This window comes from Rousettus aegyptiacus, unplaced genomic scaffold, assembly GCF_014176215.1.
Source record: "Rousettus aegyptiacus isolate mRouAeg1 unplaced genomic scaffold, mRouAeg1.p scaffold_m13_p_8, whole genome shotgun sequence".
In the NCBI taxonomy this organism is placed as follows: Eukaryota; Metazoa; Chordata; class Mammalia; order Chiroptera; family Pteropodidae; genus Rousettus; species Rousettus aegyptiacus.
Window position 1 is genome coordinate 12,923,871 of NW_023416311.1, and position 215,824 is coordinate 13,139,694.

A 215,824-nucleotide genomic window follows, 5' to 3' on the forward strand; every position below is an offset into this window, starting at 1 on the left:
TAATACCCACTTGGCACTCCGTATGTGTCAGGATGTGTTTGAAGGGGAAAAAAAAAAAAAAAAAAGGATGTCTTGCACATTGCCTTGCAAACAAAAGTTGACCAAGACAGGCACACAACTGGATTAGAGGGGAGTTATGCCCCTCTCCCTAACCCCTTCCTTCCTGAATTTGAGATAGATTAGCCACAGGAGCTGGGCACCAGTTCTTTCTAGAAGGTGTAAGTTACTATCTGAGGTGGAGTGGAGTGTTGACTCTAGGAGAAACCTGAGCTTACAAGTCACTTTCAAGAAAAGGGAATCCTAATGCAAAATGGGGAAAGTCATGAGTTACGACTTTCTCTGTCCAGTCACCTTAGTATGAACCAGTTTCTGGGAACAACTTCTGCAGGACGGTCGTATGAATCCAGATCCGAGAGAAGAGGGAAAGGAAGAAAAACCACAACTAGCCAGAGCTGAGATGAGCTCAAGTGCCCCTTCTTCCCCGTTCTCTGTCTCAGCGATTGTGCCTTTACTTCCCTCACACACACCACTGGTCGGGGAGACTGGACCAGGCATCATTTCACCAGAACTCTCTGCGTTTCCAAGGTCATGACTTATTTTCTTTCTTCCATCTGGATTACCTGTTCTGCTTCCAGCCTCCAATTCAGTTAAGATTTTATTTGTCCTTTAAGATTCAACTGGAATGTTATTTGTCCTGTGAAATCTCCCATCCCCCATCTATCTCTCTTCTTTTATACAATGCTCTTTTGGCTCCTTTTTCTGCCATTTATTTGTGTACTTGCCAATTATATCATCAGATTATAAACTGCTTTAAGGCATGGACAATATCTTGCTTCCTTCACATGCCTGGCTCCTATTAAACTGCCTGGAACATAGAAGTGTTTAATAAATGCCTGCGGAATTAAATGGGTTGGAGGAGAAAAACCAGCCTCCTTGGATTGTAGTGTCTAAGTTTTCACTGATGGAAGAGACCTTGGGCTGTTTGCATTGTTGAGTCTGGTCTAGACAGCCGGCAGATCCCCAAGTCCATGTGAACAACCAAAGTGACTCCATCTTAGGTATAAAACTCCATTTTAAGCACAGGCCAGTTCCCGGAAAAGCCGCAGATAGCGAGACGATCACCCCACCCTAGACTCAGCCAATCAGAGCAACTATGGAAAGTAACTCTCCAAATTCCCCCCTTGTTCCTCGGCGCCATCACCCAGCCAATCCTGCTAAGCGACAAGCTCGTCGTACCAATCCTGTAATGCCAAGACATCGCTCTCCATGCTTACAATTTTTCTCTTCAAATACCCCTGAAGCCCCATGTTCAGGACCGCCTCCTACTCACTGCTGCGTCAGTGTGCGGACTGCGGTCTGGACTCGAGTCTGAAATAAACTCCCTCTTGCTCTTGCATCGGTGTCGGCTTCTTGGTGGTTCGTGGAGATACGAGTCGGGGCATAACACATGCAGAATGTGGAGAGCTTCTAAAGTCACCTTCCCCCAGAGGTACTATAGAACCTCCTGCCTCTCAAAATCTCAAAGCCAGTTCTAAGATATTGTTACAAGTTTTGGGGCAACTGCCTGAGTTTGAGGGAGAAAGGAAATAAAGCGATTAAAAGTTCTGTGAGTACATTTTGTAAATAATGGCCCGTATCAACGGGACCAGATGGGATGGGGACCAGATAGAATGGCGCCATGGCTGATTCCAGAACCAGACACGATGATAAATTACTTCATTCTCCTCATGACCTCATCCCTTCTAAATGTCCAACCAGTAGCACCCACGACTCTTACTCCCTTAGTTTCCATGACTACATATTTTTCCCTACATAGTCTGTACTCGCGAGACACTCAGGGAGCCAGGCCTTTGAGCCATAGCTTGCCTGTGTCTCTGGGACTGGCAACTCTCTCATAAACCTGACCTTCTTTGCTGCAAAACCTGCACATATCTCTTCTTTGGCTTAGACGTGCGCAGGCAGATGGACCTTTTTTTTTTTTTTGTCCCAATAAGAAAGTGCCTACTGTGTGCCAGGTCCTGTGCAAAGCGCTAGGGAAAAGCAGTAAAAAGCAGAAGCGGTCTCTGCCCTCAAAGAGATGACAGTCAAGGCAGGAAGCAGACATTAGGCAAGTCATAATCAAGCAGAGCTTCAGGTAGGGAAAGACTGAGTGCACTGCTCAAACATTTCATTCTTTTCCTTAATCGGTAATCGTATACTAGTGCACAAATGTTGTTCATATTCTACGTTAGTGGAGGAAACACATATTTGCTATATTCGATGCTTGCTAAATGCATGAAAAAACTAAACGGAGGAGCATCTTCAGGGAACAGTGCCCCACAGCGGACAGGGTGGGCGTATAAACTAGCAAAGGCAAGGATGCACTTGGACTGAGGGCTCAAGGAGGAGGCCACCCAATCTTGTCAGCCTCTGGCTTACAACCTTCCAGTGTGCTGTTTGTAGTCACTCCCTGTTCCCAACCCCAGCCCCAGGCATCCACTAATCTGCTTTCTGTCTCTGCAGATTTGCCTTTTACAGACATTTAATACAAATAAAAGCACTCTACGAAACTTTTGAGGGGTGATGAAAAGGTACTAAAAGTGGAATAAGGAGATACTGAGATATTACTGTACATGAACATGTACACTTAAAACAGGCAAAGTTTATGGTATGTAAATTATACCTCAATAAAACTTTGTTTAAAAAACAAAAACAAAAAAACAAAAACAAACAAAAAAAACTTCCAGTGGCTTCCTGTTTCACTTGGGCAGAAATCCAAATTCATTTGCCTAAAGCCCTGCAGGATCTGGCTGGGCCTGGCCTGCCCACCTCCACCCTCCCCTTCCTCTGCTCACCTCCCAGGCTGCTCTCCTGTCACCCAGCTCTGCTGTGCCCTCTACCTGCAAGGTTCTGGTTCCCCACTCCCCACAGCGATCCTTTCTTTCCTATCCTGTATGTCTAAATGTGTTTACAGAGGCCTTCCCTGTCACCCCGGTGACACTGATCTCTCTCCCTCCTGCCTCTTCCAGGCTCTCATCATGCCTGTTATCATTTGATGTCTATTTCCCCCTCATTAAAATATAAGCTCCAGGAGGGCAGGGCTGGTCTGTTTCATCAGCGAGGAATCCACACATGATGGTGGAACCCAGAGGACGCTAAGAGGGGACCAAGTATTCCAGATGAAGAGTAGATGTGAGTGAAGGAGAAACCTCTGAGCCAGATCGCTGGTTCGGCTAAAACTGTGGATTTGGGCCTAAGAACAGATAGATTGGGGCTTATTTAAAATTGTAAAAGTTTATCTGAGCAAAAATTGATTCGGATTGGGCAGCATCAAACCGGAAGTGGTTAGGCGCATTCCCCTGACAAGAGCCAGGGGAAGATTCCTGAAGAGGAAATGGGGAAGCAAAGAAAATTGATTGACTGTAGCTTAAAGCCTAGTTAGCTGTTTATGATTGGCTGTCCTTTGCATTTTGCTTTCCTAACCTAGAGGCATTTATGCAGGTTAACATTTTGGTTTGTTTACTTTGTAGGCAACCACGGCAGACTAATGACATCCTTGTTCAATTAATGTTAAGAGACCGCTTAGTTCAAATGAAGAATTTATGTGGCATTTATGTACTTAGAACAACTTGGCAAAGGAGTGACAAGCATTAAAGTAGGAGAAGACCAAATGTCAGAGACTGCCTGCCACCTGCCAACTCCTAATTGACATGGAGAAAAGAGGACTTCGGAAGCTGGGAAGTTGGCAGCAGGCCTTGGCTTGTTTGGTGGCAGTTTTTGGCAGACTGAATATAAGGATCGAAAAAACACAAGCCCTTCGTATCAATATATTTGCGTCAGGCCAGGTCATTTGATCCCCAAAAGAAGCAGTCCTTTTGAATGTGATTAACTTACGTGAACTAACTTTGGTCTCCCCACAGGCCTCAAAGCACTCGTGGGTCATTTGAGGTCACCCATTAGTTCAGAAATTAAGGTGTCAACAGGGCTCTGTGCTCTCTGAAGCCTTGAGAGGAAAAAATCTGTTTCATGCCTCTCTCCTGGCTTCTGGTGGTTGCCAGCAATCCTTGGCGATCCTTGGCTTGTAGACCCATCACTCCAGTCTCTGCCTCTCTCTTCACATGCTGTCTTCCCTCTATCTTTCTGTGTGTCTCTTCTCTCATCAGGACACCAATCAGACTGGATTTGGGGCCCAACCTATCCCAGTATCACCTCATTATAATTAATCACATCCACAAAGATCCGACTTACAAAGACAGTCACATTCTGAGGTGCTGGAAAGTTTGTGAATTTTGAGGGACACTATCCAACCCAGTTTACTGACCCTGATTGGCTCTTAGGGGCGGTGGCTCAAAGAAGGACCTGAATTCAAGCACTAATCATGCTGCCTGTGTTACGGAAAATCGCGAAACCTCCAAAAATCAGACTAGTGAAAATCCAAGCAGTAACCCAGAGAGAAAGAGAACTCAGTTTTATTACGCTGGCAGTCCCAGAAGAGCTAGTGCTCTGAAAATCTGGGTGCAGAGCTTAGGGGCACTTTTATACCCACGTTGTTACAGTTGGTATGGGCTGATTTACAGATCCCTGAAATTGCTATGGGCTGTGAGCAGTTACAGAGCATGGGATTTTCTAACAAGCACTAAAGCAATACATCTTAAAGGGAGGGGACACATCTGTCTAAACACTAAAAGCAATATATCTTAAGGGAAGATGAGTTCTCAGTTGACCCTGAGATCTTTGGCCTATGCAGCAAGCATGTTTACAGAAGCAGAACAAAGGACTGATTAGAAAGGTTGGCCATTTAAGTGGGAAATTCCTCTTTACCTGTAGACAGAAAGTGTTTAGGTTGGCCTCAAGTACCCACGGCACCAAAGGCCAACCCAGACTTGTGCTGGCTCCTGGTCTGTGCATTGCATGGGCACTAACAGGCTGCCTAACCCTGGACACTGCCCGGGACCAGAGGCCTAAAAAGAAGTATCCTCTCAAAGGAAGCTTGAAGCACATGCTACCTGTCCAGCTTCCTGGGCTTCCAACCTGTGCAGGTGCACAAGGCCCACTCACAGAAGGGTCCCATGCTTGCTTTCACACTCTGCACTTGCCATCTTTAAATTCTTAATATTTTAACAAGGATTCCTGCAAATTATGCAGCTGATCCGCCTGTCCTCTTCTGAAATGTCAGGCTCGTTAAAGACAAAGAAAGGCTGAGGAACTATTCCAGATTCAGGGAGACCAAAGAGACATGACAACTAAATGCAACTCCTGGACTGGCTCCTGGATGTGAGAAAAACAGCTATAAAAGAAGCGTTAAAAAAACAAAATTAAACTGCATAAATTTGAGGGTCTAATTAGCTTTATTCACTGATTCACAAATTGGGCAGCATCCCATCTAGCAATTAAAAAAAGAACTCCAAGGAGCTATATGGAAGGCTTTTATAGGCAGACGGAGAAAAAGAGTGAATTGTTTCAGGCAAGATCACCTCCTTCAAGGGGTGAAAGGGCTCTATCAGAAAGGTGTCGATGTAAGAAGTCTACACCTGTACAGAATTTTTATAACAATTTATTTAAGCCTGAGGAAACCCCTGGAAGCAGGATCTCAACAGACTGACAAAAACACTTCAGAGAATAACAATTCGCAGTTTCTTTTATGCATTTGTGATTAAAGATGGACTGCAAGGAAGATAACATGAAGGTGTAAGAAAGCAAAGCGGGGACTGGATTACAGAATAAAATTATATGTTTTCTTGAAGGTGGTCATGCTTTAGAAGGAGGGGTCTAAGAGGGGTCATTTCAAAGGTGGGTGTGTTAACCTAGATGCACAGAAACGATGCGTAGGGCTTGCTTAAGGCAAAGATAAGCCTTTTACTAAAGTAGTTATATGCCTGGGGTACAGTCATGGCTGTCTATGACTTGCTCAATTAGGAATTTGTAATAAGCGTACTACATAAGGTTACTTTCTAGAAAACCCCTTTTTTGTCCACACATTACCTCTGTAGTGCTGGCCAGGGAATTCCAGACTGACATGTTAAGATTACCTTCCTAGGAGAGGCTGAAACTACAGTTGGGTTAGGTAATAAGTCTCCATTTGGTGACATAAAGCATAGCGCAAGTGACTTTATTTTGGGCCTGTTGTCTCTTTTTTAATGGGACATGATAGGGACAGTTGACAATATTCGAATGTGAACTGTGGCTCACTTAATAGAACTGTATCAATATAAAATGTCCTGATTTTACTTGACCTGTGCTTATGTATTTATGTGCTTATGCTCTTGTTGGTAGACACCATATATAGTGAAGTATTGCGGTGAAGGATGATGTATGTAACACAACTAAAAATAGTTCAGAAAAAAAATATGTATGAATAAGTACAAAAAAATGAAGCAAACGGGACAAAAAGCATTTGGTAAAGAAAAGTAAAAGGTATAGGGCAATTCTTTATACTACTCTCGCAACTTCAGTAGTTTTGAAATTACATCGGTACAGAAAAACTCCTGCCACTCCCCCAGCGCCACGCCCTTCCCCTAAAAGCAAAGTAAATTACAGGACGAGATCCTGTCCTATCAGAGATCCAAAAAAGGTAGCAATTGTCAAAACTGAAAGCTGCCCCCAGAGGTCTTGAGTAACGTGGGTGGAGCCCACGTGACCGGAGGTCCGAGTCCAACATGGCGGCCTCCATGAATTGCTGGCTTCTGTTTTTCCTTTCGTTACTCAGCTTCTTCTGGGAGGCGTCCAGTGGCTTCGGTTGGGGGTGAGTACAGCTCCCGGAGTGTGAGCCTGGGTCGGGGGTCCCCCGACCCAGATCACAACCCTCCGAGCTTACGGCCTCTCCAACCCCGCAGGGCCTCCCTCGACGATGACTTGCTGCTGCCGTACTCCCGCATGCGCGCGCGCTCCGCCCGGGACTGCGCGAGGGTGCGCACTGGCAGCCTAGAACACGAGAGCTGGCCGCCTTCGCCCGCGACCCCCGGCGCCCGCGGCCCCGCGGTGCGCACCTTCGTCTCGCACTTCGCGGACCGTGCGGTGACTGGCCACCTGACGCGGGTCGCCGAGCCCCTGCGCACCTTCTCCGTGCTGGAACCTGGCGGGCCGGGCGGTTGCGCGTCGAGGCGCCGCGCCACGGTGGAGGAGACGGTGCGGGCGGCCGGCTGCAGCGTCGCCCAGAATGGCGGCTTCTTCCGCATGGACACGGGCGAGTGTTTGGGGAACGTGGTGAGCGACGGGCAGCGGGTGAGCAGCGCCGGGGGGCTGCAGAACGCGCAGTTCGGGATCCGCCGCGACGGGACTCTGGTCACAGGGTGAGGAGGCAGGAAGCCCCTTAACTTTCGAGAGCAGAAAGCCTGAGATTGGGGATGTAGCCATGCGACTGTGTTCAAGTCACCTAAGACTAAACTTAGCTTCCGTTTCCTCATCTGCAAAATGGAGATAGTAATACCCTCCTTGCACGGTTTATTCGTCATCCTCTATCATTGAGAGCTTGCTTTGTGTCGGGAAATGCTGTGCACTGGGGGTATATATAGCAGTGAACAAGCACACACAGCCTCTACTTTCCTGGACTTCTCCCATTACTAGGAAAAAGAAACAAAAGCTAGAGAAATAAGACAAATTAAAATTGTGTGTGTGTGTAGCAAAGCAATGAACAGGGTGAACCTCTTATAAATAGAGTTGATTTTAGGGAGTGTCATCAGGAAAGGCTTGGGAAGATGACCTTTGAGTTGAAACTTTAAGTTTAATCACAAGTCAGGGTTGGAACTGGAGTAAAAGCATTGCAGTCAGAAGTAACAGCAGGCACTAAGGCTCAGAGGTGCATAGGAACTTGATGTGTACGAGGGACGGAAGGAATGAGCAGAGTGTCAGGATAACAGGACTGACTTTGGTTATTTAAAAGCTTGCTCTAACCCTGGCTGGAGACTAGGCTGGAGGGGCCATAGTAGAAGCAAGGAGATCAGTGGAGAGTTAGCTGTACAGACATCCGGTGGTAGTTTGGCCAGAGTTTCAGCCTGGGAAATTGAAGGCCATAGATGAACTTGAGATCTGTTAGGGATGGTTGCTTTTATTAAGTGTAGTCTACCTTGTAGACTGTTTAAGGCTGCTCAGGATTAGGACCAGTTAGGTTCCTGAAGCAGAAAGAGGAATCAGTCAAGCAGCCAAGCTGTTGAGGGTCCAGTAGGAAAGGAGCCCCACTATCCGCAGCGGCCCCTATGGGTATGTGCACCTTACACCTTCCCTTTGTCCAGGTACCTGACTGAAGAGGAAGTGTCAGACACTAAGAATCCATTTGTGCAGCTTCTGAGTGGAGTGGTGTGGCTGATTCGCAATGGAAGTGTCTACATTAATGAGAGCCAGGCGGCCGAGTGTGAAGAGACACAGGAGACAGGTGGGGCCAGGTGGCAACAGCTCTTTTGTGGGGTCCTGTGGAAAGGCTTTCAACAAGTACTATTCTGGGTACCGAGAATCAGGAATTAAGACAGATAAGGTGCTTGCTCAATATATAAGAGAGAAAATAGATATATAATGGGCTAAAAGAAGTGATAGGTGCTAAGAAAATTAAAGTTCAGGGTAAGAGGGTAGGTGGAGGAAAGGAGCTACGTGCAAAGGAATAGAGAAGTGCTGCTAAAATGTTCGTGGACCAGCGGCAAAATGCATTACCCAGGAGCTTGATGTAAATGCAGAACTTCAGGCCCACCTCAGACCTACAGGATCAGAGTCCCTGGGGGTGAGGCCCAAGGTTGTGTGTTCTAACAAGCCTTCTGGGTGATTTTGGTGGACACTCAAGTTCGAGAACTACTGGAATGTGGAATACTGGGGCAGGGAAGGGACACCATGGCCCTAACGTGGAAATGGACTATTTTGGTCTAAGCAGTCAGTGATGGCCTCATGGAGGAGGTGATTTAGATCAAAAGGAGGAAACCAAAGGAGTTGGGATGAAGTACAGTTCAGCTAGAGGGAACAGAGAGCAGCTGCACGGTAGCGAGAGGGGAGCCCCAAGAGATGAGCTGCAAAGAGCAGGGCATGATTGTCACGCTGGGCCTTGGTAAGGTGTTTGAATTTTGTTCTAAGAACAACGGAAGCCATATAAGGGTTTTCACCTGGAGGCTGACATTACTTGGTTTACGCTTAAGAAGAACCCTTTGGTTACTATGTGGACACTAACTGGGATGGGGCAGGGAGTAGTCAAGGGAACACTAGACGGTGTGGCCTGGGAGGTGGTGTTGGACTGGCAGGAAGTGTCAGGCAGAGCCGTGAAGCCCTCCCAAAGGGCCACTGATCAACCAGGCTGCTTCTCCTTCAGGTTCCTTCAGCAAATTTGTGAATGTGATATCGGCCAGGACGGCTGTGGGCCACGACCGGAAGGGGCAGCTGGTGTTCTTCCATGCAGATGGGCAAACAGAGCAGCGGGGGTGAGTGTTGGAAACCAGGGCCTGTGGGCCTGGGATGGGTCCTACTTTGAAGAACTTGAACCCAGACAGCTGTCCTTCTGACCCCCAGCAGTTGCCTGAGAATGTTCATACCCATCTGTCCCCTGCCTTTCAATAGGAAGAGGGTCGCTAGATCTGTCCCACTTCTAAGAACTCTTCATCCTCCACACACATCCTCTCAGTCTCCCCAGCTTAGGCCTCCTCCCTCTTGAGCTCCAGTTTCCTCCTCTGTAAAGAGAGTATATTAATTTGCTATTGCTGCATAACAAATTCCCACCCATTTGTTAGATCATCATTTTGTAGGTAAGGACTCTGGAGGGCACACTGGGCTATGTCTGTGTGTAAGACATCCCACAGACAAAGTCAAGCTGTTGGCCAGGCACGGTACTTATCTGGAACTTCTGGGAAAGAATCCTCTTCCCAGCTCATTCAAATTGTTGGCAGAATGCAGTTCCTTATAGCTGTAGGACTGAGGTCTATGTGTCCTTTTTGGCTTTCAGCCGGAGCCTCAGCTCCCAAGGCCACTCACATTCCTCCTCATATGTACCCTCCCCATCTTTAAGCCAGCAAAGGTGTATCGAATCCCTCTGATTCCCTTATATTTCCAGTCTCTCTCACTTCCTTTTCTGCTACCAGCCAAAGAAAGTTCTCTGCTTTTAAGGGCTCTTGCGATTCCACTGGGCTTACCCAGATAATCCAGGCCAGCGCCCCATTCGTGGACAGCTGTGCCACATAACGTGACATAAGCACAGGAGTGCTCTCTCATATACACCGCTTCTAGGGATTAGGACAGTACATCTTTGGGGGACCATTTAAAAATTCGCCTGCCACCATGGGCATGATATTGTCCACCATGGAAAGTAAGAAGAATTAAATTGGAAATGGTGGTGGGCACAGTCAACATCACTGCCCCTGTGCCGCAGCGTTAACCTGTGGGAGATGGCAGAGTTCCTGCTGAAACAGGACGTAATCAATGCCATCAACCTGGATGGAGGAGGCTCCGCCACCTTCGTGCTCAATGGGACCTTGTCCAGTTACCCATCAGATCACTGGTAAGCGTACCAGAGCCCTCTTCTTGGGGTCCAAGTTCAGGCTTGTCCCCAGCTGTCTCATTCAACAAATATCGAGTACTTACTCTGTGTCAGGCCCTGGAGGTTTAGCAGTGAACAGGAAGAAGTGAGATCCCTGCCTCTTGTTCTTACAGGAGGTGTGCATAGTGTACCAGTTCTACTTAAGTTAGTGAAAGAGAGTTGATTGGTGAGAAGAAACCTCTCAGGATAACGAAGCATGAGCCAAAATCTGGAGGAAGAGGAGATGGCTAAGCAGGGGTGTAGGAGAGCCTTCTGGCAGCAAGAACAGCATCTGCAAAGGCCCTGTGATCAGAGGGATTGTGGGCTTGGGAATAACCTATAAAATTCTGGAGATGGGACAGTGGAGAGAGAGGCAGTGCTCATGAGCTAGAGTAGGGAGTTGGAGAGGCTGGCTGAGGATGGTCAGCACTGCAGCCTCTCTTCAAACACTGTCCCCTTGCAGCCAGGACAACATGTGGCGCTGTCCCCGAAGCGTGTCCACCGTGGTGTGTGTGCACGAGCCCCGCTGCCAGCCTCCGGATTGCAGTGGCCACGGGACCTGCGTGGAGGGGCACTGTCAGTGCGCGGGGCAGTTCTGGCGGGGTGCCGCCTGCAACGAGCTGGACTGCGGCCCCTCCAACTGCAGCCAGCACGGGCTCTGCACAGAGAGTGAGTGAGGGCTCTGGGGAGTCAGCTCTGACCTGGGCTCCCAGCTCTCCCTGCCGGGCCCTGCCTGGACCCTCACCTGACCTTCTCGGTCTTGTCTTGGCAGCCGGCTGCCGCTGCGAAGCTGGATGGACAGGGTCCAACTGCAGTGAAGGTAAAAGCCACCAGGCCAGTCCCTCCCCAGCCCCTGGGCACATGGGGAGAGGGTGAGTGTGGCAGCTGCCTTCATCCTTGCTTCCTGGTCTGCACATCGCTTGCCTCTTGTGTCCGCTCTCACCTCACGTGTAAATCACTGCATTAATGTCCTGGGGCTGCCGCCACAAATTCTGAAAACTGGGCAGCTCAAACCACAGAAATCTCTTATAGTTGGAGGCCAGAACTCCAAAATCAGGGTGTCAGCAGAGTCATGCTCCCTCCGTGTCGTCTAGGGGAGGCTCCTTCCTGCCTCTTCCAGCTCCTGGTGGCTCCCTGTGTGTTCAGTCTCCCTCTTTGATCTCTTTTTACAAGGACCCCTGGTCACTGAATTTAGGACCCACTCTTAATCCAGGGTGATCTCATCCTGAGATCCTTAATTATATCTGCAAAGACCCTATTTTCAAATAAGAGCCCATTTGCAGGCTTGAGGATTATGACACATCTTTTGAGGGGACACAGTTCAACCCACTACAACCATTCGCTGCTTAAACCTTTCAGTGGCTTTTGCACTAAGTGAAAAAGCCAAATTCTTTCTTGTGACCTGCCCGGCCCCAGGTGCTCTAGCACATCCCTGCGCACTATGCTCCCCTCTGCTGCTCCTCTCCAAGTCTCAGCCTAATGTCATATCCTCAGAGACCTCCCTGCCTCACCTCCACAGTGGTTTGCTGCTGCCACGAGGTCATGTCCCTGTGGTGCTTGTCCTCACCTGTACTTGGATGTTTGCTTTCTGGCTTCCTGGCCGCCTGCCCTCCTAGACTGGAAGCTTCATGAGGGACAGCCTCAGGGCCTGGCACAGTCTCAGTACCTGTCTGTTGGGAGAATATGTGAGCCCGAAGGCCACTCGGGGTGGCTGAGGTCCATTTGCAACCGTGTTGGCCACAGCCTGGGAGGGACAGGGACAGATTTTGCAAAGACCTCCCTTCCCCCATCCCAGCTTGTACCAACGGCTCCTTTGGCGAGGACTGTGCCAAGAAGTGCCAGTGTCAGAATGGAGCTGCCTGTGACCCGGCTCAGGGGACCTGCACCTGTCCCCCTGGCTTCACTGGAGACACCTGTGTTCAGGGTAAGCTGGGTAGACCCCTGAGTCAGCCAGGCGGGACCACCACCCAGGGCACCTCCAGGGTCTGGCCTGGGGGAGTGTGGCGGGGTCCCTTTCCTTCAGCCAGGCTCTGCACATACCTGGGGCCCATCCTGTCAGTGCAGAGAGAGGCCCTACCACCAAGGCCCCCATCCATATCTTCCCATCTCCCCTCTGCAGAATGTCCCCTTGGCTGGCACGGGCCAGGCTGTCAGAAGCCTTGCGAATGTGAACACCAGTGTCCCTGTGACCCCCAGACAGGCAGTTGCAATCTCACCCGGGCACCCATCTTGAGCAGCATCCTCTCCCAAGGTACGGTGCCTTCCAAGCCCCCTGGGAGCAGAAGAGGGCAGATCCACACCCTCCCTGCCCCTCAGCCTCACCCTGGTGTCTTACAGCAAAGCAGTGTCTCCCACCATCTGAAGTCACCCTGCAGACGGGAGAACTCTCCCTTCTCACCGGGTAGGTGTTTTGGGAGGACCTGGGGCAGGGGTGGGAGGCATAGCTTTTGCTCAGGGACTGGGCGAGACTAGCAGATGGCAGCGGGGCGTCCAGGTAACATTTCTCTGACATAAGCACAGGGAGAGTCACAGGTGACGCTCTCAGGGAGATGGTGAGAAGGAGCCTGGTTACCACCCCAGTGGGAGTCGAGGGCACAGGCGTGGGCTTGGCCATGACACTCAGGACGTGTCCTCCCAGCTCTTGGTGCAGAAGCGCCAAGCCTGGAGGAATTTGCACCATATCCCAGGCGCCTCTGTGCTCAGGCCTTGTGTTGCAGCTTTATTTTCTAATGCAGTGGGTCTCAAACTTGACTTTAGAGAGGAGGGTGTATTAAAAGAGTGCTGGGCCCTACTCTGGGAGTTCCCGCCTCAGTAGGTCTGGGGTGGAGCCATGAACCTGCATTCCAGGTGATGCCAACACAGATGGTCTGGGGACCAGCTTTGAGAACCTACCTCGCTTCTCATGGTTCTCACCTCCCCTAGCCGGGCCTGCGCTGCCCTACCCCAGCCACCTTCTGGGGCTGGGAACCAGGTCTGGGTATGAATGCAGAGCCCTCCAGGGTTGTTCCAGAAGTGACACCTGGGAGCTCATCAGTAATGCAGATGCCAGGTCCTCCCTGGAGGTCCTCACCTTGTGTTCCTGGGTGGGGCGAGGTCTGGAGAAAGCTGGAAATGCGCTTTGAAAATGCACCAGAGCCAGAGACAGTGGCTCCAGGAGCTCCACGCCCTGGCCTGAAACTCAGGCTCCTCAGGGGTGAGACTTTGAGCCACCACCCCTCTCCCAGCCTCTCCAGCCCCCACCTCCACCACAGTGCAGACCTCGAACCCATTGGCATCCAGGGAAAGGGAGCAATGGGGGGTTGGCGGGCATGGCTACAAGCCCTGCCCCTAGCAAGCTTCCAGTTTCCACTTTTGCATTGAGGTCTTCAGCTAAAGATTCACAGGAATGAAAAGAGATCATTAAAAGACCCTTGCCCTCTATTTCCTGCCTTGGAAGAAGGGTTCTCCCTGCTCCATCTGCTTCTTTGAGGACCCTGGGGCAGGGCCCAGCCTCTCTGGAGTACAGGGTGCAAACTGCTGTCTCCCAGGGATGGGTTAGGTCTTTTGTGTCTGCACAATTTCACAGTTTTAAAGATTTATTAGCAGCATCTGAAAATCAGTAACATTTATGTAAAACTCTTTTTTTCTCACGGTTTCTCTTAAAATGTGAGAGAATGTGGCAGCACCAGCTACGTCCCACATAGCCGCTGTCCTCGGTGCTCCCTAGGCATGTGCCTGGAGTAGGTCCCAGCCCCACCGGCCCGTCTGCTCCTTGACAGTCCCCATGTGGTGCCTGGAAGCCCGGACTCTCCGCCCCTGTTCTGGGCGGAGTGAAGTGAGGGGAGGGAGGAATGTCCCGCCAGCACTCCCCTAGCCTCAGATCAGCCAGCAACCCCCGTTTGTGGTTTCTCTCCTGCCCCCAGGACCACCTGGCTGGCCCTTACCCTGGCCCTGGTTTTCCTTCTGCTGATCAGCACCGCGGTGAACGTGTCTTTGCTGCTCAGCTCCAGAGCAGAGCGGAGCCGGCATCTGGATGGGGCCTATGTCTACCACCCACTGCAGGAGATGAATGGTGAGCTCCTGGCCACCGAGAAGGAGCAGACAGGGGACACCCACAACCCCTTCAAGGACTGAAGCCTCCAGCTCTCCGTCGTGGCCTTTTCTGGAGGCTCATTTCAATGCAATCTGACTTCGGCAGGGGGAGTCCACGGCCACTGTCCACATGGGTGGTCTCGTCCCCAGTGCCGAGCCAAGCTTCTGACAGAACCTGTGCCTTGGCCCCTCACCTGGCTGCCTACCATGGCACGTGCAACCTGAGCAATACAGTGCTCCCTGGAGGAGACTGCTTCCTTCCCTGCCTGCCTGTGTCTGCTGCCCAGTGAGGCCCGTCCCCTGGGGGCCTGCGCCCCTGCCAAAGAATCTCTGGCCTCCTGGGGCAAGGGCTGCTAACGAACGGAACTCACCATGACTGCATCATGACCAAGTGGCAGGGTCCAGCCAGCTGTCTTGGAGAAGGGTGGTTGAAGGAGATGATGGCCACATCAGGGGACAGTACCCTTTTCTACAGACCTCATCACCGAATTTGCCGATGAAAATTCTGTTTCCTGTTATGGGAAGCAACTTAGAAGGAACAGGGGTACGAAATCATGTTTACAAGCTTTCTATTTTGTTGTCCTGCCCCTGAGGGTTTTTATACCACTTAAATTGATGTGAATTGATGTGATTAAAGGAGCCCCAGGCGGAATCATGGACTTCTGGGCGCTCCTGGGTCTCACCAGATGGGGCTGCTTCACCTGAGTCGGAAGTCGGAAGTCGTGAAGGAAGTCGTGAACCGGTAGCCCAAAGCACCTCCGGCTCCCTGATGGTTTTTGTTTAATCAGGGGCTTCTTACTTTAATGTGTACCCAAGTCACCTGGAGATCTTATTAAAATGCAGATTATGGCCTGGGGCTGAGAATTTAAGTCTTTAACAAGCTCCCAGGTGGTGCTGAGGCTGCAGGTACTAGGACCATGCAGACCTTGCTTTGAGCAGAAAAGGTTTAGTGCAAAGGTTTAATAGCATTTAAATTATAGCCCATGTTTCAAAAGATTAACCACTCCAGGTTTCTGGTTTCACTTTAAGAGAGCTAGTGGCCCCAGCTGATGCCCTCACTAGGCAACACTTTCCAGAGCTGAAGATGTACACCAGCCCTCTCCACTTCATCGCAGCCCCAGCAACTGGTTCCCCTTTCCTATGGCCTGTCAGCCCTGATTCAGGGTAGCTTGTGGCCACTCTGTCTTCGAGAGGTGACTGGTGGCTTGCCCCCTCACCGCATGAATATAGTGGGGGAGATGCCGCAGCTTTCAATAGGTCCTCACATGGACCTGTGCATGTGATGGACTGCCTGTTTATGTCCCCTCAAATTCATGTTAGTCTCTCACCCCCCAAGGTGGTGGGGCCTTTGTTTTAGTTAAAGTTAGATGAGGTCGTGAGTGGTACCCTCCTGATGGGATTAGCACCTTAATAATGGGAAAGACTGGGGTACACCTTCTCTACAAGGAAGAAGCCACGTTAGCAGACAGCGAGACGGCAGCTGTCAACAAGCCAGGAAACAGGCCCTCTCCAAGAACCGAATGTGCCAGCACCTTGATCTTGGACTTCCAGCCTCTTAGAACTTTGAGAAATGAGTGTCTGTTGTTTGTAAACTAGTTAGTCTAGTATTTGTCAGAGCAACCCAAGCAGACTAAGACACAGTAAATTGTAATAGCCATCTAGTGCTGCCTAACCAACCCGCCCAAAACCTGGTGACTTTAAACAACAAGTTACTGCTTCTTGTGGAAAATTATTATTTTTCATGATTCTAGAGTCAACTGTGTGGTTCTGTTGATCTGGGCTAGGATCAGTGATGTCAGCAGGGCCAGCTGGGAGCTGATCTGGGCCCCACGGCTGAGAATGTAGCTCCGTTTCTTGTGTCTTGTCCCCCTGGGGGCCAGCTCAGGCTTGGGATCAAGGTGGAGACAGGGATCCCTGCCCACTGAGCCACTAAAGGTTTTACTTCCTCACTCAGCCCATCTCCTGGTTTGCGACCCAGGTTGGAGGGAGGAGAGAGATGTTAACAGGGCATTCTCAGTGTGTCTGGGAACTTAGGGACAGCCACATGTTTGAGGAACCAGGCAAGTGCTCTATGTTTTTATTTCCTCCTGGAAATGGAAGCAGTCAGGTTCAGGTGTTCCTCCTGAAAGCTTGTGTTTCAACTCCACCTGGAAGGTTCATTTTGTATTTAGCTTTCTTTAAATACACCAAGTAGCCCCAGGCTGCTTTGATGTTTGGGTCCCTGCGATCAAGGGTAGGACATAGTGACGAAGGGCTCAGACAAGTTACCCGGCACCTCAGGATCACTTTGACATATTCCTACAACAGTTTCCAAGCCTGGCTGCAGGTCAGAATGTATTCCTCAGGAGTGTTCTACAATTGCAGACTTCTGATCCCATTTGAGACCCACTCAGTCAGAATCTTGGGTGGAGGGTCCAGGAATCTACAGGGAGTCTCCACCCCACCCCACCTCCCAGGGTCTTGAGGCAACAGTTGGCTGTGGAAACCCTTGGCCTGAAAGCTGCCCTCTGCAAAAGGCATCTCTCTGTCCTGGGCAGGGCTGGCCGCTAAGTTGGAAAGTTGCAGTTTGGTGCACAGGCTGCTGGTTTCCAGGCCCTAGGAGTACTGCAGTGCCTGAAGAGGACTCGTCATGATGTGCTAGGGGGGCCCCTGGTTCAGTGACTGGGACACGTTTGCCTCCCCTGTGGCCCCCAGGATTTTTAGTTTTTCATAGGGATATCCATTATTTTTGTCCCACATTCAGTCCCTCTTAGTAACCACCCCACCTGAGGCTGGGTCCTCCCAGCAGCAGAACTTGAGACAAGGATGAAAGGGAAGGTAGTGTATTTGGGAGATGACCCTGAAAAGCTCTGGATGGGGGAGCGGGAAGTGGGGGAGAAGGAAAGGCAGCCTGTACACAGTGTATTGGTGAGCAGCCCCCAATGTGGGCAGCCAGGCTTAACCCACTGGGGCCTCAGTAGCGAGAACCTGTGCCACCCATGGGCAGGGGAAGCTGGTGGGTTCATCAGCCTACACTCACTCATCTTGGGTTGAGGGCTGCCCCTGGGGGTTAACTCCTGGCACTTCCACTGCACTGCACTGGCCGACATGCCCAAGGTAGCCATCGGAGAGAAACTTGCACTTTCTTGTATCTAGATGCCCTCCATGGTAATGAAAGGAAGGGCATCAAGAGCAGTGACCCCCAAATCTCCATCAATTTGCCTTTGGGGTACTACCTCTCCCCCATTCTTCATCCTTGTGGTTTTGCTGGTACCATCCTCTTCTTCCAAGTCCAGGTGTTATCAATGAATGGTTCAGAAACAGGCATATGTTTCAGTTGGCCAGTCAGAGCCCACCCTGCAACTTCTAGAACTAGGGGAAAGAAACTGTCCACTGGGATTGTCCAGCCTCCAGGATGTGGGCCACAGGGAGGAGGAGAGTAGAGCCAATATGAAGAACTGAACCAGGAGAGAGAGGGCATAGCATTTGAGCCCCTGGATCCAGCTATACCTGAAGCCAGTATCATTCTCAGAGTTCCCAATTATTTAGATCAATAAATCCCCATTTTTGCTTGAGGCAGAACCCTCTTGGATTTTTGGGTCCCTGGCAATCCAGAATCTGACACTCGTAATTCCAGGGAAGGCACATTTTAGACTGAGGCATTTGCCAAGCTTAGATGGAACACGCAGCAGGAGGCAGAAAAATGTTCAAGATTCCAATAGTACCTTTGGTGGTAGGGGACACGTGTGACAAATATACAAGAACTAAAGTCACGAAGCTTTAGGATTGCAGGTCCGGGATTAGCATGAACCAGCTGCGACAGTACTAGAGTCCCCTCCCCACCTCACGATAGTGACGGAAGACCCCCGGGCACAGAACGTGGACTGGAAGCCCTGACGGCCTGACTTAGAACCCTGAGAGTTCTGTGTGCTAGGCAGTTACTACAGTGACACATATCTCAGCTGCTGGGATCCTCCTTATAAAACTTAACCATCAGGAAAGACTCCGCAAAAATGTTCCAATTCTGGGGTCAATGGGTAGGCTTTCGAGGACTGAGGAGGAGCCCTGAAACTGAAGACAAATTCAAGTGTGATACCTATGACTTTCAACAGACTCTCAAAGGGGTCTTTCCCAGAAAAATCTTGGCTCCAGAAACCTTTTAAGTGAGAGGGTTCAAATTGTGATTCCTGGGGACCCACATTCCCCAGAAATGCCTTGCTGGCATGGGGGTGGGCACTGAAGGAAGGGGAAAGCAAATGGGCTGTGGAGAAAGCCAGAGCCGCATCTGACGTCCTGGGCGCCACCCAGAGCCTCCCACTCTTTCCAGCTCCTGGCAGGCCCCACCCAAACTCCCACTGCTGGTGCTCTGAGACTCATCTCCATGGAGTCCCCAGAGGTGTCTGCTTTGGATGCAGGCCTTGGCCACAGAGGAAGAATTGGTCCCAGAGGAAGCCTCTAGGCCACAGGGAGCCCCTGGTGTATTCTGCCTTCTCCAGGCCCAAACCCCAGGGGGCTCTCCAGGAAGGTAATTCTGCCGAGACAGACGTCAGCAGTGATCTGAGGTGCAGACCTGATCCCAGCTTGTCCACCCCAGGGAACTCTGTCCTTCTCAACACCTGCTACACCCATGAGTCAGCTGCCCATTCCTTTGAGAGTCTTCACCCCCAGTTCCAGAGAAATCCGTGGAAAGGTCACAGAGAATCAGCAAATGCACTGTACTGAAGCAAGCCAAGGGCTGCTTCCTCTACCTGGATGAGATGTGTTGAGCAGATCCGGGTAACAGGAGCTCATGTGGACATGTAGCCTAACACTGTTACACAAAGGAACCCACCTCCTCTGCTTCCCAAGTGACAGTCCTTGGCCTTCTTCTCCAAAACAAGGTAGCCTTTTCAGAATCCCATGATGTCTGTGGCAGCCAGCACCCCTGCTGTGTCCCGAGGGAGCTCACGGGAAGGGACAGGCAGTGCCCTGAACAGAGCTCCTGCCCTTTTCTGACATCAGGACAGTGGCTGTTCTCAAGACACAATGCTAAGACTTGGGTAAAACCCCAAGGGACAGGGCAGGGTGGCCCAGGAAGATGGACAGCATGGCCCTCGCCTTCGTCTGGTTACCTGGCAAGTAGAATCCAAGAACCTACCCCCAAGATAACGAGTCAGCAGTGCTAAGCAGGCCCCAGGGGTCTGCATTTAATACCATCGATAAACTGTACATATATCTGTTTATGGTTTATGTGCTATATGCACAGGCAGCAGGTTAATGAAGTCCCCCAAAATTCATGTCTACCCAGAACCTCCTAATGTGGTTTTACTTGGAAGTAGGGTGTTTGCAGATGTAATTAGTTAAGGACCTTGAGTGGGCCTTAAATCCAATGGCTGGTGTCCTAATAAAGAAGAGACACACAGGGGAGAAAGGCCAAGGAAAGATAGAGGCTGAGACTAGACTGATATGACCACAATCCCGGGAGCACCAGGAGCCACGACAAGCTGGAAGAGGCAGGAAGGATTCGCCCCTGGATCCCACCAAGCCTTAATTTTAGGCTTCTGGATTCCAGAACTGGGAGAGGATCCATCTCTGTTTAAGCCACCCAGTTTGTGATAATTTGTTACAGCAGCTCCAGAAAACTAATACAGTACATTTTATATATTAAAAAATGCGAATTTTTTGTGCTGCCTTCCCCCCAAGAACCAGTCTGCAACCCCCAAGGGTCGACCCCTGAGGGTGACATCACCCCCATTGAGAAGTCTCTAGAAGCTTAGAAACAGGAGCTGGGTAATTCTTGAACCAGCTGAGGGAAGCCTCCAGGGTTTTAGGAAGTAGAGAAGAGAGGTATGTCCAAATCTAAAACATTTAATGCTTCTGGCTTGGAGCAAATGATCAGGCTAACAAGAAACACAGTGTTCTACACACCGTGTGGAAAAGACTTATACTATCTGTACTGTACGATTCGTGTTACAGGGGGCGACATTCCAGAGAGTGCAGAGTGGAGAAAAAAGCCCCCCACTCCCCTCATTCCGTGGAGACACCACTCCAACTGGTGCTCTTCCCCGAGGGTGGATCTGCCCAGAAAACACGAGCGGCTTCTAAAAGAGAAAGTCACAGGGAGACGATAGGCCGACGCCCACTTTCCTCTGGATGCACGCGGTCCCAAGCCGTCTGTCCCGTGAAAAACAGCGGCAGGCATCTTCAGTAAGCAGTCTGCAGTCTTTGGGTGAGAAGCATTAACCAACCAGAATGACCGCTGACTTTCACCCCACGCTTCCTGGGAGCTGTGTGCTGGGTTGTGGATGTGATAGCCGCTCTTTCAGTTCATCCCACGACAACTCAGTGAGTGAGGTAGGCACAGCTGTCCCCATTTCACAGATGAGGGAACTGAGGCACAGAGAGGTGAAGTCACCCGCTGGATGTTTACACAGCGAGGGAAAGGATGGCTGGGGCTTGAACCCCACCTCATTTAAATTTTAAGACCAAGGCCTAAACCCAGGGCCTGGGCGGGTCCTATTGTGTGTGAGTGGGTTGTTTCTGTCCTGGTCACAACGGGTTAATGAACAAGATGGAGAAGGAAGCCAAGCCAAGGAGCTCCCAGCCCAGGGGTCCAGGGAAATTTAGAAGCCAAGCGCTCAGCAGCCCTTCCAAACCTCAGAGGTAAGAAAAATGGCATATTAATTGATGATATTCCAACATAGGCCCCAAAGACCTCCAACACGGAAGAACCACAGCAGCCACCATCATCTGTGACCATCTGCTGCTTCTGTGGCCCGGCTCCCCTTGTCCTTTAGCGACTACCCTTCCCCCATCCCACTGTGGCTTCTGGTGGGGATATCAATCACAGGGCCCCAAGCCCCTTGGCTAATATATCCACAGGAGTGAGAATGTGACTTGTGCTGGGTCAATCATAACTTTCTTTGGCTTTCTATTTAAAATGGAAAGACTGTCTCTCTCAGCTTTAGAGACGGTGAACCTTGTGGTTATAAGCTATGGGCTGCTGGCAGCCACTTCTCATCACATGGAGGAGAGGATGAGGCCTGTGTGCCAAGACATACAGACCCAAGAGGCCTAAGTGAGGCCAAAAGGATGAGCATATGAGCCTGAGGACAGTGGGCTCCTGGATCCAGCCAGACCTGAAACAAGACCCACCCTCAGCCATCCCAGTTACAGGAATCACGGAATTCCCTTTGTTGCTTAAGCCAGTTTGAGCTGGGGCTTTCTTGGGGGAGGGAGAGAGAGAGAAAGGGAAATTGAGAGAGGGAACAAGCTCTCAAGGGAAGAGCTGAGCAGGCCTGAGCCCCTCATTCCTCCTATAAGAGCTGGACTACTGATGGCAGACCCTCCTCTCCGGAATCGGCAGATCCAGGTTCCAGTTGTCAAAAGCCATTTCTAACCCCAAGTCAAAGGCTTCTCCTTCCTTCACTGGGTGTTAGTCCAAGACAGTAAGTGTGCAGGGAGTGCCAGGGCAGCTTACCCCAAAACGCTTCTAGGATAATACCTAGTTTTTAGAGGGAAGCTAAAAATTCATCTAAAGATAGCTGACAGTGTTGCAAATTGCTGTCAGCGATAAATGCCTGGTGACATGGGAACAATTAGTTTTGAGAATATGTCCCATCACGCTCCCTCTGTCTCTCCTGCACATGTGTGCACATACAACTTGATGCAGGATGCAGTTTTGGATTTTGTTTCTATACCTGAGAAGCAAACAAAAAACCCATAGAGGTGGGCGAGGCTCCCTCCCTGCGGGGAGAAAGATGTCTCCTTTTGGCTCCAGGTTTGGGATTGAGGTTTGTAGGGAAGAGAGCTTGCTCTCCTTGCCATGTCATGCCAAGCCTGGATGGAGGCGATGATCCCCGTGGTTATAAACCGAGCCCTTGGGCAAGGCCCAGCAACTCTGGCTGTGAGCCACAGATTACCCCCAACTGTAAGCAAGGCTATGAATTAAAGTAATGCCCAGGCTCTAAGCCCCAGATTGGAGCCCAGGCAGCCTGCTAAGTCATTTCAGTGAGGTTCAATGCGAGCGAGTGACGTGGGGATAGGTGGGCTAGGCATGGGCTGATAGAGAGGGGTGGGGACTGGCATGACTCCAGCCAAGGTAACTGTGTTTGTCACCTTTATGAGGCCATAGTGGCTGCATTTTATCAACTCTCCTAAGTGCCTAAGGCAAGCCAGAATTCTTGATCTCTGGACGAAATGCCCCAAGTTTAAAATCCCCCTATAAACAAAAACACTAAAGGCAGACCAGATTAGACTGCAGGCTGCTACTTGGTGATCTCTGACCTGTTGCCTTTTTGGAGGCCCAGGGGAGGAAAAAAAAAATGTCTGTATGCCCCAAGGAGACCTCAAACTCTCCTATGCAGGAACTCAGGGAAAGCCTGTCAATACTGGAGCTGGTTCTAGGGGTCAGACTGGACCCAGGACAGATGCAACAAAGTCACAGAGATATCCTGATGCCATGCTGAGGTCCTGGACCTAGCCTGTTACACACACCTATAAATGGTTACCCTTTTATGTAGGCTTCTTAACGACCAAAAAAGTCATAATGAAAGAACTCCCAGGAGAGAAAGAGACCTCCAGAGGGCTATAAAGGAAGCTGGAGCTTCTTCATCACTGCCTAGAACTTAGCAGAAACCCTGTGCCTTCCTACCCTCTTCAAGTCGGGGTTAGGTCTTTCAAGCCAAGTGATAGGAAAATGGATTTCAAGTCCAGGACAGGCTTCTCCCTAGAGAAAGCAGAGCCTGTAACTCATATAACTGCTCACTGTACCTGTCTTGGGACATAGGAATCGCTACGGAATCAGATGCTATGGTGAACACCTATCATTTCTGCCTGCCCAGTATTCTTTCCCCATTCTCCTGGGGGGACCCCAATATTCCTAGAGGCCCCTTGTGCTTTTCAGACTAGGTGGTTGGCTCCAGGGACAAGCATGGATCCAGGCTGGCCAACCAACAACTGCACCCAATTTCCCCGCACAGTGATTGGTCCAGATTCAACATGGGACCCTGCTGGCCAATTGGGGTCCTCCCTTCCCCAGCATCCACGATTGGATCTGGAAGGGCATGGGGCCCAAGGAGGCTGATTAGGCTCAATTTTGGGAGGTTGGAGGAACTTTGGGAGAAAGAGGCTCTCTCTGCAGGAGAGAGGGAAAGAGCCCCATGGCAATGGGGAAGGCACCTGGGAAGGAGGCTGTCCCAGGGAAAGCAGAGGCAGCAGTGAAAGGAAGGATGAGCTCGATGACAACCCTGAGACCCCAGGCCAGGCAGACCTGAAGGTGGTCCACCCACTCCTTGGCTTTTCGTTACAGGAAGCCCAAAGGAGATGGTTCTAACTTAGAGCTCCCGCCACACACAGGCCATGAGCTGATTACTGCCGTCAGCTCCAAAGACCCTGCCTTTGGCAGCAACCAGACCCAGGCTGCAGCCCACATGGTCCCAGGCCTCGCAGCAAGATGGCTTCTGTTTGTAGACACTTTCAGACACTGGAGGCAAGTGTGCTGCCTCTCAGGGCTCCATCCTGGCTATCTGGAGACCAGGGAGCTGCTGTGGGACTGGCCGGAGGAGGACAAGGAGGTGGCAGCGCTGAGCTGGGAGAAGCCGCTGGTGCAGGATTCCAGGCTGGACATGGAGCCCCTGGGGAGGAAGGGAGCAGCACAAATGTTATCTTTTGGTGAAGACGCAGCCCTGGGGCCCGTGCAGCAGTGGAAAAGCTGGTGATGCTGCAAATGAGGCCCCAGGGGTCTTGCACAGGGCTGGTAACCACCCCAACAACAGAAGGCAAGTGCAGAGTGAAAAGCAGGCAAGGCCATGATGAGAAATGAAGCTCCACCCATTTCCCTACACCCCTGTACCCACAAGCAGAGCCCAGCCTGCCACAAACAATTCGGGGACTTCTCTGACCTGGGGACCTAGCATGGCCCAGAGAGCATCCCACAGCCTGGGGAGTCCTCAGTCCCAACTCCAGCCTCAGCTCCCACCTCCTTTCAGCTGCTCTGACACCCACCTCCCCTTCCTTGGGACCTTAGCATGTCTGTGCCTCCTACAACTTTGTCTTGTTAACTCCCACTCCGAACTTCAGAACTTGGAACACTCTATGCTTCCTGGAGACCTAGATGTCTGTTTCCTTCTCTAAATTAGGAAAATTTTCAGCCATTATTTCTTCAAATAAGCTTTTTGCCCCTTTATCTCTCTCTCTTCCTTCTGGGACCCCTATTATATGAATGTTAGTGCGTTTGATGTTGTCCCAGAACTTTCCGTGATGACAGACCTGTTCTCTCACTGTGCTGTCCGTTTAAGTGTAAAGTTAGGCTATTCATTTAGGATTTTTCCTGTTTCTTGAGATAGGCCCATAAAGCTATGAATGTCCCCCTCTTAGAACTGCTTTTGATGCATCCCATAGGTTTTGGAAATTGTGCTTTCATTCCCATTCGTCTCCGGGTATTTCTTGATTTCCTGTTTGATTTCCTCTTTGACCAACTGATTGTTTAGTAGCATGTTGTTTAGTCTCCACATTTGTGTTTTTTCCAGTTTTCTTGCAGTTGATTTCTAGTTTCACACTGTTGTGGTTGGAAAAGATGCTTGCTATGGCTTCGATCTTCTGGAATTTATTAAGACTTATTTTGTGGCCTAATATGTGATTAGTCTTAGAGAATGTTCCCTGTGCACTTGAAAAGAATGTCTATTCTGCAGTTTTGGATGAAATGTTCTATAAATATTAAATCAATCTATTCTAATGGGATATTTAAGGCCATTGTTTCCGTATTGATTTTCTGTCCAGATGATCTATCTATTGATTTAAATGGGGTATTAAAGTCACTTACTAACATTGTATTACTATCAATTTCTCCCTTTATGTCTGTTAATATTTGCTTTATATATTTAGGTGCTCCTATGTTGGGTGAGTAGATATTTACAATTGTTATATCCTCTTCTTGGGTTGACCCCTTTATCATTATGTAATGCCCTTGTCGCTTAGTCTTTATTTCGAAGTCTTATTTGATATGAGCATTGGTACCCCAACTTTCTTTTTACTTCTATTTGCATGGAATATCTTTGTCCATCCCTTCCCTTTCAGTCTGTGCGTGTCTTTTGATCTGAAACGAGTCCCTAGTAGGCAGCATACAAATGGGTCTTTTTTTAAATCAATTTTGAAAACCTATGTCTTTCAATTAGAGCATTTTGTCTATTTACATTTAAAGTAATTACTGATAGATATGTATTTATTGCCATTTTGTTCTCTCTCTCTCTCTTTTTTTTTTGGTTGCTTTTGTAGTTCTCTGTTCCTTTCTTCTCTTGATCTCTTTCCTTTCGGTTTACTGATTTTCTTTAGTGTTTTGTTTGGGTTCCTTTCTGTTTATTTTTTGTGTATTTTTTTTTTGTAGGTTTGTGGTTATCATAAGTTGTCTATGTGTGTGTGTATAAACACACACAGCTGGACTGGGGTCCAGGCTCAGCAGCCCAGTGTGTATGAGCCATAGCACCTTGGTTTTGCTTGAGCTAGCTCTGGGCAGGGCAGCCCGGTGATGGTGGTGGTGGTGGTGGTGATGGTGGTGGTGGTGGTGGTGGTGTGTGTGTGTGTGTGTGTGTGTCTATTTTAAGCTGTTAGGTGTTTAAGATCAAACACATTTTAAAAGTACTACATTTTTACTCCCCACTCTACACTTCATTTTTGACGTCATATTTGAGATCTTTTTTGTTTAGTGTACCCCCAACTGTTTATTGAAGTTATAGTTAATTTTCCTACTCTTGTCTTTTAACTTTCATACTAGCTTTTTAAGTAGCTGATCTGCTTTGTTTATTATGTATCTGCCTTTACCTTTGAGATTTTTTCCTTTCCTGTATTTCTTATTTCTGGTTATGGTCTTTTTTTTTTTTTTTCTGCTTAAAGGAGACCCTTTTGACATTTCTCGTAAAATCAGTGACAAACTCCATTAGTTTTTGTCCGGGAAACTTTATCTCTTCTTCAATTCTGAATGATGATAACCTTACCAGGTAGAGTATCCTAGGTTTTAGGTTCCTTTATTTCAGCACTTTAAATACGTCCTGCCACGCTTCCTCAGTGAAGTTTCTACTGAGAAATAATTAATACCCTTATGCGGTTTCCCTTGTATGTGAAAAGTTGTTTACCTCTTGCTGCCTTAAAATTGTCTCTTATCTGTAACTTTTACCATTTTAATTACAATATGTCTTGGTGTGGAACCCCTTGGGTTTGTCTTGCTTGGAACACTATGCTTCCTGGACCTAGACGTCTGCTTCCTTCTCTAAATTAGGAAAAATTTCAGCCACTATTTCTCCAAATAAACTTTATGCCCCTTTGTCTCCCTCGTCTCCTTCTGGGAACCCTATAATGAGAATATTAGTGTATTTGATGTTGTCCCAGACAACCCTTAAATCATCCTCATTTCTTTTATTCTTCTTTTTGCCATTCTGATTGGGTGATTTCCACTATTATATCTTCCAGGTCATTAATCTGTTCTGTATTATCTAATCTGCTGTTGATTCATTCTAATGTATTTTTAATTTCAGTTATTGTATTCTTCAGCTCTGATTGGTTATTATATTTTCCATTTTTTTGCTGAACTTCTCTCTGAGTTCCTCTATTATACTCTCAAGTCTGGTGAGTACACTTATGACCATTTCCTTGAATTCTTTATCAGGAAAATTACTTATCTCCTCTTCAGTAGGGTTTTTTTCCTAGACCTTTATCTTGTTCCTTCATTCGTAACATATTCCTTGGTCTTCTCATTCTGTTTGACTTTTCTGTTTGTTCTTATGAATTAGATGAGATAGCTCTCTCTCAATCTTGAAAAAGTGGCCTCATGTGTAAGTAATCTCTGTGTAGACTGTGTGCTGGGTGGATTTGGCAGGCAGGTTGGAGTCAGGGTGGGCAGACGCAGTGTCTGGGCTGCTGGTTGGCTGGGAGGAGCAGGCCGGGAAGGATGGCGCATTGCGCGCACATGTGTGTGGCAGCTGGAGTGAGGTCCACGTGGGGCAACCTGGTTCATGCACTGCTGTGCCCTATTGGTCCCACTGGAGTGATGCCCTGTTGTTCCGGTTTTCCACAGCAGGAGCAAGGCCAAGGCTGGGCAGCCCAGTGTATATGCACCAAAGTGCTCTGTGGGAACCAGCAGAGAAAGATCCAGATGAGGCAGCCAGTGCCTACATGTGAATCCTGGTGATCCAGTTGTCCACAGCTGGAGTGGGGTCAGGGCTGGGCAGCCCAACGCATGCACACCACAGCTTCCTGTAGGTCCTGCTTGAGCTAGCTCAGGTGTGGCAGTGCCCTGTTGATCTGGTGGTGCATGCATGTCGCAGCACTGTGCTGGTCCTGTTGGAGGGAGCTTTGCGACACTCTTGCCTTGCAGGTTGGCTAGAACACCTGGATAGAGCTCCTGCCTCTGCTACCTGGGTGGAGGGGGATGTAAACAATGGCCCTCACTGGCACCTCTGATCCCAAAAAATTCCCTCAGATCCTGGAGAGTTTCATAATTCTCCAGCCATCTCTATGCAGTCTCTGTCTCTGTCTCTGTTTCTGTCTCTGTCTGTCTCTCCCCCCCTCCTCCTCTTCCTCCTCCTCATATCTCCCTCTCCATGTGCAGAGGCTGTTCAGTCAGGCCTCAGTTGTCTCTCAGGAGGAATTGCTCTAAACGTAGGCGATTCTCCAGTGTGTTTGCTGGAGGGGGCGAGTTCAGCATCCTCCTACACCTCCATCTTGGACCTGCCTCTAAAGCATTATTTTTAGACAAAAACTAACAGATACTTCACAAAGCAGAATGTAAAATCACGTTAATTTTTAAAAGTTAAAACACAAGAACTTAACAAATCTGTTCCATCTCCTCAACCTCTGCTTTGTTTCTGCTATTGAGTACTTACTCTATGGCCCGGTGAAAGGCAGGCTTCCCCCAACCATTTCATCCTCATGAAAACCCCACAACATTGGGGCTCCAGTGGTCCCCATTTAACAAAGAGGAAGTCTGAGGCTCAGAGAGGTGAAGTGACTTGCCCAAGGTCACACAGCAATCAGGAAGTGCTGGAGGTCTTAACCACTATATTTCCCTGTCTCTCTGAAAACATCACTTGGAGAAAGTCGTCTGTGAGGCACTATTCTAGACTGTTCTACAACAGTCCAAACCCTGTTTTATGGAATTCTAAGAGTGAGGGGAGGTCCAAATAGGAGGGCCTCAGGCTCCCCTCACCAGTCAGTCGATCTGGTAAGTTGGGCTTCTGCCCAGGATTTCATTTGATGGAAAAGTTCTGCAACTGAGGCAGAGTTTAGACATAATGTCCAATTAGTTGTGCTAAGATCTGAAACACTGGAAATATTTGACAATTCCAGTCCTAGCCCAGGAGAAGTTCGGAGGCAAGTAGGGGAGGTGGATGCAACACTCTCAGCCCAGCCTGGCCTGGGGAGGCATTGGGGGCCCTTCCTGCCCAGGCTCCCTCTCCCAGCCCTCCTACCTGAAGTCCTCAGACGCCAGCACCTCGTAGTAGTAAAGGAGTTTGCACCTGGGGCCAGGGCTATGCAGGGCCGTCAGGACGTCCTCCACCACACTGCCAGGTGGGGTGTGCATTTGCCACTGGAGCAGGTAGATGCCGGGCCATCGGGTTACGTGGGAGCCCTAAAACAGCAGCCACACCTGACTCTCTGGTCCTCCTGGGTACAGGGCCCCCTTCTAAACCAGCCCAACAGCAAGTCCCTCCTCTAAGAGCTTCCCAAAGCCATCCTTGCTCTCCCTCCACTGTCACCCCCAAATCCCTGGCAGCTGAGAGACTCCTTCTGAATCTGGGGGAGGGGTCAAGGTCAGGCGGGGTGCAGCTGCAGGACAGCAGGGGTGTGGTTTGGTCAGCCATCTGGATTTTGTTGGGCTTTTGTTCTGCTGACCAGGCTTTGCATACTAGGGAGTACCGGAGAGGGAATTGGGAGGGGGAGCTTATAGGTGGTTAGAGATTGTTGAAAACCCAGAGAGAACAAGAAAGGAGGTGTTAGCTGTTAAAAGGATAACTTCAAGGAAGGGCTGCATGTTCAGTGGGACCCCAAGGGATGATGGTGTGCTAGACTCCCCATAGAACCTGCAGTAAGATCTGCAGTGCTCGCCAGTGCTTGCATGTGAGAGTGTGTATGTGCATGTATGAATGTGAGTGTGCATGTGAGCATGTATGTGTGAGCGCATGTATGCATGAGTGCACTGTGTGCTCATGTGTGAGTATGCATGTGTGAGTGCACGTGTGAGTGAGTACATGTATGAGTATGGGTGCATGTATGTATGTGTCGAGTATGTGTGTGTGTCTCGGGGCTGGTGATGGTCAACTGGCAAGCACCGGCCTCATGGCGGACATGAGGGTCAACAAGGGTGGCTCATGTTCAGTATCACGTCTGCATTCTGTTCTCGACCTACAGTTTCTGTGCCGCGCCAGTTCTGGAACTTGACTGTGTATCAGAAACCACCGGGAAAGGGAGAGCATCACAGGTTCCAGGCCCCACAGCCAGAGGTTCGGAGTCAGGCCGCTGGGCATGAGGCCTGGAAACCTGCATCTTTGACACAAGTCCCAGGGGATTCTGAGGTTGGGGTCCTGAGTTATTCGTCCTGGATATGCCAGGATCTGTCTTTCTCCCCCACTGTCCCACAGGGTCCCTGAGGCTGAGGACCAGGTCCTATTTGTCCCCTGCTGTGCCCCTAAGAACCCTGGCATGCAGTGGACACTCAGTCCTGCGTGATGAGTGAATAAATGAAACAAGGAATTCAAACCTGAATACTCTCCCCTTCCCGGCAGATGAGGGGGGCCTCCACGCAGCTGTAGTCTGTGCTCGAGGCCCAGCCTCTGTCCGTCAGCTGCCTGCCAGCCTTGGCCCCAGGCTCCCCAGAGCCCAGCCTGGGCGCCTGCTTGGTGTGGTACAGGCTGAACACCACATCTCCTCGCAGGATGTCAAAGTCCCAGGTGATGACTGATTCCCCCTCCAGAATCTCCACAGTGACCTGCGTGGGGATGGGGGAGGTCTGAGAATGGACTTTCCCACCCCCCTGTCTGAAATGCCCGGGAGGCCCCAACCTGCTGTGGGGGCTGACTCACAGCCACTGACTGACTAACACAAAAGTACAAAAGGCCAGTAAGGCCACTCTGTAGGGCTCTGCACATCCAGTGCTCCCCAAGGTTTGGGCTGGGCTAGACTGTGGCTGGAATGGCCCCTTAGATTCTTGCCCATGTCCATCCTGCCCCCAACCCCTCCTTACAGGTTTGTCCTGAGAGTGTGCCCTCAGCAAATCACTGGCATGACAACCTTCATTTCAGGCTCTGCTCTGGGGGAACCTGACCTATAATGACACCCCAGCCCAGTGGGTCCTCCCAGGCCAGGCCCCAGCACCTCATGGGGGGCCCCTCGGAGCACGCTGGCTGACTGGTAGGTCTCTCTCCACTGGCACAGTTGGTCCGATTGCTGCTGCTCCTCTTCCGTTAGATAGAGGGACTTGGGGACCAGCCCTCCTTCAGGGACATTACACTGGGGAACAAAAAAAAAGGTGGCATGTTGGGGCCGCCAGCAAAGCCTGGGTGACCTATAGAAGGGTGCTCTATGACCTCTGAAACCACAGCTTTAAAAGCGACCCCTTAGTGAGCTGGGTGGCAGCCTTCTGTGGCTCCATGTAACCGCAGAACCACCACAATGCAGAAGGAACTATTATTCTTCATATTTTACAGATGAGGAAAATGGAGACTCAGAGAGGTCAGACCACTTGCCTCAGATCACAGAGCGGAAAGTGGCTGAGCCGGGGTGTGAACTCACATTCCTCAGGCCCCAGGATCATGTTCCTCACCACTATGCTGGTCCTACAGGCCCTTTTGCTAAATATACGTCATGCATACATATTGCGACAGGTGGAGAAAACGGGCAAGCTTGGCAAAATTCCTAGGAAATATGTTTTATAACCCTCAAATCATTCAAGCGTGCTGTTTGGTATTTCTGTTAGAAGAGATAAGACAGCTGTGACCAGGGCCACCCCTGCCTATTATCTCACTGCAGGGGTGGGGAGGGGGTGGGTGCAATAAACAGGGCCTGGGGCCACCTTTCCTGGAAGAGGTTGCCTGATCATCCACCCCAGGTGGTTGTGGGTTGGGGATAAATCCCTTTGGGTACACCAGCTCTGGCTCCAGGGCCCAGGCCTCTGGGACATTTGAGTCACTTCCTTCTGCAGCAGAGGGTGCACAGCCAACAGGTATACTCTGACTGTATCCTAGCAACTTGTCTTGGATGCGGAATACAGAATACAGGAAGGGCAAGCCTGTGACTAGCCTAGTGGGTCTCTAAACTTCTAGAGACTTCTGTCTTGCTCACTGTGTTTGAAAGAGCCAAGGTAAGGCCCCTCCTTCAGGCAGCAGTCATGTCTCTTTGGGGCAGCTTTTCTTTTTTAATTTTTAAAAATTATTTATTATTATTTATGATTACAGAACCTCATCTTCCTAGGTGGTCTCCCATTCAAGTACTAACCAGGCCCAACCCTGCTTAGCTTCAGACATCAGGCTTGTTCAGGGTAGCATGGCCATAGACCATGGACCGTGACTCCACTGGGAGCGGACCCAGGACCTTGTGCGTGTAAAGCAGACGTGCTAACCACTACACTATGGAACCACACCCTGGGGCAGTTTCTAAAACAAGGCCTGCCCCGGCACTCCTCAACTCCTGGTCCTCGGGCCACAGCCTGCCCCCTCCTGGAGCCTAGGACCCCAGTATAGCCTTACCATGCACTCTCCTCCAAGGAAGTCGGGGATCACTTCTTTATCCAGGTAGTCGACGAGGCCTCCAGGGCCCTGGTAATTGCCGCCGCTGTAGATGAGAAACTTTTGCCGGGTGTTCTCGTTGATGAAGGGGCTGATCTGAAATGGGGGAGATGAGGCAAGATGTAAAGTTGTTTTTTTACTGAAGTATAATTCACCTAGCATAGAATTAACCATTTCAAAGTGTCTTTCGGTTCATTTACTGTGTTGTACAACCTTCACCTTTATCTAATTCTAAGACATTTTTCATCCCCCCAAAATGAAACCCCACATCCGTTAGCAGTCACTGCCTTCCCCCGCCCCCCAGCCCCTGCCAACAACTAATCTACTTTCTGTCTTTATGGATTTGCCTGCTCTGGACATTTCAAATAAATGGAATCATGATATGTGTCCTTTTGTGTCTGGCTTTCATTTAGCATGTTTTTGAGGTATATCCATGTGTAGAATTATCAGTACTTCCTTTTTATGGCTGAATAATATTCCACTACACAGATGACCATGTTTTGTATATCCCAGATGGGATGTATTTCAACAGAGCTCTAACCTGTATGTCAGTTTGTGTTTTCACGGCATCCTCAATCCTGGTATGGGGTCTAGAGCAATAAATTGGTTGGGAGGTGAAGGAAGGAAGGAAAGGAAAAGGGAGGGAGGGAGGGAAGGAAGGAAGGAAGGAAGGAAGGGTGAATGAACTGTGACACTTAGCATGGCAGGGCACAAGCCAATTCAGCAAAAAATGCCCCAGGCAAAAGACGAACTGGGAACTGGCATCCCACCTGTAAGGTCACTCTCCTTCGGCCCCCTGGGAGGCAGTCGCCTGCTCCATCTGGCATGGCCAACGGGCAGGGTGGTTCCCTTACCCCCTCCCCACCTCGGTGCCCCTGGAAGCAGCAGTTGCCACTGCAGGCCCCACCCCAACCCCTTTCTGGCTTTCACAGCCCCAGACCAAAGGCTGTCCCTCCTTCTTGTCCCTCCAGCTCTGGGGTGGTCAGCGTTACTGACGCAACTAGTCCCGGGGGGCCTCTCCATCCTGCCCACACCTCTGTAAGCAGCTCCTGCATGTCACCCTCACCCCTCCATTTGGGTGAATCTTGCTCCCAGTCCCACCCAATGTACATCCTCTTAGGAAATCTCTGAACAGCAAGGAAACAATTTTCACAAAAATCAGGATATTTCGGGATGGGAAGCTTCAGTAGCAGGTTCCTGCCCGTCTCTCCTGCAGCTCCCGCTCCCCCAGACCAGCCCTGACGTAGCCACAGAAGCCAGAGAACATCTGGCCGCAGAAGCAGAAGCCCGCTCATGTCCTCTCCTGCTGACAATCCTCCAGGGCTCTCCACCGCCCCAGTACAGGTCCCATCATCACCACAGCCTGAGCTCGGCAGGTGCTGATCCCTGAGCATCCCCCAGCCTCCTCTTTGCTCCTTTTTGCTCCAGCCCCTGGGGACTGGTTTTTCAGTTCCTCCGAAGCGCGGTCCTGCCTCCGGCTGCACAGGTTGCCTGCCATACCCTTCCTTCTGCCTTTCCCTGCATGACTCCTGCACCTTCCTCAGATCTCGTCAATAAGTCACCTCCTCAGCAGGACCTTCCTCAGGTCCCCAATCTGAATTATCCCCCTGCATCACCCCCTGCCTGGCTTAGTCTCTCCAAAAACCCTGAATGTCCTCATGTCCTTGTCATAGGGAACCATGAAGCCTTTACTTGAGTGGTGTTATCTGGTTTATCTCTCCCTGTCCCATGACAGTGGGGGGAGACACAGTGGCTGGTTGGTGTGCTCCGAATCCCCAGGGCCTAGAAAGGTGTCTGGCACATAGTAGGTCCTTAGTAAAACACTGAATCAACTTAACTTTCAACTCCTGAATCCCCATCTTGACTGACCCTCTACTTACAGCAGCACTTCTCAGGCTTCCCTGGTCACTGAACACCCCCATATCCCCCCTACCCCTGGCACTGGGTAAGATGCTGACTCTGAGTCAGGAGGACTGCGGGGCAGGGCGGGCTGAGATTGCATCAACTGTGGACCAGTAGCAAGGCCCCAGGGCAGTGGTTTTCAACTGCAAATGACAACCTGTCAGTGGTTGTGAAATCAATTTAGCACTTCCTGATTAGCCTCTGTGTGTGTGTGTGTGTGTGTGTGTGTGTGTGTGTGTGTGTGTGTGTAGGCATGAAGGCATGCACATGCCGGGTTGCAGCATAAAGTGTATTTCTCACTGTGGGTCATGAGCAAAATGTTTTACAGTCTCTATAGCACAGTATCCCAGCATTCCTTGGAACCAGCTCACAGGAGTCCCAGGAAGCCTGTACAATTCTGGGTGTGACTACAGTGACCATGAAACAGGACACAGGATACATAAGCTGTGCTCTATCCATATAGTGAAATACTATTCAGACATAAAAAGAAACAAAGTACTGACATAGACTCCAATGTGGATGAATCTGAAATCATCATGCTAAGTGAGAGAAATCAGACTCAAAAAGACTCATAGTGTTTGATTCCATTTACATGAAATATCTAGACTAGGCATATCCACAGAGACACAGAGTAGATTCATGGGATTCATGGTTGCCAGAAACTGCAGGGGGTGAGGAGGAGAGCAGTCGTTAATGGGTACGGGGTTTCCTTTTGGGGTGATGAAAACGTTCTAGAATTAGGTAGTGGCAATGGTTGCACAGCTGTGTGAATATACTGAAAACCACTGACTCGTGTACCTTCAAGGGGTGACCTTTGTGGCATATGAGTTAGAAGAAATGACACAGCACAAGTGGGTTGGGCAGCTCACAGAGGGACACGCTCCCATCTCAGCCTTCTGCTCTTACCAGCGTCCAGAGCACCGGGAAGACGCGGGGGGCACGCACAATGAGCAGCCGGCCCAGGGTCTCGGGGTAGTTGTCCTCGACCACCTCAATCATCCGCAGGAGCGCCTTCACCCCCGGCCGCCACAGGTGCCTCATGTTGAGTCCTTCCAGGTCCACCAGGCAGGTCCAGGAGCTGCGGCAGACATGGGGCCCCTCACTACACCTTGCCCTGCCACTTCCCAACACCCTCTGTGGGGAGCTGGGGGGGGCAACAGACAGGGATAGATGGAGAGGCTTAGTGAGGCAAGGCTGGGAACAGAAGGGGCAGGGGTCACAGGACATGCTCGTGGATCCTGCCACCATGGGGAGGCCACACAGTGAAGAGGCTCAGAGCGTGGGCTCCAAGGCTGAGCACCCAAATTCGAGTGTCACCTTCACCCCTGGGAGCTGCGTGACATAAGCAACTTCCTTGTTGGGACAGTGGCAATGACAGAAACAGTCCCCATCTCAAGCACTCGTTGTTAGGATTAAATGAGATGGTATATGTAAAGATCTCTGCAAGAACAGATACATAGCATCCATTCAATAAAAGCTAGTTATCACTACTGATTGTTGAAAAGATGCCGACGATGAAATAGAGCGCAAGTGCTAAGAGTACAAACTCAGCGACAAATGCCCTGGGTTCAGATTCCAGCTCTGCCACCTGCTGTGTGGCCTGACCAAGTTACTTAACCTCTCTGTGCCTCTATTTCATTAGCACCAATTCATTAGGAAAATGACCATTTTCCTACAGCGGCTAGTCCCTGGGACTCTCTCTATCACAGCTTCACCCTGCCCACACCACTGTAAGGAGCTCCTTTGTGACACCCTGTCATCCGAACCACTGGGGATGAGTTCCTCTTCTGGCTAGGATGCTGATTGATCAATTATCCACCTCCACCCCAGTGTATGTCCCCTTGGGAAAGCGTCAAACAGCAAAGAAACATAATTTTCACCAGAATCAGGATATTTTGGGATAAAAAGCTTCTGTAACAGATCCTGCCTGTTCTTCCTTCTGAGGGCTGTGATAAAGATGACACATATTAAGGTACTCAGAAGAGCACCTGCTCGATAGTAAGTTCTCTATATATGCTTGCATTATATCTTAAGTTATTGTTTTAGATAATCCATAAGGAATCCCTAAGACTAGTGATATTGTTCAGTGCCTTTTGGGGCAATGCCACTGTGAATACTGGTGTGGGAAACTGAGTTCAGGCACAGAAGTCCAGGGAAGTCAGAGAGGGACAGTGTGTTACTGGATGTCCCGTGACACCTGCGAGGACCTGCCTGGGAGACAAAGTCAAGGTAGAACTTGGGGTGGGAGAGCCGGTCTCAAAAAGCCAAGGCCAGGAGGCTGTGTGGCCTGGAAAATAAAGTCCTTGAACCTGAGCCAGACAGGAACAGTTTATAATTCTAGCTCGGCCAATAAATCACTAAGCAACCTTAGATGAGCATTGCCACTCTAAGCCTCAGCTTCTCCCTCCATAAAGAACAGGGACAACAGTCCCTGCTTCATAGGATCATTGCGAAAATTAAGTGAAGACATTTCTGCGAAGCGCCCAGCATGCTGCCTGGCACGGCCTCCATGCTCAGTGAACCTTGGCTGCTTTTACTGTTTGGGGAATTTGTTCCCAGTGAGGTTCTTGCCTGATGGGGCGGCCAAACTGTTTGGTGTTCCCTTCACATCTCTTCTGTCCTTCTTCATTGACAGAAAGAACCTGGAAGGTAGAGAATGTGCTGGTGAACATTCCTTTGGCTTCTTCACCTGCGGGCAGCCCCAGGGGCTCCAGGAAGTGGGGACCCTGACTCACGTGCTGCAGCAGCGCCTCCTCCCCCATGGCCTTCATCAAGCCTTTGGTGTCCATGTGGCCCAGGCGCAAGATGTACAGTGGGCGGCCATCTTTGCAAAGAGAAGGGGCGTTATTTAGTGCATGGGTCCCCAACCCCTAGGACACATACCAATACCAGTCCGTGGCCTGTTAGGAACCAGGCCTCACAGCAGTAGGGGAGCAGAGAAACTTCATCTACATTTGCAGCCACTCCCCAGCACTAGCATCACTGCCTCAGCTCCACCTCAGATCACCAGACTTTAGATTCTCACAGGAGCCACCAGTCCCTAGTGCCAAAAAGGGTGGGGACTGCTGATTTAGCAGATGCTCGTGGGAGGGCAGGTCAAAGCCTCCATGAGAACTTATCTCCCTCGGAGAAAGAGTTGCCAGGCTGTGGTTCACCAACCCTCACCCCTGCCTTATCAACTAACGTCCTGCCTGCTCCCAAGAGGGGCTGACAACACTTATGGTGAAAGAAACAACAGAAGCGATAAAAAAGTTTACACCATTAAGGAAACTGAGTGAGGGCACGCGGGAACTCTCTGTATGATCTTAGCAACTGTTCTGAAAACCTAAAACTGTTCTAACATTAAAAGTTTATTTTTAAAAAAAATTTGTTTACGAGGATAATAAACCACATAATGAAGGAGTATGGAGAGAACAAATAAAAGTTGGCTCTTAGCTTTCTGTCGGCTAAAGCGAAAATGGAAAATAAGGAATCACATATTAATACAGCTGACTCTCGCTATTTGCAGCAATTCTAAGATGTGACCTCGAACACTGATTGGCAAATACTGAACCACTGCTTCTCAGAAAAACAGAGGGTTAGGGACCTGCGAGCCACTTAGTAGTAACATTTTTGTCAACCAGGCAATACAAAAACCTTATTTAATATATGTTGTTGACTCATTAACATCGAAGTCAGGGCCAGCAGCACTGAAATGCATGTCTGAACAAGCTGACCTAACACAGACATTTTCTCCAAGAGGCACATCGCAGCCTCCTTGCACTTAGGAGCCCTAGACAGCACTTCTGCATGACGCTTGGGGGCCATTCTATACAGCAAAATAACCAAAAAAAGCACACATACACACACACACACACAAAATGGGACACTAAGCAGACTGCGAAAAGGACATGTGTTCACAGTGTGAGAGTTGAAACAAGGACGCAGAAGCGCATCTCATTGAACCTCAGTCGGGGACATGCAGGTTGGGCACCTGAGCGTTTTTGCCACTCTGTGCTCATCCGTGAATGACCACGAAAGCATCCTGAGTATTGATTTGGGGGCTATAAGTAAATTTTCGTGAGAAGGCAAATTCACAAATATGCAATATATGAATAACAAGGATTAACTGTATGTGTATTAAAAGAAAGTGTCCCAACCAGTTCTTCAGGAGAGTCAAGCATTTGCCCTAATCAATACACAGTTGACCCTTGAACAACATAGGTTTGAACTGTGTGGGTTCACTTATTTGCAGGTTTTTTCAATAAGTATACAGTTGGCCCTCTGTATCCCTTGGTTTCACATCCACAGATTCAACGAACCGCCGATCGATGATCTGGGAATCTGCAGATGTATATACCTTGTTCTATACCGTTTTATATAAGGGACATCCATGGATTTTGACTCTTGGGTGGGGGCAGTCCTGGAAACAATTCCCCATGGATACAAAAGGACAAATGTAGTTAAGTTTTTGGAGAGTCAGAAGTTATAAGTGGATTTGCGACTACTTTGGGGTTTGGTGCCTGTAACCCCAAGGTTATTCAAGAGTCAACTGTTATGAATTTTTTACATAAAGGACATTGAAAACCGTAATAGGCACTGGCTTCAATGGCAGTTTAATTAAAAAAAAAAAATCCAAAGATCTTTATAGTTGAATAACATTGCCCTCAAATTCATGTCACCTATAATTTCACAATGTGGCCTTATTTGGAAATAGGGTCTTCGGAGAGGTAATTATTTAAGGATCTAGAGATGAAATCATACTGGATCATACCACGTCCAATGACCTGGGGTCTTTATAAGGGGAGAGCACACTGAGAGACACACAGAGAGGAAGGCCATGTAAAGATGCAGGCAGAGACTGGAAATGATGCTGCCAAGCCAAGGAACACCTGGGGCCACCAGAAGCTGGAAAAAGCAAGGAAGGATTCCCTCCTAGAGCCTTCAGAGGGATCATGGCCTTGCTGACACCTCGATTCCAGATTTCTGGCCTCCAGAACTGGGAGGAAATAAACTTCTGTCACTTTAAACCATCCAATGTGTGGTGATTTGCTATGGCAGCCCCAAGACGCTAACACGGTATTCACTTTAAGCCCAGCTCTGCCTTCCTGGGCTGGGCTGTCACCTCAAAGACATCTCCAGATGCTTGGAGGAATCGAAAGGAAGAATAAATAGCATGGGAAGTGGCACTCAAAGCACATTCGGGAGGGAATGAAGGTACACACCTACGTCCTGGTAGTGCCAGCCCCCCGCGAAGAACTCCTCCAGGAGGGCAGGCGGGCGCCAGGTCTGAAGGAGGAGATCCACCTGGTGCTGCTTTCGCCAGCTCAAGGACTGGCACAGCATCTCCCGGGCCTTGTCCAGGTGGAAGTCACGAGCCCGCAGGAACCGAAGGATGTGCTGATCTTTGGGAATCTGAGAGAATGAAAAGGAGCAGCCTCAGTAGATGAAATTATGGAAACTGAGTCTCCTGTCTCATCTAAAAATATTTAGCAGGAGAAAGGACCATATACGTCCACAAACCAAGGACTGCCGCAGTCACCAGAAGTCAGGAGAGAGATGAACCAGATCCTCCTGCAGAGCTTCTGGAAGGAACCGACCCTGCCAACACCTTAATCTCAGACATCCGGCCTTTAGAACTGGGAGAGAATACATTTCTGTTGTTTTAAGCCACCCAGTGTGTGGCATTTTGTTTCAGCAGCCCAAGGAAATTAATACACCCTTCTTAACAGTTTGTTATATGAGCTGATAAATCCTTTTTTGCCTCGTTGATTTATGCTGCTTTCCTGCCACACATAACCTAAGTAGATGAGGTGACAAGCTAAGACCCTATCAGCTCTCCTTTTCCTCAGGCAAATACCAACAGTCTCAGGAAAGCCACCCCCATTCAAAGTGCCCTTTCTTGAGTATTTATTCTGAGCCAGACATGGCTCTGAGCACTTTATGAGGACTGTCCCTTTAATTTGCTCTCGGAGGTAGATGCTAACGTTATTTCCGTTTTACAGATGGAAAAAGGCAGACAGGTTACATCACAGCCCAACACTAACTCTTTTGTCTGCTCCCCAGTGTAAGAGGAGGGGAGCTAGAGGGAAAGGGTCAGCAACTCATGAATAAGCAGGAAGTTCTTATTCAATAAAGTTGAAGGTCAAGTCCACGCTTAGGACCTATATGCATGGTGGACATTTATGTTATGGGGCTTCAAGTCTAAAGGCAAAATCCACATGCTGTCAAAAATCAACCTTTGCAAGTCATTAAATCTCTTAGAAAAAAACATGGTCTTGTGAACATAGGGCTATACATCATTAGGTCTCAACCGGGGGTGACTGCACCGCACAGAGTACATTTGTCTGGAGCCATTTTTGGTTGTCACAACTGAGAGAGAAGAGCTCGCAGCATCTCATGGCTGGAGGCCAGCGAGGCTGCTCAGCTTGCTACAGGCACAGGACAGCCCCCACCACAAAGAACTGTCCAGCCTCAAATGTTAACGGCGCCAAATCAGTGATAATGCACAGCATGTTATAGATACAAAAGACAGTACATGATGAAGAAAAAAAAAAAAAAAGGCAAAATCTAAGAGTCCAGTATTACTAATTACACAGACTTATTTCCCTGGCTCCTCCTCACCAGTGCCTGAGGCTGGGCAGCTCTAACTGAGCATCTGCCCCCGCGGGCCCTAGCCCTGCACCCACCTTGCCTTTGTGGTTCTCCTGCAACCAGCGCCGAAGCTGGATCAGGCAGCTTTCCTGCATAGGTGTGAGCTGGCCCAGGCATCTCTCAATGTAGTCTGCATCCAGCTTGTCCCCTGAAGGAGAAGAAGGGCTTCAGGACAAAAGTCAGATGCCGTGTCTCTTCACCATGTGGTCTGTCCACCCTTTCTGGAACCCTCACTTTACTGGGCACCTCAAATCTGAAATGTCATTCCAAGCCACATACATGGTGGCCTTTTCACCAGATGACAGCTACATGGGCTCCAGATCCTCTAGTCTTTCCGACCCACTTCCAAGGGGTTTCTGCAAACTTGTGCCGGAACAAGCCTGCATCTCACCGTGGCAAGCAATGTATCCCTTCGACCCTCAGAAAAGTCCTACCCTCTGAAGGTTTTTGTCCATCTCCCATCCCCTCCACCTTAGTAACCATCAGCTCGTTTGCTATATCTATGGGCCTGTTCCTATTGCATTTTGTTTATTCGTTTGTTTTGTTTTAGATTCCACATGTAAGTGAAATTATGCGGTATTTGTCTGTCTGGCTTATTTCACTTAGCATAATACTCTCTAGGTCCATCCATGTTGTCACAAATGGCAAGATCTCATTCTTTTTTGCTGAACAAGATTCTATTGTGTGTATATATGTGTATACATGTGATACACACACACACACGTATATCATATCTTCTTTATCTATCACCTATTGATAGATATCTTGGCTATGTAATAATGCTGAAATGAACACAGAGGTGCATATATCTTTTTAAATCAGTTTTTTTGTTTTCTTGGGGTAAATATCCAGAAGTGAAATTGCTGGATCATATGGCAGCTCTTTTTAACACTTTCAAGGAACCTCCATACTGGTTTTCGTAGTGGCTACATCAATTTACATTCCCACCAACAATGTACAAGGGTTCCTTTTTCTCCACATCTTCGCCAATCCTTGTTATTTGTTGATTTATTGATGATAGGTGTGAAATGCTATCTCATTATGGTTTTAATTTGTTATTCCTTGACAATTAGTGATGCTGAGCATCTTTTCATATGTCGATTGACCATCTGCATGTCCTTTTGGGAAAAAGCTCTATTAGGTCCTCTGCCCATTTATTAAATTGATTTGTTTGTTTTTGTGGTGTTAAGTTGTATGAGATCCTTATATATTTTGAATATTAACCCCTTAGTGGATATATCATTGGTGAATATTTTCTCCCATTCAATAGGTTTCCTTTTCATTTTGTTGATGGTTTTCCTCACTGTGCAAAAACATTTTAGTTTAATATAGTCCCACTTATTTTTTCTTTTGTTTTCCTTGCCTAAGGAGACATATCCAAAAATATAATGCCAAGACCAGTGTCAGAGAGTTTACTGCCTATGTTTTCCTCTAAGAGTTTTATGGTTTGGGGTCTTAACATTTAAGTCTTTAACCTATTTGACTATTGTGCTCACTACAGCAGCACATATACTAATCTACTTGACTATATTTTTGTGTATGGTGTAAGAAAGTGGTCCGACTTTTTTTTTTTTTTTTTTGCACGTATCTGTCCAGGTTTTTCAACACCATTATGGAAGAGATTGTCTTTTTACCCCATTGTATATCCTTGCCTCTTACATCATAGATTAAATGACCATATAAGTGTAGGTTTGTTTCTGGGCTCTCTATTCTGTTCCATTGAGCTATGTGTTTGTTTTTATGCCAGTACTGCATTATTTTGATTATTGTAGCTTTGTAGTATAGTTTGATACTAAGAAGCATGGTACCTCCCACTTTGTTCTTTCTCAAAATTTCTTTGGCTATTTTGGGGTCTTTCATGGTTCCATATAAATTTTATGATTAGTTGTTCTAATTCTGAGAAGAATGTCATGTGTATTTTGACAGAGATTGCATTGAATCTATAGATTTCTTTAAGTAGTATGGACACTTTAGCAATATGAATCCTTCCACTCCATGAGCAGGATATATCCTTCCATTTATTTGTATCTTCTTCAGTTTCTTCCTTCAATGTCTTACAGTTTTCAGAGTATAGACAGATATTTTACCTCTTTGATTAAACTTATTCCTAGGGATTTTATGCTTTTCGATGCAATTATAAATGGAATTGTTTTCTTAATTTATTCTTTGGATCATTATTGATGTAAAGATTATTAACAATGCAATATACATCATCTCAGTGAGTTTTCTCAATACCCTGTGAGGTGGGTGTCACTATTATTCCCACTCTAGAGAATTTAAAACTGATGCCCAGAGAGGTAAAGTAACTCAAACAAGTAAATGCATGTAGTGTGCCCACCATAACAATGGCAATCAATAAATACCAGTTCTTTTTGCCTTCCTACATCTATAGCTCCCTTGTGGGGTATAAGACTTTTAGTATACAGAGCCCTGGCCCCAAAATACAGCCCAGAGCTGCACAGATCACTCCCACTGTTCAATCCCATCTTCCACTATTGGGCTGTGCAGGGTCAGCATGTGCCAGCATTTAGAGGCTGGGCTCCAACCTGACGTCCTGTTACCCACTCTTAACCGTTGGGGTGGCAGATGCCGGCATGGTGAGGCATTGCAGCATGGTAGCCTCTCAGCAGTGGGTGGAGACACTCCACAAAGAGCAGCCCCCAGGAACATAGCCCATTCTCTGTGTCCAGATGACACAAGAAGAAAACAAACAGAATGTCTGCAGTCCAGCAGCGGGAACCACCAGTGGTTCCCTCCAAAACAAAAAGAGCCAGGGCTGGTGGTCACACCAACTGTGCCAGGAGATGTACAGGTAAACAGAGGCAGGAGAGATGCTGTGGGGAGAATCGTCCTGACCCAGAAACACCGAGAGGGGTCAGAAGCAGGGATGCTGGGGATGGGGAGAGGGTGAGGAGAGGTTGAGGGAGAAACACGAGGGAGGCAAGAGGTGCCAGCATCCTTCCGGCCTCCAGGAAACTGTGAAGGCCCCTTTCTTCTTCTGAGCACAAAGGCTCAGTGATTCAGAGCACAGTGGAAGGGGCACAACTGTGCCTCCCGCCAGCCATCCTGAGTACCAGCCCTGCTGGTGGACAGCACAGACAGAAGGAAGGAAAGACCTGTGTAACACAGGGAGGGCACAGGACATGACCCGCAGAGTGTATGCACCGGAAGGCGCAGAAAAAGTGAAGTGTTGTAAAAATATATTTTTTTAACTATTTGAAAAGTGTTTGTGCAACAGCAGCCATCTAGTGCACACAGATGGTGCAGAATAAATATTTGTGGAATAAATAAATTTTGTTCTTCCTAAACATGGCCCCAGATGTATTTTGGGTTACATGGGTTACACATATTTGAGTCAGCAAGTCCTACACTTCAGTGGCCCCAAAGGAAAATCTGAACTGTCGTGAGCATAAATGTACATGATTAAAACTGGATTTATGGGGTATGTACAGGAAAAACTGTCATATTGTGAACATTTCCCATGTCAATTAAAATCTGAAATATGACAAAGGGCTAATTGCCTTAATATGTAAAAAGCTCTTACAAAACAATAAGAAATCAGCAAATAGGGAAATGGACAAAGGACAAGAACAGGGATTCAAAAAAAAAGTTAAGTTGAATCACTAAACATAAAAAAAGAATACTTGACCTCACTCATAATGAAAGATTAGTGATCACTATTCACTCTTTGCCTTTCAGAAGTTTGAAATGTTTAACAAAAGCCTTGTGGGGAGCAGGGACAGGGCGAACTCAGGAATAGACCCAGCACACACTTTCAGTGGGAACACTGATTAGTACCAACTTTTTGTGGGCCTAACTGGTAAATCTAGAAAATTTTAGTTGCACATAACCTTAGACCCGATGATTCAACTTTTAAAATTATATTATAATTATATTATATATATACACACACACACATACATATATATACACACACATATATATACGTATAGATACACACGTATATATATATGCGTATATATATAAAATCAGGCAGATATTTTTTAAAACCTTAAGTACAAAGATGTACCACATTTTATTTAAAAAAAAATGAAAACGACCTGTCAATAGGGGACTAGCTAAATAAACTAATTAAAAATAATAAATAATAAATGTTTATTAATAAGTTATGGTGCAACCACGCTATGAAATACTGCAAAGTGCTAAGACACATCCGCTGACACAGAAAGCTGTTCGATCAACATTAGTAAGTGGGAAAAAAGCAAAATATCAAATATAATGTGTTATATGTCCTTATTTGTTCAACACAGGTTATATATGTATGTAGGTGTGCGTAATCATACGTGTGCATATTATGTATGTGTATGTGCCTAGATAGCCTCAGGAAATATAAACACAAAACTATTGTTGCCTTCATGGAGAGGAAAGAGGTCTTACTTTCTACTTGACATCTTCTGAGCAATTCAAATTCTTTTCCCACCACAATCATGCATTACTCATATAACTAAAAATAGTAATAAAACCAGAGAAAAGGGCAGCCATCATGTACCAGATCAGGTCAACTCCTGACCTAGAAATAAACCATTTCTGACTCTTGGGCCTGAAGAAAGAGATGGGGAAGCAGATGGGAGAGGGAGGAGATGGAGTTATATTCCAGGACCCAGATCTGTCCCCAAGGGCACCCGCGGCAATTCTCCCCACCACAGGGTGAGCAAACCCACTGCAGGCTTCCTAGGATTTCAGGCCTTGGCCACAGGGTCTTACCGTCAGTACCAACCATCTCACAAACAGGGCTCTGGGAACTGCTGGGCCCATCAACCTCCAAGGAGTCTGGGTCCCCCAACACAGCCTGGGAGCAGGCGTCCTCCTCTCGGACCCGGGCAGGCGTCCACCGGGGAACGTGAGAGGTGCCCTGGGAGATGAGCTCGTTCAGGTAATGCTCAATCACCTCCTTCCCCTGGAAGACAGAGAGAGCCAAGACATATCAGTACGTGGGGCAAAACCGCGAGGGGTAACCACGCCAACTTGGAAATCAACCAACCTGGCTCCGGTTCCAGCCCTGATGTGTGGCTATTAAGCAGCTGAAATGTGGCAGGGCCCAGTGGAGATGTGCTGTGAGTGTTAAAATACACACCAGATTTCCAAGATTTGGTACCAAAGAATGTAAAATAGCTCCCAATTAAGTTTTATATTGATAACACATTGGATGAAATATATCATTAAAGTGGCTTTCACCTGTTTCATTACACCAACAGGCCTCAACTCAATGATGGGTCAGATCTTTAAACCAAGCAGTGACAATTTACCCAGGAAAAAGCACTGCCCAATGTTCCTCCTCTGTCCACGGAGTTCCCTACAGAACCCTGGGAGCATCAGGACAGTGATTACTGTGCCCCGTTACGGTCTTGCTTTCCATTCATCATCTCCTGTGATATGGCCATTGTTAGAATACCCCATTCTACAGATGAGGACAGTTAAGGATGTTGCCTGATGTCACACGGGTTATCAAGTGGCAGAGCGGGCTTTGAACCAGGACTGGAAGCCCCCGAGGCCTGTGCACCTTCTTCCTCCTTGTGACTGACAAAGCCCCGCTCTTACCTTCTTGACATTGGCTGTGTACTGCTTCATGGCGATCTTCTCCAAGGCACTTTCGAAGCCAAAGAAGGACCGAATGTCAAGTGAGGCGGATTGCTCAAAGCAAGTCCAGTCTTCATTCTCGGGGTGGACCTGAAAGCCAGGCAGGGATGACAACACAGTCTCAGGGTGGCGGATGCCATGCCCTCCCTCGGGTTTCTCTCGGTGACCTGGGCACAGCCAGAGCATGCAGTGGACAGCACATCACAGCTGGCAACACCCTAGGGTTCCAGCAATTCCAACAGGCCCCACCCAAAGCACAATACAAGGTATAAAGTGTTAGCAAACAAAGAGCCTCCTCAGGAGGGGCCAGAAGAAAGCGGGCCTCATATTTGTGTTCCTGTCCCTTAAAAATTATATGTATATAATGATATATAAATAGGCAATATATTTAATATGTCATTATATATAAATTACACATGAATATTATACATTTTAGATATATAAAATACGTATGTTATGTGTTTATATATATTATAAATAAATATTTATACGCATATAAGATAAACTTCATTGACACAGCTACCATGCAGACCCAGGCTTAGTGCCTCTCGAACTTCCATGGGCAGAGCATTACCAGGGAGTCTATTAAATATGCAGGTGCCAGGTGGAATAGGTGTCCAGGGCTGGGGCCTGAGAATCTGCATTTCACAAGCAGCCTCAGTGATGCAGATTCAGCTGTTTGTAGAACTTGCTCTGAGAAACACTACATTAAAAGGGGTTTATAAAAACTCCCCCTACACCTCCCTAGAAGTAAACATCTGAACATCCTAGGCCCAGTTTCCAGAAGGCCCTGAGAGGAACTGGAGTTGTGCAAAAGAAAAATAATCACCATTTACTGGATGCCTGCTGTATACGAGGCACCACTGTACAGATGAACAAGGCAAGGTTCCCCTAACTGGGAGCCTGGGCACATCAGAAACACCTGTAATGTACCATAGTAGCCACACTGGATTTATCATCATGAAAAATACCATTTGGGGTCTAGCATAGCTACATTATCTCATTTGCTCCTCTAGCGCCCAACGAGGCAGGTTCTGTTGACATTCCCTCTTCCAGATATGAAAGGGCGGCCCAGGGAGGGGAAGCAACTTGTCTAACATCATTCAGCAAGAAGGTGGCAGAGCTGAATTCCAAATGACTTCAGATTCCTCACTCTAGCCCTGAGGCTAGCAGGACCCAACCCCTGCAGCACCCACTCTCCACTTCATTTGTCCACCTTGGGGTCTTCAAACCTCCTGTTCCTTCCACCAGAACTCTGTTTCCAGCCCTCTTACCCTTCAGCTTCGATGATACCTCCTCAGAGAGGCCCCAGGGGGACATTTCTATTTTCTGTAAGTCTGTCTGCTGGGTTCCTTCTTAGCACTTGTGACAAAATTTTAAGTCTATACCGATTTGTTCTTTTTCTCATCTGTGCCTTTCACTGGAATGGGAGGTCCATGAAGACTATGGTCAGGCGGATTGGTCCACTGCTGGGTGCCCAGCACTTGTCAGAGAGCCTGGCACATAGTAGGTGCTCAATCGGTGTGTACTGGAGAATAATTGTTCTTAATTATATTAAAAGGCAACACATATACCAGACTTAGTGTGTGCAGGTACTGGTCCAAGAGGTTTGGTTATTTTACTTTTTGAAATCCTCACAACCTGTGTGGCAAGTAGGGGCATTAAGCCCGTTTTACAGATAGCAAAACTGGGTCAAAGTTTCATAAAGGCAAGAAAGGAGAGAAGGGAAGAAGGAGGCAAGTTGCCAGGTTTAGCCAGTAAAATGAAGGATGCCCAAACGCATTTGAATTTAAGATAAAACAACAACTACAACAACAACAAACATTTTAGTAAGTATGAGACTACTTACACTTAAAAAAAAAAAAAAAGATATCAGCTGGGTATCTGAACTGCAGATGTAAGGGGCTTCCTGGGTCTCATCAGACAGGGCTCTGGGGGGGAAGGAGTTAGCTGCGACGCACAGACATCAGGGCACAGCTCGGGGAAAGAGCAGGGGTCGGTGGGTGGCCAGCGGCAGAGGCAGTGGGGAGGCCAGCCTGCGCTCACCGTGTAACTGCAGTTCTCCTTGACCACCACACGGCTAGCAAAGGTCTCATTGTGCGCTTCAATGCGGAGCGTTCTCTCTTTCCAGTTCAAGATGTTTCTCTGCACGAAGACCACGTGCTCTACCCCTGCGATCTACAAGGAAAGGGGCAGCGGGGGCGTGCAGGGGGCGAGGGGGTTGGGGTCGCAAACTCCGAGGGCTAGTCCTGGTCACCCTCGATCCTAGGACCCGGATCCTGTGCCTGGCCACCTTCCTGGCTGCCTGGGCTCGGATCCCCTACTCCATCCCCCACACCCCTTCCAACATCACTCCTCTCGACCCCGCTGGGGTCTAGTGCCCTAGACCCCACCCAGTCCCAGCCCAGCCTCCTGCTCCGCCCCATTCCTCCAGGACCCAGTGGGCCCTCGGACCCAGAACTCGCCACCCCCCACCATAGAAGCCCCCTCTCAGAACCAACACTCTCCCCACCGCATCGCCCTGCCCCTGGTCCCCAGGTCCCCTGCCCTGTCATCCCCCCACATCTCCCGCCACCCTGTCTGGTCCCCTCTGCCGCTGCCCCGCTCCCCAGGGCCCTCTGAGCACCCACCTTCCGCAGCAGCCTTGGGGCCTCCACGCGCAGCCGGCAGCTCCGCTCCACCACGTGCACGGAGCCGTCAGCACTGCGGGACTCACGCAGGACCTCGCTGCCCAGGAAGACGGGGATTTGTGGGCAGGTGGGGAAGCGCTTCTCGTAGGCCTGGATGGAGAGGGAGTGAGCTCGAGGGGGTGGACCCCAGCGGCCAAGGTCCACTAAGCACAGCCCTCCTCCTGCCCCGGCTGGGCTGTGGTCCCGTTTGTCAGACGGGTATGGCAAGACAGAAGAGTATTCCTGGCCCACGGGGAGAGCAGTGACCACTGCTGTTTTACCAACAAGACAGTCATTTAACGCCCCCTTTAAAGCACTGATACCGAAGCGCCTGCGCAGACCGCTTTTTGCTTTACATTTGAGCTTTGCCCTCAGAAGAAAGAGTGGGCTTGCCTGGGTGCATTTTGTTTTCTTTTTTATTTTTATCTCCAACAACAGGGGCTTTGCTTTATTTAAATTACCAAAAATAGCATTTGACAGAATGGGAAACATAACATTAAACAACAAAGTATAACTGTAAAATCTCAAACAAGTCAGGCAACACTTTTTTTAGATCACCAAAAATAAAGTTTTACAGAAAAAGAACTAGAACAAGCAAATATATAGCTGCAATTTTTCTTTAACCATCAAAATCAATTCCCTCTACTTTGCATTTTCCAAGCAATATTGAAATTTGTTGTACAGAGTTGCTTAGTCTCATCGTAAGAATGAAAACTTTGCAAAACAATTTTGCTTAGTGTTAACAAATAACTAAAATATGTGGTTATTGCTAACAACTCCAAAACTACTGAAACAGCCTAACCTATGTACACTTCCATGAATATTTCACAGGCAACACAGACACTCTTCCTGCTGTCACAGATGACATGGATAGTGGCTAGGGTCAGATACTGGAGGCCAGTCAGGTACCAAGGAAGTACTCCTTAACAGAAATAACTACAGTACGTAAGTCCTGCCTCTGCCAGCCTCCCCTCAACCGTGTGGGCATCGCATCTGCTCTGCCTGAAGGCCCACCAATCTCCCCAGTTCTCCACTGGGAACCTAGAGTGCAAAGATAGACGGAGAAGCTGTCCTTCCAGAGCCATCAGAACTTTAATAAATTGCCCTGGGATTCTTAATGCTGTTGTATGCCTCATAGGCGGTGACATAGGCAGACTCTGGGAAGAAGTTGTCATGGTATTCTGCTAAAAACCTTAGAAAGAGATCAAAGTGCTTCAGTAAAGCCTTCAGATTCTTCTGAGAAAAGGACATCTTGACCAGGATTTCTGGAAGTTTCACAAGCAATCGCAGCAAGTGTTGTGCCCCATAAATATAGGAGGGCGGAAGAGACTGGTCACCTAAGGGGTAACTGTTGGGTACAAGTTCCCAGGAGAGGATCTCATTTACTTCATTAGTTCTGCCTTCACAGACGGCAAACACCCCACCATCTTCCTTGCTCGGGGTCAGGGGAACAGGTGAGGACGGTCTGCTACGCACAGGTGTCTTCTTTTCTAGGTGCAGGAACAGCTTGGGCATGCTGGTAGACACGTCCTGCTGCTGGTGCTTGGGCTGAGGCGAGGCGCTGCTCTCAGCCAGCTTGTCGTAGTTGGCAGAGTGGCGCCTGGACCGCCTCAGAGACTGCAAGGCTTCTGGCTCAGCTTTGCGCCTTTTGGGAGTAGTGAGCTCACGTCGACTCTCCGTGGACTGTGGGGTGAACGGATTCAACAAAGGTGGACTTGGAGAGAGCCCCTCCTGGTTCCTATTAGTGTTTATGGCACTTTCCTTAATTGGAAAAAAAAATTTGGACGAAGTCACCTTTTTATACTGAACTTGTTCATATGGATAGAGCAAAAGCAATGGGAGAGTGTAATCAAAGGTTATTCTTAATCCATCTACCATCTCCTTACAAAGGTCAACATTTTTTTCTGCTGGGATGCAATGCGCATTCATGTTGCTGTGTGACACAGCCTGATGATAAGGCCTCTCATTGGTTGAAAAGGCTACATTGATAGCAAAATGCTTCACATAGGATTCCAAAATAGTTATGATGTTGGTCTGGCACGGAAGTTTCACTAACCGTTTCCTCCTGTTGATATAATAACAATCATCCTCGAGTTTCTTCTTCAGAACTTCCGGGATGTCTATAGTTATTATTCTTTCTTCCATCTTTCTTTTTGTGCGCAACTCTGGTTCTTCCTTCATTTCAGTCTTTTCTTCATTATCACTTTCTTCAGATATTGCTCCATCCTTTTCTTCGCCACTGTCATCAGAGGAAGTGCTTATTGAGTTCTCATTTTCATCTTTTTCTTCAGTGGGAAGGCTTTTTAAGACAGAGTGGACACCAGGCAACCTGTAGTGCTTCACTTCCTTTTTTCCTGTGCTTTTCAGACGAGCTACAGCTTTTTTTGCAGATTTACGCTGCAATCTCTGATTTTCATCGGTGTCATGGAGGACATGATCTTCAGCTGCTCATCTATCCCAGCTCCTGTTCCAACCATTAAAATGGATCAGATATTTTGGGGTGTCTCTGCCTTTTTCATCTTTCCCAACAATAATAACATCGACAATCTGAGTTGCTGCAGACCTAACTCAGTCTCCCGTGAGCCTCCGAGACTTAGGTGGACTTGCACGGGGCACGACTTCGAGACTGAAAATATAAACGCTACAAGGTCCTGAGGGAAGAAGGCACCCGGTCCCCCTTGCACTTGGGGCCTACCGGAAGAGCTGCGTCCAAACCCGACTGGGGCCTCAGGGCAATGATGTCGTCCGTAGGTCCATGCCGGCGGTCCGGCGTGATGGATTAGAACCTGGGTCGGTTGGGCAGGGCGTCGCACGCGACGCTGGACCACGCAGGATGAGGAGAGATTTAACGGAAAGCAGACGCCACCATGGAGCCACCTCCCCGGAAGTGCGGCCCTCACTGGGGTCGGTCGCATGCGCAAAACGACGCCGTAGCCGCAGCCTCGCCTCAGGACGGCGCAGGCGCAAGGTTTCGGAAGGCTGGTAGCTTGGGACATTTTCAAAAGCATTTTTCAGGAAAAAAAAATTTTTTGAACGAAATCCAACACCTCTTCATGGTAAAAACACTCAACAAAGAGGAACGAAAGGGAACTTCCTCACCCCGATGAAGAGCATCTACAGAAAATCACAGCGAACCTCTGACCTCAGTGAATGGTGAGAGACTGAATGCTCTCTCGCTCAGATCAGGACCAAGGCAAGGATGTCTGCTCTGGCCACTCCTGTTCAACATCCTGGAGGTCCTAGCAGACAGGCAAGTAAAAGAAAGAAAAGGCCTCCAGATTGGAGGGCGAGAGTCCGTGCCCAGTTTCAGAAGTGCCAGGGTCGGAGCCACTAGGGGGCGTGCAGGCATCCGTAGCTGCTGCATTTAAGCAGGGTCTGCTCCAAGTGCCTGTCACAGCCCACATGCCCTGGGAATCAGGATCAAAGCGAGCTCCAAAAATAGTGCAGGCATCTGAGGACACATACCTCCTCCCCCATCCCTCCTAGCTGAGAGGCAGCACCCACCCAGCTCAGGCTGCGGGGGAGGGAGAAGGAAGAAATGGAACCCCGCCTGGTGCCCTTCGTGTCATCCCAGGCCCCACAAGACCAGCCCAGCGTGTCCTCTGCCAGGGTCAGGAGGAGCGGGCTATCTCCTGCCATATGTCGAAGCTGGTAGCTTTGTACAAACATACCAGGGTTAGAATAAGGAGTGCTCATGCCCCAGGGGTCTGGCAAGAGAGGCCCCCTTGAACTTTCTTTCAAAGGCATTTCTCCATTAGGGAGTGAGCTGCCGCAAAGTGGGTGAAAGTCTGGGTGGGGTCAGGCTGCCTGGTTTGAAGGCCAGCTCCACTTCCTTCCAGCGAAAAGGCAAGCCCCTTCCTTTCTCTCAGATTGTTTCATCATCTGGAAAATGGGTGTATACCATGCTTGTCTCCCAGATGACGAAACCAAGTTGAATATCTCATGCAGAGCTATCTCACCCAGCATTTTTCTTCTCTAGGCAACAGGACTCAGATGGTGGCACAGCACAGGTTTGTAAGAACAGAACACAGCTCCCTCCCAGCCTCTTGGGAACACTCTGCTGGCATCAAATGTGTCAGGGAGCCAGAGGAGCCTGCTGGGCCTCACCTCTATGATGGGCAGACAGAAACTGACATTTTTTGAAAGTACAAGGAGGGAAAGGTGCATGTTTCAGAATTAGTCAGGCTCAGTTCAGGTCTCTGCTACTTTCTCACTGTGTGACCTTGGGCAAGTCGCTTGCCCTCTCTGAGCCTCTGTTTCCTTGTCCATAAAATGGGGTAGTGGTAAAGATGTCACCAGAGTGTGTCTCAAAGCAGTTGGCATGAAGCAAGCCTTAAATCTTCTCCTGCAGTGTGTGCTTTCTTCCATTTAATCCACTGAATGGATTTCCTCATTTGACAATGAGGAAACCTGGACCCAGAGAGGCTAAGTAATTTACCTAAGGACACATAGCGCAAAATGGTGAATCTGGGTTTGACTCCTAGACGAGCCCAGCCCCCCACTCACTCAGCAACCCTTTGCTCAGCAGCTGGGCTCCTTCTCCTGAGCATCTCGGAAACCAAGCCAGGCATTGTCCTTTAGGGCCATGTGGCTACGATTTTTCCTTCCTCCACCCTCAGTCCTTCGACTCTTGTTAGACAGTGGCCACACAGGCCCTGAGTTTCTCCACTTGCTCTGACTATTCTTCAGTCTCTCTCCTGCTCGCCAGATAAAACGACATGCTCAGATCAGGACTACATGCCCAGAACAAATCCCACCGTCCGAACTGTGGCCCACCAAGCCTTGGGTGACCTGTCCCACCAGCCTACATCCCACCCCAGACTCCTTCACTCTGCTCCAGCCACGCCAGCCTCGCTGTTTCTAGAGCACACTGTTATGAGTTGAATTGTGCTCCCCCACCCCCAATAAAACTCATGTGTTAAAGTCTTAACCCCCCAGGTTCTATTAGTTGTGAACAGGATTGTTGCAGATGTAGTTAGTTAATATGAGGACACACTGGGGTAGGGCGGGCCCCCAATTCAATCTGACTAGCGTCCTTATAAAAAGGGGTATTTGGACACAGACATGCACATAGGGGTAATGCCACATGAAGATGAAGGCATTGATTCGGGTGATTCCTCTACAAGCCAGGGAACACTGAGGATTACCAGCAATACCAGAGCTGGGAGAGAGGCCTAGAACAGCTTGTACCTCCCAGACCTCAGAAGGAGCCGACCCTGCCAGCACCTTGATCTCAGGCTTCTGCTATAGAAGCCCCCCGGTTTGTGGTAGGTAAATTGTTACATCAGCCACAGGAAACAGGAAATCTACCCACCAAGCTTGTTCCTGACCAGGGCCTTTGCACTGGCTGTTTCCTCTGCTTGGAACACTGATCAATTCACTTAACAGTGAAGGAGGAGGGAACAGGCGTCACTGTGCCTCCCAGACAGGTAGGAGACCTAGATCAGGGGGCTGAAGAGACAACAGGCTTCAGGGACTTATCGGTCCCTGCTGGCCCCTTTTTCTGGGACATCCTTCCCTACAAGGCTGCCTCCTCCCCTGTTCTATGTCCTTTAGCCCATTCATTTCCTTGCTAGCACTTATGGCATCTTTTAATCATGTACTTGCTTGTGCATAGCATGCCGAAGGCCTGGGTTGCGTGCTTTCACGCAGCACTGACTTCACACCAGCATCTATCTCAGTTCTGGGCATACACTAGGGCTCATAAAGAAATGCCAACAAGCAGAGACAGAAATAACACAAACTTGCCAAAGTCCCAAATAACCGCAAGAAAGGTGTCCATGGAGAGAATGGCAGGCCATGACGTTAGCACATGCAGCCAGCTGAGGTCACTAAGCTTCACTGGCCAACTTCCTGTGGTAACAAATCTCTTGTTAGAAGAGCCCTGTCTGGACCCCCCAGATAACAGTGGGGAGACTGGTCAGCAATAGACAGAACTTTCTGTGACTGTGCAAGGGAAGGTGCTGACTTCTTCAAGTAAACAGTAGCTGTTCCAACGACGGATCTACCCCAGGCGTTGGGGGACCCCAGAGCTGAAGCGCCAAATAGAAAGTGGGGTCCCCAAAATAAGAAGTCCATCCCCATGCCAGTTCTCCAGTGTCAGAGGACCATCAGCTGGAGATTCCCTAGGCTGTGAGGTCTTATGTTCAACACTTGTTACTGACACTTACAGGATACTAACTGCATCATTTCAACCTCACAACACCTTGATGAAATGAGAATGAGTTTTTTTCCATTTTACAGATGAGCAAGTTGAGGCTTGGGAAGACATCATAAGGCCAGTAAGTGGCAGGGTTGGAGCCAGGCCAGGCTGACCCAGACCCCAACCCTGAACTGCCCTGCTCTGCCTCTGGGAGGCTATAACACAAGTATCTGTGGTCGGGAAATGCTGAATCCCACTGGCCTGCACCCGCAAATTGGAGGCCATTTGCCTTTGGCACAGTCACAGGGTCTTACGGGATCAAAGTTCACACGGCTCTCCCTGTGTTGGAGAGTGGTTCATACCTGGCTAGTTTTGTCCCTGCCTAAGAGCCTCGGTTGCTGACTGCTGTCCCCACAAATCAAGCCTGAGCTTCTCCCTGTTGAGTAAACACATGGTTTGGCCCTGTAAAGGACACGAGGCAGCAGAAGGATTCAGTTACAGCCCTTCTGCCAGGTGCCTGGAAAGGGACACCCAAGCCTGATGGCTTAGAAAGGGAGCTGGTCCAAGGCCCAGAACCTGCCCATGCAAGGCCAAGGCTAGGGCAGGCAGAGGACAATGGAAACTTCCAAGGATTGCCTTCTATACGCCCTCCATCCTGCAAAAATCCTTCTACCACATCAACACACTTAACATGTGGAGTTGGGGGGCTGGAGTTAGATAGCCCTGGGTTCCTAGTGAGGCTGTGTAGCCTTGAGCACAGCACAGCCCCTCTCCCCCTGCAGGCCCATCTTCAAGGTGGAGTAATCATAGACCCTCCTAATGAGCCCTCACTTGTCCTGTTTCCTTCCTTTGTATGTCACAACTGCTGAAGTAAGATGTCATCAGCCCCCCTCAGCCCCACAGTAGGTTTGTTCAGCTATGAATCCCCGGTACTTTGCAGAATGCCTAGCACATAGCTGATACTCAGCAGACAAATACATGATGAATGAGTGAATGACAGACAGCATAGCATAGCCCTTAAGGGCATCGACTCTGGGGTTTGGGTTCAAATCTCTGCTGGGCCTCTGAACAAGCCCTCAGTTCCTTAATTCATTCATTTGTTAAAAGGAGAATAAAAAAAGTAACTACCTTGCTGAGTTGGGGGTGGGGCAGTGAATAAAGGAGTCTGTTTTGGTAAAGTGCTGAGAACAGAGCCTGGCACATGGTTCGTTCTACATAAGCATTTGTTAAATAAATTTAAATTTTTAAAAAAAGTGAGATTCTATAAAGTACAGGAAAGCTATTTCTGCTAATCACTTGACAGCTGCTCCCTCCCCCTCTCCCTCCTTCCTTCCTGCTCTTCCTCATGCAAATTCAAAGGAAGCTGGAACCAGTATCCCAAACCTTCCACCACAAAGTGGAAAGAATATCGAAACCATACTAACGTACACCACCTTCCCTCTTGATACTACATGCTGGATCCAGGGCACTGACTACTGTGTGACCGACCACCTCAGGATTCTGCCTTGTCCACACCCCAGCTTCTCCTTGCCAACCTGAGAAACCCCAAAACAGACAGATATCAATCCTCTAGCTCTTCCAACTCTTCTTTTTCAATTGAGATGTAATTCTCATGCCAGAAAATGTACCCTTTTAAAGTGTACAATTCAGTGGGTTTTAGTACATTCACGAAGTTAAGCAACCATCACAAACATCTAACTCCAAAACATTTCATCATCCCCAGAAGAAACCCTAAACCCGTTGGCAGTTACTCCCCATTTCCCTGAACCCAGCCCTAGGCAACCATTAATCTACTTTCTATCTCTATGGTTTTGATTTTTCTGGACATTTCATATAATTAGAATCATATAATATGTGGTCTTTTGCGATAGGATTCTTTTATTTAATATCATGTTTCTGAGATCCATCCATGTCATAGCAAGTATAAGTGTTTTGTTCCTTTTCACTGCTGACTAATATGCCATTGTATAGATCCCCCAACTCTTAGCCTAGTTACTCAGGCAGAGTTTGGTGAATGAGCCATCAGACACCTAATGTAGCAGGGTCATCCCCACTGATGAAGGCCATAGCAGAACCATGATGACATTATTCTGGAAGCCTTCTGAAATGACTACTGTTCACAATCTGTAAAACAGCTATATGCAGATGATTCTACAGCTGAAAATCTACTGCAATTCTAATCAAAGCCAGCTCAGGAGATACAAAGGACAGAGACAGAGGGTCAGAGGGACCCTGTGGCCAGGTGACCCGAACATGCTGAGGTGTCAAGGCTAAGGCTGGGGAGTGATGGGGCAGCAGAGACAAAACACAGATTTAGATACTGCCTCTGCCACTTGCCAGCAGAGTGACCTCTGTTTAAGCTCTGAGACTCAGTTTCCTCAGGATGAAAAGAGGAGGAGGAGGATGATACCTAATTTATAAGGTTGCTGTAAAGATTAAAGGGAGATAATATGTGTAAGGCATTTAGCACAGTGTCAGACACCATGTAGTAGATTTTTTAATGGACACAGTAGATTTTTATAGGGCTATAAAACAACAGGGACTTGAATAGGTATTTGTTCATGATCATAGCAGCATTATTCACAGTAGCCGAAAAGTAGAAACAAATCAAATGTTTACTGACAGACAAATAGATAAATAAAATGTAGCTTATACATGCAGTGGAATATTATTCAGCCGTTAAAAAGAGTGAGGTTCTGATATATGCTACAACGTGGATGAACCTCAAAAACATGATGATAAGTGAAAGAACCAATATTGTATGATTCCACTTATATGAGGTTCCTAGAGTCATCAAATTCATAGAGACGAAATAGAAGGGTGGTTGCCGGGGGCAGGTAGGGAGGACAGAGTTTCAATTTGAGAAGATGAAAAAATTATGGAAATGGGTGGTAGTGACGGTTGCAAAACAGCGTGAACATACTTAATGATGAACTGAACAATATACTTAAAAATGGTTAGAATGGGAAGTTTTATGTTATGTATATTGTACCACAATTTTTTTAAAAGAGAATAAACCATCTCAGAAGCATTGATCAGGATTTGAGATAGAATATCGTATCTGTGTTTATTTGTTAATAGTCAATGTCTCTGTCTCTATGTCTGTTTTCTTCACCACTGGATTCCCCAGTTCCCTTGCACAACACCTGGGACACTGTAAATATCTGCAGAAGGAAGGGAGGAGGGAGCAGGTGATAGGAAAGGAAAGCAAGAAGTTGGAACCCTCATCACATATGTACCTGGAGGAGCAGGTTGAGCAGTACAGATCCTCCCCTCCTCAGCCCAAGTGGGCTTCTGTCTACACCCAGTCCAGAGAACGCAGTCCAGAGAATAACCTGTGCCTGTGTATTGCTGTTCATGGTCCACCTGAAGAGAGCTAAGTCCTGGAAGGTGCTTCATGCACAGGTGAATAAATGCCTGAGTAGTTCCCTCTGGCCATGATAGCGGTGCACCTGCAGCTATTGGCCAATGAATTATCCCAAACAAGGTGCAAAGGAACAGTTTTGCCTGTTTTTCACAGGTTCCTGGTCCCAAGGCTACAGTGTAGGGCACGGTTAGTGCAACGTAGTGATTTTTTGTTCCTGCCTCTGTCTCCTGCTCACACAATGGGACCCCCCCTTTGCCTGGCTGGGACCGTGTCTCCTTGCGAGGTCACACCAGGAGAATATCTGGCCTCTCTGGCACTGGGGGAGCATACAGCCTGCCGCCCAGCTCAGCAACTGCACAAAATCCTGCTGCGGATTCTCAGCCCTGGGTGGGAAGTGGGGCAGGGGAACTCTCCTCCTCTGAACATGCTCCCTGCCCACGGACTTCCAGGCTCAGCTGGTACCCCTGATGGTTCAGGGACGGACAAGGCGGCAGAGGAGCCAGCCTGGCACATCCTGACATTTAACGATATGTCAGGATCTTGATGGGAGGGAAACACCATTTTAGATTTAACAAGCGTTTCAGGAATGAGCCTGGCCTCCATTACTGCTGCTTCCCCACACTCCAGGATAGCAAGCCCCCTCAGGCAGCCAGGGGATCCTCCTAAACCCCAAATCTGATCATGTCGCTCCCCTGCTTAAAAGCTCCCTGAGTCCTTTAAGAGGCAAATTAACCCACCAGTTACTTTTCTAACTCTCACTAAGGCCCAACCAAGCCACGTCATTTCTTCAGAGAGACAAATTCTGCCCTCCTCCCCTCAGCTAGGCTCAACCTGACTGCCTAAAGACCCTAGGTTGGACACTTGTTCTCCCAGTACAAATTCTGCTTGGCGCTTGCCTGGTTTCTCTTCTCTCTCTCTCTCTCTCTCTCTCTATCTCTCTATCTCTCTCTCTCTCTCTCTCTCTCACACACACACACACACACACACACACACACACACACACACACACACACATACTGTAAGCTCTATGCGGACAAGAAGGGGTCATGCCAGGAAAACCAGGTCAAAACAGAACCAGAACAAGACAGACATGTTCCCTGCCTTCCTGAAGCTTACTTTAATGAAAAAGATCTATATAAACAAGTAGACAAGCAAATTCCATGTGAAATTAACAGAATGATGCATTCCGAAAAGTGCTAGAAATCAACTATCCCATAGCTCCTGCATCTAGCCCGGTGCTTAGCACAGGGGAAACTCAGTAAATATTTGTGGAATGCATGCATGCATGCATGAATTAATGCATGCGTAAATTAATGAATGAGGACCTAAAGTTTATTTCAGTGCCCTCTGAAGTCAGAAGATCACCTTGCTGGGCAGTGGATTGCCTCTGTTCTCCCAGCCCAAATCAGAGTGTGTCAGGGCCCCCTGTAAGCAATCCAGGGTGGAAAATATTGCTTCTCTTAATCTGTTAGCAACAGGATCAGATGACAACGGGCTCCAGGGAACTAATTTAAACTCATTTAAATAAGGCCCCTGCTGCCTTATTAAAACTACATTCATAACAACAATTCCAACTAGAACTGCCCTTGGCCTGGGCTGCCAGGATTTACCTTCAGAGGCTGCTCCTTATTAATAACCCATTTGCTAAATTACAAGCTGTTTATCAATACAAAAGGCCAGGTCTTTAAATATTTTAACACTTAATTGCTGACCACAGCCCTCAGCTCCATAATCCTTCCTTTGCATGAAAAGCTTATTGCTTAGGAAATTCTACTCCCTGCCTTCTTCCTTCTTTAGGTTTGCAGAACCTGAGATGACCTGAAGCTATAGGGTTTTTGAGCTCCACGGGAACCCTTTGGCAGCACAAGAGACAGCCAGGTCATTCCTAAAGCTGCAGAGACCACTAGTGCACAGATATTTACTGAACATCAGAGCCAGAAATCTGGAATGTCTGGCTGTGAGCACAGGCTATGGGGTCAGATTCCCTAAATTCAAACCTCTGCCATTTACCTAATGATGCTGTTTACTGAATGTTAAGGGGCTGAATCGTGTCCTACAAAAAAGGTATGTTGGAGTCCTAAGCCAGGGTATCTCACAATGTGACCTTATTTGGAAATAGGGTCCTTATAGAGGTAATTGAGTCAAAATGAGGTTATTAGGGTATTCTCATAAATCCAATATGACTAGTGTCCTTATCAAAGGGGAAATTTGAACACAGAGGCACATGCACAGGAAATATGCCACGTGAGGATTGGAGTTATGATGCCACAAGCCAAGAAACTTCTAGAAGCAAGGATTAAAGCCTGGAACAGATCTTTTCTAGCACCTTCAGAGGGAGCATGCCACTGCCAGCATCTTGATCTTGGATTTCTGTCCTCTAGGACTGTGAGACGCAAACTTCCTGTTGTTTTAAATTACCCAGTTGTAATACTTTGTTACACAGCCCTAGCTAATAAGGACTCTGGCTAAGGGACGATCTTAACTTTGCTAAACCTGTTTCCTCTTCTGCTGGGGCTAAGGCTGTATAATAGTATGTGCCTCTGAGCTGGCCTAAAGGGCTAGGGACACAGCGTTCAGTAAAATTAGCTCCCGAGCTCTGTTGGCATCAGCTGCCCACCTGGAGGCTGCCCTTTGATAGGTCCTGATGGGGTGCAGACATTCTGGACACAGTCCTGGTGGTAGCTGCTCCAATGGGACCACTCACTCAGCCCAGATGCCACCCCATAACTTCAGATCCTCGGCTCTGAGAAAACGCAGAGCTCACGGTTGGGAATGTAAATTCTGAAACCAACTGCCTATAGTTAAATCCCCACCTACCATATGTTCTATTTTGTGTCTTCGCGTAATCCATTCATCACTTCTGTGTCTCGGTCTCCTCATCCATAGAATGGAGCTAACCCGCTAAATCTATCTCATGGGGTAGTTATGAGAAGTACACTAGTTAATATTTGAATGAGCTCAGAATAGTGCCTGGGACCTAGAAATCTCTGTGTATGTGTTTGTTAAATAAAATTTAAAATAGAATCTGCATAAAGCTGCCAAATAACCATCACCATTCACAGCAGGGATTTCTTTGGAAGAAATGTATCCACACAAAAACTTGTACATAAATGTTCATAGCCCCAAATTGGAAACACAATGCAAATCTCCATCAACTGATTAATAGATAAACAAATGTGCTCTATCTATACAATCAAATATTGCTCAACCATAAAAAGAAATGAAGTACAGACACATACTACAGCATGGACGTACCTTGAAAATAATATTCTAAGTGAGAGAAGCCTATCACAAAAGGTTACATATTGTACGATTTCATTTATATGGAATGTCCAAAATAGGCAAATTTATAGAGACAGAAAAAAGATCAGTGGTTGTCTAGGGCTGGGCAGAAATTAAGGGATGATAACTAATGGTACAGGGTTTCTTTCTGGGGTAATGAAAATGTCCTAAAACTGGCAGTGGTGACAGTTGCACAATTCTCTGAACTGACTTTTTACCCTCTATATGGATGAATGGTATAGTATATGAGTTATAGCTCAGTAAAGCTGTTGAAACGATAAAGAATAATAATAAACCTAAGTAACATTTCATAAGCATTAACAATGTGCCAGGCCCCATCCAAGCACCCATGTCTCTTCATTGAATCTCGCTTCAACTCTCTGAGAAGCTAGGCCTTTATTATTTTTATTTTCCAGGGACCCTGCTCATGGATCTGGCTCTTAAGCACCACCCATTTGTGGTGAGAGGCCAGGTAACCTAGAATGTATTCACACCAGACTGTAGGCTGACCAGAGAGTAACATTTAGGACTTAAGTGACCACAATCCACAGTCTGAGACAAGGCCTTTGTGTCCTACATACAGGAACATCCACAAGCACCTCCCTCACCTCCTGACATACACACACACTTTCTGGTACTCACATTCAAAGGGACCAAGGACTGACTCTCTTCAGTGTTGGATAAGGCAGCTGTTTTCATTGTCTTAATTATTTTTCTCTGTTTACCAACATAATCCAAGCTCGAAAAAGAAGAAAACAAAGTTCCCCCGGAATCCCACCCCTCAGAAGCAGAATTCATGTCAAGGGATTTGGCCCAAGGAAACAGATGCCAATTCATTGGATTAGTTAAATTTTTGAAGCAAAAGAGAAAAATAAAATTTTTTTAAAGTTTAAGTTGAGTCTTGACGGGCTGCCTCAGTGTGATTTTAAAACCAATTCCGCAAGCCCGACTTCCGTCTTTTATGTCATCACTGGGAGACTTTGAAGAAGCGAGGAAGGCTTAGATTCTCAAGTCAGTTTTGTTAAACGGAAAAACCAAAAGGCCAATTCCTCTGGGCACTCGGATGCAGTAAAAACAGCTGATTTTGAAGTAAAACTTCCCTGGCATCTGACCCAAATTGAGGGCAAGTGTTAAGCTGGGAAACAAAGACAGACATTAAGTGCAAAAAAAACCCCTTTTGTGCCCACACAGCATGCAAGTTATGTTGAGTTATGCATCTATTTTGGGAACAATGATGTTTTGTAAACAGTCGGCAAAGTGGCTTTGTCAGGATGTTACAGCGGTTTGGATCCCTTTCACTGACAAGTACTGTATGGAAGATAAAGAAACATGATATTTGAAAAATACAAATAGTTAAATTAGAGGAGATATAGATGATAAACATCAGAAAATCTTTCTCTCCTACTAAACCCACAAACATCTATTCATCTACACCTAGAGACTATTCACAGCTAGGGGAGTAAACTGAGTCCTGCTTTCATTTACAGACTGTGAAGCTTACAAAATATGTTCAGCATATATCAATAAAGGTGATGTGAGCACATTACTAGTCCTGTTAATAGAATTCTAAGTGCTACAGACATGTTTTATTTTAAAGTGCAATGATCGCAAATAATTTTGAGAACCCTAAACGTGCTAAATTGAATTTATATTTATTAAGCCCATGCAATAATAAAAATTCTTAGTTTTCCATCCAATTGTTATTTGTCTAAGTTTTATGGCTGAGAACCACAGGTCCTCTCATTTTCCCAGGAGTGTAGGGACAGTATCTGTTTTCTACTGAGTAAATGAATGAATGAATGAATGAATGAAGTCCTAGGGTCTTAGAATATATGAGCTGCCTAGAGCCTCAGACAAGGACAATTATTTATATTTAGCTGTCATTTATTGTCTGTTTAATATGGACCAGGCCCTGCACTGGGTTGTACACATACACACACACACACACACACACACACACATCACACACACACACATACACACATCACACACATACTAACCACCTTTAATCCCCATGACGACTTTATGAGGTGCATATAACCATACCCATTTTACAAATGAAGAAACCAAGGCTCTAGAAATTCAGTGACTTCCTGAAGACACATAGCCAGAGCATGACAGAGCAGTGACAGGGACCCAGTGCTTCTGACTGTATGTCCCCAGGTCTCTTCACCACCCCCAGGAGTCCCACCCCAATTATAAATAAAGCGAAGTCATACAGCCACAGGCAACCACAGTAACAATAACAAAGACAATAATAATATTTTGATCTGTGCCAGACCCTACACTTGGAGCTTTACATATGTTAAATTACATTTAATCCTCAGCACGATGCCCAGATTGGAAACCATGTAATCCTCATTTTAGAGATGGGGAGTAGAGGTTTAGAGAGGCTAAGTAACTTGCCCATGGTCACCTAGCTAGTCAATATGACCCCCTGCTTCTTTTCTGACCTGGAACCATCTACATGTAACAATATAACATGTGTGAATGACTCGGGTGATGCTTTTTAATCCTTTATGTGACTATAAACACATATGTAGGTATATAATATAATATTATATATTAATTATATTATATTATATTATATTATATTATATTATATTATATTATATTATATTATATTATATGGTCGGGCAGGATACACTCCATTCATAAACCCAGAGGGTTTTTGAGTGGAGTGGAAGGAGACCCCTGAGAGGTGTCATGGTTAAAATCAGAGCTCCTGAGTCCCCGCTGTGTGGATCTAAGCCCCAGCTCTACCTCTTCCTAGCCACAGAACTTGGGGCCATCCTGTCACCTGTCCGAGCTTCAGTTTAGTAGAGATAAAATGAGAATCAGAGCTATTGGAAATTAAATGAAAAAAATATATGTAAAGACAGTACTGTACATCCTCAATGGATGGCTACAATCATCATCATCAGTAGTGTATTTACTATCATTACCATTATCACTACCTAAAATGACAGCATTGACTTAGCCCCTAATATCCTTGTTTTCTCTCAGGGGAGACTGGGTCATGAGAACAGGGAAACTTCAACACAGAAGTGACAGACCTTGTGTTTTGGTAAGTGGCCAAGGATTTTAGAAGTTGTGATAAAAGGTGACATAGCTAGGAGAAGGGGTCACTGGTTAAAAGCTGGACCCAATAGGTCAGCCCAATAATTCCTTCTGATCTGGGCTCACTTCCCTTCCCATCATAGCTAATTTACTATATCCCTCCAACCATCACACAGGGGCCAGAGAATCAGGGATCACTCACCGCCATGACCAGCTCGAATGGGTACTTATAGACGCGGACAGGAGACTGGTACTTCTGCACCATGTTTTCAAAGGAGCAACAACAGAATCCACCTAGGCAGAGTGAGCACAGAGGCTGGGTGACAGGTGACTAGTGAGGTAGCAGCTACCTCCACGTGATGCTAGAACCCTGCTCGCTGCTCACCCATGCGAGCGGCCACATTCTCTAGCACTCACACATCTCTCCAGCCGTAAAGCAAGGTGGCCATTGTGATCGCTAAATTACTCTGGACCAGGACCCAAAGCCTACTCTGTCCATTACCCACTGCCCCAGACCACCGCACTTACTCCTCCAAGAGCAATCAACACCTCCAGACTTTCCTTGGTCCCCACCTCTTCACGTGGAAGCCCCCAGAAACACCCGTCATTGCTTCTCACATGGAAACACACATATTTGCAATTCTTACACTCCCACAATTCACCACCCACGCACTTCACAGTTCGCCACAGCCATCCTGACCCTACCGTACGGCCCCCAAGAATCGTTGCACCTGCCCTCCCATTTCCTCCAAGATATCCTGACACATACGCATGACCTTCACCAAATTTCATATGCACTGTCTCTGTCACACAGGTACACACATACACGACTCTCCTCCCCCATGGGACCTGCCCCGCACACACACGCAACTTTGCACACACAGTCAGCTCCCTGAAGCATGCACTTACCCAACTCCACGCACGCATACAATTCCCCTGGTGCGCACAGACATCCACATACACGAGAACATGCGGCGATGCACACATGCACACACAAAGAGGCACGCACACACGCACGCACGCACAGGCCCCCGCAGCGCTGCTCACCCTCGTCTTCGGAGTCTCCGTGGACGCAGTCCCAGGGCAGTGCAGAGCTGAGCCCGTCGGGGACGCCGTGGCCACCTTGCCTGGAGTGCAGCGCCTGGAGCGAGATCTGATCACAGCCGCGGAGCCTGGGGCTTCAGTCCTGCGCACCCTGAGCCCGGGCAGGCCAGGGTGGGGCCTGCGGGTGGGGAGTGAGACCTGACCTGCGGGAGCACTCCAGGACCCGGGACAGCGGAGATCCTGGCCCCGCCTCACTCCTGAACTAGCCCTGCCCCAGACTTGCTCCGCCTACGGCATTCGGCACGGCCCCGCCCAGATTTACCCTGCCTCCTGACTGGCCCCGCCTTAGTCTTAGCCCCTCCCTTCACTTTAAGTCTGTTGTTTGACCACGTTCTCCCAGCCCGGCCCTTCTTCCAGATTGGCCACGCCTCAGGTAAGCCCGACCCCATACTGGTCCCGCCTCTAAAGCTAGCAACTCCAAGACCCCGCCCCAAAGCTCCACCCCCGGTTAGCTCTGCCCCCAGGTGGATCCTTGCCCCGCCCAATTCCTCTCCTAGTTCAGTTAGTTTATACTTGACCTCAACCCACTCTGCCTGGACTCTGAGCCCCGCCCCCTCACTGGCCACGCCCCAGAGCCCTCATGGCTCTGCCCTAAGTCCCGCCCATGCATCGTTCATTCACTCTGCAAAAGTTTACAGAGCACCTGTCAGGCCCATACAGGCGCTGGAGAGTCATCAGTGAACAAAATAGACAAAAATCCTTGCCCTCGTGGAGTTTACATTCCAGGGTAGGGGCAGACAGACATTAAATAAATAAGGCAAATAAATATATAGTATGTGAAATCGCGAAATACGCCAAGGTGAAAAAATAACAGGAAAGGGGTTCAAGAAGCAAGCGGAGTGAAGGTACAACTTAAAACAGGGTGGACCAGGGCCTCCCTAGGACGGTGACATTTGCCTATCATCCTCATTTTAGCTTACACTCAAACTATTCCAGCCCTCCCAGGATCCCCAGGGACCCAGCCTCTCTTCCATAAGCCCTCCCTAACTAGCTGGCCCTAAATAGTGTTGTCATCCGTGTATTCGTTTATTCGACATTTACTGAGCACAGATAACGCGCATGTATGTCCTGGAGTGGTCCACAGTCCTGGGCAAGGAGAGGGTGTGCAGAGAGACAGAAAATCCTCCATTTATCAGATGTATCTTTGCACCCTGTAATACCCAGCCCGTTTCCTTTTCAGTATGTATCATTCTCTGTAATCATCTTAGTTATTCATTAATTTTATTTCTGGGTTTTTGGCTCTCTCCCAAGAAACTGTGAGCTCCGCGAGGTCAGGGACCGTGTCTGTCTTGTTCATCTGCCCCCAGGCCTGCAGGATCTTACCTGGCACACAGTAGGTGTTCAGTGCGTTTTCTTAATTAAGGTTATCGAAGATGGAAATGAAGCATAAAATTCCCATCCCTGCCACAAGGTGGCAGCAAATGACAGTCCATTGCTCCTGGGTCTCCACACCAAAGGGAATTGGGGGAGATGGATCCAGGGAAGTTTTGCCGTCCCCTGTGACTTATCGAGGAAACGCACATACTTTTCCTGGGTGTCAGTGCAGATGCATAGTAAGCGTTAACACTTAGCCGTTGTTACAGCACAAAAGTGTTAAATTGGTTGGCACGAAGTAACCACGGAGCGGGATGTTTATATCTGGAAAGATGGGCGGGAGTCATCTGTCCCAAACTTTCCAGCTCCTGAGACTCCCTTCAGCAGGGTGCACGTTAGAATGCAGGTTCCCGCGGATCTGCAGGATGCAGGGGATCCCGGGATGCTCGGAGTAAAAGCCGGCCCTGGAGGAGGAGGTAGTGCGCTCTTAAGCGGAGGAGGTCCGCTCGTAAGAGCTCCTCCCAGATGTGGGCGTGCTTCCATTCCCATTCACTCTACTCCTCTCAAGCAGCATCATCTTGGCCACCCCACCGTACACGTGTCTCCTTTGCTGTAGAAAGTGACAGCTTGCGGGAGCAGCAGCAAGCGTAGGAGATGCAGGGAGTGGGCCAAGAAGAGCCAAAAGGAGCCGAGGAGAGGCCCTGAGACTGCAGAAGAGGCTCCAGATTTCCTGGCTGAATCAGCGCCTGGCCCAACTCCCCTCCTCCTCCGCCCCCAACTGGAGAGGAAAGGACCAGGGTGAGGAGAGGGATGCGACGTGGGTGGGTACAGAGAGCTCAAAGCAGAAAACGGGGCCCAGAGGGAGGTGAAAACCTATCTCCTCCTCCTCTAGCCCAAGGGAAGAGAGTTAATGTCACCCCTCACCACGCGTTATCTGTTATGACCACTGTTCTACCAGTTCGTCCTACCGTTTATTGAGTATTCATTGTCTCTTGTACCAGACGTCATTCTAAGGCTTTACAAACATTCACACATTTAATCCTCAAAAACAACCCATGCAGTGTAAAATGTTTTGGAACTCCTTAGAGGTGGTGGTTGCACAACATTGTGTACGCACTAAATGTCACCAAATTGTACAATCAGAATGATTCATTTTATGTTATGTGACTGTCACTTAAATTTTTTAAAAAATGTTTTAATCCTCATTTTAAAGACAAGGGAACTAAGGCACAGAGAGGTGGAGTAACTTGTTCGAGGTCCCACAGCTAGTAAGGAATTCAAACCCAGGACTCTGGTTCTTCAAAGCCTTCTTCCCCCAGAGCTGCAGCTGAAGTATCTGGAAGCTGTGATTTCCCAGCCAGAACTGGAAAGATCGCCAAGCGTCCTGGCCCCAGACCGAGGAGGTACCAGAAGGATGGGGTGATTCAATGGAAATGCTAGAGGCATGAAGCCAGTCTCAGAGACAGGACCTCCAAGCTCATTCCTACTTGCCCTGTGGGAAAGACCCACCAAAACTGCATTTTGAAGATTCCAGAAACCACCCCTGCAGATAGACCACTGCTGCAGGAAATTCAACCATTAGTGATACATTTATTTGAGTAAAACATTGGGTCTAATCCAAACGCAGATGACCCCAGAAGGTGTCCTGCAGGGTAATGTCCTCAGTTGAATAGCTCAGTGTGACACCAAAAACAGATGGGATGAGGAAGGGGGTGGAGTGAGAGGGCCCAGGGCCTAGGACCCAGTGGCCCTCAGTCTAGGCCCTAGAATACATCAGGACTCTGGGATAGTGCTGAAGCCGGAGAGAGTGGAGCATTTTTTTTTTTTTTTTGTGGTAAAATACACATAACATAAAAGTTACAATTTTAACCATTTTTAAGTATATAATTCAGTAGCTTTTAGTACATTCACAAGATTAAGCAAACAGCACCACTATCTAGTTCCAGAACACTTCATCACCCCAAAAGGAAGCTCAGGTCCCCTCAAGCAGTCACTTCGTCCCACCCCCCAGCCCCTGGCAACCCCCAATCTGCTTTCTGCATCTCATTTTTGTCCTAGGGCTGCCTCTTTGTTCAGTGGAGCTCAGGGGCCTCCTGGATTTGGGGACCTAGAGGGCCTGAGGGGTCATTGGCAGGGCAGCTGTGTACAGGTGTGCAGGTTGCAGCCTGCACGATTCGTCCTGGTCATTGGGAGACTTTGATTGCAAGCAAGAGGCGGAGTCCAGGGGAGCCTGACCCTGGTGGCTGCACAGGCAGGCCCTGCCTACATCCAAGGCCACCTCCATGGCCACCTCTGAGTCCAGTCACTGCCACAAACACTGCTTTGCTGTTTCCAGACTCTACCTGGAGCTGCTTGTGCAGTCAGGGTCCAAAGGTGAGTAAAAGGCCGTCTGAGCCCTAGGAGCTCTCAGTGAGGAGGCGATAGGGTGAGTGCAAGGGTAGGGTGGTGCAGGGCAGTCCTCGAGATGCTCGGGAGGGGGCTGGGCAACTGAGTGGTGGGTGCTGGGGTCAAGTTGCCCCGGGTTTGCATTCCGGCCCTGCCACCTTCCAATATCTCTGCAGAGTATGTGGCCACAATGTCCCTCCTTTAAAATGAGGGTAATATGGAAGTTATTCAGCCTTAAAAAGGAAGGAAATTCTGACACATGCTACAACGTAGACGCACCCCGAGGACATTATGCTCAGTGAAATAAGACAGACACAAAAGTGCAAGCACTGTATGGCCTCATTTATACGAGGTTCCCAGAGTTGTCAAATTCACAGAGACAGAAAGTAGAAGGCCGGTTGCTGGGAGCAGGGAGAAGGGGAATGGAGAGTTAGTGTTTAATGAGTGTGGAGTTTCAGCTTTGCAAGATAAGAAGTTGCGGAGATGGCTGCGGGTGGTGGTTACACAACAATGAAAATACGAAATGCCACTGAACTGTGCACTGAGAATGGTACGTTTTCTGTTATGTGTATTTTACAATAATATGTTTTCAATCCCATTGGAAACGTTAAAAAAAATAAATAGGCATAAACAGCGCCAGCTTGGAAGGAGGGACTATCTCCCACGGGACTTCGTTGAGGGGGTGGCAAAGGGGGTAGCATTTAAGATGGTGCCGTGTAGGAAAGTGATAACACTGCTTTATTGAAACAGAATTCTCACACCGTGCCGGCCGCCCGTTTATAGGATACAATTCCATGGTTTTCCGTGTATTCATCCTGCCATCAATTTTAGAACATTTTCATCTGCAGACAGAAACTCTGCACCCTTAGGAGTTACTCCCCCACTGACCTTCACCACCCCAGCCCCTGGCAACCACTAATCTACTTTCTGTCTCTATGGATTTGCTTGTTTCAGACATTTACTGTAAATGGAATTGTACACTCTGTGGACTTTCATGTCTGGCTTCTCTCACTGAGCATCATGTTTTCAAGGTTCAGTCATGTTATAGCAAGTGTCAGAACTTTGTTCCTTTTCATGGCTGAACTCTTCTCACTCATCACACTTCTGACTCCAAATGTGTGGATTTTTTCCATACCAGCAACCAATTCTCTAATTCTGGACACCAACTGGGTACCCTGAGATTCAACTCAACTCTGACACTATCTGGAGTTAGTGCACACCCCACGGAGTCAGACAGTGTCATGTAAGGATCCCCACCTTTGGAGGACCACCAGCATGCTGCCCGCCCTTTGGGTAACTAAAGACGGGGTGTCCAGGGTGGCACGCCTGAGCAGAGTCCCAGGGGACGGGGAGGGGGCCGAGGGTAGAAAGAGGAACCTACTGCCAGCCCCCCACGCTCTCCACCTTCACCCATGACTTGCCTCAGGCCCCATGTCACCTTAATGGCAACAGAAACAAGGTCCCCTTGTGGAGCAGGAAAAAAGGAAGCATCATTTATTAGTGGTCTACGACTGTTATACCAAATTATCACTTAGTGGTTTAAAAACAGTACAAATTTATTCTCTAACAATTCTGGAGGTCAGAAATCTCACGGGGCTGAAGTCAAGCTGAAGTCAAGTGTTGGCGGGATTAGCTCCTGGAATCTCTCAGGGGATAATCCACTTCTTGGCCTTTTCCAGTTTCTGGTGGTGATGCTCTCACAACAATAGAAGTGTACTTAGTGCCACTGAACTGTGCACTGAAAATAGTAAGGATTTTTTTTGTTTTTTATTATTTATGCCTATAGCACCTGGTCTTCCTAGGTGGTCTCCCATCCAAGTACTAACCAGGCCCGACCCTGCTTAGCTTCTGAGATCAGACATTGGGCTTTTTCAGGGTGGCATGGCCATAGACTATGGATGGTGCCTCCACTGGGGTATGAACCCAGGACCTTGTGCGTGTAAAGCAGATGTACTAACTGCTACACTATGGAACCACGTCCTGAAAATGGTTAAGTTTTGTTTTACATATATACTTTTTTTTATTATAATAATTAAAAAAAAAACACATTGGAAAAAATTTAAAAGGGGGGGTCAATAGTTCCAGCTTGGAGGGAGGGACCATCTTCCACGGGACTTTGCTGAGGGTGTAGCTTTTAAGATGCTACAGTGTGGGAAAGTGATAACTCTGCTTTATTGAGGGTAATTCTCCTACCATGCAGGCCACCCAGTTATAGGATACAAGTCCATGGTTTTCTGCATTTTCACAGAGCGCTCAATCGTTGCTTGGCTGTGGCCTCTTCCTCTGCCCTCACATCAAGTCACTCCAATCTCTGCCTCCGTCAGTGGTCGCATGGCCTTCTCTTGTCCATGTGGCTCTGTGTCTCAGGTCTCCCTCTGACTTTCTCTTATAAGGATACCTGTCGTTGGATGCAGGGCCCACCCTAAATCCAGGATGATCTCATCTTGAGACCCTTAATTACATCTGTAAAGACCCTTTTCCCAAATAAGGTCACATTCCCAGGTTGCATGGTATTAGGACTTGGACTTATCTTTTGGGGGGCTACTATCAGCCCACTGCAGGCTCAGCTTGCAACTACACCCTGAATTGGTTAGCCTCCCCTCCCACCTCTTACCCCTAGGCTCTCCCCCATGCCAGCTCCTGTGTCCTGGGGTTACTTCAAAAGCAAAGTTCCTGCATCCAAACTCATTCAAGGACAGGCCAGGGCAGCTATAGACTCTAACTCCTCCTCCTGATTGGAAGGAGGATATGTCCCATTGCCTTTCAGCAGCTTAGATGTGACACGACCCCCCACCCTAGGTCAGGTCCTCAGGGAGCTGCTGTGTGGAGTCAGAACAGCGCCTGGGGAGTGAGGACCAGCAGAGGGAGAGGCAGGGCTGTAATGCAATCAGTTAGAGATCTGGGAGAATGAAGGAAGCCGGACACAGTGCCGGAGCTGGGCACTCTAACAACGAGAGGTCAGCGCACGCCGTGATACTGCCCACCAGGCTGGGGTCACACCAAGGGGCTGGGAAGGGGGTGGAGGCAGAGACAGCCACAGCCCAGTCAATGAGACAGACTCCAAGGGAACCATCCCGACAGTCCCTGAGGCCTGAGCTGCCCCCCGACCAGCTCCCCAAGCTGTCCCTGCCCCCAGGGAGAGGCCAGGGTCCCAGGCGTCTACTTCTCCTTCATGCCTAGACCCAGGCTGACTCTATGGAGCTGCCCAGCATGATAGCCACCAGCCACATGCAGCTATTTAAATTAATTAAACGAATGTGGACATATCATATATTTATATAAATAATAAATGTCATATAAACAAAAAAAATTAAAAATTTAGTTGTATTAGCTAAATTTAGTTGTATTAGTTTCAAGTGCACAGTAGCCACATGTGGCCAATGCCTCCCAGATAAATGCAGACTATTTCATCATCGCAGGAAGTCCCATTAGAAAGGGCTGCCCTGGAGTTGGCCTGGAGTAACAAAAGCCGGGCTCTTTTGGGGGAACAGGATGGACTGGGCAGGGCGGGGGTGCAATAGGCACCTCAGGATGGGAGGAGGGGGTGTTTGTCCAGAGCCAACTGGTGTTGACTCATCAGTCCTAGAGGCCTGGGCCCAGGCTGGATTAGCCTGAGCTGGTGACCAGAGAATGGCCTGGGAGGGCAGCCCATGGGGGCTTGGCCACCCAGGTCCCAGGCAGGAATGTTTGACCTCAGCAGAGACAGCAGACAAAGGGCCAGGGTAGACCCAGACAGAGGCAGGCAGGCAGGAGGGCAAAGTCACCGAGATATGGGGGCAGCTCTGTTTTAAATCACAAATGGCAAAAATATAATACCTAATGGTGGGCCACTTCCTTTTTTTACTCAGTACACCCCAGGCTTCCTTCCTTGTGAGGCCTGTAGGCCTCCCCTCTGCCCCCCACCTTCCTGTCACGTTCCTGACCCCTGTCTACCCTTCCAGGAGGTTTCATCAAGTATCAGCCACTCCCCCATTGATGGGCACATCGGTTATTTCATTTCTTAAAAGTGTGGTTGTCTGCTTGCTTTTCTCTCCTCTTCGCTTTCCAGACTGGGAATATGCAGGGCGTATCTTGTTAGCTGCTCTATCCCCAGGGTTAGGAATATAGTAGATGCTCCCAAAATGGATAAGTGAATATGTGGGGGGCATTGTGGGGGCAAGAGGTGGAGCCCGCCTCCTGGGGTGGGCGAGGAGACTGATTCCCATGGACATGTCAGTGACGCACAGGAGGGAGCATGATGAGGGAGCGGGGGGTCCCTCCTTCCTCACCAGGGCTCTGACCACCCTCAGCCTGGGTCTGGCTGCTTTCCTCACTGTGTTCCTGGCCCCCGCTCCACAATTTTGTCTGCCAGGGATGCTCTGTTGTTGGTGACACCGGTCAGGTACCTTATCCATCTATAAGTGGCCTTGAACTTACGCTGTCCCTTCATCCCCACCCCGGTCCTCTGCAGCAAGCTCCCCAAGGACAGAAACCTGTGTCTGTTATACTCGACATGTATCCTGAGTGCCTAGAACAGGACTTGTTCCATAGCAGGTGCTCAATAAAAATTTGATGAATGAATGAATGAACCCCTTCTCTCTACCAAAATTCTGACTCAGGACCTACTACCCTTAGTTGGTTCTCCTCAGGGGACCTTCCCTGCGACCACCACTGTATGCTGACCCTCTCATTCATTCATTCACTCATTCATTCATTTAACAATGTCATTGAACACCTGCCATGTGCCAGACACCCTGCTGACTCAGATTACAGGGTTTAAATCCCGAGTCTCCTCCTGACTGCCTTCAGTAGGCATGTAATGTCTTGGAGCTTCAGTTTCCACATCTGAAAAATGAGGAGAAGAAGGGGGCCAGTTCCTTCATCTCCGTTATGGTGATGATTTCACTTTTGGTTGCTTATGTTAAAACTCATCAGATGGTACACTTTAAATACATGCACTTTATTTCTGTCCATCGTACCTCAATACAGCCAGAAAACATAGTACCAACCACCCAAGTCAAGCTCTTAGCACGGGGCCTAGCACATAGTAAATGTTCAATGACAGTTGTTGGAGTCTTTACTGCATGTCTGCCTTCACTGAATTCTTTCAAGACCCATGGGTATCTTGGAGCAGGTACCAGATAGTCCTCATTTTGCAGGTGGAGAAACCAAGGTTCAGAGAGGTAAAGACATTTCTCCAGGGTCACACAACTAGGAAATGGAGGAGCTGGGATTTGACATCTGAGCTCCTTTACTCTTCCCCGTTATACAGATGGAGAAACTGAGGTTCAGAGAGGTTAAGCCACCTGTTGAAGATCATACAGCTAGATGCATGGCAGAGCCAGGATTCAAATCCAAGTTGGCTTCAAGCTAAAACCTGATTTTATTTTGTGTTTTGCCCCTTGTGACCTGGCTCATCTATCACTCAAGTCCCCAGGCTCAGGAAAGAATGGGATCTTGACCTCCTGACCTGGGCCATCCCCAGGGACTGTCACATCCTGGTCACTGGCCCTAAAAATGTAACCCCACCGGTCTGTGCAGACGTGAGCCCTGGCAGGGCTCTGGGAGGCAGGCGGGGTGGGAGGAAGTAGGCTTGGGCATTGAGGGGAGGACAGGAGTTTTGGGGTTGGGTTGGGCAGCCTGTCCTGCGGGGATCCGAGGCCTGGCAGAGCCTGTCTGGCCCCACCCAGTTCTACTCTCTGCCCTGACAGCGTGACCTCCTTGCTGGGCCCTCCCAGCCCTTGTCTGAGAGGCCCAGGGATGGGCTTGAAATGAGGTGTCCAAAGATGTGGGGCTGGTTGTGCTGGAAAGCGGTCCAGGGTTCACGATGAGGGCTAGATCTACAAGAGGGATTGATGGGGTAGTATGGCCTGGTCAGAATGGGTTCCAGCCTGTGGGTGAGGCAGGGTTAGAGGAGCCCCCTGCTGAGCTGAGGCTTAACCCTGCAGGGGCTGGGTCCTGGAGGAAGGGAAGGGACAGGGTGGCCAGGGGACCGTGGGGCTTGAAGCAGCCACTATTCAATCACTGGTGGGGACCTGTTTCAATATTTTGACAACAGACAGCCATCCAGGTGCACACCTGCATCCAGGGAGGGCTGGCAGGGGGTCATCAGAGCAGGGACTTCCTGGGGGAGCAGCAGGGTGGGGCTGCCTGGCAAGCACTGGGGAGGTGGCCCAGATGGGGCAGCCTGCCAGCCCTCCACCCCCAGAGGGTAGACCCGAGGCACATTCTTAGGGAATGAATGACTCAGGGGCAAGCAGAGTGGTGACTCACCATGGACCCTTTCTGGTCCCTGCTGCCAGGGCCCAGCCTCCCCTCTGGCCCCAGAGAGGGCTGTGGGGAGCTCACCAGGCCCCCTGCCCAGTTCTGAGTGTGAGTCAGCCCATCTGGGCTGGAGGCCCCGCATGATTTTCCATCCCTTGCATTGTTCTACTAGAAAAGTAAATACGTGTTACAAAACATGGGGTGAAGCTGGGCCAGCCCAGTCCTGTCCCTCGGAGGGCAGGGAGGTGAGGGGCATGCATCTATGCCAGATGCACAGGCTCTTCCCCATTTTACAGATAGGGAAACCAAAGTTCAGAGAGGTTAAGCCACCTATCTGAGGTTACACAGCTGGATACATGGCAGAGCCAGGATTCAAACTCAGGTTGGCTTTAAGCTACAGCCTATGGGCTCTTCACAGGGACTGAATGTGTGCTGAATCTCTTCCTGTTCACATCTGTGCTTCTCAGGGTGGCCCAGAAACCACCAGTTTTATTATGGGGGGGGGGGTAGCTCTTTGTTAATATACAGATTCCTGGGCCCTGCCACCATAAACTTGGGGGGGGACCCTGAAATCTGCATTTGTAAATGCTCTCCACATTGGGGTGAGGCCCTGCAGTTGGAGATGGGAGAACTCTGCCCACAGGAGAGTAGGCCTGCCCCCGCCCCCGCCCCCGCCCCCGCCCCCGCCCCCGCCCTGGGAGGAGAAGACTCCACGGTAAGGAACAGGCCATCAGGACCTGCACACGCCCCTCCCTCTCTCCAGGGCTGGGGGAATGCTGCCCTTCTTGTTTCAAACTGGTTCACAGAGCCAGCCAGCAAGTGAGTGAGCAACGCTCCAGCTGCTGGGGAAACAATGACAGCAAACAAGGAGAATGTGGGTGACCTTCAGGAAAGTGGTGGCCTCCTGGGAACCAGCAGTCTGTCCTCTGTCCCAGCAGTGAGAGGAGACAGGGCTCAGGGACCGAGAGTGGCCTGGTTGCCAGGGAACCGGATGGTCCTGTGGGTGCCATCTCCATGAGGTTAACCATCAAGCAAACACCAGGAAAACAAACACCCTCCCTGAACCCCCATCCCAGGTCGACAGAGGGATGAGTCACTTGGCATAAGAGGGGAACCAAACAAATCCCATCTGCCCACAGGAGGATGCACAGGGCCAGAACGCAGCTCCCGCCCCATCCGGACTGCCCAGGACGAGTGTTGTGCACACGTGTGTACACACGTGCATACACACACATACCACACCAGCTCAGAGCCCAGCTTTTAGAGAACGAGGGAGGAGGGACAGTGAGGCACAACTCAAATTCCTCCCTAAATCTGCTAATTCTCCCCAAAGCTCTTGGGCGGGGCCCAGCTGAGTCAGCAGGAGCCTGGGAGGGTGGAGGGGTTGGGGACTGGGATTTGAGAGCTCCAGCTGGAGCAGGCGACCGGGGAACCAGCCCAGCGGGTACAGACCTCTCAGGACCTCAGTGGCCTTTCCTAGAACAGGAGATAAGAGCTTCCTCCCAGGTGGGGAGGGCTGTTCTGCTTCACCCCATGGGCGTCTTTGGAGACAATCTGCTGAGGCGTGTCAGGCACATGCCATGTTGCCTGGCATGGAATCACCCTGAATAAATGAGAAATGGTGTTAATATCATCAATGCCATGGCTATTACTCAGCAGCTGAGGCCTGTTTACCTTTCCGTCCCTAGTCTGGTTCCCTCCCCTAAGCTAACCTTCAACTTCTAAGGAGGTATGGGGAAAAGAGATTTGGAAATTGGCAGAAGTCCAGAGCCTGGACACAGTTTGGAGTTCTCGTCATTGCTTGTACCCCTGAACCCCATAAGCATCGAGCCTCCAGCTACAGATGTAACACACTCCCCATTTGTCGAGCCCTCACTAACCGCCAGTTGGCTTGTTAAGTGCTTAATACACGGGAGATCACGCTATGAGGGGAATGCTACAGTTGTGCCCATTTCACAGATGAGGAAAACTGAAGCTCAGAGAGGCAAAATGACTTGCCTACATTCACACAGCCGAAAGGGACTGAGTGACTACTGCAACCCAGGTCTCCCCAGCTTGCCAGCCCTCCCCATCTCTGGAGCCCTGAAAAAGCTCTTCTTTCCAGACTCACCCAGTCTGGTTTTATAGCTGTATCTTTACCTCCGCTTCTAGAGTCTTAGCAACCGGTTAGTATCGAGCAGCTCCCTTCCTCAGCACAGGTTCTATTTTCCTCAAAGCATATCATCTGTAATCCTTATCCACCGTATCTCTCAGTCGTTATCTGATAAGAAGGGAGTATGGTGGGTGCTGACAGAGCGGCGTGAAGTTGGGGTGAGGGGAATGAAAGGGAGGAGGCAGCAGGAAAGCTCTGGGAAGACAGAATGCCAGACTTGGGTCATTTTTAAATGAGGTTTGTAAAGTAACCGAGAAAAGCCATTGAAAAAGCAATTCGAGCACATATAAATAAAGACCAAAAGAAATTTTTTAAAAATTCAAATAAATCAAAATAAAATCCAAATGCTCTAAAAGGATGTACAATGAAAATTCAGATTTCTCTCCTGTCCTTCCTCAGGGGACTCACGGCTAACAGCTTCTCATGGATCCTTCCAGAAGTTTTCTGTGCATGTACACACGTAAATTCTTTCCCTCACCCTCTCCCTTGCACTTTGCTCTGGCACCTGACCTCAGTATTCTGAGTTGAGGCTTCTGCAGGTAGGTCCCAGGTGGGCCCTTCACTTGTGCTCTGAAAACTTGGCTCCTCCCTGACATGTGCTCCCAGTGTAGGCTGCCTAGAGGTGAGTCCCTCGGTGCCCTCCAGGCCCATCCTAACCTCAGAGCTAGGAAGAAAAGTCACTTCAGATGGAGGGAAATGCTCTAGCCTTTAGTTGCCTTGTGAGAAACTCCCCACCTGGGAAGAGGAGGGCCAAGTGAGGAGCCAGGCAGAGCCAAGTTCACAGGGTTCGATTTGGCAGGAAGGTCTGTTTAAGGACTCCCCACCTGAGCAGCTGGAGGTGCCACAGCTGGGATCCCTCAATCCTGGCTTCTCTCAAGGGGAAGTTCAGATTCCTAGGACCCTCCCCATGCTTCCCAGTCAGGAGCTGCAGGGCTCAGGGCCCTAGAATCTGCATGTTTACAAACTCCCCTGAGATCCTGATGCTCTGGCAGGTCCCTGTATCCTTTTTAGGTTCCCAGATTCTTTTGAAAAGTAACTTAAGGGACATCAATTTGTAAAAATTATTAGTATGGCTGTATCTTCCCCAAAATCCTCCCCAAGAGAAAGGTCCTTTGCTATTTTTTATTTTTTATTTTTTTGGCTTTTCCCTATTCTCATCAATGTAGCAGAATTGGGCAGCCAAGGCTGGGAGGGTGTTAGTATTTGTTGAGTAAGTGAATGAATGAACCTATTGCGAGTAATAGACCCTCCTCCAGAAAAATGCACATATGGACACACATTTTGAAAGTAATTGTAGGGGGATTCACAGACTCCCTTAAGCCCACCCACAGATGTCCTATTTAGAATAAGGTTTCATAGAGTCTCTGTAACACTGAAACCATCGTCTTTTGGTGACAGAAACAAGAGAAAGCCCAAAGGACACTAGGTGTTCTCAAACACTGCTGGGTCTGGGACAGGGTAATCCCTTGGGAACTCACTTCCCCACCAACCTCCTTAATTTATCAATAAAAAACAGGTGGAAAAGGGACCCACATGAGGACTCTGGATGCCCAGCAGGGGTACCTGCTTCCCTCCCCTGCAGACCTCATTGCCCTCATCTGAGCCCTAACAGTCTTCTGTCCTTCATCTTACTGCCTTCTGGCCATTCCCCTGGAGACTGTGTGCTCCTCCCTCCCAGCTGGGCTCAGAGCCCCCAGTCCCCAGTAGCCATCTCCACTGCACACAGGGTAACCTGGGCACACACTGGTCCCCCATCTACCCCAGGCACAGAGGGACAGAGTAATCAGGCACAGGCTGGCAGAATTGTGCAATGTGGGTATTCTGAATCCAAATCCACCAGCTTTTATGACCAGCCATGAAGTAGTTCTATCATGCCAAAGCCTGGAGTTATTAAAGTTTCAAAGGATTTTTTGTCCGCCCTAGATGGCATGATAATAATAATGGCAAAGCTTCCTGCACATTTGGGCCAGGCTTTGTGCTAACTGTTTTGTGTAAATTATCTACAAGAATCTTTTCATAAGCCTTTGGGATGGGGGAGGTTATCACTGTTTGACAAATCAGGGAACTGAGTCTGAGAGAGCTAAGACGCACTGCTAAGGAGTCTAGCTGACCATTTGTGGCGGCAGGATCTGAACCCTGGCCGCGCACTCCAAAGTCCCCTTTTTTCAATTGCCATCAACATTGCTACCACCTAAGTGTAATTCACTAGCTATCTAGGGCACAGAGACCCTTCTGGTCTCTGTCACAACCGCCTGGGGAGGCCCCACCTGGGTGTTAGCCAATAGGAGAGGCAACGGAGAGCCAGGCAAGGGCCCTCAGCCAGGGGGCGTGCCAGGCCCGGGGGTGAGGGTGGGGCTGAGGGTGCTCCGGGAAGCGACCTGTGCGCCCCCGCCCGCCTGCCCAGCCATTGGAGTGCCTCGGCTGGGAAGGGGGTGTTGGGACAAGACCCCGTGTCCCCGCCCCAGCCCAGGCCGAGTGCCCCACTCGCTCCGGCCGAGCCTAGGGCGCGCGCCCGTAGCGCCTGGAAGCCCCGCCCGTCCGGTGGCCCCTCCTCCGGGAAGGTAAGCACCACCTTCCCGGGAGCGGCCCCGAGAGCCCGTGGCGGGCGGGCGACCCGCCCCCCGCGAGTAGTGACCCGGCGTCCCAGCCGCGCTGCACTCGGGCTCCCGCGCCGCCGTTCACTCACCTGCGCCCGCTGCCGCCCCTCGGTGCGCGCAGGGCCCGCCCGCGGCTTAGCGTCCAGCCCCGAGCCGAGACCCGCTGCCCGCCCGCCTGCGCACCCCGAGCGCCACCATGAACTCGCTATTCAAGAAGAGAAACAAAGGCAAATACAGCCCCGCAGTGCAGACCCGGAGGTGAGGAGGCGCCCGCACGCCGCGCCCGGACGCCCGGGCGAAACCCGCGCGCTGTGGGGCGCCCTGGGTGGGGATGCGCCGCCCGGGGCGTGGGGGAACGGCCGAGCCCTGAGCGCTGCATGGAGCCGGGGAAGCACGGCCCAGGGAGGCCCAGGGGACAGAGGACTGGGCCGGGCGTGCGTGACGCGCGCGAACGCGGGGCCGGTTAAACTGGAAAGCCCAGCGTGGTGGGGATGGGGATGGGGATGGGCTGGGGTCTCCCGAAGGAAAACACCGTATCCAGCAGCAGAGAGTTCTAGGAGACCAGAGAGCATCGATTTTGCGCCTGGAGGGCGGGAAACTGAGCTGGAGGTAGAGGGGACCTCCGTGTCCCAGGGTCTCTCTTGCGCCAGGGGACCTCCTGGGCAGGGAAGAACCGCTGGGAGTAGTGTGTATTCGGAGAACGCTACACCCAAGGTGGGGATAGAGGGTGGGCGCAGGGGACCTAGGAAGCACCTTCTCGGGGCGAACGGGGGCAGGAAAATTGAGCGGGTATGTGTGTGTGTGTGGGGGGGCGTTTCTTGGAGAGCGCGCAGGTTTTGCTTACTTTGGGGAGGCTAGGGATGGGATGGGTTGGGGAAGGCGCATTGAGTGGGGGATGTCACCTGCTGCAATGCTTTCTGGCACCTGCCACCCTGTGCTCGAGCCTCGCTGTGAGGAACCGGTGGGTGCAGGGTCGATTGAGTGGGGCGGGATGGGGGGTGGCACAGGCTGAGGCACCTAGGTCTGAGCTGCGGTTGGGCGGCGTCCGACCTCCTTCTGGCTGCAAGGTTTTTAGGGGTGTGGCCCTCCCCCCACCAGCCCCGAAACTGGCAGCGTCTTTGAGCCCCGGGTTCCCAGGGCGGCGGAAGGGAATGACATGTCTTGATATGTTTGCTTTGAGAAGGCAGCCCACGTCCGTTTTGATAAGCCTAATGTATTCACTTAATAACCGGTTTAGGGGAGCCTCGTGGAGATGCTGAGATTGAAGGAGGGGGCAGGACTTCGGCCCCTGCCTGTCTCCTCTCTAGGGAAAATGGGGTGGGGCTCCTATTTAGGAATACCTTCACCAAATTTCTCCCCACAAGGGTTTCAGGTAGGTGGGGGTGGGGGAGGACTCAGAATTGCACAGCCCATTTGTCTGGGTATCCACCCTAAGGTGTCCTCACTGTGAGCCCCTCCCTCACCCCTGAGCAGCTCTTGACTTCCTCTCAGGCCCCAGGTGAAGACGAGGAGACTCTGGACAGGGCTCCCACCACGCCCGTGTGGTCCAGCCCAGGCAGACCTGTCTGACAGGTGCTTGGGGCCTGGGTGTTGGTGTAGGGCATATGGGCACTTCATTCCCTTGAGGTCCAGCCCTTTCAAAAATCCCACTGCTGGGTGACCCCTTGCCCCCACCTCTCTCCTTTGGGCTGTTTCAAGCTCAGAGGCATTTCTGCCCCTTTCCTCAGGGGCTATCCACCCCCTTCCCACCAGCCTCCCTGGTCTTTCACAATCCTAGAGATGGGGCAGGGCTCTGCACACAGTTCCTCTGTGGCTGAGTCCAGCTGGCTCTCAAATCCAGCTGCTGGGGTCTCGTCCAGTCCCTGAGCTGTTCTCTCTTGGGCATTGCACAATTGCATTCTCTATGCCAATCACAGAGGACTGTACTGTTCTCCCCCCACCAAGACTTGGGCCCCTCAATCCTTCACACAGGCACACACCCACACACCAGGAGATGGGCCAAGCCTCGCCCTGCATCCAGTCCCCCAAGGCCTGGGCTTGGACCTAACAAAAGGTTATAATGAACCTGGACAAGCTGAGAGGGACTCAGCCTTCCTGGCAGAGGATAGGAAGAAAGGAAGAATTCCCATCCCTTATAGTTGCAGGGACTCCAAGGGCTTCATGTTACAAGGGAATAGGGTCCTGCCCCTCTCCATGCTCCTGGTCCAAGGCAGCCAGCCACCCTCTGCCCTTGGCTGACTGACTGATCTGATTGATCCCAGATCTCAGCTTAGAGGTGACTTCCTCCAGGAAGCCTTCCTGGTTTTTCTCCCCAGGGTGGAATGAGAGACCCTTCCTTTGACCTCCCATCACCTCACATAGTCACAGCCTTGAGTAGGTGCCAGGCGCTTCCCTGTGTGGCCTCATCAGCCCAGTGCACCCCTCTGCCCATTTCCCTTTGTAAGGCCAAGTTCATGGACCAGATTGTGAGGTGAGGGACAGGTGGGGGACAGGGTCTTTCTCCATTATCTCAAGAATCTTTTGAGTGTTACTCAGTTCCTAGCCCTGAACTTGTAGCTCTAAGATGTCACAGGTTGTGGGGCACTGATCCCCAAGTTATTCTTTCACCCTGAGTTTCTAGGGGTCTTCTTCATTGTCTGGGGGAAGGTGGGTTTGCCAGAGAGATTCAGCATGGCGTGCTGGGTAGGAGCTCAGGCCCTGGGGCAGAATGTCTTGTTTCTGATCCTGGCTCTACCACATCTGCCGTGGGTAAGTCAGGGAACCTCAGCCTCAGTTTCCTCATCTGCAAAGCAGGGGCGGTGTTAATATCCCCTCCATGGGGTTGCTCAGAGGAGTAAAATATGACAACAGAGAGACTGCCCCTAGCACATAGGAGGTACCCAGACAGAGGGTCAGCGTCACTGCCCCAGTTGAGGGGACCTAGGAGTTGTGACCTTCACACCCAGGCAGTCACAGCTTTGGGCTGCACAAATGTGAATTAGTGAACAGAGCACCCCACAGAGAAAACCACCCCTCCCTGTTTGTCAGCTTTTAGCAGCTGAAACTGGAGAGGGCCTGGACAGGGTGTGAACCTCGCTGCTCCCATCTCCCTGGTTCCTAATGACAGGTGTTGGAGCTGAGGTTCACACCTGAGCTAATGACAGGGTCAGGCCTGATAGTGCAGGTCACTGAAGACAGCGTCCAGCCAAGTGGGGAGGGTAGGAAGGGACTGACTTCTACCCTCCTGCTCTGTGACTAAAAGCACAGCCCCAGCCAGCCTTTACTTCTTGGCGGTGCTACCCGGGGTGAGCTGGTTGGCCTCTCTGTGCCTCTGTTTTCTCACCTGTAGAATGGGCACAAGCATAGTACCTGCCTGGTGATATGGTTGGTGTGAGGATTAAATGAAGTAAAGCAGGAAAGGGTTAAGAATTATAGGAAGCCTCAATCCATGGCAGTTATAACAAATATAACTATCGAACAAATGCAGATAAGGCACCTACTATGTGCCTGGCCTGGATGCCAATGGACAGGTTATGCACTGCACAACTCCGGGGTGCCATTCCAGGGGGATGGGGTGGATGTGGAGGACAATCTCCCTGCACTTGATGGAGTTATGCTTAATCACATCTCACAAGCAGAGGGAACCAGGTGGAGGCAGCTGTCCCCAGCAGAACATAGGACTGGATGGATGTCTCCAGCCCAGCGGCTCTGGTGCTTCCTATCTGGTCTGAAGTGAGAGCTGTCAGGGCAGAGACCTGAGAAATCAGGGAGGACTTTCCTGGGAAAATGTCCAACCTGTCTTGAGGAAGAGGTGGGTGTTTAACATCTAGCTCTGGAGTTAGACTGAATTCTGCCTGTTTGGCCTCACTGAGCCTAATCTTTGCCAACTGTAAAATGGGACTAATCTTTCTCTTCCACCCAGACCTGGGTCCCAGTGAGCACCCAGCAGCCTGGCCTGGCCTCCCGACCTCACCTGGGTAGAGTGCTGTAAGAATAACCCAGTCATGAGGGGGAGAGCTGGCATAGGAGGCAGGTCCAAGGCTTTGGAGGTGGTGAAAGGGCCACGTGCCCTCCTGGAAGCTGGCTAGGGTACCCCGAGCCTCTTGGTGTTTATGAGCACAGAGTTTGATATAGCCAGGTGTGAGTTCGAGCCCCATCTCTGCCTCTCCTGAGCTGTGTGGGCAGGTCATTTAACATCTCAGTCTCCTCATCTGTGAAATGGGAGCAATGATAGCAGCCCCCCAACTGGCAAGGTCGCTGGTTGGATCAAGAGAGAAAATGTACATGATGATCCCAGCCCCAGACCTGGCTCACAGTGAATGCCTGGTGAACCATAGCAGCCAATGCTTGTAATCACACACTGCTAAGCCCAGGCAGCTGGTCTCCTTCCAGCTGTGGAGGCTGCAGCCTGGTTAGGGCATGGAGTCAGCTGACTCTCACCCATCCATCCCAACGCTCACGTGGATCCCCTTAGGCAGATACGTGGAGAGACAGATACACATGCACACATTTATTAATGACAGCTGGAAAGCCTGAAGGATTTGACAGGGAGGCTTTCCCTGTCAGCAAAGCCCACCTCCAGCCACATGGGTGATTGGACTTAAGTGATCTGCACAGCCATTTCTCAAGTACCTACTGTGTGCCTGGCACAGCCATGGATGTTACAGCATCTCATTCGGGCACCGTGCCTGCCATTGGTGATGATGTCTCCTATTTCATAGAGAGTAACACTGAGGCCAAGAGTAAAGACATTCACCTTGGGCTCACAGCTCACAAATGGCTGATTCTAGGGGCCCAGGGGCTCCTGAGTAGGGAAAGTAAGTCTCCCCACCAGGACCTGCGGCTAGTGGCAGCTGTCTAGGGACTGCCCTGGGCCAGATAGTAGAGTCATTGGCTTTTGTATTCTCTGATTCTGCCCCAGAAACCCTTCCCAGCCTCTTCTCTCTCTGGCTTTGCCCTCACTTGCCTAGTCCTTCTCTTGGCAGAGAGAATGAGACCTGATGAAGTAGATTCAGAACAGAACCAGCCGAACCTATAAGGATGACTGCTAAAGGTGGCATTTCAGGCATCGTCAGGGGCAGTCATCTGGGGACAGGGAGTTGGGGGAGAGAGGCTAAACTCAATGCACATCTAAGAAGGGGGAGGGACGTCAGGAGGGTCCTGGGGGCTGGGGAAGAAGCTGCCTTTGAGAGCATTTCCAAGGTTCCCTGTCAAGGGAGGAGGACCCAGGATTCTCACGTGTCACCACAGCCTGCCACCATCCCAGGCGGCCTGCCCTGGCCTGCTGCAGCCTGTCTGTGGAGTGGGAAGAGGGAAATCGCTTCTGGTCTTTGTTCTTTCTGCTTTTGGTTTGTCTTCTGTGTTACAGCCTCCCGAGCCTGGGGAGAGAGGCCCCTGGTACCCCTTGCTGTCTGCAGGTCGAGCCCCGCCCTTCCCCTACTTCTCCCTGCCTCTAGAGCTGGGCCACCAGCCTAGCCTCTCTTGCCTAGGCATTGCAGTAGCCTCTTCACAGCTCCTGCTTCCACCCTAACACCCCAGTTCTCGCCTCATGGCAGCCAAGGAGCTCTTTGCAAGATGAAAATCTCATTCTGTCCCCCTGCCACTTTAAGCCCCGCCCCAGGCTTCCCTTTGCTCTCAGGTCCTGGGAGCTGCTGTCCTGCACAAGACGGATGCAGGCCGTCCATCCTCACCTTTCCACACTGCATCCAGCCACTTGGCCTTTGCCCACACCGTTCCGTGCCTGGAATGCTCTTCCCACAGCTCTCCGCTTGCTTCCTCTTCCTCTTCCGTGGTTCACTGCTGCTCCTCAAGGAAGCGCTCCCTCACTTCTCTGCTGGGGCAGACCCACCTCCTCTGTCGTCTCCCCATCTTCTTTGTGGCTCTTATCTCAGCAGCCATTGGACTGTGTGTGGTGGCCAGATGGGGGTGAATACCCGTCTCCCCAAGAGACTGGTTTGTGTGGCCCATGTGCTGAATGAATGAATGAGGGTGAGCCATGGGGACAACTTGCTAAGACTCTCTCCCTCCTTAAACATCTTGCAGTGACAAACACACCATACACACACCCTGACCAAGAAGGTGGAGCTGGGTTTTTATCTGTAGACAGGAATGTGAGGGCCAGAGCAGAGAGTCCCCACTGCCCCCATCCGGTCCCCTTCCATGAGCTCAGTAAATAGATGGCAACAGTGCAGGGTGATAAGCTGAGGTAGTGGAGGCAAAGCGGCCCTGAGCCAGCCCGGTGGGCTTCTGGAGGAGGGGGCATCTAGGACCAGAAGAGAAAGCACGGAGGAGCATGAGACGGCGAGGTGTGCATCCACGTGCATAAACCTGAAAAGGCCTCATGTTGCAAGATCAAAGCACATTAATGGAGTACCTTTGTGTACATTAAAAAAAAATACATATCACTCAATTCCATATAATGTTTCTGGACACAGACATGGGTATGTTTTGAAAGTATAGAACAGGCTTCGGAAGAAACCAGCAGCTCCACAATTACACTACCCCTGAGGAAAGGGCTAAGGGATAATGTACGAATTTATTTCTTTTTAAACAAAATCTGAAGCGAATATAGCAACATGGCAACATCAGCTAAATAGTGGCGGTAGGAGTCTCTTCAGGACTTTTCTGCATGCTTGCGTTAAGTCACGCGTTTTGAAGTTTTTTTCAAGTGAGGGGTGGGATGGACAAGGAGAGCTGGCAGCCGGAACAGCATGGGTGAGAGCCGGGGGGTGGGGGGGGGTGGGCACAGCCCGTGTCCTGCATCTCAGCGTCCAGTCAATAGGAAGAGAAAGGATCTAGGCAAAGAAGAGAAGGCGGCATAAGGAGGGGACGGTACGCAAAGGCCTGGGAAGCAAGAGTGGAGGGTAAACAGGAAGGTTCTGGATGGGGAGACAAATGGAAATGCTGGGTGTGGGGAGCGGAACAGGGAAAGGTGTGAACATATAAGAGGCTCTAGGGTTGAGTCCTAGCTGGGAACAACCGCCCTCAGTTATAATTGTTTTCTTTCTTACATAATATTTCCCTCATCCCTCTTCCAGGTGAGGCTCAGAGTTTCAGTAACGTGTCCGAGGACTCTCGCATGCTCTGCCCTGGGCATTTTGAGGTGGTAGCAGGCAGGCCAGCTGGTGGGGTGCCCCAGCTATACACCAGTCAGTCCTTTCCTGGGGAGAGGAGTTTTGTCTTGTGATCCTAAGTGCACATCAGGCGGCTGGCTGGCCGGCAGCCCCACCCACTCACTGCCTGCTGACCCTGGAAGACTGGGAGCTGCAGGAAACTGCAGGAAACAGTAGGGTGCAGGATTCTTTGTTGCCCCAGCTTCCTGGGCTCAGATTTCAGACTCACACCTTTTAAGGGTTTCTCCATCCAAGATGTGGGGACTTTTTGGTTTCGGTTGAAGGATGAGGAAGGATTCTAAGTCTGCGCCACCTGGGTCCCATGGCTCCAGAAAAGGAGCTTGACTCTTCCCAACTGCAAAACGGGTAACCAAACCCCCATGTTACTGAGGGGGGAAGCTGAGGTGCATGGGCAGGGGCGGGGGACAAGGTGGGCAGAGTAGGAAGAGCCTGGGTTTGGGAGCTGAGAGCCCGTCTTCCGGGCCCAGCGATGCCGCTTGTCAGCTGTGCCATGGCCACATTCCTGCCCCTCTCTGGTTTTTGCTCCTTATTGCTGGAGTGTGGGCTTCACTTTGTGTGCTGTGTGGTTGCTCCCAACCTCCCCCTCCCCTGCCCCCGCCCCCACCCCCGCCCCCGCATGGTGCCTGGCCCAGAGTAGGTGCTCCGTAAACACTGGCGGAAGGTCTGTTTTGAATCTGCGAACTGGAGCATGTGGGATTGTGGACAGGACTGGAGATGACAAGTGTAAATCATCACGCATGTAGTGGGTGCTTAATAAATGGATGCCAGGGTCTTAAACCCAGAATGCTGTCCTGTCACCCAGAGGTGCCGTGTTCAGCTTGAGCCCCGTTTAAACCATGCAGAAATCTTCAAGACACACCCTGATATTATCCAAAACGGCTTGAATGTCTGTGTGTGTCTGTAACAGGAGCCCAAAAGCACACGCCTGACATGGGCCCGGAGGTGGGGCGGCCTTCTCTAGGTGGAAACAGATTAGGCCATGAAAGGGAGCCGGAGTTACTACACCAACAACCCTCAGTTTAGGATCTACTTCCCCAGAACTCATAGCTGGGCGTGGAGGAATTTACTGCCTAATTACCATAGAAGTTTCTGGTAGGGAGAGTATCAGTCAGTTGACCAATCAACCTGGTATTTATTGGGCGCTTCCTGTGTACTGCTTTCTTTCAAGACTTCCTTCCTGCAGAGATCTAGGATTCTTCCTCCCTGTGCTCTCCGAGTCCCATAACACATTGCTGTGGCTGGTTTCCAGCCCTGGCTAAACATTAGAATCATCTGAGGAGCTTTAAAGGCAATGGCCAGGCCCTGCTGAAGACCAGTTAAGTCAGAATCTCTGGGGCGGGGCCCAGACCTCAGTCTTTTGATGTGCAGCTAGGGATGCGAACCACACATTTCCCCCCACGGCCTCTCCCCATCTTATCTTAGAGTTACGTGCGCCTTGTTTTCCCCGTTCAGCGCAGCTGCCCAGTCTGTCTCACTCTATTTTATTTCGAACCTTTCCATATCATTCTGTTTCAGGTATGTGTCTTGTAAAATGGCCTAGAGCCGACTTTTGTTTTATTTTTATATTTGTTTTATTTTTGTTTTTGTATTTATATTTTGTTTTATTTGATATTATAGACTCTCTGATTTCATGTGAGAGTCTTTATCTTCTAACAGGCGAGTTTAACTCACGCACGTTTATTACTATGACTGAGGCGTTCGGACCTGCTCCCACAGTATTGTCTTGTATTTCCTATTTATCATGCTTTCTCTTTGTTTCCCTTGTGTTCTTTTCCTGCATTTTAGTGGACTGGGCTATATTTTCACAAATAAAATTAGGATGTAAGGTCTGAATGGGCAGAGCAGGTGGAAATACTCTGACCTAGGTGATCCGAATCTTTGTAATTATAGTTGTGGGCTGCTTTTCTTAATCCTGCCTTTGGACAGTAAAGACTTGCTCATCTTTTGGAGGAGCCCTTCTGTAGCCCTTAATTCCAGGCCTTGCAGAGACTCGAGGCTCAGTAAATAGGTTTACATTGAACAGACTTTTATAACACGACTTCAGTAACTTTGTCCGCAGGGGCTTGGTAATAGAGAAGAGCCTGTGCCCAGGGCCTGTAAGGGGAGTGGAGATATGACAGGGAGTTGGGCGGGGCGGGGATATTCAGCAGTAATTGAATATCTGAAAATATTGACTAGAGAACCAGCTGGGGTGGCAGCAGTCACCAGCACACACACTTGCTAACCCCTGTGGCCCCGGGCAAGTTGCCCCTTCTCCCAGGCTCCATCCACAGTGGGCGTGATGATAGTACCGACCTCAGCATCAGCACCGACCTCAGCGCGTTGTTCTGAGGATGGAAGTTGAACACGTGTCAAGATCGAGGTAGGGTGCGGCCCAAGGAGGTGGGTTCCTTCCCCGCTTCGCCCGCTTCCTCCCCCGGAGGCCTGCCTAGAGGGAAAGGCTGGGAGCCCCTCATGGTGGCATCTTAGAAGAATGACTCAGCCTCAGTTATCGCCCCTGATTGTTACCCAACCACTGGGATTAATTGTACTGACAAAGATGTTAACATGATGTGAATCGCTGTGCCTCCCCTGGGTGGTGAACAACACCTTGCTCCACCGTCCGTCTCTCCACATCTCCCCAGTGTCTCTCTCTCTTTCTGTGGGTTGGTATCGATGTGTTTTTTTGTTGTTGTTCTGAGGAAGTGACTCTTAAGCCTGTACAAATCCTGGCGCTGCTGTTTCCCAGCTGAGCGATCTTGGGCAGGTTCCTTCACCCCTCCGAGCCTCAGTTCTCTTCGTCTCGAAAATGGGAGACCAGAACTGATGTGCTAGAAAAACATCTGTTCAACTCAAACACCTATTCATCGAGCCCCAAGCCTATGCAAGGCCTGGAATTAAGGGCTACAGAAGGGCTCCTCCAAAAGATGTATTGTCCTTATTGTCTAAAAGTTTATAGCCTACTAGGCAGGATTAAGAAAGTGCACCAGTAACTACAGGGCTCCTACCTCCTAGGACTGTGAGATTTCAATGGATAAGGAAGGCATGAAAGGGCTGAGCAGGCGATAAGCACCTTATAGGTGCCCTCAGTGTCTAGTTGTTCATATTCGGCATTCATTTCCTGAGTGCCTACTGTGTGTTCCTTTGTGTCGGGGACAGCACAGGTGTCCGAGAGTGACAAGCTTCCGCTGTCTCAGCCAGGCAGTGTTTAAAGAAGGTGGAGACTAGGGGCCACCCAGCACTCAAGGTGAGCCTCCCACCAGACCTGGAGATTTCTAGGGAGCCACTCAAGCCCTGGAGGCAGGCGGTGCCCAGGAGAAGGGGACCATGGCCAGCAGGAGGCCAGGCCCCCTCCCTGGAAGGGAGGAGGCTGGTTCCCAGAGAGGTGTGCACTCCTCTACATTCCAGACATTCCGAGGCTCCTGCCTCCTGCTCCTGCCTGCTCCTGTGCACACCCACCGAGGCAGAATTAACCCCAAAAGGGAAGACCTGTGGTTGTGATCAAGGGCCGGAACATGAGGACTGACTGTGCCTCCCCTGGGTGCCCAGAGGTGGCTTTGGGCAGGGAGGGCAGACCATCTCCGCCGGATGGGAGTAAAGGGAATTACCATTTTTTATGTGTCCCTGGGTACCAGGCACAGAGTGGGGCAGAGAGATGTTCCAAACATTTATCAACTTCATCAGGGCAAAACTGATACTTGCTTTGGGCTTAGAGCAAAGTGGTCCAGAGCCCCCAGAATCGCCCCAAGCTGTGCTGTTCTATACAATAACCTCTAGGTGTGCTGCCAGTGAAAACTACACTTCAAAGCCAGGCTTTGAAGACATAGTATGAATAAAGGAATCTAAACTATCTCATTAATGATGTTCTGTTGGCCACCTGTCAAAATAATATTTAGATAAGTTAGGTTGAATAAAAAAATACAAAAATTAAGGTTACCTGTTTCGACGTTTTTCATGTGGCTACTAGAAAAATTTAAATTACAAATGTGGCTCGTATTCTCTTCCTGTTGGACATAGCACCCAACCCCTGTGTCCTCAGGCATGTTTCCCACCTATTGAATGTGACTTTGTGTTTGCTACTGGGCCAGCAGACGCCATAACTCCCTTGAGTGGATGAGGAAAGTTAGGCTAGGCAGGTGAAATAACACACAGTTGTTACTCCAAACGCTTCAGTTCATTTGCCTGTCGCTTGGATGAGCTCTGTGCCGGGTGCTGTCAGTGTGGTGGTGAATAAAATAGATAAAAGCCCCAGCAATCCTGAGCCTTCGTGCTGTAGCACCCATGTCAAGGGGTCATCTCCTTGAACTGTTTCAACACCCTACGCTGGGATTAGTTCTCACCTCCATTTCACAGGTGAGAAAACTGAAGCACGGAGAGGCTAAGGAAGCTGCCCGAGCCCACACCCAGGTCAGGGCGATACCACAGTCTTCATTCTTTCCCCGTGCCAGGCTGACTCAGTTTCTCTCCCTGTAAGCAGGATAGAGAAGAGAATGGGCCAGTTGGTGCAGCATGACTTGAATAAGGAGAGCTGAAGGCAGCAAACAAGGTGGCTCTGTGGTGGGCTGGAAGGTTGGCCATTCGTGGTGTCCCTGGTGGGCTTAGGTCTCTCCTAAGGGCAAGGAGCTGTGAAGTAGGTACTTCACCTTGGAAAGAGGTGAAGAGACCAAGCGAGACAAGTGGGCTTGCAGCCAGGAGACTAACTCTCAGCCAGGGCGGTTCTGGAGGTGACGGGCGAACAGAGACCCACAGAGGGCATGGCCAGTGCAAAGGCCCTGAGGCAGGAAAGAGCTCTGTTGACTCGGGCAGTGAGGCTGGGCACAGGGATGAGGGCTGAGGGTGGGAGGGGCTTATGCTGGGGGCCTTGTAGGCCTGGGCAGGAGTATGAGCTCAAATCTGGGAGGATTTGGGGGCACCTGCAAGTTTGAAGCTGGACAGTGGCAGTGATCTGGTAGCGTTGTTGAAAGAGCTCTCTGACAAATGTGCAGAAGTTGGCTCAGGGAGGCAAGAGTTGGGGTGCAGGGAGATGGTTGGGGTGGCCGTTGCATTGGTCCAGGTATGAAATGGCGACCTTGATCTGGTGGAGATCCAGGCGCAGAGGGAGGATGGAAGCACGGAGGAAAAGTCGTTCCCAGGTGGAACTGAGGGGAGGGAGAGGCGGGGAGCAGGATGGTTCTTGGGGTTCTGCTTGAACAACCGGTAGACGTGCCCTCCCCACCCTCCCTTCCGCGGTTTCCTCCTGCAGACAGGAGAGAGTTCTCAGAGCTGCAGAAAGACCCGTGGCGGAAACGCCTGACTCCTCTCAAATCCCCAAGTCTAGTGACGCGCCTCAGCCCGAACCCGAGATCCCTCCGCCGGGCCGGCCCGGGATCTGTGTCCTGCCAGCAGCCTCGGTGCTGGTACCCCGTGCGTGCCAGCCTCTCCCTGCAGGGACTGGAGGAGACATTGCCACATATAGATGTTACTTGTGAATTCTCCACACCCAGCTGAGGCGACATCCACGAGGCGGAACCAGAGCGCGTCTGAGCTTGCACGCACATCAGTGTGAATGGTGCAGGTGGCCTGGAGTCTCCTTTTAGCTCCCCAGGGCCAGCAGGTTCTGAAGGTGGGCCTTGGCTGCTGGCCTTTATCAGTTCCTTAAAAGGAACCCAGATTCTTGGACGGTGACCCCAGGTGAAAGCAGAGAGCCTGGGCTCCCCCCTAAGGTACCACTTCATATCTACTCTATCGATTAATCCCTACCCCAGCCCTATGGTATGCCTACTGCCATGACCCCCATCGACAGATGGAGAAACTGAGGCCCAGAGAGCCTGAGTAATTCACAGCTTAAAAGGACTGAGTGAGGATTCAAATCCAGGATGTTTGCTTTCCGTCTGGGTGCTTAACCACAGGCCATACTGCAGCATAGCTACCCTGCAGAAAGGGTGAGGCCGTCTGCACAAAACCAAAGTGGGAGTAGTGGGCTGGGGCTGAGGGTCCCCCGAGATGCCTGTGTTTTCTTTCTTTGCCACGCGAAATATCTGTGGTGACCTCAGGTGCTACCTCTGTCCCCCACATCCCTGCTGATTAGACCATGGGCTGTCCTGGGCCACACTGGGCATCGCAGGGCCCTGGGTTCCAATCCCAGCGCCCCACTTTGCAGCTGACCATCTTGGCTCTGAAGCTGGTTGGACTGTGGTTATTGAGTTTCTAACTCCTGGGGACAGAGCGGGGTACCTGATGCCATGTGAGGCACCCAAGCCTGCTCCCCACAGTTCCAAAGCTCTGAATACATCCTGGGACACAAAGAGGTTCCTGTTCTATGCTGGCACCTGTGGGCTCAGACCCAAAAGCTCTTGTTTGTCCCTTAGTGCAACCCCAAACCCATCCCTGAGCTCTAAGGCAGTGTCAGGCAGCCCCCCCATTGGCCTGCACCCTGTTTTTTTCTCCTCGTGTCTGGATTCTCATATGCAGACCAGTCCAAATAAGTGGGGCTGCCTGTCACATCTTGGACAGGACCCAGGCCCTCCTGGACGCACACCAGACTCTGGCTTCCTCAGCCGGGAGAAGGAAACCAGGGTCTGTTCTCTGGAGAAACGGCCCCAGTCTGCTGGTGCGACCCTCACCTGGCCTGTGAAACCCACTCACTGCCCTTGACTGCAGCCTGGACTGGGCCAAGGCACCCATTTCTGGGGACAGCTAAGTCCTGGGTCCCATAAGCTTTTCCCAGGTTGGGCCTTGGGCCGTGGCATCCTACGTCCTCCCTACCTGTCTACAGGTGGGCATTGTGGATGTCTTATAACCCAGAAGCATAGCATCTGCTTCTTTAGGGGTTTGCTGGAAAATCCAGAAATAGAAGGAACCTTAAAAAAAAAAAACAAAAAAAACTAAACTATAAACAATTTCCTAATTCCCCAGTTTCCCCTAATGTCCTTTTTCTGTTCTAGGATCCCATGTCATGTCGTCTTAGTCTCCTCCTATCTGACAAGCCCCAGTCTGGTCTTCTGTGACCTTGACGCTTTTGGAGAGGTTCGGTCAGGCGTTTTATAGACCAGCCTCAATTTGGGTTTGTCTGCTGGCTCCTAGCGATGAGATGGAGGTTATGTGTCATTGGGATGGGTTCTGTGGCTGTGACCCTGTGTCCTCAGTGCCCGGTGTCAGGACTCCCACATGCAGTTAAAGTTTTTTGGAAGGAACCTGTTTTACATGACCAAACACCACTGGCAAGTGGGAGTCCCCAGGAGAGAGGGAGGGTCCTGGGCAGAACTGCATGCACAGTTTAGGGGGCAATGTGAAGGATTCATTTCGTTGCGAATGGCAACCTGTGCAGGGAGTAAAAACGCAACAAATGCGTGTTGGCGAACAAACGTCATTGTCACCATTTCGGAGCCCCTGCAGTGTGCCAGGTGATTCAGCTTCGTTAAGTGCCTCCGGCGTGCCAGGTACTGTTTAGGTGCTGACGAAACAAGCAGTGACAGCCCACCTGTGCGCTTAAATCTCAGATCTGCTTTGGGGCCCCGAGACACTGCTCCGAACCTCCAACTCAGTCCTCACACCCCAAAGTGGTCTTTCTTTGACACTCAATTCCGGCGTTTCCAGAAGTGACCCAGACCCTCCCTCACCCACCCCAAGGTTGCACCGATGGTTGGTGCAGTCAGCATTTGAATCCTGTCTGGCTCCAGGCACCAGCTGTGCCCCCCTTGTGACCTTGGGCTGGTGCCTTCACTTCCAAGGGCCTAGGTTTGCTCATCTGTGTAATGAGCAGGTGGGGCTGGATGACTTTGAGGCAGCTGCCAGGGCCCACAGCCTCTGCCCTTGGCACCTGTGTCCGTATTAAACTTCTGAGTAAGTGGAGGGAGGGCTGGGCATATCCCTTTCCCAAAATGGCACTCCGATCGCTTCCTTCTTCCTTCCTCTTCCCAAGTGGATGGAGGTGCCAAGTGAGTGCCATCTATGTGAGTGGGACAGGACTGGGAGGATGACAATGGGGAAGGGCTGTATCTTGGTCTCCATCAGATGCCCCCTGGGTGCCGCCATGTCTGGCTGCCCCTTGTGGTTTATTAATGAGATGAAAAGCTGGACCTGCCCAGCCAGTTTCCACCTCTCTTGAGATCTTTATTCCCTCCCTGTGCGTTCCCTAACCTCCTGCATTCCTGGCATGGGGTTCAGGGACACACATTGTGTTCTGTGGCCAGCTGGATGGCAGGATGAATGCAGGACCCTTTGGGGTCTCTGATTCAGAACCTCAAACCCTAAGGGTGAACGTGCTGGAACCATGCTCCAGAGGCCTGGATTCGAATCCCAGCTCTGCTCTGCTTTCTGGTAGTGGGACTGCGGCCAGGTTATCTAATCGCTCTGTGCCTTAGTTTCCCCATCTGTAAAATGGGAGAACAGTGCTACTTCACAGCATGGTAGGATTAAATGAGCTAATCTGTAGGTGACATGCTTAGCACGTGGTCAGCCCTCTGAGTGTTAACTAGCATCTTCCAGGCAGCTGAGCATAACCTGGAGGTGGCCTGGTCTCCATGGAAAATAAGATAAAAGGCAGACCGACTCAAGAAGGTGAGAAGAAGAAGAAAAAAACCTCTCTCACTTATAAATGGCACTTGCTAATTTTTTGGGAACAGCCTTGTTGAGATATATCTCATATCCCATACAATTCACTCATTTAAAGTGTACGATTCAATGGTTTTTAGTGTATTCACAGACTTATACAATCATCACCATAATAAATTTTAGAACATTTTCATCACCTCAAAAGGAAACTCCACACCCTTAGCAGTCACTCCTCTTTCTCCTAGCCCCCGGAATCCACTTGTCCGCTCTTTGCTTCGATGGATTTGTCTGTTCCAGATATGTCATGTAAATGGGATCCTACGACATGTGGCCTTTTGTGTTGGGCGTAATGAAATGGTTTCAGGGTTTCCTCATACTGTAGCAGGTATCGGTTCTTCATCTCTTTTTCTTGGCCGAGTCGTATTCCATCGCGTGAATAGACCACATATTGTTATTCATCGGTTGATGAGCATTTGGGTTATTTCCACTCTTGTTTTTGGCTCTTGTGCATAGTGCTGGCATGAACATTTGCGTGCAAGTTTTGGTGTGGATGTGTGTTTTCCTTTCTCTTGGGTAGGTAGCAAGGAGTGGAATTGCTGGGTCCTATGGCAGCTTTAATTTTGTGAGGAACTTCCAGACTGTTTTCTAAAGCAGTTGCACCGTTTTACATTCCGGCCCGCAGTGTGCGAGGGTTCTGAGTCCTCCGCATCCTCGCCAGCAATCGTTATGGTCTGTCTTTTTGATTATAGCCATCCGAATGGACGGAAAATGACATCACACTGTAGTTTAGGGCACTTGGCATTTTAAATTAATCTGTTAAGTGCCTGCGGTGTACTGGGAGCCCTGCAAGATTGCCGCATGGGGTTGTTAATGGCTTGGACTTGGGACCTACCTGGGTTGGGATTCTGTCTCTGATATGTAATTACTGTGTGACTTTGTGAAAGTTACTGAACCTCTCTGGTCTTCAGTTTCCACATCTATAAAGTGGGGATGATACATAATGATTACTCACTGGGCCAACATCTACCTCGCAGGGTTGTGATGAAGATTCAGTGGGAAGTGGGTGGGGAACCTGGCATGTAAAAAGTAAATAAATATGAGCTCATACTATTATGGTGATTGTGGTTGTTGTATGGGCTCATGTGATTTTTGCAGCCCCTCTATGAGTAGCTGTTAGCCCAGTATTTGATCATGGGGCGTCTAGAGCAAGACTGCCCAAGGAGAGAATCCTGGCTCCACGTTCACAAGCTGTGTGACCCTGGGCAAGTGCCTTGACATCTTGAGCCTTGGTTTCTTCACCTATAAAGGGGCATACAAACCTCTCTTGGGGACTCGGGGTGAGAATGCTGTTGGGACAATGCCTGCGAACCTGTATGATATCTGTAAGTGTCAAATTATCATGATGCTCTGTGGTCATCCCCAGTCAATGGATGGAGAAACTGAGGCACGTTAAGGGTAAGGTGCTTGCCTGAGATGGTCCAAATTGTAAAGAGCCCAACAAAACTTGGGACCTACGCCAGACTGACAGCAGGCTCCCGCTGAGCCCTCTTTTGTTCTCCACTAGGAGCCCAGGTCCCCAGGGCTGGCTGTCTCCCCGCCTCCACCCTGCCCCGTGTCCCCTTCCGGGCGCTGGGCTTTGACTGGAACAATGGGCCAGCCAAGATGGGGTCCAGAAGGCGCTTTCTTCTCACCTGCCACAACCAGCAAAAGGGCTGGACTGGGAGTGCTCTAGACACATGATCAAACAGGGGCCCGAGAGGGACGAAGGCCCCCACCTAACCCACCGTGCAGGTTCCTGAGGGCGGCCCAAACAGTCATGGGTTAAATATTTGGGTTGAGACTCATTGCATCTGGGTGCAGCAGGCCAAGCTGAGGATATGTGGCTAGGGTGGGGCTCAGGGGCCCGGAAGTACTCACATTCCCCAGGTGGTCTGCTCAGCCAGGTGACGGGAGCAGTGGGAGTTGGCCCACAACCCAGCAACAAGCTCTTAACCTCTCTTTACCCAGTTCCTCCATCCACAGTATCCTCTTCTGAACATTTCTAGCCATGTCACTGAATACCAGCTTTCTCCACTGCAGGACTTCTCAGAGCCTTTACTGGCTCATGAACTTATTGAGGGGTTGGTTGAGTTTTCCTATCTGCCTTGACTGACAAAGGCTTCATTCTGGGAGTTACTTAAAGGACTGGGATTCCTAGGAACCCACTTTGGGGAAGGCTGCCTCCTTGGTTGCCTTTGCAGAGGTTGTGGCCTGCGTCTTGTTTCCCCCCACTTCCTGTGTGTCCGGGCATGGTACAGCATAGGCCTTCAGGCAAAGTTTGGGACTTGGATGGACAGCCTCATAGCTTCTGTTTGCTATACCATTTCTGCCCTCCACCCCTACCTCTGGCTTCTCCTGATACCAGCAGTAGCTGCAGTGTTGGACCTCAAACTCTGGCAGGTACCAGGATCCCCTGGGGAACCTGTAAAAAAAATGGCACTAATAATACAGCTTCCTGGGCCTAGCTCTAGAGATCTGGATTTAGAGGATCTGGGTTATACCTGGGAATCTGAAGGTTTCATGCCACAGTAGTTGGGTCCCAGGCCTTGACTTGAGGAATTCTGCTCTGAAAAGCTGGCATCCCCCTCGCCTGAGGGTCAAAAGTCTGCTCTGGCCCACCCAAAGGGACACACCCAGGACCTGTCTTTGGCAGCCTCTCCTTGTTGGAGCCTTCCACCTGCAAACCCAACTCCTCCTCGTCCTGTAGAACCCAGCCACCGCCACCTCCTCCAGGAAGTCTTCACTGTTCATCCCCCTCCCCACCCAGCTGGTCAGGGGGCTCATCTGGGTAAACCTAGCCCCTATCGTATGCCTGCCTCAGTCTCATACTATTTCTGTAAATTATTTCTTCCCCATCTAAAGGATGAATTCTCAGAGGGTGAGCCTGTGTCTGTGTGTGGTGCTGGGCCTGGCACACAGTAGGTGCTTAATGAGTGCAGGTGGAATGAAACTTCTGGGTGCTTGGCTGCTGAGGCCTCACCATGTAGTTGATACGGAAGGGTTTTCGATGGAGTTTGGCTGACTGAACATTAATTTTGACTTTCTGGCTGGCTGGGAGACATTGGCCAAGTTGCTGTCCCTCTCTGGTCTTTGCTTCTGCCTTTGTTTCAAGAAAACAAGAACGAAGGTAGGACTGGACAACAATCGGTAAGGATCCTTAACAACAATAACCACGAAGCTTTGTGAGATTTACTAGAGGCCTGGCTCTTTGCCTGTATAACGTCATTCCCATGCGTCACACCCACTGTGAAAGGTAATCATTCCATCTGACAGTGGAAGCAAAGACACAGAGAGGTGCAGCGGCTTGGCCGCATCACACAGCCAGAAGAACCCTGACTCCAGGGCTAAAAGGTCTTCGATACCACAGTGGTGTTTGCCGGAGCGGTCTGTGATGCGATTTCGGAGGAGGCCATGTGTGACAGGAGAGAACACAGAAGCACTGGGTGAGAAAGCTGTCCCGATTTTACATCTCTCGGATGCTCTGCCAATATCCAAGAGAGAGTTCCGGCTTGGTGCTGATATGGCTCTTGTCAGTGATACGTGCCTCGCTCTGCTTTTAAGCCAGGGAAGATGGAGCGTTGTCTTGATGTGTGCAGGTGACCAAGCGTTCAGCTAGAACCTAATGCCGTCATTTCATTTCCATGGAATTTATTTTGGTGGTTTCTTCCGTTTATGGCAAGGGTTTCTGGTGTTTTGTTTACAACGCAAGACTCAAATTCCCCCTTTAAGTACATTTATTTAAAGAGTATGTAGATTGAAAGAAAAGTATCAGGTATTTAACAATAAAGGTGCTTGCCCAAAAATGTGTACCTGAATGTTGATAGCAGCATGATTCGTAATGGCTAAAAGGTGGACAAACCCAAATGACTGGGTAAACAAAATGCAGTCTATCCAGGCAATGGAATATTATGCAGCCATATAAAGGAATGAAGCACTGACATAGGCTACGTCGGGTTGAACCTTGAATACATTATGCTAAGTGAAAGCCAATTACAAAAGGCCACATATTACATGACTCCATTTATATGAAATGTCCAGAGTATGCAAATCCATCGACATGGAAAGTAGATTGGTGGTGGCCAGGGGCTGGAAGGAGGGGCAATGGAAGTGACTTCTAAAGGGTGCAGGGTTTCTTTTTGGGGTGATGAGAATGTTCTGGGATTCGATAGTGATGATGGTTGTATAACTTTGTGAACATATTAAAAAGCGCTGAATTATATGCTTTAGAAGAGTGAATTTTATAGTATGTATAGAATTATATCTCAATAGGAAATACGGAAAAAAGGGCAAAGAGTCTGGGTGCTTTGTCAGCATGGCAAAGTAGAAGCCTTAGAGCGAATGACCAGAGTGGGGGATGATTCCTCCCACCCAGGTGCTGTCTTGTTTCTGTGGCTTTGGTGATGTTGTGGGGGCGAGGGGTGGGCAGCCAAGCTCCATCCGAGGCTCGCTGGGCACTTCCTGCTCAGAGCCTGGGGCTGGGGACTGCCTGGAAGGCCAGGGCCCTGGTGGGGACATGGCCTCTGCCTGCCAGGCTCTCAGCTCACCTTCAGCTTTTCCTGTCTGCAGCATCTCTAACAAGGAGCTGTCAGAGCTGATCGATCAGCTCCAGAAGAATGCCGACCAGGTGGAGAAGAACATCGTGGACACAGAGGCCAAGATGCAGAGCGTGAGTGCCCCCCACCTCCCACCCGGCGCCCCTCTGAGCTGCCAACCCCGCTCTGGGACCAGGGTCCTATTTGGCCCAGTGATTCTCACCCAGGGTCATTCTGCCCCCTAGGGGGACAAGTTAGCACATCCAGAAACATTTTTAGCTGTCACCACTGGGGGACAGGTGTCTAGTGGGTAGAGGCCAGGGATTCTGCTGAACGCCCTACAGTGCACTAGGTGTCCGTCCTTCCTCCACGCTCCCGCCCCCCACCACCCAGAGAGATCCAGCCCCAAATGTTAACAATGTCAAGGCAGAGAAACAGAGAAGGAACCTCTGTTATGGCCGGTAACACCAGCGCCCTACCCTGGGTACCAAGTTTCTGCAGCTTATGGCCTGCCTGGAGGAGAACCAGGGTCTCAGGAGCAGGCCCTGGTTAGGATCCCAGCTTTGCCACTTACCGTGTGACCTTGGGCACATCACCTTACCTCTCTGTGCACGTGATTCCCTCTGAAAGGGTAAAGGCCATCATCCCCATCACCTGGGCTGCTTGCCGTAGCGTCGACGAGATCATGCAGGTGCAGTGGCAGGCTCAGTGTATTATCAGTGTTGTCTCTCTTCTCGTACGGACACTGCCACTAGGATGCGTGTGAGCCGCCTCCCTTTTCAGAGGAGAGAAGGTACCTGGGCAAATCACTTCCCTTCTCTGTGCCTCAGTTTCCTTTTCCTCTTCAGCAGCATGGGGATAACAACCACCCCGAGCTGTAGGTTCTCCTGAGGCTTCTGTACCATGTGGGACACTGGAGTCTCCACCAGCCCAGTTTCAGCCCAGTATAAATTTACCAGCGGTTGAGTTTATACCCATTTCACAGCTGGAGACACTGAGGTTCAGAGAGGGCCAGGATGGCTATTCAGTGACAGAGCTGGCTTCCAAAGCATCCTGGAGGTGGGGTTGTCAGATTTAGCAAATAAAAATACAGGATGTCCAGTTAAATTTGAATTTCAGAACACAAATACAATTTTTTTTTTTTTTGGTATAAGTATGTCCCATGTACTATTTGGGATATACTTATACTATAAAAATTAGCCACTGTTTATCTGAAATTCAAATTTAACTAGGTGGACAGGTCCCAAAGGAGTTCAAGTTCTGGCTGGTCCCAGTGCTGTCCCAGGCACTGCAGGAGGACCGCCCAGGTGTCCACCCACCTGAGGGCCCAGAGACCTGGGGGATGGCACAGCTGGGGGCAGGGAATGGGGCAGGAAAGGCAGGTGGGAACTGTTCCCGGCCAGGGGCGCTCCTCTCCACGCCTTCCTTGCCCACACCTGTCCGGCCACCTCCTGCCTTTCCCGCCCTGCGCCCACCCCGCCAGCCCCCTCCCCTCCTGCCTCACCCCGCCTCCTGCTCTTCTTTTTTTTACTCCCCTCTGTCGTGGCTGCTGTGGTGGTGTGTGCTTTCCTAAATGAAAACAGCTTTCCGGGGTGTGTCCCTTTTTCTGCTAATAAAAGTAATATGTGTTCGTTATGAACATTTCAGGACCGATAAACAAGTTTAATGAAGCCAATTAAAATCATGCACAATACCACCACCAGAGAGATCTGTCCGCTGTTAACATTTTGGTGTAGCTGACCTTTTCGTGTGTGTGTGTGTGTGTGTGTGTGTGTGTGTGTGTGTGTGTGAGAGAGAGAGAGAGAGAGAGAGAGAGAGAGAGAGAGAAACAGACAGAGAGAGAATAGGGTCTCGCTCTCTTATTTGCTTAGAGAAATGACTCAAAAGTAACAACGATGTATTTGGTAGATAATTTTGGACTTTTTTTTTTTTTAAACTTCAAATGAACAAACTCAAAAAAGACCAGGCTTTGAAGACTTCAGGGACTAATCTTTTTCTTTCTTTTTCCTTCCTTCCTTCCTCCCTCCCTTCCTTCCTTCCTTTCTTCTTTTGTTTTTTAGAAGGAAACATCATTAATTTTATTACTCAGAAGTTCTCTAGAATTTTCCTATTTTTTTTTAATTGAAGTGAGATTCGCATAACATAAAATTAACCATTTAAAGTGAATATTTTAGTGCACTTAGTACATTCACAGTATCATGCAACCACCAGCTTTACAAGTCACTCTCATCCTCCCCAAGGGGAACCCCACATCCATTAACACCCGCTCCCCACTCCCCCTCCTCCCAGACCCTGGCAACTACCACTCTGCTTTCTCTCTATATGGATTTACTTATTCCAGATATTTCATATAAACAGAATCATACAAGATGTGACCTTTGGTGTCTATCCAAAATTTTAAACGTGCAGAAAAGTTGAAAGAATTGCACAGAGTCCACCCATATTCCTACCTCCCAGATTCCACCTGTGACATCTGGATTTGCTGTCACTCGCCTGTCCATCGGTGCATGTGTAATTTATGATTAGATCCATCAGTCCCTACGATTTCTTCTTTTACACTTAAAAATCTTGTAACAGAGGTGTAACTTACATAAGGCATATAGAAAGCATCTAAATTTTGAGAGTTCAGCCCCGTGAGTTTTTGCATCAGTGGCTACCCGTGTAATCACTGCTCAGGTCAGGATAGAAAATATCTCCTGGAAAGCTCTCGACCGTCCCAGCCGTATCCCCTAGAGGTAACCACCCTGCGAACCTCTATCACCATCCGTCAGTTTTGCCTGACTTTGAACTCTCGAACCCACCATGGCGTCTCTCAGCTAGATAGATGTTCCTTTCTCGTCTCAGCCAGCATGTTTTGAGAAGGCTCGCATGACTTAGGTAATGATTAATTTACTTCCTCCTTTTGCAGAATTAATCTTTGACAGTATAACTAACTGCCCAGGAGAGCTTCAGATCAGCTGGCAGCGATAACGGAGTGGATAAAATTCTACCCGAAACAAGAACCGTGATGTTTCCTTGTGGTTTTTTACCAGGCCAGACCTACTCCGGGGTGGGAAGATGGCCCAGCCCCACGGGGGTTTTGATACTTGCCCCTGGCCATCCCGGAGTTGGTTGGGAAAGAGGGCTGGACCCGTGATTTGACTCTGTACCGTCACCTCCGTTCAATTCTTTCGTCTTCGGCCATGTCTTCCTTTCTTTTCCTTTTCTAATAGCTTCATCAAGGCTTATTTTAGACATCAGAAAGTGCTCCCGCCGCTAGTGTGCAATGCACTGATTTTGAGTCACTTCGCCGAGTGGCACAGCCACTTCCGTAAATTGGTTTCTGGCCATTTTCGTCCCCTGGCGAGATCTCTTGTGCCCGTTTTCTGTTGATTTCTGTTCCCACCCCAGGCCCTGCAACCATTCATCTTCCCTCTGTCTACGGATTAGTCGACTCAGGACAGGTCACATAAATAGAATCCTACATGACGGCGTGGCCTTTGGTGTCTGGCTTTTCTCACTTCACTGTTTTCGAAGCTCTTCGTGACCAGTGGTCCCATCTTTTTTCTGCTGCGTGAGATTCCTAGCTCACTGCGATGCCTCTTCTGAAGCAGGTGTTTTTCTTATTCCCATCTCAGAGATGGGGACACTAAGGCCCAGCGAGGGGGGGACCTGGCCTCCTTGAGGCCTCCGTGTTACCTCGGTCTGCCCTCTCAGCCCAGTCACTGACTTGTCACCGCCTCCTCTCCTGGCCTGGGGTCCCCAGGGCCTGGCACAGAGCCTAGCCAGGCTTCATGACTATTGACCACATGAATTAACAGGCTGTGTTTAGAAACCTGACTGCCAATTCATCGTTCTTCCCTAAACAAGCAGAGGTCCCGGACCTGGCGACTTACCGGTTTTTCCTCCCAGATGCCCACCCACTCTGTTCATTCTCACCGTTTCTGCTGGCACCACCCCAGCGGGGGCCACCTCAGCCCTCACCTGGGTGCTGCTATAACCGCTGACTGCTCTCCCAGCTTAGCTTGTACCTTCTCACTGCAGAGCCCCTAGAGGAAGAGCCTTTAAGGATAGGCAAGGCCATGTCGCTGACCCCCGCAGAGCCATTCCATGCTGCGATCTACTCTGCCTCCTTCCCCCATCCTGCCTTCCAGCCATGGTGGCTTCAATCACAGCTTGCCCTTTCCTGCCTCAGGGCCTTTGCACAGGCTGCCTCCGCTGCTTAGAACACTCTTCCCTTCGGTCCATCATTCTTACTTTGTGTCACTGCCTCAGAAGGGCCTCCCTGACCACTGGAATTAAAGCAGGTCCCCCTCACTCCACCTCTGGTATATTTCCTTGGTAATCACTGACTTGTATGAACTTACGGTCACCTCTGTGAGGTTTATGTGTTGACGTGCCTTTCCGGTGGTCTAGACTGTGTCCCAGAGCCCCCACGAATTGGCACGTGGGCTCTGTTTGCTGAGTGGCCGGAGGAGAAGGCAGGTGGGGCCGAGGAGCCCCTCCCCGGCTTCTTAATTCCTGCGCCCTCATCCACACAGTGCCCACTCAGTCCCCGTCTGCTGTCCCCCCGCCTCTCATGACTCTCACAGGACCTGGCCCGGCTGCAGGAGGGCCGGCAGCCCGAACACCAGGACACGGCCCTGCAGAAGGTGTCGGACTCGGAGAAGCTGCTGTATGTGCTGGAGGCGGACGCAGCCATCGCCAAGCACATGAAGCATCCCCAGGGGGACATGATTGCCGAGGAGTAGGTCCCCTCTGCTCTGGGTCTTGGGGAGCCACTCTGAGCCAGGGCAGGAGGGCTACAGCCCACTCTACATTCAGGATCCCAGTCAGGGTTTATTGAGGGCTAACTAGATGCCAGGCGCATGCCCAGTGCTTTATGTTAGTCTCACGACAACCCATTTCGCAGCCAGAGCACTGTGTGCCCTATTCTGATCACAGTATGACCACAGCTTCCTGACTACCGTGATGTCTGACCTCCAGGCTTTGGAGGACACTTTCCCACTGTCTGATGCCCAGCCAGCTTCCCATGCTCATGGTTCTCACCTGAGCTCCAGGGTGGATAAATCGACACCCAAGACATCTCCCCTGCTCCCCTTAGCAGGGGCAAAGGTCTCTCGGTGCCCCGCGGCTCCCTGTGCTGGCCCCTGTCATGGCCCACACCACACCTATGGCCACTGCTGGACCATGGTCTCTAGAGAGCAGTGGACCTGCCTGTTTCTTCCCAAACCTCCCCCAGTTTTGGGTACACAGCCAGCCCTGGGGAAGTGTTGATGGAGGAAGGAAGGATGAAGGACAGTGGACAGGAGGAAAGTTTGAGTGTTTGTCTGGAACCAAGGCCCCTGTCATTCTGTCCTTCTGGGACACTGGGCAGAAAGCCTGAGGCTGGGGTCAGGGGTGGGCAGGCAGTGCCCACTAACCAGGGCGGCCGCTCTCCCCACTCAGCATCCGCCAGCTGAAGGAGCGTGTGACCAACCTCCGCGGGAAACACAAGCAGATCTACAACCTGGCGGCTAAGGAGGTGGACCCGCAGGTCAACTGGGCAGCACTGGTGGAGGAAAAGCTGGTACGGCCCAGGCGTCGGCTGGGGAGAGGGAGCCGTGTGGGTGCGGGGGAAACCCCACCATTTAATGTCACCACAGTGTTTTCTGATGTTTGTGTCGATTGAGGAGCAAGGCTCAGAGAGGCGTAGCACCTCGCCTAGAGTCACACAGTAGAAGTGGTGGCAATCGGGACCCTCCCGGGGTTGCCCTCCTATCCTAGCTCACTGGGATCCTGGCAGGCTGTGGGCAGCGGCCAGATTTCTGGCCAGCTGCTGCTCTTCCCATATCCTCTCCAGCTCGTCTCCACTGCAGAGAGGCACGACGTCTGTAGCCTAAAGTCTTCTTTTAGTGGTGTGGCCCTGGGAAAACGACTCCCCCTGGTTGAGCCTTGGTTTTCCCATCTGTGACATGGACACAGTACCCACGTGGGCCTCTGAGGTTGCTGTGAGATTACATGAGATGATGTGTATAGATAAAGGTGACAGCCTCTCCCCGCATGCCCGATGGGGCCACTCTGCTCACTCCTCGGCCGGCCCCGTGAGGAGCAGAGCCAAAGCACACAGGGCGGGCTGCAAGGCCCCCGCCCTGGCCCACACGCCCTTCTCCACCCGCCCCTCCCAGGACAAGCTGAGCAGCCAAAGCTTCGGGACGGACCTGCCGCTGGTGGACCACCAGGTGGAGCAGCACAACATCTTCCACAATGAGGTCAAGGCCATCGGGCCCCTCCTGGCCAAGGACGGGGCCAAGGTGGGCACCGTGGCGGAGGGGACCGGGGACGGAGGGGGTCACATGTGTACCGCTGCCCTGACCCGTGCTCTCGGCTCTGTCCCCAGGAACAGAACAGCGAACTCCAGGCCAAGTACCAGAAACTGCTGGTGAGAACAGGGCGGGAGGGGCTGGGAAGCCGGCTGTGGGGACGGGAAGTGTGTGCAGCAAACGTTTCAAACAGAATGGAGGGAGATGAAGTGGGAAGAGAGGGCACCCCAAGCCTCTGCCTTAGAGGCACCCCGGTTTGCCCTGTGCTCACAAAAACCCTGGTAGACCCCATTTGTCTATTGGGATACAACCTGTCCTGCAGTTTGCTTCTTATGTCTTTATTAAGCATTTTCTGTGTGCCGAGTACAATGCCATATGTTTTATAAACAAGTTTTTAATTTCCCTTTTAAAACCTTTAAAGAATGCATTCTCCTTAAAACCGCATCAGTGAGGCATAAGCGCTTTCTCATTGTAGATATTTCGAACACCTCAGAGGTGGGAATGGGGGAGGGGGGCGGGAGGGTAGGGCACAGCCGTTAACGGGCTCTGCAGCCGCACTGCGTCCGCCTCCGGTTGGCGGGGAGACTTTGAACGAGTTGTTTAGCCTCTGGGCACCTCAGTTTCCTCACCTGTAAAGTGAAATTACCGCAAGTCCCCGTCGCACAGGATTGCTTTGTGGACTGAAATAGTTAACGTTGGAGACGTCCCAAGCACGGTTCTGGCACACGGTGGCCCTGTGTGTGTGTCACCTGCTGTCCTTATGTGCCTAGAAACACGCAGACATCCCTTCTCTTCCTCGTCCTCCCTGCCCCACCCCCACCTCTTCTCAGAAGTAAAGCCCTAGTGGGTTATCACTGTCCATCTATACAATGACATGACAGAGATAAAAGTGGAATTTGTGGCTGCTGACGTTTATTGAACACCAACTATATGCCAGTCTGTGCCTTATGAGATTAGTGCCGTCACCATCCCCATTGTGTAAATGAGTAAACTGAGGCTCCACCAAAACGTCAGTTCCGTGAGGCTTCTGGCTGTTTTGTTCACTCCTGTATCCCCAGTGCCTGGAGTGATGCCCAGCACTTAGTAGGTGCTCAGTAAATGTTTGTTGAACGAATGCATGAGTTTTGAGAGGTCAGCGACCCGACATTAAGGTGGGTCGGGCCAGGCTGGTGCTGCCGGGGCTTGAAGGGAGGCCTCAGCCCCGCCTCCCGCCCCTCCCGCCCGCAGGCAGCGTCGCAGGCGCGGCAGCAGCACCTGAGCTTGCTGCAGGACTACATGCAGCGCTGCACCAACGAGCTGTACTGGCTAGACCAGCAGGCCAAGGGCCGCATGCAGTACGACTGGAGTGACCGGAACCTTAACTACCCCAGCCGCCGGCGCCAGTACGAGGTGGGTGCTGGAGCCTGGGGGATAGGGGCAGGGTGCCGGGAGGGAGTGTGGGACTGCCTGGCGGGGCCCTGAGCCCCTCCACTATCCGCCCCGCGCCCTACAGAATTTCATCAATCGGAACCTGGAGGCCAAAGAGGAGAGAATCAACAAGCTGCACAGCGAGGGTGACCAGCTGCTAGCCGCTGAGCATCCGGGGAGAAACTCCATTGAGGTGCGTGTGTGCCAGGAGGGGTCACCTCCTCCAGGTTGGCCTCAGGGCAGCTTCTGCTGTGGGCCCCCTGGACATTGGCAGCCCCCATTATCTTGATCCTTTGCCACATCCCACCCGCCCTCGGCCCCCGGACTTCCAGAGCCCACGTGGTGCCTGTACCCGTGTCGTAGGGCTGCTGTAACAAATGACCACGAACTGGGCGGCTTTAAACAACAAATTTATTCTCTCCTAAGAAAGGAAGCTGGAAGCGTGAGATCAAGGTGTTGGCAGGCTTATTGCCCTGAAGGCTCTAGGGGACGACCCTTCCTTGCCCCTCTCCCTGCTCCTGGTGGTTGCTGGCTGTCCTTGGGCTTGGGGCTGCATCACACGTGCCTCTGCCTGTCTTCACATGGCCTTTCCCCTGTGTGTCTCCTCTCCTGACAAGGACAACAGTCATTGGGTTTAGGACCCACCCTAAATCCAGGATGATTTCAACCTGAGATCCTTAACCAGTTACATCTGCAAAAGCCCAATTTCCAAATCAAGTCCCATTCTGAGTTCCGGGTGGACATGAATTCGGGAAGAGAGAGATACCATTCAATTCCCTACAATGCCTTTCTGACAATTTAAAATCACCGCTTTGGGCAGACACAGTCCCTACTTTGTCTCTTGTGCAGTGTGCAACCCAAGCACCTGTACATGGCAGTTCTGTGTGGCTCCTTGACATGTCCCACCCCCAGGCAGGAGCTAGCTGCCTCTGTGGGACCCGCGCCCAGGCAGATACCAGGTGCTCTCTACCCCACCATTCTCTGTCCTGGAATCTTGCCATCCCTCCCTTGGTGTCCCAGGCAGCTGCCCAGCGGTGACCTGCCCCCTTCTGCTGACAGGCTCACATGGAGGCCGTGCACGCAGATTGGAAGGAGTACCTGAACCTGCTCATCTGTGAGGAGAGCCACTTGAAGTACATGGAAGACTACCACCAGGTACCTGGGCCCCAGAGCCTCATTGCTGGGAGCATTCAGTGCCTGCTCGGCTCACTTGTGGCCTCAGTGCCATTTCCTCCAGGAGCCTCGCAGGACTGCCTTCCTGGGCCTCACACTGCTCACACTTGTGATGCACGCACAAATGTGCCCCGAGCTTGCCTGGCCCTTATCCGTCTTGCCTGGGGGCCAGGTCGGTGTGGGGCCCAGGAATGAGTGTGTGGGGTTTTCATTTTGGTAAAATATATATAATATAAAATTTGCCATTTTAGCCATTTTTAGGTTTACGATCCAGGGGTATTCATTCTATTCAGTGTTGGGCAACCACTGTCTTTCTAAAACTTTTTCATTATCCCAAATAGGAACTCTGAACCCATTAAGCAATCACTCCTCATTCTTCTCTCCCCCAACCCCTGGTAACCTCTAATCTATTTCTGTCTCTTTGGATTTGCCTATTCCAGCTATTTCACGTAAGTGGAATCACCTGCTATGTGGCATTTTGTGTCTGGCTTCTTTCACGGAACATGTTTTCAAAGTTCGTCTACATTGTGGCATGGATCAGAACTTTATTCCTGTTTATGGCTGAATAACATTCCATTGTATGGATAGACCACAATTATCCACTCATCCATTGATGGATACTGCGTCGTTTCCATGGGAATGTGTGTTTTTAATAAGAGCTGCAGGGGATTATGAGTGGACAGTTTTGAGGACACATGAATTCACATGCCACGTAACCGATGGTTCGGTGTCTGAGCCCAAAGTCCCAAAATCTCATTTATGGCTGCAGCCCAGAGGATAGCTGACCACGAACAATTCCAGAGTTGACGGACTAAAGAATGGGCAAGAGAATTTTCTAGAACAAAGTGGGGAGGCCTGTCTTCCATGTGTCAGGACTTAGAATGAAAGTTTAGCATTAAGTCAGGCTCAAAGAGAATAGGGTTTAAGAGAATCTCAAGCTTACTGGTGTGTACATGAAAATTAATGTGTCTTAGAGGTGGCGTCATGTAGATTGGTGGGAAGGAATTTGGCTTCTCACCGAGACTTCTCGCCCCCAAGGAACCAGGCCAGGGAGGGCTGGGGTGTCTCCAAGTAGCAGGGCCTGTGGACTCAGGGTGAGTGGGAGGCCCAGCTCTGCCTGAGATTGGACTTGAAGCCATAGTTGGGATTAGCCCCAGGGCCCTTAGTGCTTTTGTGTCGGTAAATGGGCCACCTGGTCTCCCTCAGTTCCACAAAGACCTGAAGGATGCTCAGGAGCTGCTGCGCAAGGTGGATTCGGACCTGAACCAGAAATACAGCCCTGACTTCAAGGACCGATACCAGATCGAGTTGCTGCTGCAGGAGCTGGATGTGAGTGATGGGCCCAGTGAGGGTCTCTCCCTGTGCCCTCCCCGCCGTCAGCCCCAGGGAGGCTGCGTGGACTCACGGGGGCACTCCTCCTGCATTCAGGACCAAGAGAAAGCTCTCGACAAGTATGAGCACGTGGTGCAGGGCCTGCAGAAGAGAGGGCAACAGGTGGTGCCCCTCAAGTACCGCCGGGAGACGCCACTCAAGCCCATTCCCGTGGAGGCACTCTGTGACTTTGAGGGTGACCAGGTGAGCTGCTGCCCAGGTACCCCAGGAAGGCCAGGCCCAGATCTCTTTTTGTGTCACTGAAAGGTCTTAAGGGTGACGTGGCTGGATGCAGGGCCTCGAATACTCTGAGGAGGCTGTGCTCAACTCTGTCGTTTGAGGTCACTCTCTACCAGTCCCTAACACTGTCCCACCAGTTGCTCTGACCTTCTGTGCTACCAGTTCAGCAACCACAGTCATTCCAACGGAAATCCCAGGAAGGGTTCTCACTGGCCCAGTTTGTCATGTCCAGCCTAAACCGATCACTGTGGCCGGGGGGATGATACCATTCTCTCATTGCCAGACACGAGTCACGTGTCCATTTATCGTAGTCAGGGACTGGGAATGGAGAAGGGAGAGACCACATGGCCTGGGTGGGAATGGCGGGGAGGGGAGTTTCCCAAAGGGAAATGCAGGTGGGTGCTGAGCCTGCCGACCCAACATGTCCCCTGGTCCTTCCCAACTCTGCAGGACAATGTCTTGGGGAGGGTCTGAGAGATGGGCTAAGACTCCCCAGGGGGGAAGATGGCTTCTGGGCTCCTGGGCCACCAGCTGAGGCAGGTCCCTCTGTGCCCTGTTTGGCCTGCCCCATGCCAGGGCCTGATCTCAAGGGGCTACAGCTACACCCTGCAGAAGAACAACGGGGAGAACTGGGACCTCACTGACAGCGCAGGGAACAAGCTGACTGCCCCGGCCGTCTGCTTCATGATCCCCCCCACTGACCCTGAGGCCCTGGCTCTGGCCGACAGGTATGGACAAAGGAGGGAGCCAGCGTGAACTGGCCCTACGCCCTGGGCACAGCCCTGGGTAACACCTACACCCACTTGGGACGGGCAGATGCTGTTGGCTGGGCTGACTTGCTGTGTGTGAGTGTCCAACTAGGGACACAGTTCAGTGAGTGGTTTCTCTGCGAGTCCCTCTGGGCCTTTGCACTTTCTGTTTGTGCCCTCTACTTGGATACTTACTCACTCACTGCCTGGTTGGTTCAGACTTCTGGGCTTAAGACTCAGCTCATCACCTCTTCTGCGAAGCCTTCTCTGACTGCCCCCTCCCCTTCCATTCCGGCTCACTTCCTGCTGCGTCTTTGCTCTCAAGCACCTCCTCCCACTGCACGTCTAGCTCTTCATCGGGCTCTTCATCAGGATGCTGCGTGTATGCATCTGTCTCGTGGGCAGGGGCTCTCATTTACTGTCCCCGGGGCCTTGCTCAGTACCTGGTGCAAAGTGGGGACCCCAGAATTCTTTGTTGAATGAGTGACTCAGGGGATGCCTTCATTTATTCATTTAGCAAGTATTTATTGGGCACCCACTATGTACTGCTTCCTCAGGGGAAACATCTTGGTGGGGAAGACGAAAGAACAAACGAGATACTTTTAGGTAGCAAGGCTTGCTATGAAGAGGAGAGAAGGAGAGGAAGGAAGGGGTCCATCTGAACCCAGGAGCGACAGACAATACCAGTGTTTCAGCAAACCCTTTCTGTATATCGTGGTTTAACTTTTCAAAGCTTTTGATGAGCCACCTGCCTCCTCTGGGCAGTCCGCCCAGCCAGAATCGAGGGGCCCGCGTCTGTGGGTGGAGGGGTGGGGGGCTGCCCTGGGTCTGCAGCCCTTTTCTGCTCTCACAGCTTGGGCAGCCAGTACCGCAGCGTGCGGCAGAAGGCAGCCGGGAGCAGAAGTGCGCTCCAGCAGCGGCACGAGGTGCTGAAGGCAGAGAACCCTGGAGGTGGGTGCTGGGCCCACTGGCCCAGGCTGTGGGGGGACAGGGAGGAGGTGCTTGACCCATGGTCTGCGCTGTGAATGGAATAGTAGGGACTGGGCACGACAATGGTTGGGGAGGCTGAGCTGGCCCCATTAAGTCCCAATTGGTCTCATAGGCCCATGCCCTGGGCCTCATGCCCTCTACTGCCACCTGACTTTATGATTTCCCTTCGAAAGATGCCTCTGACCTGCAAGGGCGGCAGCTGCTGGCTGGCTTGGATAAGGTGGCCAGTGACCTAGACCGGCAGGAGAAGGCCGTCACGGGAATCCTGCGGCCACCGCTGGAGCAGGGTCGGGCTGTGCAGGACAGTGCTGAGCGGGCCAAGGACCTCAAGGTACCACCAAGCTGGGGGCATGGCTGGACCCCCTGCTTAAGGTCTCATGCCCATGGGGGTCTTGATGCTCAAAGGGGACCACTTGCCATGTGTAATAAGAATTCCTGAGTTGTAGGGAGCTGTGCTAAGCCAAGGATGGAGGAGGAGGTGCCTGAGCCCTGGCACCCCACAAACACATGGGAGAGGGCTGGTGAGGCTCACGCTGCCTCTGCAGGGCTTTTGCCTGAGCAGCTCAGTGCCGAGCGGAGCAGGAGGCCATAGGGCAGGGTGGCGGCATGTGAACACTCCATCTCTCCCCTTTCAGGTGCACGCACAGTCTCCTGAGTCCTCAGGTTCCCTCTGCGGTGGGCATGGCCATTACTGGGTTAGGGGAGGAACTGGCCTCGGATAAGTGCAGTGGCCCTTGATGTGGCTGCTAGGGGCCAAGTCAGGGCCTAGAAGACGCCTGGGACAGGTGGGAGCACGGAGGACCCCACCACATCCGTGCCTATGCTGCTTGGAGTCGTAGGGTCCCCACCTATGAGTGGGGAGGAAAACAAACCCTACTCCATAGGGTTGTCCCAAAGATGAGAGAAGTCACGTGCAGTGCTTGACAGTGCGTGCTCGGTAATGGCCTCTTCACCTCACCCTGTGCGAAGGACAGTCCCCTGCTGCAGAATCCCTGGAATGCTCAGTACAAACGCAGACTCTAGACTAGACCTCTGTGTCTCCCGCTGAAGCTTGTAGGTCCCTGGGGTGGGGGGTTCTGCCCAGCTGTGGCCCACACAGCCATCTCTGGTCCCCACAGAACATCACCAACGAGCTGCTGCGGATTGAGCCTGAGAAGGCGCGTGGCACGGCTGAGTGCGAGGCCTTCGTGCAGGCCCTCCCGGGCAGCGGCAGTGCACCGCTGCTGAGGACCCGGGTGGAGGACACCAAGCACAGATACGAGCGCCTGGTGCAGCTGCTGGACTTGGCCCAGGAGAAGTGGGTGTCAGGCAGGCAGGGGGGAGGTCAGGCTGGGTCAAGGGGCTGGAGAGGCACCCCCCTCACCCCGGACCCATGTCCTCAGGATCGATGTTGCCAACCGACTGGAGAAGAGCCTGCAGCAGGGCTGGGAGGTGCTGGCCACCTATGAGAACCAGCTGACCCAGGATGACACAGTACCTGAGAGTGGCAACGCCCTGGATAGCAAGAGGCAGGAGTTGGCGGTAAGTCTGGGGACCCTGGGCCTCAGGAGCCTTTCTCTCCAGGTGCTCCCACCACAGCACCTCTGGACAGATGCAGAGGGGACCAAGGCCCCAGGGCCCAGGCAATGAGTTTCTCCAGGTGTGGATGCCTGCGGTATGCCAAATTGCAAGTTGCAAATGGAGCCCCGTGGCACAAATCCCAGCTGCTCATGGTATCTGTGTGGCTTGTGGCAATAAAGTGCTAGTATTTAAAACTAAAGCTTTCTATAAGCCCCCCAATATTCTGGAGCAGCTACTCCAGTCCCCAGCATTTGGCTGCCTGGCTGCTGTCGGTATTCAAGTCTGTGAGCCTGAGGGAGGCCCCTTATTCACATACCAATTCATAACATCCTGGTTGTCTATTGAGACCCTCATCTCAGCCGTAAATGGGCTCACAGAGCAAAGCCTTAGCCAAGGTGTCAAAAGGGGAGAGCAGCCGGCCCTTCCAGTCACAGGTATGGCATCACAGGGCATATGCTGCCTGCCACAGGGTATTAAAGTTTGCCCAGGTTTTGTTTGTTATGACAAAAAGGAACACTGCAGAAATGGCCACCAGTCTTGAGGAAAAACACAAAGGCAAACGCTTCCAATGCCTAGGCTTTCCACCCCTTCCCCCAAGGCAGCCGGCCCCAAGCGCCTGAGACAGTGCTGCTCTAGCCCGAGAGCTCAGGCCCTGGCCATGGCGCCCACGTCTGCCTCTCCACCCCGCAGGCCCTGGCCTCCGAGCTGCAGGCCCAGAAGAAGTCCCTCTTCGGGGAGGTGGAGCAGAACCTGCAGGCGGTCAAGCAGTGCTCCAGCTCGCTGGCCAGCCGCTTCCAGGAGCACTGCCCGGACCTGGAACGCCAGGAGGCCGAGGTCCACAAGCTGGGCCAGCGCTTGGACAACCTCTGCCAGCAGGCTGAGCTCAGGTGAAGGGCCGAGGACGGGGGTGGCAGCCTTGGCTGAGCTAGTCTGCCTTGAGGCCACCAGAGTGGGATTTCTGTTGATGCTACCAAAAGCTGTTTTATAAATTTCCACTTTTTGAAAAAAGCAGTACAAAGTAAAACTTAAGTTATTAAATGGCCAGCCCCTTTTCCCCAAGGTAAGCGCTGCTACCAGTTTCTTGTGAACCTTACAAACGGTTCTGTACAAGCTGCGGTAGGTGGATAACACACGAATGACAAAAGACTATGGATACCGTATCTTGCTATTTTTCCTGTCATGTTTTGCTGGCCTCATGAGTCAGTAATGTTCCCTTCTCTTCTGTTTTCTGGAAGGGTTTGTATAGAACTGATATTTCTTTAAATGCTTTGTAGAATTCACCAGTGAGGCAATCTAGGCCTGCAATTTTGTTTTTCATGTGTGCGGATTTTAACTATAAATTCAACCTCTTTGATACTTGGACTACTTGGGTCATCTCATTCTTGAGTTGTCAGTAGTTCGTGTCTTTCAAGGAATCTATCTCAAGTTGTTGAATTTATTGCCATAAAACTGTTCATAATCTCTTATCTTTTTAGTGCCTGCAGGATCTGAGGGAATGTCCTCTCTCATTCCTGATGTTACACCCTCTTTTGCTATATTTGTATATTCTTTTTCCTGATCTTTCTTTCTGAGGTTTATTGAACATTTCCAAGAACTAGCTGTGGTGTCAACAATCTTCCTCCTGTTTTCTTGTTTCCTGTTGAACTGACATCTGTTTTTTATTATTCCCTTATTGCTGCTTACATTAGGTTTAATTTGCTTTTTTTCTTAAGGTGGATTTGAGAGTTTTCTTCTTTTCTAACATAAATATTTAATCCTCATATTTCCCTCTCTGCACCGCTTTTGCTGTTTCCCACACATTTTGATGTTTTTATTTTTGGTGAGTTCAATAGATTTCCTGGCTTCCCGTGTGACATCTCTTTGGACTCACGGATTACTTGGTCCGGCAGTCCACGGTGCATATCTCTGCACGTCAGTGCACGAGACCTGGACCTCCCTGTTCTTCACAGAGGCCAGGAATACTCCAACTTAACATTCCATAGTTTGTTCCCTTTCTAGTCAATGTTTAGGTTACTTCCAGTTAAATCCCATTTGGTCCCCCAACTTTAAAAAAATGAACAGAGATGTCTTCTTTTAGAAAGGGTGGGGGATGCTTTCAGTGAGGCACCTGCTTGCTGCGGCGGAGGCCTAACTGGCTTTGCCCCTGTAGGGCCCAGAGCCTGCGGGGCGCCAGGGCTGCTTACGACGACTACCGCAGAGGTTGTGACCGTGTGCTGCAGTTCCTGTCCAGCATCCCCAGCTACGAGCCCCAGGAGACGGACAGCCTCGGCCAGATGGAAACCAAGCTGAAGAATCAGAAGGTAAGATAGCTGCTTCCTCATTCACAGGCATATAGTCACAAGAAGGGGAAGGTCACAGGTCAGTCGGCCAGCGCCTTTTGTGGAGGGAAGCCAGGCTGCGGCTGCCACTTGCCCTGACAAAGCTGTGTCCTCATGGGACCTCAGCCTTGCCTGATTCCCAGCACATCTCATTCTGAGAACAAGAATGGTCTTGCTAACTTCTCCCTCCTCAGTGCCCAGCAAGGGGACTGGCTTAGGGTGGACACTCAGCACAGGCTGGCTACACAAGCGAATGGCTACGGAAACATAAGCAGCGCCCTCATGGGAACAAATCCCATTTTCAAAGTCAGAGTCCTCAGAGGGCAGCAGTCCCGGAGCGTGAGAGATGAGAACATGGGAACCAAATAGCCTAAACTCAAATCCCGGTTCACCCCTATTAGCTGTGTCCCCTTGGGCAAGTCACTGAACCTCACTGTGCCTTGGTTTCCTCTCATAAACTGCATACTGATGCTACTTACCTCACAGGATTGTTGGAAGATTAAGTGAGATTATCTAAGTAAGATACTAGAATACTGCCTGACATTTTGAAGCACTCAGTAAACATTTCTTAGCAAAGATAATTATCTTCTTGGCCCTTCCTCATGGGACGTTAGAGTTGCCTTTGGTAACAAACATGTATACAAGGAAGCCATTCATTGTACTTTGTACTATAGAAGAATTTCAGATTTAAGGAATCGAGCTAATTTATCAGGTTTTAAAGAACTTTTGATTTTGAAAGTCTCTTTTATTTGACAGAACCTGCTAGATGAAATAGCAAGAAGGGAACAGGAAGTACAACAAGTCTGTGCTCATTCCCAGCAGTACCAGCAAGCTGTCAAGGTGAGACGTGAAGCCCCGCCCAGAGGGTAATACAGCAGGGCCTCTTTCCACCAGGTCAGCCGGGAGAGAAGCACTGGGCCTGGCAGGGTCATCCTCAGGCCCTGCTGGCAGCCGTGCAAACTGGCACAGTCATTTGGGAAAACAATGTGGTACTAGGCATTGAATGCTAGAAAAGGGTTTTCTACTGTTTGAAGCAGTAAAGTGGGAGGAATTTATCCTAAAGGAAATGGCATTATTTATAATAGCAAGATAGACAAACTAGAAATAACGTAAGTGTCCACTAGCAGAGGAACAGTTAAGTAAATTATCATCCATCCACTTGATGGATTCTAAAGCTGTCAAGCTGTTAACCAGACCGTCAGGAGATGGCAGCCCAAGTTCAATGAAAAAGCAGAACGACCCTCTCTAGGCATGCAGAGAAGACCCGGAGGGAGCCCTCACATGTTGTTCAGGGATGTAGTTATGTGCTGTTGATGTCCTGAGGGCTCACAAAACCTCTGGCAGTCAGCACAGGGTGCCGCCGAGCAGAAGACCTTTGCAGTTAGCTGGAAGATCTGTAAGAACACTACAGTCCCAACTGCCCTTGTCTGCCCTCCCCATGTCTCTTTCTCACCCAGGACTATGAATTAGAAGCAGAGAAACTAAGGTCCCTTCTTGACTTGGAGAATGGAAGGAGCAACCACGTGAGCAAGAGAGCCAGGCTCCAGTCCCCTGCTGCTAAAGTGAGGGAAGAGGTGAGCTCTGTGGCTGGGCGGGGCCATGTGGAGCTGCCCGGCTTTGCAGGGAGCGCAGCATGCAGGCCTCGGAGATGCACATGCAGTAGGGAGCTGGGCTGAGCACCCTCGGGGGTGCAGGGACACTGATGTGCCTAGAAAGGCAGCCCAGTGGAGTTCTGGGCCAGAGCCATGGGTTTGGGAGATCCCCACTTTGCACCCCCTCAGTATGTACACAGGAAGTCTGAGGTTATCAGTCCTTCTACACATGAGAACATTAACGGAGACCTGCTCAAGGCCACTGTGGATTTAGACTTCTGAACCTAAATTCAGTTTTCTCTCCATCAGATGAGACTAGAACTCTGGGTTGGAAGGGACAAGAAGCTACCCTCTATCCCCAAATGCCAGACTTTTTAAAATCTGCCCTAGCTCTTTCTCAGCCTGCTGACTCCTATTTGCCGACCACTCTCCGCAGGAAGCGGCTCTTGCTGCCAAGTTCACCGAAGTTAACGCCATCAACAGACAGAGGCTGCAGAACCTAGAGTTTGCTCTGAATCTCCTGAGACAGGTAATAGATCTCAGTGTAAGACACTCTACCCACAACTATTCCAACAGGTGAGAAATAAGACTTATTTGGCCTCAAAGAGCGAGCTGTGAACTAGTGGGAGTGCGCCTTGCTAACATGGCTGGGCGGCACCAGTGCAAACACTGGCCCAAGCCGACGCCTCCACGGGCACGTGTAACTTCTGTATTCCCTCCGACAAACATCTGCTGAGTGTCCAGTAAAAGGTAACTTATTCTTAAAGTCCACAATGTTTATGACAGCACTGTAAAAGCAAGAAACTGGAAGCAACGCAATGCTCATCAGCAATGGGTGATTAAATTGTGGTCTATTCATACGTAGCTGTCTCACAATGAGGCAGAGCCGTGTTGCTATGGGATTCTCTATGTCTTAAGTGCAATAAGCAGGGAGCAGAACAGAAGACTTACTGTTTGTGCAGAAAATAAACATGTGGTACACACTAAAAATATACGTGTCACTGGATGACAGATATCCTTCTAGGAGCAGGACCAGAGGTGGGAGACTGTGGTTTCACTTCACACGCCTCTGTGGTTTTAAAATACTTTAACAGATACATTTTAAAAACCTAGTTGTTTTTACCATGTTTTTTAAAGTCACGCTAGAACCTCTGTGAATCCAGCACTGAGAGTCCCTTGGGATCACAGGACAACCAGTCTGACCTGTTAGGTGACCAGGTGGCAACAGGCCGTGTGGAGAGTCCGGCTTTAACCATGTGCTGTCTTCTCTTTCCCAGCAGCCAGAGGTAGGAGTGACCCACACAACCCTGCAAGGGAGCAAGTCCGGCTCCAGAACAGAGGAGACATGGAAGATTCAGAAGGAGCTGGACGAAGAGACCGAGCGGAGGCAGCAGCTGGAGAATGAGGTCAAGAGCGCCCAGGAGGAAATCCGGATTCTGCAGAATCAGAGCCCCCAGGAAGCAGTGGTGAGGAAGGAGGTGCTGAAGAAGGTGCCGGACCCCGCGCTGGAGGAGAGCTTCCAGCAGATGCAGCGGACCCTGGCGGACGAGCAGCACAAGAACCAGCTGCTGCAGGAGGAACTGGAGGCGCTGCAGCTGCGGCTGCGCGCCCTGGAGCAGGAGACCACGAACGGGGGGCAGGAGTACGTGGTTAAGGAGGTCCTGCGCATCGAGCCGGACAGAGCCCAGGCCGACGAGGTCCTGAGGCTGAGGGAGGAGCTGGAGGAGCTGAGGCGGCAGAAGGGCACCCGGGAAGCGGAGGCAGTTCTCCTGCAGCAGCGCATCTCAGCCCTGGCCGAGGAGAAGAACCGGGAGCGAGAGAAGGTCACAGAGAAGGAGGTGGTGAAACTGCAGAACGACCCCCAGCTGGAGGCAGAGTACCGGCAGCTGCAGGAGGACCAGCAGCGGGAAGGCAAGCGCAGGGAGAAGCAGGAGGAGGAGCTGAGCTTCCTGCAGGACAAGCTGAAGAGGCTGGAGAAAGAGCGGGCCATGGCCGAGGGGAAAGTCACCGTCAAAGAGGTGCTCAAGGTAGAAAAGGACATGGCGGCTGAGAGGGAGGCCAGCGACCTCAAACGCCAGTATGAGGATGAGGCTGCCAAGACTCGTACCCACCAGAGGGTGAAGAGCGAGCTGCTCCGAAAGATTTGGGCCTTGGAAGAGGAAAACGCCAAGGTGGTGGTGCAGGAGAAGGTGCGGGAGATCGTCCGCCCGGACCCCAAGGCAGAGAGCGAAGTGGCCAACCTCCGCCTGGAGCTCGTGGAGCAGGAACGCAAATATCGGGGTGCAGAGGAGCAGCTGAAGAGCTACCAGAGTGAGCTGGAGGCGCTCAGGAGGCGGGGTCCCCAGGTGGAAGTGAAAGAAGTGACGAAGGAAGTCATCAAGTACAAGACTGACCCTGAGATGGAGAAAGAGCTCCAGAGGCTCCGAGAGGAGATCGTTGACAAGACCAGACTCATTGAAAGGTGTGATTTAGAGATCTACCAGCTGAAGCAAGAGATTCAGTCCTTGAAAGACACCAAACCCCAGGTACAGACCAAAGAGGTGGTCCAGGAGATCCTCCAGTTCCAGGAAGACCCCCAAACCAAAGAGGAAGTGGAATCTCTGAGGGCCAGACTGTCAGAGGAACAGAAGAAGCAAGTGGATCTAGAAAGGGAGAGGGCTTCCCAGGAGGAGAAAATCAAACAGAAGGAGGAGGAGCTTTCCCAAGTGAAGGAAAAGGTGGTCCAACAGGAGGTAGTCAGGTACGAGGAGGAGCCGGGCCTGCGGGCCGAGGTGGACGCCTTCACCCAGAGCATTGACGTGGAGCTCCGGCAGATCGACCACCTCCGCGGGGAGCTGCGGCGGCTGCAGCGCCGGCGGGCGGAGCTGGAGCGCCAGCTCGAGGAGCTGGAGCGGGAGCGGCAGGCGCGCAGGGAGGCTGAGCTCGAGGTGCAGCGCCTGAAGCAGCGGCTGGCCGACCTGGAGAAGGAGGAGGGGGAAGCCCGAGAGAAGGTGACCCTCAAGCAGAAAGTGGTGCTGCAGCAGGACCCCCAGCAGGCCCGCGAGCACTCCCTGCTCAAACTCCAGCTGGAGGAAGAACGGCACCGGCGGCAGGTCCTCGAGAGCGAGCTCGAGACCCTGAAGAAGCAGCTCATCAACCTGGAGAAGATGGAGGTCAAGGAGAAGGTGGTCTTCTCTGAAAGTGTCCAAGTAGAGAAAGGTGACACCGAACAAGAGATTCAGAAACTCAAGAGCAGCCTGGAGGAGGAGAGCCGAAGCAAGAGGGAGCTGGATGCGGAGGTGAGCCGGCTGGAAGCCAAGCTGTCGGAGCTGGAGTTCCATAACTCCAAGTCGTCCAAGGAGCTGGACTTCCTCAGGGAGGAAAACCACAGGCTGCAGCTGGAGCGGCAGAACCTGGAGCTCGAGACCCGAAGGCTGCAATCGGAAATCGAAATGGCTGCGACGGAAACACGAGACCTGAGAAACATGACTGCGGTGGACTCTGGGACGAACCTCGACTCCAGACTGTGGTCCCTGGAGAGAGAACTAGACGACCTCAAGAGGCTCTCCAAGGACAAAGATCTCGAGATTGATGAGCTGCAGAAGCGCCTGGGCTCCGCGGCCGTCAAGAGGGAGCAGAGAGAGAACCATTTGCGGCGCTCCATTGTGGTCATCGACCCCGACACGGGCCGGGAGCTGTCCCCAGAGGAAGCCCACCGGGCTGGCCTCATCGACTGGAACATGTTTGTGAAACTCAGGAGCCAGGAGTGCGACTGGGAGGAAATATCGGTCAAGGGTCCCAATGGGGAGTCCTCTGTGATCCATGACAGGAAGTCTGGCAAGAAGTTCTCCATTGAGGAGGCCCTGCAGAATGGAAGGCTGACCCCTGCTCAGTACGACTGCTACGTCAACAAGGATATGTCCATCCAGGAGCTGGCCGTCCTGGTGTCTGGACAGAAGTAGGCACAGCCCAGCCCTCAGTCTTCTTGGGAGCAGACACTGGCTCGTTCCTTCCCCATCACCTCTTGGTGTCTTCTCTCTGGCCCTGTGCAGGCTCCTAATCAGTGTGGAGCTGAGCATGTCGCCCGTGCCCTGGCTGCCAGGCTATTCAGAGTACAGTTCACCTACAGGTGGGACATGCACTGGCTGCACCATCTTTCAACTCAGACGAGTGACCTGCTTTGTCCTCCAATAATTCAAAACCCAGAAGCCCTTCTTCTCTCTTCCTTTTCTACACACTCCCATCAACAGACTCCTTGTGCAACACCTAGAAGCAATCCGAACCCTAAAGCACAAGACGACCGAGGCAAACAAGCCTGCCCCATGCAGCGCCAGCCTTTGCACACTAGGTGGGGAATCTCTAGGGCAGAAAGGCCTTCCACACACCTTTCTATTCATCAAAGGACTGGGCCCCTCGGAGCTGCTCACCTGCATTCACAGCCCTCCAGGAGTCGCTGAGAGCCAACTTTCCATCAGACTTCTGGTGAGACAGATCAGTGATCTGTGCCAGAAAAGGTGCAAAGAAACCAGCAGTGTCTGGTCCTCTGTCAGCCAGATTGTCCCAGGAAAATGCACCATCAGAGACTGTTTTCTGGTTCTGAAATTAAAGTGTTTTCGTAGTGGACTGCGTTGCTGTTAGCCTTGGCTTCAGTGCCTTACAAATCTTGCTTATTCTCTAACTGATATTTAGGTATGCTACACAGTTGATTTTTCACCAAATGAATTTTGCATTCTCTGTATCTCATGTATTACAAAAGAAAATGGGAAGTAATAGGGAGCTCCACTTAGAGCACAAAAATAAACACTTGGTGGCTTGATTCTAACTGCATGCTAAGTGTTTCTTCATCTTTTGCGTGTGCAGTTTATTACCCTATTCCCTCTTTTTGAGACAAAACGGATAGCTCATATATAGCAGCCCCTATAGAAAGAAAAACTAAATGCAAATATGGTAAAAGGAAAATAATGAGAAAATGTTTTGGAAACTTTGAAACAATTTATTAAGTTGCTTTATACAAGATTAACAATTTCCACACCACCCCCAACACCAACCTTTTGGCTGTGCCAAAGCCACAGCCCCTTTCACACCTAAGAAACGGCTGCCAAGGAAAGCCCCAAGCCCCGCAGTGCTGCAGCCCCCAGGCCTGGAGCCCGCCCTGCCTGTAGATTTGCCTTGCCATGGCTGTTTAAGTCATTCACTCCTTCATTACCACAAATAAAGCATAAACAAGAAAAAAATCTCCCCATCAAAGAAACGTTTCCCTGAGGCAAGAGGCATCACTAGATTCCTACAAATGAGGGTATTCTGCTCCAGCTGCACACTCAACTGTACGTGGGGAGGGGGGCACTGAAGAGGGGAAACCGGGGTCTCAGGCAGAGAAGGCGCTCTTGGGCAGTCTCTGCGCGGCTCTGAGCTCAGCAATACAAATCTCTTCTTTGGCTCTTTTGCTACTTCCTAAGACTATTCTGTAAACAAACTGGAAACCCAAGTTGCAAAAAATATATATAATAAAGGGATAAGGAATCCATGTAGCCCCATGTGAAACACGTGTTGGTTCTTATGTATGTAAGAAGTCAGAGCAGAGGCCTGGCCAACCAGCTGACAGAGGCCGTGCTCCCCGGACACCAGGCAATCCCCAGCATGAAGTGTGAGTTACTGAGCACTGGACCCTGGTCGCCAGGAACCAAAGAGCTGCTTGTGTCTCCACACAGGTGCACATTCTGAGGAGGCTGGTTACTCTCAAAATATCTGAAATCACTTAGCTGAAGCAGTCAGTTCAGACACGCCTTGTGGCACATACTTCACAGGATACAGGCGACTGTCCTAAAACTCCTTGTGAAGCAGCCACTGGGAACAGCGTGGTGACTTGGGAGCTCTGGGGTTAATGGTCCCAGTCTGCCTCTGACACACTCTCCAAGCTCAGCATCATCCTTAAGTCAAGCATAGCCCTGCTGCCTGGAGAGCCCCAGGACTTTAAAGGCCTGTTTCACAGCAGACGCTTCAGACGCCTGTTCCTGCAGCTCTGCCTGAGAATGATTTCTAAATAAAACTGGAATGTCTACCTGTGACTTGGAACCCCTCATGTCCTCACCCTCTAAGAGATGAAGAAGGCCTTTGGGACTCTGCAATCCACCTGGTATGAAAATAAAATGGGGGCCCTGGCTGAACTGGGAGCTAGGATTTGGGGACCCAGATGACCTTTAAGTCAAAATGGCACAGATTATGATGTGCAATCGTAAAAAAAACCCCTCGAAACTGGCTATGTCTTAAGCACAGACATCTTTTAAAAAGGTCTTCATCTGAGATCCACTCAGAGGGCCAAATGGACATGTGTCTAATTCTGCTCCACCATAAAGGCACTGGAATTATATCTTCCTATAATATGACTTGCGAAGAACAGTCCCATTCTATCCAATGCATTTAATGGTAAGAAAGAAAATGGAGCCAAAAATAAGTGTCTTTAAAAATCCTATCACAATTGTTTCATCTACAAAGATCCTTTCTCTAAAAGAGCTTCATTGTCATATTTAATGGAGATCTGGCCCCCACGATGAGCACACACTAGGTGTTCTGAATATTTTTCAAAGAGACAAGTCTCCCAGCTGTGGCATTAGCCTGGGTTTCTGTCCACTGAGCACACAGCCTGAGGATGGGATGGACACCATGACCATCCTGAGATCCTACTGTGGCCAGAAGGAGCCCCTGACCAGTAGGGCGCCATGAGGTACTCTGACCAAATGCCAGGGGGCTGGGCACATTTACAACACAGGTGTGCCAACTGTTCAGTCCTGCCACCAGAGCTCCATACATGACCCAACGCACTGCCCGGCCTAGAGCTGCCCCTCCAACGATTGTCCGCGACAAAGCCACGAGGCCCGGAACACCAGGCCAAGTCAGTACCTCTGGAGAAGCACGAGGCTGCTCCCCTAACTGAAGGCACGTCACAAGTGCCAAGAGATGCTCCACTTAGCACTCACGCCTTCTCCAGAAGAAAACCAATCGGCAGAAAGAGTATAGTGATTATCCAATTTCAGAACCCTACTCGTTCGGCTTCCAGCTTTTCCTCTGAAGAGGTCACAATTTCCGTGGTACACTGGGCCCTTTCCCATGGAGCTGAGAAGCATCTGAAAAAGAGTAAGCAAAAACAGAACATAAATCCTTCTGGATCTGATTCCCTTAAGGTAGCAGTAACCAAACCTCAACAAGATCACTTCCTAAGTAACAAAAGCCTACGTCTGTGAGCGTTCTGGGCTCAAATGAGCCAAAAATACTTGACAGAGGTGATCTGAGTGTGCTGCTGCTTGCGGCAGCCTGCAGCATGCCTGGCCCTCTGAGCACTGTGGAGGCAGCTGCTCACTGAGTGCTGTGCTCACAGCACCTCTGCTATGCAATGTGGGCCACTTCAGTTCTCGGCTACAACTAACATCCTGTGGCAGGCTGTGGTTCCATGACAACGTCTGACAGTCATACTGAACTCAAGGAGCAATCAGCATTCTCACCATCAAAAGACCCTCAGGTATTATCAAAACAAGCTCAAAATCACTAGCATTCTGGGTCCACATAGGAAAGAGCAAAGCAGACACAAGTCCAACAGCTAAAATGCCCAGATAGCTACTCATTTACGACCACCTGATGGAATCCTAAAGCCTGCTTTAAAGGAGAGAAGAGCCTACTCAGCCTGTTTTAGCATAGATGCTTTTCTGAGAGCCTCTTAACATCCAGAGGAAAAACAGGAAAGAAATAGTACAAGAAAACATTCTTCTCTTTTTTGCTGAAAATCCCACAGACCAACAGTCATGTTTCCAATGGTTCTTCAATTGTCTCTATTTGAAAGGGTGACATTTCCAAAAGCAAGCCGAGGCAGTGCAACCTCCCTTTCAAAAACCACGAGCGCTCACCCAGGTAGATCTGCGACCTACATTATAATCTTGGCTTCAGCGGCAGCCACTAGTTTGTGCAGTGAGTCCAGAGAACTGCTTCTCCAGGGGAAAACGGAGTAACTGCTGATACAAGCTTAGCCCCTCAGTTCTTCCTCTGAGAAGCAGCATGTCCATCTTGGAGATTTACAATCCATTCTTGCACCCAGATGGCTTCTGGCATTCACTATGAATGGAAGAGCCTAGGGACATGGAGGCTAGGGACCCACAGCAAATCTGGAATGGACAGATTCGGGCAGTGTCAGGACTAGCGAGCGCTCTCAATGTGGTACTCTTGGGCATGCCCAGCCGGGCGACTCACTATCTTATTCCTACTGGGCACCAGTCTACCAGGGCTGCCCCAGGCTCAGCTTCCTGAAGGTATGGCTCTCCCCGACCAGTGTAGCCCTCTGGTTGTTTCTGGAGCAGGTCTAAAGTAGTAAGAAGAGCAGCAAACCAAAACCAAGATCCCTGAGGCTCTGCCAGCGTTCCATTAGCTGTACCTAAGAATCAGGTCCCAGGTCCAGGCGAGGCCAATCGCTGATGACAAACGTGCCAGCCTCTCACAGCTATAAACCTAGGGCTTGTAGAGGGTCCCTTCCTGAAAGCCACTGCTCTCTGAAGAGGAGAAGCAAAAGAAAGAGAAAGCTGCCCCAATTCCTTTGTGCCCCGAAATCTCTGCTGAACTGAATTGATAACGGTTTCTCTCAGATACCTGCCGATATCAGAGGTAAACATCCCTCCTGAAGCCTTGCCACTATGACCTCTCTACTTGGACTTCCCCTTCATGTAACCTAGGTTTACAGAGCCATCGATTCGCTGGTACTACCTTGCAGTGCTCCAACGAGCTCTTAGAATATAAGCACCATTACCTTTCTCTATTTTTTTTATTACCTTTTTTTTTTTAATGAAAGAATAAAAGTTGAGCTAAGGGTTGAGGACTCCTCTGCCTCACATGCAGGGCGCCCTGACTTCCTCAGTGATCACACTGGGTAAGGCTGACCCAGTGGCAGGGGACAAGGGTAAATCGCAAAGCAGAAACTGCCTGTGCCATTCTGAGTACCCAGAACCAGAGCCTTGAAGGACAAACCAAGACGACACAATGACAACAAGGTAAAGACACTGAAATCTTTGGTAGCAGACAAGGCACCTATTGCGTGGAGACGGGAATGGCGCACAGTGCATGTGGCACTCTGACCGCCTGGCAATTACCTGGCAAACTCTGCGGGATGTGGGTGGACACGGCAGCGTGTGGGAGAGGCGCTGCGTGGGGCGGGCTGGAATGCAAGCCAGCCAGGAGACCTGAGAGAAAACAGGAGGGGAGAAAAGAACAAAACACACACATTGAAGACGGAAACAAAAGAGCAGCCTTGGCGGTCTGGAGCCCCAGACAGCCTACGGGCTGGTCCTGGGGGAAAGCCCCGGGCTCAGCATAGTCCCCAAGAACGCTGCCCATGGCCACACACCAGACACACACAGGAACCCGGTACACAACAGAACTCTGCACAGGAGAGGTCCCAGGGCACTTTCTGCGCCGTCAGTGTGAGGAGAGGAAGGGGAGAAGCACTTACTGTGGCTGAGGCCATGGTGGAACGTCCCAGGGGCAGGGCCTGTGACGATGGCGTCCTTGGAGACCCCTGCCTTGGCAGAGGAGTCAGGGCTAAAGGAGACCACACGGAGAGGAAACGGGGAGATGATCCCCAAGGAGTTCGAGTTCACGGCCCCGGGCAGCTTTGGGCTGCCTGCCTTGTAAGATGAGGACAGCAGATTTAAGGGCGAGGAGCTGGTCAGCAGCACAGCCCCACTCGTTCCTTTCTGGGGAGGAAACACACAAAGGGGTCAGAGCTCCAGCCTGTCCATGGCTCACTCAGAAGATAACCTGGTAATGCACGGAGGGGGGACGGGCACTCGGACGTCGGCTGCCCTTCGTGCAGGTGCCCTACTCTGCAACCCCAAAGGAAGGAAGAGGACAATCTCTGAACTGGCTTGGAATGGCCCCCAGGACAGTGTTCATTTTAAAAAACAGCGTATTAAATATGCCTCCTTTGTGCAGGAAAGAAAGGGAATATCAAATACGGACATGCACCAATGTAGGTATATGAAAATATGTGTATGTATACACTTAAATACATAAAACACACACATTTATAAATATCAATCTTTGTTTTTATAAACAGGGAAAAACCCTGGACTAAGGAATATCGTTAACTTGTAGGGTGATAGGAGCAGAGCAGAAGGTGTGAGATCTCACTGAACATACCTTCCTATAGTTTTCTTTGCCACCACATAGTTGTTTTTACATATGGAAAAAAATGAAGCAAAAAAAAAAAGTCCATTTCCATTTCCTCAACCTGCATCCAAACTTCCTGTAATTCCTGCAGGCAAGCCTAATTAACCACTGGACTCTGTGAGCTCACCTTTGTCTGACCTGCAGAGTCCTTCAAAACCCAATCAAGAGAATCACTGTTAAAAGGTACTCATCTTCCTGGGGCATGAGCATCTCCACACACCTAATGATCTGATAGGCAGTATTATTTTCACTGACTTGTTTGGAGAGATGGCCAGGTAGGAGGCTATGAAAGGAAACTTGTGACTCATTCCATGCCCCCCAGATTCACAGCCTTCCTGTACACAGTGCTGACCAGTCCTTTCCCTCCACTTGTTCTCCTAAGAAGTTTCAGGCACCCCTGGGATTCCTGCCAGCGGCAAAGACAAGATCTAAGAACAGGAAGCCCAGTCCTCCTTCCGCTTTCCAGGCTCACTGTTCCTACCTGACCTTCAGTGTCAGATCCTGCTGTCCAACCAAAGCAAGGCAGGTGGCCTTGTCCGCAAGACCCATGAGGACGACTGCTGTACCAGGATACTCACTGGCAAGGAGGTAGACGATGTCACGCTGCTAACTGCGCTGGGCTTGAGGGAGGAGGTCAATAACTTGGCCACTCCCTGCGTCCCACCACTAGAATCTCCATTTGGACCACCCGGAGGGGCCACCAGGGTCAGCTTCTGGGAAACAGACAGTTTTTTCACTGCGGAGCCTGGGACGGGTCGGCTGGTGGGCTGTCCTGTGGAGGGAGGCTGTGCGCCAGGGAGCAGATTCCCAGAAGGGGAGCTCTGGACTGATGTTCCTCCAGAGGAAGAGCTACCAGAAGAAATCCCATGTTTGGAGATAGAGCCAGCAAACGGGCTATTCTTATAAGTTAGCCCCGAAGAGCTGGCTGAGTGCTGTTTTGCTGGATGGCTCAGGGCAGTGGAGGACGAGGCTGGGGTCTTATGAGAGCTGCTGGTAGAGGCTGGTGTGCCTCCTGAAGAGGCTGACGTGGAGGGATGGAAGCTCTGGCCTTTGGCCGTCGTCTTCACAAGCTGGAGGAGGGAACGATGACACTGTGGGGAGGAAGGCTTTGGGCCCTTATTGATAAATTGAGCTTGGGGGGTGAAGCTCTTCTGCTGTTGAGTGCCTGCATGAAAGACTTTGACTTGGGGGCCGGGCATGGGAGCTGCGGCTTGGGGCGCATGAGTCGTCCGTGGCAAACCGTGGTGCTTTGCTTTGGACTGGTGCACTTCTGGCAGGCCCTTGCTGAGGGCAGCCTGACAGGACAGCTCTTTGTAGCTAGAACTCTCCGGTTTTTTCTCCTGAGAGGATTGCCCCAGTGCCAGAGCCTGTTCAGCCAGAAAATTGAGGGGTGACTGCAGAGAGCTAGAGGGTAGTGGGGCAGGAGGGCTGGGCTTCGGAAAGTTCCTTTTTTCTTCTGTACATAAAACACCTGTGACTTTCTCTGCAGGTGCTTTCAAGGGTGCAGGCAGTGTGAACTCAGAGCTCCCACTTGCTCTGCTGTTCAGCGTAGCCAGTTCCTTGGACACAGCCTCCAATGAGGAGGCTGAATTTTGGATCAAGTCTTCATCCAATGAGTCCTCTAGGCTGACAGGAGCAGGATTCGCAAGGCTGCCCAATGCTTGAGACGAGAGCTCCCTGTTTGCAGCTCCAGTGCTCTGGCCTCCTGAGTGTTCTAAAGGCAAAGCTAGGGGGCCTCCAATCTGGCCTGATGGGAAGGAAACCTTTTTATCAGGCTTAGCAGATGATTCCTAAAGAAAAGGAGAAATGCTGATATTTAGAAACGGTGAGGTCCCAAGAATCAAGCCTTCCTGTGTAGTCACAAAACAAGGAGGAAGACAGTAGATGACAGGCCTGTGTGGACTTAAACACACCCAGTCAGCTGGGGCTGGGCTTACACAAGCATGCTCTATTGCTAACTACATATACCCACAGGAAAACTCTTCTGTTTTTAAAAAAGTACAAGACTTGAGCAAAGAAATGCTCTTCCTGCTGGCACTCATATTATCTCAGAGTGTTCCTAGCTGTAATCAGAAAATGATGCATGGCATGAGAACTGCCTTGAGTTTGTTTTCTTTCCTTCCTTGGTTTTCCCTAGCACCTGTCTCCTCAGTGGGGTTCAAAAGCAAAGTTTTTTCATAGGAACGGGTACAGGGTCTATCTTGTCATTCCTGTACCCCAAGTGCTTAATGCAGCATGTCTTAGACACTGTAGGAGCTCAACAGATACCTAGGAATAAATAATTTGCATAGCTTCTTCTCCTGGACAGTTCAGATATGGTTAAGGGCACTACGGAGCCTCAGGAACAGGTAAAAATTTGGTAAAATAGCAATTTCTACTATATTGAGAGGTTTCTGCAACATCTAAGATCATTTTCACAGTTTATTACTCCAACCACTGTATTTCTCTTCATTTCCGCCAGGTAAACGCAACAGAGCCACTGTCTTTTCCATTAGAGCTCCAGGCTAACCTGTACTTTAATAGAAGAGTGTACTTCCATAAAAAGATCATCATCACAGTATAATACACTCACATCTGCGGCGGCTTTTCAATCCTCAAAGGGCTGTCAGGAAGACCTCATTTAATCCCACAACAACATTGGGAACTGACCAGATGGTGCTTCCTAGAACTGAGGCTGGAGGGTACTAAATGACCCAGCTCAGATCTCTGCCCTACTAACACCCAGGCCCCTCTGGTGGGCCAGCCTGCCTCTTGGTACAACTTAAAGAATACCATCCTGAAGAGCTATCTCCCAGACCAGCAAAGCTCAATGGGCTGCCATGGTCACTCAAGAGGTTGTTCATGAGCATGACTGGAGAGAAATGAAAACAGATGGCACGTGACCTGAGCAGACTGACTCACCTTCACCTTGATTTTGGGAGGGGCCATTACTTTCTTCTTGGCCCTGTTCGAAGGAATGAACATAGAAAAGGTTTACAGGAGATCCGCCAAAAACATTAAAATGACTGTAGTCCTGAGAAGTGAAAACACTGAGACACTCACAGGATTGATGTCAGATGCCCATGGCCTCGTCTGCTCTCCTTAAACAGAGTCCTGAAACAGAGAACACTGGGAAGTTTGCTTAAGGCCCCTGAAAGCAGAGACGCTGCTTCCTACCATCCCTGGTACTCAGGACCTATTACTCATTAAATGCCAGAGGACTAGTGACTTCATTACTGGTGAGAGGACCTAAAGTGGCTGTACTGGCCACCTGAAAACCAAGAGTCTAGGATCGACCGAAAAAAACTATGGCTCTGGCCCAAAACTTCTCATAGTCATTTTTCCCCTAAAGGCATGAGTGCTTTTCTTGTGTCCATTCTCATCCCTTCCAAGAGTAATATGTGGAGTACCCATAACATGTGTCTTTCCAGAGAAACGAAATAAAAATTTCTTTATGCCCTCTTTACGTACCTTCGGGACTCCAAACTACAGGGAGAAAAGAGCAGTTTCATTTACAGAAGAGACACTAAGACAAGAAAAATCTCCATAATTTGTCCAACCCACAGAAATATCAGGCCCAATCAAGGACCCTAGCTCTAGGAAGAGGATTCTGGGAAGAAGCATCAGAATTAATCCCCACTCCAGCTAGACAACAATTGAGCTAGCAGAATCTTTCTGATATAACTGTGTTGGAACGCTAGAGTCTGTTCAAAGCTTATAACTTCCAGGAGAAGGCTTAGTTGGGTAAATTATGTGTTACATTCAGTCAATTGCAACTCTTAGCAGAATAGCAGCTACCTATCCCCTAACCCCATGGAAGGCAGCTATACACCAGTTTCCAGAGCACTTGCACATAGCTTCCAGAAACTAGGATAGGAAAAAAGGACCCTGTCCTTCAAATATCAAGAAATTGCACTCTGATTGTTGATTGTTGCTTCAAAAACAGAGGTGTAGATAAAGAGGCAGGCAGCCATTATTGTTCCTCCTCCCCTACTGTTGGAAACCCCTGCCCCTCTGGTTAAAGTGATTTCTAAGAGATTTAAAAGGCACATACCTTTCTTTAGTCCCCTTCATTTTTTGATTTTCCCTTTTGGGAGCCAGACATTAAAGACTAAGACATTCAGAACAACTGTATACATGAGTCAAATTAGAAAGCGACTATGTATGTCCTAGAAAAGGCTCATAAAAGATTTAAGAAAACATTAAGTTTATGCCTCAGGGTGATCCTCAGCAAAAAGCCAGCCTAAAACCAACCCAAAAAAATGTAACAAAAACAGAAAACCCTGGGGAAGTGATAGGATGTAATTTCCAGAGTTACCAATTAGATTTAAATGTCCAATAAAAAAATCACAAAGCATATGAAGAAACAAGAAAGTATGGCCCACTCAAGGAAAAAAAGTTAACGAAAACCGACCCTGAAAAAGACTAAATAGCACATGCATTAGATAAAGACTTTAACCAGCTATCTTAAAGATGCTCGAAGAACTTAAGGAAAATGTGGAGAAAGTCAAGAAAATGATGAGTGAACAAAATGAAAACACTGACAAAGAGAAAATCTAAAAAGAACCCCCCCCCCCAAAAAAATTCTGGAACTGAATACAAGAACTGAAATGAAAAATTCACTAGAGGGTTTTAAAGGCGGATCTGAGCAGAAAGAAAAACGAATCAGTGAACTAGAAGATAGGACAATGAAAATTAACCACTATGAGAGAAAGACTGAAGAAAAGCAAACACAGCCTAAGGGACCTGTGGACACCATTGAGCAGATCTATGTACATACTACATCAGGGGTCCCCAACGCGCCCCCACCCAGGCCACACAGCATGAGGTGAGTGGCGGGTGAGCGAGGGAAGCTTCATCTGTATTTGCAGCTGCTCCCCAGTGTTAGTATCACTTAGCTCCACATTAGATCATTAGGCATCAGGTTCTCATAGGAGCACCAGTCCCTGGTGCCAAAAAGGATGAGGACTGCTGTACTCTATGCCATGGAAGTCCCAAAAGGAGGAGAGAGAAAGGGGCAGAAAGAATAGTAGAAAAATTAATATCTGAAAACCTCTCAAATGTGATGTAAGACATGAATATAAACATCCAAGAAGCTCTAAGAACTCCAAGCAAGATGAAAAAGAAACCCACACCAAAACACATTATAATCAAACCTGTGAAATCCAGAGACAAAGAGAAGACCTTAAAAGTATCAAGAAACAAGCAAATTGTCACATACGAAGGCTCATCAATAAATTAGCAGATTTCTCATCAGAAGCTTTGGAGGCCAGAAGACAGTGGGCTGATATACTCCAAGTACTAAAAGAATATACCATCAACCAAGAATCCTATATCCGACAAAACTGTCAAGAGAGAGAAATGAAGACATTCCAGACAGATTAAAGCTGAAGGAGTTCATGACCAAAAATCCTGCCCTGCAAGAAATGCTACGGTGAAATGGAAGGACACCAGACAGTAACTCAAAGCATATGGAGAAATAAAGGACTCAAAAAGGTAAATCCACGAGCTAAAAAGGCTAATATTATAATAACAGCTTGTAACTGCACATTTATTTTCTATGTGATTTAATAAGAGACTAATACATTTAAAGAAAAAACACAATTAGTGTAAAAGCTATTATTACTGCAACTTGGTTTGCAACTCCAAATCTTGTTTTCTATATAATTTAAGAGACTAATATATATATGTTTTAAATTTAGTTTAGGTTTTGGTCACACAATGTGTAAAAAATGTAATTTTGTGACATCATCAACCAAAATAGGTATAGATGGAGCTATAAGGAAGTAGAGTTTTTGTATAATATTGAACTTAGAGAAGTAAGCCCCTCCTTCTCAATAATTACTTTAAATGTAAATAGATTCGATTCTCCAATTAAAAGACAAAGATTGGCAAAATGAATAAAAGAACACGTGATCAAACTATATGCTGTCTACAAGAGACTCACCTGAGATACAAAGACAAAAACAGATTGAAAGTGAAAGGATGGAATACAAATAGTAACCAAGAGAGACCAGGGGGGGCTATGCTAATATCAAAAGACTTTAAATCAAGAAAGATTACAAGAGAAAAAAAAGAACATTATATATTAATAAAATACTTTATTAATTATTGTTAATAAAATAACAGCAAGAAAATACAAATTAAGTATTCATACACCTGACAAACCATAAAGATATATGAAGCAAAAACTGACAGAATTGAAGGAACGAATAGCTAATTCTACAATAATTGGAGACTTCAATATCCCTCTCACAAAAACAGACAGAAACAGAAAGATAAAGAAACAAAGGACAATGCAATAAACCATCTAGTTCTAAGAGCATATATAGAACACTCTATCCAATAACAGAATATATATTCTTCTCAAGTGCACATGGGATGTTTCTTGAGATAAACCATATGTTTGACCATGAATTAAATCTCAATAGATTTTAAAAAATACGTAACATATAAAGTATCTTCTCTGACCACAGCAGGATAAAGTTAGAAATAAGTAACAAAAGGAAAACTGGAAAATTAACAAAATTGTGGAACTTAAATGACACACTTTTAAACAATCAATGGATCAAAGAAGAAATTACAAAGGAAGCTGGAAAATAGTTAAAAGAAGAATAAAAATCAAAGCACAACATATCGAAACTAATGGAAATAGTTAAAGTAGTGTTAAGTGGAAATTTATAGCTAAAAATGCTGATATTAAAAACAAAGATATTGAGGACTTGCAGTCAAGATGGTGGAGTGCGTAAACTAAAAAAAAAAAAAAAAAAAATCCCATTTAGAATTGCAAAAAAGAATAAAATACTTTGGAAGAAATTTAACCAAGGAGGTAAAAGACCTGTACTCGAAAAACTATAAACATTGACGAAAGAAACTGAAGATGCAAATAAATTGGGGCTATACTGTTCTCATAGTAAAGAATTACCATCGTTAAAATGTCCGTATTAGACAAGGCTACCTACAGATTAAATGCAATCCCTATCAAAATACCAAAGGCATTTTTCACAGAACTAGAATACTAAAATTTATATGGAACTACAGAAGACACCAAACAGCTAAACAATCTTGAGAAAGAAGAAAGTTAGAAGCATCACCATACCAGATATCAAACTATACAAGGCTACAGTAATCAAAACAGCATTGTACTGGCATAAAAACAGACACATAGATTAACGGAACAGACTAGAAAGCCCAGAAATAAACTTAAACTTATATAGTCAATTAATCTATAACAAAGGAGGCAACAATGGGGTAAAGACAGTCTCTTCAATAAATGGTGTTGGGTAAACTGGACAGATACATGCAAAGAAGTGAAACTTTCTTAAACCACATATAAGAATAAACTCAGAATGAATTAAACACTTAAATGTAAGCCCCCAAACCATAAAACTTTTAGAAAAAAACATAGGCAGTAATCTCTATGACACTATTAGTAATATTTTTTGGATGTTTCCTCAAATAAAAAAAATGAAAGAAAAATAGATATCCAAAATATATAAAGAACTCATATAACTTAACACCAAAAACACCAATCAATTAAAAAACGGGCAGAGGACCTGAACAGATATTTCTCCCAAGATGACATACATATGGCCAATAGACATATGAAAAGTCTAATTACTATGTTGTACACCCAAAACTAATATAATAGTGCATAGTAACTGTAATTAAAAATTTTAAAAATTAAAAAACTTTTAATCTTAAAAACAACCTAACTTTACAATATAAAGAATTAAATACAACAGAAGAAAGGAAATAATAGATTAGAGCAGAGATAAACAAAATAAACAATAGATAAAATCTATGAAACCTAAAGTTGGTTCTTCAAAAAGATCAATAAAATTGGCAAACTTTTAGCTAGATTGACTAAGGAAAAAAAGAGGGAAGACTCAAATTACAAAAATCAGAAAAAGTGGAGACATTACTACAGAAATAAAAAGGATTATAAGAGAGTACTCTGCCAAGAAACTGGATAACCTACATGAAATGACAAATTCCTAAAAACAAAAAAATCTACCAAAACTGAATCATGAAAAAGAAATTCTGAATAGATTGTAACTAGTAAAAACGCTAAGTCAGTAATCGAAAATATTTCAACAATGAAAAGCCCTGGATCTGATGGCTTCACTGGTGAATTCTACCAAACATTTAAAGAACTAATACCAACCCCCCTCAAACTTTTCAAAGAAAAACAGGAAGGAACACTTCTAAACTCATTCTATGAGGCCAGCATAATCCTGACACCAAAACTATACAAATACATCACAAGAAAACTACAGAGCAATATCCCTAATGAACACTGATGCAAAAATCAACAAAATACTAGCAAAAAGAATTCAACAGCACTTTTAAAAGAATATACACCATAACTGAGATTTATTCCTAGAATGCAAGGATGGTTCAATGTACAAAAATCGATCAATGTAAAATACCATATCCACAGAATGAAGGGAAAAAGCCACACGAATCATCTCAATTAATCTGGAAAAAACATCAGACAAAATTTAATACCTTTTCATGATAAAAACAGTAAACGAACTAGGAATAGAAGGAAACTGCCTTCACAAAATAAAAAATCACATGTGAAAAATCCATAGTGAACATCATACTCAATGGTGGAAGGCTGGAAGTCTTTCTTCTGAGGTTAAGAACACGTGAAGAATGCCCACGTTCACCACTTCTATTTAACATAGTACTGGAAGTTCTAGTCAGAGCAATTAAGCAGAAAAAAACAAAAAAGGAAAAGAAGTCAACCAAACTGGAAAAGAAGTAAAATGATTTCTGCTTGTAGATGTTATGATAAGTAGAAAACTCTAAAGATGCACCGCCCCCCAATGAAAATTTTAGACTAATAAGTGAATTCAACAAAGTAACAGGACACAAAGTCAACACTCAAAAATCAGTTGCATTTACATACATGAACAACTCCATCCACAATAGCGTAAAAAAATTAGGAATGAACTTCACCAAGGACATGAAAGACATCCAATGATAACTACAGAAAACAGCTGAAAGAAATTAAAGCGACATAAATAAATGAAAACACATGCTATGTTCATGCGTTGGAAGACTTAATATCATTACATTGTCAATATTACCTAAAGCAATGTATGATCTATGGATTCCCCATCAAAATCTCAATGGCTTTTTTCTTTTCCTTTTTTTTTTTTTTTTTTTTTCAGAAATAGAAAATCCAATCTAAAATTCATATGGACTCGCAGAGGACCCTGAATCAAAAAAAAAAAATCTTAAAAAATAAGAACAAAGCTAAAAGATACATTTCTTGGGTTCAAAACTTACTACAAAGGTATAGTAATCAAAATAGTGGGTACTGGCATGAAGACAGATATATAGACCAATGGAATAGAATAGACAGCCCAGAAATAAATCCTCCCATATATGGTCAAGTGATTTTTGATAAGGGTGCCAAGACCATTCAATGGGGAAAGATAGTCTTTTTAACAAACGGTGCTGGGAAAACTAGATATCTACAGACAAAAGAAAGTTGGATCATTACTTATATACAAAATATATAAAAATTAACTCAAAATGGACCAAGGACCTTAATGTAACACCTAAAATAATAAAACTTTGAGGAAAGCATAGGATAAAAGCTTCATGATACTGGATGTGGCAATGATTTCTTGAATTTGACACCAAAGGTGCAGGCAACAAAATACACATTACACTTCATAAATATTCAAAGTTTTTGTGCAACAAAAGATACTATCCAGAGAGTACAAAAGCAACCCACGGAATCAGAGAAAATATTTGGAAAATACATATCTGATAATGGATTAATATCCAAAATACACAGAAAACTCCTAAAACTCAACAACGAAAAAAACAAGCAAATCGATTAAAAAATGGGCAAAGGACTTGGATACTTCTTCGAAGATATTATACGAATGGCCAATAAGTACATGAAAAGATGCTCAAAGTCACTAATCATTAGGGACATGCATATCAAAACTACAATGAGATACAACCTCATACCCATTAGGATTGCTACCATCGAAAAACTGAAAACATTAAGTGTTGACAAGGATGTGAAGAAACTGGAACCCTGTGCACTGTTGGTAGAAGCGTAAAATAACAGCTACTGTGGAAGAATTCCTCAAAAAATTAAATGGAGTTAACATATGATCCAGCAATTCCACTTCTGGGTATATACCCCAAAAAACTGAAAGTAGGGTCTTGAAATATTTGTACACCGATATTCAAAGATCATTATGCACAACAGCTAACATGTGGAAGCAACCTAAGTATCCACTGACAGGTGAATGGATAAGCAAAATGCGATATATACATGCAATGGAATATTATTTAGCCTTAAGGAAAGAAATTCTGTAATATGCTACAACAAGGATGAACCTTGAGGACATGATGCTATGTGAAGTCAGTCAGTTACAAAAAGACAAATATTTTGACTCTACTTACATGAGGTACTTAAGAGCACTCCAATTCAGAGAAAGCAGAATGATGCTTGCCAGGGTCTTGGGGGAAGTGGAAACGTGGAGTTCCCATTTAATGGGTACAGAGTTTCAGTTTCACCAGATGAGAAGACTTATCGGGATGGAAGGCGGTGATGGCTCACAACAATGTGAATGTACCTAAGACCCCTGAACTGTGCACTTGAAAATGGTTAAGACCATAAATTTTATGTTAAGTACATTTTACGCAATAATTTTTTTTTTAAAGAACACTAGCTCCAGCTAACTTTCTCTGTGTATTAAAGATGTAGTCCATTCACAGGAAGCTCACATAAAGTAGCCTATGAGAAAAGTCTGGCACTTAGCTCCAATAAGTAGTCAGCCCTGCTACTTGCAAATGAGACTTCTGTTCAGAACATTAAGGTGTTCCCAAGATTAATTTGTCTCTCAGCTTCTAGTAGGAGCCATTATCTCAAAACAGAAAAGGGTGATTGAGATCAGAACTACATGCAGCCAACTATGAATTAAGTGGGACAAAGAATGACGAAGACGAAACCCCACAGACAACTTGCCTCTTGTAGGGAAGACTAAGAAGACCCCTACCTAGAGACTACTATGTCCCCTCCAATTCCTCAGGCGAGCTCAGAGTCGAGTCAATCAGACATCGAGTCCCTGAGGGAAGGGCCCATTTGCCTGGCACAAAAGAAGCACTGAATGTATCTTTACCACAAGAACGCTCCACCTCATTGTCACACTGAGCATAATGGCTGGTCTGGGCCCTCACCTGGCCTGCATCCAGCCTTTGGGCCAGAGAGGTCTGACTTCAGCATCCAGAAACATCTTCACATAGTCTTCCCAGGAATGGACCTTGTTGTTCTTCTCCAGATCAAAGTTCTCCAGTTTTATCTTGACCACGTGGCAGAGTAGCTCCCTGGGGAGTAGACAGAAGCCAGAAACTTCAAACTACCCCCAAATGCTTCTTCAAGGTTTTAATCATATGCTTTCAGCAGCCCTGATTAAAGTAAATGATTCTAACCTTCATTAGAAATACGGGAACATGCTCAGACACTGGCCCCACAAACCCTCCAATGACGAAAGGTCCCAGAGTTTGGGCACACCTGATTTCATCATTCCACTGGAATTTCTTCCGGGGTCCCATTATCCTCCTGCCCCCCTTTTCTTCATCTTCTTCCTCATCAGAGCAAATCCGTTCTCTCTGCTCCTTGTCTTTCTCCTCTTCCAGCATCCTACCAGGTAAACAGAATTAAACGGGACCCTAAGGTCACCACAGGAGAACTGATTCCTCCTGCCCACCACCTCCCCCTGACCCCTACTCCCAGGACTTCTAAGATAAGAAGGTGGAAATGCTGATGAAAATGATGGGACACACTTACTTTGCGACCTTGGCTTGCGTGTGTGCCTGGCATTCATCCTGGTACTTGGCCATCTGCTCTGGCATTGCCCTGCCAATGGCTTCCTTAAGCTTCTGAAGAGGCTCCTTCAGACGCCCCCCCTGCAGAGAGCAGGACATATCATTAGTCTGTTTTATGCATCTCTTATACTGAGGACACACTACAGGAATAACCACAGAGACAGTGCAGCAGCAGATGTGGCATCTGTGGACTCGGTCACCCCAAAGCCAAGAGGCTCCTCTGCAGAGTCACCCACCTGTTCATAGAGGTGAAGTTTCCGAGCACGTTTGACCAGGGTGTCCTTGCTGCAGGGCAGGAATGAAGCAAGATAGGCATATACGCCAGAACGAATCTGGCTACTTAGCTCCCGAGTTTGCACCTCTATGCTGAAGAACAGAACAGAATTATCAATGAGCTGCAGCTCACAGCATCTCCTCTTGTCATCAGGTACCCTACCATGGGCAGGACAGCTAGGAACCAAGAGCAAGTCAAACCTATTTCATCAGTCACACAATGTAACCAAGTGGCCAGTGCAACAGATCTCCAATAGTCACCAAACAAGAATTCCCAAACCTGAAGAACTTGGCTAGGTGAAGTGGGTTAAGGTTCTCAGGTCAAAGACAAGAACAAGTCTAAGGCTGTCAAGAGAACGGAGCCCAGAAAAAAGCTCTGAAGTACTAAATTTCATAAACAAAGAAAACATAAAAGCTTTCAAATGGGAAAGTAATTGAGTTACTTGAGGTCAACAGGAAATACTTTCCAGCAGCATTTCCTTATTTTTTTCAGTTCCCAGTTCTATCCCTGATCAAGAAATCAGGGAAATCCTCATCCCTCCAGTGTCCCCACCTAGATAAGCAGAATATTTGAACTGTGTGTGTGTGGCATACTCCAGCAGGACACAAAGCTCTCATCTGACCCTCACCTGCTTTGTACAGCCCAGCTTCATGACCCAAGTAGCCAACCCCAATCCTGGCCAAGCAGGGTCCATTGCTAGAATATTGCCAAGTCTTGACAACTGTTCTCACATATGCAAATCCCTCAGCTGTTGAGCAACAAGCTTTCTCTGCTACATAATGCAACTAGGAGAGAAGCTGGCAAAGTTGGAGGGCCAGATACAAAGAGTCTGGTTTGAATTTATGTGTGAGGTTGGTTCTTTTTCTGTTTTGTTTTGTTTTGTTTTGTTTTAATCCAATTCATACATTGTGGCATCTAAGAGGTTCAGGCAATTGGGAGAAGTGTAAAAGAATGATGCACATTAGCCATGGGAGCAGAAGTGAGAATAAGAAGAGAATGACTAGGTACACTGAGGGGCACCAAGGAGATAAGGGCCCCTGGCTATACCAAGTCATCTCTGGCAGGCAACATCTCTCTCGTCTCATCTCATACTTGCCGCAAAATCCTCTTGCAGCAGGGCATGACTATACGAAGTGTTCTAATAATACCTATTGCCTAAGATTAGTAAGGTCTATCATTTCCTTGGGACAAATACTTGGTGTCCCATCCTCCCGCCTTTAAAAAGAACAACAATAAAACAAAATCCAATTTTTAAAACGATCTCATTGGGAGTCACCTTCATGTAGTTCAATCATACTCCCATTTCCCCTGGCCTGCTCAATTCAGGCATGGTAATAGATACAAAAAATAAAACAAAAAATACTCACTCTAAGAGGATGCCATTAATATCCTGGGTGAAGAACTTCTGTCTGCTCTCTCCTTCAGCAGCTCTGGCAGCCTGGTTCGTAGCAGACAGTAATATCAATTAGTACACTTTCTCCACACAGCCCTCACACTCACCCACAGGTGCAAGAGGAGCAGAGCAGTCAGTCCCTACAGAACACCTGTCAATAAAATCCTCACCAAGCCCTTTCCTACTTGGCCCTAATCTCAGATTAAGTTCACCTGTGATCACTATACGCTCCAGAACTTTTCAAATGCTGCTGAAGCATTTAGGGACTGTCTGTACTTCCCAAGACTTGAAAAAAGTCACATAAAAGAAAATCACAGTAAAAGAATCAGGACGTATTTGATTTGGCCAGCTAGCTAACTGGTGCCTGGCACTTTACCATCTAAACTGAGAGCTAAAATTTCCATATATCTACAGTACAAAAACGGTCAAGAACTTTAACAAACCTGCAAGATTTGAAGTCCTTTATCTACCAAAATAATAATAATAATAATAATAACGTGCTGCTTTAGCAGTTAAGGACAGTATAAGTATAATTCTTTGAAAATTCATAATCCACTTATGGTATATCACAATCTCTATTACCGAGGCCACTAGAATGACTAACATAACTTAACTACCTATCAACCGAAAATATTAACAGGTTACTATACAGTGTTTCTTCCTATGAGAACACAGTTAACACCTGGATGGCAAGCTTAGAAACCCTCAAAGCAAGCATGGCAGACAGCCAAGGCACTGAATGCTCAAGTTAGGAAAGCAAACTGTGCCCAAGTCTGAACCAGTGGTTCTTATGCCTGGCCACACACTGGAATCACCTGGCAGCTCTCCCCATCCTGGACCAATCAATAAGAATCTCTGGGAACGAGGCCCATGAATCTGTATTCTTTAAAAGAGGCCCAAGCATCGGTACCTTTTTAAAGTAACTCTGGTGACTCTTATGTAAAGAGAGGATATAAACCCAAGAATTGCTAGTCCAAAGGCTTTAGGCAAAGTAAAATCTCAAGCTTGATGTATAATGAAGATGGCAAACAAGGCAGTACGGTAATGATTGGCTAAAACAAAATGATCGATCCTGATCACACCCCCGAAAAAGCAGGCACTGATAACCACTCTCCACTTTCATCTTGCCCCACTTGCCTTCCTCGCTGGGTCCTCTTCCTCTGACTACTCCATCTGTCTCCTTCACTAGCTCAGCAACAGATGGACCTCCAAGGTTCTACCTAGAACCCACTTCTCACCATTTAGTCTCCCCCTCTCACAGCTTCGAAATAACACAAATGCATATAGGTCTCTCAAATCTAAACCTCTAGCCCTAAGCCCCATTTTCTAAGCTCTAAGTCAGAATTTCTAATTACTTCTAAGTATGTTCCAATTATTCTATGAATGGATGACCTTCTGGTATGCAAACTCAACTTGTCCAAAACCAAATGCGCTAGATTCTGCTCTTCCTTTTGTTACCCACTTTAATTAACAGCACTCTATCCCTCTTAAATCCTTCCACTGTTCTTCAAAACCCTTTCAGTAGCTCTTTCCAAGGCTAGAATCCAACCCAAACTCCTTCACACGACATTGAGATTCCTCCAGGATCTGGCCCCAGCTGTCCACTCCAGCTCCCATCTCCTATCATATACCAAGGAGCCCCCACCATCCAACAACTCACCTATCCTTAGCTCTGTCCCCTGGCCTGCTAACAGGCCATCTCTTCCATGAAGCCAAGCCTGTTGCCTCTAGCCCGAGTCCTATGTACCCCAAGAGAGCTGCACTTTTATCAGCTTAAGTCTGACTGTCCATTTGACCATCTACTTGACCATCCAAACATCACAGGGCTTATTTCATTCTGCTTTGTCCTACAGTCAGTTGTTCACATGTCTATTGATCCATTTATATAACAAGCTCATGGAGAACAAAAACTGAATCTTATTCATTAATAATATTTCCCACAGCTGCCTATCACATAATAGATGCTTAGCAAATGCCCACTGAGTGGATGGACGGATGAACAAATGCAGATACCACTGAAAGAATGCAAACTAGAGAAAGAGAAGCTAAGTACCAAACAAATATAACTTGCAGAGGATATCAAAACTCAAGCTTCTGCAAGATCCCTTGGCTAGAGAACAGAAGAGAGGCCTGAGATGAAAGGGGGTAACATGGATGGATGGAAATGGAAAAAAGAAATGGCGTGACTTTTAACACATTCATCTGCCAATTTCTTATACTTTTAGAAGGACTTGGAATTTTAACTGGACACTTTTAATGTACTGGAATTACAATTTTAGTCTGAGAGAAAATAAAGCTGAGTTACTCTTTTGTTTAAGCGTATCTACTACTCGTTATAAAATCCAGAAGCACCTTCATAGTAATTCAACCTGATTACTTTAACATGTTATTTCAAATGCCTGTGTGTCAGACCCATCAATGGCTTAGGTTTCCAATCAAATTTTATTTTTAGATACCAGTCATTTCTCCAAGATTTTAAAAGCTTTCTATACACATACACACACACTTTTTTTTTTTTAAGTTTTTTTTCCCTGATGCCTTTCGGATTGTGTAGACAATCTCTCTGATGATCTGGTTTTACACTAAAGATCAGTCAAGTGTTGCATTTTTAAAATAAAAGAGCAACTGGATGTATATCTGATAGTCTTCCAGAAATAAGTGAGGTCCCTCAACCTTAGAAAGGGACACCCTTGCCCAAGGAGTTGAATAAACTGATCAATCCGAGATTAACTAGGAAGTTAAACCAAACGGCATGATCATACTGATTTACAACAGTTCCAACAGCCTTGTAATGAGCTGTTTTATTACACGAAAAGCCACTTGCCGGCCTTCAGGGCCTAGTTCAGAACCTTATGTACTATACCTGTTTAGTATATACTAAACAGAAGGAAATCTGGCATGATTTTTTTTTTAAAAGATCAAACATGTTAGTTTCTAACCTTACTTTCCTTGGATCCACGTCTCCCTAGATTTGCGATGTGGGGGTTCTAATGCTGTAGGTCAGTAAGCGGTGATCAGGTAGAGCAGCAAGGGGTGAGTGACATGGGGTCTCTGTTTCTTTTCTATTCTTAGTACTGTTCCCATTTTATGCTTGAATGATGAGGCCCAAAACAGACCTGGATCATCTGTATGGACCAGGCTGAGTAGCTGCCAAAGTACAAGACAGTAACCTAAGGGGGTGACACACCTGAGCTTTTCAATAACCAAAACAAAAGACACACTCAACACATATTAAGACAGGGTAAGGCCATTGAATCAAGTCACTGGATTCCCCAAGACCCATAAATATGTACAGTACAAGGGAGTAGGAAATGAAAAATGGGCTGGCGTGAGAAGAAAACAGTAAACGTTACTTGGGCATTCACCAACGTCACCCTCTTGGAGTACCTCTTTAACACGTCTCCAAATATATTTTTAAAAATTTTAAGTATCACATCTAACTAGTTAGAAGATAAATTCAGTTACTTCCCACAGCAAAAAAATTAATTTCCCTAAGGGATAGATACACATCAGATTAGAATCTGCTATGTACTGTGGGAGACTGCAAACAAGACCACAGATTGCTCCCCTACCAGCACATGCATTCCCAGAGGGAGTGGTGGCCTCTAGTTCACCAACCGTCCAATCTGGTGTGCACTTGTGGCTCGCTTTACAACACTGTGGCAGAAGTGATGTGGTACATACAACTTCTACACCCACACCCTCTTGAAATGCTGAGATTGCCATGCCCTGAAAAAGTCCAGGATGAAAGACCAGCACTATCCCAGCGCCTAGCCATTTTGCCAGCTGAATGCAGCCACAAGAGAGTACCAAGGTAGGACAAGAGGAACCGCCCAGCCAACCCAGTCAGGAGAAATGGACTGTTTTTTTGAAGGCACTAACTTTTGGAGCAGTTTTCTTTTTTAGATAACAATAGAAACTGATACATGTATCATCTAGGGCCAAGATTTAAAATCTAAACAAATTATAAAAATAAAGACAATAAAGGAAACAAGAGGGAAACAAAAAAAATAAGGGGAATGGAAAACTGAAACATAACACTACAATGTTATAGTTATGTACATCAAGTTCAATTTAAAATTTAAAAATGCAATGTCCAGTTCAAGATCTAGGACAGGACTCCTTATTAAGGATCCAAATATCCAAGTATGGCTTTTGATTTACGTGCAACTTTTGGATACATAGGCATTTTTTTCCCTGGAAGTATCTTTCCCAGCAGATTCTCAGAAGGGTCTGAGTTCTAGGGCACTCATGCACAAGTACAGGAGGCTCCAAGTGGCCCAAGCACATGGCCCGGTGGGATCCTGAAGAGCGACTTTAAGTAACTGTAAAATCAGCTTTCTTTTCCATGCAACCATTAAAAGTAAAAAGCTTTATAATATTTATTAAGAAAGCAGAAACAATTATTCATAACCATAATTACAAGTACATAAAAACATATACACAGCGGCTAGAAAAGAATATGTAAATTAAAAATAGTTTTCAGAGTGTCAGGATGATGGGTAATTCCCACTTTCCACGCCATTTCTCAAAGCTTCTTAATGCTATTATAGAAGGGCCAGGGGATGACTACAGTGTCAATTTCACATTTGAAAATTATATTTTCAAGCCAGTACATCAATTTCACCTGATCACCACAGCCCCATCGGGACTCAAGCCTATCTCATCTGAGCTCCTGAATCCTATTCTCCTTTGTGCCCAAGAGATAACCACGACCAGGCAATCAGTGAGGAAGGACAGCTTGCTCAGTGTCCATCCAGTGCACTCCAGAAAGAGAGGCTTTCTTGAATCATCAATCTCTTTCGTGTCATGCCACTTTGTTTCCACTAAGTTTGTCCATCTTTCCCAAGGAAGGGAAGTAATGAGTGTAAGTTATCAGACTACAACACAACCTGTGATGGGACATGTCCAAGGATAGTTTTGACTTTTCTCTAAAAAACTGGCTGCTGCCACATATACCTTACCCAACTTATTTAACAAGACTTTCAGAAGCTATTAACCAATTTGAGTACAAACTGGAGTACTGAAATAAACAAGGAGTAATGTTTTTTTAACACAAATTCTGAGAGCAAATATAGGACAGTGTGCTCAAACGTGTGAAGTCCAGATTCAACTACTTCCACCTTAACATCCTATTAACGTGTATTCTGAATCCCTGACATGGTATGATTCATTTAAATTGTTACATTCAAATAGAATACTTATGTCCGATACTGCACACACGTCCTAATCAGGTTGAACTAGAGGTCTGAGTAAGTCGTTTGATTTACTCTGTATACTGTGAAATGAGAAAATCATTTGTAGTAGTGGTTAACATTTACCCTGCTCCAAAACACAAAGAATATTATACATAACGGTGATTCTGGAACGCTATAAAAATCACTTGTTTAAAACTTGACAGCTATAGAGTATAAATGCTACTGAAGCCGCCTGACAAGCCATGATGTCCAAGGTGAAAAATTATTTTAACTAAAGGGTAAACGTTATTATGACTAACGACCCATTGCTTGGTTTATAGGTAGGAATACCTTACTGAATTGACAGTGCTCCAGGGATCAATTCCCAGTCACCAAGGGAAAACAGCAATGGCTGTTCTATTCTGATGGTTGTCACTATTTTTAATGGGGCATGGACAGCATTTAAGGTGCAGCTCCTTTTTAATTACCACAGTTTAGGTATTCGTGTGATCAGTACCTAACAATGATGACATACAAGTCCAGGGAACAACTGCTACCCAGTGGTAATTAAGCAGGTATTCTACATGTAACACGTCTGTGAACTTGTAGATTTCCAAAACCTTCAACAGATTACTAAAAAGATGAATCACTCCCTGCTGCCAACCCTAGTGTCAGTTTATCATAAAAAAGCAAAGATACTGTGGGAAAGGGACAGGCACAAAAGAAAATTTCCCCAAAAGAATGTAAATTTTCTACGACTGAAGGAACCATAAAAGGCCTAAAATTGGCTTCTGACGGACAGAGCTCCTAGAAATGAGAAGAGAGCTTAGAAAAGCTTACACTGAAACTGCCAACTCACTAAAGGTTACTCTGGGCAGTGAGCTTCATGCGGTGCAGAACCAGCATCCAATCTGCCCAAACTGCTTCCAGGAAAGCCCAGCCACTGAGTCACCGTACCTGAGCCAGCTCCTTAACGCGCTTCTCCAGGGGTGCAGGAAGGCCTTCAGGGAGGGAAGAGGGTTGCCTGAATTCTGAATCCAGTCCCACCCCAAGGGAATCACTCTCATCATCCATATCGCAGAAGGGGCTTCCTTCTGGAGACTCACTGAGCAGCTGCTCCAAGTCCAAATCTGTCAGTGAGTCCATGGCAGTGGCCACCTGGAGCAAGTCATTGTCAGAAGTGGAGCCGAAGAGTGAGAACAAGGGGTCAGAGGTGCCCTCTAATTCCCGTAAGCCTTGAGCTTCTGCTGATGAGATTGGTACAGGCTTATGCTCTTCATCCCTTTTTCTTTGAGCCTCTTTCTCCTTCTGAAATTTCTTTAGCATCTCTTTAACACTCAAAGTCCCAGAATATTTCTTTTTTTTCTTCTCCTTACTGGCATTGAGGGCTGTGAAGCTGCAAGTGAGGGGGAAACTGGTCATTAAGGCTGCAGTACACTGCAAAAGGGAAATTCACAGAGGGACTTCAGCCCTGCTCCCAGCGCAATGGTCTCCAGGAACCTGTCACAAGTCCACCCTGTTATTCCTCCTCCCTCCTCTTGGCACATGGAGCTCCTTCTTTCTGGGACAAAGCTTGAGATTTAATACAGGTTAGCAAAACAGTGTCACGAAGTGCTAAATATCCGATGCGTTTCTAACCACCACTGCTAGGCTGAAATAAAAGGCTGGAAAAGCGTGGGGGGAGACGGGGGACAAGAAAAATATTTCAAGAGAGAAAGCTGGAACAGCAGAGAGCAGCAGCAACTTGAAGGGCAGCTGGGGTGAGACTGAGTGAGGCGAAGAAAGCAGGACCAGAGAAGATAAAGGGACGTGGCAGAGACAGAAGGAGAACTGGGGCAGAGGAGGGGTGCCCAAGAGAACAAGAGACAGCAGCAATCATACAGTGACAGAAATAGCTGCCAACGCTGACGGTGGGACAGAAAGAACTCTGGATGTCTGACACACAGAGAGGTGAGAGCGCTGACTATGCCCACAATGGCACTGAGGGAGGCATGAGGGGGAACAGAAGGCCAGGCCCTGCTGCCTCTTCTGAAGCTGTGAGGAGGAGGGCGAGTCAGCTCCCAGGTGTCCTGCCCTAACAGTTCAGATTTTATCCTAGGAAAGAAGCTGCTGCCTCTCACCCGGCTTTGGAAAACTTGGATTTTTTCGATTTCTTCTCCTTGTCATAAGTGTCATCTTTTTTCTTCTTCTTTATCTTCTCACCACCTTCCTTCAACTTCCGCTTCTGAGAATTAAAGACAAGGCAGAGTTACACAGCTCCCTCACTCAGGGAGCAAGTGCACGGCACAGGACTGGTCTTGCTCCGCCCGGGGCACATCCTGAGAGCTGTCCTATTTCCTTCATGAACAAAAGCTTTAGATCGGTCCCTGGACCGCAGACCTGTGGCAGGTCGATACAACATTCCCACTGACAGCGTCTCCCGAAAGCACCCGGGGCTGAGACAACGGAGACCACTGTGCAGCCAGAAAACTTTCTAGTTTGAAATGAGCTGTATGTGGGTCCTGCCTCCTGTTTAAACACACGGGCAGTGGCAGACAGAGTTCAAAATAAACTTCTCCTAAGGCTAACTTGTTTTCATTTGAGGTGACAGCCCTGGGAACTGAAGTCCTCTACATGTCTGCAGAAGAGACACAGCAAGGCTGGTGCAAACTCCCCTCACTTCACACCCTTCACTGCCCTTGTCCCCGCCCTGACACCACCTCGAGAAACGAATCCCTGCCAAGCCTGCTGGGACACATGGCACCTTGCCACGGCACAGTTGTGAAAGGTGAACTGTCGACCTTGACACAGCTCATGCCTTTCTGCCATCCTAAACCAGCATATGTTTTGGAAAGTCACCTACTGATCTCATAAAGCGCTTCTGAAATCCAAAAGTGAGAAACATTCTAACCTTTGGAGATTTTTTCTTCTTTTCTTTAATGAAGTCATCCTCAGATTCTGATGCTTGTCTAAATTGCAGAGTTCCGGAGTTAATGTAAAATCCTCCATACTTGGTAGTCAAAGAAGCAGGAACAAGCTCATCATACTGAATGGAGGGAAACAAGACAGTCAACTCCAAGTTCAGGTACTACAGTCCAATGATGCAGAGCAGATCTTGACAGATCAGATGTGACTATGTTTCTCTGTCACTTGTCAGACCACTTACCTACACGTTTCTGATCAATCACGAATGTCTAAGCCAGAGGGTATTTGGGACAGATGCGGTCACCCTTTTCAGTGAGGGAACCAAGGCCTAGTTTAAGGGTGTCACTTTCTCTCTCATCAATGCAGCTCTTTCCTCATGGTACGGGCAGCCTCACTCTGACCCATGTCCCAGCCTTTGGGCCATCACCAGTAGGAGCTAGGGTGTGGTGGTTCCCATGTAGCATTTTTATTAAGTACTTACCGCCTCAGAGTTATCGATGAAGGAATCGGATTCATCATAACCATACCCCATATCAATCAAGTCCTGTATTCGGTCTTTCCTACGTTTCTTTCCACCCTAAAATTCAGAATAGATTTCATATATATATACACACACACACACACACACACACACACACACACAGTAATTGTAGTAAGAACACACAACATGAGATCTACTCTCCACAAATTTTTAAGTTTTGAAGTCCATCAGCTAGTGACTAAAGGCTGAAAAGCACTGGAACAGTCATTCTCACACATGTACACCCCCCGAACCTTTCTTAAAGACCTTTTAAAATAGCACATATTTGTATCTGCATAACATGGCCTAAGAGAGAAGAGGAACGAAATGGCTTCAGATGCTTTGTATCAAAACATTTATTCTAAGGATAAACTCTCGGGGTAAAAGGCCATTCTTGTTCATTCGTTCATTTAATTCCACACACTAGTCCTGCCACGTGCACTTTCTGTACCTTCATACATTTAATAATTGCTTTCTCTCTCTCCAAGCTCTCTATTTGTTTCTACATCAGTGTCGACCAGAAGATAATCCACCAAAGGGATGAGGAACTGTCTAGAAACCTCTCCCACCCCCTGAAGTTGTTTTGTTGCCCAAGAGAGAAATCTTACATATTTTTCTTCAAATTTCCGGGCAAGGGCCTCTACTTTATGCCTTTCCTTTTCTTCGTCATTAAAAGGATCCGAGAGATCTTTCTTCTGTAAAGAGACCACTCCACAAAGTAAGAGTTACAGAAAATTCCCACAGTCCTATTCATAGTACATTCACTGACTACATAACACCTATAAACAGCACAATAAAAACAAACTTTTTCAGAAAAGACAATGTAGAATACATGCTACCTTCCCATTGGTATTTACCTTAGTTATTTAAGAAAGGAAATTTTCCATTCATGTAATTAAACAAAATTTGATTAAACACACTAGGTCCTATAGAGCTCCAAATATAGCAACAGGCCTTTAGTCAGTGATGCTTAACCTGTATAAATAGACTTGTGCTTCAATATAGTTCATTTCCTTTGTCACCCTAAAAATTATATTATTCATTTAAAAACATTACTCTAAGAAGGGCTTTACCAGACTTCCGAAGCAGTCAGTGGCTCAAAAAAGGTTAAGAACCCAGTGAATGTAGCACAAATTCTTGAGAGCTAGTCTGCCTTATTGGTCACAAGAGTGGTATGAATTTGGTCTTTCCTCAATGCTACCAAAAATCAAACCCAAGTTTATGGCAGTCCCTTTCCTTGGCACCCATCTTGAAGGAGCAGTAATTTCCTCTTTCCTCCCAATCTTGATACTCCAAATATTTTCATGCAGTTTTCCAAAGGTTCCTATTCCACAGACTTACTCCTGCATTTTTTTCATCAAGGAAATTTTCCACAATTGGACTTTAAGCTTCTTTGACAAGGAATTTTAATTAAAAAAAAAAAAAAAACCAACTAAATAGGCTTAAGACTTTACGGTAGGTCAAAAACACAAGATTAGAAGCTTGTCTGAAAACGCAACCCTCTCATCCCACCATCTCATCTCTGCCTACTGAAATCCCACTCACCCATAAGGGATCAATTAATTGATTTAGGGTATATACGTAGAATGAGATAGTTCAGTAACATACACATTATGGGTGGTTTTTTAAAAAATGTGCTTATTTGTATCTTTTAATTTTCTACAATGATCACATATAACTTAAGCGGTTCAAATAATTTTACGAAATCCCACCAACTGGAGCAGCATTACATTCCATGTGTATTCCTTAATGCCTTGAAAACAGTAGTTGTCCAATAACTATTTCCTGAATATATGAAGATCCAGCTCTGACCAAACACGACATCTGGGATGTAAGCTCTCCTGTGTCCAAGCTGTCTAGGGCCTGTATTTGTACCAGACTTAACTATCACACTGTGGCTACTGTTACCTGTGTTGGTATAATTCTCCTAAAATATCTGCAAGATTGCAAGTTCTTTTGAGGCTGAGACAGTGGCTTCTCAATCTTTAGTCTTCAGTATCTAGCAGTGCCTTATCATAAAAAAATATATGCTAAATGAATGATTACATGAATGTGTCAGATTACATTGTGCTTTGAACACTTCAGAGTAGACACATCAATTCAAGAATTATCAATCTGAAGGTAAGAAGTGAATCCCCTGAAACTGAACCTAAGTTCTGTTTATGCTACATGCATTTCTCTACAATGGAGAAGAGCATCTGGATCCTCCCTCCCTCTTCCCCCTAAAAAAATGAAATCAGAGCACAGGAGTTCTAATTTCAGTTGTCCTACTGATTTGGTTTAAGTCCATAAATAAATACCCTAACCATACTCTGCTACTTTCTCTTCCTCTCAAGGAAGAGGATATTATTCCTACTTTGAAAAAGGAACTGAATAAATTTGAAATTACTTTTTCTCATCCTGCCCACTGGCCCTCATACACTCAAATGGCTTCCATTAAGCAAATAGTTTCTTAACCAAGGAAACACATTTTTATCTGAGCAAAGAAAACTGGATAATCCTTCTAACCAAAGGAACTCACCCCAAACAATACAACCATGAATTAGACTGAAGGCGCACTAATCACTAAGGCACTCTGCTGGACACTATACCTGTATGATCACATCTACCCTCAGACACCTTGTGAGCCAGGTACTAATCTAATTTTCATTGGACTAAGAGCCACTCTAGAGAATAAAATGCTACACTGTATGATCCAACTAACCTTCCCTCGGGGCCTCACCTAGTGCATGGATATACAATGGGTGTTTATAAATGCTGTTCACCAAGCTCCTACTCATATTGTATGAAATCATTTAGATGAAATACGAAAATATGCAAAACTAATTTGTTATATAAATCTGACCAGTCACTACCCTCAAGTACTTTGGGAAGGTGAGAGGAAGGCTTCTGGCATTCTGTAAAATGTTCTATTTTGTGATCCAAGTATAGGCTACACGAGTGTGCTGAGTTTGGGAAAACCCATCAAGCTATACATTTATCATATGTGCACTTCTCTTATGTGCGTAACTCGACAAAAGTTTATAAAAATGTTTACATTAATAAATTGCCAAAACGTCAACCAGGAAAAGCTGAAACCAGGTGATGGATGGGTACATGGGTCTTATACTATTCTCTATACTCTGTGCATGTTTGAGAAGTTCCATTCTAAAAAGTAAAACAAATCTGCCAGGAAAAGAAATATATTCTTCAAAAAATATTTGAGAAATCAAACTGATTCTCAAAATCCCCAAGGCTACAACCCAATTCTGGGGGCGGGGGGTGGGGGGGCACAAAAATAAGTTTCTATCTTTCCAGGTAAAGAAACTACCCAGAATGTTACATGTTGAAAAGAAATGAGCAGTTGTGTCTTTTCTCATTTGCATTTACACAAGGCAAAGTGAGAGTCCTTGGAAAAGAAAAATGAAATCCAATACGGGGACAGCCAAGGATTGGTCCCATTTACACGTAACATTTATAGCCTTGGTGTGAAAAAATTTGTTGTTTCCTTTATTTATATTAAGTAGCCATAATTCAAATTAGCCTTGGATGTGCCATACATTTTCTCTAACATAAATCAAGAGAATGGTTCTACAAAGAATTCTCTCTCTTCATGCCCAGAGGCAAAACCAGCAAACCTGGTGCTTGCTTTGGGATGAGTTACACGATCTCAGGGCAGCCAAAGCCTCTCTAAGTCTTGCTTCCACCCTCCGGAAGTCCAATTTGCACACACTACCTGAGCATTAGATCTGCAGAGTGAGTCTGGGGCCACTGGGAGGTACCTTGTCTCCGGGCTGAAGGCCTTTCACCTTCCCTCGTATGTTCTTCACCAGCTCTGGGTAGAAGAACTCTGGGCAGCGCTTGTGATCTGGCTCAAATAGGGTGAGTGTAATCCGAACAGCTGCTGCAGCCGGCTCAGGGTCCTGATGCTGCTCTGCTCCCCCAACCTCCTCCTTCCGGGATTTCTTCAAAAATGCAGGATTCAGAGAACCTGGGAGAGAGGTGAACTGGACCCTGTGGGGCTCCGACATGGCTACCAACAAGTCTTAGCAGGTGTCACTGCATGGCTTCTGTTAATATTGAAAAGAAGGGCTGGGTCAAACCAAGATGATTAAAATGACAATTCTTCCTGTTCAGTTATACAGACTTAAGTTTTAAAAAATTTCATTGTCAAGAAGAATCCAGTGTTCAATTTATCTTAATTACCATTACTGCTTTTTCTGTTTAAATACTATTCATCTTAAATATAAAGTTATATACATATGAAAGCACCCAAATCCTATCACTTAGAGACAATGACTGTTTATCATACTTCTTTCCAGTCTTTTTTCTATACATATTCACTAGATCCCTGACATTAGCAAACCCATGCTGACAGAGCCTTAAAGAATCTTCAAAATTGCACAGAGCTCTAGAAAATGCTGTTTTAATTTATCCAATACTTTTTTTTTCTGGTTATGAATAGGCTCTTTTTTAAAACCTCTTTATTTTCATCTCCAGCAGTTTAGGGCCATTCCCAACAATGACAATGTTTTCATCAGCTCAGAGTTAATGCCCACCCTGGGATAAGTAAAAATCACTGCCTTAGGAATGGTGTGGCTAAGCTCACCTCCTGATGCACCAGCCTCTCACCACCCAAACCTGGGCCTTAGCAAAGTGTCAAATGCTAAAGACCTCGAAGTTGCTTGGAAATGGTCAAAATATATTTGAACTCCAGAATTCCCAGAGTTTACAGAATATAAATATGCAACTAGACTACATACATACAAACATATATATTCTGTGCTTCATGTATAATTTGTGTCCTGCTTTTTAAAACTCACATTCTAGTGTGAACTACTTACAGAATGTGGATATTCACTGCGGCCTTCTCTGTACAGAAAAAAATAATGATAAAAGCAACCTGAATGTCCAGCATTAAGGGAATGGTTGAAAAAAACTAAGGTTTTGTTACTTTGTAAGAACTTTTGATATATTGTAGATACATAACACCTGTCATATCTCTTACAAGTACTTTTCATTCAGTGTACTTACTGTTTAATTTTGCTTAGCGTGAGATATGATGAAAGAAATTCTAACTTTTTATGCTGTAAACGAGGCTTATTTTCCACCTATGATTTCTCCCATTACTTTTAGAGCCTAAAATGTCCTTCCTTCGCTAGGTAATTCTTACCTAAGAATTTACCTATCCAGTCCTTTATATAGTTTTCACACTGAACTCTTTAACTCTAGTTGAATTCATTATGCTACAAGTTGAGAGGTGAGGCTCTAACTCAGTTTCTTCCCAGCATCAATCACTAATAATCTTCATTTTCCCTGCTGATTTGGCGTAAATCATACTTAATGTCTTAGATATCTTAAGGTCTATTTCTGAAATCCATTCTATTACATCAATCTAGTATCTAGAGATTCCTTAACCAGTACTGCACTGTTTTGAGAAATTTATGGTATATTTTAGCATCTTGAATTTAAAATTCATCTTTCTTCTTCTTTTAAAAGTAATACTTGGCTATTCCAGTCTGTTTATTATTTTAAATCAATTTTAGAATCATTTTGACAAGTTCCCATAAAAACTCACTGCATTTTGATGGTAAATGAATCATAAATATGAATTAATTCAGGAAGATTCACATATATCACATATATCCAAATATATGTATGGATATTTATATAGTACATGCAATATTCATTCTTCCTATTATGACCATAAAATTGTGATCCATAGATCTCAGGAGTAAAATATCTAAAAATAAAGAGTTAAATCATTTTAATCAGGCAGAAAAGGGATTAGCAACACAACAGGTTGATAGTGCAAAAGACCATCATACACTAAGATGTTGAAAGAAATTCCTCTAAAAGAAACTTTCAAGGCCCCAGGATATTTGTGATCCACTGGGTTATGAAAATAAATTTCAGCTGAAGGTTGAAGGCTTAAAAGTCCCCTACTGATAAGAGCAGGCAATTTCAGTATAAGAAGAGAACCTCCAAGTTAACCTACAGGATGCAGGAAGGTCATCTTAGAAGTGGCAACAGGGTCCCTGCCCCCACCCAGGCAGTAATTTTAAAATGTAACTTTATTCTGGTCCAAATTGTATACATTGTTACTTTCAATCCACCTAGATGATAAAATCGCTTTTCTTAGTTGTTTTAAGTGATTTTTCAGGCCTGAGAAGTCATAGAAATAAGACTAGAAAATAAAGTAAATCAAACCTATAGCATATGAACACTCAGATCTTGGATTTTTACAATCATTGTGAAAAGTGCTATTGCTGGTAAGTCATTAAAAACATACAAGAGAATCATATATATTAATGAATGACATCGGACTTACAATTTTAATTTGAAATCCTTCGGAAAATATAACTACAGTTTGAAAGTTTGCATTTAAAAGAACCTGACTTAGGTTTATACATTTATTAGACTTACAAGAATTAAGTCCTTGGAAAGACTTTATTATTTGCTTTATAAGTTCCCTGTATGAGGTATATGAGAGAGGAAACATATAAAACTTTAAATACAGTTTAATGCATTTAAGGAACTTTTAACTTTTTAAAAGAGAGTTTATCGTTTAGGGGAATTTAAACTGTTAAACTGGTGCCTTAAAGCTTTGTCAAAGATGAAGTATTTTTAATAGAAACATTCTTAGATTTGTAAACAAAACAAACGCTGTCAGTAAAACTTAGTCTTAAGAAAAGCTGAGTATTTAAATACAGGCATACCTCAGAGATATTGCGAGTTCAGTTCCAGACCACCACAAGAAAGCGAGTTGTAATCTTTTTGCTGGTGGAGGGGCTTGCCTTCAATTTGTAAAAAATGCAACATCTGTGAAGGATAATAAAGTAAAGTGCAATAAAATGAGGTATGTCTGTACTCACCTCTAATTAGTTAACCCTTATTCTAAGTAAATGCACAGTATTCTACAAAAACAACACTCTTAAAAACCCTCAATTGATATTACCCAAGAAATGCCAGACTCCCTTGTATTGCAGGTTATTCCCAGGAATAGTATATTTTGTGTTATACATTCTTAATCATTAAATTTTCAAACTGATTATTGGTGAAACATAGAAAAACCAAACTTTGTATGCTGATTTTGTAATCAGTTTCTTTACTGAACTCTTAATGTCTTCCTTTTTTTTCAAAATAGGCTGCCCTGTCATCCACAGAAATGAGAATTCTGTCTTCTCCTTTCTTTAAAATTATGTTTCTTATTTTTGTTTCATGTCTTATTGCATTGGCTAGAACTTACAGGATATTAGAAAATATGTTCTTTGCCATGCTCCTGACTCTAACAGGAATGCCTCTAGGCACATTTTTATCAAGTCATTAAAATATCCCCCAATTCCTCAAAAATTAAGAGTTTTAAAATCAGAAACATGTATTGAATTTTATGAAACTATTTCCTGAAATCATAAATATGCTTTAAATTATCGGTTTGTCTTTAAATAATAAAGAACAGTAAATGACACTTCCTGAAATTAAATGACAGCACTTTAGGGAAACTGAACTCCAACGAAAAGCCAGGCTGTGGGCAAGCCACTTTGCTAAAAACAACAACAAAACAAACCACTTACAAAGTTTCGCATAACAAAACGCCTACGGTAGATATGTGTGAACCCGCCACCTTTCAAGCAGGTGGGGACTGAGAACCAGCGAAAACTCCCGGCTCTAAGTCAACACTTAAGATTCCCTGAGGTCTGTAACTGGGAATGGGATCTTTTGAAAATTTTATTTTCTACCTGGAATCTGATGTTTGGGCAGTCACTGAGCTGAACTGTTCTTACTTCCTCTTTCAATGGTTTAAGTTTTCACTGACGGAAGCGACGCCTGGCATCCGCCTTCCTGTTGTCACAACAACCTGCTCTTAACTTCTCCAAAAGTGTCAACTACAACTCTGCTTATGTGAGAGCCCAGTCCCAACAAAGACACGCACCTTTATCCCCGCGCGACGCAGGCTAAGGCCCCGCGGGCCACACTCGTCTCCCCGCGACCGTCCTCATGCCGGCCCGGGAGCCCGGGCTGCGGCGCTGCTAGCGGCGGGCCCCGGAGCCATGCCTCCCGACGGGCGGCCGACCCGCGCCGCGGCCCATGGCCGGGTCCCCGCGCGCCCGGGGGAGCCTCGCCGGCCGTGCAGTCTGCGGGCCCAGGAGAAAGTGGAGAGACGCCGGCTCCACGTCGGCCGAGCAACTCGGGACCTCGGGATGGGCTGCACCGGAGCCCCAGGAGAACTTGCGGCTCAGACTCGGAGCCGCTCCCCAGACCTGGCTGTTAGAAAGCGCGCTCCAAAGGACCCGTCCACCCCCCCGGGCGCGACCGCGCAGAGCCCGCCCGGCGCGGGGCCCCGGGCGCGGGCGGAGGCTGGCTCCCAGGCCGCGCCGAGGTCCGTCAGGGCTGCTACCGGCGCGCCGACGCGGCCAGCCCCGGGGCCCGCGCGGGACTAACCGCCGTAACGGAAGCACCGACGGGGAGGGGGCTAGAGGCCAGGGCCCGGGGGCGGGGCGGGCCGCAGGGCCGGCTCCCTCACGCGCTCGATCGGCCGCACAGTCGCCGTCGCTGCCGCTTCAGACCGCGGGCGCTTCGTTGTCACGAGCCGGAGGGAGGGAATGGAGCCGGGAGCCTCCGGGCTCAAGCGCGCTGAGACCGCGGCTCCCGGGTCACGTGCCTCTCAGCCGGCCAATAAGCCCTGGCAGGCGTGGTGACGTCAGAGCAGCGGCGTGGCGGATGACAGCCGGGCCCCCGTCACGTGGCCGGGCGCACTCCAATGGGCGGCACCAGGGCGACCTGAGGTTCCCGGCGGCCCGTGCGTCGGCGGTGGTTGGGTGGTAAGATGGCGGCTGTGAGTCTGCGGCTCGGCGATTTGGTGTGGTGAGTCCGCGCGGCCGGGACCAAGAGAGGTGCGCCGGGGAGCTGCCCCCCTAGGCGCAGGGTTCGTGGTCAGCCCCGGAGCTGCCTCTTTGTGTGCTCCAGGCTGTGGAGAGGGCGAGACGAGGTGCCGGCGCTGGGAACGACGCCGGGCGGAAGGGGCAGCCTGGCCCCGGGGGACTGAGGCCGAGGGTGGCCGCGGCGGGCCGGGCTCCGAGCCCCGAAGCCGCTCGGGAGAGAGCTGAGCTCCGGACCCAGAGGCCGGCGGTTACTACGAAGGGCGTCACCGGCGCCGCCCGCGGACGCCGGCTCTTCGGGGTCTTGCTGGGGTTCCCTGGAAAGCGGGAGAGCCGGGGAGCCCGCAGGGCCATCTCGCCTGGGCGAGCCTGTTAAAACCCGCGTTGCGATGGAACCGACCTGTGCGGGCGGCTTGGCCGGGGTTGTCGAAACCGGACTGATAGCGCTGCCCGGTGAAGAAATGGAGGGGAGACTACTTCTTTACAACCGAGGGTTTGGCAGTGACCAGTGCCTTTTGGAGTGCTTCTGTGTCCCAGACAACCGCCCGAATCAAGACTGGCTGTCGCCACCTCCCTCGAGCTGCGTAGCTTGTTTCTCGACCCAGAGGAAGGCTTCCATTAGCATTTGGCAAAGTCGGCTGGTCTCGCGATGAATTAAATCAGACTTTGTAAGGGGAAGTCTTGTGTTTACAGAGCAAACTGCCCCCCACCCCTGTCACGGGGAGGCTTTAACCAGTGGTGGTGACTCTTGGTGGTTTTGTTGTTCTGTGCCCTTGTCACTGGAAGAATGCACATACCTTATGCACACACGTATACAATTTTGCATTCCATTTCTAAGAGGTTGAGCCTGTTGGATCCAGCTGTGAAAGCCTAATTAAGAACTCCTGTTTGCCAGCTTTTGTTCTGGCACTTGAGGGTACAAGTGATGATTTAGGAAAATAAGTTGTATATTGAGTGGGTTGAAGGAGATGGACTGGCTTTTCCAGGGCAAATGCTGACTCTCTTTGTTTTCTCTAGGGGGAAACTTGGCCGGTATCCTCCTTGGCCGGGAAAGGTGAGTGTTTTACTACTAAACTAAAGGAAGACATCTGAAGTTGGGTTTGAAGAGGTGTAGAATGTCAGATACATTCCTCTCAGTTTCTAGCATTGACTTAAACTGTGCCTATTTAAATAATAGATTTTTTTTTCTCTAATATCAGTTCGTTCAGAAAAGGCGATACCAGGTCATATAATATGCAGTAAATGCTTATTTCTTGAATCAGAGATGATTTTGGCAGAGTCTTTTAACCATGGAAACAAATCCTAATTTGAATTTATCCTAACACTTTAACAAAAGGAGAAGAAAATAAATTCTCCAAGAAGAGAGAAATCTAAATGTAGGTTAGTGAAAAGTCAAAGTATTTTTGTCCCAACTAAGTTTAAATCTTTCTATGTTACCATATGTGCTGCTCCAGTGCATCTTTGCAGAAGTTGGCATTTCAAATTTTGCATGAGGCAATCGCTTTCCAAATGTTCTGTTTTTATATTCCTGCTAGGAGCCCAGGAAGTATCTTTAGACTGTCTCTTTGCAATATGGCATTTTCAGTGCCTCAGTTATCTTTCATTGTCACTATTACCTGTTTAAACTCTTCCTACGCAGAAGTATTTTTAAAAGTGTCCTCTACATTTCTTCAGTAATGACAAGATCACATTGATGGGGGTAGGGAGGAATGATGTTGGTTTGGGTTTTAACTTTTTAAAACAGGGTCGTTGCAGTAAAAGGAATATATCTACCGAAAGCTGTATTACATATTATATGTAAGGACTTTCTAAATAGTTGTACATCTCCATACATATCAGTAAAAAAGTGCCAAATTTGGACATAAACTCAGCCCTGGGGTTTTCTTTTTAAAGACATTCCTTTTGTTTTATTTCATTTTTTTCTTACCAACTTAGAGCTGTGGAAAACAATTTTTTTTCCTTTTTATCCCCCAGATTGTTAATCCTCCCAAGGACTTGAAGAAACCTCGTGGAAAGAAATGCTTCTTTGTGAAGTTTTTTGGAACAGAGGATCAGTGAGTAGTGCTCACCGAGAGTCTCCCTTCGTTCAGGAGCTGCCTTGGGTCTGAGCTGCTGAGAATATTCTAGGGATCCTAGTTCAGTTGTACTACAGTCTATAAGAATGGCATATAATTCTGGCTTCATACCTAAATAAAAGATGCTATTCTTACAGAAATTGTCCTGGGGCTAATTACAATGTCAGTTAGGTGAGAACTAGGGCTCACCACGCTATAAGTATAATAATCACATAGAGTTTCTCACATCTCTTTACCCAAGTCCATAAGCCATTCCTTTTATAAAGGCCACATTTGGTTCTCATTTAATGGCTGTTAATCATTGTGGCTCATGCATGAAGTACACAATAAAACTAAAATTTTATCTTAAAGTAATTGTTCAATCTGTTTATGTAAAATTAAATGACTTGCTCTAGCATTAAAACAGTAAAGCTTTTTAACCAGACCTGTCCTAGAGTTGACATCAGAACCGTTAATTTGAGACTCTTTGATAGGCTGTAAAAGAAATCGCAGAGAGAGGAAGAATGTGTATTTGCTTGGGTTTATGGTGATTTGTTTAGCTTTCTCATCACTACATCAAGTTAGTTGCCTAGGTCTAGCCAGATGGGTTGATTGCTTGCCATCTTGCTGGAATTCAGGTGACAAATATTTCAGATGGGATTAAGTGTGGAATGAGCGATACGGGTAATTATTAAAGGGCTCTAGAACAAGGAAAGATCAGTGGAGACAGCCAGTTCAAAGGCTGGTATAAGCGATGGAATTTGAATCAAACTCTGGAGATGGATAGAATTTGGATAGGCAGGAACAGTAAGGGCGTCACAGGTAGTGGGGATACTATAAAGAACTGGGTATTGAGTTAGATGTGTGGACCAAGAGAGGCTGCCTTCCTGGGCTAAAGAACTTGTGCTTGAGAATAACAGGCAATATGGTTGACCCAGCATCTTTTTTAGCTAACCAAGTTGGAAACAAAAATGGGAATCATAGAAAGTAGGGATTTAATCAGATTACAGCAGACCTGAAAACCATTGTGTTCTTATGATAATTTTTTGAAAGTGCTGGAAGGTTAGAAAAATAAAATCTGGTTTCTGTATGAGAAATATAGGTAGGACACAGAAAACTGAAGTTGAATGAATTTCAGAGCTCATCCAGGTGAAGCCAAGTGAAGAAGATGTGCTTATTGAACACAAATAAGTTGGTGGAGGTGATGTGATTTCTAACTAAAATTTTTTGAGGGGATTTCTAAGCAAGTAGATACAGGACAACTGCTAAGTATATCTTTAAGCCTTTTAAACTTCCTTGATAGATTCCACATAAAAAGCATTTAAAATTAAGTTGCTGGACATGGTTCCATAGTGTAGTGGTTAGTACGTCTGCTTTACACACAGAAAGCCCTGGGTTTGCACCCAAGTGGATCCATGATCTACGGCCATGCTACCCTGAACAAGCCCAATGTCTGATCTCGGAAGCTAAGCAGGGTTCGGCCTGGTTAGTACTTGGATGGGAGACCACCTAGGAAGACCAAGTGCTGTAGGCCTAAAAAGTAATACATTTTTTTAAAACTATGTTGCCACAGGACTAACCATGTTATCTTTGTGGTTAGGCAGTTGACTCAGTGAAAGAAAGTAAAGGGTAAGGATCTACAGCACTTCTCTGAAGAGAGAAAGGTTCTTTGTGGCTATTGTTAAGGCAGATTTTATTTAGTATCTTTATATTATGTGAAGGCGAAATTTCCAGATTGTTGGGTATCAGTGAATTACTTCGGGGAAAGAGCTCTGGATTTGTTACCAACCTAACATGCATTCAGGTACCAGTTCCGCCTGCTCTCTGGGAAAGCTTTGTCACCTTTCTAGGATTCTGCATCCTTGTCCACGTGTGGGAATACTCCTTGTAGCTATGAAGAAATAGCATCATTTATTTATAGTGAGGTTTGGTGTACAGTAGATGTTCAACAAACATCGGATTAGAGTATGGATCTGTTACAAGAGAAAAAAAGGTAGTAAGAAGCAGGTGGCTTTCAGTAAGGAAAATATGAGAGAGAGAGACACTGGCTCTGCCCATGAGAATCTGTGTTTGAAAAGAAAGGCACCTGAGAGTTGGAGATTCCTAAGAGCGTCAGCCAGTTCCGCTCTTTTAATTAAAAAGGCTTTGAACAAAACTACATTGTTCTTCCTTCTTTTCTTATTTTTACATCGTTCCACTTTTATGTGAAAACTGTACCGTGCCTCTCCGGGAGTACTGTGTGTAGTTCAGTCCATGCTCCCGAAGGGATCTGGTAGAACTAGTCAAGACTGGGAAAGGGGCCCAAGGCAGACAAGAGACTGGGACTCTTTAATGTGAAAAAGCAAAAAGAAAAAAAGAACATAATCAGAATTGAGGAAATAACGACTGGGTTTAGGAAATAAACATGGACTTGTTCATAAACTCAGACATTTCAACAAGTGGCATTCTGAGTCGAATAAATGTGACTGTGTTTATTACATGTATAAAGAATACAGTATGAAACGTGTTTAAGAGGTGATTTAGACAGGAAAGTCAAGTGGACTTTTTAGGAATGACAGCTACTTTGTGAAAGGCAAAGCCAAAAGTGTCTACAAAAGAAACTGGATTCTATCTCACCTTTAATGTTTGATGTCAGGGAGAAGGGCATATGCCCCTGCCACTTGCCGGGGTAGAAGCTCCTCTGGTGACTGGGCCCTGACCTGGGTGGGCAGGGTCTGACCCAGTGTGGCTGTTCCTGTATCCCTGAGGAATATAGGAATCAGTCAGAGATGTTCAATTTCAAACCTGACATACTGCTTATGTAGAAAAAATATGTAGATAGAATTTTTTTTATATTAGCAAGAGTCTTTATTAGAGTAACAAGGGTCATCCTTAAAGTAAATGGTGATTTCAATCTTTTAGAAGCTAATTTTTCCTCTTCCTTCCTCTGCCAAAACATCTAACATTGTGTTGACAATCTGCTGTTAGGAAGACAAGACCAGACCTTCCTAACCAACCTCCCCTGTGAGGGAAAGGAGTAAGATATCCGGATTCAACTCTCTGAGCCTGGATAGACACAATGGGAATTGCCCACAGTTTCCTATTTCATGAAAATACAGAGGGAATTATAACTTCAGCATAACTTTGCCAACTCCACCAGGTGACCACAACCAAAGATCATGTCTCGAGTACATGAGAGCCCACCTTAGGGTGGCTGCCCATCAAAGTAGAAAATGAGCTCGGGGTTTAAAAGTTCGGTCAGGGCCCATGGCTGGCAGAATGGAGGGAGTTCGTTTAGTTTGCAGGTGCTCAAAACCACCAGAAACAAACCAGTTTAAAGAACACTATGGGCAAACCAGTGGTAGATGTAGAAACCGAGAGGCAGGAAATGGGTGGATTTTAAGTCATGAAGTGTCAGCCTGAGGTATTTTTACGTCAAGCCAAATAGAAGGTGGGACAGGCTGAGTGTGAGGTGTCTGAGTGAGTACTAAAGTCTAGAAAAATCTGTGGCTTAAAATTAGAAGCATAGCAATTTGGAACCATCTGAGCATCCCTTTTTCTTTTCACCTGGCATCTGATTGACCCACTTTTGCCACATCCAACACCGTGTAATAGTTGGAGAATTGAGCCAAGTGTATAGTGAGGGCCACTGCTCTGGGTATTCGGAATGAGCTAGCAGTGTCCTTCTGCCAGGGCTGGACAATAGCTATCCTAGAGAGCACTGAGTATATTCTCCTCTCCCTGCACCAGCAGGAGCTCCCGTCCCTCGGTGGCTGAGGCAGTGAACTCCAGGAGCAGGTGTCATACACCAAAATTATAGAACTGGCACAAGAAGAAGCGGCTGGCCACGTTGTAGGCAGCACAGCTTGAAAGCCTTATCCAGCATTTGGGAATGTTTTCAAGTTTTGAAAATGGAATCTTCTATATCTTATCTGCAAGTCTTTGTTGATGTCTGTATGATAATCATCGCCTGAAATTAACAATTTCTTCTTTGTGGTTTCTTGGTTCTGTTTTTTGATTTATGGTTTTTTGGGTGTCTTGATTTCTGAATGGCTTAAACTTGGACTTGTTACACTTCACTAATACTCAGCCACTTTCATTGGTTTGGGGTGAGAAAGCTTAGAAATTATTTACTAAGTACTACTCACCAACTCCAGCTGGAAAAGCAAATCCATATCTTCTGACCCCATTCTTGTCCTCACCTTTGGACTATGCTCTCTCTCTCTCTGCCACCCAGGTCATTGTGTCAATGTGAAGTCCAAGACACATATGAGGGAATTTGAGATTGTTTATAGATTGGCATCTCTAATATGTTTACATGATATGGTTTTAATTTAGGCGAAAGCAGGTCAGAATTATGGAAATTTTTTAAATGTGAGGTTTTAAAATTCATTTTGAGGGGAGTATAATCTGAGGGTAGCTAAGTGGAAGGTTTATGTTTGCAAAGGAAAAGAATTTATAGGTGGTATAGCAGAATACCAGAGTAAGTTTGCTGCTCTTGGTGCAGCGCCTACAGGTGCAGATACATTGTCAGCCAAGCAGTATCTACCAACCTGAGCAAACCTTACAAACAAGGAAGTAATGGGGGAAACCACCTGGGCAATCAGAATAGCCTTGTTCTACAGCAGAGGCCTTTATTATTGATTCAGCCTTTAAAAAAAAAAAAAAAAGATAATACATGTTTATCAAATCAGGCTATATATCATGAAAAGGTTCTATTCATTCCTGTCCCTGAGCCACCCAGTTCCCAGCCCATGGTCATCTAATTATATTAGTTTCTTATGGCGTGGTCTTCATATTGTGTTCATAAGTAAGAAGATATATGTTCCTTTTTTCTCCTTTTCACACACGCTGCTCTGCATCTTGCCTATTCCACTTAGCCATATATCTTAAGGGGACCTTCTATTTCATACTTTTTAATGACCTTGTTGATTGCCAGTTTCCTTGTTTTTAGGTGTTTACTTCTACAAACAATACGTAATTAACTTCCTTGTACATAAAAGCAAAGGCATATACTTTAGACATAGCTTGACTAACTTTGATTTTTCTGACTTCCCAGCCTACGGCACATTGGATGGAAAAGGTCCAGCTCCATCTAGGCATTGGAGGAATAACATGAGGAGGAAATCACAAGTTATAGCTTATATCAAGGAAAGAAGCAGCAGTCACACACACACACACACACACACACACGAACAACAGCAACAACCACAAAAAGCCACTAAAGCCTTACAACATTTAACCCAGAGTTCCCCTGAATGTGCCCTGAAGGCATCTTTCTCTATGATTAATTATTGAGCACCAGTTGCATGCCAGAGTCCCTAAAGGGCCTCAATGGATAGGAGAGTGGTGCACTATTGAAACTCCGGCTGAAAAGCTGACTTACTTTAAGGAGACAGCAGGTTTTGCAATACTATAGCCTTTAGAGAAAAAATTCTATTCATACTGCCAAAGGGATTTCAGTTCAGCTTGCTTTCAAGAGGTAATACTGCTAGGGCTCTAGTGGGCTGGCTTTTTATTTACTGTTTTCCTGATGTGACGGATGCTTCTCCAACAATGGGTTGGTCTTTTGTTTATTTGTTGGAATTTATTTTTTTTATTACAGTGACTGGTTAACAAAATCCAGTAAGTTTCAGGTGTACAATTCAATAGTAAGGCATGTATATATAGAAAGTATGGGTTGTCTTAAGTAGATTAACGTTTCTTGCATTTATCCTCTCGAAGTCTTATTTATGCTCAGTCCATTTAGCAAACCATTTCCACTTTTCAAACATGGTCATGGAGGAAAATTTTATTTTAGTATTTCAAATGCCAGTCTTCAGGATGAATGGAATTTTGACTACTGTTCTCCTGGCGGAAATCAGTAAAATGCTTCAGTGAAAACATAGGTGTGGGTTTATTGGTGCTTCCTCCACAGATGTCCTTACCTTTCCTCTTACTCTGAATCAGAGGTTAATGTGGAAAGGACAGAAGCAGGGAGTAAGATTCTTAGAGTATGTTGTCCCAACTCAGGGCTCTATAAAAACTGCCCCATTGGTCTTATACTAGAACTTGTGCAGGTCTCACCTTCTGACCCGAAGCTCCAAAAAGAAAGAGGCTTATCTCAAGGGCTGTGGCCCTTTAAGCTTCATTACCGATACTCTTGTCATAGCCAAGCTGCCAATTGGTATGACAGTTTAACTTGCTTTTTGGGGTGTGTCGGGCTTTGTATCTTGATTGCTCTGGTGGTCTGTCCTTAGAAACACTATAAATGCAAGGAGAAGCAAGAGAGTCAGTTTAGTGGCATACTCGCTAGACAATGCAGGGTCAAAACTTAATGTCATTTGGCCTCCCTGTGGATTGGATCCATTGGCTCTGCTGAGTCAGATTTCAAACTCTAAGATGGTAGGTAACCAACATCACCATAATAAAAAGGAAAAAAAGAATTGCTCTCAAGAAAGGTACCTGCTTACCTCATCTAGTGGGAGCTCTGTGCAGTGAGACCAGTGTCTTAGTCCACATTCATTGTTCTATTTTCTCTAGTCTTGTTCACTCATAAATAACATGCCTAGTTCTGGTTTGCTGTCGCATTTGCAGGTTGATGGTCCCATGGCTATTGTGTTTTATACAGATACATCATCACAACCATTAGCACAACACTCAAAGCACAGGTGTCTATTGGTGGGTTGGTAGCACTATTTTTATGTACAGATGTTAGCACTTTTACTATTATTAGTAAATATTCTCTAACTTTCTCCAAAGGAGAGAAGAACCCTAAGTTAGTGCGATAGACCAGTTTCTATATCCTTAATTTGACCCACTTTTTCTGAAAGGTGTACTATGAAACCTGTGAGTGTTACAGGGTAAAACATGTAATTTAACTGTTACATTGCCAAACCTGAAAAATTCCTTTATACTAGGAAACTGAATGTCATTCAGGGAAACCACAGAAAGCCAGCTAGGGAAGATTTGTTTGGATTAGTATAGACTGCCAGATATTCCAGAATTGACACCTGATGGCTTTTTTTGACTTTCATGATGTTAATGCACTGATGGTAGGAATTAAAAAGTATCAGAAGAATGTGTTTTTGTACGTTTAATCACAAACAGAATCTTGTTTTTAAAGGCCTTCCTTTGTGACTGCTGCCCTCATTCCAAACCGTGTGTCACATGTTTTGTGTGGTCTAGTAGCCATGGATACAATCATTTATGAACAAATATAGGCTCCATAGCTACAAATATCTGTAAAAGCAGCAGATTTTAGGTGTTAATTTCTTTAGCATCCCTGATTCTCTGTTGATTGACAGGTCGTCAGTCTGGCTCAGAATGTTAATGGGTGGTGATACTTCCAGGTGCCCTGATTCCCTGGGATCCATGTGCGGCCGTCTGTACTGTGTGGTGAGAATGGAATAGCATCTCCAGGTTTTCTCTGCCCTGAGCAAATGGCAGGGTGTGTGTGGTTTGGTGTGGAAGGATGGTGAACAAGAGTGGAAATAACCTGAAACACAGTGATTTCATTTCAAGGATGTTCTGATTTTTTTGTTGTTCTGCTTGACTTCTTCCAAGAAAACATACCTTTAGGCTCTAGAGTCTGGAGTAGTTGACAGCATGTTTTGATAAATGGCAGGCCTGTTTCAAAGTCCAGTTAAGGCAAATGGATATTTGCATTGCATTCTGCTAAGGTAAGGTCTTTGATACTTCCTGGCATAGGCAGTGTAGATCAAACCTTTTCTGTGTATGTTTTCTGCTAGTGCCTGGATCAAAGTGGAACAGCTAAAACCATATCATGCACATAAGGAGGAAATGATAAAGATTAACAAGGGAAAGCGATTCCAGCAAGCTGTGGATGCCGTGGAGGAATTCCTCAGGAGAGCCAAAGGGAAAGACCAGGTGAGAGACTCCATGATTCTCAATTTATGCCAATGCAGACTGGTTATTTTTATGTAGTAACTAACAGATTAAATGTCACCCAAACCTGAAACTCTATTCTTATGAAATGCCAGCGGAGGAAGAGCTACTTCAGTTCTAAGGTATCAGTGTTTTGCTGATCAGCTTGAAACTCCATGCATGTGGCTGACCTTTCTAGAATAGATGGTTACTCTTAGAAAAGTCACTTGGACCCAGGAAAAGTTCTGAGTACAACACAGGTTGTCTCTCCCTTTTATAGTGCAGAGATTAGGAACATAGCCTCTGGGATGTATCAACTGCCTGGGTGTAAATCCCACTTAGCTTTGGGACAGTGGGCAAGTGACTTAATTTTCTTTTAAATCTGCCTCCCCAAATGTAAGTGGGGATGACAGCAGACCCTATTTCATAGGGCCATTGTACAGGTAATGCATGTAAAGTGCTTATCACAGGATGTAGCTTGCGTAAATGGTGGTGGTGATGGCAGAAGCTGTTGTGGTGGTTATCATTATTATTATTAAACTTTCAGACATCATCCCACAGTTCTGCTGATGACAAGAATCGACGTAATTCCAGTGAGGAGAGAAGTAGGCCAAACTCAGGTGATGAGAAGCGCAAACTTAGCCTGTCTGAAGGGAAGGTGAAGAAGAACATGGGAGAAGGAAAGAAGAGGGTGTCTTCAGGCTCTTCAGAGAGAGGCTCCAAGTCCCCTCTGAAAAGAGCCCAAGAGCAGAGTCCCCGGAAGCGGGGTCGGCCCCCAAAGGATGAGAAGGTTTGTTTTATCTCTGCTGCTTCTGGGATTAGTGACACTTCCTTTTGAATATGGCATAGTTGAGCTCTACAATATGCTGCAGTTCACTGAGTGGACGTAGAGTCCTGTGCTAAGTCCTGCTCTGAAGAATCGTGCAGACCAGGGAGGGACACGGCCTGGGCGTATGAGTATGAAGTAGAAATACAAGGCAGCAAAGGAACATGCATTCAACTTGATGGTCCGGTTAGGAGAACGGTCCACCTGAGCAGCATGCAAGGGCTGGCATTGGAAGGAGCTTAGCAAAAAGAGAAAGCCTTCCATAAATGAAAGGCACAGCCCACATGGGGCTGGATATTCTCAGTCCAAGGAGAGGACAGGAAGGAGAGTGAAAAGATGAAAGGTTGTCATTGGATTGTGGAGAGCCTTGAGGTCTACTTAAGCAGTGTTGTACCATCATGGAGTCAGTAGGGCATGGTGAAGGTGTTTGATCTGTGTTTGGAGGGGTGGTATAATGCTCCAAGTTGCATGTTAGCAATCATTGGCGAATGGAGAAGAAAGGCTCAAGGCCAATTAAAAGGCTAAGCCAAGGAGTGTGTTCATAAGGAGCAGTTCTAAGGAGTTGGTAGCAGGTATTTAAAGGAACTGTGTAAGAGGCACTTCAGTGGAAGAGTTCATAAGATTTGGCAACTGGGTATATAGGAGAAAAGGAAAGGGAGATGATTTCAAGTTTGCGCCTGGGGAAATGGTGATACTGAAAAGCAAAGGAGTCAGGAGAGGAACTGGCTTAATGGGCAAGAGCACCAGTGTTCTGTTCTGAGTGTGATGCATTTGGGATGGTGTCTAGACCACCAGCGAGGGTTGGAGTAACGGGATGGAGATGTACATGTGGGAGGCAAACATGTAGAACATATGTTGGATCTGTGAGACTGGATCCAACTGGGGTTTGTTTGGGGAAAGTAAGGAGGGAGAAGAGTAAATGGCAGAAATTGGCTTTGCAGAGAGAGTGCCTGTAGTTCAGGGTGGGAAGGAGTCAGAAGAGCCAACAAAATGAAATAAAATAGCAATAACATACTTCTTTTCCTGAAAAGGTTTGTGTTGAGTTTCAGAGGCCAAGGGAGGAGAATTTGAGACGAAGGAGGCAGCCTGTCTAGCACAGGGGAGATTGTGAGAGAAACGATCAAGGATGTAGAAGCCAGATGGCTGGCAGAAAGAATTGGGTGATGAGGCCTTGATGAAACACTAGCCGTCAGATCAGGACTTGTAAATTCAAGACACCAGCCAGACCAGGCAGGTAATAAAAGCAAGTGGAGCCAACTGATGCGAGAAGAAATGGCTCATGCGGGAGAGTCCACGGCCCTGCCTTGATGCTGAGAGCGTTTGGGGAGGCAGCGACTGACAGTCTGAGGAGGTCATGCTCTGTCCATGGAGTTCCAGTCAACTTTTGCCAGATGGTCTGGTTTTTCTTAAGAGAAGCTGGAAATAAAGATTTTTATGTGAAATGTTCCAATTTTAAATGCTAGAAGCTAACTCAAGATTTTAAACCACTTTTAGGCCAAAAGGAACATCTCTGGGCTAGATTCAGCCTGCAGGCTGTCGCTGTGAGACCTCTGCGTTAGGGAAGGTTCTTTGTGCTGTTAAATGACCAGAGACTAAGAGTAGATGAGAGCAACTATAGTGGTGGGAACAGCCCCAGGTGACTGTGAACATGGGGAGCCACCAGCCAAAGGTGGAGAAGGTTTAGAAAACTGCTGCGGTGCATGAAGAACTTTTAAGGGGTGAAATCTGATTTGATCCAGTTGACTTTATTTCCAGGAATCCAGAGGAATTTGGGTGGTCAGGTTTTAAACTATCTCCAAGTTCATGTTGTCTGGTGTCTTAAGCCATTATCTTGCCAACTTCTTTGCTGGCCCTGGGGAAAAACCATTTCTTTTTGGGTAAAGAAGTAATAAAGGATAGATTAGGTGTTTGACTCCTGACTCCATGACTTACTATAGCTGTATGACTTTGGCCAACTACCTTTTTCTTGGTTTCCTCATCTGATTGTTGGGAATAATAAATATTCCTGCCTCTTAGGTTTTTTGTGAGAAATGACTAACAAAAGCAAATCACCTAGAACACCTGCAACATATTACACATTCGATGAATGTCTTACCTTTATATATTCCGGCAGTAGCCTGTTGTGGAGTGAGGGCAGTGTTTTAATACAACCCCAGGGGCCGCTGCTGGGATTACTGCTAGGGACTTCTCACAAGCTCCCAGTAAACAGCAATTTGCTCTTTGGTCTGAATTATAAACTGGGGGTGGGGAAGCAGGGTAGTAACATTTCTGCTGTTCTCAGAGCCAGGTCTCCATCCAGGAGCTCTACCTGCTATTGACCCTTACAGGGTTCCTTTCTACAAGGTCCCCATGCTTGGCCCAGCCTCCAGTGGAGGATTTGTCAGCAGGAGAGGAAAGAGCTTGGCTAGTGGTGCAGGAGAGATACAGCAATTTCAGTTCAGACCATTGGTCTTAATTAAAGCACCTTCAGGGATGTAGGGAATCTGCTTGGGCTTGGAATTTTGGTACATCTTACGATCAGATACATCCTGTGGTCTAAAAAGAGTATGTGTGTTGCTGTAATGATTTTCACTTGGCTGGGAGCTCCTGTCTCAAACAGAGCTGTAGCCTAGGCTGATAACTGGGCAGAGTCCCAGGTGATTGTCATTCTGGGCCATAATCCCCTGTCCTGTGAGGATTAACAGAAAAGGCTGACCGTGATGGTAGAGGTGTCAATTACACATAGGCCGGCAGAGGCTGGGTTCATGTCTAGACTTTCGTGTGAGAGCCTTGCCAAGAGGTACACTGCCACTCTCTCCCTGGGGCTCTTATTTTCGACTTCTTAGCTGAGAACTACAACTCTAGTCACAAAGCACCCCGACAGAGTAGAACTGTCAGTCCTGTGGCTCTCCTAAAATGCCAGACTAGGGCAGAGAGCACTGATTTGGGAGTCAAGGCCTTTAGTAGTGCTAGATGGAGCGCTAAGTTCTCCACCTTATCATTCTGTCGCTGGGTCTTAGGCAAGTCTCTAGGGTTGTGCTGCCCCTAGTCACAAGGTGACCTTTTACATTTAAAGGAAATGCAATTTAAAATTTCTCACTCAAACTAGCTTACGTAATAAGTGCTCCATGGTGACATGTGACTAGTGGCAGCAATATTAGTATAGATATAAAGCATGTCCATCGTGGCAGAAAATTCTTTAGGGCAGTACTCTACTTTTTTCCCCCAAAACCTTTTTATTCAACAAATGTTTATTGAGCATGTCTACCACAGACCAGATATCTAGAGATAAAGCAGCATGAAAGGTAGACAAGACCCCTGTTGTGTTCATTTCTCCAGTAAATACTAAACACCTCTCTTGTGCCAGGAATGTTTCCTAGCATGGAATATAGAGTAAACTTACTGATAATAACATAGATCCTGAAGCCATATTCCCAGGCTTTAAATTTCATCTTCCACACTCATTAGCTCTGTGACCTTAGACAAGGCTCTTAAGCTCTCTGTGCCTCAGTTTTCTCTTTTGTAAAATGGAAATGATAATAGTCTTATTTCATGAGGTTGCAAGGATTATGCAAGAATATACATATAAAATAGCACTTACACTAATGTCTAGCACATGACAAGCCCTGTAAAAGCATTTGCTGTCATTGCAGTCATGTTCCAATGGGGAAAGATACAGAGAGGTCAGGGAAAGCACTCTGACAAGGTGACATTTCAATGGAGACCTAAAATGAGTGTGTGAACCAATTAGATAACTGTTGGAAGAGTGTTCCCAGCAGTACAAAGGCACTGAAGCAGTGGCATGTTTGGTGTGTTTGTGGAATGGGGGCCGAGGTGCTGGTGGGCTGGAGAGAGGTGAGGGGAGAGAAAGTAACAGGACATGGTGTCGGAGATTAGCCCAGAATGGAGGTTGCAGCACAGGTAGGGCCCTGTAGGCCACGATAATAAAGCCTCTAGCTTGGCCATGTGAGACAGGAAGCCAGTTTTAGGCAGAGAAGTGACATGTTTTATTCTAGTTGTTGTGTATAGATTAGACTGTAGGAGTCCAGAGCCGAAGCAGGAAGATTCCTTTTGTTACAGGCCAAGTGACAGGCAATGGAGGCCTAAGTTAGAGTGTTAGTAGCAGGAGTGGCCAGAAGAAGGGGTTGTAGATTCTCAATTGTAAAGCCATAATTATTGCCAACATAATAGAGGAGAGAGGAGGATAGAATCAAGAAGGACTTCAAGCATCTCGGCCTGGTAGAATGGAGTTTTCTGAGACTGGAAAAATGTGGAAGAAACCATTTGGGCAGGGAAATCAAGAGTTCAGTGGGGCATGTCAAGATTCCCATTAGATATCCAGGTGGAAATGTCAGGAGGGCCACCACGGAAGCAAATAGAGAAAGGGAGTAGGATGTAAAGTCAGCAGTGGAGGGGACGGGAGCAGACCAGTTGTAAAGCTGGAACAGTGCCCCTTTGCCCCTGACAGGCATGGGGCAGGCCATTGTTAAAGAAGAGCAGCCCCTTTCTGCGGGGTCTTCCTTGCATCAGACTGGGGATGGAGCAGGGTTCTTGGCTTCTGACCTCCCTGAGTTCTTCTAATTCTGGCTTTGTCACTTAGTACCTGAAAAATGTTGGGCAGATTTCCTCATGGGCACCATGTGGCTTTCTTAGTTTTTCTTGAGATCTGGTGGATTCCTTCTGAAACCAGTTGTTTTCTTTATGTTCATTATTTGCCATAATTTTCTTGTGACCTGCTCACAACCCTTCAGATCATAGTTGGGCTTTACAGTTACCTCCATCCTTGTGAAATTTAGGCACAGGGACATATTTTGTTATTTCAATAACAAAAGAAAGGCTCACTCTGCATCGATGAGAACTTGCTCTGTTTCTTCTGATGGACGGCCATTAGAATCACGGCTTGGGGCTTGAGCTTGAACTAACACTAAGACAATGGAGCTGGCTAGGGGTTTAGTTTGGATGGAATGTAATTAAAGGAAGCAGAGCAGTGAATAAGTGCTCCCCGATTTGAGGCAGGAAGATATCTGCTATTGAGGTGGCCGTAACATCTTGATGATCTGTCTTTTCTGTCTATAGGATCTCACTATTCCCGAGTCTAGTACCGTGAAGGGGATGATGGCCGGACCTATGGCTGCGTTTAAATGGCAGCCAACAGTGAGCGAGGTAAGGAGCTCTCTCTTGGGCCAGGATAAAGCCAACGTCAGAGCTGGTTTCCCAGCCTGTGATGCACTTTTCCTTTTCCCATTTTCCCCCTTCTTGTGTATGAGGCTTTTTTTTCTAATTGCTAAATGGTACAGAGAAGTATGAGGTAGAGTGCAAGTCTCTACCCTTGAGGGTCCTCGCTGTTAAGTTTGATACAGCTTATTTCAGCCCCTTTGGTCCATCATTTATATACTCATGTATAGTTTATGTTATTGGGATTAGAGTTATTTTCCATAAAAGTGGGATTATGCCACCAATTTTTTTCACTTGATGCTTTTATAAACACTCTTTCACTGACTATATATAAAACATTAATGTTTAGTAGCCACACATTATTCTATTGTTGGTATAGATACACCCTTTCTTTGTTACTGGCCTAATTGTGAAAAGCCCTTGAAAGTCCTTCAATCATTGGCACTTATTAATATCTATCCTCAGTGAGACAAGGCACTCAAGGGTCTGGCAACAGACAAAAGTAGGCCAAAACCCTAAAATTGGAAGAGAGTCCTCAAAATTGATTTGGCTTCATCTGCTGGGCTATCCAATGTGACTGATGAAAGTTGGACTTTAAAAATACTAGTATGCCTTTTAAATATTTTCCCACAGTATTATGGGAATAATTTGTATACCAACCTGGCAGAAATACCTGTTCTTTTCCACTTGAAGCCAATTTTCCCATAGCTGGAACAGAGATTTATAAAAAGGTTAGACTAACTACAGGAAAAGAGTTTCCAGGCAGTTGTAAAATTGAGACCAACTCCCCGGGATGTTTCAGCCAGAGGAGAGTTCAGTTACCAGGCAGAAGGAAGTGACCTTTGATGGAAGATAACTTGTTTTATTTAATCATTTTCTGCTTTCAGCCTGTTAAAGATGCAGACCCTCATTTCCATCACTTCCTGCTCAGCCAAACTGAGAAGGTGAGTTCTTCAAGTTCTTGATCCTTGTTCAGGGGCTGGCCTGCCAGAGAATGTTGCTCCACTGGAACCTCACCTTACAGTCTGAAAAGTTAGGCTCTGCCTTTACCACTGCCCAGAGCAGCTAGTTGAAAGTCACATAGGGGCACACTCATGTATCACATGTTGTCAAGATTAAAAATAAATCCCCTCAAAAGCCTTTAAAACTAATCAGCTGCGTGCTTGAGACATTTGTGGTTGCCTTTAGAGTCTAGGGCAGAAACCAAATCTTGTGAGCTGTCAGCCGCCTGTGAGGTAGTCTGTGCTGCTGGGTGGACACATTCTTAGGCTCACTGGCGCAGACAGTCTCTGTGGCCCTTGAGATATGGAGGGAAAGTTTCCCAAACTGTCTCCAGGGCCATGGGTTAGGCCAAGCCTCTATAGGATCTGCTGATGGATGTAGCTTTGAAGTTGGACAGAGCTGGACTCCTAGGCCTGTTACACTGACCAGCTCTGTAATTCTGGGCATGTGACTTAACACCTTTGACTCTCAGTGTCATCAGCAAAAGAACCTTGCAGAGTTGTGTGGAGAATAGAATGAGATAATGTGTGTTAACATTCTAATGTGTCATCTGGAAGCTCAGTAACATTGGAAACCAAATAAGATGTTTGCGTTAACATCCTACATTAGGCCTATCTTTTTAGATAAATTATAATGAAGCCTGGTTAAACATTCAGTTTAATAAATGGTCTCTATTCTTTCCTCTTTATTAGCCAGCTGTCTGTTACCAGGCAATCACAAAGAAGTTGAAAATATGTGAAGAGGTATGTAGGTTCCAGGCCTCCCCATTTTTATCTTCCACCAGGGCCTTGCCATGGACAGACCAACATGATGATTTGTGCTTCCTTTCCCTAGGAGACTGGGTCCACTTCCATCCAGGCAGCAGACAGCACGGCCGTGAATGGCAGCATCACACCCACAGACAAAAAGTAGGACCTTTGGCAAAAAGGCTTCCTGTGGCTCTGGTTCTGCTGGAGAGTGATGACCCCAAGGGTTATGCCCCAGCCATTACCGGCACTGAATGGAAGGAGAGGGGGAAAGTTGTAATTCTTACTGATGATGATTTGCCTAGGAGTAAATTGACTTAACTGTACAGTGAGGTTGGCTTCCTAGCTCACTGGTAAGTCTTCTAGCAGTGAACATTTGGTTCCATGGGTCTCAGACTTCCTGTGCCTCAGAATCACCTGGAAGGCCACTAGTAAGGCACTGATTGCTGGGCCCACCCCTGGGGTTTTCCCAGTCAGTAGGTCTGAAGTGGAGCCCGAAAATTTGTATTTTGGACAAGTTCCCAGTTATATGCTACCACTGCTGCTGGTCAAAAGACCACACTTCGAGAACCACTAGCTAAGGAGAACTGTGAAAAGCATAGGTGCAGAGCAAGAGATGAAGATACTTGGAATAAACCCTATCCTCCTGCATTCCCTGGCTCTCCCAGTTGTTGCCTCCTGGTCCTTCCTGTGCACCTGTCTGCTGCTGTCTGTCCCACTCAGGTGGGAGAGCCTTGACTGTGGTCCCCAAACCTTAGCTTGCACCTACACTCACCTTTGCCAACTAGTTGTGTTTCAAGAGTTGTGTTGATGAAAAGGGTTCTTTGCTTAGGAGTATTCTCCTGAGCAAGAGAGCCAAGTCTGAATTTCCTGGCTATGTCTTCAGAAAGGTTCTTTTTCAGACTAAAAACAGTGCATCTTTTACTTCATAATTTTTTGTGATGTTGAAACCACTATTCTACCAATTATTTTGGGTGCACGTCCTTTTGTAGAAAAAAGGAGGTAGAGGCATGTTACGTGCTAATGAAAAGGGAGATGGGTGTCATTCATTTAATGAGGATTGTATTGGTTTAAAAAAAAAACAAAAGACGGGGACGGGTTGACAACAGAGTCCCAGTGCTTTCACCCAAGACCTATATTGCCCACTTAGACCTTTTTTTTTTTTTTGACACGAGTGTGAAACCAACAACAAAGCAAACCAGCTCAGTTCACTTAGTCCACATTCTCCACCTTGTGCCAAGGACACCATGAGAGAATGTCAGTTGCCATGTTAAAAATTCAAAAGCTTCATCCCCAGGCCAGTTTGGTATCCTAGAACACCGAAAGATGGAAACAGAATCAGTCCTCATGATTTAGAATCATAGGGAAAACTTGCACTACCCAGATAGCTATGTGAATAATAAATGATCTCCTTGTTTCAGCTTGAAACTTACTGGGCAGGGGTGCCATTTTCAATATTTGATTCAAATGACTTAGAGCAGGCTGGGATGGAGTGAGTGTGAGAAATGTATAATCCAGCAAGGATTAAAAGAAACAGTACAAGAGCCAGTTTGCAGAGGTGGCTGTGGGTGTGACTCCCAAGAGACTGGAAATACTCAAAGGATAACACAGGTCAAAGTAGAGAAGCTACAGAGGATGTCTAGAGCTGAGAGAACACCCATGTTGGAAACTAGAACATTCAATAAGAAATGAAGAGACATTGTTAAGCCCTGCCACCTGCCATGAAAGATAAAAGTATAGGAACCAAGAAAGACATTTGGACCAGATAAAATCATCTGTAAAAGTTGTAGTAGCTAATAGTCCCAGGTTCTCAGGGTTGCAGGAAAGAACAGGCTGTAGTAAGTGAAAGTAAGCGGAGTGTGTCCATTCGAGTACTTTAGTCAGAAGGATCATAATGGGCCTCAGGCCTGGCGGAGAGCAGAGAAGGACAGGCGGCCAGGGGACCACAAAGGTCACAGAGGTGGGGGAGAAGACAAACCGTGGGAAGGACTCATGCAACTGTTGGGAACAGTTGGCTCCAAAGCTCAGGTGACGCTTTAAAGGAGAGGGGTGAGGCCTGTCTCCTAATAGGAAGAATCCAAAGGTAGTACAGATTTGGAGCCAGGCAAGGGAGGGGACGACTGGCACCTGGACTCCTGCACTTGAAGGTGGCTGGCTCTAACACATCAAGTTACTTGTCACAGATCCTGATGTGCTTAAAGTGGCACCTGAAGGCCTAACACTTGAAAGCCTTGCAAGAGCTGGAGACAGTTGTCTGCTTTCCTGCTATCACAGAATTGTAAGCCCGTACCTCCTATCAAAGCAACGAGGAAACACTTTGGAAGACTTGCGCTAAACCATGGGTCAAACTTCTTTTCGTGGTAGTTTAGGTTTAGAAATGCCTAGAGACTTTTAAATAATGAGATAATAAGAAAAGGGACAATCTGCGTCGCCACTGCCAGTTTTGCAGTTGTGCTGTCAGCATTGTCAGCACACTGCTGAGTGATATTTCTAGTGGTCTGAGGTCCCACCCCAGGTTTATGGGGAAATGAAGTCTGCACTGTGTTGTGGATACCTCACCTTGTCCCTCCCACTCCACCCCAAACTAATCATTCTTTCTCTTTTTCAGGATAGGATTTTTGGGCCTCGGCCTCATGGGAAGTGGCATTGTCTCCAACTTGCTGAAAATGGGTCACACGGTGACTGTCTGGAACCGGACTGCAGAGAAAGTAAGCATCAATGAGTGGTGCTTATCGGACAGGGTTGGACTGAGCCCTGACCCATGGAGTTGGGGTAGCTAAGGATGGGACTGTCTTCCTCTTGTCTCCATTCAGCATTCTGTATGCAGGAGAGTAGTAGCCAAGTTCTTAGTTCAGGCAGGTAGAGATGTAAGTAAATAAGCTTAGGATGTTAGTATAAAAACTAAGCATTTAAAAACACCCAGGGGTATAAAACGAAGTGAAAATTCCCCCCTCCGTGCCATTACCTGAGCTAGCTCATGTTAGGTTTTTGCATCATTATTTCCATGCTCATGGAAATGTGTGTGTTATGAATTCATCAATGAGGAGTGCATGCAGATAGATCTGCTTTATCCTTTTCACTGGCTGCGCTGTATTCTGTCATTTGGATTGTATAACAGCACCGTGCAGTTCACTGTGCAGTGATGATGTGTATCCACACTGTCCAATGTTAGTGTTGTAGCTATGAGCCACATGTGGCTCTTGAACACTTGAATCAAGGACAGTTGACAGAAAAAAATAAATTTTTAATTTTATTGCCCTTAAATTTACAGTCCCCTTGGGCTAGTGGCTACTATATTGGACAAGACAGGTTTATAAGTCCTTTACCTAAGGTGGCAGTCCACAGCTTCAAAGGGGTCTGCATGAGCCCTGACTTGGAATTCTAAGGCTCTGAATGTGCAGCTTTTGTAATGGAAAATGGACCTGGCTCCTGTCAGATTCTCATCCAGGAAAAGGTAAACTATAGCCTGAGTACCAAAAAACTAAAGCACTGTGCTTGTCAGGAACAAAGGAAGAGAGACAGAGAGGACCCCACTTTGCCAAAACAAAATCCTTTTCAAGAATAACAAGGATCTGCTTGGAGAGTTGAAAGGTCCTGGGGAAAAGGGCACTAAATACCGTGCGCAGGGATTTGGGCTTCAGGTGCTGGCATTGAGTAGGCACTGCAGGGACCTGTCGGGAAGTGAGATCTCAGAGACCCCATCGACAGGACAGATTGTGATTCAAGGCTAGGGTAATCAGGAAATCTCAAGGTGCACAGTTGTAGAACGTCAGGAGAACCAGAGGGTTTGCTTATAAGTATATTCTCCTTTTATAAAAGTGCCTTTGGTCATTCTGTTATCTTGATTAGAAAGCTTAAATGTAATAAATAAGGCCATTCTTTCCAGATTAATTTATGGGAAAGCAATAGAGCAAAAGCAAGTAGAACTTGGGTTCAGAATCCATCAGACCTAAATCCAGGTTATACCTTGCTGCTTGCCCTCATTAGCAAGATAGTTTACCTCCCTCAGCATTGGATTCCTTGCCTGTAAAATGATGAAAGTAAAAGCCCCAGCTTCACAGAGGCTTGAAAGTTAAATGAGATGATAAATGAGAAGTACTCAGCACAGTGCCTGGCACAAATTATATAGTAAATGTCATCCTTAAAAAGTCATTTAGTCCTTATGACAGGCCCCATGGAATTTTAATAAACATTTTAAAAATGATTATCTGGTTCTTCTGGGAATAGAGGAAACCTTTTTAAATTGTCAGAAAAGGAAAAGTGATGAGATCTCTCACAAGCAAAGGTTAAAACAATGTAAAGCTATATACTAAAAGACTGAGGTGCTAGAATGCTACAGTAAAGATGCAGACCCACCAGATGGACCAGAAAGCCCAGGCCTTCCTCTGAAAGAGGTAGCTCACTGTGAATTAGTGAGACAGAAGAAGGGTCAGTCAACAGGTTATATTTAGCACAACTAGTTAGAAATTTGAGGAAATACTAATCTCACTTCCTACCATACACCAAAATACATTCCAAATAGATTATGGAATTATTTTTTTTCAAAAGTAAAAACCAGAAGAAAATAAAATTAAATATTAAAATAGATCTTTCTAAGCCTAGATGCAATCAAAATCACTAAAGAAAAAAATAAGTAATTTTTTTAATACTCCCCACAACAAAAATACTTGAAAGTTATGCAACTAAAAGTGCATATAATATGATAGGAAGAGGGTAATATGTTAGGAGAAGGGTAATATGTTGATATTATGAAACAGTTTGATAACTCTAAGGTGAAAAATAGCTCAGGAAAGAAGAAACAAATATATTAAAAAGGTTTAGTAACCAAGAGTAATCAAAATGTATCAAAACAAAAGGTGCTATTTTGAGCTGGTTAAATCATCAAGCAGGGTAAAATTTTAATGTATTTATGGATGCTTATTTGTTATTTTTAAATAATGTACTCATTGCTGGTGATTTGAGACCTTGTTGGTGATCATTATAAATTTACTCAGCTCTGTTGGAGAGCCATTTATCCACATTTATTAAGAGCTGTAAAACTATTTGGAAACTGTTTATTCTCTTTACAGAGACCTAAATTCAAAATGTAGAAAAGTATTATACATGAAGATGTTTGTTGGAGTCACTTATAATTAAAAGCAGGCCAAATATCCAACAGTAGGGGAGCCATTAGGTAAATCCAGATATAGCTCTCAATGGAATATTCTGTAGCCTTCATTATAAATGAAAATTATGAAAGACTACAATATGGATAAATGTAAATTTGCAAAGTATTAAAAATCGGTTACGAAATGTGAAATAGGATTAAATTATTCTAAAATGCTGATTTTTTAAATGCATTTGGAAAAAGGAAATACACTGAAATATTAATGATATGTTTTGTTAGGAGATGTTCTGGGTGATTTTAATTCTCACAAAAGAAAAATTACTGATTTTAGATGCCCAGAAACTTCTCAGTAAACACCCTAGCCCCAGCCCTACTTCCCCAGCACAGTGCCAGGGAACTGGGTGGTTTTGCCACAACCCAGACAGCCACACAGAGCCTCAGAGAGGTACTGTTCACGCCCTGTCCTTCAAACAGGAATCCTTCAGCAGACACTTATTTTGTGCTTACTATGAAGTAGAACATCATTCTAGGCACCAGGTATGCCAAAACACAGGACAGGCCTTAAGAGGCCCCATCTACTTCCCTCAAGAAGTCAGACCACCAGCTCTCTAGTCCTGGGCTCCCAGCCTCAGCTTCGGCCTCCTGCTTTGGGAAGCCAGCCAGGAGAACTGAGCACTGTGTCTCTGGCCTGGCTGGCGTGTTTATTGTGCACTGCCTGCAGCTCACATTGGGATCTGTGACTTTTGCAGTGTGATTTGTTCATCCAGGAGGGGGCCCGCCTAGGAAGAACCCCCGCTGAAGTTGTTTCAACTTGTGACATCACTTTTGCCTGTGTGTCGGATCCAAAGGCGGCCAAGGACGTAAGGATCCCCTCCCTCCCCTCAGCGTCTCAGGTTGTGGCCAGGAAAGCTGGCTGGCCTCCTCCCCTTCTCCCCTGCACACGGAGTGAGTGTCTGCATGTTGGGGTGGGGGTTGACTTTCCCATCTGGGTGGCCATCTCCCATTGTGAAGGGTGTTTGCATGCATTGAATACAGACTTCCTTTAATTCAGAACAAAGAATGAAAATGATTAGGGTCCCTGAGGTCTCTGCTGAAATGGTTCCTGATGGGCACCAGGTATTTTTGTGAAGCTGGAAACTTTGGGCCTGAGTGTGCTTTTGGTCTATGTGCCAAGTTACTATGTTTACCTATCACTGTATGTGTATGTTTTAAAAGTTCAAGTGCAATAATCACCTGGTGACTGGTCTAATCCAAGTAAATCCAAAGAAGTCCCAAAACATAAGCACTGAGGTTCTGTCTTTTAAATGGGAGGTTTTTAATAAAAAGAAATACATTCTTTTCAAAGACAAATGAAGACATAATAGAAAATACTTTTTCTTTCCCTTATTTACTTGCTCTTTCTTTTTTAGTCTTAGTCAGGAAATGAGCCTTTAAAAAAACAAAAGGATTGAGATAATCATGCTAAGCAAAATAAGCCAGACAGAAAAAGTTGAAAATCACATGATATTACTTATATGTAGGATATAAACCTAAAAGCAACAAAGGAACAGGACAAACAAACAGAGACTCATGAACATGGACTATAGACTAGTGGTTACCAGAGGGTGAGAAGGGATGCGGTAGACAGGGTCAAGGGGGTCAAATATGTGGTGACGAAAAGAAATCTAACTATGGGAGGTGAACACACAGTGTAAATATATATACATGCCTTACTGTTAAAGTACATAGATGAAACTAATTGGATTTCATTAACCAATGTCACCATAAAAAATAAATAAAATAAAAAAGCAAAAGGATTTTGATTTTAGGTCTAAGGGGCTCCTGGGTGTCTTGTCGGGGGCCTGGGCTATTGCTTCTCCCTTGTGTCCCCACAGCTGGTGCTGGGCCCCAGTGGTGTTCTGCAAGGGATTCGCCCTGGGAAGTGCTACGTGGACATGTCAACAGTGGATGCTGACACGGTCACCGAGCTGGCCCAGGTAGTGGCCTTGTTTGGGCTGGCCCTCCAGCATCCTTTTGGTTGGAGCCCAAAACCCAGGCTGACCACGCCCAGGTGTTACTGTAGAGCCAAAGCCAGAGAGGAGAGGCACTACCCGGCTGAGATGGGCATCAGGTCCTGTAGCTGCCAGCCTCACAATGAGAAGCAGTCCAGGCTGCCAGCACAACCTTTCTGGTTTAAACATTATCTACATCTGATACTAGCAGAGTATTCCTCCTCCATGAGCTGCTGGGCCCAAGTAAGAGAGTGATGACTTCTGGCTGTGTGTGTTTTGAGGGTGGCCGAAGTCCAGGAAGGGTGGTGTCCGTGGGAAGGGTGGTCGGCCAAGCAGTTGGCACAGCCATGTGTGGTTATAATCTTTGGTCTTTGTAAGAAATGCAGAGTAAATGGGAGTTTATGAGGAGGGCCCAGCCTCTCTCTGTTTACTGCGTGGTATTCAGGCATCTGTTGGAGGACAATCTGCTGACCCTCCCATGGTGTTAGTCCAACCTTGGTACAGATGTCAGCTTTCGGGCCTCGGTGTGGAGTACCACACCTACTGGCACTCCTTGCTCGCTAGCCAAGATCCCTGGGAGAGGCAAAGCCTCCAGAAGCTCTGACTTTCCTTTCCAGGTGATTGTGTCCCGGGGGGGCCGCTTTCTAGAAGCCCCGGTCTCAGGGAATCAGCAGCTGTCTAATGACGGGATGTTGGTGATCTTAGCAGCTGGAGACAGGGGCTTGTATGAGGACTGCAGCAGCTGCTTCCAGGCAATGGGGAAGACCTCCTTCTTTCTAGGTAACATATCTGCCCATCTGTTGGGCCACATCCCCCACTAGACTGCACTGATGACAGCGTCAATCCCGCACGGCCTCTCTACCTGGGGCCCCCATGGGAAAGTTGCCTTTGATTTGCACAATCAGTGCCTGGAAGGAGGAAGAGCCAGAAGGGTCAGAGCCAGTTCTGTCGGGGGCAGGTGAATGGGGACTTCCCTGGGTGTAGAGGTGGGTCCAAGCAGGGTTGACGGTGGGCAGAAAATCCCTGCCTGTAGGATTCTTGCAAAGTGACCATGATTCTTCGCCCTGGGCAGGTGAGGTTGGCAATGCAGCCAAGATGATGCTGATCGTGAACATGGTCCAGGGGAGCTTTATGGCCACCATTGCTGAGGGGCTGACCCTGGCCCAAGTGACAGGTCAGTCCCAGCAGACACTCTTGGACATCCTTAATCAAGGACAGTTGGCCAGCATCTTCCTGGACCAGAAGTGCCAAAGTAAGTTGCTTTGGGCCTCTCTTGCTTTTTTTTTTTTTTAATTTTATTATTATTTTTTTTTTTAGTTTTGATTGGAACTGAGTCAGACAGCTCTCACAAAAGTCTCTTCTTCAGGGGCTTATTGAGTATGAAAGGTGCACCCTTTCTAGTCAGTCCATGCCCCAGGTGAAAGGGAGTCCAGACATAGACTACGGATGGGATTTGGGGCTCTGAGCTGGGAACTTGTCTTTTGGGTGTCTAAGGGGAGAGAAATGCTAGGTGTTGGATTCTGATGGTACTGCAGGTGGTTTCTTATTGAGGGGCCTTTTAATTCTTCTACTAAGTGGCTTTCCCTCTTCAGATATCCTGCAAGGAAATTTTAAGCCTGATTTCTACCTGAAATACATTCAGAAGGATCTTCGCTTAGCCATTGCACTGGGCGATGCCGTCAACCATCCAACTCCTATGGCAGCTGCAGCCAATGAGGTAACTAACTACAAAAGGAAGTGGCACAAGTCCCAGCAGCCTTCACTTTGTTTTTTTATTATTCCACCCTTCTACTTATTTTTGCTTTTCTTTGCTCCCTATATAACTTCTCAATCTTAGCTGGTTGATTTTACACCTGCCTTTTCTAACAGGAGCATTCAGAGCCAGACACTACCTTCGGAGTCATGCTTACTTCCCTTGTGATTCCTTCCGTGACCTAGGTATTATATAAAAGTTTATCACATTTAGGGTTTTTCTAGATGTTTAATGGTTATTGATTTCTAAAGTATCTCTTTTTGTGGTCAAAGAATATGATTTTTAATTCTTTAAGTTATTTGGACTTGTTTTGTGGCCCAGCAGATGGTCTGTCTCGTTGAGTGTGCCATGTGCACTTCACAAGACTGTTCTGCAGTTGTTAGGTGCTGTGTTCTCCAGATACCAGTTAGGTCAAGATGGTTGGTAGTGTTTTTCAGATCATCTCTGTTGACCTTTCTCTCATTCTTTTAGTTGCTGAGAGAGAAATGTTAAAGTCTCCACCTGTGATTGTGGGATTGCCTGTTTCTCTTTAATTCTGTCCATTTTTCTTAATAATGCCTTTGAAATTTTTGTTATTAGGCTCTTAGCCATTTATGCTCATGTTTTCCTGATACATTTACCCTTCCATTATGAAATGGACCTCTTGATTTTTGTCTTGAAGTCTGTTGTCTGATTTAGTATAGCTGCTATAGCCTTCTCATGCTTACTGTTATCGTGGACTGTCTTTTTCTATCCATTTACTTTCAACTTGTGTCTTTATATTTAAATTGTATCTTTTGTAGACAGTCTGTAATTGGGGCTTTCCTTTTTCTCCAGTCTGACAGTATCTGCCGATTGGAGTATTTAGTCATTAACATTGTTTTGCATGATGTATTAAGCACTACCACATGTACTTTTTGAAGAGTTTTAGTTCAGCTTTCTTGTCTCAACCTGATAGAAATGTAATCTTAAAAAAAAACTGAGCAATATTTGTCTTTACCAGTAGGTACAGTAAAAATATTTTATGAAACACATAGATTCATATATTTTAGAAGCTGCACCTTCAAGTGCTGTAAGCCGATACACGTTTTCATTCAAGTTAAATACAGGTCTCCAATAGCTTATCCCAGCAAAGAAGTTAAAAAAAAAAAAAACTACTGCTTGTTTCTGGCCTGCTTTTTCGTAGTTTATAATCTCTTCCTAAATTCTGTCTTTCCCTTTCTTATCTGAATAGCTCAGTGCACTTATTTCACTCTTTCAGGTTTCTCCTGTTTGTTTTTCTCGTGGGTTCTTTTTAAACAGTAGAAGTCCTCATGTATGTTATCATTTTTTGTTGTTGACAAGGTTGTCTTTATGTGTAGCTTGTGTTGGCAACACTTCTCTATGAGGTGATTTCCGACTTGCCTCCACCCTGATTCATTAGTTTGGAAACAGACGTTTTGGTTGATTTCTCTGGAGCATGGCACTTTCTGGCCATTTGGATGGTATGACTCTAAGGCTGCCTCTACTGTTTAGATTTTAAAGTTTACTAGTCTATTAACATTTATTTAGTCTGTCTTAGGCTTATCTCAAGAAACAAGAGCAAGCCCAAATAACTTAACGTTACATCTTAAAAAAAATAGAAAAAGAACAAATGAAGCCCACAGTCAGCAGAAGGAAGGAAATAATCAAAAAAGAGCAAAATTAAATGAAATTGAGAACAAAAAGACAATAGAAAAATTAATGCAACAAAAGAGCTGGTTGAGAAGATTAATAAAATTAACATTTATTATATCTGGAAGTCTGTTGATGTGTGGTTGGATTCAGAGGTACCATTTTATCATTTGATTGCTGTTTGTCCCCTCTGGCTTTTGTTTGTTAGTTCCTCCTTTCTTGCTTTCTCTTGTGTTATTTGAATATTTTTTAGGATTCCATTTTATCTATTGGCTTTTTAATGATGCATTATTTTTCTTCTATCGTTGCTCCTTAATGACCTACTTAGAGTTAATATTGTACCTTTTCACCTAAAACATAGATTCATTTCTATATCCAGCATCCTTTAATGCAGGGTTTCTCAACCTGGGCACTATTGACATTTTGTTATGAGATCTGTCCTGTGCATTGCAGGATGTTTAGCAGCATTGCCTAGATGCCCGCAGCAGCCCCTCAGTTGATAGAAAATATCTCCAGACATTATCATATATCTCTTGTGGGACAAAACCACCCCAGGTAGAGAACCCCTGCTTTAGGGTACAGATGTCCTCTGTGTTACAGCAGCCTTTTTTTTTAAACCACTAGACATTTTTGGAATATTTTGCTTTAAGTAATCATATGTATTTTAAAGAAATCAAGAAGGAAAATAATTTTATATTTTTCTAACTTACCATTTCCAGTGCTCTTCATTCCTTCCTGAAGAACTGAATTTCTCTCTGGTGTTATTTCCTTTCAGCTGAGAGAACTTGCTTTAGCTTTCCCTGTAATACAAGTCTGCTGCTGGCAACAATTGATTTTATCTGAAAATGTCTTTAGCATTCATTGAGTTGACAACTACATCTGAGATGTAATGGACATTGAATTATGGTGGCTCCAACTGGACTATGTTTAAAAAAAAAAAATTGCTTCTGGCCATGTGGGAGGAACTTTGTGTCCAGCTAAATTTCTATGTCATGATTGGATGTCATACTATCCTTGTTGAACAATAGCTTTTTCATTTTTTTTCACACTTTTTTTATATTCACCTAATATCTCTGGGGTGTCAGTTAATTGCCAACTACCATACTAGGCTCTGGGGACATGTTGAGGTACAGTCCATTCCCTTCCTGTGGAGGGAGGCACAATATAAGCACATAGTATTTAAACATATAAGAATTTAAGATGGTCAGAAATGTGAATAAAATAGGACAGAGCAAAGAGAGGTGGTCAGGGTGAAGTGGTGCAGCCACTGCTTTAGATGATGATGGTCAGGGAAGGAGCCAGCCACACTGAGAGAAGGGCATACTATGCCAGGAAAAGGACAAGGACAGTGGCCCAGAGAATAACATGGGAAGTCCTTAGAGAGTCTTCAGCAGAAAAGGGCATGATTATAATTGCTAACAACACTGAGCCCTGCCCCTATGCTGGCCCTCTGAACACTTTACATCCCTTACTCCATTTAATCCTCACTATGACCCTGTCACCTTCCTCATAATATCAAGAAGCACTGGCTGGGGCCCTTTGTCCAAGGTCAGACAGGTCAGCGAAGGAGCCAGGAGTCACACCCAGACAGCCTGGACTCCAGAACTCACCTGCCTAACCACATCTAGAACTACCTCCAGGAAGCAGATCCATGTCTATAAGTCAATTGTGTGACCAGAGACTGAGCCCATCTCATTTTTTTCCAGGTGTACAAAAGAGCCAAGGCACTGGACCAGTCTGACAACGATATGTCTGCTGTGTACCGGGCCTACATACACTAAGCCCCTGTCCCCCTAATCTTCCCTGACCCCCGTCTTCCTCACACGGAGTTGGGGTCCTGGGACTTCACTCTGGACCAGTCCACCTGTCTCCATCTCCTTTTATACAGACTTTGAGACTTGGCATCAGCACAGCACACAGCATCACTCCTCCCCTCGAGGTCCTGGGAAGGGGAGGGGTATCAGCAGGATTGGCCTGTGGGCAAGCTCTTGAGCTGGGCAGTGGCCCTCGGACCAGGTGGCTGTGTGTTCACACACAAACACACACACAAACACACACCACTGGCTCTTGCCCCAGGATAGAAGCCGCCCAGAAACTGCTGCCTGGCTTTTTTTTTTTTTCCTTTTTCCAAGCTTGTCTTATCTCAGACCCTACCAATCGAGGAACTAGAATCAGCAGTGAGAACTGGAAGCCTTCCTACTGCTTCCCTCAGAGCGAAGAGGCTTTGGTCTTGTCCACATCCCCCACTGGTTCCACCGCAGAGAGAGGCTCTGGGCCAAGGTGAACCAGCACAGACTAAATGGAGGGTCCTGCGGGCCCTCCAACCTCAGGTGACCAGCTGATGAGGATTGTCATGTTTAAGCTACCAGTGTGCAACCAACTCTCCAGAAATGCCTTTGTGAACTAAAAAGAGATTGGCAAAGTCAAGCGAAGACAGGGCTCTGGCTTTCACAGGAGAGCAGCAAATAGCCAGCCTGTAGGTGAGCCTCACAGAAGCCTGCTTTCCTTGCTGCTCTTCAGCACCCATCCCAGAAGTCACCATCACCATGGAGCCCTGGGCTGGGATCCGACTTCCTTACTTTGGTGTAGGGGGAGCTCACTCTTCATCAGGCTGTTTTAGTATTTAGATTTGCATTCCAGCCCTTGGGAAGGGGGTTTTGAGGGCCATCAGTGAGGAGTGAAGAGGGAGAGTGATGGGCTCCTTCTGGTTTCCGTTATGCCACATACTCTTCACCTGGTTCTGAAGAGCCACCCTGACCCAGGACTCCTCACAGCGGTCCCTCCTCCAACCTGCCCTGCACGTCTTCCGCATGTTCACCTCTCTATTCCCCTCCCTTTTCCATTTTCCTCCATGGAGACAGTATTTCTTGTCTATCTGTCCCTTTGGCCCAGACCCAGCCTGACCAACGATGACCATTTCTTAGGCTCAGCTCTTGAAACAGGAATGAGTGTCTTCACTTCAGACAGCAGCATGGTCTTCGGTGCTTCCAGGGCCCCGGGGTCTGTAGGGAAGGAAGAGGAGAACTGGGCCTGACTGAACCTGAACTGGCCCTCAGAGGTGGATCCAAGACATCCTCCAGGCCCTAGCATTTCTCCTTGGATAGGGGACCAGAGGAGATTAGAATGTGGCATAAGAGCAAGGAGAAGTCACCTAAGGGATGTCAATGTTGTCTCCCTCTGCAAGGGTTGGATTTTCCAGTCACACCTTGCAGAAGGTCAGCATTTACAGTGACTAATTACATATATATAATGAGGTGGCCACACTGGTGTGGGTCCCTCCCCCTCATAGCCTTGGCCCTTTTCCACTGATCAGAACCCAGGGTTTCTAGGGGATCTCAGAAGACAAGGAGGGAGGGCAGGGAAGATGCCTGTGGGTTTTGAGCACAGTTGATTTCACTGGGATTTTGAATTCTTTTCTGTCTGAACACAAAGCCTGTTATAGTCCTAGCTGGACACTGGGGGGTGGGAGTCGGGGAAGATGCTGTAATGAAACTGGTTAGTCAATGTTGTCTTAATATTGTTGACAGTTCTGTAAAGTTCCTTTTTATGAATATTTCTGTTTAAGCTATTTCACCTTTGTTTTGAAATCCTTCCCTTTTAAGGAGAAAATGTGACACTTGTGAAAAAGCTTGTAAGAAAGCCCCCTGCCACCCCTTTTTTTCCTTTAAATGACAAATCTAGGTAATTAAGGTTGTGAATTTTTATTTTTGCTTTGTTTTTAATGAACATTTGTCTTTCAGAATAGGATCGTGTGATAATGTTTAAATGGCAAACACAAAACATGATTTTTTGTGCAATTAACAAAAAGCTACTGCAAGCAAAATAAAACGTTTCTTGGTAACACAACTGTGACCGATTACGTTGGCAGTGACCTGCGCCTGGACACCGACCGCCGAGTGGTGGAGGGAGGAGGAGGAGGGTGGAAGATAAATCAGCGGGGCGGCGGCCTCATGGAGTCCGCCGGGGGCTTCCTCCTGGACCAACGGAACCAGCGAGCCAATAGCGAGGCCGAGCGAGAGCAGGCTTCCCCGTCGGCCAATCGCCGGGCGCGACGAGAGCAAGCCATCCCACAGGCCAATCTATGGATGCAAGTGGGGCAGGGCACCCTATCGGAGCCTCGGAGGGGCGGGACGAGGGCCGCATCTCTCCAGAAGGAGAACACCCTTAGACGCGGCGCCGGAGGCTGGTGCCGGCGGGGTCCCGGGAGAGAGAGCGCGGGTGGTTCGCTCACCCGCCAGCTTCGTTCTATTTCGCAGCGTTTTGAGCCAGGGGCGGGGCGAGCATCGCTCAGCCAATCGGAGGCAGGGGAGGTGGTTCGGGGGCGGGGTTGGCTTGAGCTCAGCCAGTCGGAGGCGGAGGTGGCCCCGAGCGTCGCGGATCGACCGAGCGGCCGACGGACGGCTAGCGGGAGACGGTCGCTGGGCGGCGAGCGGCGGCTATGGCGACTGCGATGGCAGCGACAGCGGTGGAGCGGGCAGTGCTGGTGAGGCGCGCGGGCGCGCGGGCGGGCGGCCGGAGCGTGGAGGGGGCGGCCGGCCTGGGCGGCTGACAGCGGCCTGTCCCCGCAGGAGGAGGAATTCCGCTGGCTGTTGCACGACGAGGTGCACGCCGTGCTGAGACAGCTGCAGGACATCCTCAAGGTAACGCCTCGCAGGGTAGCCGTGTGCCTTTGCGCGCGCCCACCTTCCCCAGCCTCTCCTGCCACGGCTCCGTACGCCCGGCCGGCTGCGCCTGCCTCCCTAGCGCCTGTTGTGTACGCAACGCGCGGTATTCAGACGGCGTCCTGCCCTCAGTGGACTTGGAGTCTAGATGGAGGCGCCAGCAGACAGTTTCCCCGATTCCAGAAGCATCTGTGCGAACGCCATGGGTCTGGGTTGAGACCCCTTATCAGGCGGGATAGGCTTCCTTTGAATCAGGGATATTTAATCTGAGATCTGAAGGACCCCAGTGCTGAGACATTAGCCAAGTACTCAATATCTCTGAGCCTCCCTTTAATCATTTGCAAAAAGGAGATGATAGTACCGGCCTCAGAGGTCTGTCGTGATGATAAACCAGTCGACTCACAAATGTGCAGGGATAGCCTGGTATGGCCAGAATTGCGGGTTGCCATGATTACTGGGGTTCCCTGATTCTGCTCCCCACACCTGGGCACCTTAACTAAGCCAGGAGGGTATCTCTCCTATATTCCCACATTGGGCACAGTTGGCTAGGTGCCCAGGGAATGTGGAAAAAGCAGGTATAGGCTCAGGTAGGACCTGAAACTCGGGCTGTGGGGGAGGGGCCAGAGCAGCGGGAAGGTGCCCTGGAGGCTTGGGTAGGGTGTTCCAGTGAGGCCAGCCCACCTTGTTCCTCCTCTAGCTGACCTGGGAGTGAGGCCTCCAGAAGGAGCCCTGGGCTGGATTAGGTAAACTTTACCCCGCTTCCTTCTGCACCCTAGGAGGCCTCCCTCCGTTTCACTCTGCCAGGCTCAGGCACTGAGGGGCTTGCCAAGCAGGAGAACTTCATCCTGGGCAGCTGTAGGTGAGCCGGAGCTCTGTGGAAACCGGGGGGGGGGGGGGGGGGGGGGGGGGGGGGGGTGATGGGCTCCCTAGGAGGGGGGATGCCTGGGATACCCTCTAGAAGAGGTGGCATGACCAAGGCCCTGCCCTGAAAACTGATTTCGGCTCCAGTGTGAGTGGGTGTGTGGTGGGACAGGTTGGATCATCCTGTGAGAGCCAGGGGCAGCCCACTGGGAGGGCTGGGTGGTAGGAGGGGGCAGCTGCAGACGCTGCTCTGACCCCTACGTGTTGTAGCACAGACCAGGTGAAGGGCGTGCTGACTCTGCAAGGGGACGCGCTGAGCCAGGCGGTGAGTCCCTGGCCCCTCTCCCCTTCCCATGTTGTTTGAGAAGCCAGCGGGGAAGAGTGTAGAAGCCTCCTGCATACCTCAGTTCTGCCACCAGCTTGTTGTGTGACTCTGGGCAGGATCCTTGACCTCTCTGGGCCTTAGTTTCCTCATTTGTAAAATGACAATAACCCCCAACCTTCTCATGGGATTAATGTGTGCCTTCAGTGAGAGGTGCAGGAAGGGGATACTTTGCACATAGCCCAGCCCAGAGTCTGGACCCAGTGAAGCATGGGCCTTGGCAGGATTAGGCTGGCCCCAGATCAAAGTGGAATCAGCCAACATTTGAGCTCCATCTGCACCCGACCCTGTGCCAGGCGCCAAGGCATGGGGGAAGGTCCCTCTCCTTCACTGGTGGGTGTTTAGTCTATTGCCCTGTGCAAATGTTCCCTGTCTGCCTACAGTCACACACCTTCTCCCAACTGAGGCCACCTTCCCCTTTCTCGGCCTCTTTTCCCTTTCATTTCTTTGCGGTTCCTCTTAGGCCTGAGCTCCTATTTCCTGACCCTCCTTGGTCACCCTCCAAATAGCAAAGGTTTTGGGAATTTCCCCCTCCTCCAGGAGTGGCTAGGGCCTGAGCCACCACACACACCCTGCCTTAAGGACTCAGAGTGGTCAAAAGCAGGAGAATGTCCCTCTGCCTAGCTTATTCTACTCTTGCCCATCAGGATGTGAACCTGAAGATGCCCCGGAACAACCAACTGCTGCACTTTGCCTTCCGGGAGGACAAGCAGTGGAAGCTGCAGCAGGTAAACCAGGCCCTTCCCTGGCCAGAGCTCAGGCCACAAGGGCAGGCAGGGACAGGCCTACACGGCACTAAGGCCTCTAGGGGCTGGCCGATGTGGGGATTCATTGCGACCACAGCAAGCCTGGGAAGGTGTTTCCTAGCAGCGAAGCTGGGGTGGGCGGGGCCTGTGGCTCCAGGGCCTAGCCTCTTGAGAGGTGGAGAACCTATCTGTAGGTCCCCAGGCCCCAGCAAGAGCCACAGGGATACCCTTGAACAAGTCACTCCCTGTCCAGAGTCTTCACAGGCTTCCTATATCTCTTAGGAACCAAGTCCATGCTCCCTACCAACTCCTACACGACTGGGCCCCAGTCTCTAAACCCCCTTCCTGAACTGGCCACCAGCAGTCTCTGCCTCCAGGCCTTTGCTCATGCTTGTCCCTCTGCCTGGAGTCCTCTCCCCCAGCTTTTCTCATCGCATGGGTGTCATCTCAGGAGCCACCTCTGACTTCCTAATCAGAAGTTTCCTTACCCCACTCCGTCACCCTACTTACTTTTTGTATAAGTCACACAGTCTGTTATCTTATGCCTTTACTCTGTTACCATCTGTTCTCCTTTAGAAGATGAGCTACATGAGGCCAGGGTCTGAGCCTGCCTCAGTCTGTGCCATGTACCTGGCACCTATCCAGGGCACAAAGCCAACAGCTGTAAGGGAGGAGTCAGGCAAGCAGCACCCACCCGCCCCTCCACGGATGACAGCCCCTCAGAGTCAGGGCCCATGAGCTGATGCCCGGAGACTGGCTGCTCAAAAGCTAGTACCTCTCCCTGCTGGGGCCTAGCCCACTGACCACTCAGTGGACACTGTTTTCAGATCCAGGATGCCAGAAACCACGTGAGCCAAGCCATTTACCTCCTCAACAACCGGGACGAGAGCTACCAGTTTAGGACAGGAGCAGAGGTCCTTAAGGTGAGCTGCCTGCAGGGACAGGGGAGCCAGGTTCACCACCCCTGGTCCTGACCAGGCCCCTGGAGAGCTCTGCCCCCACATCCTCCAGTGTAGCTGACGGTTGACCCTTAACCTCTTAGTGTGCACATATCCATCAGCCACAGTCAAATGGCTCACATAGCCCAAGCTCCAGAATCAGACCTGGATTCTGACCCTGGGGCCTCCACTACAAGCTCTGCAACCTCAAGTCACTTACTTAGGCACTCTGTGCCTCAGTATCCTCCCCTGCAAAAGGGAGCTAAGAGGTAATGACTACCAATTGTGATAATGTAGGTAAAGCGGCCCCAAGTAAGTGCTCTGTAAGTAGTAGCGCTAGTAGTAGTACTAGCAATAGAAAAACCTTTGTAATTAACAGAGTCAATTCACAAGGTATGGAGGAACGAGCTGAGCCTGAATGCCCTGGACTCATGCTTTAGCTCTGCCCCTGACTTGCTGTATGTTCTCTGGTGGCTTATCTACCCTCTCGACCTCTGGTTCCTCATATGAAATTTGGAACTAGGTGGACTAAGGTCCCTCCCAGAACTGTGACTGCCCTGGGAGTATAAGGTGCAGCCCCCATGCCTCCACCCAACAATTTTGCCTTTCCTGGGAGCCAGGTGACCTTGGCACCCACAGCAACAGGCGGAAGCTGTGGAAGCTGGGTCTCTGAGGCATCCAAGCCAGGGCTTTGCTCCATGGCAAAGGGAAGGGATGAGTTCAGATGGTTCCACTGTGACCTTACCCCTTCAGAGCCTCAGTTTCCTCACCTGCGAAAATGGGGCTGGTACCTAACTTAAGGCCTCAACTCAGTTGTCCTGTTGCCTCTTCCAGGAAGCCCTCCCTTTTCCTTTGCACCCTAGTTGGACTAGGGCTCTTTCTAAACTCATCCATTGCTTGTATTCCATTCGCCAAGCCCTTGTGCCCCTGGGACTAACTCCTAGGATCTTCTATTCCCCAATGGACCAATACCCAGGATCCCATGCAATAGAACCACAATACAGTCCTCCTACCCCCCTACCCCAGCTGGAGCTCAATTACCAATTATGAAGGGCATCTTTAACAAGCCCCCAGCTTTGGGGGTTCAGACCCTGAGAACAAGACCACCCGGGCAGAGGCTGGGAAGCCATTATAACTTTGTCACTGTGTGATGCTGGGGTTGGGGGTGGGGGGAAGGATCAGGACTGGCCCCGCTGCCCTCACAGCAGCTGTGACCAGCCCTCTACCCCCAGCTGATGGACGCCGTGATGCTGCAGCTGACCAGAGCTCGCAACCGGCTCACCACCCCAGCCACCCTCACTCTGCCTGAGATCGCCGCCAGTGGCCTCACGGTCAGTGCCTCAGGCCAAGAAAGGGTCCCCTGGGAAGGACGCAGGGGTACCCAGGGGTCCTGGAAGCCCCAAATTGTCATCAGTCTGAGTTCTGTCTATGTCTATGCACAGTTTTCTGGGATAGAGTCCTTGGCTTCATTCTGTGTCCCCCAAATATATCACCCCTGGTCTGAGTCAGTGGTTCCCAAGCCCGGTGGAGCAGGAAGTTACCTGAGGCACCTGGGGAGTCTGGAAGCCCCAGTCCATAGGATGGGGGCTGGGATCCCCCGAGGTGGTTCTTGGGGGCTTGTGTCTGCCCAGCGCTCATTCTGCCTGCCTCCCTGCCTGCCCCACAGCGGATGTTTGCCCCTGCCCTGCCCTCTGACCTGCTGGTCAATGTGTATATCAACCTCAACAAGCTCTGCCTCACCGTGTACCAGCTGCACGCCCTGCAGCCCAATTCCACCAAGGTAAACAGGACCCTCCCCACCTCTGTCCCCCATCCCCGTCCCCATGGGCCTATGCCCTGCAGCTCCGAGGGCCTGACTGGGTCTGGTGCTCTTCTGCCTAGAACTTCCGCCCAGCTGGAGGCTCCGTGCTCCACAGCCCGGGGGCCATGTTGTAAGTATGCTTCTGGGAGGGCTGCCCTGGAGCACCCTCTGCACCCCAGCACACTGCACCTCAGAGGCTGGGGTCTCAGGAACCCTCCCCTCTCCCCTCAGTGAGTGGGGTTCCCAGCGTCTGGAGGTGAGCCACGTGCACAAGGTGGAGTCTGTGATCCCATGGCTCAATGACGCCCTCGTCTTCTTCACCGTCTCCCTGCAGCTCTGCCAGCAGCTCAAGGATAAGGTAGGGGAATGGGGGGCGGGGCCAGGCCACATGCTCAGGCAGATTGTGCCAGCCAGGCAATAGGCTGTGAAGCTCATTCATTGTGGGGGGATTCCAATGACTCTTATCACAACTCCAAAGCATCCCCAAATCTTAAGGTCTGTTGTACCCTCCACACAGACCAGGCAGATGGGCTGTGGTGGTCCTCAGCAACAGTGTCCTCTCCCTGACACTTTGCCCTTGGATGACCTTGAAATCTTACCTGGGTCACAGGGTGCTGCCGGGGCCAGGCACCACCATTCACCATGTCCCCCACTTCCTCCCTCCCCAGATCTCTGTGTTCTCCAGCTATTGGAGCTACAGGCCTTTCTGAGCAGAGCACCCAAGAATCTGTCCCCTGAGAAGTGGCACCTGCCCAGAGGCTCCCTGTCCCCTTGAAGTGTGGGCCAGAGCCAAAGCCGCCACTACCGGCGATTTATGTCCCTCTCTGCCTCATTCTGCCCATCACATTTGCACAGAAGGGAGTGAACACTGGAACTTCTGGGAGGAAGGGACGCTGGCTGGTTTTTTGTTTTGAATGGGGGCGGGTCGGGAAGGTGGAGCTGACAGTGCAGTTGGCCACATTCCAAGCCCTGACCTTTGGACTCAAGATGGGGCCTGGCCCAGGGCTCGTCTTCCTCCCCGCTTGACTACCTGCCTGAGCTGACCCCAAGATGGCAGCTGCCCCCAGGATGGTGAAGGGGTGTGAAGCTGCCCACTGGAAGCGCCCCTAAGCTGTGAATTGAGAGAAAAGGAGGAAATGGGCAGTCTGAAGCCACCCACCGTGAGCTGGAGTGCTCTTGACTGTTTGCTCGCAACCTTGCTAGGGCCTCCAAGAAATAAAGATCATCGACTTGCCTAGAACCCCTCTGTGTTTCTGTCTGTCTGTCTGTCCGTATTTCTGAGTGGGGACCAGGCTGGGGGCCCTGCTGGTCAGGAGCTGGGTGGAGTATCCAGCAATGGAGCCTCTGGCCTCCTCACACCACCTTGAAAGGGTCCTCCCAGCTGCCAAGGGGTTGAGTGAGATGGTGACAAAGGCTCTGCCTGGGGGTTCAGGCCCAGAATTTGAGCCCAGCTCCCCTCCCATGGGTAGTTGCCGGGTGACTTCCAGCAAGTTATTTAAGGTCTCCTGGTGACAGTCATGCCACTGAAGGCCTTGAGGGACCAGGTGGGCTTCTAGATGGAGCACCCACACTGCCCACCCTTGATGGGAGGATGGAACACACTTCAGACTCAGGTTTTGGGCAAACAGACTTTGTTACTGTTGCCCGGCAGGACACACGGGCAGAGGTGCTTGGGGACTCGCCGCATTAAGGTTCCAGGGCCAAGTTATCCACTCCCATGGATCTTCCCTGCAAGAGAGGTACAGAGGGGCCCAGTGGGCTTCGCTCCTGTTCCTTGCCGACCTCCCTCCAGAAGAGGTCCAGCACCCTCCACCCCAGTGCCGTTCTTGGCCTGTCAGAAGATAGTGGGACTCACCTTCTTGACATTCACTTGGGATCTGGAGGAGCGATGACGGCAGCAGCAACAGTGGATACAGACAAACAGCAGCAGGAGCAACACAGTGCCTGGGGACAGGACAGGTGTCCAGACATGGCCCTCCGCCTGGGACCTGGCATGGGAGGCTGACGGGCCAAAGGCAGAGAGCACACTCACCCACGAAGGTGAGGAAGACGACGAAGGCAGCGGTGTCCCAGGTGGACTGGAACGGCTGGCTGCTCTTCAGTTTCCCCAACACTTCCTCTACTATAGGCTGCAGCTCCTCCGGGTTGTCCATCTCAGCTGGAGGGTCCCAGGTGCCACCTGCTCAGCACACCAGAGGGAGCCCCTAAGAACACTGGGCTCTGGGGCCGGGCCTCGTACAGGCCTCCCACAGTCCAGCCCCTGCCCCTTTCACACCACCACTTCTGGGCCTCTCTTCCACTCCTCTCCTTGCTTAGCCCCTCTGGTCCTGGTCCTGATACTGGCCTGGACAGCCCCCTGCCACCTCCCCCAACAGCCACGCCCCCAGACCCTGACCTTCCTCAGAGCTCCCTCAGCCAGGCAGGTCCTAACTCCTGGAGCACACAAACTACTTCCTACTTCCGGATCCATTCCACCTGAGGCCTTGGCAACCAGCCCCACCCTCCCCAGGGGCTGCCAGAGCTCAGGGAAGGGCAGGACCTGTCCCCTGCCTCCCAACAGCAGGTGCTGCAGGACCCAGGAAGCACAGGCCAGTGGGCCTCATTCCAGGGCATTTTTACTTTTTCTCAATAGACTATATAAGCAACTTGGAACACAGGGGCCACTCGACTGCTGTGGACTTCACGAATGAAGGGAAGACAGAAAAAGGGAAAAGAGAGGGAGGGAGGAAAGTAAAAAGGAGGGGACAGGAAGCAGGAGGAAGCTGCGTCAGTTACACCACCCTTCCTTGGGCGGCTGGGGTGCCCCCGGCACCATACTAGGAGTCTTAATTTTCTCTATTCTATTTGGATCCTTATTTTCTCTGTTCTATTTCTCACGATAACCCTATGGTTATCATCTCGCAAATGTGCTCTTTCCACAGAACTTGGGTCTGGGGCCCCTAACCCTGCCCTTCTTGACCCTATCCAGCAAGGCAGCTCTCACCCTTGCTTTCGTGCAAAGCACAGACATGTGTCCAGGCGCACCAGCCAGGGGCCAGAGACAGCTCAAGGCTTGAGGTTGGCCGTAAACCAGGTGGGTACAATTTCTTGTCCTTGTAATACTTACTGTCTAGCAGGAAAAACCATTTCGGCTAATGTTAGGCTATATGTACGTTACCTAATTTATTCCTCGTGGCAATCCCGAAGAAGGTATTATTGCTATTCCCATTTTACAGATGTGAAAAACAGGCCTTGAGAAGCTCAGCGACCATCTCAAGTCACATATGCAGTGGTTTCATTTCCTGTTGTTGCTGTAACATACTACCACACACCTAGTGGCTGGAAACAGTACAAATGTAGTACCTCAGAGCTCTGGAAGTCGGAGTCTAAATGGGTTGGCAGGGCTGTGTTACTTCCGGAAGCGCTAGGGAGAATCCATTCCTTGCTTTTTCCAGCTTCTGGGGGCCACATTCCTTGGTTTGTGCCCCAGCCCCATCACTGTAGTTTCCGCTTCCATCCTCACATCTCTGACTCTACCCTCCTGCCTCCCTCGTATAAGGAATTCTGTGATTACGATGGCCCCCAGGATAATCTCCCCATCGAAATCCTTAATCACATCTGCAAAATCCCTTCGCTATGTAAAGTAACATATTCACAGGTTCCAGGGATTAGGATGGAGGTATCTTTAGGGGCCATGATTCTACCTACCACACCCAGTGAGCAGAGAAGCCAGAATTGTGACTCAGGCATTCAGATAGATCTCAGAGGCCCCGACCATCATGTTATGGGATCTCCTGTACTGGGTTCCTCATTTTGCACCCTACTTACATCCTCTCCATAGTTTTGCAATGACTAGAATGTTCTATTGCAAAAAGGAGGGGAGGGGGTTACAACCACTGTGGAAAACAGTCTGACAGTTCCTCCAAAAGTTACATATAGTGTTATCATATGATCTAGCAATTTCACTCCAAGTACAGACCCAAAAGAATTGGAAGCAAGTACTCAGACTTGTACACAACTATTCACAGTGACACTGAACACAACAGCCAAAAGGTAGAAATAACCCAAGTGTCTATATCAGCTGATGAATGGATAAAAGGTGGTCTATCCATATGATGGAATATTCAGCCGTAAAAAGGAATGAAGTACTTGAAACTAATTTAAATAAATAAATTTTTTTAAAAAAGAAATGAAGCACCGACACAGGCTACAACGTGGATGAGCCTCAAAAATGTGATTCTACGTGAAAGAGGCCAGTCATAAAAGACCACATATTTTATGATTACATTCATATGCAATGTCCAGAACGGGCAAATCCATGGAGGCAGAAGGTAGATTAATGGTTGCCAGGGGTTTGGGGAGGGGGCATGGGGAGTGAATGCTTAGTGCTTAGTTTTCCTTTTGGGGTGATGAACATGTCTTGGAACTAGATAGAGGTCATTCTCCAACATTGTGAATGTACTAAATGCCACTGATCTGTTCACTTTTAATATGACTAATGGTTAATTTTATGTTGTGAATTTTATCTCAACTGAAAAACAAAGCAGGGAGGGAGGCCGACAACTGGGGCCCCTGCACCCCCAACTTGGCCTGGCTGGGTGGGCAGAGAAGGCCATGGTCCCCTACTTTCTGTACTGACCCTCAGTCTTTCTGTCCAGACCCCTGGGTGCTTTGTTTCTTGTCATTCCCATTATAAAAATAAGACCTCATTAAATAAAATCTGGGAATCTTTGAGGTGTTGAAAGAAAAAAGCTACCCCCAGAGCCCCCAAACCCAAACAGAGCAACAATTAGGGGCTTTGGGAGGATCAGACCCTCAGACTTGGATCTCGGTCCCAGTCCTTAACACCCACCAGCGTGTGACCTGAGTCACAGTCCCCGACTTCTCTCTGCCGCAGTTTCCTCATCTGTAAAATGGGTGCATGAATACTATCCCCCTTCTTGGGTTGTTGTGGGGATTGACTGGAATAATCAACGCAGAAGCTTTCTTCAGCACAGTGACGTACACTATGAAAATAGCCACTAAGTGGCCCTGCGTTACTCTCCAGCTTGTGGCCATGATCCCATCCCGTCCTTTGTCCTTAGCACACATTTGGGCTCACCCACCACCCTCATGCTGCTCAGACCACTTTACCCTTGACTTCTCCCAATCAGCATAGCCAAGTGTCTTGCAAATCCTGCTTTCTGCAAACCTGATCTTCCAGTTCGCAGTCCCTGTGGGTACCCATTGAGGCTTTCTTCCCCCCAATTTTTCAGGATTCTAAATCACTCACATGTGATGGTTTTCCTAAAGAACTTTCTCTTCAGAGAGGCTTATATCCTTAGGGGACATTCCCAGAGGCAGAATCTGCTCCCTTTCAAGGTCAGTTCACAACACATTCTTTGGTCATCCCCACATAAAGTTTTCATTTGCTTTGATGAAGAGGCCAGCCTCGCCGAATCCCTCAAGAGCTGTGGAGCTTGAGAGGTTTTTCTGCTGGGAATGGAACCATGTATAGGTCAAACACTGCCTGGGTCCTGCCCAGGGCCCTGCCCAGCCCACTCCCAGCCTCCAAGCCTTGAGAGTGAAAGGTTAAGCCTCTGTTGTCAGATGTGTAGAAGGTAGGGGAGTAGAAGAGCATGGGCAGATGGGGAGAGAAGGCTGGTTGGAGCAGGGGACAGCTGAGGTGAGTGGATTGGGGTAGAGTTGGTGAGATCCAGTGGACACTCTGGGGTCAGTAAATAGTTTTACTGGCACGCAGCCATGCCCATCCTTTTACTTGTCTTCTTTCACATTACAACAGCAAAGCTGAAGAGTAATTGCAACAGAGATCATATGATCAGCAAAGCCTAAAATCTATATGATCTGAGAACTATTTGCAAACATCTGAGACTGGGGATTGCTTAGAGCTTGCAAACTCAGGTGCCAGGAGACAGGTGAGAAAGAGCTGAGTGAGATGGGCTTGGTTTAAGAAACATTACGGAGACATTACGGAGGGGTGAGGACTATGGCAAACTGGGGAGCACACGGCCCAGCTAAAGAGGGCAACTTGAATAAGCTGTGGGCTGGGCCAGAGTTGCCAAAGTTTACAACCTCTAAGATACATTGGGAATCTAGATGTTCATGTGAACAAGAAGAGAGGCTGGAGAAGGTGAGCACAATGGCCTCAGATCCCACTTCTGCCACTCCTCACTGTGTGACCTTGAACGACTCCCTTGACTTTCTTATCTGTAGACTAGGGGTGGTAACAGCACTTATTTCTTAGGGCTGTGATGATCATTAAACAAGTTCCCATCATAGGGCTCCTAGAATAATGTCATACTCAGACTAAGTACAGGGTAAATATTTGCTAAAGTAATGTCTTGATTTTTCAATGCTGGCAATTTAAACCACTATGGCACCAGCAATGGACAGACCCCAAAAAAACACGTGGACGTTGTGATTTCAGGCTGTGGGTCACAGTTTGCTCCCCCTGGCAGAGTGGTTAAGGGGCATGAACTTGGAATCCAGAGGGACTATCTGACTGAAGCCGAGCCCTGCCACTCATACTAGCTAGGTGACCTAGGTCAAGGGAGCTGCCCTGGGCCCCTGGGCTTCCTGTCTATAGTACTAAGCCAGGGTCTTTGTGAAGATTACAGGGTAGTGTCGTAAGGGCCTGGAGGAGTGGCTTACCTGTCCCTGCCCTGGGCTCCCTGTTGCTGAGGAGCTCCCAGGTGAGGTCACGGGGAGGGGGCGGGGCTAAATTCTTCAGTTAACTGTCACCTCCCCTCAGGACAGGGCAGCCTCAAAAGCCCCCACAGGAACCCAGGGTCACTAGGTGCCACGGGAGGCTGCTTCTCTCTCTGTCCCCAACAGGTCGGGCCCCTGGGCTTTGCTGGAGAAGTGTCTGAGCAGAGAGCTTGCCTGGGCTATTGGGCGGAGTGAGAGTGGAAGCTGGGGTGGGGAAGAAACAGATTTCCTGCGGTTGGTGCATCTCAGGGTGGGGGTTCAGTCTCCCCCAAGAGCAGCTCCCCCAGGCACCTCTCACCAAAACCCTTGGGCCATGGGGACTTGGAGGCATAATGTGTGGAAGTGTCTGGAAGCAGAACGCAGGAGTCAGGGTTCAGAAATAAGATAACATAGGCGGTCCCATTCTGGAGCCCCAGTGACCCCCTTCTTCCCACTCCACCCGGATGACAGGTATTGTTGTGCCCTTGGTCCCATGGACCCCCTGAGGTGGTCCTCCTCCCCCAGCTCATCTGGGACCTCTAGCCCCAGGACCCCACCCTGCGAGATGCTTGGTTACGTGGGCATCGAGGCCGTGCTTGACCAACTGAAGATCAAGGCCATGAAGATGGGGTTTGAGTTCAACATCATGGTGGTGGGTGAGTGAAGGGTGGGGGCTCATAGGGGGACAGACCAACTGATGCGACCCCGGGAGCCAGGGCATGGTTACCTCACCTCTTGGGGTCTCAGTCTTCTCATTTGTTAAGTGGACCTAAGAAGTAACTTATAGGAGTATAACTGAAAATTTTGGAAATGCTAAGTCATTAAAGTAAAAATATCACACACGAAGCCCCAACCAACCCAAACAGAGCAATAAAAAGGGAGGCTGAGGCAGCAAATGGTGAATACTCACACTCAGATCCTGGTCCCAGCCATAAACCCACCAAGCCACCACTATACAATCTTGGGCATGGTCCCTAATCCCTCTCTGCCTCAGTTTCTTTATCTAGCTTAGCACAGTGCCTGGCATTTAGTAGATTTTCCCAGGGTCAGTATATCTGGAATTGCATTTTTGTATATGCACAATTAATTTTACAGGTCACGACATCACTTTTAACCAAACAAACTAGATACAACAGGACACAAAATATCAGAGTGTGTAGCTCCAATTAAGGGTATTATTCGAAGGCAGCGCTGTCCAATAGAAATATAACACGAGCCACCTATGCAATTTTTAAATTTCCAAGCAGCCATCTTTTAAAAAGTGAAACAGGTGAAATTAAATTTAATCATCTATTCAACCCAATATATTCTAAAATGCTATCATCTCAACATGTAATAATTTACATAAAATTTATCTGTGAGATCTTTTAAAATTTTCTTGTCATATCAACTCTGCAAAACCTGGTTTGTATTTTCCACTAAGGGCATATCTCAATTCAGACCTGGCATACTGCCAGTGGCAATAGCCAGGTGTGGCTCCCATATTGGATAGCAGAACCCTAAGGAGGATGTCGGTTATATACACAAAGGGGTGTCCTGCATAGTGACACAGAATGTTTCATACTGGAGAACATGGTCCACAGAGCTGGAGAAGCACCTCACAACCACAAACAGGATAGGTATATCTCACCAAGTAGCAAAAGAAGCCAGACACGAAAGAGCACATGCTGGTGATTCCCTAAGTCAAGGGCAGGTAGAACTGCTCCTAAGTCAGGGGAGTGGCAGTCCCTGGAGGACTGGGCTAATAGTCACTGAGATGGGGCATGTGTGGTCTTGGGAGAAGCTGTGTGTTCTGTCTCTTGATCTGGTGCTGCTACGTGGGTTGTTTAGTTTGCAAAAACATATTAACTCCCCATTAACAGATGAATGGATAAACACAGTGTGATCTAACTATCCAATGGAATAGTATTCATCCCTGAAAAAGAATGAAGTGGTGACACATACTGCAACATGGATGAACCTTGAAGACATTAAACTGAATAAAACCGGACATAAAAGGACAAATTTTTCATGATTCCATTTATATGAAATGTTCAGAATAAGTATCCTTAGAGACAGAAAGTAGATTAGAGGTTGCTGGGGGCTAGGGGAGGGAGAACTAGGAGAGACTGCTTAATGGGCACAGGCTTTTCTTTTGTGGGTAATAAAATGTTTTGGAGCTGGATAGAGGTGGTGGTTGCACAAACACTGCGATTGTACTAAATGTCACTGAATTGTTCACTTTAAATGGTTACTGGTTAATCTTTTATTAGATGAATTTTGCCTCAATAAGAAAGGGAGGGGTAAGCATCGAGGTAGACGCTTATGATAGTATATACTTTTCTGTATTTATGTGGTACTTAGAAAACAGTTTACTTTTTTAAAAGATTTATTTAAGAGTTTGAGAAACGCTGTCTAAAATGCTCACCGATATTTCTGTCATCTGGTTACTCCCAGGGCAGAGTGGGCTGGGCAAGTCCACAATGGTGAACACGCTGTTCAAGTCCAAGGTATGGAAATCGACCCCACCGGGCTTAGTGGGGACCATAGCCCAGACGCTGCAGCTGCACTCAGTGACTCATGGTGAGTGAGCCCCGCCCTCACCCTTACCCCCATCCTGGCCCACTCAGGTCCAATCTCTCCCCTCCTTTACTCTCTCTTCACAGTCATTGAGGAGAAGGGTGTGAAGCTCAAGCTGACTGTGACTGACACACCTGGCTTTGGGGACCAGATCAACAATGACAAGTGGTGGGTCCTCTGAAGTGGAGCCAAGCCCTGGTTGCCGTTGTCCCTGCCCCTCCAACCTCTGGGAAATGTCCTAGCCCTGAAACAACCTGGCTGGGCCTCAGTTTATTCATCTGTATAATGGCTGTACACAACTCTCCCTCCGAGATCAAAGGGAGTCAAGTACATAAAGGTCTTAGCGTGCTGCTTGGCACACAGTAAGCACTCAATAAAAGTTATGGTATAGACGAGGTTAGAAGCCTGCGTGCCAGAGTCAGGACCCTGGGTTAGACCTCTTTCTGGCTACATAACCTGGGACTGGTCATGGAAGCTCTCAGAGCCTCAGTTTCCTTCTTTGTAACTTGAGGATGATGACACCCACCTTGCAGAGTTGTTCTAGGCTCTCAATGACACACACACACACACACACACACACACACACACACACACCACAAAATCAGGAGTGGCTGCATAATTTGTAGGCCCCAGTGTGATGAAAATGTGGGCCCCCCTGTTCAAAAACAAGAAATGTAAGACCATGATTGCAGAACATTCCATCAAGCATGGGCCTCTCTAAGCACAGAGCTCTGTGGGCTGCTCCGTTTGCAGTCTTTCAAAGCCAGCCCTGCACATAATGCTCACTTGAGCACTATGCGCAAGCTCTATTCTAGACCTTGGGATGCAGCAAAGAACAACAAACATGAATGTCCTTGCCTACATGGAATTTATATTGTCACAGGGGTGAGAGACAGCCAATGAACAAAATAATCAGCTATACCCAGAGGGCGAGCTTTAACTCTACCATCCAAACAAGACATTTCTGAGAGCTAAAGGGGTACAGAGCTATAGGGGGTTGCAATCTTAAGCAGAACAGTCAGGGAAGACTTCCTGAAAAAGTGAGATTCAGACACAGACTTCCAGGAGATGAGAGAATGAACCATGTGGACATGTGGGGAAGAGTGTTCAAGGCTGAGGGTTGCATGTGCAAAGGCCCTGAGGCAGACGGGCTGGTGTGGCTAGCAAGCAGGAGCAACAGGGGGCGGAGGAGGAGCAAGCAGGCAGGAAGCAGCGGTGGGGTGGTGTAGGCCTTTGGAGGGAAATGAAAGGACTTTGGCTTTTCCTCAGCCCCTGGAGACTGAGCAGAAAAGTGATGTGATCTGACTCCTGCTTTTAGAAGAATCTTCTTGGCTGCCATTGGCAATAGCTCGCAAAGGGAAGGGGTCCAGGGAGAGGAGTCAGGAGATCCTTGCCACTATCAGGAAGGAGTCCATGGTGGTTTGAATCAGGCCAGCAGCAATTTCTGTTGTTCAATGCTCACTCCTCACCACCACCACCAGAGTGTGTTCTTATCGTCCCTACCTTACACACAAGGGAAGGCGAGGCCTCAGCTTGAGAATGCCAGGCGTCCCTCTCTGATGGTGCAGGGGAGTGGGGGGCGGGGCATACTCAGGTGCCCAAGCACCTCAGTTTGTGCAAGAGTGAATGTCTTGCATCCCAGGAGAACCAAGGCAATTGGTCACACTCAGGGTAGACCACCCAAGGGGCCCCAGGGAGGCAGGTGGGGCTCCTGGGCATGATCCTGAGTTGGGTCCGTCTCCCACTCCAGCTGGGACCCCATCCTGAACTACATCAATGAACAGTACGAGAAGTACCTGCAGGAGGAGATCCTCATCACCCGCCAACGTCGCATCCCTGACACCCGGGTACACTGCTGTGTGTACTTCGTGCCGCCCACTGGGCACTGGTGAGGTGGCTGGGCCATTTGGGGCAGAGAGGAGGAGGAGGAGGAGGAGGAGGAGGAGGAGGAGGAGGAGGAGGAGGAGGAGGAGGAAGGGGCCTCAGCATGGGCTATGGGCTGGCAGCCCCCTCACTCATACACTTGCTGCTGCTGCCACCACCATCACTGCCCCATCTGAGCAGCCTGCGGCCCCTGGACATTGAATTCCTGCAGCGGCTGTGCCAGACTGTGAACGTGGTGCCCGTGATTGCCCGGGCTGACAGCCTGACCATTGAGGAGCGAGAGAACTTCAGGCGCCAGGTGAACTAGGTGCCCGGGGCAAGGCTGGGGCCAGCAGGGGTGGAAAGGAGCAGAGTGCACAAGGTGAGCTGAGGTTACCTGTGTGTGGTCCCCAGATCCAGCACGACCTCAAGACTCACTGCATCGATGTGTACCCGCAGAAGTGCTTCGATGACGACATCAATGACAGGATCCTCAATAGCAAGATCAGGGTAGGAGGCCTTGCAGGGCAGGAGGCTAGTGGGACCAAGGCCGCCTGATTTTCTTTTCATTTATCCTTTCCATCTGAAGATTATAGCTAGGAGAAAGTTCACATATTTCTAGCAGGTATGAATCTCCATCCAGAAACTTAAGGTGAGCAAGAAATAAGTCATATCAACAACCCACAGAATGGGAGAAAATATTTGCTAATGATATATCTGATAAGGGACTTGTATCCTGATTATATAAAGAGCTCTTACAAATCAATAATAAAAGACAGTCCAATTTAAAAATGGGCAAAGGATCTCAAATAGACATTTACCCAAAGAATTTATATGAATAGCCAATAGCATATGAAAAGATGTTCAACTTCATTAGTCATAAGGGAAATGCAAATCAAAACCACAAGACACTTCACATCCACTACGATGGCTATTATCAAGATGACTGACAATAACAAGTTAGTAAGGACGTGGAGAAGTTGAGACTCACACATTACTGGTGGGAATGTCAAATGGCACAGTCGCTTTGGACACTAGTGTGACAGTTCTTCAGAAGGTTAATCGCTGAGTCACCATACGACCCAGTAATTCCACTCCCAAAAGAAATGAAAACCTATGTCTACATAAAAACTTGTACACACATGTTTATAGCAGTGTTTCATAATAGCCAAAAAGTGGAAACAATCCAAATGCCCATTACCTTATGAATGGATAAACGAAGGTGGTCTATCCACATGATGGAACATTGTGGCCATAGAAAAGAATGAAGTTCTGCAAGATGCTACAACATGGATAAACCTTGAAAATATGAAGCTCAGTGAAAGAAGCCAGACATAAAAGGCCATGTGTTGAATGCTTCCATTATTCGAAATGTCCAGAACAGGCAACTCTATAGAGATAGAAAGTAGATCGGTGGTTGCCAGGAGCTAGGGGTCAGAGTGAATGGGGAGTGACTGCTAGAGGGTCCAGGGTTTCTTTCTGGGGTGATGGAAATGCTGTAGAATTAGATTGTGGTGACGGTTGCACAATTTTGTGGATATACTAAAAGCCATTGAACTATACCTCTAAGAGTGAATTTTACAATATGTGATTTATTTCTCAATAAAGCCGTTACAAAAAGGGAAGAGGGAAATAGCTCACATCTTCATTTTCTCTGAATTAAGAGAATTCTAACTTCAAGCTCCCATCTTGCTGACGTTGTGGTACATTCAAAGTCAGTCCATCTGGATCCTGCAAACCACCAAGATGAGGCCTGGGGTTTATCATCCATAGACATTAGGCTTCAACTCCCTCCTTGCAGGGCCCCTGCTAGCCTACACAGTGATCTAGTTTGGATTAGAGAAATGCAGCAGCTTCCTCTACAGTAGGGGGCCTACACTGCCTCGTGACCAGTTGCCCTTGTGCAGTGTACAAACTGCACATCTGTACATGGAGGCTCTGTTTCCCGTCTGGCACCCAATTTCTCTACACATTCCCTCTTTCCCCTCCCCTCTGGAGCAATCGACAGGATTTCCTGTGGAAGATTCAAAGAGCGTTGACCTTAACCAACTTCCTGCTTTCTGTCCTGAGGCGAGCAAAGACAGCCGCCCAGCCACAGCCGGAACAGAGCTAGGAGAAATATGAGGAGCATATTCTTAAATCTCAGGAAATCATCCAGACACATAACATTATCCAAGGTTTACTACGGCCTGGCACATAATAAAGTGTGCAACAGATAGTTATTATTGTTGGCATCAATATTATTCCCTGTCACTAATTAACTCTGAATTAAAAACGAATCCATATATGGCACTTAGGAGTTTATGAGTTTGCATCTCCACTTCTGGCCAGGAGCATGTAAACAACTAGAATTTACAACAGGGTTTGGCAATATTTTTTGTGACATGCCGGAGGATGGTTAATATTTTAGACTTTGTGGGCCATGCGGTCTCTGTCGCAATTATTCAGCTCCTCTGTGGTAGTCTGAAAGCCACATAGGCAAGAGTCACTGAGTGGGCAGGTCTGTGTGCCAATGAACTTTACAGAGAAAAACTGAAAGTGGGCCCTGGTTGTCCTGTGAGCCACAGGTGCCCAAACCCTGGTTCACAACATCATGGTAACTGTTGAAGGTGATTACTGTTCCTGCTTCACAGGCGAGAGAGTTGATGTTAGCAAGATTACGTTAGTAAGGTGGCTATTAGTAATGACACAGCTTCTGAGAGTTATTCTGCCAACCCTCAATTATGCTAAGCGCTTCTCAAATATCCACAAAGCCCTATGTCAGTACTGTGATGACTCTCGTGTTCCAAATAAGGAAACCGATTGGATTTCCATCTTCTGACTTGTTAGATATCGTGTGCGCCTTCTACTACTTTCTCTCCCCACAAAGGACGGCAACCCCCTGCCCCGCCCCTTCAGGGCAAGAGACCAACCCTCCTATCTTGTCCCCTCCCTGTAGGAACGGATCCCCTTTGCTGTGGTTGGGGCTGACCGTGAGCACCTGGTGAACGGGAAGTGTGTGCTGGGCCGGAAGACGAAATGGGGCATCGTTGAAGGTCAGTGCAGGCATTTGGGGAGCGTGAGTGGGGCACCGGGACACGCCCTATTGCCTTTGGGATCTTTAGCGCCTATCATAGGGCCCCCGTGGTTAACAGATAGACCTTGGATCAGGTCCCTCTTTACAAATGGGAAGCCTTGGGCAAATTACTGACTCTCTGGGCCTCAGTTTCCTCACAGTAAAATGGGCATCATGGTAACATCAGCATCATGGTAACATCAACCTCACGGGGTGGTTGGAAGGGGCAGAGCCATAGCTTTGCATAATGCCAGGCACCCAGAAGGAGCCCTATTCGTGTGCCAGAATTTATTGTGAGCCTACTATGTGCTCCGTGTACTATGTGCAGTTCCTGAGGGTAGACGGTGAACACAGGACCAACAGGGTCCCTATCCTCATAGAGTTAACAAGATGATAACAGATGGGTGAAGCACCATGAAGGAAATATGTAGGGTGGGAGGTGGGGCTACCTGAGGGAGCAGAGGAGGGCCCCCCGAGGGTGAGACTGGAAGGCGAAGGAACAGCCGCCAGGGCCTGAGCCCCCGATTTATCAATATAATTATTCAAAGAATATAATATCCATTATACATGGGATAATAAATGTAATATAATATAGTTATTATTAAGTATATAATAAATGAATAATCAGTGGATTCATCGATTCAACAACTACTTGTAGGAACCACCTGTACCAGGTGCTGGGGACACGGCAATGAGTGAATGAATAAATGAAGACCGGGAGGTGGGATAAGGTGGGCCAAGGGCAGCGGTGGGTATGAGGTGTTGTGCAGCACACAGTGGGCATTCGGTGTCCTGTCTTGCAGTGGAGAACATGGCGCACTGTGAATTTCCCCTCCTGAGAGACCTGCTCATCCGGTGAGGGTGCAGGGAGCCCAGGGGGCTGCAGGGGGCCTGGGGTTTGCCATGGCTGGCCTGGGCTGACCTGCTGCCCGTCTCCAAGCTCCCACCTCCAAGATCTGAAGGACATCACCCACAACGTCCACTACGAGAACTACCGAGTCTGCAGACTGAACGAGAGCGACGCGCTGCCCCGTGGGCCCGGCTGGGTGAAACTGGCCCCAGCCCCCACCAGCCCTCCCGCCACCCCTGGGCCCTCGAAGGTCCGCCGGCGGACCCAAGACAATTCCACAGAGTAGTACTGAACATGGGAACACCCCAAAACACACCTGTGTACTAGAGCATGTATTAAAGGTGGACATTGCTTTTTAGAAAAAGCTGTACTTTGAAAAACCACAAAGCGTTTTGTAAATAACTTCTTTGAGCTAACCTCAATAAAAGTATGGTTCTTTTTTAAGTGATAGCCTGAGACCCCAGGCCCTAGAGAGTCATGAAGGCCTGGGAGAGTGGGCCCTGATGACCAGCTCCTTCTGCCCCAGAACCAGAGTCAAGTTCCAAAGCAGGATCAGACCTTCCCCCAACCCTCCCTTCAGGCCCAGACCCAGGCCCACAGCTCAGAAACACTCCTGTCATTGCCTGCCTTCTCCCAATTCTGCACCCCCCACCCCCCACTCCATGTGCCTGCCCAGGCCTTCCTCTTTGCCCTGCCCTGGCCAATCTAAGCACAGTGAGAAATAGCTGCAACTTTGAAGTCTGGCAAAGCTGAGGTGACATCCCCTATCTGTCGTGTAACCTTGGGCAAATCATTTACTTTCCCTGGGCCTCAGTTTCCTCATCTACAAAATGGAATAGCAGCATCACTTTCATAGCTCTGTTATGTAGATGATTCCTGGAATGTGCCTGCCACAGCTTGGAGAAATGGTTCTCAGATTGGGGTGAGGGGAACAGGAGAGAGCTTGATTGGGACAGAGGCTGTGCCTGCAGAATGTGAGAGCACTTCCCAAAACTTTCCGAAACCCTCAAAAATAAAGGGACTTCATGGAAGCACACATGGTGGGGACCTGAAGCTCAGTTTAGTAGCAAAAGGACAGGCAACTCCTATCATCCAGAAGGGAACATCCAAGCTCCTGCAGGGAGAGAGTATGCGGTGAGCATTCAGTAAATGACAATGGATATGCTAAGGGTCTCCAGAGAAAGAGATCCAATAGGACACATACATATGGAGACAAAGATATTGCAGGAACTGGCTCACACAGTTGTGGAGGCGAGAAGTCCCATGATCTGCTGTCTGCAAGCTGGAGACTGAGAAAAGCTGGTGGTATAATTCAGTTTGAGTCCAAAAGCTTGACGGCTGGGAGGCCAATGGTATAATCCCCAGCCGGAATGCAAACACACAAGACCTAAGCTCACTGATGTCCAAGGACAGAAGATAGATGTCTCAGCTTAAGCACAGAGGATTTTCCCTCTTCCTCCACCTTTTTCTTCTATTTGCGCTCTCAAGGGACTAGATGATATCCACCCACGATCTTTACTCAGTCTACTGAATCCAATGCTAATCTCTTCCAGAGACACCCTCACAGACACACACAGAAATATTGTTTACCAGCCATCTGGGCATCCCTTGGCCCAGTCGTTGACACATAAAATTAATCATTACATCATCTAAAAGTTACCTCTTCCATGAAGTCCTCCTTGACTTCCCCAGGCCAATGTACTCACTGTACACTTGGTGTACATATCACATGATTTGTTTTCTGGTCAATATCCCACATTGGACTGAGAGCCCTATGAGGGCAGAGATATGTCAACTTCATCCTGCACATGACAGGTGCTCAGGACTTGGCTATTAAATGAATGAACCCAGCAACCTCTGCCTCATAGCTATTTTCCCATCAGATGCACAAAGCAGCTGACTCCAGGCTTGGGGAGACCCACACCACCCACGCTAGCATCTCAGAGTTGGTGTGTCGCCTCGCAGGGACTGAGCACATTCTCAAAGTTAATATTAGCCCTGGGCAATGAATGTTGCAAAGTCTATGCCCTTTCACAAGCATACGCCCTTGGGCTCAGCAATTATATTTCTAGGAACTAATCTTACAGATAGACCGGTGTTTTTCAACCTCACTATTGATTTGGAGCTGATCCTTCTTTGCTGCAGGAGCTGTTCCATGCATTGTGGTATATTTAGCAGCATCCCCGGGCCTCCACCCCCTAGAGGCCAGTAGCACTGACTGGACCCCACATACACACACACTGTGACAATCAAAAATGTCTGTAGACATTGTCCAATGTCTCCTTGGGAGCACAACTCCCAGGTTGAGAACTGATAGTGGTACCCAGTGCAATACAGATGAGAAACAGCCTACCTGTCCACCAGGAGTGAACTGGAAAGTAAATCATGGGACATTCGTACCATGTATATTAGTTTCCTATGGTTGGCATAACAAATGGGCACAAACCTAGTGGCTTAAACGACACACATTTATGTTCTCACTGTTCTGGACGCCAGAAGTCTGAGATCCGTATCACTGGATCAAAATGAAGGTGTTAACAGGGTTGAGCTGCCTCTGGAGGCTCTAGAAGAGAATTCATTTCCTAGCCTTTAACACTTCAAGAGGCTGCCAACATTCCTGGCCTCATGGCCCTTTCCTCCATCTTGCTTCTGTTGTCACATCGCTTCCTGTCGTCAAATCTCCCTCTGCCTTCCTCTTATAAGGATGCTCGTGATTACATTGGACCCACTGGAATAATCCAGGATAATCTCATCTCGAAATCCTGCAAAGTATCTTTTGCCATATAGAATAATATAGGTTCTAGAGTAGGAATTGGATATCTTTGTGGGGCCATTCTTCAGACCGCCAAATGACAGAATACAAATGGTCTTTCAAAAGAACGAAGTAAGACAAACCCGGCATAATCTCCTTTATATGTGGGATCTAAAAGAGTTACAGTCGGAGAAAGAGTAGAATGGTGGTTGCCAGGGGCTGGGGGTGCAGGAAATGGGGAGATATTGGTCAAAAAGTACAAACTTTCAGTTAAAACATGAAGAAGTTCTGGAAATCTAATGTATAGCATAGTGATTATAGTTAACAATATATTATATCCTTGAAAGTTGCTAAGAGAGTAGATCTTAAATGTTCTCAGCACACACAAAAAATATATAACCATGTGTTAACTAATCTTATTGTGGTAATCATTTTACAATATATTTGTATATCACCTTAAATTTACACAATGTTACCTGTCAATTATATTTCAATTAACTTGAGGGAGAAAAAAATAGACAGCTCTACAATCATTCATGTGTTCTTTCTAGGAACAGATCTCCTGGGCCCACTGTGTGCTGCTACAGAGGCTGGGGCTCAGCAGGGACAAAATCAAGTCACTGCCCTCAGGAGCTTGTACCTGGATCAGGCAAGATGACAATAAACCAAACAAGTAAAATTCTGAGCGTGTTGATTGAGATGGGTTATCTGGCACCAAGTAAGGCATTTAAGGAGTATGGGATTATCTAGGATTGAGGGAGTTTGGAATTATAAGGGGATCAGGGAGGCCCAAGCTGAGAATTAGATTTTGAGTAAAGGTATGACGGAGTAAAGGAATAAACCATG

The 215,824-nt window shown here is 48.0% G+C and overlaps 9 protein-coding genes and 2 pseudogenes across 27 annotated transcripts; 6 read left to right on the plus strand and 5 right to left on the minus strand.

Annotated features, from left to right (window-relative positions):
- Positions 1 to 6,598: 6,598 nt before the first annotated feature.
- Positions 6,599 to 16,275, plus strand: NAGPA (N-acetylglucosamine-1-phosphodiester alpha-N-acetylglucosaminidase). 4 transcript variants are annotated; one of them, XM_016161162.2, is made up of 11 exons: positions 6,599 to 6,721; positions 6,813 to 7,268; positions 8,208 to 8,347; positions 9,263 to 9,371; positions 10,313 to 10,441; positions 10,923 to 11,128; positions 11,232 to 11,279; positions 12,255 to 12,383; positions 12,579 to 12,710; positions 12,797 to 12,860; positions 14,362 to 16,275. In XM_016161162.2, exons 1-11 carry the CDS (start codon positions 6,636 to 6,638, stop codon positions 14,570 to 14,572), a joined length of 1,710 nt encoding a protein of 569 aa, XP_016016648.1. In that variant the 5' UTR covers positions 6,599 to 6,635; the 3' UTR covers positions 14,573 to 16,275. The 4 variants fall into 4 exon arrangements, with proteins under 4 accessions (XP_016016648.1, XP_016016650.1, XP_016016649.1 ...); XM_016161164.2 differs by having other exon boundaries at positions 14,413 to 16,275; XM_016161163.2 differs by lacking the exon at positions 11,232 to 11,279.
- Positions 16,276 to 19,666: 3,391 nt separating this feature from the next.
- SEC14L5 (SEC14 like lipid binding 5) lies at positions 19,667 to 66,176 on the minus strand. Of its 2 annotated transcripts, XM_036225793.1 has the most exons (16): positions 65,960 to 66,176; positions 65,115 to 65,206; positions 49,023 to 49,172; positions 48,439 to 48,570; positions 46,354 to 46,482; positions 45,520 to 45,712; positions 40,830 to 40,942; positions 39,366 to 39,555; positions 36,897 to 36,985; positions 36,733 to 36,803; positions 35,068 to 35,239; positions 32,221 to 32,355; positions 30,851 to 30,985; positions 30,237 to 30,464; positions 28,948 to 29,108; positions 19,667 to 24,123 (listed from the first exon to the last, which is right to left on the minus strand). In XM_036225793.1, exons 2-16 carry the CDS (start codon positions 65,175 to 65,177, stop codon positions 24,012 to 24,014), a joined length of 2,073 nt encoding a protein of 690 aa, XP_036081686.1. In that variant the 5' UTR covers positions 65,178 to 65,206; positions 65,960 to 66,176; the 3' UTR covers positions 19,667 to 24,011. The 2 variants fall into 2 exon arrangements, with proteins under 2 accessions (XP_036081686.1, XP_036081685.1); XM_036225792.1 differs by lacking the exons at positions 65,115 to 65,206; positions 65,960 to 66,176 and adding an exon at positions 62,495 to 63,649.
- LOC118606625 (male-specific lethal 3 homolog) lies at positions 49,188 to 65,194 on the minus strand. The gene is made up of 2 exons (XM_036225795.1): positions 65,115 to 65,194; positions 49,188 to 51,525 (listed from the first exon to the last, which is right to left on the minus strand). Exon 2 carries the CDS (start codon positions 51,240 to 51,242, stop codon positions 50,154 to 50,156), a length of 1,089 nt encoding a protein of 362 aa, XP_036081688.1. The 5' UTR covers positions 51,243 to 51,525; positions 65,115 to 65,194; the 3' UTR covers positions 49,188 to 50,153.
- Positions 66,177 to 71,492: 5,316 nt separating the features above from the next.
- Positions 71,493 to 71,608, minus strand: LOC118607497 (annotated as a pseudogene).
- An 8,950-nt stretch (positions 71,609 to 80,558) lies between these two features.
- PPL (periplakin) lies at positions 80,559 to 123,388 on the plus strand. 2 transcript variants are annotated; one of them, XM_016161152.2, is made up of 22 exons: positions 80,559 to 80,965; positions 100,936 to 101,035; positions 105,473 to 105,627; positions 106,329 to 106,449; positions 107,048 to 107,173; positions 107,260 to 107,301; positions 108,410 to 108,571; positions 108,675 to 108,782; positions 109,649 to 109,744; positions 110,969 to 111,091; positions 111,191 to 111,337; positions 111,950 to 112,101; positions 112,976 to 113,073; positions 113,286 to 113,443; positions 114,231 to 114,409; positions 114,495 to 114,633; positions 115,363 to 115,559; positions 116,822 to 116,972; positions 117,747 to 117,830; positions 118,448 to 118,564; positions 119,019 to 119,111; positions 119,863 to 123,388. In XM_016161152.2, exons 1-22 carry the CDS (start codon positions 80,904 to 80,906, stop codon positions 122,521 to 122,523), a joined length of 5,271 nt encoding a protein of 1,756 aa, XP_016016638.2. In that variant the 5' UTR covers positions 80,559 to 80,903; the 3' UTR covers positions 122,524 to 123,388. The 2 variants fall into 2 exon arrangements, with proteins under 2 accessions (XP_016016638.2, XP_016016637.2); XM_016161151.2 differs by having other exon boundaries at positions 80,560 to 80,965; positions 119,860 to 123,388.
- Positions 123,389 to 123,533: 145 nt separating this feature from the next.
- On the minus strand, positions 123,534 to 159,488 carry UBN1 (ubinuclein 1). 7 transcript variants are annotated; one of them, XM_016161155.2, is made up of 18 exons: positions 158,789 to 159,488; positions 154,638 to 154,925; positions 151,485 to 151,571; positions 150,838 to 150,933; positions 150,343 to 150,477; positions 149,573 to 149,676; positions 148,410 to 148,848; positions 142,250 to 142,320; positions 140,845 to 140,974; positions 140,571 to 140,689; positions 140,295 to 140,423; positions 139,961 to 140,107; positions 131,807 to 131,857; positions 131,666 to 131,708; positions 129,343 to 130,554; positions 128,046 to 128,289; positions 127,687 to 127,776; positions 123,534 to 125,682 (listed from the first exon to the last, which is right to left on the minus strand). In XM_016161155.2, the coding sequence occupies exons 2-18, from the start codon at positions 154,884 to 154,886 to the stop codon at positions 125,633 to 125,635; spliced, it is 3,396 nt and encodes a 1,131-aa protein (XP_016016641.2). In that variant the 5' UTR covers positions 154,887 to 154,925; positions 158,789 to 159,488; the 3' UTR covers positions 123,534 to 125,632. The 7 variants fall into 7 exon arrangements, with proteins under 7 accessions (XP_016016641.2, XP_016016639.2, XP_016016643.2 ...); XM_016161153.2 differs by having other exon boundaries at positions 154,638 to 157,677; XM_016161157.2 differs by having other exon boundaries at positions 154,592 to 157,677.
- Positions 159,489 to 159,626: 138 nt separating this feature from the next.
- GLYR1 (glyoxylate reductase 1 homolog) lies at positions 159,627 to 191,690 on the plus strand. 5 transcript variants are annotated; one of them, XM_036226137.1, is made up of 16 exons: positions 159,627 to 159,720; positions 160,752 to 160,788; positions 161,709 to 161,788; positions 169,498 to 169,636; positions 170,181 to 170,423; positions 175,515 to 175,601; positions 176,501 to 176,557; positions 177,308 to 177,358; positions 177,450 to 177,523; positions 179,970 to 180,069; positions 183,218 to 183,328; positions 184,343 to 184,444; positions 185,077 to 185,239; positions 185,532 to 185,711; positions 186,052 to 186,176; positions 189,551 to 191,690. In XM_036226137.1, exons 1-16 carry the CDS (start codon positions 159,683 to 159,685, stop codon positions 189,623 to 189,625), a joined length of 1,662 nt encoding a protein of 553 aa, XP_036082030.1. In that variant the 5' UTR covers positions 159,627 to 159,682; the 3' UTR covers positions 189,626 to 191,690. The 5 variants fall into 5 exon arrangements, with proteins under 5 accessions (XP_036082030.1, XP_036082031.1, XP_016016645.2 ...); XM_036226138.1 differs by having other exon boundaries at positions 184,346 to 184,444; XM_016161159.2 differs by having other exon boundaries at positions 183,236 to 183,328.
- LOC118607022 lies at positions 163,207 to 163,322 on the plus strand (annotated as a pseudogene).
- A 489-nt stretch (positions 191,691 to 192,179) lies between the features above and the next one.
- ROGDI (rogdi atypical leucine zipper) lies at positions 192,180 to 198,473 on the plus strand. Its single transcript, XM_016161169.2, has 11 exons — positions 192,180 to 192,327; positions 192,413 to 192,484; positions 193,282 to 193,364; positions 193,637 to 193,691; positions 194,396 to 194,476; positions 195,322 to 195,417; positions 196,665 to 196,763; positions 197,099 to 197,212; positions 197,314 to 197,363; positions 197,465 to 197,591; positions 197,902 to 198,473. The coding sequence occupies exons 1-11, from the start codon at positions 192,283 to 192,285 to the stop codon at positions 197,941 to 197,943; spliced, it is 864 nt and encodes a 287-aa protein (XP_016016655.2). The 5' UTR covers positions 192,180 to 192,282; the 3' UTR covers positions 197,944 to 198,473.
- Positions 198,474 to 198,847: 374 nt separating this feature from the next.
- Positions 198,848 to 199,702, minus strand: SMIM22 (small integral membrane protein 22). 2 transcript variants are annotated; one of them, XM_016161172.2, is made up of 4 exons: positions 199,629 to 199,693; positions 199,266 to 199,412; positions 199,089 to 199,177; positions 198,848 to 198,961 (listed from the first exon to the last, which is right to left on the minus strand). In XM_016161172.2, the coding sequence occupies exons 2-4, from the start codon at positions 199,384 to 199,386 to the stop codon at positions 198,920 to 198,922; spliced, it is 252 nt and encodes an 83-aa protein (XP_016016658.1). In that variant the 5' UTR covers positions 199,387 to 199,412; positions 199,629 to 199,693; the 3' UTR covers positions 198,848 to 198,919. The 2 variants fall into 2 exon arrangements, with proteins under 2 accessions (XP_016016658.1, XP_036082035.1); XM_036226142.1 differs by having other exon boundaries at positions 198,851 to 198,961; positions 199,089 to 199,412; positions 199,629 to 199,702.
- Positions 199,703 to 199,756: 54 nt separating this feature from the next.
- On the plus strand, positions 199,757 to 212,637 carry SEPTIN12 (septin 12). Of its 3 annotated transcripts, none has more exons than XM_016161167.2 (10): positions 199,757 to 199,796; positions 200,155 to 200,306; positions 206,336 to 206,461; positions 206,545 to 206,626; positions 208,209 to 208,346; positions 208,523 to 208,640; positions 208,736 to 208,831; positions 211,260 to 211,356; positions 212,180 to 212,231; positions 212,317 to 212,637. In XM_016161167.2, the coding sequence occupies exons 3-10, from the start codon at positions 206,362 to 206,364 to the stop codon at positions 212,510 to 212,512; spliced, it is 879 nt and encodes a 292-aa protein (XP_016016653.1). In that variant the 5' UTR covers positions 199,757 to 199,796; positions 200,155 to 200,306; positions 206,336 to 206,361; the 3' UTR covers positions 212,513 to 212,637. The 3 variants fall into 3 exon arrangements, with proteins under 3 accessions (XP_016016653.1, XP_036082034.1, XP_016016652.1); XM_036226141.1 differs by lacking the exon at positions 199,757 to 199,796 and adding an exon at positions 204,371 to 204,555 and having other exon boundaries at positions 199,805 to 200,306; XM_016161166.2 differs by lacking the exon at positions 199,757 to 199,796 and having other exon boundaries at positions 199,805 to 200,306.
- The last annotated feature ends 3,187 nt before the right edge of the window (positions 212,638 to 215,824 follow it).

Bases quoted from the DNA above. Each gene is read 5' to 3' on its own strand.
- SEC14L5 (XM_036225792.1), bottom strand. From the start codon at position 62,689: ATGAATTGGCATCTGTTTCCTTGGGCCAAATCCCTTGACATGAATTCT. The intron at 36,804-36,896 runs GTGAGTCAGGGT...TCTACCTTCCAG, and splicing joins AGGAGGCGCTGCTGCAGCAC to GTTCTTTCTGTCAATGAAGA. The intron at 29,109-30,236 runs GTTTGAATTCCT...CTGCTGTTTTAG, and splicing joins GGGAAGGGGAGAGTATTCAG to GGCTCCCACGTAACCCGATG.
- SMIM22 (XM_036226142.1), bottom strand. From the start codon at position 199,386: ATGGACAACCCGGAGGAGCTGCAGCCTATAGTAGAGGAAGTGTTGGGG. The intron at 198,962-199,088 runs GTGAGTCCCACT...CCTCTCTTGCAG, and splicing joins CCCAAGTGAATGTCAAGAAG to GGAAGATCCATGGGAGTGGA.
- PPL (XM_016161151.2), top strand. From the start codon at position 80,904: ATGAACTCGCTATTCAAGAAGAGAAACAAAGGCAAATACAGCCCCGCA. The intron at 108,572-108,674 runs GTGGGTGCTGGA...CGCGCCCTACAG, and splicing joins GCCGCCGGCGCCAGTACGAG to AATTTCATCAATCGGAACCT. The intron at 119,112-119,859 runs GTAATAGATCTC...TCTCTTTCCCAG, and splicing joins CTCTGAATCTCCTGAGACAG to CAGCCAGAGGTAGGAGTGAC.
- LOC118606625 (XM_036225795.1), bottom strand. From the start codon at position 51,242: ATGAAGGAAGAACCAGAGTTGCGCACAAAAAGAAAGATGGAAGAAAGA.
- SEPTIN12 (XM_036226141.1), top strand. From the start codon at position 204,393: ATGGACCCCCTGAGGTGGTCCTCCTCCCCCAGCTCATCTGGGACCTCT. The intron at 208,641-208,735 runs GTGAACTAGGTG...TGTGGTCCCCAG, and splicing joins GAGAGAACTTCAGGCGCCAG to ATCCAGCACGACCTCAAGAC. The intron at 208,832-211,259 runs GTAGGAGGCCTT...CCCTCCCTGTAG, and splicing joins TCCTCAATAGCAAGATCAGG to GAACGGATCCCCTTTGCTGT.
- NAGPA (XM_016161162.2), top strand. From the start codon at position 6,636: ATGGCGGCCTCCATGAATTGCTGGCTTCTGTTTTTCCTTTCGTTACTC. The intron at 8,348-9,262 runs GTGGGGCCAGGT...CTTCTCCTTCAG, and splicing joins TGAAGAGACACAGGAGACAG to GTTCCTTCAGCAAATTTGTG. The intron at 11,129-11,231 runs GTGAGTGAGGGC...TTGTCTTGGCAG, and splicing joins GCACGGGCTCTGCACAGAGA to CCGGCTGCCGCTGCGAAGCT.
- ROGDI (XM_016161169.2), top strand. From the start codon at position 192,283: ATGGCGACTGCGATGGCAGCGACAGCGGTGGAGCGGGCAGTGCTG. The intron at 192,328-192,412 runs GTGAGGCGCGCG...CTGTCCCCGCAG, and splicing joins CGGTGGAGCGGGCAGTGCTG to GAGGAGGAATTCCGCTGGCT. The intron at 193,692-194,395 runs GTGAGTCCCTGG...CTTGCCCATCAG, and splicing joins GGGACGCGCTGAGCCAGGCG to GATGTGAACCTGAAGATGCC.
- UBN1 (XM_016161155.2), bottom strand. From the start codon at position 154,886: ATGTCGGAGCCCCACAGGGTCCAGTTCACCTCTCTCCCAGGTTCTCTG. The intron at 131,858-139,960 runs GTGAGGGCCCAG...TCTCTGTTTCAG, and splicing joins AAAGGCTGGATGCAGGCCAG to GACTCTGTTTAAGGAGAGCA. The intron at 128,290-129,342 runs GTGAGTATCCTG...TTTCCTCCCCAG, and splicing joins CATCGTCTACCTCCTTGCCA to AAAGGAACGAGTGGGGCTGT.
- GLYR1 (XM_036226137.1), top strand. From the start codon at position 159,683: ATGGCGGCTGTGAGTCTGCGGCTCGGCGATTTGGTGTG. The intron at 176,558-177,307 runs GTGAGTTCTTCA...CCTCTTTATTAG, and splicing joins TGCTCAGCCAAACTGAGAAG to CCAGCTGTCTGTTACCAGGC. The intron at 177,359-177,449 runs GTATGTAGGTTC...TCCTTTCCCTAG, and splicing joins AGTTGAAAATATGTGAAGAG to GAGACTGGGTCCACTTCCAT.